Below are 278,947 nucleotides of genomic sequence, written 5' to 3'. Positions count from 1 at the left end.
CTGCTGGGTTGCAAGCCACCCTTTGAGTGGCTGAAGCCAAGTGGACCAACAACAGGCTCTGGCCTAAGGCCATCTGGGTTCCAGGCCGTTGCCAGTTCAGCTAGCTGAATCTCCTGGGGAAATTCACTCAGTGATCCTCTCCAAGCCACATGGGTTCTCTCCTTTTACTGGCACTGCCTTGTTCAAATGGTAGGATGGTTAAAACATGGGCTCTGTTGCCTAGCTTTGAATTCTGGCTTTGAATTCTGGATCTGACTCCTCATTTCATGACCATAGGTAAGCAAGTTAACCTCGCTGGGCCTCAGATTCCTAGGAAAATGGAGACTAGAGCAGCACTGACCTCTCGGGGTTGTTGTGAAGATTAAAAGAGCATTAATACATGGGATTGTCTGGAACCATATCTGGCCCATAATAAGCACCCTACACGTGTTGGCCATAACCCGTGAGACTGCTCTGTGAATTAAAGTACAAACAAATGCATTCCCTTTTTAACCTAGAGAAAGATACTCCCAGTGAAGACAGCATCCCTTGTACCCGAGACCTCAGCTGGAGGGACTCGTTCACTTATGGAGAGTGGGAAAGAGAGAACCCCTCGGGTCCACAGCCCCTTTCACTCCTCAGCACCCTGGCAGCCTCCACGGGGCCACAGCTGTCCCCACTCATAGGTAAGGTGATGGGAGTAATCTGACCGCCTTCGTGAGACAGGCCTGGGGTTCCACCTCAGGCCCGGGGTCAGGTACTAGGATCCTGGGGGTGATTCCAGGAGGCCGTGAGTGGGAGTGGGGGTGCCAGCCAAAGGCAAGTTCACCATCTTTGTTTCCGCCCTGTTCTCTACCTCCAACTGGGCTGAGCGGAAACCCTAAATGTGGCAGTTGCAAAGCCCGCAGAGGCCCCTGGGAATTCCTGCAAGTGGCCCTGAAGGGACAGAGACCAGGACATCACAGTTGTGGCTAGCCCTGCTTTCTCCCCTGCTATGCGGGGGAGTGCCTCTGGGGCTCTTCCCCTGAGGGAGTGGGAAGCTGGCTCTCCCTTTGCCTTTCCAGAGCTCTCGGGGAGCCCCAACCTTCTGCAGAGAGTGAGAAGGAGCAAGGCCAAAACGGGTGGGGTGGAGGTGATACTTCTCTGGAGCCCAGCTCTTATCTTTCCATGTTCCAAGGCTCGTCCATCCATCCACATATTCATTTGGCAAATATTCATTAAGTACTTCCTACGTGTCTCTGCTTGACCAGAGATGATCCCCAAAGAAGGGAGGAGTGGTTTGTGTTTTCTCAAGTCAAATATTATTAATAAAGCACTAACTCTTACAAGTACTTGTTATTAATAGTTGACAATTTAAAAAATAGCATATCTACATGCCCATAGAAGAGCTTTTTAGGCAAGCTATTGCTCATGGGACATCTTTCTCTCCTACACTAACAGGAAATTGTATTTGAACCACCCTTTCATTCTGGGGAGAATCTATGCAGCCCTCACCAATGCCACTCTGCAGCCTTCAGCTTTCTGAGGGACTCTATCTGGATGTGGAGGAGGAGAAAGCTGCAAGTAAGGAAACACTAGAATCATCTCACGCTGATAGCATAGCCTTTCCTTGGAGAACCACTTGCGAGCACGGCTCCGGGTGAGAAGCATTATTCCTGCATCGTTCTAGTATGTAACTCCACGTCCTTGGGGTCCGCACCGCCACCTGTCACCACACCTAGCCTCCATCCCGCCACCAGAGCGAGCACAAGAAGACATGCTCTCAGAAGGGCCAGGGCCAAGAGGTGGAGAGAAGGAAGGAAAGGGAAGCAGGACCGGAGGAGACGTGGAAGAGACCAGAGTGGAGGCGAAGAGAGGAGGTGGAGGGAGGAAGTCCGAGGAGAGGGGAGATCTCGCGGTGAGGCGGTAACAGAAGGAAACAGAGGGACCTGAAAAAGAAGCTGGAGAGGATAAGAGAAGAAACACACCACTGAGAGATGCCTCACCAAGCTTCTATTTATCTAATTTAAAACTTGAAAGTAAGGCCATAAACCAAAAGAGAAATGTCTTTTCTTCTCTGTCCAGATTACTCGGGGTAAATAGGAGGGGCCAGAAACTCATTCCAGCCAAGAGCCTCTCCTTAAGTTTCCTTTTTTGCCATTTTTTGTTGGTGGTGGTGGTGGTGGTGGTGGTGGTCATCATCGTCGTCGTTGTCCCTCTTTTCTGATTCAAGCTTTGCACCTCCTTCCTTAGGACTTGCTAGCCTAGCCTTGGCGATTCAAGTGAAGGTTTGGGGTTGAGACTGCAGTTTCCTGCAGGAGGCAGTGTAAGTGTGTGAGGTGGTGGGAATTTCTCTTTTTGTGGTCAAACTTTGTAAGTTTGCTGTTGTGCCTCAGTCCTACTAGCACTGGCTCAATTTCTTTTGCATATGACACCCCCATGACACGTCGACATACCTCGTTCGTGCTTATTAAACTAGTGATTCCGCGGAGAGGAGGTACAGCCTCAGAGCATGGGGAAGTCAGAGGTTCCAGGGTCAAAGCAAAGGTAAAGTCAGAGGTTCACAAGTTACAGGTCAAGGGAGACACAAAGGAGTGTCTGTCAGCTGGCCGATGGACTGGCCTCTTTGTTTAAAGTGTACAATATTTCATATTCAGTAAAAAACAGACTATGAGGGGCGCCTGGGTGGCGCAGTCGGTTAAGCGTCCGACTTCAGCCAGGTCACCATCTCGCGGTCCGTGGGTTCGAGCCCCGCGTCGGGCTCTGGGCTGATGGCTTGGAGCCTGGAGCCTGTTTCCGATTCTGTGTCTCCCTCTCTCTCTGCCCCTCCCCCGTTCATGCTCTGTCTCTCTCTGTCCCAAAAATAAATAAACGTTGAAAAAAAAATTTAAAAAAAAAAAAAAACAACAGACTATGAGCGTTTCCAAAAAGCTGCCCAGACTTCCAAGCGGAAAACTTTTTTCAGGTGTCTTGCTTTGTTTTAAGATATTTTAGGAAGGTCTTTTCCTTCACTGGAGTAATTTTCAGATTGAAATGGTCGGAGGGCTAAAAAGTCAGTTCCTGGATCACCACCGCTCTTTCCAATTGTTTTGTCCTAATTCTTGGTGATTTCAATATCCACCTAGATGATTCCCCCCATGCCCTGGTCACTGTTCCTTGAGCTTCTGCCCAGTAATCCTGCCCATTACTCTCATTGGCCACTGAGTCCCATGATTCTATCCTGGAGTCTCTCATTAATAACTGCACCCCTCCCCCATTACTCCCACTCTCCACCTCCACTGCCTCCCGTCTTTCCCTGAGTCCAATAATCCTTCCACCCACCACAATCTTCTGCTCCTTCTGGGTTTCCACGGTTCCTCACCCTCCTCGTGTCCTCATTTCCCTCCCCTCCAGCCTAGATTCCATATTCCATATTCAGCATGCACCCTCAACACCTTGTGTCTCTTCCACTTTATTTCATTCACTTGGCTAAGTCCAGTTCTGCCCACTCCATGCTCCCATTATGCTGCAAAACTTGCTTGGAGAAAACCATGGGACATACCCACCAGTCTTACCTCCAAGTCGTCATCTCAAGTCTCAGGAGGGTCCTTAATGTTGCCCAGAGATCATACTATGCGTCCCTCATCTGCTGTGACTGCCGAATGGCTACTTCATACCTCTTGCCTCGCACACACACACCCAGTGCCTTCTGATGACCCAGCTTCCTTTTTATTTATTGTTTTATTAAAAAAAAATGTTTTATGTTTATTTATTTTTGAGAGGGAGAGAGACAGAGCACAAGTGGGGGAGGGGCAGAGAGAGAGGGAGATACAGAATCTCAGCTCCAGGCTCTGAGCTGTCAGTACAGAGCCCCGAGTGGGGGCTTGAACCCACAGACGATGAGATTATGACCTGAGCTGAAGTCAGACGCTTAACGCCTGAGCCACCCAGGTGCCCCTCCTTTTTTTAAGTTTATTTATTTATTTTGAGAGACAGTGAAAACCAGAGGGGGTGGGGGGCAGAGAGAAAGGCAGACAGAGGACCCATGTGCTCACAGCAGAGAGCCCGATGTGGGGCTCAAACTCACGAACCGTGAGATCATGATCTGAGCCCAAGTCGGACGCTTAACCGACTCAGGTACCCAGGCGCCCCTCAGCTTCCTTTTTCACCGAGAACATAGTAGCTAGCAGCTGAAAGAGAACTCCAAGCTCTCATGACCATGCCCGCCACTTACCAGGCATTGTTTCTCTCCTTGTTACTATGGAAGAACTGTCTGAGTTCTAAGCAAAGTTCAACTCTTCCCCTTCAGTACTAGATCCTATCCCATCTCTTCTACCCAAGGACACTCCTCCAGCAATTCTCCCTTTTTCTTACATCAGTTTTATCCTTGCTCCTAGATCCCTCCCAACAGCAATAAAACTGGTGTTGCTTGTAGAAGAAAATATAACAAAACCTCTGTCGGTCCCTCTCCCCCTCTGCTCCAATTTTCTCTACCCCTCTAAAGCAAACTCCTTGAAAGCGTTTCCAATTTCTTGCTTCCTATTCTGTCCTGAATCCCTCTAGTAGGTTTTTGAACCCGCTTCCCCACCAAACCTGCCCCCCTATTGCTCAAGTCAGTGGCTAATCAGTCCTCATGTTACTGTTACCAGCATGTGACATATGTAGCTACTCCTTTCTCTTTGAAATGCTTTCTTCACTTGGCTTCTAGAACACTGCATTCTCTTGGCTTTCCTCCTTCACTGATTTTACTTCTCAGTTTCCTTTGCTGATTCGTTCTCATCAACACCCTTATACCATCTCCAAAGCAAAGTTTGTGGTTGCATATCACACATAAACCAATGACTCCCAAGTTGGTATCTCTAGTCCAGATCACGGTGGCTTGTTTCTAATCTCACCCTCTTCAGCCAAATGTAGCCTCGTGAAACTCTTAGATCACGTCATTTTTCTGCAAAACCTTCCAATGTCTTCCCATCTGCATCAGTTAAGGAAATGCTAGCTCTGTAAGAGATAAATTCTAATATGTCAGTGGCATAAAATAGCCAATAGAAGTTTATTTCTCAGAAAAAGTCCCCAAATGGCGTCCCTGGTTTTTTTTTAAGTTTTTTAAGTTTTTTTTAAGTTTATTTTTAAGTTTTTTTTTTAAGTTTATTTTGAGAGAGAGAGCACGCGAGCAAGCATGAGTGGGGGAGGGGCAGAGAAAGAGGGAGAGAGAGAATCCCAGCAGGCTCCGCACTGTCAGCGCAGAGCCCAATGCGGGGCCTGAACCCATGAACGGTGAGATCATGACCGGAGCCAAAACCGTGAGTCAGATGCTTAACCAACTGAGCCACCCAGGCGCCCTCCGTGAGCGATTGTTTAACAAGAACCTGGGCTCCTTCCATCTTGCGACGGGCCATCTGCAATACACGGCTTCTAGGGTTGCCACAGAAAGAGAAAGAACTTGGAGAATGGCATGCGGCAGGTTTGTACGGCAAGGACTAAAAGTAGTAGACATTGTACCTGCTACTTTTCCTTTGGCCAGATCTGAGTTACCTGTGCACACTGCAGCCTAGCTGTGTCCATAGAAGGAAGAGGAAAGAGTCTGGCAAATAGCCAGCTCGGCCACAGGAAAAGGGAAGGTCCTTACAATAGCCTAAAGGCTCCACGTGGTGTCCCTCTCCTCCTCACCGCCATCTCTCCTGTTACCTCCTCTCCGACCTCATTTTCTCCACTCTGCTTAATTACCACAGTCCAGCCAAACTGGCTCCTGGTTGCTTCTGAAACACTCCAAGGATGCTTCAGGTCAGGGCCTTTACTCTTGTTCCCTTTTCCTGGAATGTTCCTCCACCACCTTCGGATGTTCACTTACATGTCCCTCTCTTTATGAGCCTTCCCTGGCCACTCTTTCTAAGATTACGACACCACTCTGGATAGTCCCAGCACTCTCTTCTCTCCTTTCCTGCCTTATTTTCTTCCTTGGTACCTATCACTACCTCCCACTCTATATATTTTGCTTTTTTACCTGGATTATTAGCTACATACCAGAACACAAGCACCATAATAGAGTTTGGTCTATTTTGTCTGTTGCTGTCTCCCAGTGCCTAGAACAGCATCTGGCACACAGGAAACAATACATTTATTTGTGGAGTAAATGCTTAGTGGCACCGTATGGGCAGAACAGGGAATGCCTCAAGAACATCAGCCTTGTGAGGTTGACATCACACCGGCCGTAAACATTCCCTCAGTGCTTCTCTCAGAGACAGAATCCAGGGCTAATGGGCTTTGGGTGCAGGTAAGGTGGCATGTCTTGTGTGCGTCACCCCTTGCGTCCTCTTCCTCCTCCACCTACTTTCTAACTCTGGGGCTCCCTCGAAGCTCGATGTGCTTTCTTCTCCTCGGAAAGCTCACTTGTTCTCATGGCTCCCTCAGTTGCCTCCTGGCCAATGACCCTTCTAAGAATCTCCTCCAGCCTATCGGCTCTCTCTTTTTAGGTGTTCTGCCATCGTCTTAGATTTCCCATGTCTTGAGCTCAACTCATTTCTCTTCCACCTACCTAGCTCATTCTCCCTGTTTCCTATGACTAAAACTTTACATTTCTGGGTGCTTCTTCATTTCTGTCATCTCAGCAGTCACTGGGTCCAGGACTTGTTATTTCCACTTTAAGAACTTTTCTCGTATGTAAGAGTTCTTTCCTACTTTTCTTGCTCTGCCTACGCAAAGCCCTTATCCACGGGGATCTCAGGGTTGCAGGGCCCCATCCCCGGCAGAGTCCCATTACCTTACCCACCTTCCTCTAGAACACTTCCGAGATGGGTGGCTCTCCCACTGGTCTACAGTTCCATGGGGGCAGGGGCCATGTCCTATCCATCGTGGGTTTACCAGCACCTGACTTCAAGGAGTCACTTTTTAAAGTTTTTAAATTACTTCCTGATGCAGTCAGTTCTGTAGTTAATCCCAATTAGGAGATATTCCTCCCAGAAAGAACCACTTTCAATCTCCTACCTCCCACACAGGTGCAAGCCTAGAAACCTTCAGAAGACCGACAATTCCTACTGCCTTCAGCTCAGGCTCCTCAGATTAAGACTTTGCATTACTTTGAGAAACTTATATCTGTGTTCTCTCCTCATCTTCACGCCCTTCCCCCACCTTTTTTACACCTCTCATCCCCAACCTGGCATGAAAATTTACCTGCTCCTCTGTTCCCCGCTTGCCCTTGTTCCTGTTACTGCTGTTGCTGAGTATTTGCATTCAAGAATTCCTTAGTCCAAAAAAAAAAAAAAAAAGAATTCCTTAGTCCAGCCTGAGTCACACCTTCTTAGGAAGACCTCACGGGCTACCACCAAGGGTCACTGTCACTCCTGTGTCTGAATTCCCAAAGCATTCAGTCAGCCTCTCACCTTGGCACTTAAAAGTATATTAATTTGCTTTGTATTTAACGCTCTCATCAGCATACTATGCGTTTCCATTGGCTTTTAAATTATAGAGGCTTTGCTAAGAACATGTTTATGTTCCATTTGTTTTGCAAACGTAGTGGCCCTCATTTAATGCTTCTTTGAATTTCGTGACATGAAAATGAGTAAGTGAAAAATTTCCTATATTCCTCTTAAATCAGGGAAATACTATGGGTTCCGCCTATTCAGTTTACTTAACATTATTAACCATTTACTCTGAACTGGGCAGCAAGGTCAGAGCTGTAGATAAAAAGATGAGGAAGTCCTGTCTCTGCCCTGGAGCTTAGCCTAGAGGAGGACATATGGATAAGCAGCTTTTTATAGCAAAATTTGGCAAAGTGTATTGAAGATACAAAGTGTTAGGAAGGCAAATAAAGGATTATTATGTCTGGTGGGGTCAGGAAAGACTTCTAAAAAGCTAACCGGGACTTCTATTGACATTCATAACGCAGAGAATCAGGAAAACGCACTTCGTCCAGGCGGAGAAGGTCACTTGAAGGCAGAACACCAAAGAGATGTGAAAGGGCCAGCCAGCTGTTAGGTAACACCGAGATAATGGTGGACAGACCACAAGATCTGTGAGAGGGAGTAGATAAAGCAGAAAGATACACTGGAGCCAACGACTGAAGACCCTCTCGTAGGCCACCCGATCAGAGCAGTAGGAAAAAAATTGGTATTGTTCAATACAGCTGGGGACTGATGCAGGCGAATTAATTCGGTCCTACGTGCTAGTGGGCAAGGAGATAACTAGCAGAGTAATCCAAGAAGCCCTGTGGAGGCCGAGTCATGCGCTGTGAACTGGGACGTGGCTGGCAGACAGCCGCGCCCACAAGCCGCCCGGAGTCGGGGGCTGGGGCTCATCACCCCCACACCGCCGGGGACCAGCGTCGGGCGGGAATCCGGTCCACGCACTCGGCGCGCTCGCGGGGACGTGGCGCTTTCCAGCCAATCCCGGCTACGCGACTGTAGGGCCAATGGGTGTCCGGGGAAGCTGTGCGTCAGCGGCGGGCTCGTTGATGATTGGTCAGGAGGCCTCCGGCGAGGCGGATGGGGGCGGGACGCGGAATCGCTTCCGGTTGGGCGGTGCTTGCGCGCGTGAGCTGAGCCCGTGGGTGAGAGGCGGCCGTGGCAGCCTGGGCTGGGGGCGCTACGAGGAAAGGTAGGTGTCGTGGCCCTCGGTCCTTTCGCACCATCTCCCTTATTCGCTTTCTTTCGGTCCTCGCTCTCGACGCGGCATAGGTCCCCTTCGTTCGGGGCCCCTGTTTCTGCTAGCGCGGGGTTACGGGCCTTGAGCCTGCTCGCGACCCCCGAGCCCTCAGCGCGCAGTCTGAATCGAAGGCCGCCGCTCGCCCTCCCGCGCGCTCTGGGGAGGGGCCTGGGTCTCGGCGAACTCCGGCTCCCGGCTTTGCGTTGTGTGGGGTACTGTTTTGTGCCTGGCTTGCCACGTCCGCCGTCCTTGGGTCCCGTCTCTCAACGAGTCCCTCGGTCTAGAGGGTCACTCTTGTTTGCCAACTGAAGGTCGGAGGGCAGTGGAATAGTAGTATTGTAACAGTTCTCTGCCACCTCCCACTAACCGGCCTACCTGTGTCCTCCAGCTCAGCCCCAAGGCCACATCCCGAGTGCGTCTGCCAAGAAAGTCGTGTTCACCGACTTTGAGGGTGTAGAAACGGCGGGGGGAGCGGGGAGAAAGCGGGAAGACATTTTGTGATTTAAAATAAAACTTTGTGTAATTTTAAAGAAAAGCCGACTATTTCTAGCCTTCATGTTTGGCTGCATCGTTCTGTCAGCGACAGAAAAGAGTTTTTAAACCTTTATTAGGGAATTGTAGCTTTTACCTTGTTTTGTTGCTTCTAGGTGCAGACCCTAGTTCTGTTTTTTGGCATATTATGTTCAGAAGTAAACTTAATTCCCTGTAGCTGCCCTGATTAAGAGCATAGTTGGTGGTCGATAGTTTTGAGAGCAGCTTTTGCATCAAGGCAAAAATTTCCTGGGTCTCTTGCTAAAATTTTAGGGCCCTTGATCTCAATTACTGAGCGTGTAAATTCCCAAAATAATGTCTCTGGGAGTTGAACTGCATTCACTTCCTGGCGGCAGGGACCATAAAGTCAACGTTAATGAATTGGCAATAAGGTTGCTTCTAATACGATTTTATAACTGGGAAGTAGAGAACGTATAATCTCTGATAAAATTTTTTTGCCCTGGAGTGGAAGACACAACACAAATGCATGTCTGACCTCATTCAGTAAATTTAGTTAACCAAGTAACAAACGATGGCCATCACTGAAGAATTTAAGTAGTATAGTACACATTTACAGTACAAACCTGTAAGTTGTAATTGTGTGTAGAGGATAGGTTGCCTAGGCCTTATCTGAGTTTTACAGTGATTTAGGGATGTCCAATAGGATTTTTTTGATGATTACAGCTAGGAGGCCCATGAACCCATAAAGGTGAATTGGGTATGCCTGAGTGGATGGTACTGGGTTTCAGCTGTGAAATCAGTTCATCACTCTCAGTATAATTGTTTGCTTCCATTCATCCAGTGATGTGTTAAGATACTTACTGGTGGCATTTTATTTACATTGCACCTGTATCAGTAATTGATCAGTATGTTGATATTAACATCAAATTTCTAAAACATGGGTGTGGCAGGGGTGTTGGGAAGACAGAGGTGTAGCCAGGCCTAGACACTGGAGATGCTAGGCCATAACATCCTAGATCCTCTGTGAATTCTTAAATATGGGTGTGGCTGATGGTGTAATTTATGTATTAGAGTTAAAACAGCTGAAAGGTGCTTTTCTGATGGCCAGATCCGGTAAGGGGAATTGGGGGTTGGGAGCAGGCAGGAACTGCATTTCTGCCAAGTACTGTCCAGCTAATCTAGTAAAATGGTATATAAAAAGTGCAAGACACTGTATTAGGGACATAGAAAGATACCAGTTTCGGGGCGCCTGGGTGGCTCAGTCGGTTAAACGTCCGACTTCGGCTCAGGTCATGATCTCGCGGTTCGAGAGTCAAGCTCCATGTCAGGCTCTGTGCTGATGGCTCGGACCCTGGAGCCTGTTTCGGATTCTGTGTCTCTCTCTCTCTGACCCTCCCCTGTTCATGCTCTCTCTCTGTCTCAAAAATAAATAAACGTTAAAAAAAAAATTTAAAAAAAAAAGATATCAGTTTCTATTAGCTGAGAGTCCTGCCTTTTAAACATGTAATATTTAGGAGCGCCTGGGTAGCTTAATCAGTTAAGCGTCTGACTTCGGCTCAGGTCATGATCTCATGGTTCGTGGGTTTGAGCCCCGCATCGGGCTCTGTGCTGACAGCTCAGAGCCTGGAGCCTGCTTCAGATTGTGTCTCCCTCCCTCTCTGCTCCTCCTCCACCTACACTCTGTCTCTTTCTTAAAAATAAATAAAACATCAAAAAAATAAAATATAGTATCTATAGGGGAGCTAAGGAGACAGCTTAGAGTAGCCTATGATCTGTTGTGGAGTGGTACAAACATTTTATACAAGTTGGGAGTAATTGGTATAGATTACTTCCAGCTGGAGTAATCATAGTAGGTAGATCTTTTCATCTAGGACTTTAAAATTATTTATAGATATTTGGCACAGAAGGGAGGTTGAGCTAAAATAACTACCAAATTCTCAAGGACTTTATGCATGTTAAACATGCATGGCAAAGTTACAAGTAGAAAACAAAACTCCTGTGGCCACTTTGCAAAGCATTCCTGTGGCAATTATGTTTTAAAGTTTCATCAGCCCCAAAGGAAACTTTTTTTCTCTCAGAATTTTCTGGAATTTTTTTCTTAAATTTTTTCTTCATAGCCAGAACAATGTTAAATTTGTACTCTGTCGCCCTGGGTATAGAACTCATGAAGCCTAATAGTTTGTCATTCTTAAAGCTGTTCTATTGCCAAATTTTGCAGTTTTCTGTTCTCAGCTCTTATAAATGTGTGCTCTCAGTACCATAAATAGTGTAATCAAAAGGTGTTTGGCTTGGGTCATGACCTCACTGCTTGTGAGTTCAAGCCCCAAGTCCTGCTCTGTGCTGACAGCTCAGAGACTGGAGCCTGCTTCAGATTCTGTCTCCCATCTCTCTGCCTCTCTCCTGCTCGTTCTGTCTCTCTCTCAAATATAAAATAAAAAATATATATTTAAAAAAGGTGTTAATGAACTGTTGTAAATTTGTTTCATCACTAGAAAAACATTGAATAAATGGCTGTCATAACTTTTATCAGATCACGAAGGATGACATTATTCCTTTAATGTGATAATGCATTGGTGGTACTTGTACTAAAGTCATAAGTAAAGAATGTCAGATAACCAGATAGCTTTAATTTCTAGATTTCATAACCTGGGCCTTATTATAGGCCCAGGCTGTTCCCCTAATTCAAAATTGAAGTAGTCACTTAGGATTGCCTTTTTTGCTGAATATCCAGCTCAGAGAATGGGAATTTTACTGCCACACCCATTTCTCTCACTTGTTAACTTTGAGCAGTGGGTCTTTGATCAACCAGAATATCTGTGGGATCACTCAGTGGTAATGTTCTTGAGAAGTTGTATTTAATCCAGACATCTAAATTTCCCTGAAACAATTTAAGTATTCTATGACCAATGACTGGGAAGGAAGGGAGGGAAATAACAAGAATTAGAGCTTTCAAGGAAAATTTTGGATGACTAAAATAAACTGATTCTTCAGGCTAATCTTTGTTATTGAAAGAAATTCAAGCTTATGATATTAATCTTTTCTCCTTCTAAATTAACTGGAGCGATTCATGAAAATAACTTTGCAGAAGACCCTTATTGGTGACATACTTCAAAACGATGATAGTTACTTGATATTTTTTTCTGTTCTATTTAGTTTGTGACTAACATGCCACTATCCAATAAAAATACAGTACAAGTCACATGAATACATTTCACCTGAAATTTTAAAGCAGGTTAAATTAATTTAATAATTTATTAAATCCAGTACATACAAAATACCCTTCTTTCTATGTAAAGTATAACACATATCACATCTTAATTCACACTAGCCACAGTTCAAGTGCTTAGCAGCCCATGTGACTGTTATTGTCCTGAACAGTACCGGTCCAATTTTTTTTTTTTTTTTAACGAGAAAATATTAGATGTTACCCTTGGAGAGGGAGGGGCAGAATTTTAGAAAGAAAAAATTTATAGGTCATTTAAGAAATAGATGGGGAGATGCTTTTTGCACAATCATTGATTTACCTTCTAGATCACATGGTAAAAATTCATACAACTAAGTCCTTCATTTATGTTTTCCTGATATCTTGTTATCCATTGATGTGTAGCTGTGATGAGAGGGAAGGAGAAAAAGAAGGGCCATTTCGTTTTCTATCATTTGGTTTCAGTTTGGTTGAAAAGAGAAAGATGCTTCAGAAATTAACGGCACTAATGTAGTTCTTCAATACCTCGTGTAAAAAGTTGTACTGTTCTCACATCTTCCCACATAAAATATCCTTTGTCTTGGGGGATATTCTTTGCTTCTACTTGAACATTTTTTATATGCTATATGGATTTAGATAAATCTAGTACAGTCTTTTTTTAGTATCCATATTCATGGAACAAGAGGCCTTTGTAAAGTTTCTAATAACCAGGAGTTGATACATGTGAGCACAAAGAGCGTATATTTAAAAAAAAAAAGTTATTTTAAGTGCAGGGCTTTTCATTGCCCACTGCAGAGAGATGAAGGTAGGACCATAGGCTTTGTCCATCAAGTGGTCTTTGATGACTTGTTAAAGCAGTTGCATCAGTGGTAGATAGCTAGATTTCAGGGTGGCAGTAGGTAGTGAGGAAGCAGAGATAGCAGCAGAGACACTCCTACGGGTGAAGGAAAGGGAAGGGCAAGCTTGAGTGAATAGCAAGGTCTGAACAAGACTGATTTTAGATTTTGGAGACCTGAGAAGTATTGATTGACAGAATGGTGGAAAGAGACTTCACAGGGGTGGGATTGGAAGATTAATTGAGAGAGGGAAAGGAAAAAGTTGGATAGATGATAAAGCAGGAGCTCTTGACTTTTACTCTGGAATTCTTCTCTTGTTGTCAAGATGTTAAGCCTGATGGGGCGCCTGGGTGGTGTCCGACTCTTGGTTTCAGCTCTGGTCATGATCTCATGGGTTCGTGGGTTCAAGCTCTGTGCTGACAGCATGGAGCCTGCTTGGGATTCTCCCCCTCTCCCCCCTCTCCCCCTCCCCCTCCCCCCTCCCCCTTCTCCCCTACTTCTGTGCCTGCACTGTGTGCCTGCACGTGTGCTCTCCCTCTCAAAATAAATAAACTTTAAAAAAGAAAAGCAATGTTAAGCCTGAAACTTAAATGTTTTCCCTCTAAATCACAGTGAATCAGTTATATTTCTCTATGTTACATGTATCAAAACTTTGCACGTATCTTTTCCAGGCCCTGGTAATGAGCTTAATGCATTTATTCATATTGTAACGTTTAGGGTTTACAAGAGTTGTTAAGCTATTATGCCAGAATTGTTAGGGTATTTTACTCTGGGGATGTAATTAGTAATTAGTCATTTATAAAACTTTTCTAAATGTGAGGTTCCCGTACTAATAGGCATAAGGAAAATCTGTTGCAGTGACTTGATTTTACTTCATTTTGTAAACCTCTAGATACTGTTTGGATATGTAACAAAATAACAGAAATTTGTTGTCTCTGGAGAGTTTTGTAAGTCTCAAGAATTGTTTCTAGTTTGAGATGGAAGTTTTGCCCTAAAATAAAGGCATATTCACTTTGGCATTTAAGAGAGCCACTAAATCTCTAGTTTTCTCTTTACTGTTCCACAGATTTGATTGATCAGTTGAATTATTGAAGGGTAGCCTGAAGTTTTATTGTAGAACAGCATGTTTTACTTTAAAAAGTTTGTCTTAAGAGTAGTTGTTTTTGCTTCAGTTTCCTCTTTCAATCTAGAGAAATGGCTTGAAAATGTTTGTTTTGCAATACTGAAAAGAGTTTTTATAATATTGTTTAAAAACACAAAGGGGTGCCTGGGTGGTTAAGTCGGTTAAGTGTCCAACTCTTGATTCCGGCTTGGGTCATGATCTCACAGTTCTTGAGTTTGAGCCCCAGCCTGCTTGGGATTCTCCCTCTCTTTATGCCTCTCATTCCCCCCCCCCCTCCCCCCCACTCAATACATAAATAAACCTAAAAAAATATAATACAAACAGATAATACACATGAATGTGTACTCATTTACAAAATATAGACAACAGAGTACGGTATTAAAGTTCACTCCAAGCCAGCCTCACTACCCCACCCCATCTCTTCTCCCCTGAGCCTGGGGTTACCACCATTTACAGACAGATGTTTATCCTTCCATGCCATTTTTGTGCATATGTGTTATATTGTATACAAATATAAACAATCTGGGAGGCTGTTTGGTTTTTTCTTTTTACGTAAATGAGATCTTGACATTGATTTGCAACTTGCTTTTTTGTTGTTCAACTTAACATGTTGGTAAATTTTCCATTTCAGTGCAGACTGATCCACCTCATTCTTTTTAACCTTTGTGTACTGTTCCATAATACAGATTTAATGTGTATTTACTAGTTCTCTGGTTTCGTTTTCCATTTTTTTTATCATTATAAACTGTCATTGTTGAATATCTTTGTGCAAGTGCCTTTGTATACAAATTTGGGTGTTTTGATGGAATAGCATGGAACAGAATCCTTATAAGCTTTCAGAAGCATATCTGAGTTCTAACATTGGTGGGAACAGCTTAAGTACCACCTTCTTCCCGTTTCTCTGAGTCTCTTGTTCTTTCATGTTGCTTCTCATGGGTTTTCATCAGTCTTTTTTATTTTTATTTTTTAATGTTTATTTTTGAGTGAGAGAGAGTGTGAGTGAGGGGAGCACAGAGAAAGAGGGAGACACAGAATCCAAAGCAGGCTCCAGGCTCTGAGCTGTCAGCACAGAGCCCAAGGTGATGCGGGACTTGAACTCACAAACTGGAGGGATCATGACCTGAGCTGAAGTTACATGCTTAACTGACTGAGCCACTCAAGCACCACGGGGTTTCATCAGTCTTAACAACCATCAAGTGAAAGTACTTTGGGGGGGGGGGATTGGCATTGGGGGGAGTGACTGCCTTCCATTATCTCCTTAGCTGAGTTTCTGTTTGACTTATTGGCAGTGTCCTATTTACTCTACTTTCTACTCTATTGACAAATCCTCCTCTGCCATTTCAGGACCTTCTCACCCTTCTCCACTGCACTGCTTTCCCAGGTGTTGGAAATCCTTGTATGCATTTACAGGCTGAAAGTTATTCATGGAGGCCTCAGGTTTTGCTTTTGTATAATCAGCTCTCTAGGTTGTATTGGGATTAAACATATTTCTCCTATTCGCTTTCCTTCTGCTTTATATAACATGCTCACCAACAGCTGTGGTAAACATTTTTTAGTTTATTGAATCCAAAGGACTCTAGAGGTGCTGAGTCGGTTAAGTGTCCTGACTCTATTTTGGCTCAGTGTGATCTCAGGGTTTTAAGATCAAGCTCCGCATTGGGCTTGTTGGGCTCCATACTGAGTGTGGAAGCCTGCTTGGGATTCTCTCTCAGCCTCTCTCCCTCCCTCTCTCTCTTAAAAAAAAAAAAAAAATCTCTCTCCCTAGAAGTAATTTTTCTTTTTTTTAATTTTTTTTAATTTTTTTCTTTTCTTTTTTTTTTTTTTTTTGAGACAGAGAGAGACTGAGCATGAGCAGAGTAAGGGCAGAGAGAGAGGGAGACACAGAATCCGAAGCAGGCTCCAGGCTCTGAGCCGTCAGCACAGAGCCCGATGCGGGGCTCGAACCCACGGACCGTGAGATCATGACCTGAGCTGAAGTCGGACACTTAACCGACTAAGCCACCCAAGCGCCCCAATTTTTAAAAATTAAAAAAAAATTTTTTTAATCAAAGAATTCTGTAAATCCAAGGTAATGCAATGTAACTTCCTTTAACTGCTCTTTGGAGGTTACAAGAAAGATAATTAAAATACATCTAATCTGGCGTATTTAATTTCTTTATCCCCTGGAGCAATTCATTCTGGTTCCCAAAGTTTTGAGGCAGGATCAGATATATGCAGTTTGTTTATATTAAGTATACTTTCAGGTCAAACTTCTGAAGCTATCACTATGGCTGTTTGAGAGGTTAATTAAAATAGTGGTTCACAACCTGACTGCTTTTTAAAAATGTTAATAGTTAGGAGTGGGACCTAGTGGTCATATTTTCTTGAGTTTTTGGGTAATACTAGGGTGCAGTCAGTCTAGATTGAGGACCCCACTGAGTTAAGTTATGCTGAAAGAATTTTCATGTTTTTAAAAATATTTACATAAAAATTATGAGCCTTTGGACCAAATGGTTCCACTAGTGACATCCTGTGGAAAGTGAAGTCTGGCTAGTTTAATCTGCAAATTAGGATAAGATAATGCGTTTAACTTTCATGTGATGCAGTGACCTTCTGCATACTGAGCCTTTTATTACTTTCCTCCGACTGCTGTAACAAATTACCACAAACTGAGTGACATAGAAGTTCATATAGTCTCTCCTAGTTCTAGAGGCTAGAAATTAGAAATCAAAGAGTTGGCAGAGCCATGCTCTGTCTTTAGGCTCCAGGGGAGGATCCTTCCCTCCCTCTTCGTAGCCTCTGGGGTTGCCAGGAATCCTAGACTGGCAGATGCATCATTCCAATCTCTGCCTCTTTTCATATAACTTGGCATTCTCTTCTCTGAGTGTCTGTCCAAACTTCCCTCCTTTTATAAGCATATCAGTCATTGGATTAGAGCCCACCCTAATCCAAATGACCTCATTTTAACTTAATTACCTCTGCAAAGATCCTGTTTCCAAATAAGGTCACATTTGCGGGTACCAGGGTCAGGACTTCACATCTTTTTAGGGAGACACAGTTCAACCCACAACAAGCTTCATGCCTAATAACCACCTGTCTACCCAGTAAGGGAGCCATTAATCACAAACAGAAATGAATAAGAGATTACATGAATTTACAAAAACTTAACTGCAGGGGGAAAAGCATTCAGAATCCATATTCTACTGGTGAAAGGTTAGTTAAAATACAAGAGTTGGGAAAATCTTTCCTTTTGATTTTTAATTTTATAGTTTTTTCTCTAAGACCATAACCTCTCTAGACAATACTGAGGGGTATCTGTAGAGTCTGATAAACAAGTTGCCATCCTGCAGCTTCTCTGCAAGTTTTTTTTTTTCTTTTTTGGTATTTTTATTTAATTTTTTTAATTTACATCCAAGTTATTTAGCATATAGTGCAACAATGAATTCAGGAGTAGATTCCTTAATGCCTCTTACCCATTTAGCCCATCCCTCCTCCCACAATCTCTCCAGTAGCACTCTGTTCTCCATATTCTTTGCAATTTTTAATCATTTTTCAGTAAAGTGTTCCAGCCGTGTGCTTGTTCATTAGAATCACCTGTGACTGCCGAGATTCTGACAGTTGGACTAGGACCTGGGAACCTGTACTTTGAACAGCACTCTAGGCTGTCTTTATTCCCCGGGCAAGTTTGGGAAACACAGTATAAGGAATGCTGAAGCAGTTGTTATCCATCACTGTACCATTTGAATGGTTTGATCTTTGAAGATGATTTGAGATTGAGCATAAATAATGAGAGGCAACTTGGTGCTATATATAGGAGAAGGACTCTGCTCAAATGTTTCATGGTTCCTAATCTAATGATCATCAGAATCACCTGAGAAGCATTTAAAACTACAGATGCATTCATTCAACTTCAAAGATTCTAATTCAATAGGGGGAATTTTATTAAAGCTTCTTAGGTGATCCTAATAACCAGCCAGGTTTAAAGATCAGACCTCTGATGTAGTACAAAAAGTAAAGTTGTTGGGAGTCAGTAAGTTAGTTTGAATTTAAATGTTGGTTCTTTGACTTTTTAAAAGGATTAATGTTCTACTTTGGTGTTTTTTAAAGGGGGCCTACTTACAAGGTGGATATTTTAACTGATTCCTTGTCAACTTCCAATCAGATGAAGGAAACTTGGTGAAAAATTCTTACCATAAAAAATGGAAAGTCTCCTATTCTACCATTCTTATTTTATGGATTAAGTAGTAATATTTGGGGTGAAATCAAATTAGTAACTGGATGTAAGCTTTTAATTTCTTGTTTAATTACAAAGCACACTGCTTCTGGAATTAACTAATCTTTGTTTTTCTTTAAGATCTGATTATCATGGACCTGCGACAGTTTCTTATGTGCCTGTCCTTGTGCACAGCCTTTGCTTTGAGCAAGCCCACAGAAAAGAAGGACCGTGTACACCATGAGCCTCAGCTCAGCGACAAAGTTCACAATGATGCTCAGAGTTTTGATTATGACCATGATGCCTTCTTGGGTGCTGAAGAAGCAAAGACCTTTGATCAGCTGACACCAGAAGAAAGCAAGGAAAGACTTGGGTAAGGTGCCAGCTCTCAGGGGGCTAAAGTAATGACATTTCTTTATAAGCCAGCTCATTCTTTTTTCTCTTTTGGCTTGGCAACCCAGTAAAGTTGTTTTGAACTACATCTTCTGAAAGCTAGCCACAGGATTGCTACCACTAAAATGTAATTAATTGCTTGCTTTCATACATTTCTCCACTGAATAATGGTTTTTACCTCATTCTACAAAGCAAAGTCATTTTTGCACAAAAGCACCAAATGCTACAGGACCCAGATTGAATTGCGTCTTGTTCCCTGAGGAATATTACAGGGGAGGCTTCTCATCCCCGATACTTTTAATTTTTAAAAATGATCTGTGACCAAGTATTCATTGTGCCCCAAGCCAAGCCATTGAGTGGATAATAAACTGCAAATGAGACCCCTGGGCTAATTTCTATAAAGTTGATGATTTCTGAGAACATCCTTTATCCTCTTTGTTTTCATTCTCAGATATTTGCTTAATTAAAAACAAAAGCAAACCAATCATGCCTTTTAGAAGATTGTAATAAGTAATGGTCTTAATGTCCAAGTATTAATTGCCGTTTCAGTAACAGCTGGGTCATAGTTGGGTTCTGTGGTCTTAGCAGGCATCTTTGTACCTGGAAAATTGATGGCATACCAGTTGATAATTTCTGAGCATCTGAGAATGTTTTTGTTTGTTTTGGGTTGTTTTGTTTTTTGTTTGTTTTTGGCTCTCCTAAAGCCTTGTTTTTTAAGGAAATGCAGGTTATTTGTTTTTGAGAGGGGTAGGGGGACAGAGGCTCTTAAGCAGGCTCTGCCACTGACAGCAGAGAGCCCGACGTGGGACTCAAACTCACAGACCGTGAGATCAGGACCTGAGCCAAAGTGGGATGCCCCCAGTTTAGTTAATTTAGTGAACATTTTCTCCTTAATGAGCACCATTGGTGTAACTTTCTGAACTATATTCAAGAGGTTTGTTTGGAAAGTTGTACCACAGAGGAATTTCCAAAAGTATTTTGCCATCATGGATAGTGCTTTGATTAGAAGACATTATGTGGTTTGTTTGGGGGTGATACTTCAGAATAAATTCTATCCTTTCATTGGATTATCTGCTAACTGATCGGTACTATGTTTTATTCTTTTAAGAGTTTAAAAAAAAATTTTTTTTTAACGTTTTATTTATTTTTGAGACAGGAAGAGACAGAGCATGAACAGGGGAGGGTCAGAGAGAGGGAGACACAGAATCTGAAACAGGCTCCAAGCTCTGAGCTGTCAGCACAGAGCCAACGCGGGGCTCGAACTCACGGACCGTGAGATCATGACCTGAGCCGAAGTCGGCCGCTTAACCGGCGGAGCCACCCAGGTGCCCCTTAAAATTTTTTTTTTATGTTTATTCCTTTTTGAGAGACACAGAGATAGAGTGTGCATGGGGGAAGGGCACGAGAGAGAGGGAGACACAGAATCCCAAGCAGGATTCAGGCTCTGAGCTGTCAGCACAGAGCCCGACATGGGGCTCAAACTCACAAACCGTGAGATCATGACTTGAGCTGAAGTCAGACACTTAACCTATTGAGCCACCCAGGCGCCCCGAAGAGATTTTTTTTTAACATTTATTTTTTTTGAGAGACAGAGTGTGAGTGGGGGAGGGGCAGAGAGCGATGGAGACACAGAATCTGAAGTAGGCTTCAGGCTTCGAGCAAGCTGTCTGCACAGAGCCCAATGCGGGTCTTGAGCCCACGAGCTGTGAGATCATGACCTGAGCTGAAGTTGGATGCTCAACTTACTGAGCCACCCAGGTGCCCCCAATATTTTACTCTTAAACACTGACAGAAATACTCAAAAGATTTTGCTATGTAGAATGAGAAACTATCTCCAAACATTTGAAAATAGGAAAAACAAATACATTAAGGACTCAGTCTTCTGTTAGGTTGCTTTTCTAATTTTAAGAGACCATGCTCACTTTTAATTTTAATCTTGTAACTATGCTAACATTTGGGCTAAAAATAGGGGTGCATGAGAGTATTCTCGGTCTTCATGTCTCACCTATTAATAATGTGCATATCTGACCCATATTTGGGTCTGTACATGGCTCTTCACAGAGTTACTCTTAAATAATGAAGGGCCTTTAGACTTGGTGTTAATCAGTGTGTTCTGGCTCTATATAGGTGGTGGAGTAGCTCTGCTGGCACTTTTCAGTAGAGACAACGTCCCTTTTTGTCATCAGTAAATAACAAAAGCTCAACACACATGAGCAGACTCCATACTTGATTAGAATAAGATGGGTAAAATCATGTTTTTCATAGAATGTATGAACAAGTACTATATGCTTCTCCTAAATTTTGGAGATAATGACAAATGAGGTGATATACTATTGTAAGCAAGGATTCCAGATGAACTTTTTTTTTTTTTTTAAGCTTACTGTGGCATTTTAAACATTGTTTTGGTAGGTGACTATATACCAGAGGTTGGGAACAACAGATTCTCCTCCTCTTTTTCATCCATATAGAAAGCAAGTGATGGACAGAAGATCATTTTCATACCTGTAGTTGCAAAAATTCACTACTATTTTTAAAACAGTTTAATACAGTTTTCCCTTTTTCTTTTTAATTTTTTTTTTAATGTTTATTTATTTTAGAGAGAGCACAAGCTGGGGAGGGGCAGAGAGAGGGAGACATAGAATCTGAAGCAGGCTCCAGGCTCTGAGCTGTCAGCACAGAGCCTGACACGGGGCTCGAACTCACGAACCATGAGATCATGACCTGAGCCGAAGTCAGACATTTAACTGACTGAGCCACCGAGGCGCCCCTAGTTTTCCCTTTTTCTTAAGAATGTTGGCAAATAGAACATACTTTCTTATGTGTGTATTCTCCCCCAGTCACTCACAGTGGTCTTAAGTCTACTTAATTTTCATTTATGTGTCCTTCAAATGAGGGTTTGTTTGTTTTGAGGTGGTGAGCCTAAATATTAAAAAGTTCTCACACTTGGTGTAGTTGCTTTAGAAATGAACTAGAGCAGTTCATCATCCTTTTTTTTAGGTCACAGGTCAACCCCTTTGAGAGTCTAAGGAAAGCAAAAGACCCTTCCTCAGAACAGTGCACGTAGGAATATATATAAGATTTTGTATGCTGAATATTTCAGGAATATTATGAACCCTCCTGGAGCCTACTTACTGATTTGCTTTTTGACTCTTGAAAAAAGTAGAGTAGAGGCATATGTTACCTCTTAGGAGAAATAACATAAGGTCCACTAAGTGCATTGTGTCTACCCTGGAATAAATGCTTACTTGATGGCATCATAACTACATCTGTAGGTCACAGGAAAACAACACCATTAGCTTCATAAATTTGCACCGGCCTTTAGAGCTAGTGCCTAAAATGGGACATACCCACTTCCAGTGTATTTTCACAGCTGCCTGCAGGCTGGATGGCCAGCAAGATAAGAATGGCTTTTATATTTTTAGATGGTTATTAAAGTATAGACATATGTGACAAACCATATGTGGCCCACAAAATCAAAGCTATTTACTATCAGTCCCTTTTCGGAAATAGTTTGCCAACATCTGGGCTAAACCATTTGAGATATTTCTGTTGGAATAAATGGAATGGCATTCAGCCAACTTCATTAACAACAGCCCCTCTTGAGCAGTTATGTGCTCTTTATCTGAGAGATCCTTATCTGAGTGACCCTCTTTAGGCTGTTTAAAATTTTCATTTGAGAATGGGAGGCATTCTGATACCTTACCTTTTTTTTCTTAATGGTACAGTAGCACTATTGCACTATTGGTAGTTAGTACCATTTGGACATAAACTAGGTCCTATTATAGATAATGCAAAAGTTTTTAATACTGGTATAACTTAATGTGTTAATATTTTTTAAAATTCCAGGGTTAAAGTTACAAAAAAACTTTTATGTCCGTGTAGATAGAGGAAGGTATTTAAGAGATAGCTTCTTACTGCTTTCCCTTTTCTATTAATACTTTAGAACAAAAGCTGAAAGATTACATATTTCGTGAAGGAGTATGCTTGTTAAATTAGAGAGTTTAAGTACTAGCCAGTTAAAGCTAACAACATACCAATATCAAGATGATATCATACGATATCTTTTCATCGTATCACTAGTAGTCTGTGATTTTAATCACTTTCCGATGTTGTATTCATGAAACGAATGCAGACTGGGAAAAGACCTTATTTGCTACCAAGTGACAGTCTTTGTCCATCCTGCAAATAATAGAGCATAGGAGTATGCCAAGATTTCACTTGGACATCTTGATTTGAAATTCCTATTCCATACTGGGCCACTTGGTTGACTTTTCATAGGTTGTCTTAGTCTCTATAAGTGAGCGGTTGCATCTTTAGGGATTTTCCTATCATGCACTTATTTTGAAATTCTTAAGTTAAACTGAGATGCCAAGCCTGGAATAAAAGCTCATGAAGGGTGAAGTATATTGATTCTTTAGCTTTGTAGTTTTGCTTTATCATCTGTATTCTCACCCTCTCAACTTGTTAACATTCTCATAATCTCATGTATGTCAGGGGTGGACATTCTTACCACATCATTTCCTCAAAGTTCTCTGTTTTTGTGGTTCTATGTGAAAATCCAAGTCAACATAGTATATAATTAGCTGTTAGCTATTTTTTATAACAAGCATGCATCTGTCCTTTTGTCTTTGTGTACCTGTGTTGTTGTTGTTTTTCTTTTTTGGTTTTGGGGTGTTTTTTGTGTATGTGTGTGGGTTTTGGTTTTTTGGCTTTTGTTTTTTAATAATCTTGACTTGAGGTATAAGTGATCCCAGAACTATCTTTGTTATCTTTATATTTTTAACAAAAGTGTTTTTTTTTTTTAAGCAGCTGAACTTTTTAAAGTCTGGTTTACATTTTTGAATTTTTAGAAAACCCTATCAGTGATTTGTGATTATTTACCAATAAATTCAGATTCTCCTAAAGCAATAAAGAAAAGCATAAGGATTTGCTTGTCATGCTCGCTTCGGCAGCACACATATTGGAAAGATACAAAGAAGATTAAGTTTAACGTGGCCCCTGCACAAAGGGCAACATGCAAAGAAAAAAAAAGATTTGCATGTTGTTTGATACAAAGAATGGAGAACCCAGATAGGAATGGGTATTCACTCCTGGATTCTGACCATTGGCTGTAACTGACCCCTAAAAGGATGAGACTGGGTTTGCTTTTGCGTGTAAGTGCACCAGCCATGGACTGCGCTTGCCTTGTCTAGATGGCTCGTTACCAGTAACAGGCCACTTAAGAGAAATATTTTCAGTTGCTTATCTGGAAGGTTTTTTTTGGAGACAATTTTTATGTCCATGCTTTAGCCCTGGGCAACACCTGTGGTCACAACACACACCTGGCTAAGTCTGGAGCCTTGTGTCTTTTTAACCTCTTGCTGGATTTCTCTGCATTTTCTACAGAAAGATTGTAAGTAAAATAGATGGCGACAAGGACGGGTTTGTCACTGTGGATGAGCTCAAAGACTGGATTAAATTTGCACAAAAGCGCTGGATTTACGAGGATGTAGAGCGACAGTGGAAGGGGCATGACCTCAATGAGGACGGCCTCGTTTCCTGGGAGGAGTATAAAAATGCCACCTACGGCTACGTTTTAGGTAGGTCCCTACTATCTGGGGGAAAAAGCCTTGTGGAGCTGGCACCTTGAAACGTAACTGTTTTGTCTTGTAGAATGATTGTAGATAAAATAGACGTGGATAAAGATGGGTTTGTGACGGAGGGGGAGCTGAAATCCTGGATTAAGCACGCCCAGAAGAAATACATATATGACAATGTTGAAAACCAATGGCACGAGTTTGATATGAATCAAGACGGCTTAATCTCCTGGGATGAGTACAGAAACGTGACTTATGGCACTTACTTGGGTAAGGGGCAAGATGTCAGCCTGATAGAGACCATGGTCTTGAGTCAAAGAAACAAATGGGTCACACAGTGAAGGAAAGGAAGAAATTGTGCACTTTAAAAATAGTCCAAATGCTGTGAACTGATTTCCCTTTATTAACTTTAAATGTGCATATTAAGTATTTTAGTTTTGTAAGGTCCGGCATCTTCTACATCTTTAGCATTTCAGATATTATTTTAGCAATTTTTCTTTCTGTGATCCCTCAGATCATTTTTGGAGCAAATCTCCTCTAAAAGGCATTGTTTCAATAATGCAAAGCAAGAGACTTTGAAATATCTCTTGACGTGGTCACGTTAAAGTGGTGACCCTGAAATTCAAGCTAGATTCCTGTATAACTGGTGAGAATAGGAAAATTACTGACCTTCCATGATAAAATAAAGATCAAATAGCTTTCCTTGATAAAATTTAACAATTTTAGTATGTCTGCTTACTGAAGTTTAGAAAAGAAAATTTCCCATTTGTTTTCTCTGGCACATGAGTTTATCAGCCTGCTATGCAAATGCTTCAAGGCAAATGTGATTGCTTTCTGTTGATTTGGTAGCTTGTATGCTTGGGCCACCTGTTAGTAATCTTCTTTTACTTACTACACTTGCCTGTTGTTGAATGCTAGGTGGCAGTCTTACTGAGTTGATGATTAGGGTGTTTTTGTTACGCGATTCCTCTTGGTAGTTACAATTTGAGATAAGAATGTATAAATGTTACTTCTTGCATTTTTATCCTGGAAATGAGGCAAATTTCTGGGTTAAAGCAGGCATTCTCCACCACTGATTAACAAGCAGTGAGTGTATAATGGTCTGTTTCCCCCACTGGATAGCCAGCTGTCTGTGTTAATTACAGGACTGCATGCATTTCTAGTGAAGAGACTTATTTCTGTATTGAGCTTGTTCTCATTCCTAAGACGAAAGTGGCAATCTTTCTTCATGCTTGACACTTAGCCAAGAACCAAACATATCCTTCACCCAATTAAGAACATGTGTATTAAGAAGTCAGTGCAGATGGATAGGCACCCGTGTTTCTTGCTTTCTGGCTGAGACTCAGCACCCTCCTGATTTATTTGGACTTATAAATATAGAGCAAAGGCTAGGTTATTGGTGATCTAAACAGAATGGTGTGTTAATAAATCTCAGTTCAGACCTAGGCACTTACTTGCTACCCAAAATGAATTTTAAGCTCTTTGTATGATTATGTGCATAAAAATCTGTTGAGAGCTCCATTGCGCTCTCAGGTCAAATGATTCAATGTAATGGGTATTTCTACTGAGACTGAATAAGCTGAAGCACTGGCTAGAGAAGCAATATCTTTATAAGGCATCTTTCCGTGGAGGCATGTGGGTGGATAGCACTCGGGGTAATGAGGTGCCTTAGAGAAGCGCTGAGGGTTTTTTTTTTTAGTGAGAGTATGTTCTTGATTTAATCTTGAGTTCAGGTATAAGTCATCTTAGCTTTTAATTAAAATCTGTCTTAATCTGCTTTCCACAAAAGGAAGGTTAACACTGTTTCTGCTACAAGCAAAATATGGAATACTAAGATCCATCCTGGCTATCCCAAAACTAGATCAAGAGCCTACTTGAAACTGCAGGCTGGCTAGCACAATAAGCTGGTACTTAGGATAGATACGGCACCCCAAACAAGGACAGCAAACACATGAATTTAATTATTTAAAATAAAATATTTTATCTTTTGTGTGCATGTTATCAGGCTACTTGATTCCAGTCACCACATTTTACCCTGAGGTGGAGAGAAGGGCTCTTAGTTAAGAATCTAGTCTTGTTGTGTCAGTTGTCTGCTGTTATCTTTGTTTTGTTACGGAGTCGGTACTGGAACTTTGTTTAGAAGAGACGACTTAGTATCTTTAAAAAGTGTATTTTCCTTAAATTCTCCATCTTCAACCTATTATGGTTTTGAGTATCCTGTATAGTCACGATTCAATAAGCTGTCTTACTGAATTTTGACGCTCAACAAAGCGTGAAGTTTCAAACTGCCCAAAACTCTCTCAAAACAGAGTGGTAGTTTGTTTTTGTTTTCCAAACCGTGCTTGAAATTTGGAAGGACTGAACTTTGGTATCAAAAGTCAGCAGTGTGATGTTATTGTTAAAGGGGCCTTGTGGGTTTTTTTTATAAAACCAGTGCCATATCTTTCTTTATTTAAGCAATATGTTCTAGGAACAATTGTTTCTTAGCTTGATTGTGGTGTCTTTTACATTTCATGATATCTTCACATGCTTTCTTTTGGTCCACACAGCAGATTGAAAAGGTTTTTTTGTCCATTTATTTTGGGCTTTTTCCTACAGATAACTCCTTCAACTTAAACTGAATTTCATTCTTCTAGAGACTAAATAGCTACTGCTTATATAGTTCAACATCATAACAGATGGATAGGTCCAGAAACAGTTTGGTTGTAATCTAATGTTTACTTTTTATAACAGCTGTATTGAGGTATAATTGGCATATATAGGACACTGCACATATTTAAAATGCACAATTGATGAGTTTTGACATAGGTATATACCAATGAACCCATTCTTACAATCAAGATAAACGAACTTATCCATCACCCGAAAAAATTTCCTCATGTCCCTTCATAATCCTGCTTACCTTCCCTATCCCCTATCCCTAGGCAACCTCTGACCTGTTTTGCGTAACTCTAGTTTTACATCCTAGAATCTTACATAAATGAGGGAGAGGGGTGGCAAACGGTACCTGTAATTCATGGTAGATAATCTGAGTTGGCTGAAAAAACTGAAGTGTGACTTTTCAAACGGTAGTAGTTCTGTTGCTTGAATCAAAGTGACCTTAATATGAGATAGAAAACCTTTGATATCTAGCTTCTCGGTGGGAGTCGAATCTTTAATAAAAATAGCAATAGCTAACATTTATTGAAAGCCAGCTATATGCTAGGCACTATTCTCAGCACTTAGATTTATTTGCTCATTTACCCTCATAGCAGTCCTATGAGACAGGCACCATTATTACCTCCATTTAGATTGAAGCACAGTTACTTGTCCACAGTCACACAGCTAGGAGTGGTAGAGTTAGGATTCAAACCCAGATAGTATGATTTTAAAACTACCACTGCCTCTCAGATATAACTAGAAAGCTGGAACCCTCTAGTAGCCTTAACACCAAAAATAGTGAAGCGGTACCTAGGTTAGCCAAGGAGCCAGGGTTCCATGTTGGATGGCAAACATTTACATTCAATTTGGACCTGACTTTGATGACCAAAACTGAATGTTTTCACACTGTTAACAATTTTACCTGTGTAATCAGGTTGTTTCTTCATTGCTTGGTTTATCCTTCTTGGAAATTGATTCCTCAGCCCATACATTTTCATGTTTTGTGGAAGTCTGTTAAAATTTGACCTAAATGTTTTGTTTTCTAGATGATCCAGACCCTGATGATGGTTTTAACTATAAACAAATGATGGTTAGAGATGAGCGGAGATTTAAGATGGCAGACAAGGATGGAGACCTTATTGCCACAAAGGAAGAATTCACAGCTTTCCTGCACCCTGAGGAATATGATTACATGAAAGACATAGTAGTACAGGTTGGTGGAGAACAGTGATTCTCAGCAGAAACTCAGTTTCTCTTTTTGGGAGAATAACTTATTTGGGAGAATGACTGTATTTGGGAGAATCACTTATTTAAGTAAGCTCTAAGCTCCAGGGTAGGGCTTGAACTCAGTGACCCCGAGATCAAGAATCCCATGCTGTAATGACTGAGCCAGCCAGGTGCCCCAGGAAAATCCTTTTTTTTTTTTTTTTAATGTTTGTTTATTATTTTGAAGAGAGTGAGCAGGAGAGGGACAGAGAGAGAAGGAGACACAGAATCTGAAACAAGCTCTGAGCTGTCAGCACAGAGCCCAATGTGGGGCACGAACCCACAATCCTCAAGATCATGACCTGAGCTGAAGTTGGACGCTTAACGGACTGAGCCACCGAGGCGCCCTAGGAATATTCTATTTTTAAAAATATCTCATAACCGGGACACCTAGGTGGCTTAGTCAGTTAAGCATCCAGTTTCGGCTCAGGTCATGATCTCATGGTTGGTGAGTTTGAGCCCTGTATGGGGTTGTCTGCTGTCAGTGCGAAGCCCACTTTGGATCTTCTATTCCCCTTTCTCTCTGCCCCTTCACCACTCAACGTCTCTCCCTCCCTCCCTCTCTCTCCCTCTGTCTCTCTCTCCCTCTGTCTCTCTCTCCTCTCTCTCTCTCTCCTCTCTCTCTCTCTCCCTCTCTCTCTCTCTCTCTCTCTCTCTCAAAAGTAAACATTAAAACAAAATCCCATAACCAGTGATCAGACACTACTGAAGAATTGTCACAGAAGGCAGTTACCAATAAAACATAAACTGTAGACTTTATAGTTTTGTAAACATAAAACATAGACTACATAGTTACAGACCTACGGGTCATATCTGTTAGAATGACTTCATGACTAGGGCTACTCCACATCATTATCGGCTTGGTGGGATAGGTCATTATTAAATAATGCCAGTGTTCCTCCAAAAAGATTCATAATTATTTAGGGTTGAAGCATAAAAAATAGTTAATATTTTACCATTTTTTTTGGCTAGAAAAACAGCAACTTCCTATGCTTTAACCATACCCACACATGTACATGTTTGTTTTTAAAATTTTTTTTAATGTTTATTATTTTTGAGAGAGAGATAGAGTGTGAGCAGGTGAGCACAGAGAGGGAGGGAGACATAGAATCCGAAGCAGGTTCCACGCTCCAGGCTGTCAGCACAGAGCCTGATGTGGGGCTCGAACTCCTGAACTGTGAAGTCATGATCTGAGCCAAAGTCAGATGCTTTAACCGACTAAGCCACTCCCGCGCCCCTAACCATACCCACATGTTCATGTGTGTTTTTAATGAATGATAAATGCCTAAACTAATTCATTCAGATACTAACTTTAATAGTCTCTTCTTACTCTCTTTTGTCCAGGAAACAATGGAGGATATAGATAAGAATGCTGATGGTTTCATTGACCTGGAAGAGTATATTGGTAAGTCTGTTTCTCCTGTTTTTCCTAGAGGAAGCTGAGAAGTTGTGGAAGTGTGTTTGCCCATAGAAATAATTTACCCCTGGGTAGCTTCGCCGGTTGGGATTCTGACTTTTGATTTTGGCTCAGGTCATGATCTTACCATAGTGAGATTGAGCCCTGCATCGGGCTCTGCGCTGGGTATGGAACCTGCTTGAGATTCTCTCTCCCTCTCCCTCTGCCCCTCCCTGTGCACACCCACAAGTCTGAGCTCTCTCTTTCTCTCTAAAAATAAACAGGGGCGCCTGGGTGGCTCAGTCAGTTAAGTGTCTGACTTAGGCTCAGGTCATGATCTCACAACTCGTGAGTTTGAGCCCAACATCAGGCTCTGTGCTGACAGCTCAGAGCCTGGAGCCTGCTTCAGATTCTCTGTCCCTCTCTCTGTCTGCCCCTCCCCGCTCATTATGTTCTGTCTCTCTCAAGAATAAACATTTTTTATGTTTTTTATATTTGAGAGAGAGAGACAGAGTGTGAGCAGGGGAGGGGCAGAGAGATGGAGACAGAATCTGAAGCAAGCTTCAGGCTCCAAGCTGTCAGCACAGAGCCCAACATAGGGCTCAAACTCACAACCATGCCGAAGTTGGTGGCCCAACGGAATGAGCCACCCAGGCACCCCTCAAGAATACACATTTTTTAAAAATTAAAAAACAACTGTTTTAAATGAAAGAAATTTTTTTAAATGCAAATTTAAAAATAATTTGGGGTGCCCGGATGGCTCAGTCAGTTGAGCGTCCCACTTCAGCTCAGGTCATGATCTCACAGTTGGGGGTTCGAGTCCTGCATCAGGCTCTCTGCATTCAGTGTGGAGTCTCCCCTTCAGATCCTCTGTCCCCCAACTTTACTCCTCCCCTGCTCGCTCGCTTGCTTGCTTGCTCTATCTCTCTCTCTCAAAAATAAACATTAAAAAAAATAATTTACCCCATGGGTCAACTCTTAGCACATCATTAAGCCAGACCAGCATGAGGAATAGTGGGTCATGATAAAGTGTCTGTAGCAGCACTGTCCAATCAAAATGTAAATGTGAGCCACATGATATATTTTTACTTAAAAAAAATTTTTTTTTAATGTTTATTTTTGAGAGACAGAGCACGAGTAGGGGAGTGGCAGAGAGAGGGAGATACAAATCCGAAGCAGGTTCCAGGCTCTGAGCTGTCAGCACAGAGCCTGAAGTGGGCTCGAACCCACGAACCGCGAGATCGTGACCTGAGCCAAAGTCAGCACTTAACCGACTGAGCCACCCAGGTGCCCCGTGTTATTACTTTTCTAATAGCTACATCAAAAGTTTTTTTTTAGGGATTCCTGGGTGGCTCATTCGGTTAAGCATCCAGCTCTTGGTTTTGGCTCAATCAGGTCATGATCTCATAGCTCCTGGGTTGGACCCCTGGGTCAGGCTCTGTGCTGATGGTGTGAAGCCTACTTGGGATTCTCTGTCCCTCTTTCTCCGCCCCTCCTCGGCTGGTGTGCGCTTCTCTCTCAAAATAAATAAACTTAAAAAAATTTCTTAGCATGATTAGTTTTAATATATTTTATTTAACCTAGTAATCTAAATTACTTTCATCATGTTATCAATATAAATTAAGAATTTTTTTCATACTGTTTGCAGAAGCATCTTTTATACTTACAACACATCTCTGATCAGACCAGCCATAGTTGAAGTCCTTGATAGCTCCATGTGGCCAGTGGCTGCCATATTGGATAGCACTGATACAGTGCATTCCAGATGCCCATGGAATTGACAGTAAAGAGTTGTAGGGAGCCTAAACTGGTGTTAGGAAACCCAAGAGAAGAATATAGGGAATAGGATAAGAGATCAGTGGATGACTAGGGGACCCCAAGTTGCCGATTTCTCTTAGAGTATTTCCTCCTTTCTACGATATTCTGTTTGCAATTTCTGTCTAGGTCGTCTGTTCCCTTTTTTTTTTTTTTTCCACCTGTCCCTTGAATTGAGCAAGTTACTTTTCTCAGATTTTATCTAATTATACTTGCTCTTTATATTTAGGGTTATTCCCATTGAATTACTCCCTGAATATTTACTATTCTTCAAAGACTCAGTGATGTGTTCTGAGTTTTTTTAGAGAAAAAGGAATGAGCAGTGGAAGATCTTCCTTCCTTCCTTCTTTCTTTCTTTCCAAAATGATTCTTTTTAGTGGAGTTCATCAGCACAGAGGAAGTAAATGTCTGGCTGCATTTACTGAGACTGCTTCAAAGTTGACTGTTTCTACTTTTAAATATTTTATCTTTTCATTCCTGGCTTTTGCCATTTTATCACTATTGCTAAAACTGAGGAATTCATTTGAACCTCCAGAGGAGAGGAATTAAGTTTTATAACTGGTAAGTACCATCATTTATCAAGCATCGAGGTCAAATAAGGAGATATTTCTTTCTACCTCTCCATCATACATATCCAAGGGCAGAGGAATTGTATTTTGAAACTGTTAAACCAAGTGTGTGTGTGTGTGTGTGTATTTCTTTTGCAAACCATCAACTAACATAAACACTTACACCAGGGATGCTGGACTTTGTAAACCTAAAAGTCCCCAAACAGTATCTTCCAGTTTCTAGGGATATGCTAGTTTCTGCCCTATTGAGGAGAGAGATCATAAACAAATGGTCAGTGCCTCTTACATTTAGCATTAATAAGAAGTCCCCAGAGTTATGCTGTTGAATTTTTTATTTAAACTTGTTGTAGAACATTGCAAACATGTACAAAATTAGAATTCCATGTACCTATGCCCAGCCCTAACAGCCGTCTACTCATGGCCGATCCCTTCACATCTGTAACCAATCCATTTCCTTACTTTTTTTATTATTTTGAAGTAAATTCCAATCATCTCATTTCATCTCTAAGCATTGCATTATGTATCCTAAGAACATTTTAACATAATCTCAAAAAAATTAATTTTAGTATCATTATACAGATTAAATCCTTTTTAAATAGAAATTTAAATAGTATTATTTTTATCCTTACTCATCTATCTTTGAAATGCACTTACATTACATTGTATATTCTAGTTTCTATTAAAAGGATGTCTTTTGGGGGGCCTGCGTGGATCAGTTGGTTAAGCATCCGACTTCGGCTCAGATCATGATCTCATGGTTCGTGAGTTTGAGCCCCACGTTGGGCTCGGTGCTGAAAGGACCTTGCTTTGGATTCTGTCTTCCTCTCTCTCTGACCCACCCCTGCTCATACTGTCTCTCTCAAAAATAAACAAACATTAAAAAATATATATTTAAAAAAAAGTATGTCTTTTAAGCACAAATTTATTTCCTCTGTAATTCAGAATTTCCCCACATGTGTACTATGAAAGGTCTCAACCCACAGGACAGCTAAGGCAGGGCACTGGCCCGGTGGATCATACAAATATTACATTTTCTGAATGTGCTGTAGCATAGAAAAAAACAGGCAAGTCCTGTCCTGAGGTACTCCTCCTTTGTTTAAAACAGAAGTAGTTCGGGGTGCCTGGGTGGCTCAGTCGGTTAAGTGGCCGACTTCGGCTCAGGTCACGATCTCACCGTCTGTGGGTTCAAGCCCCGCGTCGGGCTCTGTGCTGACTGCTCAGAGCCTGGAGCCTGTTTCAGATTCTGTCTCTCCCTCTCTCTCTGACCCTCCCCCGTTCATGCTCTGTCTCTCTCTGTCTCAAAAATAAACGTTAAAAAAAAAAACAAAACAGAAGTAGTTCTACTCTTAGCCCTCAAGTTCAGGAAAATGACAGTACCAACTGTCAGGTGACAATAATACATTTTAGTAATGAGTTCATCCTTTATTCAAGGGAAAACAGCCTATAGACTGGGGATCGTTGTGCCCAACAAGCAGTGGAGCGCTCTCTCTTCCCAAGGGATTTTGGGCAAGAGCCGAGTTTTATAAAGCATTAGAAGCAGCAGCGTAGAAACAGCATGACTGGCTAGCAGGTCCTATTTTCTAGGGTCAGGTAAAGTAGCTGAATATGAGTTGGAGGATTGTGATTGGTGTACGTTAAATTTCCTTGGCAGTATGGTGTTTCCTCTAAGTGCAGGCTAACTTGTGTTCAGATTTGTGACTTGGGCCGTCTCCATTTTGTGGGTTCCTACGTATAAAACCTTTACCACAACTAAATACCTTTGCTTAGAACTGCTGGAAACCATTTAGACGTATATAAGGTATGCTCCCGTACCTTGCATACAATGCACATACACTGATGTATATACCTCAGGAATCTTCAGACTTTTTCATTCACATAAGTCTAAAAAAATTTTGACAAAACAGTATTTTATTGCACGTTTTAAAATTGGTATCTTTAAATTTTTTTTTTTAACGTTTATTTTTGAGACAGAGACAGAGCATGAACGGGGGAGGGGCAGAGAGAGAGGGAGACACAGAATCGGAAGCAGGCTCCAGGCTCTGAGCCATCAGCCCAGAGCCCGACGCGGGGCTCGAACTCACGGACCACGAGATCGTGACCTGAGCTGAAGTCGGACGCTTAACCGACTGAGCCACCCAGGCGCCCCTAAAATTGGTATCTTTAAATAGCTGTAAAGAAGAATCTCTGTTGGTTGCAAATACTGAATTTCAAAGTACCTTAACTCTTAAATCTAGCAAAATTCAGGTATACATTAACAACTTCTTAGCCACCAGCATTCATAGAAGTAATTTGAACAAACTATCTTTAGAAGATAATAGTAAATTCAGATTTGGACTGAGTATTCAGTAATACCAAAAAATTGATTTTGTGAAACATGATAATGACATTATGGCTATATAAGAATATACCCATTATTTTTAGAAGTAGGTTCTTAAAAAATGTTCTGAAATATACTTAGTAATTGGTAGACAGTTTGGGCTTCTAGTCTACACTTCTCAAGTTTTCTTGAGAATTTAAAATAGCACCTTTCTAATACCAATAGTCAGGTTTAACTAGTTACCTTGGATTGAAAAGGAATGTAGGAAACAACTATCTTTTGAAAGTTAGCCTTTATCTTTCTGGATGTTAGTCATCTCCCTTTATTTTTTCAATTTTTAAGGGCTAAGGATTCTTTTTGGACTCACTAACTCAAAATCAACAGCTGGAAATATTCTTAAAGGTCATTAGTTAAACCTCAGGAAAATGCCTTGCTTTCTCAGGCCTCTCTGACCTATAAAATAGCCTTGTAACTGCTACTACGTTCCAGATAGGGGAAAAGTTAAGCCAGATTAGCATGTGGCAGTCTTGGGAAAAATACTCACCTTTTGTATTATGTATGTCTATGTACGTAGGTGACATGTACAGCCATGATGGAAATGCTGATGAGCCAGAATGGGTAAAGACAGAAAGAGAACAATTTGTTGAGTTTCGAGATAAGAACCGTGATGGGAAGATGGACAAGGAAGAGACCAAAGACTGGATCCTCCCCTCAGACTATGATCATGCAGAGGCAGAAGCCAGACACCTAGTGTATGAATCAGACCAGAACAAGGTAAGTCTGGCCAGGCCCAAACAACCTAGCAGTGATCAAAGTCTGTTTCTAGGGGATTACCTAAAACATTCCTGTTGAGGTACATAGAGCATGTAAGGTCTTAATTAGTCTAAGTCTGCTGCAAATCTTAAGTTGGCGATTGAAAACTTACAGGGCAGTGCTAGCTATCTGATCTCATTTTAGAAATCCCTTTGCCCAGTGTTCACACCATTGGAGGCATTTGGCTTCAGCAAAGAGCCTCTGTACGTAGCCTGTGCCCAGCGTGCTTCATCTGTTACCTTTGGATCCCCAGGAAATTTTCCCTAATTTTTTTTCCCCATTATTTCCTTTGTTCTTTTATCTATCATAGGCTCATTTTCCCTACTTAAAGTTGGTCATCTCCCTCTTTTTTTTTATTTTTATTTTTTTTTATTTAAACAAAAATTTTTTTTATTAATGTTTATTTATTTTTGAGAGAGACAGAGCTCAAGAGGGGAAGGGCCAGAGACAGAGGGAGACACAGAATCTGAAGCAGGCTCCAGGCTCCGAGCTGTCAGCACAGAGCCCAATGCAGGGCTCAAAGTCACGAACCGTGAGATCATGACCTGAGCCGAAGTCGGACGCTCAACCGACTGAACCACTCAGGCACCCTGATCATTTCCTTCTTAAATATGCTTTTTAAAACTAAATTCTTAGTAGTTATGTTGTAAATCACCTTTTCTCTGGAGCCTGTTAAAATTGTCCTCAATCAATTATCTGAGGCATTTGGTTCATTAAAAGAGTGGTATTATCACTAAGCCCTGTCACCTTTTCAGCAATATGAATGCTTTGCTTAGAGTGAGCTGAAAGTCAATCTAAAGACAGGGGCGGGGTTTGCATTCTGAATATTTCTCCTGTCTAAGCCTGTCTTCTGTTTCAAATGCAGTGTTTTATCATCAAGCCTTTTTAAGGGTCGGTCTGTTTTGAGTTCTTGCTTCAGTCACTTAAAGTAGCCAAGTGCTGTGTCCTGACTGAGCTATGTGAGAAAAAGAAACTCGTAAGGTCAAATCTTGGGAATCTGGCTTACGTAATGTTTGAGATGAGTGTCTCAGCCTTCATTTGGGGTTATGTCTGGAATCTGATTGGTGGCTACAGTGTAGTGGGGGTGAGGACTATGTAAGGATGTTAGCAGATTTCATTGTTCCTGTGAGGCAGTGACTTGATTCACTTTATTTTACCCAGTTCTTCCTATCTCTTACCTATACCTAGAAGATGTCCCACATCTTGCTTGACATATCTCTAGCATTAAGTTATTGAGCTATATTATTTCCATTCTTCCAGTTTTAACTTAAGAAAAATGTATTGTTGCTTTCTTCCCTCTGTATGTGGAAGGGGTCAGGGATGAGGATTGAGTTCCCATTTAATTTAGTGGAATTAGAATCTCAAATCCTAACCCCTTTTGTTCTATAGCAGTGTTTCTAAATTTGAAATGGGAAATCTGTTTTGCCGCAATTCACTCTTCTCTCTGGTTTCAGGATGGCAAGCTTACCAAGGAGGAGATTGTTGACAAGTATGATTTATTTGTGGGCAGCCAGGCCACAGATTTTGGTGAGGCCTTAGTACGACACGATGAGTTCTGAGCTGCAGACAGAAGAACCTGCATTTCTTCAAAAGTAATTTATTTTTACAGCTTCTGGTTTCACATGAAATTGTTTGCGCTACTGAGACTGTTATTACAAACTTTTTTTAAGACCTGAAAAGGCGTAATGAAAACCATCCCGTCCCCATTCCTCCTCCTCTTTGAGGGACTGGAGGGAACCGTGCTTCTGAGGAACAACTCTAATTAGTACACTTGTGTTTGTAGATTTACACTTTGTATTATGTATAACATGGTGTGTTTATTTTTGTATTTGTTCTCTGGTTGGGAGTATGATATGAAGGATCAACATCCTCAACTCACGCTTGTAGGCAAATATTAGCCCTTCACTCTTTCTCAACCCTTGCCATATAATTTTTATAATTCTGACTTAACTAATTTTTTAAAGCCTGAGATCAATAAGAAATGTTTAGGAGAGAGAAAAGGGAAAAAAAAAATGCCCCACAATTAATATTTAGAGAGAGAACACTTAACCTTGCCTGTTGAAAGTATGTTTTATAAGTAGTAGGGGCCACATAGTCCATTCAGTTGCTATAGGTCCAGCAATTGATCGTGGCATTATCTGGGTAAGGACAGATCCCTGTGCTGTCAGGAAGCTTGGCTCGACTTGATTTTGTTCATTTTTTTTCTTCCCAGTAGGACTAGCTGTTTGCTAATTTTGCTGGGCACAGCTGTGGTGGGAAGAGTTAGGGCCAGTGTCTTGAAAATCAAGTAGTGAGTGTGATCTCTTTACAGAGTTATACATAGAAACAGCTGGAAAATTAAGGGAAAAATACAAGTGTTTTCAGGGCACTTTTTTCTGGGTGTGCGTCTGTTGAAGTGCTCAAGACTGTCTTGCCTATTGAATCACTGTAAGTGCCCCATTCAGCTCCTGTCTCCCCAGGTGTTCTGGGAATTAATCTTGCTTTCACTGCAAATTGTATTCCTTTCCAATTATGTCATTGAAAGTGCCTTTAACAAGAGAAATCACTGAATGAGGGTTCTGTTAAGAAACCCTAAAATAGATTATTTGGACCCCCTTATATGAAATGAAGCTTACAACCTCCCAATGTATTGGGGATTTTTTTTTTCTTTCCTTTCTCTTTCAGACAGTGGTTAAATAGCAGTATTAGTTAGGAGCTTGGTTGCAGTGTTCTTATCTTGTGGGCTGGTTTCCAAAAACCACATGCTGCTGAATTTACCAGGGATCCTCATACCTCAGAATGCTAACCACTTACTACCAGGCCTATTTCGGTGTCAGCTGAAGAGCTTGAACTCAGACTCAAAGATGAGAGGGCCTACATAGAGGACTCTTTGGTTTGAGGACCATTGCTCAACCTTCTTGCCTTTGACCCAACACTCCCTTTGCCCCCATTTCCCCTTCTCCCCACTGCCCCCAAAAAGTTTATCATGGATCAGCAGATTGCCAATCCTTGTCAAAGAGGGACATTGTAGAAAGAGCTGAAGAAGCCACCTTCTGTTCCCAACACACTTTGCCCATATTTTATGTAACACGAACTCTGTCTTTTTTGGTCCCTTTCTTACAGATGGACCTCTTTTGAGAAGAAGAATTGTATTCCAAACTTTTTTAGCCCTCAGGTTATTAAGATAAATGTATGTATATCTAACCTTTATTATTTCATATATCTTTATGGATAATACATTCAGGTGGTGCTGGGTGATTATTATAATCTGAACCTAGGTGTATCCTTTGGTCTTCCATGATCATGTTGAAGTGGACTACTTGGCCTGGTAAAATGCCGGATTATCATGTAACTTCATCCTGGCCTTTGCATTGAGCTCTTGAGAGTAGATAAACTCTTTTAAAGTTTAACCCCAGCATAGGGGAGTGGAAATCTCTGCTCTCCAGATTCCCCATTTTTACTGTTAAGATCAGAGATAATAATGTCAACTGGGATTAAAGAGAGCACATGAGTTGTGGGGCAAGACAGCCTCACAGCTCACTAGGTACAGAGAACCCAGGCCTTATGTTAAAGTTACTCACTTAGAAAGCAAACCTTCATACGCTAAAATGGCAACTTCTGGATGCTGGGTGCTCAGCAGCAAGTGTTATACTCTAATCTCTAATGATCCCCCTGGATTATCTTTTTGGTTTAAGTCAAGCCTGAGGCTGGTGAACAGTGGCTACACACCCACATTGTGTGTTCTGTGAATGCTAGCTCTCTTGGATTTGGATACTGGTTATTTTTTATAGAGTGTAAACCCAAGTTTTATATTCTCTAATGCAAACAGGTACCTATCTGTTTCTAAATAAAACTGTTTACATTCGTTGTGGGGTACATATGTCCTTTATTCTTTTAAGAAGTGGAACTCTTGCTTAGAATTACAGGTGCTATAAAATGTCAAAGAAAAGGAGGTCTCCTAGAGGTTTACTGTACTCCCTCCCATCCCAGATAAGTTCTGCCTTCTCCCAGATTAATTACTCCTTTCTTAATTCTGAAATCTTCTGTCATCCTTCTCACTACAGCTGTACCCCTTCTCTGCTTTCCTTAGGCTGTATAACTGGAGAAGAGCCCAGCTGCTCATTACATAATTATCTGATACCAAACACAAGGCATTCCTGAATGTACACACGACATTTATCTTGATTTTTATTTCAAAAAGGCTTTTACAGGGGGAGCATAAAGTACAAGGTAAAACAGTTTTTTCAACACTTTTTGAACATTATAAACTGTATAAAGGTGTGTAAATTCATTCTGAGAACATGAAGAGAATTAACTATTAATACACAGCTGAAGACAGATATATAGGTTTAGCCAAATTGGGTGGGGAGCACCTGGAATAATTCATGCTGGCTCAGGAGCTTCTGGACACAGCTGTCCCTGCCAGAGCTATAGTGATGATTGGCGGTAATGGCATAAAGAAGTTCTTTCAAACCCCTATTTTGGGCCTACTTGAGGTTTAGTTTGTTCTTTCTATCTCTCCCATTTCTAAGATGTTTATGTTTGTTCTAATTCAGATTGTATCATCTTAGAGCTCCAGTAAGGGGGGAAAAAAGTTTTTGAAAAGGAAGATAATTGTTACCCATACACTGAAAAATCAGCCATCCTCCTTTATAGTTGCCCCATATGTAGAAATCAGCTCTCAGGTGCTGTCAATGGTGCCACTTAGAGTTGGAGGATTGTTGACATGGCCTTTGGAATGGTCTGTAGTAGACCCAGCTGGAACAGCAGCTTTGTAGGCAGGAAAGGAATGGTAGGAAAATGGGAAGTTGATGCCCCAAATTTGCCATATTCCCCTTCCCATCTTCTGCATTTGTTAGTAGCTTGGTTTTTGAGAGAAAGAAGGAATTCCCTAAATGTGAAATCCTAGTTGCTGCAAATAAGCCAATATGGCTCCTTAGTTTGGGCCAACCTGGCTGGAAGAGAGAGCAGAAACTTCAGTTTTCTGGGAGCTGGACATTTCAGAATCATCTGTCATGGACTTCCCACACACCATCTCCATGATGCAAGCTCGGAACTGGAAGGAAAGGGCAGAATTGGAGTTAGTCCCATGCAGACCAGTACAGAAGAGACGACATCGGGAAATGGCAAGAGATCTCATTCTCCGTATCTCCAAAGCCTCGCACAGTGCCATATACCCAGCATCTCCTCGTGGTTTTGAATACATCTTCCCAATCCTGAGAGCTACTGCAGGGCCTACAACAGTAATCCCTCCACATTTTGGCTCAGAGGTTCCACTGTTGGGAAACCTCACAAAGCAACCTGCCTCAATAAGACACTCAAAAGTGGTGCCAGAGTAGGCCTACCCACCCACCCCTCCATTACTAGAAGGTGCTCCCAATTGAAAAGGATTGCCAATTTTGTTTCCATCCAGGAGTTTTGAGTCCCATCTCTGAAGACGAAGGAAACAAAACAGCTATTAAGCATTCTCAAAGCAGGGGGTTTGCCCCACAAGATAGGAACTCTCCTAGATTCATCTGAGCTTGGGTTTTTTTATTAGCTCAGATTCAGGATTTGGGATAGGAGGCCACCTGGTACCTTCAGATGATAAACTGTTTTAGAGACTTACGCATATGTTGTTATTTCTGTGCTTTGCATATGCTCCTGCAGGCTGGAAGTTGGGAAGGATTAAGAACTTGTGAAATGGAAGCACTAGGAATTTAGGGTGATGGTTAAATCTGTTTGTTTGTCAAGAAAACAAAACCCTTCCACTTCTCATCCTTCCCTTTGGAGCAACCTGACTTTTATGGCTCAAATTCTGTTTTCTCTGGGTTCTATTACATTGTTTCAATGACCAAGCCTTTCTCCCTGTGCTTATTACCGAGAGCTTCCCTTGTTCACCCCTAGAAACCTTTTGAGTAGAGTCCAAGGTGCTCTGAATTAAAAGTCATTGGTGAGAAAAGAACCAGGTCTCATGAACTAGAGTCTCATAGGAATGTAAATAGAGAGCTTTACCTGCTTATTCATGAAGCAGTAGATGATGGGGTTGTATACACAAGCACTCTTGGAGAAGAAGGCAGGAATGGTGACAAGCCGTAAGTCCAGCCCATGGTTACGGTTGTTGACCATGTACATGGCCATCGCAGCGTAGGGTGTGTAACAGACACAAAAGGATCCCACCATCACCACCACCATGCGGCTCACCTCCCGCTCTGCCTTCTGGGTTGAGGCTGACTCCTGTTGCTGGGCTGCGACCTGGGCAGAGCACAGAGAAACATCCTCTTCCCGGCCCTCAACTCCCAGATCTCAACCCTTTTCCACCAGGGCGGCATCCGCTCCAGTTGCCTCTCTCTGTCCCAGCTTCTGGCCTAGCGCCTCCTGTTCTCCTTCCTTGAGGAAGACCAGATGGAGATGGCTGTCTGGTCTTTGACGTTGGAAGGGATCACAAGAATCTCTTGACACACATTTGAGCAGAGAGGACCCCACCCTACTCTTCACACCATTTCATCATTCTCCCTGCCCCCACTTCCTTCACTGCTTTCAGGCATCTCCTCTACCTGGCTGTGAACATTTCCAGATGTCAAACGTTCTTTCTTTTTTTAAGTTTGTTAAGTAATCTACACCTGACGTGAGCCTCGAACTCACGACCCCAAGATCAGGAATTGTGTGCTCTTCCGACTGAGCCAGCCAGATGCCCCCAGAGGTCTTATGTTCTGAAGCACTCACCCATTCTTCCCTCCCATCTTGGAGCCCCCGACCCCCTCCTCCCTGAGCCTCACACAAATCACTCACGACTCTGAGGGCTCCCAGCAGCTGCATGTAGGAGAAGCAGATGAGGGAGAGAGGCACGATGAAGCAGAAGATGAAGAGGAACCAGGTATAGTACTCGCTGCGGTATTTGGTGCCCACGGTATACCAGTCAGGGCCACAGGAACACTGCAGGCCCTCGGGGATGAACCTGCATGGGACCAAGCACTCACCCACTGGACAGGCACTTGCTCACCGCGGGGTTCACCACAGAAATGAGTGGAGTGGAGCTGAGATCCTGGATTATGCTCTCCACTTAGAACCCAGAGGATGCCCACGGACCTTCAGGCAGGGGCAGTTTCTGTCTTTACCAGCTGAGGCTATAGCAATTCCAACTGCAGGATAAACGTTAGCAGTTGCCTCCCACAGCCCTTGCCCTCACCTACTCCACCCGCTCGTTAAAAGTGGAGGTCAGAGACAAAGGTTATCCCCAATTCTTTCCACCCACGCCAACCTGAGCTCCTAGCTAAATTAGCACCACTGCCCTACACTCTCACCGGCTCCAGCCAAAGAAGGGTGGGATGGAGACGCCAATACCAATGGTCCAGGTAGCCAGGACCACCATCAGTGCGTGCTTGGAGCTGAAGCGGAAGTTGCCGAAGGGCTTACAGATGACCAAGTAGCGCTCAAAGGCCAGGAAGGCCAGTGACCAGCCTGTCACCAGACCTGTAGTGAAATGTGAGGGTAATTGGGGGTAGATGGGCCCACCCGGCCTGGCAGACAGAATGGAATACTGACAGGGTGGAGCAAGCATAGGGAGACAGAGGGTTGGACTGATGGTTGGTGTGGAGTTTGGGACTCAATTGGTCAGACTTCTAGTCTCTGCTGCTTTACACCCCGGTGAGAAAAAGCACCAAACTCCTTTTCCCCAGACTCCTCTTTAGGGGCCCACTCTAACCCAACAATCTGGTTCCTGGTTCCAATCCTAGAGCAGTCCTTTGTCTCCCCCACCCAGTCTCCTTCCCCTGCGTACCTGCCGTACAGCCCATGAAGGCCTCCCAAGCACAAACATGGCGGCCAAAGATGAAGTACGCGTGACAGCTGGTGATGAAGACGATGGAGACAGAGGAGACGCAGTAGAGGAAGCCCCCCAGGGACACATTGACCAGAATATAGTTGAGTGGCTGCCGCAACTTTCTGTAGCGGAGGGTGGCCACCAGCACCGTGGCATTGAGTGGTGTTCCTACGAAGAAGACAAAGCCCATGAAGACCGCCTGGAGGCGGAAGGCCCAGACAGGGGCAATGTGGTACTGAGGCCCATCCCATGGCCCCACCAAGGAAATGTTCTTGAACAGATAAAACTCCTCCTCCCCTGACATCTTACTCATGGGACGCCCCCCACCCTCTGATTCCTCTTATAGAGTACCGTCCCGCCACTTCTCCCCCACCTTGCAAAGAACCCTCTCTCCAAAGCCACTTTTGGTCTCCTTGAACGATCAGTACTGATCCTAAGCCTCCTAAGGACAAATTCTGAGATTAGAGATGTCCAAGCCCCCACCTAAACCTTCTTTTGTGGGCCCAAAGCCGATTGCGTGTTGAGAGGATAAAAATATTGGGCTCAAAGAATCGACATGCAGTGCTGGGTGCTGGAATGAATAGGAGGAGTCAGCTCACTGCAACTGGGAGATGCTGACCCATATTTAATAGAGATGCTTCATCACTTTTTTGTGTGTGCGTTCTCTGAATGGCGCTATTGAGGGCACGACTTTGCATTTGGCTTCTGGCACCACCACGTCCCTACAGGTTTCCGCACCCATCTGCTCTTTTGTGGAAGGTGGCCCCTAAGTCTCCCTTTCCAGGGGTCTTGGGCTCATGGCCAGCCTGGGAACCCGCCTCAGGCTGCAGGAAGGGGCAGGGAACGGGGAGCACCCAGGGAGCACCTTAGTCAACAGCCTTCACAGATGGGTACGGGGCACCTTGAAAATGCTTGAAGTCTAAGGCCTCCCTGGCTGCTTCTGTTTCTTCGTGTTGAGTCTACCCAGAGGATGTATGTTTTCTACTCAGACCCCACCCCGCCCCCAGCCCGTCTGAGGTTGCTTTGCTCACGGGCCCCCCGCCTTTAGCTCAGCAGTACTCAAGTTACCACGGTCTTGCCCCATCTGCCCTGGAGTCCTGCCGGGCTCTCGCAGCCTAAGTCAAGACCTCTTCCGTGCAGCCCTCCCACCCAGTGAGGCCAGCTGTGCTCTAACCTCCACCTGTGCTTACACTCAACACTATACCTCAGCTCTGAATGTACCGTCTTCCCCACCTCCGCAGACCCAGAATGCAGAGATAAAGGTGACACACTTTAAATACGGATACGTGAAAGGATGGCCCCCTGATGGCATAGCAGTTTGTATCAGATGAATCCCTCCCGTGGGTAAAAATCATCAACTCCGGACAAAACACGAAAAACCACTACTGGAAGGTGCTATCAAGTACCCTAAAGCAGGCAGAGATGTCAAGGACCCAATCCTTGAATGACCAGAACCATCTCCATTAAAGTGGATTCTTTCCTGAGGGCACTCCCCAGTCTAGATGGCAAGGGACAGCTGGAATTCAAGCAGCAAGGCCCAGCTGTTATGGCTTGCAGTCAGAGGACAGTCTGGGGGACCCCAGAGTAGCTGAAGACTGAAGGTGGGTTTTCTAAAAGGAAGGAAGCCACAGGAGAGGAAGCTTTCAACTCTGCATGCAAACTCCCCTCAAATGCTAGGCTGCCTGCTGAGCTATGCACGGAGGACTAACCAAGGAGCCCAGCAAAAAGCAAGAGGTGCTTCAGATGTGAAGCCTGAGCAGATTGTTTCGGCTGCCATCCAGGGCAGCAGAGAAAGAGTTTTGAGTTTGATTCCCAGCAGGTTAGAGGAGCTGGGCAAACACTTCTGGCTTTCCATTTGGAACTCCAAAAGGCCACTTGGAACTCCAAAAGGCCACCCCTTAGGACTAAAGTCTATGTCCTTTGAATCCTGAGCTAGAAAGGCTAGAAGGAGTCTTGTCAGCCATTTGTGGAGACGACGTCCCCACGTACATGCGTGCATACAGATACACACACGCTCCACAGACGCTCGCCCGCAGGTAGGATCCTGGCAGAGACCCGGTCAAGCATCCAGGAATTACAAGGCCACTGGGTTTCCACTAGGTTGCCTGAGTCAGCTGGTCCTCTGTCCTGGGCAGGCCCTTATGACCGGGGCCAGAGGCCATCCCTAAGGCTGTGTCTACCTCTGGGCAGGGCAGGTGGCCCGTGAGACCGTGCTGAGTGGAGCGAATCAGCCTCTGCTGTCTTCAGGGCTCAGCTGAGGTGCCCACCTCTGTACACGGTTCTGACAGGAACCCTTGGGCTCGGCCTGCCAAGGCAGCTGATGTAGGCCAAAGACACCCAGGCCCTCTCACTCGCACTACCCAGGCCAAGTGGCTGCACCCTTGGCCTCTCCTAGGTCTGTCCTGAAACCTTTCCACACAGTCCCTTCCCACCTTATTCCACACACCCTCAGAGGGAGGGGCAGTGGTCCCAAGCTGGGAGCAACCCAGCCCTCGTGAGATGCGGCTCCTCTGGGAGCCGGCGGGGGAGGGGCGGCAACTCAGGCCAAAAAGAGCCTTAGCCAAGTACAGGGTCTTACTGGTACCTTCTACGCAGGGGACAACACATTTTTGGAGTCCGGAAGCCATGGAGTAGGGAGCAGGAAGATTTTGAGGATGGTGCCTGTGGTAAAGGTGGAGGGTAATGATATAAAAACTGAAGGCATGTTAAGTACATTTAACGTAGACAGTGCCCTTTTCAAGTTTAAAGTCACTTTATTAGTTTAGGAACATGATAATATATACTAAGGCTTTACAGAAGATTATGTTAGGTATGTTTTTTTTTTTAATTTTTTTTTAACGTTTATTTATTTTGAGACAGAGAGAGACAGAGCATGAACAGGGGAGGGGCAGAGAGAGGGAGACACAGAATCTGAAACAGGTTCCAGGCTCTGAGCTGTCAGCACAGAGCCCGACGCGGGGCTCGAACTCACGGACCGCGAGATCATGACCTGAGCTGAAGTCGGCCGCTTAACGACTGAGCCACCCAGGCGCCCTGGTTAGGTATGTTTAAACCAGGGTTTCTTTACCTCCATATTATTGATATATTGGGTCAGATAATTTTTTGTCGTCAGGGGGCTGTCTACTGGATTGTAGGATGTTAGCAGCAATCCTGGCCGCTGCCCACTGGATGCCAACAGACCTCAGTCGTGATAGCGAAAAATGTCTCCAGACACAAATATCCCCTGAGAGGCCAAACCACCCCCTGCCCCCTCCCCTCCAGTTAAAAACCGCTGATCTAGATTTGGATGTATAAATGTCCAGAACCAAATGGAAAAGAGTCAAGAGGAAATTTGTTTTTCTAGTTGTTCTGATTGTCCAGAAAAAAAGGAAAGTCCTAGAAAAGGAGGATATTTTTTGAATAGTTTTAGCATATGGGTTTTGTTTTGTTTTTTTTTTTTCCCTATTCTTTTTAGGAGTTTATTCATTTATACGCCCACCTTTTCCGGAAATAGTTTCAGGGAGGTTTGCAGGAATATATGGGACACAACAAGAAGTCCTGAATCAAATGTAGAAGCAAAAGGAGAAAGAGAACAGCAGTGGGAAGTTCAAGAGTAAGAAATTGAATTGAAATAGGACCGCACATTGGTGCTTTCCAGCAGCTACACATTGGCAGAATTCAGTGTCCGGAAAAGAAATGCAAACCAACTCTTCTTGGTTTTGTGTTCTTGGGGTTATGACAGACAAGAATGCCTCCCTCGGGACCTCACAAAGGAGACATCAGTGTCTTATGACAAACACTGTCCTCAACAACATTCCCGAGTAGACACAACAACCAGTTTCACAGGATTGGGTATTGAGTATGACCTCTCAATAGGGACTCAACACAAAGCATAAATCAGAACTGGACATAAACCAGAACCATTAGGCTGAGCACCGAATACCCACTCTGCTGGGTTGCCCTGATCCCAAGGACCTTTTGGGTCCCTGGGGGCTCGAAATACATTTCTCCTTGCCCTCTCTAATCGTTGCTTCTCAATGCTTAGATGTCCATAATTTAATTTCTGTTTTTGAGTGGATTATAGATATGTCCAAGACTGAAAACTCAAAAAGTACTAAGGAATATACAGTGAAAAATAAGCTGATTTCGCACCCCGGCTCCCAGACACCCAGTTCCCCTCTCCAGATGTGGCTTTTGCTGTGTCGCTGGCACGCAGGAGGTGACAATGAGCTTGAGATGATGTGTTGTGACAGTGCTGTCTGTTAAATACTGACCTGTAAGGCCTCTCCAGACAGATGCTGAGATCAGAGTAAGGTCTACCCACTGTTGTAGAAATGAGGAATCGTCAAAGGATCTGCCTGACCGAAAGCCATCCCCTCTTGGGAGGAAAAGGAGGAAGCCCCTAGAAGTAGCGTCACCATTCTCCCCAGAGAACTCCATCTGTGGCTTGTTAAACGCAGAGTCAAGCAAGTCACCGAGGGCCTAATGTCCCAGTGCCCACAGCAAGGCCACAGTGATTTTAGCCCGGAAAAGAAATGTATGGTAGGTGCTGGTGGGTCCCCACCTGAGCAGTTCTTCTCTCCCCAGACCTCTGCCATCCTGGAGGCATTTGGAAGCGTGCGGGGCGGCGGGGGGCGGGGCGGGGGGGGGGGGCAGTGTTTTCCGACTGTCTCCACAGTGAAGAAGTGATTGCTGGTATTTAGTGGGCAGGGCACTCTTCCAGACAGGCCCCACCAAGAAGAATGATCCGGCCACAAATTCGAACAGCACCCCCAGAGAGAAGCACTGGCTGGAGTCCAACCCCTGTCTCATCCCTGAAACATTCTCACCCCCTAGGAGCCTCTTCTTGGAGCAGCCTCACTTCCAGGCACATCCACCAACAGGAGCAATTTAGGGAATGTGTGCTGAGGTCACGGAATGACGCGTTGAGTGTGCTATTATTTATCAGCCAGTTTATAGCTGGGGAACAGCTACCCCAAAAAAGTCTCTTCGGTTTTACAAGAGATGAGCTATTGCCTTTCTCTCTGGCCACGATTAGTTGGAACCAGTTGCCCGGCCCGGCACTCCTGGATGGAGACCATGAAACTACCCCCCCCCCCCCCCCCCCCCCCGCCGGATACAGACGCAGGCGCGCCAATCCTGTCCCTAAAGCCAGGGGCCATCCTTGCTGCCTATCCCAGAGACGAGTTAGTTCATTAGGAAGCCTGCTTAAAAGGTCGGAAAGCAGGAGGGGTTCTTCAGCCTTGTGGTTTCTACTTGGAGCCAAGAGATGCGGACTGACCTGAATATCTGTTGCCCCTAGCGATTTTTTTGTGTGCTCTCCCGAGACTTTTCTTTCACGTACGCACTCACTCCTTCATTCATTCCACAGACGTTTGCTAAGCGATGTCTACAACAACAGTTGTGCTGTGAAGATGAGATGAGATCAATCTGGTAGAGTGATCACACAGAGCCCAGCACACAGACGTGCTTGGGCGTCGCTTGTCAGCAGGACTGACAAGGGCCAGACGCGAGGCTGGACCCAGAGACCAAGAAGACAAGAAGACAGGGCTCTGCCTCCCTCGAGCAAGAAGGTGGGGGGGGGGGGGGTGGGGAAGGGGGGGGACGGATAGAAAGAGAGCCTGGCAGCGCCCACTGGGATCTTCCACAAGGCTCCAGGCTCCGAGCCTCCCCCTCACTCTCATTTGGGAAACTCCCAACCAGAAGGAAACCACCCAGGCCACACTCAGCCCGTTAGCGGGTTTTTCCTGCCGCGTCCCCAGGCAGGGGGAGCAGGGTAGGCTGGGGCGTGGGAGGGAGTGTGAGTATTTACAGGATGTTTTCCCACCGCCGCTTTGCTAGAAAGGCTGGGTAGCAGCGTGCACTGCGTTTAAAACAGCCTTCGCATTTAGATAAATGTGCTTCTTGTAAGCCGAATGTGGAGAAGTTTCTTTTTCTTACGGTGGGGATGACACCTATCTCACAAGGTTGTTACAAGATCTGTAAAGCACAGAACACACTGCCTGGCCCATACTGAGCATTAAAGGGCAACTTTCCTATGATTTCCCGCCCCCCGCCCCTTCACGTTGCCATCATAATAACCCCTCTGCCTTGCACAGCACCTTACAGTTTGCAGACTGCTTGCACAGACGTTGCCCCACCTGATCCTCAGGTGAGAATCACCCTGGAAGGCACACAGGGCAGGTGTCACTTCCCCAGCTGACAGATGAAGACACTGAGTGACTTAGCAAGCGTCATCTAGTCAAGGTGACCCGCGTCAGTCTTCCGCTTCCTCGTCGAGGAGGTTGATGGATTTGGAGGATTTTTTTTTTTTTCTCCTGGTGATCTGATCAGGAGGTAAGAAAGAAGGTTTGTTCTTCATGGGGTGCCGGGGCTGCTAGACAGGCTCCCTCAGACCTGGGGCTCCCCTGGAAAGTGGAGGTCGCTGGACCCCGGCTTCTTCTCTGCCCTCTCCCACAAAGTCCACATGGTGGCCCTGGGGGAGAGGCGGCTGGTCGTGGGGAAGAAGTGGCCTGCCTGGAGCATGGGGCATCTGTGTGGCCCTGCCGTGGGCCAGGGAGGTGCGGAGAGAGCCACGGGAGAGGCAAGGCCCGCTGGAGCGCAGCCGGCCTGGGCTGGCTGCCAGCCTGGGAGAAGAGTCCGCCTCTAGGAACCACACACTGTGCCTGCTGCTGATGGGGCAGGGAAGGCACATCTGGCTAAGCACAACCATCAGTGGCTCGTTGGTCTAGGGGTATGATTCTCGCTTAGGGTGCGAGAGGTCCCGGGTTCAAATCCCGGACGAGCCCTGGCTTTTCTGATTTTTTTTCCTGTACCCCAACATACACATATGCAGTACTTGCCCTTTTTAGTCTAGAGGCATAAAGATGGGCTAGCGGTGAGTGAATAAAGGACCGTAAGGACAAGCTGCTGGTCTGTTTCTCCATTAGCCGTGCCCTGTATATACCCCATAATTTCCACTGAGGCCAAATGGGGCCGGAGGGGACTGGCATAGCATGGGGAGCTGAGCTGGAGAAGGTTAGAGCCAAAGGGCTGTGCTGTGTCAGGCAGGAGGAGCCTCTCAGAGGGCCTTACATGAAGAGCAAGTGATCAGGACAATTTGGGGGTGGGTCCGAGCTGGTGGTCAAGAAAAGGCAAGCTCCTTTTATAAACCCAAGCTATGAAACGCACTGGATTCGAAGTCCAAAAGGTAGGATTAAAGTTACACTTTCGAGTCTCAGTTTTCCTCTTGGTAAAATGGGAACAGTAATACTTATTTCTTAAAGTTGTTGGAAGGATTAAAGCAGAGATTGTATGTGAAAGCCCTTTGCAAACTATAATGTACCTCACAGACATAGGGATTGTTTGGAATAATGCTAAAATAAAGGAAATCTGGAGGCACCTGGCTGGCGGAGTCGGTTAAGTGTCTGACTCTTGATCTCAGCTCAGGTCTTGATCTCAGAGTTGTGAGTTCAAGCCCCATATCGGGCTCTGCACTGGGCATGAAGCCTACTTTAAAACAAAACCAGAAAAAAAAAAAAAAAATCTAGAGAGGAACTTCTGGCAACATGACAGACTGAACTAATGCAGCTATTTCCTCACCCAGTGCCCTCCTAAAACACACGCAGAAAGATTGCATAGAATAGACTTAAATTTTTTTTTAATGTTTATTTATTTTTTGAGAGAGAGAGAGACAGAGAGAGAGAGAGAGAGAGAGAGAGCCCACGGGGGAGGGGCAGACGCAGAATCCGAAGCAGGCTCCAGGCTCTGAGCTGTCAGCACAGAGCCTGATGCGGGGCTCAAACTCACAAACTGCGAGATCATAACCTGAGCTGAAGTCGAACGCTTAACCAACTGAGCCACCCAGGCATCCCTGCATAAAATAGAATTAAAAAATTACTATCTAGGTTGGGCGTCTGGGTGGCTTAGTCAGTTAAGCGTCCAACTCTTGATTTCAGCTCAGGTCATGATCTCAAAGTTTGTGAGTTTGAGCCCCATGTTGGGCTCCAGCCCCGTGTCAGGCTCCGCGATGACACATAGAGCTTGCTTGGTATTCTCTCTCTCCCCCTCTCTCTCTGCCCTTACCCGGCTCACGTGCTCACTCTCTCTCTAAAAAAGTAAATAAGTAAACTTAAAAAAAAAATGAATATCAAGGTGCCTGGCTGGCTCAGTTGGTAGAGCATGTGACTTTTGATTTCAGGGTCATGAGTTCAAGCCCCACACTGGGTGTAGAGATTATTTAAAAAAAAAAATTAAAACAAAATTAATATCTGAATAATGCAAAAATTTATTTTTTAAAATGAAATTCCCAGGATTAAAGAAGGAATACAAAGCCAAAGAAAAGAGAAGAGGAGGCTGTCACAGTGCCCCGTGGTGGGTTTCAGACACAGATATATGCCCAGGGACCTGGGGCTGTGTTTTAGTGCTTCCGGTTATAGGATATATTGCTTCAGTCCACCAGAGACAAAAAGCTGGGACTGAACACCCTGTTTAAGATCAGAACACCAAAGATCAGAACACCAAATATCAGACCGCCTGGATGGCTCAGTTGGTTAAGCATCTGACTTCAGCTCAGGTTATAATCTCGCGGTTCATGAGTTCAAGCCCCACGTCGGGGTCTGTGCTGACAGCTCAGATCCTGGAGCCTCCTTGGGATTCTGTGTCTCCCTCTCTCTCTGCCCCACCCTTGCTTGTGCTCTGTCTCTCGAAAATGAATAAGTCTTAAAAAGAAGAAGAAGAAGAACACCAAAGATCTACCGTGTCCATGAAAAGAAGATGAAAATGACACACAGCAATCCAAGGAAGCAATGAAAAGGAATAGAAACACAAGTCAACTCGGAGAAACTGAAGTCCCAAGCCTGAGCAAATGCTTAAGTTGCTTCTGGATTTATGTTATCTGCATGATGCTGGATCCTCAAGTGGTGAAATTAATTCTAAACCTGGTTTAGGATCCTTGGAATACCATATAGCCCCACAGAAAGCAAGAAAGAGCTCTGTCACAATGTTTTCATAACCCAGGGCAAATGGGACTCTCACTAAACAAACACCTACTGCAGAAGAGCTCACGATAAAATATCATAAACTAGACAAGGAAGCAATCCACCATAAGGAAGAGTCAGCAGACACAACAAATAGGAGAATTAACATTCCAAGAACTGTGCATGATAGAAAAACATGAAAACCACTCTACAATAAGCATACTTAAAACTACCAAAGATTAAAGACAAGAAAATAAACCATAATGAAAATATTGCACTATTAACAAAAGCACTTTACTGAGGGAAAAAATAAAACCTAGGGAAAGACACACCATTGAAATTAGACTCAATGACCCATTAAACAGTAGACTGGATCCAGCTGATAAGAGAATTAGTGAATTGGAAGATAGAGCTGATGAAATCATTCAAACTATGGAGACGGAGAAGTGAAGAGATTGAAGGTATGAAAGAATAGTTAAATGACACTAGGGAAAGCTTAAGACAGCATTAGCAACAAAAGAGTATAGGAAAAAAAAAAAAAACACCAGAATATCTTCCAAAGGCCAAGAGAAAACTGTCAAACTAAAATTTTATGTCCATTAAGTTTCCATGTAAATTATAATAATATAGGGGCACCTGGGTGGCTCAGTTGGTTGAGCATCTGGCTCTCGATTTCTGCTCAGGTCATGAGCTCACAGTTTGTGGGATTGAGCCCCAAGTTGGGTTCTGTGCTGGCTGCACGGAGCCTACATGGGATTCTCTCTCTCCTGTCTCTCTGCCCCTTCCTCATGCTCTCTCTCTCAGAATACATAAATAAACATTTAACGATATAAATTATATGAAGTTAAGACATTTTAAGGCAAAGATTGAGAATGTTCGCCAAACACTTTCACAAAAATACCACCAAAAGATATATACTTTAGGGGCGCCTGGGTGGCTCAGTTGGCTAAGCGTCCAACTCTTGATTTTGGCTCAGGTCATGATCTCACTGTTTGGTTCATGAGTTCCAGTCCATCGATGGGTTCTCAGCATGGAGCCCACTTAGGATCCCCTATTCCCCTCTCTCTCTGCCCTTCCTCTCTTGTGCTTTTGCTCTCTCTCAAAAAATAAACATAAAAAAAAGATATACTTCATAAGAAGGGAGCAAATAAGAAGGAAGGAGTGAAATGCAAGAAGGAATGGTGAGCAGAGAAATTTATAAATATGTTAGTGAATCGTGAATCTAAACAAGTACTTGAAAGCCACTGTTAGTGGAGTGTAAATTGATCCAACTACTTTATAGAGCAAGCAGTCTGGCAATAATCAATTTGCACATATTCTATGACTCCGAGATTCTATTTCTTGGTACCTACCTTAGAGAAGTGCTTACCTATGTGCCTAGGAAGCATGCACAGCACTAACCACTAAGGTATTGTTTTCTAACACAGAAAACTCAAAACAACCTAAATGCCCATTACCAGAATAATGGATAAGTAGATTGTGGATATTCAAACACTGAAATCGTATTCAGCCGTTAAAATTCATGAATTGGGGCTAAATAAAACTTGGAGAAATGTTTAAAAAATTTTTTGAGAAAAAAGAAAAAAAGAAAGTTTGCAGAATTTTTATTTTATTTTTTTTTAAAGTAATCTCTGTGCGCAAAGTGCGGCTCAAACTCACAACCCGGAGATCAAGAGCTGCATGTTCTACCAGCTGAGCAAATCAGTATTTTGTTGCTTGTGGATACATACATATAAAGAAAAACTGTAAAATAATAAATAGGAGGGCTATCTGTGAATCAAATGTGGCAAGAATGGACAGTTGGATTTCAGCGGTGAGTACGTGGATATTTGTGGTTATACTCTGTACTGTACCTTTCTGGTTTGTTGTTGTTGTTTTAAATGAAGCGATCTTGGCATTTTAGAAATCAGGGTAAAGGGGGATAAATGGCTGCATCGATCCTCAAAGAGGATGATCTGATGGGATGGGATTAGGGGAGAGGCTGAGTCCAGAGTCCAGGGATTACAAGGATTAATTCAGATCATCCCCCTAAGCTGATTACCTGGCTGGCGCCCCCACCACTCCTGGCCCTTCAGATATGCATCCCTGGACCACAGTCAACTCCCCCTCCCCCAATGCCTGCCAAGCCCTTACCTCCTGACTCCTAACTTCACCCCTACCTTCAACCCAGTACTGATGCGTCCAGGATTTGCCCAAATTTGGGTCCTGAAAATAGACTGGTTCAGGTCTCTCCTGAAAGCTCCCCAAATCAAAGGTGAATAGTGACCTGTACCCCAGGAGCCAGGGAGAGATCAGTCCTAAGACTCAGGATCAGAACTCCCTGAGGAGAGCCTGGATCACTGGATGTCACAGTTGACAACTTCCTCTCCTGCCCCTCCCTCCATGAACCAAGAAGTCAATGGTCAAGGTCAAATGCTAACTGAACTTGCTGGCTGAGCCAGGACTAGAAGGAGCTGTGTTTAGGCAAAACAGCTATTGGGGTTCCAACATTCCAGTCTCTGTCAGTCTCCTGAACTCTACACCCCCATCCTGACACCTCACCACCCCCGTGCCAGTCATGTCCGGACAGGCCTGATATCTACCGCAGGCTCTCTGAAAAGGGTCTTTGTAGGCTTGTTCAACAGCCTTGCCCCACAAATGGATTACCTTGGCCACAGGATCTGGGGTATAATCCTGTCCTCCGGGGGAGCAAATGAAATCTCCTTGATCTAGCACCAGGCTGGGGGTTTGAGAGGGAGAAAAAAAGGAGGGAGCGGGAAGAAAGAGACTTATAGGGCAACATTACAGTTAATAGGCAACATTTAACTCCCTAAGTGTGAAATCATCTATTACATGATAAGACAACGTATTAACTGTGTAGTTAGAGATTTACCTCTCTCATTTATTGTGTCAGGTGTCAATGGAGATGCTAGAGATACAAAAATGACTAAGATACCTCCCAATCTTCCAGAAGCTGGGCAGACACAAGAGTCAATTGAGACCTCAAATTGACAGGCGCTGCCCTAGAGGGAAGGAGGCCAGGGTAGAGCCCAGCAAGGGCCTCTCCTGGTCCAGGGGTGGGCATCAGGGAAGGCCGCCTAGAGGTGACTCCCGACTGAGGGTTGAAGAATAAGTGGGGGGTGTCCAAGCAAAGAAGGGCTTCTTTCCTGAGGAATGCGGAGGGTTTGTGAAACTGGAAGCCTGTGGGGGTGAACACAGACAACGTATGCCCATAACCTGCCGAATGCACATGCAAGAAAAGGGATTGGTGTGTGTCCCTGGCTCAGAAATCTAACACTTTTCTGGGTGTGCTGGGACTGCCTGGTTCCCAAGTGTACCCACTTCTTTCCTGGCTGAGACCTGTAGAGACATGAGAACAACTCAAGATCCGGCACCCGGTAGGAGTTCCTTGAATGAATGATTGAATAAGCGAAATAAGCTGGGTTTCCACATCTGCCATGTACGAGAGCGAAAATCAGCAGTGCTCACTCTGAACAGGCTACAGGGGCAGGGTAGGTAGTGGTTCAGGCTCACAGCGCACAGGGTGTGGGGCCAGGTGGGAAGGCACAGTGGTGGAGAGAAGAGGTCTTCAGGCAGCGAGGGCTGTGTGGGATCAGGAGCCGCCCTCCTGAAAGGGTCTCCGGTTCTAGGCTTGTTGCGGGCGCGGGGGAAGCAAAGGAGATCAGGGCCCCTCAGTCCGTATATCTCCGCCTTGGCTTCCCTCCTCCAGCCCTCAAGCAGCCCTGGGATGCAGGAGGCCACCGCGCGGGAACGGGGACGGCGGCCGGGGGTCCGCGCTGACTGCGGAAGTGGGGGACGCCGGGTCTGTTTGGTGGGCGTGTGAGTTTCCGCGCGTTTGGAGGAAACAGGACCGGAGGATCCGTCCCGCTTTGTCCCTTTCCTCCCCCATCACTGCGCGGGACGGGGCTCTGACACCTGGCCCCGAGGGGTCCCCGCGCGCAGCCGACTCCGGGCAGGACCCTTCGCCAGAACCAGGGGATCTCGTGGCCACTCCTAGGGCAACCTCCAGCTCCGAATAGCTCCCGTCCGCTCCCCCTCTCCTCCACGCGGGCCCTGAGGCTTGTCTGGGAACGCGCTCCCTTGCCCTCGCCGCGCCCGCTCGCTCGCTCGCTCGCCTCCACCAGGTCTGGGAGCGGGGTGGGGGAAGGGCTTCCGGGCGGGGGCGGTGTCAGGTGGCCGGGCCAGGCCCCGCCCCCTCGGCCCTCCCTCCCTCCCCCTGCGCACCGGCTCCGGGCGCCCGGCCTCACGGCTGCGGCGTCTGCTCCGGGCGGCGGCGGCGCGAGCGGCGGCGGCGCGAGCGGCCATGGAGGCGGGCGCCGGGGCCGGTGCGGGCGCCGCGGGCGCCGCGGGCGCCGCGGGCTGGAGCTGCCCCGGCCCAGGTCAGAGCCGCCCCTCCCTCACCTCTCCACCGCCACTCCTTCCTCTTCTCCATTTCTCCTCCCTCCAGACCCCCTCGTCCTCCCCCCCCTCCCTCCGCTGCTCCCACCTTTCCCTCCTGTCTTCCTCCCTCCATCCTGCCCCCCACCCGGGCCCGATCTCCATCTTTCCGGGCGGGTCTTCCCCACACCGGCCTCATCCTCCCTGGTCGTCCCTCGCCCTGAACCCTCTCCACCCCAACTGCCCAGCCCTGGGGGCCCCAGACCCTGCACCCACTCCGCCCCAAAGGCGTCTGAGCGCAGGGCGAGGGTGGGGTGGACGAGGTCCAGTGAGAGAATGGAGGGGAGGGGAGCGGCTCCGGCCCAGATCCCCTTGCCACACGCCCCCACCCCCCACCCCGCAACCCCTCCCTCCCCTTCCCCGCGCCACCTCACCATTTCAGCCTCTTTTTCCCAGGTTCCTGCCCTCTCTTCCATCCTTGCCGGTCTCCTCCCTGTCCCCTCTTGGCTAAAGAGGCACACACCCTTTCTGTCTGTGCAGGGAGAGGAGCCTGGAAAGGGGGTGCTGAGGGGGTTGGGCAGCGCAGGGCGGGGTCCCCATAGGCCCAGCTCGAGGGGTGGCTGAGGGAGGGGAGTCTCAGCCTAGGCCAAGTGAGCCAAACACTTCCACCGGGATTTAGAACTCCAGGGCTCCAGAGGGCTGGAAGGCACGTCCCCATCTCTCTGCCCTGCACCCCAGTCCCAGCCCCCCTACATTCCCACAGTACCTCCTCTCTCCCTGCTTACAGGACCCACAGTGACCACTTTAGGCTCCTATGAGGTGTCTGAGGGTTGTGAGAGGAAGAAAGGCCAACGCTGGGGGTCCCTGGAGCGGCGGGGGATGCAAGCTATGGAGGGTGAGTTTTCCCAAAAAGCGTTCTTTCTCTCGCCTCAGCCAATTTCCCTTCCCTCCTCCTTCCCCCATCTGGCCCCCAGAACTCTGAGCCAGGACAGAGCCCTTCCTCCTGCTCACCTGAGCCCCCTCTACCCTTCAGGGCTGAGTTTGACCCCTCCTGGGGTCAGGCTTTGAGGGGAGGCTCTGGGTGCATTCCCTTTGGGGCCCTAATCACCGGCTAACCCGGTTGTTTCCTCCCGGGGGTGGGGGACGGGGGAGCTGCCAGACAGAGAAAGAGGCCTCGTTGGGCAGCTTTGAAGTAGCCTTTCAGCAGGGGGTTTGTTCTCACTGCCACCCGACCCAGATCCCAAGCTGTCTCCTATTTTTGAAAAGCAAGGAAGTGAGCCTGTGAAGTCAGCATTGTCTTTCTGGTGCCATCACCACTCATTTTGAATGTCAGCCTGTGGCTTTGGTTCTCTAGCATCCCTTACCGCCTGAAAGAATTGCCTGGAAGGGGGCAGGTGAGAAGGCCAACCTCCCAACACTCACATATCACCACTGCACCCATGTGACTTGGCAGTTCCAGGCCCCTGGAAGGATGCTGTTCCATTTTCCAGGACTTCCTGTGAAGTGTCCCCAGGCCCCTACGCACACTGTGTGGGCAACCCTGCTCCCCTAAAGGTGACAGAGGATGCAAGGGGTTCCAGATGAACCTCAGGCTGCTGTTGTAAGTAAGGCCAGGGATTCAGAAGTTTAAAACAAAGCAAATAATCAGAATCCAAACAAAATTTTGCTATTTCAAGGAACTGCATTGCAGCAAAAGAGGGGGTACTCGCCAACCAGAGGCTGTGGACCAGTACACCCCAGTTTCTTGGCTCATTAAAATGGCAGGCTTTCTTTTCCACACAAGTCCAACCTCAGACTTCCCCTGAAAACTGCCCTATGGTCAGCAGGGGAGGAGGGCACTTACAGCACCTGGGGAGGGGGGAGGCCTCCTGACACTCAGCAGAGATAAGGAAGGTGGACCTTGCGGAAACTTTCAAAAAGGCTTTATGATAGAATACGTTTGAAGGGGCCCCGGGGTTTGTCCAGTAAAACATTTAGAATCATTTCATCCAGATGTTTTCTTTCTGTGCCTACTGAGAGCAACACTTTCTTACTATTGGAAAGGCTAATTTCTCCCAAGCCACCTGGATACTTTTTTAACCGGACAAACCCCCCAAACTGTAACTCTTGCCCCATGTGGCCTAAAGACACACCCAGTGTCTGAATCTTTTCTTCTTCTTTTTTAAAATGTTTATTTATTTATTTTTGAGAGGCGGCGGGGGTGGGGGGTGGGTGGGGAGGAGGGGCAGAGAGAGAGGGAGGCAGAGAATCCTAAGCAGGTTCCGTGCTGTCAGCACAGAGCCCAGTGCGGAGCTCGAACTCACGAGTTGTGAGATCATGACCTGAGCCAAAACCAAGGGCTGGATGCTTAACCCCCTGAGCCACCCAGGCGCCCTGAATCCTTTCTTGAGTACTTGTCCCACAGAGACCACCAGGTCTGGAAGAAGCAGGTGTCCTTGTACAAGCTCACATGGCTGCCAGCACCCAGCTGCTCAGTTTGCCCAAAGACAGTAATAGGAGGCCACCTGGTATGATATTGGTCCCGAAAGGGCCTGGGAGGGAGATGAGCTACCTCCAAATTTGACCCTTGCACCTGAGGACTCATCACGAGTGCAGGTCGAGCCCAGGAGCTCCTTGGGGGACAGCAGGTGGCACTATGATACCATCGCTGCCCTGGGACAATGAGCTTGAGAGCCTTCAAAAGACTCTGGAAAGGAAGCTGACTCTGACCCCCTGGTGGGATGGGTTTCTCTCCTAGGGGAAGTGTTGCTCCCAGCTCTCTATGAGGAGGAAGAGGAAGAGGAAGAGGAGGAAGAAGGGGTGGAAGAAGAGGAAGAGCAGGCGCAGAAAGGTGGCAGTGTGGGCTCCTTGTCTGCCAGCAAGCACCGGGGACTGAGCCTCACAGAGACGGAGCTGGAGGAGCTGAGGGCTCAGGTGCTACAGTTGGTGGCAGAGCTGGAGGAGACCCGGGAACTGGCAGGGCAGCACGAGGATGACTCCTTGGAGCTGCAGGGTGAGTGTCCGGGATGGGGCCAGAGGGCCTGGGCTCGCTGGATCCCAGGATCACGTCTGCTCCCCCTCTCCCTGCAGGGCTCCTGGAGGATGAACGGCTGGCCAGTGCCCAGCAGGCAGAGGTGTTCACCAAGCAGATCCAGCAGCTCCAAGGTAATTCCCAGCACTTGGACTGGAGGGGAGGCGGCCATCCACCTGAGCGGTTGGCTGAAGCATTAGCAGACAAATATGAACTAATTCAGTACTTCTTCCTCATTTCCCCTTACTATGCTCACCTTTTCCTCCTCTCTCTCCATTCTTTTCTTTACCTAATTGATGTTCTTTGCATCTCTGCCTGGCTCTTCTGCCCTTCTCTGCCCTTTCTTGCCCTCCCACCTCACATCTTCTCTCTCTGGCTAACACTCTCCCTTTTCTCTCCTCCAGACTCCTCCCATCACACCTGTATCCCTTTTTCTTTGCTCTCCAGGTCTGGGGGTAGGTAATCAGGGCTGAATTCCAAACCAGACTGCTTTTCCCTGTCCCTCCAGGGACACCATGGGAAGCGCGGTGAGCCAATGAGAAGTGACTGGAAGGGACGCTGCATCTTTTAAGGGAAGCAGATGAGAAGGTTTCTCTTGCTTCCCAGGACCAGAGCTTGGGGCCCCAAATCCCTTTCTTCTAACGCCCACATCGCTTTGTCTCTGGGAAGCAGCAAGGCAGGTGTCCCACATTCCACTGCCCCACCAAATAAAGAAGGAGCTTTTGTTACTTCTGTGGGCTTCCAGAAGGTTTAGGGGAGCTGCCCTAGAAAACAGCAGGGACTCTCCAGGGAGAACTGAAATCAAACCAAAAGAAAAATATAAATGGAGAAAAAAGGAAGGCCAGAAAGCAGGCCTGAAGAGCAGCAAGCAAAGGTGGAGGAAGGGGAGGAAAAGAGAAGGGAAAGATACAAGCCAAGGTAGATGCAGGGAAGTGGACAATGAATATGGGGGAGAAGGTAAAGGAGAGAAATGGCAGGAGATGTGTTGCACGGGGAAAAGCATGTGAACATTGGTCTCAGAAAACCTAGATTCTGGGGTCCAGTTCTGCCATGTAACAAGCTTTGGGATCTTTGGCAAATCACATTTATCTTTCTGAGACTCAGTTCCTTATCAGTGAAATGAGGCTATTTTATCTGTTTATCATTCCTTTATTGAGTGCCTATATACTTGGAGGGCAAGCTATGGACAAGACAGACCAGATCCCTACCCAAATGAAGAGTGCATTCTAATGGGGGAGAAGCAGAAAATAAATAAGTTCAGGTAGCAATAAATGCTAGGAAGATAATATAACAATATGATATAGAGGGGCAGCTGGGTGGCTCAGTCAGTTGTGTCCAACTCTCTTGATTTCTGCTCAGGTCATGGTCTCATGGTTTGCCTCGGTTCGAGCCCCCCATCGGGCTCCATGCTGGTGGCACAGAGCCTGCTTGGGATTCTCTCTCTCCATCTCTCTGCCCTTCCTCTGATTGCTCTCTCTCTCTCTCTCTCTTGAAATAAATAAAAACAAACAAAAAAAAGTTAAAAACAATATGATATAGAGAGATGGGGTGAGTTGGGAATTTATTCTATTTTACTTTATTATTTTTTATTTGAGAGAGAAAGAAAGAGAGAATGCAAGCAGGCGAGAGGGGCAGAGGGAGAGAGAGAGAATCTTAAGCTACCTGATCAATGTGGAGCCCGACGAGGGGCTCAATCACACGACCCAGGGATCATGACCTGAGTCAAAATCAAGAGTAGGGCACTCAACCGACTGAGCTACCCAGGCACCCTGGGGGATTGATTTTTGATAGGGCAGTTAGAAAAGGCCTCTTTGAGAAGATGACATTTGAGCTATGACCCAAATAATGAGAAAGATCTGAGGGAAGAGCATACCAGGCAGAAGGAATAGCAACTGCAAAAGCTCAAGGGTAGGAATGAGCTTCATGTGTTTGAAGGACAGAACAAAAGTCACTAAGGCTGAAGCAGACTGCATGTGCAGGACCCTGGTAAGAGACAGTTCTGAGAGGCAGGCTGAGGCCAGATTACAAAGGGCCTTGGAGTCCATCTGAGAGGTTTGGCTTTCATTCTAAGTACTATATAGTAAAAAGACATGGCAGAGTCTTATATTGAAGGTGGAGCCCTCAGGACTTCTGATGAATTGAATGGGGTAGGGCATGGGGATGGGGTTGGGAAGCGGAGAGACACAAAAGATGACTTTGCCTTAAGAAACTGGTTGGACAGTGCTATCATTTATTGGGGTGGGGAAGACTTGGCAAAGAACAAGTTTGAGGGCTAGGGGAAACATTTAAGACATGTTTTTGTGTGTTGCGTTTGAAATGGCTATTGATATCTAAATAAATATGTTAAGAAGGCACTTGGATATATGAATCTAGAACCAGGAGGGAAATCAAGGCTGGAGATATAAATTTGGGAGTCATTAGCGTATATATGGCATTTGAGTCCCTGAGACATCACTATGACGTCATAGGGAGAGATATAGAAAGAAGAGGAAAAGGCCCAGTCCCAAGGATAGTCCAGTATTTAAAGGTCCAGTAGAGGAGATATGAACAAAAATGACTGAGGTAGGAGGAACTACAGAAGCGTTTCATGTCCTGGACACCAAGAGCAGAAAGTGCTTCAAAGAGATAATAATTAACTGTGTCAAAAGTTGCTAAATCAAATAACATGGCCATTGGATTTGGCAAGATGGAGGGCTCTGAGATATTTCAGTGAGGACTGAGCCTGATTGGATTGGGATTAAAGAGGAAAGGGGAGGTGAAGTAGAGACAAAGAGTGTGGATAGTTACAGTGGTCATGCTCTGAAGGGAAGCAAAGAAATAAGGGAAGAGGAAATAAAGTCAAGGGAGAGTCTGGTTTGTTTGTTTGAGATAGGACCCACTACACTAGATTATGTTTGCATCATGAAGGAAACGATCCAGTAGAGCAGAAAAAGGCCTTTGCTTGGAGAAGGGACATACTTCCTTGCAAATAGGGAAGTCAGTAGAGATGCAGGTAGGCAACTACTTGGGGAAACGAGTTCTGTAGCGACTCCTCACTCATTAGGGTGTTGCCAGCTGGGCAATGGATCACGCGCCAAGCTAGGGGCTACGGGTCTGAAGAAGACCCTCAACTCCCTGCCGCCGCCGCGCCCCCCCCCTCCGTGGCAGGAAATAAAGGCTGTCCTTGCGCACGCGCGCTGCCCGTTTCCGCCAAGAGGGGGCGCGCGCGGCCTCAGAGGTAGCTGGTATCCAGAGGCCGTTCCGGCCGCCACAGCCCCGCGGGGGCCGGGACCGGCCGGCGGCGGGAGGACCCCCAGAGAGACCTCTTGCGGGGGAGCCGACAAGATGGAGGCCATAACCAGTGAGTAGGAACCCACTTTTTTGCCCCGCAGCCCGGTTCCCAGGCTCTCGGCTTCGCCCCGAAGGTCCCACGCCCCCTGGCAACGGGCGCTACCTCTCCTGAAACCGGGTGTGGCCCTTCCAACTCCCAGCCAGGGTCCGCCCCGCCCAGCTTTTGGATAAGCTCCTCCCCCTCGGGCCTGCAAACCTTGGCCCTCCACGGTGGACAGGCCCTGTCCCTTTATGCTCCAAATTGCGAGCTTTCATGGCTGAGGGAGACCTTTCTCCATTCTCCAGTGAATCTGAGAAAGCGGGTTTTTTTGTTTGTTTGTTTGTTCGTTTTAGGACCAGACCCCAGAGGGGAACCTAAGGGAAATTTGAACCCTAACATCAAGGATGTAGTGGGAAGTGAAGGTCATAGCCATATTTGGTTATCATGTGATGAGCCTGCATTTTAATTTCAGCTGTGAACTCTGTACATTATTAGGGGGCCAGTACTTCCCACAGGCAGTTCATGCGAGCTCGGAGGCTCTGTAATGTCTAAGGTTCCAGACTGAATAGATGAGAATAGTCTGTGTACATTTTTTTAGACAGGGAATTTTTGGAAAGACGAGGTGCATCAGTAAAATACTGTCAATTAGTTTTGGTCTTCAATGTAGACGCACCTAATACTTTTTGTTTGCAGTAGCCTAAGGTGTTGCTTTGGTGCCAGGCCTCAAAATCTCCCTTTCTACTGCACCTTACTTACTACATTCATTCTTCTTAGGTATTCCCTTTCTTCCATATCAGATGAAGCTATACTTCTCTAATGTGCTAGAGAGTAGGTTGAAAGTAGTTTCCAGATAATAAATAAGTCTGCCTTTAACTTTCTGCCTCTAGAACACGATAGATGAGTTTACTTCTCCTCTTGACCGTCCCAACCTTTGGACTTTGCAGGTGAGCTGCGGTCTCTACGAGAGGAGATTTCCTTGTTAGAGCGTGAGAAAGAAAGTGAACTTAAGGAAATAGAACAGGAGTTACACATAGCCCAGGCGGAGATCCGGAATCTGCGGCAAGCAGCAGAGGATTCTGCGACTGAACACGAGAGTGACATAGCATCCCTGCAGGAGGATCTCTGCCGGATGCAGAATGAACTCGATGACATGGAGCGCATTCGGGGAGAGTATGAAATGGAGATCACCTCCCTCCGTGCAGAAATGGAAATGAAGAGCTCTGAACCATCCAATAGTTTAAGTGTCTCAGATTTCTCTGAGATGCAAGGTATGAGAGGCCAAACCCTCTTCCTGGTCTGTCAGTAAAGTCAAGCAGAGAGAGTTATATGCAAGAAGATGGTGGAAGGTAGTCTTAGACCATGAATTGGGAACCTCTAGAAAAAACCTCCAGGTTGAATTTAAGGGAGAAAGGGAGAACTATAAGGGAGATGTCACACAACCAGTCAGTGGTGGTATAAGAAATAGCACTATGGAGATGTACCCTGAGAATTCTTCTTCAGAGAGACATTGGACGTTTGTTGATTTGACTGTGGGAAGGCCCTTTCTGAGAAAGTTTACAGTTCCAGGATGGGAGGATGAGGGGCCTGTCATCTTGGGAAACTTCTTGCTGCTCTGGCATCATGATGATTGCCTGGACTGCTTTATGGGGGGCCTCCAGTCCTGCTCCCAGGTCCTAGGTTGCTAATTTTAGGCTCTTTTAGCCCTGTCCAATGTAGAAGCTTTAGGGGACAACAAATCAGAGCACAAGACAGCTGGAGAGGAAAAGAGGTTATTTCCAGTAATACATGAGGTACTAAAAAGCTTAGAGCTCTGCTTTCAGACAATGAGTCTCCCGGCTAGTTGCTAGGATTCATGACATCAGAGAGTTTGCCTTTATTCTGAGGCTAGATTTATGATCTGGGTATAATGGGAGGCCCTGTATTAGGCCAGGTCAAGCAGAGGCAATCAGCAAGGAATCAAAGAACTGCAAATTTTCCCAGCTGTAACAAGCTTCTCAGAAGAGCCTTTGGACTGGTGGTGCCAGGAGAGGGCGGCCAGCACAGTGGGAAAGCTTGGGTCAAAGTTAAACAGAGCTGAATTCAGAATCTCAGTTCTGCTAATTAGCGGGATGAACTTGGCTTGGTTATTACCTCTCTGAACCCTAGTTTCTGTGTCTATAAAAATGTTGGGTAATAAAACTTCACAGCCATAGGGGATCCTGGCACAGGGAAAGGACCTTAGAACAAATGGAGAGAAATCTGTTGATTCCTTAGTTGTGACACATGGACTGTGGTAAGATGTTAACGTTAGGAGAAATGAGGTGAGAACTCTCCCAGGGAAGTTCGCACTATCTTTGCAATTTTTCTGTAAATCTAAAGCTATTGTAAAATTAAAAGTTTATTTAGGGGTGCCTGGGCGGCTCAGTTGGCTAGGCGTCCAACTTCAACTGAGGTCGTGGTCTCAGTTTGTGAGTTCAAGCCCCGCATTGGGCTCTGCACAGTGTAGAGCCTGCCTGGGATTCTCTCTCTCCCTCTCGCTGCCCCTCCCCCACGTGTGTGTGTGTGTGTTCATGCGCACGTGCACACTCTCAAAAAAAAACTTTAAAAAAAGAGAAAGAAAACCTTATAGTGCTATTTTTGGGATTAAATGAAATGCTTTGTATGTTGAAGTACTCATACAGTAACTGAATCTGAGGCTGAAACTATCAAGTCTAATGCCTAGCACGTGGTTGCCTTGTATTAAAGAATAGTTTCCTTCCTTCTGTGGTAATCTGCAGTATTCTAAGGAGTTTTGATTGGAACAAAGAGGGGACATTAGAAGTGAATTTCAAGGTGTTGAATCTTACATAGGTAAGATAGGCCTGTGTTCTAATAGAGCAAGTTAATATTCTTTAAATATCGGGGGAGTTGGTATTCTAAGAGAAGTAATTCTTTTTTTTTTTTTAATTTTTTGAATTAAAAAAATTTAACTTTTTTTTAATGTCTTTTTTTGAGAGAGAGAGAGAGAGAGAGAGAGAGAGAGAGAGTCCGAGCGTGAGTGGGGGAGGAGCAGAGAGAGAGGGAGACACAAAATCCAAAGCAGGCTCCAAGCGTTGAGCTGTCAGCACAGAGCCTAATGCAGGACTTGAACTCACAAACCATGAGATCATGACCTGAGCCTAAGTCAGACGCTTAACCGACTGAGCCACCCAGGCGTACCCGCGAAAGAAATTTTTAAGTTTATTTTGAGAGAAAGAGAGAGAGCAAGCATGGGAGGGTCAGAGAGAGAATCCCAAGCAGGCTTCACACTGTCGGTGCGGAGCCCGATGCAGGGCTCGAACTCACGAACCATGAGATCATAACCTGGGCCAAAACCAAAAGCTGGATACTCAACCAACTAAGCCACCCAGGCACCCCATAAGAGAAATAACTCTTAAATCACGAAAAAACAAAACAGAGGTGTTTGTGTAATTGTAACTTTAGAAAGTATTGGTTCCTGGTACTTAGGGACATGTTCTGCGACATTTCAACCAGATCTCTGCTGATGATTGAGGAAGATATGTGGGTCTGGTTGGGATGGGCTCTTCTGTCAGCAGATAAAAGATCATTAGAAAGAATTCTTGATTGCATGCAGTCCAGTGTATTTAGTGTGGTGGTGAAGTAAGTAAAAGAATGTTCAAGATGCCTGGGCTGTCTCTGAAAGGCCAGGACTGGCAGTGTGACATCTGGCAGTTCATGTCCCTCAGCTTTTGTACGAAAAGAGTAATAGGAAGGTAATCATAAACAGTTTGATGGAAACTTGAAATCCAGTGATCCAGAAACTCAATTAAAACCTTCATGAGCTCCTGAAATGTCAAGACTACCTTGGTTGGGGTTTTGAAGATGGACACACAGGGCAGATCTGGGAAGGTGCAAAGAAGGGCAGCTACCTGCAAGAGGACAAAGACACAAAGCAATGTGGAATTTTCAGGGCCCTGTCTTCTAAGCCGCTGCATGTGGTGTCTCTTCTGTCTTTAGAAAAAGAGAAGCTGTCAGATTTTGAGGCAGGAAAATTGGGGGCTGATCATCTGCGCTTTCCCCCTAGGATCTCACATCTCTCCATTTGTCTTCTGCAGAAGAGTTGCAGCAACTGCGGGAACGCTACCACTTCCTGAACGAGGAGTACCGGGCCCTGCAGGAGAGCAACAGCAGCCTCACGGGGCAGCTCGCTGATCTGGAGAGTGAGAGGTACAGCCAGCAGGCTGCTGGGGCTCCGTAGGACCCTGCTTTGGGCTTTTGCCTGCATAGAGTCAGTGAAGGCAGATGCCAGGCTAATGAATGTCCCTCTGCTCTTAGAGAGCTGGTCCTTTCCATGGTGTCCAAAGGGTATGGATGCTGCCTAGAAGCAGGCATGGGGATCCAACTGTCTCAGCACTCAAGTCCTAAAATTGAGTTTTCTTTCATTCTGGGAATTGGGGTCTGGTTTGCTCTCCCTGGAGTAGATCAGAAATGATTCCTTTGTGGTCTGCGTCTAATGGTGTAGGGCCTCCAGATTGGAGCTGGCCTGACACGAGGCCCGGCCTTGAGCCCAACTGGACTAGAACTCTTAGGTCTCCCAGAGCCAAACATGCCTTGATTGAGGTGCTAGGACTTTTTCTTCACCTGCTCAGCACGTTCATTTGGGAGATAAATCACAAGAGAAGGCTCTTACCATCTTTTGCCTAAAATAAAGACATCAGGACCGAGCACACCCGGCAGGCGATGCCAGACAGAACACTTTCCCAAACATGGCTCTGGGGTTCTGGATTACAGGACACGAAGAGCAACAGAAAAGTGGCTGGAGTCCCAAATGGTAAAGAATACGATGTCAGCAGAGTCTCAGACTTCAGAAATGGATTTTCTAGAACCTGACCCTGAAACCCAGTTGTTGCGACAACAGCTTCTGGGAGCTGAAGAGCAGATGCATGACATGCAGAACAAGGTAGGGGGACAGGCGCCTTTCTGCCTCTTTTACCCTCTCCTGGCCTGTGGCAGAGACCTCTCCTTAGGCATAGGGCTGACAAAGGAGGCATGTGCTATGGCAGGCGGTGGCGCTCTGGCATCTCGCTGGCTTGCCTGATGTAAATATTTCAGTGAAAAGAATACCATATTCTTCTAAGCCTCTTCTTAAAGTGCCTGTGGAACCTATACTCAATCAGCCCTTCTGTTCCATGTCCTGCCCAGTGTAAGGAATTGTGTTGTGAGTTGCAAGAACTACAGCATCATCGCCGGACCAGTGAGGAGGAGCAGAAGCGGCTGCAGAGGGAGCTCAAGTGTGCACAGAATGAGGTGCTTCGGTTTCAGACTTCCCACAATGCCGCCCAGGTAAACACAGCTGGGGGAAGGGCATTTGGGGAGGGCAGAAGGGCCTATGTGGAGTTGCTGCATCAGGGAAGGATGAACGCAGAGCACGGCTGTGCTCTGCTGCCTCTTGCCCTGCGATCAAGGGTATGGTCTGCTGGAGACCGGTTGGAGAAGTCACGTAGCATTGGCATCGCATTACAGAAATGGCAGTCATCGCTGAGTGTCTGCCTCAGAGAAGAAACCAAACCATAGACCCGTGGGAGCTCGTCAAGGTGTCTGCGTCTGGAAAGGAACCAAACTGGTCTGTAGAGGGGTCTGCTGTTTCTTGAGAGTAACTGTGCTACCCACATCCTCCCACCACAGAACGAGGAGCTGAAGACCAGACTCTGTGCCCTTCAGCAAAAGTATGATGCGAGCCAGGACGAGCAGAACGAGCTCTTGAAGGCACAGCTACAGCTTCAGACTGAGCTCCGGCAGCTCAAAGTCATGAAATCCACAGCCGTAGAAAGCCCGAGTGAGAAGGTAACAACAAAAGGAGGTGAGGGGCGACTTAGGTGCTAAGAGGTTTTGGGGCAGGTGGACCAGAGCAGAGAGTCACGGTAAGTGCCGCTGCCACCTGTGCAGCGCCCGGTGACCCTGCGGCCGCCCTCGAGTACTGCGCTAGATGAGAGGACAGCAGGGGGCGGGGACAAGTCGGGGCTTAGACCGTCCGTGCCTAGAGGGACTCTGGCAGAACCAGCGGGTTGAGGATCCCAGAGGTGCTGCCCAAAGCCTCCTCCCCCGCAGGAGTTAATGTGCCGGCTACAGAAGCTGCAGGTCCAGTACCAGCACATCACGTGCGAGAAGGATAAGCTGCTGGACGTACAGCGACAACTGTGTGGGGACCTGCGGTACCATGAGGCGGAGGTGCAGCGCCTCAAGGACGTCGTGGCCTCCTTCCAGGAGAGCAGTGAGAAGGTAAAAGAAACTCCAGGTGAGGGAGAATGTAGCCAGGTGGAGTCTTCTGTGAGAGCGATACTACCGAGGAGGAGGGGGCATGGTAGGAGTTCTGTGGTACAGCCATTGGAGGGGTTGTGGGGGGGGGGGGCGGGGAAGAGGTGCTTAGTAGAAAGGTAATCTCAGAAGGTCATGGTGCTTTCAGCTTCCTTTTTTTTTTTTCTTTTAAAGTTTATTTATTTTGAGAGAGAGAGAGAGAGCGCGCGCGCGCGACTGGGGGAGGGGCAGAGAGAGAAGGAAAGATGAGAGACCTGTGAGCTCATGACCTGAGCCTAAATCAAGGGTCGAACGTTTGACCGACTAAGCCAGCCAGGTGCCCCAGCTTCCTTTGTTTTTAAATCAGAAAATCAGCCTATTAAAAGGAAGCCCTCTTTCTTTCCCCACCTCCCCCAAAAGGAAGCCCTAGAAGGTCTCTGTGTGGAGCCCATTAGTGTCTGGTCCATCTTGGGTAGCACCTATTGGGATGAAATTGGGACTGGAAGGGACCGGGTAGGATCCCTTCGTCCCTGTCTGAGAGGAGAGAGTGCAGCTGCAGGGGCTTCTGGGATGATGGCGGGGCCTGCCTCCCCTACCCCAGAACGCAGAGATGCACACCCAGCTTCAGGAGATGAAGCGGCTGTACCAGTCCAGCAAGGAGGAGCTGGAGCGGCAGAAGCACATGTATGATCAGCTCGAGCAGGACCTCCTGCTCTGCCAGCAGGAGCTGAAGGAGCTCAAGACCACCAAGCCCATCCCAGAGGACAAGGGGAAATGTGCTAATAAGGTAATTGTGATTAAGAGAGGTGAGCTCTCCTGGGTACTTCCTCTGGAGAAAGGAGGTGTAAGAGCAGAAGTGAAGTCATCCAACCAAGGGGCTTGCTGAGCTCCCGGTCCAGTCACAGCTGAGCATGCAAGGCAGGAAACAGAGGCAGAGTCTCATGCTGGTAACTTTTAAACAGTTTGCCTTGATCTTGACTTTGAGTCCAAGCCACAGCTTAGTAGGAGCAGTATAGCTGGATCCGGTCTGAACACCTGAAGGTTTTGCACTTGATTCCATGTGTGTAGACATTTATACCTTGTTCTTCAAACTGTAGTGATATATTATCTTATCATTTGTGGAGAAGAACATGCACAAAAGCCCCTACACACAGCTTTTATCACCGGACCTAGAAAGGGAAGGTCCAGTTTTCTCAGGCAGATGGCAGATGTTCTTGTCAGATGACACGGTCTTGTGCCCCGAGTGCTGATTGGGTATTAGAAGGACCTAGGTTCTCCCAGGGTTTATGCTGTGACTTCAGAATAGTGAAGTTCTCTAAGCTTGAGTTTTACTCTCTTTAAATTGAACAGAATACTGCTCTTTTCTCACCTCCTTTAGTAATAAATCATGGTAGTGATAAATAAGGCCTTCTTTACTCATTTTTTCTTTTTCCATAGTGTGTAAAATGCGGGTCATTCTCAGTTACCCTGTGTTGAGCACTTTCAGCTCCTGATCACTGATAGGAAATGGAAGGTGTTAAAACGTGATGGAGAAAAGGCACAAGATTCTCCAAAGCTGGTGGAGCAGGTCACCTTGTGCCCGATGACTCGGTGGCTCTTTCCTCTGCCAGCAGCAGGCCGTGTCCCCAGAGAAAGGCCTCAGAAGACACAGAAAGGGGAGGCTATGTGGGCCACTCCAACAGTCTGCCTGCCTTTCTGCGCCCAGGCTCACATTTCCTTCTTCCATTCCTACTCAGTCTAGAGGCCCAGCTTGTCCATGACTTGCTCATTCCCTCCTCTCCTAGTAGAAGAGACTGAGACTGTGGGGAGGGAGGAGCACGCTGACACAGAGGCAGCTTTTCCTCTTGTCCTGAAACAGCAATGAGATGAGTGTGGTATTAGAAGGTTTGGGTTTTTGGAATCATGGGATAATTTAGTCTTCTCAACCCAAATTCAGCAGTCGCTCGTATTTTTCTAAAGATTTAAAAAGCTGATTATGAAAACAGAATGGGGACAGATAGGGTGAAGTTTTTATTGGTAAGAAGTATAATTAGGTATAAAACCAACCGGGGATAGTGACAGTGACGGGAACTAGAACTCCCAGCAGGGCAGGAGAACAGTGTGCACCGAAGGGAAGGGCCAAAGGAAAGGAAGGTGGGGAAATGGGAAGGGAGGGGCGGCGATAACCCTCCCCTCACAGGACTCTTGGGGACCGGGAGACAGAGTTTACAGCACAGCCAAACGCTTCTGAGCGGCCCGCTGGGGCTTCCCGTTCGGTGTCTAAACCCGTATGGGTGCCACGTGGCTTGGGACGGTCAGTCCAAGGGGACCGCATGGGGAGGGAGCCCCTGGCGAGCCACAAGAGGCAGGAGAGCACGGAAGGGCCCTGCTAGGCACAGTGCCGAGAAATACGGCCGAGTAACCACCGTCCACACCCGCCCCACCCACAGTGTGACACAGTGCTATCCAGACTGACAGAATTGCAGGAACAGTACAAGGCCAGCCAGAAGGAGTTGGGGCAGCTGCAGATGGAGCAGTGCGAGCTCCTGGAGGATCAGAGGAGGATGCAGGAGGAGCAGGGCCGGCTGCAAGAAGAGCTGCACAGGCTCCCGCTACCGTTCCCCAGAGCTGGTCTCTTGCGTAAGGTAACCCCAGCCAGGGGACGGCTGCTGACTATGGAGAGGCTGCTTTGAGAAGCTTCCCAGGTGCGACTGTACTTGGGAAAAAGAACAGGGTGGGGACTGAACCTTTTCTGAATCAGCCACTCCTTACTTGGTCACCGATCTCTTCGAGCCAGAAAGTTCACTCTAGCCGATTAGGGTTTTAAAGCTTAAAATACGCGTTGTGCCCTGAAACCTGTCCAGCTTTCTATTTAGAGTTTTAGTCCATCTGGAGAAAACTTACTCCGAGTGCGCTCTGTAAACTGCAGAATACCTGCAGACTTGTGAGATTGTGACTAGTCAGCCAGCAGGTCTCCATAGAAAAGCCACTCCCCCCACCCTGACCCCGTCCCAGATGGCCGTTAAGAGACCACTCAGAGACTCCCAAGGGAGGGGTCCCCAGCAGGAAGGAGGCACGGGTCTTCCCAGGTGGCCTCCACAGTTCCTGCCCGCTTCCTTCCCACCACCTCACAGAGTCAGGAGCTGCTTGCAAAGTTACAAGACCTGTGTGAACTACAGCTGCTCTACCAAGGCATGCAGGAAGAGCAGAAAAAACTGGTACAGAATCAAGAATGTGTGCTCAGAGAACAGTCAGACCTGCACGAAGAGCTACATCTTTTCAAAGAGGCTCGTTTCCAGGAAGTCTTCAAGAATCCCGATGATTCCAAATTGTCTAAGTCCTCCAAGTGTGGTCCTAACAAGGTAACCAGAACAAGAGGCAGGGGGACAGTTCTGGGGACGATAGCATGGTAGGGAAGAGGGTTCCGTGGAAGGGTCAGAGTTAGGAAGGCCTGTCTGGCCAGAAGTAAGAATGAGACTGAGGCTCTGTCCTTCTTCAGCCATGACCACCCACGGGCTCATTAAGATGTGGCTTTAGCTACGGCCTGAGGACCTCAATCAGATACGTGCCTAATCGAAGCGCTGTCAACACTGAGAACCAGGTGACCTGGGAATCTAAGCGTCTGATGATTTGATGCGCCCCTCCAGCATACCATTTTCCAGATTTATAATATCAGCTTAGTATTTGTCTGGATTCTTTGAGACTGACTCTAAGCATGTCATCCTTTTGTTATAAGCTGGCTGATAATTGACCAGTGCCACTTTTCAGTGACCAAAACCTATGTTGGTATGCTGCATGAGACAGATCTGGGACCATTCATTCCCAAGGGAAGAATTCCTAACATGTGGCATTCTTGCTACTGACCACACTGTCTTCATGAAAACTTTGGTAGCAATAAGAGCCACGTCGAGGGGGGTTGGACCAAAGAATCCATGCATCTCAAGCACCAGGAAGGGGTCACGCCTCTGAGGTCATGCTGGTGGAGAGTTCCACATAAGTCTGTTCAGGATTATGGGATGCATTTGGTCTGAGGTCTCAGGGTTGGCAAGGAAGAGCAGGGGGACAGTTTCAATCTAGGCTAGATCTGTTCATTCAAATATTAGCCTCGATAGGGAGAACAAGGGAATTGCAGAGTCCAAGCTGAGATTTGGTCAGATTCAAGGGGCATCAGATTTCGGCCTGGGTAACACAGAGACCAGGAACCAGGTATAAAATATTTCCTTAACTGATCAGATCTCATCCTGGGCATCAGCAGCCAAGAAGCCAGGCCCAGAGGGCCTGGGAAACATGCCCAGAGGCCAGATTCAGAATTGGGGCAGGAGGTACAGGGCCTTGTAGTGAGACCTTAATTCCAGGTCCCCATCTGCTGAGGGAGGAATTCTTTGTAGGCTCAATTCAAGGCCAGGGCTGATTTTAGACTTGGGGGCAGGGGAGGGGACTGAGCCCCAAGATCAGGATAATGGGTATATCCTGACTGAGAAGAGGGGAGGGGAGGGAGCCAGAGTGTTCCTGCTACCCACTCAGCCCTGCTGCCAGGAGAGTTTCTAAACCAGAGTTTAGAAACCAGCAGAAACAGGAGCCCAGAAATCGCAGAGTAGCCGCCCTGGGGGGATTTCCCCCCAGTGAGCAAGAAACCGACACATGCCAGTAGCTGGGGGCTGTTGAAGACCTAGGCTGTGGTGACTGGAGTGTGGGTGTGCAGGCCTCTGAAGTGTGCTGTCAGATGTCTGCCCCAGGAGGGGCGCAGCTAGAAGCGTGGCAGTGTCTAGAGTAATGACAATGTCTCCCCCCGCCCACTCCTGGCAGTCCAAGATGATCATCGCCCAGATACAGGCTCTGCAGGGGCTGTACGAGAGCACTCAGACCGAGCAGGAGCTACTGCAGCAGGAGCAGGGCAGGCTCCTCGAGGAGCGGAAGAGGCTGCAGGCCGACTTGCAGCTCTGCCTGGAAGAGATGCAGCTGCTCCAAGTCCAGTCCCCTTCCGTAAACAGGAGCCTTGAGTCCTACCAGAAGACCTACGGCGGCATGGCCGCCAGCACCGAGTACGATCGTAAGAGCTACGGTAGCAGCGTTGATGACAGCGAGAGCTATCACAAGAGTTACGGTAGCACCCAGGCCAGTGATGAGAGCTTTCTCAAGAGCTACGACAGCAGCACCAGTACCCACAAGACCTGTGATAGGAATTACAGCAGCAGCAGCAGCAGCGTCACCTATAAGAAGAGTTACGGTAGCAGCAGTAGCTCTGACACCTGTTACAAGAGTTACGTCAGCAGCATTGAGGATGAACCTGCTGAGCCCGAAGATGTAGAGGTAAAAGTAGCCAGATGAGAGGTCTCACAGGGACAGAAGGCTCTTGTCCTATTCAGAGAGAAGTCCATCAGGGAAAGGTGCAAGAAGTGAGGTGGGCAGCGGGGTCGGAGGTGAGCTGGGTAACTCACTGGAAATGAATGAGGTGCTCCATGTGTCTGATATGGAGATGCTGCCATCACAGTGCTGCTGCTTCGTGGGAAGAAGTACAGAATTCGCCCCAGGGCAGTTTCAGATCCTTGTGGCCATTATTCTGTACCCACAAAAAGGCCTAGCAAAGAGAGCGGGCGGAGGGCAGGTGCTTCTCAGGGTGCAGACGTTACTCCCCCACCCTCCGCAGCGCTGTGAGGACATGGTGGCCAAGGTGTTGATCAAGCTGCAGGGAGTGCAGGCCATGTACCAGCTCAGCCAGGAGGAACACGACCAGCTGCAAGAGCGAATGAAAAAGCTGCTGGAACGGCAGAAGGAGCTGAAGGAAGAGCTGGATGCCTGTGAAAAGGAATTCAAGGAGTGCCTGGAAAGCCGCGAGAAGCCTGTTGCCTCCTCAAATGACAGGAACGAGGTAACGGCTGTCTGGGAGGCAAGGTTTCTTCTAGGAGCCCCTAGAGCCAGAGGAGGTCCTAGGTCCTGGCCATTTTGGAGAGGCTGAGGAAAGAGGGCCAGGAGCTCACTGCTTGCTCTCGCTCCCAGGAACGGAGCAGGGGCTGAATCCCAGGAAGCTGGGCAGTCTGCTGCGTCACTGGCGGACATTCCTCAGGTGCTCACTGTCCTGAGAGTTACTCACCAGGACTCTCAGAATAACTTTTCTCTTTTTCCTTTTACCACTCTTCTCCTTTGCCGTGTCCCAGAGCACTTCTATAGAGTTGTATTTTTTTTCACCTTGAGTTATTTTTGGGTGTATTGGTCTTGTGTCTTCAACTAGACTGTGAGCACCTCAAGGGCAGAGCCTTGCCTCCTCTTGGATCTCTTATAATGCCAAAAGGTGGCCTTGGATCTCTTATAATGCCAAAAGAGGCCTTAGATCTCTTATAATGCAGAAAGGTGCCCTGCATCCATGAGGAATGGGACAGAAGGCATCATTTCTGTCCTAGAGCAGTCCACAGTCCAGCAGGGCTCACTGTATATGCGTGGGAGAGTCTAGAGAGCAATCAGCCTGTGGGCCTAGGTTGCTTAGTATCGCTACCTACCAAGGAGCCTGTGATGCCAGAAGTCGGGAAAGACGAAACCAGAGGTTAGGGAGCAGGATTGGAATGTGCCTCTGTTTCCAGGGCGAGGCACTGGAGCCCAGGTACACTCTGTGGAGTGGACAAGAACACGGTGTCTTAGGCAGTTGTACCTATTCGAGAACTTGCTTGGGTGAAGCAGGTGTCTGTAATAAAGTCCTGGGGTTCAGAAGGGGTAGCCCTCTAGCTATTCCCCGGAGAGGTCACAGTAAAAACATAATTTAAATCCTCCTTTTTTGAAGATGTTAGAGGTAAATCAGCAGGGGCCTCAGGTTAGAGAGAAACTATTTGCGGAACCGCTTTAGAGGCTCGCCTTCCGCAGGTTGATGTTCCCTCTCTCGCCTACTTCCCCGAGGGCCTCAGCAGGGGAATGTCTCGGCAGGATGGGGGCTGAGGTTACCTGTGAAGATGACAGGCTGGCCGAGGGGGTGGTGCTGGGGGTGACTGGCGCTCCACCACCAACAGATCAAAGAGCTGCAGGCCAAGCTGCGGGAGCTGCAGCTGCAGTATCAGGCCAGCATGGACGAGCAGGGGCGGCTTCTGGCCGTGCAGGAGCAGCTGGAGGGACAGCTGCAGTGCTGCCATGAGGAGCTGCGCCAGCTCAAGGAGAGGTCCTCTGTCGCCACAGAAACCAAGGGAAAAAACGGCAATAAGAATATGAACAAAAATGCCAACGGGGTTAAAAATAAAAAGGTGACCAAACCAAGCCTGGACGGCTCTGAGTACAACTGTGAGGACGAGAAGGTGAGTGATAACCCTAGTGCCCAGATAAGCAGAAAGGCAGGGGAGACCTTGGGAAGAAAAATCATCTGCACCACCGTTTCGACCAGGTGAGGTATTTGTAGAGAAGCTGCTGGTCTCTCTGACGTGTTAAGAGTAGTTCCCTCTTGGTAGCAGTTGGGTACTCCCTTTTCCGGTGAAGTTTTTTAAGGGGAGTGGAATACAGACCACTTCGACCTGGAGGCACAGCCCCCAAGGCCCATCGCCCCTGGGTTGGACGACTGCTCCAACGAGCTCAGCCCAATCTTCTGGGGCCCCTTTTCTTCCTGGGTTATGTGCCCAAGAGAGGGACCAAATGGATGAAGAGAGAGGAATTTATTCAGAGCAGTTGGAAATAAGTGAGAGAGGATTGGGTAAAATGGGAGTCACAGTTGCCCTGCGGGGGTAGGAAGTAGCAGTTGAGGGACAGAGCTCAAGAATGTAGCTGTGGTAGCTGTCTGAGATGGCCGATGGCCAGTGGCCAGACGGCTGTGTGGGGCCCGAGGCTGGGCATGACTGCCCTCCGCACTATGCGCAGGGAGAGACCTGGTACCAGAACGTGGGGCTGCTCACGCACCGTGACATGCTGGGAAGCAGGGTGCTCTTGAGATAGTCCAGCTTTGTCGTGAAGGGAGTCATCTTCACAGGTAACCGCAGCCCCCATCCTGCCCTGCCTCCACCCTGCAGAGTCTGGAGGTGGTGCTCTACTACAAGGCCAACCACACGGATTTATATGATCTAACAAAAGAGGAAATGGAGGAGGGAAAGAAGGAAACCAAAGAGGAAACGAAGCAGGAGTCCTGGGAGGAAGTAGCTTCTCAGGCATCAGACCCTGCCGAGGTGAAGTCCACGGAAGATAAAGAGGGGGCTTATGAAGAGTCCCAAGAGCAGGGGGGCAAGGAAGAAGACAACAAAGATGAGAGTGACGACACTTGCCCTGAAGCTTCAGAGGAAAACAGCCCCCTCAAGCTTTCTGAAAACAAAAAGGTAACCGCAGTCCAAGACTGGATCAGGTGGGAAGTGGGCTGTCGGGCTCAGGTGCCCGAGGATGGACTCCTGCAGGAGGAGAAGCCGGCAAGCCCTGAGGCGTGGCGCTCAGGGACAGTGGAGATGAGCCGGGAGTGGCGGAGACGGTCTCTCCGTGGGAGATGGCAGGCTTAGACCGATCTGCTGTGGACCTGGGTCTCAAAGATCCCTTTTCTGGAAACCAGGGTGGGCTCATTGCAGTCTGACCTCCTTTCATCTATGTGGTAGCGCTTGTTCCTTACATCAGGAGGGTTCTTCACCCTTCATCTAGCGCTGCGCTGAGAACGCGGATGGTGTGAGATCTAAAGGCTGTTTGTCAGCCTGGGCAAGTCGCTCTGTCCTGCTTCCCCAGGGTGCCCTATGAGGTTGACCTCTGTTGTTGCTGTTAGGGATGTGGGGAGGCTGGTGTTGCTTGCGGGCTCCGTATATCACAGGGGCATGAGGTGGGGAGCTGGGGGTGGTCAGAAGTAGAATATTTCAGTCTGTACGGCAGGGGCGTTGACCAGTCTGAGGAAGGGCAGCCAGAGCCCTAACCAAATTAGTTGCTAGATCTTGAGAAGTTGGGATGGGAGTTTCCTGGGTGATTTACCAATTGTACAAAAGTGTTTCTGTGTTTTAACTACTGGTACATCTGTACAGGAATGTACCAGCTGAATTCCTGCCCTGGTTGAGGTTAACTGGGGGCTCTGATTCCTTGAAGAGTGAGTACTTCCTGAATAAGTCCTTGGTTTGCACTACAGGCTCTTTCCATCTCTCTAAACACAGGGGAAGAAAATAAGTCTCTTGTGGTGGGACATCCCAGTCAGCTCTAAGGCTACCTGGAATTTTCTGGTAGCTCAGCAGTTGTCAGCACTGGCTCACAACCCAGCGTGCAGCTCTCTGTTGACCTTGTGTCAGAGAACCATTACTTAGGATGTAAAAAGTAGGAGCAGCCGCATCCTCTTCCCCAGTGTTCTGTTTCTTTGAATTCATCGTATTCCACCACACGATGGGTCAGAACCTCCTAGATTTCCTTGTCTTCGGTGCCACATCTCTAAATGTCAAAGCGGATTCTTGTACTTTGAGGTCGAGCACGTTCCTCGTTGGCTACATATGGAGGTGTCCCTTTGCCTCCTAGGTCCTGCATCTTTTGCAGGCAGGTCTGATGGCATGTGTGATACTACCTGCAAATTCACTTTCTCTCTGGAAGATTGTTGCAGTCAAAGAACTAGCACTTCTCCACCGTTAGCCTGGTTTAGTGCATTTTGTCTCACAACAACGGCATTAGACTCCTAGGGGGTCACAGGGATCAGAGCCCAGAACACCGAGACTCGGTGGAGAGCAGCCAGAACATGTGGCCTCACAAAGGGACAGGTGGCCTGGCAGGAGACTGGCTCTTCCCTGAGTGACCTAGAAGTGTGCATCCTCCTCATCTGGAGAGCCCAGCTTTACCCTCGGAGCTTCACTTTTCCAGAGTTACTGACCTGCAAGAAAGGTCTAGTGCCGATAACCCCTGCTTGACAAGATGTGAGAGGGGTATGACAAGCCAGGAAACGACCCACCACCTGATTCAGACCTAAGCAGCTGCTTAACCCGTTCAGGTTTGCATCTTCCGCAGGCCGCCAGTGGGAAGAACCAGGCCCGGGCGCAGAGAGGAGATGCGGCTGCCCTCGCTACCTGTTTAACCTCTTGATCTCTTTCTCTTTTCCCTTTGTTTTCTCATCCTCATTATCCATTGGATTCATATGTTTATGTCTTTTTATACCACCCCTCATCTCCTGGCCTCTCCTCGTGCTTCCTTCTCATTTGATATGTCGCAGCCATCCCCTGCCCCCGAGCCCCCCATCTTCTCCTTGCCTCTCGTAGGCCTGGTGGTCATATCGGCTTTGCTCTGGTGCTGGTGGGCCGAGACGTCGTCCTAACGCAGGTACTGGTATCGAGTCCTCTCCTCCTGAGGGGTAGAGGGGGGGTGCAGGTTGCCCTGGCCTCTCCTCTTTCCTTTTTCTCTCGCTTGCTTGCTTCTTGCTTTAGTCCTCTGACAACAGATTACTCAGGGCTGAGTTTTCGCCCTGGCTTCTCCTTGGGCTACTGCAAAGCCCGTAGCATCCCCGAGCACGTCTTCCTAACACACAGCGAGTGGGAATGCATATCGCTGACATGGCTTGAGTTTCTGTTTTCTGGCTGGGAAAACTCTGGATGATCCCAGCACTGTTGCCACTTTCAGAAATGCCTGACCACTTCTGATGAGCTGATGTCTGCCTGCAAGGCTGGCCTGGGTGCTCTTTGTCTTTGTTTAGCCCCAGAGCCAAGCTCTCGACTGCTGTCGCCACCCAGGACGGCAAAGTAAGGAATCGCTGCCTCCCCCGTTGAGTGAGAGAGGAGTTCTGGAGAGCTGTGACCAACCCCAACCCTAATCCTAAACCCCCTCTCAGGGGCATTTGGAGGAGGGCAGCCTCAGTTTGTCCTTCAAACATGGTGAAAGTAGAACAGAACCCCCGCCATATTATGTGCTTTCTGCTGAGAAGTTCTCTGCTTTGGGACTTCTGGTCTTCAGAAAAATCAGAGCAAGAACGCCAGGAAATGTTTTATAGGTCTCTCTTTATCCATTTTGGGGGCCAGGTTCTATTGTAATTGCCTTCCCAAGCCAGGCTTTCTGGAGAGAAAGTGGTACTGGTGAAAAGAATGAGGTGCGAGGATTCTCAGGGCACCAAGGCTGACATATTCTGGGCACCTTCCACTTGGCTGCGGTCCATGTAATCTGGTCTGTCAACAGGATACCAAATTTAGGAGGCAGACTGTGGTCTTGGGGCCCAAGGTAGAGCCCTAGGGTTCCACCTGTCTTCAGAACCCATCAGTTGTTCTCTCCTGGTCCGTTCTGGCTCCTTTCTCCTGCTCCCCCCCCCACCTCCACCACACCTCCCCTTCCCTTCTCACCCCTGCAAATGGAGTGGAGCTGGCTTAATGCACAGGTTAGGGTGGCAGCTGAAGCTTATGTTGGTAGCACTTTCCTCCTTCCTTTTCCCCTCAGATTTTCCCCTCTTTTTCCTTTCTCCTTCCTCGTCTTTAAGGCACTCCAGTTATTGACTCCTTTAGTGACAGGGTCTCTCCCTGTGCCTGTTCTCCCTCTGTCCACATCCAGATTTCTCAGTCCCTAGGGGAGGAGACCCAAAGCACTCAGCCGTAACCTTTCTCCACCTCAGCCAGGCGCAAGCAGAGTGAGAGGAAAGGAAGTCCAGGGTCAGGGTGCTCTGGGGAGCCTGGCTGTGCCTCACTCTGCAGCTCCCCGTCCAGGAGCTGAGTGTAGTACTGTAGGAACGTGGCCGACAGGTGGTCAGAGAACCTGGCCAAGTCTGTCCCTGCCTCGTACCGCTTAGTCCCAGTAGGCAAAATGCATAATCAGAGTGTTAATTTCTTCAAATAAAAGCAAAGGACAGTAAAATCTCTGCCTTCCTAATGTGAAAATCACCTGAGTTCATGTTTATGAAAGTGTTTCATAAATGATAAAACACCACAGAGATAATTTAAAAAGAAATACACTTAACATAATACATGCTCTGTGCCAGGCACTGTTCTAATTACCTTATGTATATTAACTCATTTAATCTTTGCAACAACCCAATGAGGCAGCTTTTACTATTTTATATGTAATACAACTAAGGCATAGAGAGGCCAAGTAATACAGCCACCGAGCTGTGAGGTGGATTCTAAAGACTGATGTTAGCAACAGATAGAATTCCAGTCCTGCTTCCCCCTTAACCATCTCTCCTCATTTTGAGCAGTTTTCCTTGGTTGCTTCCATGTAATTAGGAAGACCCCACGCTTGTCTTCACACAGCTTCCAATCGCCTTAGCCCTCTTGACAACTAGAATCAAACCTTGTTAACTTCCTGCATGTATTATTTACAGAGCTCCTTTGCATGTTGCATGTGCTAAGCATCCTCCCCCCATCCTCTACCTGCAGTTGGTTTTTTGGATCTGAGGCAGAACTTTTTATTCATCCCTATTAGGTATAGTCCATTGATGTAATCTGTGAAGTTTTTTGTTTGTTTGTTTGTTTGTTTGGTTTTGAGAGAGAGAGAGAGAACATGTGAGCACATGCACGAGCAGGAAAGAGGCAGAGGGGGAGGGAGAGAGAGAATCTTAAGCAGGCTCTATGCCCAGCTCAGAACTCGATCTCACGATGTTGAGATCATGACCTGAGCCAAAATCAAGAGTCGGATGTTTAACCAACTCAGCCACCCAGGTGCCCCTGTTTTTTCTTTTTTTAATCTTGACCCTGTGGTTTCAAATTACCCATTTCCCTGCCAGCTCTACACCCTCCTCAGGGGTGACCAGCCCACCTCCATATGTTCGCACACATTAAAGTGAGGGCCGAGCCTCTGGAGTGTTGTCTTTTCCAGGCTCTCTTTTATCTACCTCCTCGGTCACTTAACAAATGGTCACACAGCAAACTGTGCAAGCACCCTACTTTTATTTCCTCCTATTCTCCCCAAGATCATGGAAAATCTGTCAGATGTCTCAGTAAAGTCTAAAACCATTTCTTTGATCTGTCAACTTAGTAACCCAGGCTGAAAGGAAAGCCTGACGTGACTTACCAGCCCTCCACTCAGCCAGTCTGGAACTTGCCTCTGGTATAAAGGGTACCAGTTCACATTTATGGGTCCAGCTCCATAAATGTCCTCCTTCAAGAACATGAGACTGACATATGTATGGATTTAATGTTTTTATTTATTTTTGAGAGAAAGAGCATGCAAGTGGGGCAGGGGCAGAGAGAAAGAGGGACAGAGCATCTGAATCAGGCTCTGTGCTGACAGCAGAGAGCCCGATGTGGGGCTGTGAGATCATGACCTGAGCTGAAGTCAGACACTTACCTGACTGAGCCCCCCGGGCACCCCTCGACTGATGTTTTTAGCAGTATATATTAGTATATAAGCATCTGAGCATGTACACATTTTTCCTAGCTTCCTTTCCAGTTCTTTTTTTTGTTTTGTTTTAATTTTTTTTAATGTTTATTTGTTTTTGAGAGAGAGAGAGAGAGAGAGCAAGCAAGGGAGGGCAGAGAGAGAAGGAGACACAGAATCTGAAGCAGGCTCTAGGCTCTGACCTGTCAGCACAGAACCCAACGCGGGGATCGAACCCACGAGCTGTGAGATCATGACCTGAGCTGAAGTTGGATGCTTAACCAACTGAGCCACCCAGGCGCCCCTCCAGTTATTTTCTTACATAAATTACTCTCTGTATCTGCTTCCAGCATTGTTTCGCTTTCCATTTCATTTGTTCTGTTCTTTTTGGTAACTATTTCTACAAATGTGAGAGATCTTGCTCTTTATAGTTGACCTAAAATCCTCTTCTTAGATCCATTATTCTCTAAGCAAATGCTTTCTTAGGATCAATGGGCTATACTCAGTTCTTACCTAAAATCATCCTTCTGTTATTACACCATAGCTATGACTCAAAACCCAAATTCTGTCTTTCAAGTAATGCAGTAAGAAAAAGTAACAAAAATAGAAACTATTTCCTAAGTATGTATTTTCTTGTCCAGGATTTCATGTTCCCTAAATGATGCTTCTTTGTTGTCCCACGAACCAGCAGGATTTGCTATGGTCAGTGGAGTCTGGAAGCCTCAGTGCACTGGCACATGCTCGGGAAGTCAGTCAACACACTGGTGACCGGGGATGTTTTCAGGACCCTGGCATTTGCCGCCCAGGGCCAGTGACTGGCTTCCTTGAGTTTTCTCAAACCAGCAGCATTCTCCACAAAAGGTCCGGGCTGCCTCTGAACCTCATATTTGCCTGCACTCCACGGTGCGCCCTTTATTTCCCCTCAGTCTTACCATTTTGACCGAGTTCATTTCTCCTGTATAAAGCCAGTGAGGCACTTCCGCTTTCCCCAGAGGGCCCAGTTTACCCTCTTTTTCTTGCCACGGCGCTTGATCCTTTCTCATCGCAACCATCTGGATGCTCTTTGAAGTCTGGCTCCTGAGCTGGCTTCTACACACACGAACGGGTATTCTCTTCATTCCGTGGGGCCTGAATACACGGAGTCACCTCAGGTGATACACATAGCGTTGTTCCAGATACCTAGTGCTGCCGGGACTAGGACTGCATTGTCTTCAGCAGTCACCCAGGAAGTGAGAGAGACCCGGACCAGGAGGTTCCTGATGTCTCTCCAGCGCCAGTAGGCAGGGAAACCTCTGGCTTAGGGAAGGGTTCAGAAGGCTGGGCACTCACCATTTGTCTTTGGTCCCCACAGAACATGTTTGGGATGTGGAAGCCTATCGTGTTCTTGGCTATCGCGGCTGTGGCTCTGTATGTGTTACCCAACATGCGACCGCAGGAGTCAGAGTTCTGCCTCACGGAGTGATGGCAGACCTGGGCCAGCCTCGGGGGCAGATCCCCAGCGGCCGCTGCCCTCACACTGTGCCAGAGTCCCCACCCCACCCGTGTGTCCCGTGTGTCCCCATCTCCTCAGCCTCAGTCACCCAGGCTGGAAAGGTCATGGGGAGCTGCTGGCTGCCATCTCCTGCCTTGTATAAGAACCTGGGTTCCGTGTAATTAAATATCAACCTAATTACATGAGACTCTGTGGCCTTTTATTTGCGAAACACCACAACACAACCAGAACAGAGCAGTTCCCCTTTAACGGGGTACCTCACATACGGATTGGGCTCCTAAATATGATTTCTCACCCTACAGGTGACCTCAGAGATGAGGGTGGCTCCTCGCGTTGCCAGCCAAATCGCAGATGCATTGGTCTGCACATATAAACCCTATCTCCAGCAGCTCATCCGAACACAGAGAAATGGAATGAGCTGGACACTGTGTGTGGGGGGGGGGGGGGGGCAAGTGACTTGCCCTTAGGTCCATGCCCACACCCATCTGCTGTGAAAAGAGTGCCCTGAGAAGATCTGCATCTGAGCCTTCGTGGCTCTGCCCTTGTGATGCCTCATGGGATTCGCTCTCAGAGAGGACTTACTGTCATGCAGAGTCTGACGGTGAACAGGTGGCACACTCAAGAGCCTTAACTTGAAGAGTGTTTAAATGAAGGGACTCTGTACACAGGCAGAGTTAGAGAACCAGCAAGGAATAGTGAAATCCCCAGATACCAGCAACAGTGTCTCCCATCACAGACCTGAAGGAGAGGGGAGGAGGGCAGGGCTAGAGGACTGGAAAGGGGCCCCGGACCCACAGAAGGGTACGGCCCTTGTCAGAGCCTGACACCCTCTCCCCCCACCTGTCTGTTTCCTAATGGCACTTCTCATTGGCTGATCCCAGCTGCGAGCCAGAGAGCAGCGATGCCCAGGTGACACAGGTCGGTCTCCTGGAATTCAGAGTAGGGCAAAGGATGGAGAGGGGATCAAAGTGGAGATAGAATGATAAGGATAATTTATGAGTGTCCTTGGTTACCGTCGTTGCTGTGGAACCCTCTGTGATTGGTTGTTCCAATGAATGTTTCCATAGGAGAGCCCTCAAGTGCATTCATAAGCCACAGTGGACAAAATGGCGCCATGACCGCTGGTTTCCCGGAACGCCTCTCTGCCTCTTTTCTACCTGATGCCAAAGGAGTTTGTTCCATTCACCCAAATGTCCGAAGTAACGTACCTATAGAGCATGTACTGTAGTGGGCACTGCTAAGCATTAAATGAATTCACTTCTTCCCCGGCCTTTTCCTAGGGGGCCTGGGGCCAGTTCTAAAATCGTGATCAGTCACTGTAGTAAACAGGGCTGCACCTAGGCAGATTGAGGGCATTGCCACGCATTCCTTTCTCTCCCTTTAAATGACTCCTCTTTGAAGGCAGTGCTGATTTGGGGTGGCCTAGCTCCTTGCAATTCCAAGTGTGGTCCACAGACCAGCAGCATCAGCGTCGTTAGCTTGTTAGGCAGTATCTCAGGCCTCACATCAAACCTACCAGCACAGAATCTGCATTTTAACGAGGTCCCCAGTTGATTAGTATGCGCACTAGAATTAGAAAACTGCCCTCAGCGACATTAGGTTGTATGTGCTCAGTTGTAACCTAAATTGAAGAAATTCCTTCACAACCCATCCGGTACCACTGGCCCCTTGCTGTTGAGTGTAGGTAGGGGGACCCTGTTTTTAATCCACTTTAGTCTGGCCACCAGTCGGCTGGAGAACATATGTGGTGGAAAGGACTGGAAGATGACTTACCAGTGAGGATCACTGATTTAACTTGGAATTAGAAGCCAAGATGGAGGCCACGGTCCAGGAGGCAGTGAGCCTCCAGTTAGGACTGCATCCCATCCTTCCCAGGCCTGAGCCTAGAGCCTGAGCAATGCGCAGGAAAGTGGTCCTGCTTTTCTTCCCCCAGCCCTTTTGCTCATTTTAGAAAGCCGTCCTCTTCATCATTTGGGTCTTTGTGCCTCCTGGTCTTGTTGATATACTGTTGCCAGAATAAAGAGGACTCTCTGTGCTGAGTGTGAAACAGCCACTTGAGCTAGCTTTAAGTCCACAAGGGTGTCTCTTAGAAGCCACCACCAGGCATGCATCCAGGCTGATGTACAGCTAGAACCAAACACCTGGGGGCCTCCATCTGCCCACTGCTGTGCTCTGCACGACTCTTCCCTTTCTGCACAACAGCCCCTCTGCTCGCTCTCCCCGGGCCACCACCTGCCACTCCTGGGTAGTTCTAAAGATCAGAAGTAGTCTGGCTCCAATTCTGGCAGATGCAGTGTTAAGAGGGAAGGGAAGGGGAGGGGAGGGGAGGGAGGGGAGGGGAGGGAAGAACAGTGTAGTGATCCCGGCAACGGACTCTACAGGGGATAGGGACGGCTGTGAGGAAGCGCCTGCTCACTAGAACCTTCGTGGCCCAGGGGCGCCTGGGTGGCTCAGTCGGTTGAGCATCCGACTTCGGCTCAGGTCATGATCTCACGGTTTGTGGGTTGGAGCCCCGTGTCGTGTTCCGGGCTGACAGCTCGGAGCCTGGAGCCTGCTTCCGATTCTGTGTCTCCCTCTCTCTCTGCCCCTCCCCCACTCATGCTCTATCTCTCTCTACCTCTCAAAAATAAAGAAACGTAAAAAAAAAAAAAAAAAAAAAAAAAAAAGAACCTTCGTGGTCCATAAGGCACCAGCACAGGAAACAAACTTACTTTTTTCTGGTCACCTATTAGCTGCGAAGCACCGAGCTAATCACCTCACATGCTCTCTCTTCTCATCTTCACACATAAAAAATCTCCTAATCTCCTACAAGGGTACTATTAACTCCATTTTACAGATTCGAAACTGAAGCCCCAAATCATTATATTACCTGCCAGAGGTGGCAGAGGCAGAATTGAAGAGGGCTATGGATCTTTCTATCCTACCAGAGTGTCCCCGGCACATAAGTCAGGGCCACAGTCAGTATCACTGACTGATCAAAGTGCCGACTATGAACTTGGCCAACCTGGTATCCTCATAGGTGACTCTGGAAATGTCCCCGACTCCAGAAAAACAAGATTTTCAAACACAGCCCATTGGACCTGGTCACTTAGATTCTGCTCACCCCAAACCATGGCCAAAGTCAGTGGCTGACAAGCAGTGCCCCTTGATGGGAAAGGCAGGGCCAGGTGAATAGCCAGGCAACCTGGTCTCTTGAGACAGGTCAGTGGGTGGTGAGTCAGGGGGTTATAAAAGGCGTATGGCCCCAGCCAGCTCTGCCCCAAATACTCAGCTGATGAAACCCCCTGCAAACCCCTCTCTGCGCCCCTGCCTGACTCAGGGAGGAGGAGCACATCAGCCCTCCTCAGGGAGGGGGGGGCCCACTTGGCAGGCCCCAGGACTAGCATTGTGCACGGTTTGTTCCAGCACTGATGGCTGCGCCTGGGCTCATGGGCTATATTCAGGGCTGAGTCACCAGCCTGCTCCTGGGTCAGGCTGACTATGACTGGCTGGCTGGGGCCTGAGTCAGGCCCCGATTTATCCTGGAGAGCAACAGGTTCGGGTTTCTGTGGGAGGGGGTGAGAAGGATGCCGGGAACCATCCTTGGCACTGGGCACCCTTGTCTGCCAACCATTCACTTACTCCTCTGGGGCTGCACACAAACCTCTCTTGCAGGGAGGGTAGGAGAAGAGGGAGAGAGGGGAGAAAGAGAGGGTAGGCTACACTTGGGAGTTCTTTCTTCACTCACCGGCTTCCCTCTGAAATCCCCCCTCCTTAACGGATGCCCTCAACTTACTGGGGGACCTCAGGTAATGCCCACAAAACGGGACTGTGAGCCATTAGAGTTTGTAAAGAGGCTGTCAGCTCCAAGCAAACCCACCCTACTCCTCTCTCTCCTCCCCAGGAGAGCTGTCTCAGATCTGTACCTCAGTTTCCTCATCTGGGCTTCAATGACAACCTCGCTGAACCCTGAGCTGGCACCTCAGACTGGGTGTCAAATGTCTACGTTTTTACACACACACACACACACGCACGCACACCCCTCCCTCCCTGTGAGACCGAGCTATGTGTCATGTGTCCCCAGCTGGGCATCTCTCCACAGGAGAGCTCAGCCTCTCAAGTAGATGGTCAGTACTGATGCCTGATGGTTGGTTTTGGACATGGGACAAAGGTGGCATGGGGGGGAATGAGAGTTCTGGAGATGGGGGCGTGCCAATAGGAGAGTGGGATTCCTGAGCACCTCGTCACAGGCAGCCGACAGAACATGAGCCGCAGGGCCCAAGCTATTTATACCTCGCCTGTCATTATCAGGGCCCCCAGAGCTCCCCCCTCCCAAGCCACGCACAGCAGGTCCCTCTTCTGTTTCTGGTCCCTTCTCTACTCCTCCCCCTCCCTACCTAATGAGAAGGGAAAGAAATCATTCATGGACTCCTTTTGCCATAAGCACTGCCCCCCCCCAAACCCCCCTTTTTCTGAACTCCATAACAGGGACTGCCTTCATTCTGCCCTTGAAGAGACAGCCCTCAAAGATGCCCACTGTCTTCTTCCTTTCCACACTGCCTGGGGGTAGAAGAGGAATAAGATAGAATGATTCACCTAGAAGGTCCCAGAACCTTCTCAAATGTCAACCATCAAACAGCTTGAGTTGGGGAATGTCTGGCCCAACCTTACTGTGTCAAGAGGGATGGGGCAGCTGAGGAAGTTTGGCCTAAAAGGGGTACCAGGAGATATGGAATACATGTACGCTACACAGAATTGCAGGCTATATATTCTCTATATAAGTACATTTGATAGCTCTTTCCCCTCACTCCAAGCAGCTCCTCTGAGTGCCTCAGTTTCCTTGCTGTCACCATACCCTAGGCCTCCAGCTGCCCTTGGCTTACCCTGAGCCCAGTCCCGCCTAGGCTTTCTGGCTGGCTCCCTTGGGCTCTCCCTGCCCACCAGCCCCGTCACGTTTCCCCTTGGCTGTTCTGGGCAAGGCTCTCCCTGTTTCTGTCTGGCTAACCCGCCCTTTTGCTGGAAGGATCTGCCTTGCGGCCCAAATGGGCACATTGCCCAGGGGGCTCCCTGGCACAACGGGCAGTCTCTCCTTGCCCTCTCATCACCTTGGTTGAGTCAGACATGGAGGGGGGAACACGGTGTGACTCATTGGGTACTATCTTCCTGAGCTCAGCTTCATTCTGAGGGGATGAGGCCAAGCAGGCTGGTGACAGGGACACTGAGTCAGGGGCAGCCTCAGTCTTTCCCCTGGGACCCTGGGTTTGGGCTTCAAATGAGGCTTTTCTACCTGTAAAGTGGAGCACCCCCAAGCCTTCTTCCTAATCGGCCTGGGCAGTGTCCCTGCTTTCTCTCAGCCCATCTGTACACAAGCACACACACTTCCTTTCCCCTGCAGGTGGACAATACCCTGGGCCAGGAGCCAGGACTCCCAGGCCCTGTCAACGGCCCTGCCACCAATTCATCCAGAAAATTCTGTCAGCACGACTTCAGTGTGTTTTGCCCCAACCGCTAGCCTCAGTTTCCCCATTATGTCTTTAGTCCCACAGCGTATGAAGGGGGTGTATTTCATCTTCGTCTGGCGACGCTCAGTTTGGGGGTATAGGGTGCGCTCACCCCTCGCCTTTCCGCTCTGCGATCCACCTCCCCAGAGCGGCTGCGCAGGACGGAGCCCGCTTGGGCCGCAGACCCAGGCCGAGGCTGGGGGGCGTGTGTTGGGGGGGGGGAGCCCTCCCGCCACCCGGGCCCTGTTGGGGGAGGGGAGGAAGGAGGCGGGGCCGCCCGCTCCGCTCAGCCCCCACCCGCGGGCCGGGCGGCATTCCTGGGAGGCCGGCGCTCTGACGTGGACTCCGGGGCCGCAAGCGCGGCGTGGGGGGGGCGCGGCCCCAGGGGCTTCTTAAACCCCCCGCCCCGGCCCGGCCCGCACTTCCCGAGCACTGCTCCGCCCCCGGAGGGAGAGAGAGAGAGACAGAGAGAGAGAGCGCGGCCAAGGAGCCGAGGAGGCCAGCCGAGTCCCACCAGCCAGGGCGCGAGACAAGTTGAGAGCAGCGCAGCGCAGAGCTGCGAGTCCCGCGGTCGCGCCCCGACAGCACCCCGACAGCGCCCCGACAGCGCCCCGACAGCGCCCCAGCCCCAGCCCGAGCCCAGCCCGAGCCCAGCAGGCAGAGCAGCCCCCGCCCCAGCCCGCGCCAGCATGATGAACAACAGCAGCTACTCAGAGGCCGCCGGCCTCGGCCTGGGCGACGAGGTGGACGACATGCCGTCCACGGAGAAGGACCTGGCGGAGGACGCGCCGTGGAAGAAGATCCAGCAGAACACGTTCACGCGCTGGTGCAACGAGCACCTGAAGTGTGTGGGCAAGCGCCTGACCGACCTGCAGCGAGACCTCAGCGACGGGCTGCGCCTCATCGCGCTGCTCGAGGTGCTCAGCCAGAAGCGCATGTATCGCAAGTTCCACCCGCGCCCCAACTTCCGCCAGATGAAGCTGGAGAACGTGTCCGTGGCCCTCGAGTTCCTGGAGCGCGAGCACATCAAGCTCGTGTCCATCGGTCAGTGCGGGCGAGCAGTGCACGGACACAGCGGGGAGGGGGAAGTGCCCCAAGAAAGGGCTGGCCCCTGGGGGTCGCGGACACAGGTGCTGGGTGGGTGCCGGGAGCTGAGATAGGACAGAGAGTGGCCCCCTGGCCCAGGGAGAGGGCCCTGGTCCCTGCTTTCCTGCCATCAATGCAGGCCATATGGGCAGTGCCTTCACACCCCTCTGTCCCTTCAGCGGAATATTGGGGTTCCAGTCCACACCTTACCGTTTCTAAGTCGTCCAGCTCAGCCTCCCGGCACACACTCCCATCAACCCGCCTCTACTCATTGTCCCCTTTCTTGCCATGGGGCCATCCCAGCCCATGCTTGAGAAGACAGGGTGCCCATTACTGATTCCTGGGGGGCATTTACTCCCTAAACAAAGCAAAGAGCTTCTTTGCCTCCCAGCACGTCCATGGGGGAGAAGCAGGCTGAAGGCAGGTCAGGGAAGCTGGTGGCTAGGCAGGCATGGGGAGGGGGGGGGGCAGGCGGGCTCCACAGGCCTGTGCTTAGCAGCTGGGTTCAGGCCCCTGGGCCAGGGCAGGCAGGGCCCAGCCTCAGAAGCCTAAAAAGGCACTAAGAGAGGGCAGAAAGCCTTAACCCCTGCCTATCCACCTCCTGCTTTAGTCTGCGCAGGAGGGTGCTCCCCTAAGTCCATGCCAGGCCCCAGCCCACTCCCTAGGACTGGATTGGCTGCAGCTAACTGTCTGGGTTGAGAGGAGGGAGGGGAAGGCCTGTAGAAGGGAGGAAGTCATTGAGTGTAACCAGATTTGGAAGGTGTATCAGTGCTGGTGGGGGTGGGGAAGCGCTCCAGGCTTGGGAGCTTGGGGAGCTGAGGGTGGGCTCTGAGTGGTCAGAGGCTGCTCCTCCCCTCACAGCCCTGCAGTCCTCCCTGCTGGCTGGGGGCCTAGGGAAGACCCCCTACCCCAGTGGTGAGCTCTTAAGAGTCTTGCTGTGATTTACAGGAAAGGGCCCCTTGGGGTGCACCCCAAAACCCCAGGAGAAGAGTTTCACATGGGGTCCGATGCCTTCCCCCACCAGGCTACCCCAAAGATAATTGAATATCTGTCCACCCCCACTCTCCCTCAGGGCATCTCTAGGCCTCCTGAATTAGCAGCTGAAGTCAGTCCGGGGCCCTTTGCCCTGTCCAGTCCCCTCTCTAGGCCTTACCCCTCCTGCCCCAATACTGCCCCCCCACCCCACCCGCTCTGGCCTGGAAATAGCCCTGCCTCCGTGACACAGCAGATGTCTCTGAGCTTTCCAGAAGGACAAGCCTGAGGACAGGGGTGGGGGAGGGGACCCTGGTGTGTGTAGTGGGGTGAGGGCTACAGAGTGTGTGTGTTGGTGGGGGGTTGGTCGGAGGATTTGTGTGGGGGAATCAGAGACAAGTCAGTCCTGGGGCTGTCATCCCCCTGCATGCTGAGGTTTGACCGACAGACTGACGGTCCCAGGTGGGGTCTCAAGAGGAGGGCCTCCGGGCCTCACTAGGACTTTATAGGAAACTGCTCAGCCTTCCTCTCCCCTCCCCGCTGCGTGGGCCGCCGGCCCCTTTCCAGGCCTCATCCTTCCTGAGCGCACCTCTCCCCTCCCCCATGGCGGTGCCTGGCTCCGGCCCCTTGGCTCAACAGCGGAGGGGCCGGCTCAGAGTAGAGGGGGAAGAAGGAAAAGATGGTTTGGGGGCGGGAGGGACGCTCCTGGGTTCCCGCTGAGAGGAAGGGGAACTGTTCCCCATTTGGGCCAAGTGGCTCACTCGTGCTGATGAGATAAGCTGTCAGCAATTTGGGGCCGGGCCTGAGGCTGAGGGTGGAGGGAGGGGGCACAGGGGGCGGGGTTGCTCGACCCTGAGGAGATGTCAAGGGATTCCCCACCAGGGGCGGCTTTCTGCTGCCTCTGGTTCCCTCTGGCCCGATCAGTGGTGGGAAGGGGCTGTGGTGGTGGGGGGGGGGGGGGCTCCTCTGGGCCTTATCTCAGGACTGCGATGGAGCATCTGGGCACCTGGGAGGGGGTCAGAAAGACTCCCCACTTCCCTTTCCAGGAGTGGGGTGGGGGCTGGGGGCTGGGAAGTCCAGCTAAAGAACGGGGTGCTCAGCCCGGGTTGAAGGAGCTGTGTGCCCTTACCCCAGCACCCCAACCCGGCCCCCACCAGCCCCTCAGCCCCTCCAAACAAAGAGGCCTAATGAGGCAGCTCTGTGCCGCAGCTGTTCCCCAGTTGCTACTCCTTCTGGAGCCAACAGCTGAGGGAGGGGCCAGAGGGGGGCAGCAGCTGTGCCGGCACCTCCCTCGCCAGGGCCCTCACTCCTTCCCCACCCCTGAGGCCTGGGGTGGCCTGAGGGTCTGGCCGTAGGGCTCTTCCCACCCCTTTGGGGGTGTCCCCAGGCTGGAGAAGAAGTGGTGGCTCAGGGTGGGAGGGAGGAAGCCTGAGCTCCCCTTTTCTGCCTGGCCTGGGGCAGGAATGGGTCTGGAGAGGAAGGTCATTGCTCCGGAGCCGGACTCTAGGCCCCTCTCCTGCCCCAAGCCGCAGTGGACCACTTGCTGTCTGGCCCAGGGCCAGTCACTGGGGAGAGACTTCTCCTTGCGGCAAATATGAATGACACCCCCTCCAACCCCAGCAGCCTCAAGGCCTCCCTCCCACGAATCTGCCCCCCCACCCCCCCCCCCTCCCGGTTTGCAAGAAGCTCTTCTGGGTGTGTGAGCACTGGCTTTGGAGGCTGTCGGGGTGGTGAGAGGCCTTGGGGCACTGGGTGTCAAGACTGTGTGAGAGTATGGCGGCCTGTGTGTTTGAGAGAGCGCCCTGAAGCACCGGGAGGCCGGGAGTGAGTTGTGTCATGGAATCTGAAAGCTGCCAAACCTTTGTGCTGCAGCAGAGCCAGGGGGAGAGGGGGCGGGCTGGGGAGCTGCCGGGGAAGGAAGGATGAATCAGTGAAAGGGTGGGGGAGCCAAGGGGGCCAGAGCTGGAGGCCAGAGGGATAGAGAGGCTGCGATTCCCCCTCCTGGGGGCTGGTGGGGATGGGGTGGGGGATGCTGGGGTTCCCCAGGCCTTTGGTCTCCGGACTGTTTTCTCCCAAGATCTAGGGGAGGAGGAAAAGTTGTGTAAGGGGTGTGTGGGGGGGGGAGGGGGGTGCGCCTCCAGCCCCACCCTCTCCCATCTCTCAGGCAACACCAGTAAACAAGGCTGAATCTTCTGTCCCCCCTCCCAACCTCCTAAAAGTAGTGTTCAGGGAAGCTGATGGATTTCAGGCCTGCATTGCCCTTTACAAATAAGCTGGCTTCCAAAGACTCATACTGTAGGCCATCCCGGCTCCTGGATATTTCACTCTGGCTGTTGAAGGAGAACGAGGTCTCCTGAATCTTGAGGAAGCGATTCTGGTCCCTAGTATTCCTCCAAGGTGGCGATGGGTGAAGAGTCTCAGCTCCTGAGACTTGAGTCCACACGGGTGACATTCCTCCTGGCTCATGTGAAATCCCACTGGCCCCAGCATTTGAAAACATGATTTTCAAGCCTTACCCAAGCATGCACTGTACCCCCCTCTCCCTCCCCCTCCCCGAACTTTGTTCCAAAAGCCTTTTATGGTGTTCAAGAGGAGAATTCGGCTGGAACCAGGTTAGTTCTAATTCCTCTCTAATTTCAGGGTTTTTTTAATATTCATTCAACTAGTATTTACTGAGATCCTACTAAGTCCTAGGCTCTGAGTGTAGAGAAATAGTGTCTACTGTGAAAGAAACCAAAGCGTACTTACTATATGATTCCATTTGTATAAATCTCTAGAAAATGCAAACTAATCCATAGTAACCAAGGGCAAACCAGTTGTTGCCTGGAAAGGGGGACAAGGAAGGGCAGGCGGAGGGACCACAAAGGGGTACGTGCAAGGAAATCTGGGGAGAGGTGGATAGGTTTATGACTTGTGGTGATGGCGTTATAGGCACATACATGTTGTCAAAGCTTGTCCAGTTTAATACGTGCAGCTTGTGTGTCAGGCACACCTCAATAAAACTTAAAAAATGAAACGGCACAGCCCCCCCGCAGAGGCTTACAATCCCGGATGATCGCCAGGGGGCCTGTAGCCGGATGGAGGCCCACGCACGCGCTGTTCCACAGGTGAAAGTACCTGCCGTGGGGCACGCTGTAGGCAGACCCAAAACGTTAGGCCTCTGGGCGCGGCCTTGGCCTTGCTGGAGGGTGAGAATTCGGTAGGCAGAGAAGGGGGCAGGTTCCGAAAGCGGGAGGCCTGACCCCCTCTGCTCTAGCAGCTGCCTCGTGAGCTGAGCTGTGGAGGGCAGCCCCCTCGCTGAGCCCAGCGTGTCCCCTCCACTCTGCAGACAGCAAGGCCATTGTGGATGGGAACCTGAAGCTGATCCTGGGTCTGATCTGGACGCTGATCCTACACTACTCCATCTCCATGCCCATGTGGGAGGATGAGGAGGACGAGGACGCCCGCAAGCAGACGCCCAAGCAGCGTCTGCTCGGCTGGATCCAGAACAAGGTGCCCCAGCTGCCCATCACTAACTTCAACCGTGACTGGCAGGATGGCAAAGCTCTGGGCGCCCTGGTGGACAACTGTGCCCCTGGTAAGTGGACCAGTGGGCCCATCATGGAGCCCTTCGCTGGTGGTGCTGAGGGCTGTGGCTGTCAGAATGCATATCTCCGGGCTGGGGGATCAGGACGGCCTGTGGGGCTTGCCCTCTGCTCCAACTGAGAGTCATTGCTGGTGACAGGCCCTTCCTGCGGGTGTGACAGATATTGCAGCTTGCAGCAAAAGGTTCAGAATTCCTCATTTTACAGACAAGGGCAATGAGGTCCAGAGAGGGCCAGTGATTTGTCCAAGATCACACAGTTTATCTGTGGCAGAACTGAACTTGAGCCCAAGGTCTCAACTTCCTGCTCCATGAGTGTCCTACTTTGCCATACGGGTACCATTTCTGCTGAGCTGAGAGAAAGGAAATATGGTAGGACTTGTAGCAAGAATCCCAGAAGTCAGACCCTGAGAAGGTTCTTCTTTGTGAGGCTCTGGGAGAGGTTTGAGGAGGGACTGAGGCTGGTGTGCTGCTGCCCAGTGACAGGTGGCCCAACACTGTCCTCTCAAACGTAGGCCCTGGCCCGGTCAGGTGGGGGGGCAGTCAGGGCCCATGAGAAGACTGAGGCCATGACTGGCTAGAGCCCTGCCCTATATGCATCTTCCCTTCTGACTATCACCTCCCAAGAAGATAGATCGCCTTCTAATCTGAGTCGGTCAGCTCTGCCTCTGGGGAGCCATGGCCCCTTGGGAGAATCCTCCCCAGTCTGGGGTCAGCTGGGGAGCAGGGGGTGGGAGGCGGGGGCACCAGCCGCCTGGGAAGCATTCCCAGCTGCTGAGCCATTGCCCACAGCTGGTGAGGCCGCCAGAAGTGAGCTCAGCTGTTCCGGCCGGTCATGGATTCCAGCCTTTGAGCTGGCCCCCTCCCAGCCAGTGAGCATCACCCCTCCTCCAGCTCTGGCCTGGACCAGGCACCCCCTGACCTTTGCACCCCTTGACAGGAGTGATCTGGAGCTGCCTCAGCATTCTTCCCGTTAGGAGAGCTGTGTTTTGGGTGGCCACAGAGGAGAACCTATCCTCTCATGACATGCCCTTATGTGCCTCAGTTTCCCCAAGTGGGTAATGAGGAAGGAGAGGGTGTCTTAGGCTCTAAGGCTGACGTGGGAAGTGTTTGGAGCTCTAGGACTTGAGGGAGGCTGTGAGGAGACCTCGTAGAGGATGGCGTCAGAGGCATGTGCAGGATGGAACCTGCTGTCCCGAGGCAGCAGGAGTGAGGCAGGAAGGACTGGGAGGGGGGCGGTCCTGACAGGGTCTGCGCTGGGGCCTGGGCCGGCAGAAGGCTGACTGGCAGGGCTGGTGCCAGGCTGCGTCAGCCAGGGCAGAAAGGCCTCATTGTTGGTGCTAGGGAGGGCTGCCGCGCCTCCCAATGGCGATGGGCATCCCAGCGATGGTCCGTAACATAGGGGGGTAGCAAGAACCTGGCTGGTCAGGGGCCCAGAGGTGCGCGGCAGCAGGCGTGACCCCGCAGCCTGTGAGGGTGTCGGGTGAGCAGATGCTCTGCATTCTGACTGGCTGCCTTCCCCTACTCATCGTCTCCCTCTACCATCTCTCTAGGCCTGTGCCCTGACTGGGAAGCCTGGGACCCCAACCAGCCTGTGGAGAACGCCCGGGAGGCCATGCAGCAGGCGGACGACTGGCTCGGGGTGCCCCAGGTACACGAACAAAGAGGGTGGGGGAGAGTAGGGGGCCAGGAGGGCCAGGACGGAGGTTGGGTCTATGAGGATGCCCGGTCAAGAGGGGGGAGAGCACCGAAGTCACTGGGTAGAGGGCACCCTGTAACTCCCTTCTTCCCTGTGGCAGGTGATTGCCCCCGAGGAGATTGTGGACCCCAACGTGGATGAGCATTCTGTCATGACCTACCTGTCCCAGTTCCCCAAGGCCAAACTCAAACCTGGTGCCCCTGTTCGCTCTAAACAGCTGAACCCCAAGAAGGCCATCGCCTACGGGCCTGGTACGTGTCGAGTCCCTGCCGGTCTTCCCTGGGCAGTTGGGTCCATCCTAGGATGGGTCTTCCTAAGTAACCTGGCTCTGCCGTCTGTCCCTCAGGCATCGAGCCCCACGGCAACACTGTGCTACAGCCTGCCCACTTCACCGTGCAGACGGTGGATGCCGGCGTGGGCGAGGTGCTGGTCTACATTGAGGACCCTGAGGGCCACACCGAGGAGGTATGGAGAGCTGCTGAGGACGAGAGGGAATGGCATGGGCTTCGAACCAGAGACCACGGGCTGCTAGCAGGACTGGCCTGGAGATGGCTGCCAGAATTAACTACTAGGCCGGGTTCTGGGGGAAGCATCACCGTGGGTGCTGCCAGGCACTGTGGGGTCAGGAGGGGCTGCAGCCTCTGTGACTTCCGGTCTTTTCCCTTCCCAATAGGCCAAAGTGGTTCCCAACAATGACAAGAACCGCACCTATGCTGTCTCCTATGTGCCCAAGGTTGCGGGGTTGCACAAGGTATCTCCCTGCCGACCCTCCCCATCCCGCTCACGTCCTTGGCTCTGTCGTCGTGGAGCCCTCTGTCAGCTCGCAGCCCACCCCAGCATGCCCAGCAGCCCACCTCTCCCCAGCCTCGGTTGCGCCCTGCCCATCCACCCCCTCTCAAAAGAACTGCTTTCCCCGAGAGGCTAACATTTGGCCCCTGATCTGCAGGTGACTGTGCTCTTTGCTGGCCAGAATATCGAACGCAGTCCCTTTGAGGTGAACGTGGGCATGGCTCTGGGAGATGCCAACAAGGTGTCAGCCCGTGGCCCTGGCCTGGAGCCTGTGGGCAATGTGGCCAACAAACCCACGTACTTTGACATCTATACTGCGGGTAAGGATGGGCCCTAGGGGGATGTCAGGTGGGCAGCGCATGACTACATGGGTGATGTGGATGGGGGACAGGGGCAGGGTCTCAGCCAGAGGGTGGGTGGTCCCAGAGTGAGGGAGCCCGGAGCAGCTGTTTGTGTCCAGAGAGGGGGTTGCTGACGGCTTTTTGTGCATGGCAGGGGCCGGCACTGGTGATGTCGCCGTGGTGATCGTGGACCCGCAGGGCCGGCGGGACACAGTGGAGGTGGCCCTGGAGGACAAGGGCGACAGCACGTTCCGATGCACGTACAGGCCTGTGATGGAGGGGCCCCACACGGTGCATGTGGCCTTCGCTGGTGCCCCCATCACCCGCAGTCCTTTCCCCGTCCATGTAGCTGAAGGTAAAAGGCCCTTCACCCAGCCCCACAGTCACCCTCCCTGAGGCCAGGACACAGAGAGAATTGCCACCAAATTCCGGGGCTGAGGGTTTATGGGAAACGAACCACTAAATCCAGGGGTGGGAGGGGAGCCGGCGTTAAAATAGGTAGAATATCCATGGGGCGGGGGCAGGGGGTAGCTCTGGAGAGATCTCATCCTGGTCATCTCTCCACCTACTATCCCAGGGAGGGTCCGGAGACCACAGCAAAGTATACAGACAGGTGCCACCTTGCAAGGGTTGCGGGGGCATATGTGATGGGCACCCATACCCCAGGCCCTCGGGTGGTGACTCCCGCCACTTGGTTCTCTCCCTGCCGCTCAGAGCCCTTGCCGTCACACGTCCCCTCCGTGCCCATCATCCACCAGGCCAAGAAAGTGGTGCCACGTTAGTACTGTCCAGGGGAGGTGGGGCCAGCATGGCCACAGCTGACTGGCCTCACCTGTGCTGTGTGGAATGGCCCAGGCAGTGTGGAATTGCCCCCCTTCCGTGGCATTCTGTGACGGGCCCCAGGTTCTGTGCCATTGCCTGTGTCCTGTGGTAGGCCTGGATTATACGTCCTTGCCTGTTTTGTGGCATCCCGTTGGGTCCTATGCCATTTTATGTGTTCCGTGGCAGTCTGAGATCACTCTTCTTTGGCCCGTGTTCAGTAGCAAGGTCTGGGTTCATTGCCACTGGTAGTGTTCTGTGGCAGGCTGATTTCCATGCATTGCCTGTGACCTGCAGAAGGCTTCATGTTATGCTGAATATCTCATTCTGTGGCCTCGCTTAGTGTTTTATGGCATGACCTAGTCCTAAAGCTGCTATGGTGGCTCTGCCTGAGAAGGCTCAGATGGCTCTGGGTGGGTGGCTTTGGGTGGTTTGGGGACTTCCCCTCTCTCTCTTTGCCCCACTCTCTGCCCAGGCTCTGCCATGTCTGTGTCCCAAGTGACACTGACTCTGAGAAGCCCAGCAGGGAGGGTTTCTTGTGGCCAGCTCCTCATCCAGCATGGCTCCCAAGGGCCCCAGTTGTGTCGGGGGCCCTGGGGAGCACAGGGGAGGACTGCATGAGGCCATAGCCTGTGCCTGTGAGGGTCAGGAAGACTATGTCCAGTGAGGTGGGAAATGAGTGGTGAGGGGCTGAGGCTCTGTCTCCAGCCCCTCAGCACCCCTAATCTTCTCCTTCCAACCCCCAGCCTGTAACCCTAACGCCTGCCGTGCCTCTGGGCGGGGCCTGCAGCCCAAGGGTGTGCGTGTGAAAGAGGTGGCTGATTTCAAGGTGTTCACTAAGGGTGCCGGCAGCGGGGAGCTCAAGGTCACAGTCAAAGGGCCAAGTGAGTGCCGGGGCCCAGGACTGGGGGGTGGGAGAGCAGGGAGGAAATCTGGCTCGTGGTTCTGGCTTCCTGAGGGCAGTGACAAGAGCACCATGCCCCGCCCCGGAGAGACTCCAAGAAGAGACTCTGCCCAGAGGTACCATGGGACCTTAGGCATGTTGTCTCCTCTCTTGCCTCAGTTTCTCACCTGCAAACTGGAAATGATCCTTTTCACCCTACACGCTACTCTGGGTGTCATGCCCAGGGATGGCATGTGGTCCCTGCCCGAGTTTCAGCTCTGCCCACTAGTCGCACTGCCCTCAGGCTGGGCCCGGATGCCGGGGTCCCTGAGGGGATTGAGGACCTGTGGCTCTCAGACTGGTGATCACCTCCCTGTGTGCTCCCCGTCTCCTCAGAGGGCACAGAAGAGCCAGTGAAAGTGCGAGAGGCTGGAGATGGCGTGTTCGAGTGTGAGTACCACCCTGTGGTGCCTGGGAAGTATGTGGTGACCATCACGTGGGGCGGCTACGCCATCCCCCGCAGGTAAGCACCACGCGCCCGCCAGGCCTGCCTGTCTGCGGCCCCACAAGCTGGGGAGGGGAGGACGGGCTGCCTGAGGGAAGAGAGGACTGGTACCTCTGGCAGAGGTGCTTCCCGGCATTGACCCCAGATCCCTCTTCGCCCAGTCCTTTTGAGGTACAGGTGAGCCCAGAGGCAGGAGCGCAGAAGGTACGGGCCTGGGGTCCCGGCCTGAAAACTGGCCAGGTGGGGAAGTCGGCCGACTTTGTGGTGGAGGCCATTGGCACGGAGGTGGGGACACTGGGTAAGTGGCTGGGTGGCAGCAGGCGGGAACGCGGGGGAGTGGTGCGATGGAGGGACACGGGGGGTGACTGGGGACGGGAGGCGGGAACGCTGGGTAGTATCAGGATGGGACGGAGTGCGATGGAGGGGTGACTGAGGGAGCGATAGGAGACCTGCCCGAGTGTCCAAGCTGCCTCTTGGACCCCCTGATCTTCCCTCCATCGCTCCCAGGCTTCTCCATCGAGGGGCCCTCACAGGCCAAGATCGAGTGTGATGACAAGGGGGATGGCTCCTGCGATGTGCGGTACTGGCCCACGGAGCCTGGGGAGTACGCCGTGCACGTCATCTGCGATGATGAGGACATCCGAGACTCACCCTTCATTGCCCACATCCAGCCAGCCGCACCTGACTGCTTCCCGGATAAGGTGGGGTCCTTGGGCCTGCATACTAGCCCGGGATGGGGTGAGCAGGCCCTCCTCCAGTCCCCAACCTAGCCCTCCGCGCCTCCCCCTGCACAGGTGAAGGCCTTTGGGCCTGGCCTGGAGCCCACTGGCTGCATCGTGGACAAGCCTGCAGAGTTCACCATCGATGCCCGTGCTGCTGGCAAGGGAGACCTGAACCTGTATGCCCAGGTAAGTCACTGCCCGGTCCTGCTACCCCCATTGCCCTGGGCAGGAACCCTGGGAGGGCGGAGGCAGGTGAGAGGTAGAGGAAATTGTAGCGTCACTGGCCCGGCTTGACTCTCACGGATCCAAAAGAACTATGGGAAACTTAAAAATGTTGTGTTTTCTGATGATAACCTTATGAACATATTTTACCAAAAGTGTATTTTTTTGTACTAATAATTTTGCAATTGAAAGACGATTTGAATATGACATTGACTTCCCAAGTCCGTTTCTCATGCTGCTGTCCGCTAATCCCTAGAAGTTAATGAATGTACTCTTGGGTTCAAGAGGATGATTTTCCTTTAACATGTTCACTATTCAATTTTAGAAACATTGATTTAACCCAGCCTTTTCCCAGCTAACACATTGCAGATGCCTGGGCTGGGAGGCTGGGCCACACAAATGGCTCCCAGGGCGCGCTCCCCGCCACCATAGCACGTGGCGCTGGGCTCTTCTGGCCTGAGGTCTGAGGCAGTAGGTGAGGAGGGCTGCCTGAGGCCAGCAGAGGGCGTCAGTGCTCTGAGGAGGCCGGAGTGTTCTTAAGACTCTCGTTTGGTTACCCCCCCCCCCAGGATGCTGATGGCTGCCCTGTCAACATCATGGTCATCCCCAATGGCGACGGCACCTTCCGCTGCTCCTACGTGCCCACCAAGCCCATTAAACACACCATCATCATCGCCTGGGGAGGCGTCAATGTGCCCAAGAGCCCCTTCCGGGTGTGTCCTCCTGTCCTGCCCCCCTGCTGCCTGGGGTCCCAGAGGGAGGGTGGAGCCCCATACAGGAGATGTTGGTCGTCCCTGGGCCCTTGTCTCCACTCCCCACCTCAAAACCCGCAAAGAGGCTGAGGCTGGTCCTGCTGAGGCCGGGGCGGGTAGTGATGGGGTCTGGGGCCTGTGGGAGGGGCCCTGGGCTGAGCATCAACCTCCTCCCGACAGGTGAACGTGGGAGAAGGCAGTCACCCCGAGCGGGTGAAGGTGTATGGCCCAGGCGTGGAGAAGACGGGCCTCAAGGCCAACGAGCCTACTTATTTCACCGTGGACTGCAGCGAGGCTGGGCAAGGTGTGCCTGGCTGTGGTCAGGGGAGTGGGCGGGGCCTGGGTAGGTGGGGCTTGCACTCTGGCCAGATCCTGCTTCTAGCTAAGTGGGGGCGGCCGTTGAGAACCCACTCATGGCCCCGTGCCTGCCTCCCCTCAGGTGACGTGAGTATCGGCATCAAGTGTGCTCCCGGAGTGGTGGGCCCTGCAGAAGCTGACATCGACTTTGACATCATCAAGAACGACAATGACACCTTCACAGTCAAGTACACCCCCCCAGGGGCCGGCCGCTACACCATTATGGTGCTGTTTGCCAACCAGGTACCCTACCCTTGGCTTCTGGCCGTCACTGGTGGCCTGCAGCCTCCAAGCCTAAGCCGCAGCTTCATATCCTGTCCTTTGGGGACAGTTGCGCAGCCATCGACAGAGCATTTTCTGTGTGTGGGTGGTGGGCCTCAGAAGGAACAAAGGGGCTGTTTCAGAAGCCACCTTTGCCTACCCTGACCAGATCTTTTTTTTCCACCCAGGAGATCCCTGCCAGCCCCTTCCACATTAAGGTGGACCCATCCCACGATGCCAGCAAAGTCAAAGCTGAGGGCCCTGGGCTGAACCGCACGGGTAGGCGTTTGGGCGGGGGCTGGGCTGGGCCGGGATCGATGCTAGGTGTCCACCAGGCCCTCACCGCTGTCTTGGGGTGGGCTCCCCAGGTGTGGAAGTCGGGAAGCCCACTCACTTCACGGTGCTGACCAAGGGAGCCGGCAAGGCCAAGCTGGACGTGCACTTTGCCGGGGCTGCCAAGGGTGAGGCCGTTCGGGACTTTGAAATCATCGACAACCATGACTACTCCTACACCGTCAAGTACACTGCCGTCCAGCAGGTGTGTCCCGCTTCCTCCCCACCCCACCCATCCTGGTTGACGAGGGTCCTGCATCTCCTTCCGCCGGTCTCCTAGGACCACTTCTGGGTCGTCTTGGCCCTTTCCTGGCACCTATCCTCTCTGGCTGTGCCACTCTGAGCCCGAGGTCCACATCGGCCAAGGGCATGTTGCCAGGCCGTGTCTAAGCCACCCAGTTCTAACCTCTTCTTGTACCCGATAGGGCAACATGGCAGTGACGGTGACCTACGGTGGGGACCCTGTCCCCAAGAGCCCCTTTGTGGTGAATGTGGCACCCCCACTGGACCTCAGCAAAGTCAAAGTTCAAGGCCTGAACAGCAGTAAGTGGGGCAGGAGCCGCCCTGGAAGGGAGAAGTGCTGTGGGGTGGGCCGGAGTCTCTGCTCACTGTGCCCCTTGACCTCTCTGCAGAGGTGGCTGTGGGGCAAGAACAGGCCTTCTCTGTGAACACACGTGGGGCTGGTGGTCAAGGGCAGCTGGATGTGCGGATGACTTCACCCTCCCGTCGCCCCATCCCTTGCAAGCTGGAGCCTGGGGGCGGAGCTGAAACCCAGGCCGTGCGCTACATGCCCCCTGAGGAGGGACCCTACAAGGTGGACATCACCTACGACGGTCACCCAGTGCCCGGTAGCCCCTTTGCTGTGGAGGGTGTCCTGCCCCCTGATCCCTCCAAGGTAAGTAAGGAGATAGGAGTTGAAGGGAGCTGGGATTTGAGGGTTTATAGGGAAAATGAATAAGTCACGGAGGCAAGAGGGCCCGTGTACCTGGAATGACTACAGCCCTGGGTCCAAGGCCACGGTGATCCCTCCATCTCAGGACCTGCCTTTGAAACAGCCTAGTTATGAAGAGTGTGGCCTTTGATCACACCGGGCTTGGGCTCCAGCTTCACTAACCGAGACAAACTATTTAATCTGTCAGCCTCCATTCCCTCATCTAGAATTGTTGTAAGGACTCAGCCTATCATAGCTGCTACAGTTAAAGGTGCTTAGCTGGGTGGGGAGCCACGAAGACCAGGCACGGGAGAGGCCGGATGTAAGGAGACTATATACCTGCTCCTCTCCCTAGGTTTGTGCTTATGGGCCTGGTCTCAAGGGCGGCCTGGTAGGCACCCCGGCACCGTTCTCCATTGACACCAAGGGGGCTGGCACGGGCGGCCTGGGGCTGACTGTGGAGGGCCCCTGTGAGGCCAAGATTGAGTGCCAGGACAACGGTGATGGCTCATGTGCTGTCAGCTACCTGCCCACGGAGCCCGGCGAGTACACCATCAACATCTTGTTTGCCGAAGCCCACATCCCTGGCTCACCCTTCAAGGCCACCATCCGGCCCGTGTTCGACCCGAGCAAGGTGCGGGCCAGTGGGCCGGGCCTGGAGCGTGGCAAGGCTGGCGAGGCGGCCACCTTCACAGTGGACTGCTCGGAGGCTGGCGAGGCTGAGCTGACCATCGAGATCCTGTCGGACGCCGGTGTCAAGGCCGAGGTGCTGATCCACAACAATGCCGACGGCACCTACCACATCACCTACAGCCCCGCCTTTCCTGGCACCTACACAATTACCATCAAGTATGGCGGGCACCCTGTCCCCAAATTCCCTACCCGCGTCCACGTGCAGCCTGCTGTCGACACCAGTGGAGTCAAGGTCTCAGGGCCCGGGGTGGAGCCTCACGGTGAGTGAGAGAGGCGGAGCTGGTCAGGGAGCCCTGGACATCAGTGGGAGGGAGCAGGGCTGAGGGCTCAGGGAGGGCCAAGGCAGAGGTAAAAGGAGGGCCCTTAAGACTCAGGTACCCCAGAGAAGGAGCCAAGGGCCAGAGGCTGGGCATGGAGCTTTGCCTCTGCTCATGTGGCAAAACTGTCTGCCTATGTGCGTCTTTCCGGGGAGATCCCAGCTTTCAGATCAGGTGCCTGATCTGAGAAAGCTAAGGACCCCAGTGTAGAGAATAGAGTGGGAAAGCTTTGGGTAGAAGGTCAGGAGATAGTTCAGCCCAGTTCAGTGAGTGTGAGTGGCCACCTGTTGGAGGCCAGCCCCTGGCGAGGCATGACAGTGGAAGGTCAAGGGAGACAGAAGACCCAGACCCACCCTTGAAGGGCCCACAGCCTGGTGGGGTGCCTGACATGAACAGAATATCACACGGTGGTGATGGGAGCGAAGCAGGGGCCTGGAGCACACGGGGGCGGGGGGGGGGGGCGGCGCAGAGGGTGGCTGGGCTCAGGCTGGGAAGTAGCGGATAAGAGCAAGAGCCTGAAAGCTGGGGAGGGTGGAGGCATGAGCGACTATGTGAGGCTGCCCTTGACTCACACGGAGTACTCCTTTCCTGGGACCCAGGTGTCCTGCGTGAGGTGACCACTGAGTTCACTGTGGATGCAAGATCCCTAACAGCCACAGGTGGGAACCATGTGACAGCTCGTGTGCTCAACCCCTCGGGTGCTAAGACGGACACCTATGTGACAGACAACGGGGACGGCACCTACCGAGTGCAGTACACAGCCTATGAAGAGGGTGAGGACCTGGGCCGAGCAGGGACAGTGGGGAACCGATGACTCTCAGTGCGGATGGGGTGCTAGGGGCTGTGCACACCCTGATCGCCCTGTGTGGCTGGCTTCCAGGCGTGCATCTGGTGGAGGTCCTGTATGATGACGTAGCTGTGCCCAAGAGCCCCTTCCGAGTGGGCGTGACCGAGGGCTGTGACCCCACCCGCGTGAGGGCCTTTGGGCCTGGCCTGGAGAGCGGCTTGGTCAACAAGGCCAACCACTTCACTGTGGAGACCAGGTATCCTCCCCCTTTCCTAATCTGGACACCGATGCTGTAGCCACCCTGATCCCAGCTACTCACCCTTCTCCCTTGTCCTTCCGGTGTGCGCCTCATCCCACCCCTTCTCCAGGGTGACCCAGGAGCCTACCTCCCCTGGTGTTTCAAGATCAGCCCCTTTGTCCCTCCTCAGCTGGGCACCTGGCAGCCTGCCTTCTGTCCTCCACCCACCCCCTTCAGCGGCTCTTCCCTCTCCCTACTCACCGTTCCTAGCAGAGCTGAGAAAGGTGTTGCCTTGCAGGGGAGCTGGCACCGGAGGCCTCGGCCTAGCCATCGAGGGCCCCTCAGAAGCCAAGATGTCCTGCAAGGACAACAAAGATGGTAGCTGTACCGTGGAGTACATCCCTTTCACCGCTGGAGACTACGATGTCAACATCACCTTTGGGGGGCGGCCCATCCCAGGTGTGCAGAGAGAGTGGGTGGCGGGGGAGGGTTGTGCAGGGAAGGCATCAGTGACAACGTGTGGCTGCTGAGGCTGTGGCCAAGAGGCAGGGCAGTGATCGTTGCTGATGGGACAACCCTTCGGTTCATTCCCACAGGCCCAGGGCTGGCGTCCCGGCCCTTTGCCTGGAGCGCCAGACCTCACGGGTTCAGTCACTCAGGCACAGTCCAGGCCACTCTCGCCGGCAGAGGAGAGCCTCTCTCTCGTGCCTTCTCGCGCTGTCCGCAAAGAACAGGGCTGAGCTGCTTGGGCAGGTCGTGTCTTCTGTTATTGCAGAGCTTAGGCATGCTGAAATTGGACATTTTTTTTTCCACTGTAACTTTTCTAACTTCATGGTCAAAAGTGCATTTTATTTTTAAAATAATCCATTTTTAGCATTTTATTAATTTAAGAAGGTCTTCTTCCAGGCCTGTGCCCCAGCACATAATAAGGTTTGCCCCACCTTAGTCTGCAGCCAAGTTTATTTGTCCCCGTTTATGAGCAAGTTCCTAAGCATTTGTACATGTTGGTCTGGCCTCTCTGAGGGTATTTCAGAGGCAGGGAAGGCAGGGAAGACCTCTCCCCTGCCTCCTTGGCGTCAGAGACCTTTCTAGGCAGGTGGGTAGGGGCTGATGTCCTTCTCCTTGCAGGGAGCCCGTTCCGGGTGCCGGTGAAGGATGTGGTGGACCCTGGGAAGGTGAAGTGCTCAGGGCCGGGGCTGGGGGCCGGTGTCAGGGCCCGGGTACCCCAGACCTTCACGGTGGACTGCAGCCAAGCCGGCCGGGCCCCACTGCAAGTGGCCGTGCTGGGCCCCACAGGTACCGAATGTCTGGGGCAGGGTGGAAGGAGGCGGGGCGGGGCACCAGGAGGCTTTGCTGACCCTCCCCCCTTGCTCAGGTGTAGCCGAGCCTGTAGAGGTGCGTGACAAGGGAGATGGCACCCACACCGTCCACTACACCCCAGCCACCGATGGGCCCTACACGGTAGCCGTCAAGTATGCCGACCAGGAGGTACCACGCAGGTGAGAAGCACTCTTGGGCTCCCATGCTGTGGCTGAGCGCTGGGGCGCTCCCACTGGGGCCACACCTGCCGGCCACTGGCAGGGCCCTGGGGGTGCCCTCCCCCCACCGTTTTGGCCTCATCCGGTCTCCGGCTCAGCCACCCCCGCTGCTCTTCCTTGGGGCTCCCTGCCTGTCACCACACAGGCAGCACAGCCCCAGGGGCTCTCCTTGGGCCGGGCTTTCCCACCACGTAGCTACAAAATGAGTGCCTTGGGAGAAGGCGGCCTCCTGCACCCTCTTCTTTAAACCGACCACAGCATCTTCACTGGGAATGCAGGAATTCTTAGGGTCTGTCACGGGTACCCTCGGGTAATCCTCCCACAAAACTCAGGATGTGGTCTGCCCCCTCCTCCCCGCCCCAGAGTCCTCCCCCCAGACCCCCGGCCAACTGTCCATCCTTTCTGTCCCTCAAGTCCTTTCAAGATCAAGGTGCTTCCTGCCCATGATGCCAGCAAGGTGCGGGCCAGCGGCCCCGGCCTCAACGCCTCTGGCATCCCTGCCAGCCTGCCCGTGGAGTTCACCATCGATGCCCGGGATGCCGGTGAGGGTTTGCTCACCGTCCAGATCCTGGTGAGTCCATGTGTAGTACACTTCCCCGGTCAGGGTTTGGGTACAGGCAGGCCCTGACCTCTGCTTCTTCCCCAGGACCCGGAGGGAAAGCCCAAGAAAGCCAACATCCGAGACAACGGGGATGGCACGTACACTGTGTCCTACCTGCCAGACATGAGTGGCCGGTACACCATCACCATCAAGTATGGCGGCGACGAGATCCCCTACTCGCCCTTCCGCATCCATGCCCTGCCCACTGGGGATGCCAGCAAGTGTCTTGTCACAGGTAGGCACCCACCCCATGTCCTCTGCCCACCATCGAGCACCCCTCATTGCTCTTCCAGGTCCCTAGCCCAGTCCCCAGGGGACTGCTGGTCAGACAGCCCACCTCTCCCACCTCCCCTGCCCCCACCCCCCCACCCCCCCTCACCAGCTACGTGGCCTCACACTCTTCTCTGTTTCCAGTGTCCATTGGAGGCCATGGCCTGGGTGAGTGCCCTTTTTCTTCTCTTCTCACTGTGGGCTGAGGTGGCAGGGGCAGCTGGGAATGGAGAGGGACTGAGCACAGCCCCCAGAGACCTTCAACCTGGCTTGGCTCTTCTGGGTGGCAGGTGCCTGCTTGGGACCCCGCATCCAGATCGGGGAGGAGACAGTGATCACGGTGGACGCCAAGGCGGCAGGCAAGGGGAAGGTGACGTGCACGGTATCCACTCCGGATGGGGCGGAGCTCGACGTGGATGTGGTTGAGAACCACGATGGTACCTTTGACATCTACTATACAGCGCCCGAGCCGGGCAAGTACGTCATCACCATCCGCTTTGGAGGCGAGCACATCCCCAACAGCCCCTTCCACGTGCTGGTAAGTTCCAAGGCCCTGAACACTGGCTGGGGAGATGGGCCCTCTTAGCAGCGGCAAGGAATCACGAACCTGTCCGCACACCTGATAGATTCTGGGCCCAGAGTGTTCCAGAGTCAAGCCATTGATTTCCCACAGCCTCCCAACTTGGGAGTTGAGCACAGCCCGTTTTCTGGCCCCTCCAGTGGTTGGTCGGCTCTCTCTGGAGGAACTTGCCATGTTCTTCTCTGATCCTCAGGCCCACTGTCCCTATACATACCCCTAAGGTGGCCCTGCAGGACGATGAAGCCCTCTAGAGGGCAAAGCACTCAAATTATTCATACTGCCTCATGGGCAGGCTGAGATTTCAGATCTCTGGGCCATTCTCTGAGTCCGTTCTCACTCACTCGAGCTGGCATGAACTGGCCTACCGGGTAACAAGCCATGCTCTCCCGTGCCTTGTCTCCCAGGCGTGTGACCCCATGCCCCACGTGGAGGAGCCTCCCGATGTGCTGCAGCCGCACCGGCCCGGCCCCTACCCCACACACTGGGTACTGCCGCCTCCCACACATCACCCTCCTCCTGCTCCTTCATTTCTTCCTTCTGATCCTCAGTGGCCAGGGTTGGGGCATGGTCTGGGGGCCATCTTGGGGAGCAGGCGGGAGTCAGGCTGGGCAGGCACATCCCTGAGCTGAGCACAGCACCTCTTCTCTTGCAGCTGACACGCCTCTCCTGCCACTCTGGTTTCACCATTAACCATCTTGTTCTTTCCTATCTCTGACTTCAATTGTGACTCAGGCCAAGCTCCCCAGGCCTTCCCCAGCCAATGACTGTTCCTCTCCCCTGCCCCAGGCCACAGAGGAGCCAGTGGTGCCTGTAGAGCCAATGGAGTCCATGCTTAGGCCCTTCAACCTGGTCATCCCCTTCACCGTGCAGAAAGGGGAACTCACAGGTACTGTCCGGGGGCCCCAAGGCAGGAGAGCTCAGAGTGGGGACTTCTTCCAGGCCAGAGGGGGGAAGTGAGCTACCCAGGGTTACACAGCAAGTTGGGCAGGGCTGCAATTCAGACTTGAGCCTTCTGTGTCCCAGTTCGGGCTTCATCTCATTGCTCCAGGCTACCTCATGGTGCCTGGGACAGCAGGGAAAGGGTGGGCTGTGGTAGGATAAACAGGGTCCCCTACATAAATGTGTTCCCTGGCAGGGGAGGTACGGATGCCCTCTGGGAAAACAGCCCGGCCCAACATCACCGACAATAAGGATGGAACCATCACGGTGAGGTATGCACCCACCGAGAAAGGCCTGCACCAGATGGGGATCAAGTATGACGGCAACCACATCCCTGGTAAGTTGGGGCCAGGCTGAGAGGAACCCACAGTGACTTCATTCTTGCCTGCCTTCTTTTGACAAATATTCACTGTGCACCTGCTGTGTGCAGACACAGCACACACCCCCAGGCCCTGGGGAGGCTGGTGTCTCGGTGGGAGGCAGGCTTCCATCAGACAGACCCCCACAGCAGACAGGGAAGCCACAGGAAGGCACTTGGGACCGTGCTGGGCTCAAGCAGTTCCCGTCTTCACTACTGACCCAGTCCCCTTTCTCTGTTTTCTTCAGGAAGCCCCCTGCAGTTTTATGTGGATGCCATCAATAGCCGCCATGTGAGTGCTTATGGGCCAGGCCTGAGCCATGGCATGGTCAACAAGCCGGCCACCTTCACCATTGTCACCAAGGATGCTGGGGAAGGTGAGGGGAGCTGTAGGCAGAGGGCTGGAGTAGGAGGCCAGATGCAGGGATGAGGGCAGGACCTCTGATCTCAGCCCCACCTCCCCCTACAGGGGGCCTGTCCCTGGCTGTGGAGGGCCCATCCAAGGCAGAGATCACCTGCAAGGACAACAAGGATGGCACCTGCACCGTATCCTACTTACCCACAGCGCCTGGAGACTACAGCATCATCGTGCGCTTTGATGACAAGCACATCCCAGGAAGCCCCTTCACGGCCAAGATCACAGGTGAGGTGGAAGTAGGCACCCAGGCCTCCAGTATATGCCCCCAGCACACGATGGATGTGCAAGACCAGTGTGTTCAAGTAATCAAGGGTTGTTAGCGTAGGGGCCCCTCTGGGTGGAAGAGGGCATTTTTGTACAAATATCAGGAACATTCCATTCCCTGTAGCAGGTGAGGAATATCCACTCCTCAGGCTTTGAAATACATCATCTCAGTGTTTGGAGTAACTCTTAATGAAGTTAGGATACTGATAAACCTCCTTGATAGATTGGTAGGCCCAGAGAGGCTAAGCAACTCGATCAGAGCCACATAGCAAGTAAGGGATCCGTGCCGACTGGTCTAGTGTTTTGGTTCCATGAAACTGTGTGACTTGCGATTAAAATACACAGATTAGGGATTTATCCCATTTGGGCCGGAGGCATCCACAAGGCAGCTGGGGTAGGGGGCCCGTCTGGAAGCTTTGGCAGCTAACACGTGAATGAAGACCAGGCTCTCTTGGGCCTTCGGCCTCTCTGCCCCTTGGGTGGGCAGGTCTGTGGAGTCCAGTGGCGTCTGCCAGGAAGTCTCCTGAGCCCCATGAGAACACGCTACCTGGAGTCCTAACCGCCTGACATGTCAAACTCCCCCACCAGGCGATGACTCAATGAGGACATCACAGCTCAATGTGGGCACCTCCACGGATGTGTCACTGAAGATCACGGAGAGTGACCTGAGCCTGCTGACTGCCAGCATCCGCGCCCCCTCAGGCAACGAGGAGCCCTGCCTATTGAAGCGCCTGCCCAACAGGCACATTGGTGAGTGTGGGGCCGTGGGGAGGGGCCTCAGGAAGAGGAAGACCTGAAAGGAGCTGGGAAGGGGTGCTCTGCCAGGCCTTGGGCACCATGCCTGACCACCCCCCTTTCCACAGGCATCTCCTTCACCCCGAAGGAGGTTGGGGAGCACGTGGTAAGCGTGCGCAAAAGTGGCAAGCATGTCACCAACAGCCCCTTCAAGATCCTGGTGGGGCCATCTGAGATCGGAGATGCCAGCAAGGTGCGGGTCTGGGGCAAGGGCCTGTCCGAGGGACACACCTTCCAGGTGGCGGAGTTCATCGTGGACACTCGCAACGCAGGTGCTTCTCGCCCCAGAAACCCCTTGTTTTGGCTGGTGCTTCCAACAAGGACTTGAACTTTCCTGCCCAGCAGCCCTTAGTCATCGCCTCCTCCCTGGACTTCCCATTCTGGGGTCCATTTGAGGGAAAGCACATGTTCCAGGTCATTTCTCTTAAATGTTAAAAGAGAAAGTTCAGCTCTCTTAAGTTTCTGACTGTCCCTCACTCACTGGAACCCAAGAGGCCCACCTGGGGGAATTTTCCATACTGCCCATCCTGGACTGTCTGGTTCAGTGTCTGGCTTACCCCTCCTCCCACAGAGCCAGCTTTCATTGGTGGTTATACATGCTGGGTGCCTGGTCCAGACAGAGCCTGTAGTGGGGGGGTGGGAAGAGCAGGGTGGCAGGGCCTGAGGGACACGTGTCCTTTGCTTCCTGCCAGGTTACGGGGGCCTGGGGTTGAGTATTGAAGGCCCTAGCAAGGTGGACATCAACTGTGAGGACATGGAAGATGGCACATGCAAAGTCACCTACTGCCCCACTGAGCCTGGCACCTACATCATCAACATCAAATTTGCTGACAAGCACGTGCCTGGTAAGCTTTGGGCCACAGCTGGGCAGGGAGAGGCCGGGAGGCCGGTGTCTGAGTCATCCACTCCCCCCGCCTCTCCCCCTCCAGGAAGCCCGTTCACTGTGAAGGTTACCGGTGAGGGTCGCATGAAGGAAAGCATCACGCGGCGGAGACAGGCACCTTCCATTGCCACCATTGGCAGCACCTGTGACCTCAATCTCAAGATCCCAGGTAGGAGCCAGGAAGAGCCTGGCAGGGCTCGGGGGAGGGCAGCGGGCCCAGAGCCTACCCCACGGGGCCCCGTCCTTCTGGCACACTCACCTCCACTGCTCCGTGCCCCACAGGGAACTGGTTCCAGATGGTGTCTGCCCAGGAGCGCCTGACGCGCACCTTCACACGCAGCAGCCACACATACACCCGCACAGAACGCACGGAGATCAGCAAGACGCGCGGCGGAGAGACCAAGCGTGAGGTGCGGGTAGAGGAGTCCACCCAGGTTGGTGGAGACCCCTTCCCCGCGGTCTTCGGGGACTTCTTGGGCCGGGAGCGCCTGGGCTCCTTTGGCAGCATCACCCGGCAGCAGGAGGGTAAGCAGGGCCGTGCTGGGCCAGGGTCCTCACAGGGAGGCTGGGCCTTCTGTCCCCTGGGACAGGATGGGGAGGGCACGGGCAACTGGCCAGGGTGTTCTGGGAAGGGGAGGGGTCTTACTGAGGGAGGGAGGGAAGGTCCAAGGCTGGGGGCAGCCCCAGCGTCAGCCTAACCATCCCACCTCCTGCAGGGGAGGCCAGTTCCCAGGACATGACTGCACAGGTGACCAGCCCATCGGGCAAGATGGAAGCCGCAGAGATTGTCGAGGGAGAAGACAGCGCGTACAGTGTGCGTTTTGTGCCCCAGGAAATGGGGCCCCATACAGTCACCGTCAAGTACCGCGGCCAGCATGTACCTGGCAGTCCCTTTCAGTTCACTGTGGGGCCGCTGGGTGAAGGTGGTGCCCACAAAGTGCGGGCTGGAGGCACAGGACTGGAGCGAGGTGTGGCCGGTGTGCCAGGTGAGGGGCAGGTGTCCAGGAGAGGGGGTGGGGGCAGGGCAGCTGGCAGGATGGGCAATCGTGCTAAAGAACTGCCTCTGCCCTGCTTCCCTGTCCCCAGCTGAATTCAGCATTTGGACCCGAGAAGCTGGTGCTGGAGGCCTGTCTATTGCCGTGGAGGGTCCCAGCAAGGCGGAGATTTCATTTGAGGACCGAAAAGATGGCTCCTGTGGGGTCTCCTATGTTGTCCAGGAACCAGGTGGGTGTCCATGATGGAGGTGGGAGCTGGGCCTGCCTGACCTTCCAGACTGGGTTTCTGCTCGCTGACCAGAGCAGAGATGGGCTACAGAACTCCCGCTTCACCTGGGCCCCTGCTCTTTCTCTGCCCCATCTTCCTCCACCCCACACCCCTGGGAGTGCGAGTCTGTCTCCAGACCTGAGCCCTGGCCCAAGGAGCCTGTCCTGACCAGCCTTCTCTTCCCAGGTGACTATGAGGTCTCCATCAAGTTCAATGATGAACACATACCAGATAGCCCTTTTGTGGTACCTGTGGCCTCCCTCTCAGATGATGCTCGCCGCCTCACTGTCACCAGCCTCCAGGTATCTGCCATGGGGTGGGGCCCCTCTGCCATCCTGAGAGATAGGCAGGAGGTGAAGGCAGGTCCATGTGTCCAGGGCTTAGCAGTGACCTTGGAAGAGACAGTCAGGCAGATGTCTCTCCCTCTTTCCCAGTATCCGTATAGCAGGGGGTGCCATGCCTCACCCCAGGATCATCTTCTCACACTCCCACCCCCATTGGCCTCCTTGTGCTTCTTCAAGTCCTCCCCAGTGACTCACCTCCTCCAGGGAGCCTCCCCAGGGCAGTCTAGGCCACACCCTTCCTCCTCTGGGCCTCTGGGCACTGACCTGCTTTATAGTGTTTGAATCTTATCTCTTTAGTCAGGACAGGATACATCATGTCATCCTCCACTGTGCCCAGCACAGCCAAGTGGGCCCACCTCCTAGCAGATGCCAAGGCCATAGGCCCAGCCCCTGCCTCCCCCTCCCCTCCCAAGGGAGCCTTGGTGAGAGCCTCCCTGAGCCGGGCCAGGCTGGGGTTGGGATCAGTGTCAGGCTGCAGACAGCAGTGCTCCAGACCCTCCCAGGATTCTGAGCACTGGCTGTGGCCTCTGCAGGAAACAGGGCTCAAGGTGAACCAGCCGGCGTCCTTTGCGGTGCAGCTGAATGGTGCTCGGGGTGTGATTGATGCAAGGGTGCACACGCCCTCGGGTGCGGTGGAGGAGTGCTACGTCTCTGAGCTGGACAGCGGTGAGCTGACCCTGGCCTTGCCCACCCATGCCAGGCCCTTCTGGGACGGGGAGGGGAAGAACAAAGGCTCACTCACCAACCCTCCGCCCCACAGACAAGCACACCATCCGCTTCATCCCCCACGAGAACGGCGTCCACTCTATTGATGTCAAGTTCAACGGTGCCCACATCCCTGGCAGTCCCTTCAAGATCCGCGTTGGGGAACAGAGCCAGGCTGGGGACCCAGGCTTGGTGTCAGCTTATGGTCCTGGACTTGAGGGAGGCACTACTGGTGAGTGCCTGGGGCTAGGGAGGAGGGTCCGATATTGGGGCACTCAGCTTCTGGTCCTGTACTGCCCTGTCCCAGAGGGCTGAGTCATTGCAGAGGTCTGTTCTCGGAGCCTAGGGCCCAACCTACCGCCTTGCTACCTCTGGTCCCTAGGCGTGTCATCAGAGTTCATTGTCAACACCCTGAATGCGGGCTCAGGGGCCTTGTCTGTCACCATCGATGGCCCCTCCAAGGTGCAGCTGGACTGTCGGGAGTGTCCTGAGGGCCATGTTGTCACTTACACTCCCATGGCTCCTGGCAACTACCTCATTGCCATCAAGTACGGTGGCCCCCAGCACATCGTGGGCAGCCCCTTCAAGGCCAAAGTCACAGGTGAGTGCCCGGGGTGGGGGACATCCCTCCAGCCCAGCCTGCAGCCCAACCCAGCTTGGATGACTCCAGCAGCCATTCATATTCAGTCATAGTCTGACCTAAAATCCACGGACAACTTACCAGGAATAAAGTGGGCCTGACCTTGCACGGCACACCATTCTGTGGAACCACGGAGAATCATTTTTGAAAATCAAGTCCTTCTTCTTTACTGTTGTCTGTCACGTGATTAATTTTTCCCTGCAGTGGCTCCCAAGCTTTAGCTTAACTTTCTTCGTATGTTTCTGGTTTCCTAAAACACAAAGCTCAGTAAACATTTAGCAAGCTTTACTTTTGGAAGCAGTGTGAAGGATCAGTTGGATATATGTTCCTTTTTAAAGCAAGACTCTTAACCCTGGGACTTGAGTTCCCAGACCGTGCCAGGGCTGGAGCCATCAGAGGCCCAGGGTCTCAGGATGTGTGCACAGCCGGGCTCACTAGGAATTCTGGGTGCCGCAGCGGGGAAGGGATGTGGCCCACAGGGCTGTTGGTGCTGGCTGAGGGCCTGCTGCCTCAGGAAGGCAGGCCTCTGACCCAGCTTGTGTTTACCCCACGCTGTCCCTCAGGTCCCCGGCTGTCTGGAGGCCACAGCCTTCATGAAACATCCACAGTTCTGGTGGAGACCGTGACCAAATCCTCCTCAAGCCGTGGCTCCAGCTACAGCTCCATCCCCAAGTTCTCCTCGGATGCCAGCAAGGTGGTGACACGGGGCCCTGGGCTGTCCCAGGCCTTTGTGGGCCAGAAGAACTCCTTCACCGTGGACTGCAGCAAAGCAGGCATGCCAAGGGAGGAGAGGGTGGTTTCCTAGAGTGGGCAAGTGCACAAGAACATGGCAGGTGGGGGGCACCATGGGGCTGTGGGCCCCTGGTGTGAGCCAGCCCCTTCCGTCTCCCCCTCCAGGCACCAACATGATGATGGTGGGCGTGCATGGGCCCAAGACCCCCTGTGAGGAGGTGTACGTGAAGCACATGGGGAACCGGGTCTACAATGTCACCTACACCGTCAAGGAGAAAGGGGACTACATCCTCATTGTCAAGTGGGGCGACGAAAGTGTTCCCGGAAGCCCCTTCAAAGTCAACGTGCCCTGAATCCCTGAAGTGCCTCCCCCAGCCTCAGCCCCCACCTCCGGCCAATGCACTCACACACACACACATACACAAACACACGTACCACACCTAGATGCACACGCACAGAATCAGATACCACAAACACCTGCCCTGGGGTGTGAAGTGAACGGCCTAGCCTCCCCACCCTGCCATGCCCCCAGGGGTTGGAGGGCTTTGTCTGTCTCAGGGCAGTGTTCCTCCCGTGAATGTGACACGAAGGTGGGCTGGGGGAGGGCTGAGGCCAGTGGGGAAGCATGTGTTTGGGGGTGTCTGCGTGTGTGAGAGAGGGCACCCTCAAACCGCACTGCCGGCCAGACCACCTTGCTGCTAAGGACTGTGTCTGGCCCCTCTGGTGGCCACGACCCCAGAGTGTTAAGGACTTGGAAAAGAAAGCACAATCGGAGGAGAAAACAGACCCAGAACCAGCAGCAGCGCTGGCACGTGGCCTGGCCCACAGCGATTTATATCTGCCCCAGCCAGGCTTCCTGGAGGACTGCTTTCTTTCTCCCTCTCTCTCTTTTTTTTTTTTTTTTTTTACGGTTGCACAGCTCTGCCCCACGGGGGGCCTTTTTTACACACTGCAAGGCCCAGCTTTCTGGGGAGACTTTTGCACATGTCATGCGGCTCTGCTGGGAGTCGCGTAAGTGGAAAACTCCAAATAAAGTTTGGCCTGTCGCAGAGGCTTGGCTGTTCTTGTGCATGTGCTTTCTATGGGTGGCCACCATGTATTTGGTAAGGCCTGGGATCTTGGTGAAATACCTGAAAGAACCAAGGACTGGTTCTCAGACTCCTAGAGAGCTGGTGGGTGGGAGAGGGAGGTGAACACTGTGTTCTGGAAGACTGCCCTGTGACTACTGGCAGGCTTCCCTTTAGCCTGACCTCAGACTCTCAACAAATTAGGTCCTTAAAACAGCACAGACTCCAACAGGAATGTTCCTCACCCAGCAGGCAGGCAGAATCCCACGCAAACCCTGGAACGTTTAATCCAGCTAAGTCCAGGGTCAGATCTGGACCTGCTCTGGCCCCACCAGCAGTTCGGACCTTGCTCAGGACCCCAACCTAAACCAGCCCCTAACTAGTCACCCTAGCCTGATCTCTTTCCTTACCTTCCTGGCCCACAAACCTCTGAACTCATCTCCTAGGCCCACCACCTCTTCAGTTAGCTCCCCTGGCCTCTTAACTAGTCTCCCTGGTCCACCAGCTTATCTGTTCTCCCCCACCTGCAAACCTCTGAACTAGTCTCCCTGGCCCTCGGGCCACTGACAAGTCTTGAGGGCCCTTGCCTCTTCCCTTAGCCTCCTCTCTGACCCACCAGCCTCTTCTCATAGGCTCCCCAGCCACCAGCTTCTTACCTGGTCTCCCAGGCCCACAGCCTCCTCCCTTAGCCTCCTTAGTTCACAAGCCTCCTCCCTTAGCCCCCCTGGCCCACCAGCCTCTTAGTCTCCCTAACTGCCAGCCCCCTCACAAGTACCTTATTTGTAACTAGCCTTCTTGGCCCATCAGCATAGTCACTATTCTCCCTGGCCTACCAGCATCTTCACTAGCCTCCCTGGCCTGCAAACCTCTGAACTAGTCTCCCTGACCCATCAGCCTTTTAACCAGTCTCCATGGCCCACTGGCCTCTTCACTAGTATCTGTCCTACCAGCTCTTAGACTAGACTTTTTGGCCCATCAGCATCTAAACTAGTCTCTCTATCCCACCAGCCTCTTCACTTACCCACCAGGCTCTTCTCTTGGCTTCCCTGGCTACCACCTCTGAACTAGCCTTCTGGGCTCGACAGCCCCTTCCCTTAGACTCTCTGCTCTGCCAGCCTCTAAACTTAACTTCCCTGATTCACTGGCCTCTTAACTGGCCCCCCAGGTCCACCAGATTCTTCACTTGTCTCCATGGCCAAGCAATCTGTTCATTTACCCTCCCTGGCCCACCAGCCCCTTAACTAGTCTCCCTGTTCCACCAGTGCTTAACTAGTTTCCCTGGCCCATCAGCCTTTTACTAGCTTCCCTGGCCTAAAAGTCACTTCACTTGGCCTCTCTGGTCACCAACCTCTGAACTAGTCTTCGTGGCCCTACAGCCTTGTCACTTAGCCTTCCTGGCCCACTAATCTCCCTGGACCACTAGCCTCTTAACTAGTCTCACTGGCCTGCCAGCCCCTCCCCTTAGCCATCCCGGCCCACCCTGCACACTGCAGCCTGAGAGGCTCACATTATAGGAATCTGCCCCTCTCTGGCTTGAGGCCAGTCCACAGCTCCCTCCTGTTCCAGGGTAACATCTACTCTTCTACCAAGGCCTTGGTAGAAGATTCACACACCAGCTTCCCCAACCTGTTCATGCAAGAAGTCCTGAGTCAGTGTGCCCTCTCTCCACCACACCCTCCGCTTCAAACTCTCACAGCTTCTAGCTTCCTGGGCACCCATGAGGCAGTCTGGGCCAGTGCCTGGCAACACCCTTGCCTCTCCACTCTCCTCATCTTCATGGCCCCCTCTCTGCCCCTCCTGGATCTGCCCCCCAGCTCCCAAACCATCTCAGGGGGACATCTATGCCTGTGTTATCACACTGATCTGTGACCTTGTGTCTACAGACCCTCTTCCCCACGAGCCTGGGCTCCCTGACCCTGGAAGGTCTAATACAGACAGGTGTGACAAATGAGTAACTCAGTAGCTAGAGCAGAGCAAAGAAGCATTTCACTCAATTGATCCCTCACCTCTAGACCTGTCCTGGACATTTCAGCACACAGTGGTGGCCCAGCTCTGAACTACCCTCCTCGCCTCTCTACTCGGTAGCCTATGTGCCTCCTTGCTCCTTTTCAAGTTTCTTCTTTCCTTTCCTCCTCCTTGCTCTGAATCCTGCCCCCTTAAGGCCCCTCCAGGGCCTCTTTATTTTTTTAAATTTCTTTCTTTCGAGAGAGCCAAGTGAACGAGCATGCAGGAGGGGCAGAGAGAAAGGGGGAGAGAGAGAGAGAATCCTAAGCAGGCTCCGCACCACCAGTGCAGAGCCTGACATAGGGCTCTAACCCACGAACCGCTAGACCATGACTTGAGTGAGACACTTAACTGGCTGAGCCACCCAGGTGCCCCACCAGGGCCTCTCTTTATTGTATGTCTGACCTCCTTCCCGTGATATTTTTTTCACCCTCCCCTCCATCCTGCAGGGAGCTCCTTGAGAACAGAAATCATACTTTATCTTGCGTCCTCAGCCTCTTCAGGGCCACATGTGATAAACGCTGGTTGAATGATAAATGTACCCAGCTCCTCACTTCACCTGTAATAACCACTAAAGGCAGGATCCATTCTCTTAAGTACCCTGCCATCTGTGACCATTGTGGGCCAGTTCTGTGCCAGGCACTAAATCGGGTGGTTCTACACCCACCCTTCCTCATTCTCTGCCCTCCCTCCCCACTAACTCCAGATGTGAGCACTTTCCCAGATGGCCTGCTGGCCTCCTCAGCATCAGCTGCCTTCCACCTGTGTGTCTACAGACATCCAGCTGCTCTTCCCCAACCACAGTATGGCCCTGGGTGCTGAACATTTAAGGGCTCTATCTCACTTAATCCCAACAGCCCTATCAGGTGGGCATACTATTATCTGAAGAACTCAAGGCCTTGAAAATTTTGCTGATAAACCCAAAAATCATGCCTCTAAATAGTGGGGCCAAGATTCAAACCAGGTGTGCCCAAATCCCAAGCCAATCATACAAATAACCACTAGATGAGACCATCTGGAGGTTTCAAGCACTCTAAACTCACAAACCACATGCTGAACACCAGGATGCCTGTTTGTTAAAATGGAGGAGGAAAGTTGGACCTTTCTCTTTCAGTCTGTATTTCACAGAGCTTACTCTCTCAGGAATGTTACTGCCATCCACCCAGTTGCAATGGCCAGAAAGCCAGGGGTCACCTGGGTCTCTCACTCCCCAAACACATCCAATCTGAAAACCAGTTTTGCCCACTGTGTCTCCAAATAAGTATCTCTTGACTCCATCTCCACATTCCCATTATCACAGCCTGAGTTCTGGCCACCATTATCTCTTACCACAGTGGTATCCTCCTGCAGTCTTGCCTCTGCACACAACACCGGGACAACACTAGCTCTAGAACACCTGCCTCAGGACACCATTTTCCAGTGGCTTCAGGATAATTTGTCCTCAGGATAACTTCCAGATTCTTTAACTCTTCTTGAGGGCACTCGTGCTCTCTAGTCACTAAGCCTTTGCATATGCTGTTCCTCTTACCTAGAACACTCTCTTGTCCTTATTTCTATCCCCTGCATCCTTCTGGCGACCTTCTTTGAGCACCCTTCCCCCACCCCTCTGTGGGTTAGTTACACCTTTAGTGGATGCTTCCGTGTACTTCTCATATTTTAGCATTAACCAACCGCTTTGTAACTGCCTGTTTACTTGAAACCCTACCTCCCTAGTCAGTGTCACCATTAACCTGTTCAATCTTTTATCTAAGCAAATATGTACTGGTCGTTAACTGTGTGCCATAGTTAAAGACTTACGTGCACGGTTCAGGTTCAGACCTTACCCTCAAGAACAGAAACTACGTGTTTTCTTCTGAGGTCTCAGGGTCTAACAGCGCTAGGTTCAACAGGTTTACTGAACGAGCGATGGAACGCGCCTGCGTGAGTCCGTGGTGCCGCACGTCCTTCTGGGACTCGTAGTCCCCAGGTTCCGGCCTCTCTTTACGGCGCAGGCGTATTCAGATTGAGGCCGTGTTTTCTATTAATACGCATGTCCCGGAGGCGGAGTGGTGAACTGCGCATGTCTAAAGGGTGGAGGTGCGATTGAAAAGGCGGCGCACTGCGGGGGTGGGGCTTCGGGGACTTCAGGCCGTCTCTACTGAGCTTTACCTGTCTGTGAGAATGGCGGGTAGGGGGAAGCTAATTGCGGTGATCGGAGACGAGGACACAGTTACTGGCTTCCTCCTGGGCGGCATAGGGGAGCTTAACAAGAACCGCCACCCTAATTTCCTGGTGGTGGAGAAGGATACAACCATCAATGAGATCGAAGACACTTTCCGGTACGGTAGCCCGTGAGGCCTGAGTGGGTCCCTCTGCTTCGGGTCGGAGCGAGGGGAATAGGTGGGGGCAGCTCGGAGACCCGGCAGTCGGGGCCTGAGAGGGGCTTCCAGACCCTGCCCTCGAGGGTCAAGGAAGTCGGTCCGGCCGCCCTTCCGGGGGAGGCCTCTGTGCCCCAAGTTCTCTTTCTGCACTCCGGGGGACCCGGGTTATGTCAGGTCCACGAGCTCATCCCTCATATGACTGTGTGTCAGGAAAGAAGGGGAACAGAGCTCGTGACAGGCGCCGCCCCTCGGCCCAACCGGCCCTTGGGACCTGCCTCAGCTCTTTTGGGAGTTGACTCCTAAAGGAACCACACACTGAGCGAACACCTAGGCAGTGGGGTCGGGGTTTCTTGTATTTTCATGCCCTTCAGAGGCTCACAATCATCCTGTAAGGTAGGGGTTATTATTCCCACGTACAAGTGGGAAAACTAAAGCTCAGAGAGGTTAAGGCACATTCCAAAGTCACACCATTTGGAAGAGAGGGAGTGGAGATTTGAACCCTAGGCCCAACTCTCTTAAGCCAGGTCCACACTCTTCAGTCTTGGAATTTCCCATTGTCCTGAGCATAGCCTGCAGAATATTAGGACTGTATCCTACTTTGTGCTAAGACCTTGCCTTTTTTTTTTTTTTTTAATCAAAAGAAGAAAAACTTCATGTGCGTATGGCATGATCAGTACAGAGAATATAAGAATCTTTTCCCCTCCCCGACTTGCACTCTGTCTCTCTCTCTCTCTCTCTCTCTCTCAAAAATAAATGAAATTTTTAAAAAAAGGGGGGGGCGGTTTGTGCCTGGGTGGCTTAGTCAATTGAGCGTCCGACTTCGGCTCAGGTCATGATCTCCCGGTTCGTGTGTTCGAGCCCCACATGGAGCTCTGTGCTGACAGTTCAGAGTCTGGAGCCTGCTTCAGATTTTGTGTTTCCCTCGCTCTCTGCCCTTCCCCGACTTGTTCGTTTTTTTTCTCTCTCTCTCTCTCTCAAAAATAAAATTAAAAAAAAAAAAACTGTTTTTAAAGAATCTTTTTAAAAAGCCACCAGAATAAGTGAATTTAGCAAAAAGACCTTGCATTTGAAGTCCTCATTTCCTACTCTGGGTCAAGAGTGATAGCTTCATAGTGTGGATGTGGGCATGTCCCTTAACTCAGGAGGTGTCCTGGTGACTTGAAACGAGGATGCCAGCCCCCTGTGCTTTCTCACCCCTTCTCTAAGGCCCCTGTTGCCAAGTCTTAGGAACAAACCACTCTCACCTGTTTTCCCCTAAACAGTCCAGCCTTGAGCTGCTGGCTGAGACTGGATCCTGCTGCCTGGGGATGATAGGCCCTGAACTGGCCTGATCTCTAAGCATTCTGGTAAAGTGACCCAAGTTGTCATAGGAGAAGGACAGATTTTACCCCAAGACCATTCCATGTTTCCATCCAAAGGGACCCAGAGATCAGTCATCAAGTCTAACTGGCCCTTGTGCCTGGCACAGGGCAAGTGCTCAGCAAAAATAGTTTTATATATAGATACATATTTTTTTAATGTTTATTTATTTTGAGAGAGAGGGAGCTCATGCCAGTGTGTGAGCAGGGGAGGGAGGGAGGGAGACAGAGAGAGAGAGAGAGAGAGAGAGAGAGAGAGAGAGAGAGAGGATCCCAAGCAGGCCCTGCAGTGTCAGCACAGAGCACAACACAGGGCTCCATCCCACAAACTGAGATCATGACCTGAACTGAAACCGAGAATCGGTTGCTTAACTGACTAAGCTATCCAGGCGCCCCAGTCGTTTTTAATATATTAATGCCTGGGTGATTACAAGAAAGGAAGATCCCAGTGCTAGGTCCTCTCTGTGGGGAAAGGATGATTTTCCTCTTCCTATGTTGTATTCTTAGCTCATGCCAAACTTCAGCATAGACCTTAAGGCCTTTAGTGGTCTCATCAGCCCCTTTAAAGAAATTGTTTTCCTTTGAAAAGTTAAGGTATTCGTGTGGTTTGCAAATTAATATTTCAAAGGTATACATATTGAGAAGTCTCACTCCTACCCCCATCTATTTCCACTTCCTTACCTCCCTTCTCTGCCCCTGGAAGCACTTAATTCCTTATCTTCCTGCTTTTTTAAATGTACATACTATGGACAGACATATACTTATCCTCTCTCTTTTTCCCACAAACGCAGCGTACAGGTCACATCAGCCTGTGCCCTAATCTTCAGCACCAGCTCACTTGGGAGCCTTCCAAGCAGGGGAGGTGGAAGTTACCCCTGACAGCCAGGGCCCCTAGATTTTGAGTGAAGTTGGTTCTGGTTAGAATGGAGAGAGTTCGGTCTAGCAACCTTTGCCCTTGGCCTCTGCACTCACTGGGTCAAGCACATTTGCCTCCGCCACCCGGCCTCACCACCTCGGAGTGGGCTCCCTTCTCATTTCTCCCAACAGGCAGTTTCTAAACCGGGATGACATCGGCATTATCCTCATCAACCAGTACATCGCAGAGATGGTGCGGCACGCGCTCGACGCCCACCAGCGCTCCATCCCAGCCGTCCTGGAGATCCCGTCCAAGGAGCACCCCTATGATGCCGCCAAGGACTCCATCCTGCGCCGGGCCCGGGGCATGTTCACAGCTGAAGACCTGCGCTAGGGCCCTCCCTACAGCCAGGCAGCTCCTCCCCAGGCTTGCCCTCAGTCCTTCTGTGAGTTTTGAGCCTCTGATTTCCAATTCCCGTGCCCCTGCCCACTCCATTAAGAGGCTAGGTGAGCTGCTTCCAGGTTGCTGGGGCTCTGCCATTAAAGCCAAGGCTGGTTAGGGAACAGGAAGCCTGAGTGTCTTCTCTCCACCACCTCTTCCCTGTGCTGTTACACGGTGTCATTGTTGATGTTAAATTAAAGTAACGTTATTGTTTCTCTCCAAACTGAGGCTGGGTGCTAGAAAGGACACGCGTGGGATGAGGCTGTTGGGGAGATTCGACTGGCAGGGCTGGAAAAGCTTCTGCCAAAGATATAGGCATAGAAGAGTTGCACCAGGAAGATTGTCCCAGGAGGTCATAACTCAGGGATGGGTCCTCTGAATCAAGTAACCAGCTCTGGTGGGGAGGAGCGGGAGGAGGCTTGTGTCCAGGCCTCTGGCTCCCCCACTTCAGTCTCTATTGGGCTGGGAGGAGACCTGACCCCAAGGGGCTGGAAGCAGAAACACAGGAAACCTAAAGGCCTGTGATACGAGACTGAGCCCGGATCCCGCAAGAGGTTTGGAGATCGAGGCCTTTCTCCGGCGGGCCCTGGCCTGAGGCTGCCTGTGGATCAAGGTCTGCTTGTGGTCTGCTAAGGGCATGGCAAATAGAACCCTGGCCCTATGTGAGGTGAGGCCTGGTTGCCGGGTGACTGTCCGTGGCAGCCACCTGCTGTCCGAAGGACTCTGCCTCCTGTGTTCACCCCTCAGCTGCAGCCACCCTGCTACCTCTCCTGCCCTTGCTACCATGTCGCGGCAACTCAACATGGATACGCTGCGGCAGAACTTCTGGAAGGAGGAATATCTGAGGGAGAAGATGTTTCGCTGTGAATGGCACCGCAAGTACGGGTCGACGGTGAAGGCCAAGCAGAAGGCTAAGGCTGCAGCCCGCCTACCCCTTGCGCTGCCCACCCTGCACCCCAAAGCCCCACTCTCGCCCCCACCTGCCCCCAAAGCGGTGCCTTCCAAGACCCCCGGCCCTCCCCTGGAGACGCCCATTCAGTCCGAAATGTATCCGGTACTGCCTGCCACCCGGGCCCTGCTGTACGAAGGCATCTCCCACGACTTCCAGGGGCGCTACCGCTACCTCAACACCCGAAAACTGGACGTGCCAGAGATGCGCTACCTCTTCCCCATCACCACCAACTTCATATACGGCTGGCAGCTGGGTGAGCCCCAACCGCCCAGAGAATATTCACTTCACAAACACGGAGCTCCTGCCATGAGCCAAGCCATGCTGTCGGCCCTAGGCACACAAGACACACGGATGGGGGTGTCCATTCTCGCGGGGGGTCCAGGCCGTAAACATAAGACAAAGGAAACCTCTGAGAAGGACAGGTTCCATGACGAGACTAGGGAGTGATGGGAGAGAGGGGCAGGGGGCATGAGACGTTTTAGATGGGTCTCGGAGGACCGACCTAAGGGCTGGAAGCTAAGTGACACAATGGAGGAACCCAAGTGGGAGAGGAAGCCGTGGAGAGTTTTAAGCAGGTGAATGGTACTGATCGGATACTAACTGTTCTGTAAGTAATGGCTTTTTCAGAGACAGAATCCCCTCTGGCAGATGAGGTCTGCATCTATTTTGAGTTATCCTGGCAGGGAGGATAATGGCTTGGGCTAGGGTGATTAGCAGTAGAGCTGAGGTAGATTCAGGCTATGTTTTGGAGGAAGAATCCCTGAAGCCTACTGATGGATTGAATGACAGAAGGAGAAAGAAAGCCATGGCGAAGCGCAGGTGTTTGGCTCAAGCAGCTGGACAGGGAAGACAGAGGAGCAGGGCTGGAGGGCGTGTGAAGACAGATCAGCCCCGGCCATGCTGGAGGTGCCAATGCAGTGGCTGTGTACGGAAGTCCCCCCTCCGGAGTGAGGTCGGAGCTGAAGTGCACATTGGGGGGGGGGGGCAGCAGAATATAGGTGCTATTTAAAGCCTGAGGTGGGACAAGCTCCTCCAGGGATCTCCAGATGCTGGAATCTGACAGGAGAGGCCAGGGGCACAGAGAAGGGTAGGGGAGACGGTTTTGGTGGGAAGGCTATCCATCTGGACTGAGTCTGCTTTTTCTGGGAGGCTTTTTCTCATCAGGGAAGAGAGTGGGGAGACAGCGGTGTAGTGGGAGATGAAGTTATGGCATGGGAAAGGGACTATACCGGGGAGTGTTGCAGGATTGCTGGGTGACGCCGCGTCCGTCCCTTTGCTATTTGTGGTCATGAATTTCAAGTGAGACTACAAAGTCATGGGTTTTTCTCCACAGGCTTGAATGCCATCCACAGGTAGATGGTTGGGATAAACACAGTTGACATTTTGCCTAAAACATTCCCCCCACTTTCCCCAGGGTGCTAAAGGGAGAGGAAAGAGTTTTCCAACAAAAGCAGGAAGCAAGTCCCAGGGGAACAGGAGGTAGAAGGAAGCCCTGTCTCTCCCAGAGACGTTTAGCTCTGTCCCTATGATAAGCAGTGCTGGGTGTCCCACCACCCACTCTGCAGAGGACCCTGAGGTGGGGGAAATAATGGCACATGGCTGACTGGCTGGTTCTGCCCTCACTGCTGATCTGGGCACCCAGCCAGCTCCTTCCTTTGCCCACAGCTCCCATTCCTCAGAAGCACTTTTTATTCCTTCACAAAGGATACAAAGTGGATACAATACAGGCAGATTCCTAGGGCTAGGAAGGCAGGGCTCCCATGCTCTGGCCAAGTTCCCTTTCCCAGGACCCATCATTCCTGGCCTCTGACATTTTTTCCCAGGCCCCCCGGTGAAGCAAGAACTGGTCTCCTGTAAGATGTGCCGCATCGAATCATTCTTCCGAAAGAATGGGGCCTTCGCACTGCTTGACCCCCGGGACCTGGCTCTCTGACCTTGGCCGGGCAGTGGAGTTAGGGGAGGGAAGACGAAATAACACGCCTTCTAGTGGGACTGAACTGCTGTGTGTGTTTCTGGCCCTCCCAGGCCCCGAGGCAGCGTTGGGGGCCTTTCTTGAAACTCCCTCTAACCTGCACTTGCTTTTTCTTTAATCCTCATCTCTTTAATCATCCCTTTGAGGATTCAGCAATGACTAGATGGGGCTGCGAAGGGCGAGGGCTCCTCTCCTGGCAAAGTGTCCTCAGTGCGAGGCCACAGTAGCTGCTGGAAGTTCTGGGTGTTCCTGAAAGAGAGTGGCCGGTTATTCCAGATGTCCGAGAAAGAGAACCATCTCGCTCGCTCTCCCTCTCGCTCTCTCTTCCTCTCGAGGAAGATCGCCCCATAAGCCTCCCCATCCTCCCCCTCACCTGGCCCCGAGGGCCCGCAGCCGCCGGGTCCTCTCCCGATGCACTTGTTGCAGCTGCTGCCGCAGGGCTCGCCGCTGCCCCGCCGCGTCCTCCTGGGGCGGTGCAGAGCGCTGAGCGCCCCGGCCTCGGACCCCGCGGGCTTGATGGAGCCAGCAGGGGGCAGCACCCGGACTGACGTCCCCCCTCCCGCCCTCTGTCGGGGTCAGTGCAAGTGTGCACTCCAAAGGCATCCAGGAGGCGCGCCCAGCTCGGACCCAGCCCTCCCCTCCCCCATCCCCGCGTTCCCCCCGCCCTGGCCCAGATAGTGGTGACGCCACCGCCTTCTGGGAGCCTTGCCTGTGGCTGGAGCTGAGCTGGGCTGGGTGGGGGCCCCAGAGGGTGCACCCGGCAGTGGCGGTTCCTGGCGATGCGGAGGCATTCCAAGACCTGGGGGGGGGGGGGGGGGGAGACGGCTGTCAGCGGCCGGCCGGCCGGCCGGTCCTCGGCGGGCCCCGCCTGCCTCAAGCCGGCAGGCAGGTGCGGATACGCACCCGGAGCCGCTGCTGCTCGCGATCCTGCCGCCGCCGGCGCCTGGCCGCGCGGTGCAGCTCCAGCAGCCGCTGCAGAGCGGTCTCCTGCTGCACCGCGCTCACGCCCGCCGACGCCTTCTCCCTGCCCGGGGGCCAGGGCCACGCGGCCTTCGAGGCCTTGGGGGCCTCCGCGTCGCCCCTCGGCTCCCCGCCGGCGCCCGGCACCTGCTCCGCCGGGCCTGGGCTTTCTTCCCGGTCCTGAAGCCCGTGCGGGTCGGGCACCAGCCCTGGGTGCCCCCGGGGAGCTGCGGGGCGCTCCTGCTGCCCCGAGCTCCCAGTGCTTGGGGCCTCTAGCGTCTCGGCCCCTGGGCTTGGGAGCAGCGGCCGGGTCGGGGGCCTCGGGGGTGGAAGGGGAGTCCGTACCCACTCCCCGGAGGCCCTCTGCTCTCCCGCGCCCGGTGCTGACTCTCGCCGCTGGGCGGCCCTTTCCCCGGAGCCAGGGCTCTCCCTACCCCTTTGCTGTGGCATCTGTTCTCCCAGGGACCTACAGAGAACCCTAGAAATTCCCAGGGAGCCGCCTTCCTCCGGGGGTTGTGTAGGCACCTCTCCCTCAGCCACCTCCCCGTTAGGGCCTGGGGAAGTCTGAAAGGTCTTCATTTCCGGGTCTTGTGGCTCCTGGAGAACCTCCGTTCTCTGACACTTAGGGCTATTTCCTCTTTGACCTTGAGGAGACTCTCTCCTCTCACTCTGGGGAGCCTCACACCTGGGATACTCAGAGACCTCCTCCCTCAGAGCCTGAGTGGCCTCCGCACTCTGACCCTGGTGTGTCTTCTCTCTGTGTCTGGAAGGAACTTCTTTGCTCTCCCCCTGGGGGGCTTCCCCTCTCTGACCCTGGGGGCTCTCTTCTTTCTGCTCCTGAGGGTCCCCCTCTCTCTGCCTCTGAGGAATCTCGATCCTCAGCAGTTTCTGAAGTTCTGCTCTCTCCCGGCCCAGGCTCCAGCCCAGCCCCTCCAGGGGAACCTGGGGTTCTGGCAGGCCCCGGGAGGGCAGGCCCCAGAGCCTTGGGGCTCCCTGAGTGAGCTTTCGACCGCCTACATTCACGGATGGCTGTTGACAGGGCCTCTGGGTTGTGGGTCCTGCTTGTCTCCTCTCTGCCCTCTGGGCCAGGTTCTGGGAAGCAAGAGCATTTGGGCCCAGGCTTGTGAGGGAATCCCCGTGCCAGGCCCACTTCCCCCAAGGGACCCTGGAGACCTCAGTGGCTGTCCTAGTGGGCCTCACTTCCATTACAGCCCTCGCCTGATTCCTGAATTCATTAAACTTATTTTATGTTGTGTAAAAGGTACTTCAGTGGCGGTCCCTTCTTCCCCCTGGCTATAGGAGGTAGGACCACCTCCCCCCAGTAGGCTCCTCCCAGGCAGACCCCACCCCTGCTCTTCCCAATCCAAGAGGGCCCTTGCCCAGGGCACTTTGACTCTTTCACCTTGAACTCAGAACTTCCTGGGTCCCCAAAGCTGGTGGTGGGGTTCAGCTCTTGTAGGCAGCCTGAGGGAGAAAGACCAATGTCGGGAACCCTCTGCTCATGCCCCAGCCCCTCACAGACATTCCACCTGAGCTGGAACCAGGAAGCCTAGGGAGTCGCCAGCACATGAGAGAAGGGGATGCCCTGAGGACTGATGTTTGAACTCCAAGGCTATGACAGTTCATGGGTCCACTAGTCTTCACGTTGACTGTCATGTGCCTGCTTGTGGGATTTGCCTGCCAGCAGCCGACCACATCTTCCTCATCCTCCCAGCTGAGGCAGGACACCTTAGAAGAATCTGCACACCCCTGTCCCCAAAACCACCAGAGGATGCTTCGGGGCAGGAAGGGTCTGTTGGCCAGCTTGTCAGGCCCTCATAAGAACACCCCCCTTCATCCTGGTGGGCCCACGTAGGCCCATAAAGAAACCTACTGTATATGCCTTATTTGACTATTATTAAGAAAAACCCTCTGTAGCTCTTTCTTGGTTGCTGACAGTGAAATCAAATGAAACTCAAGAAATGAAATTTTAGGCTGGAGCCTGGCCGAAAAACTGCAAGTTTCATAATTAACAAAAGACATCTAAAAAAAGAAATGAAATGTCACTGCTCCCTTGCAGCTGTGGAGGAAGGAGAGTCATCCTGCCTCCATAAAAGTAGTTAAAAGAACTTGATTTCGTAAGGTCCTAAATGGAGAACTTTCACAAGTCTATTCCATCTTTATGAATATTCACACATCCACATTGCGTAACAGTAACCAAATGGGCATGTTCTCTGTGAAAAGAAATGTCTTTTGAAGAATTTTTGAGCAGAGGAGTCTGTGACCAGGCTCCCAAGCCTGCAGAAATCATTGCCATGAACAGGGAACATAACCCCCAAAACCTGTCCCCTCACAGTTTGATTTGTTGTCTTACTTGACAGTTTACTTCTCTGGTTATAATGTTGTCATTGGTATCTCTGTTTCCCCAAGAGACCCTCTATTTGTAAAACTTTCCGTCAGTCAGAAAAACAAGCATTGGCACTTTGCTCTTCTCTCACGCACACGACGGAACAATTAAAGGCTTATGGCTACACTAGGCTAATTTAACAAATAACTGGAGAGTCTGTTCCATTTAAATTAATAGGCCCAGGGTTCACAGCGTCCATCTCATAGAATTCGAACTGCCTGTTTACTGTCACGCTCTCGCTAGGCTGTGATCTCCTCAGTGACAGGGACCAAGCAATGGGGCCGAGTCTCTCTTGTGCTCTGTATGTTCTGGGTGTCTGATGCGAGGGTAGGACGCAGGGGCAGGAGCTGCTGTTCCGTTCCCCCCTCCCTAGGCCGCCGTGAACAGTCCTTCCCAGCGCGCTCTGCCCCCCCCCCCCCCGCCCCAGTTTAGCTTCAGAATCCTCCTGGACCCTGTGCCTGGGACAGCTGCTACCAACCAGGTGGAACTAGGACATAAAATAAAACCTGCTTGTTGTCCCTGGGTGCTCCTGGCACCCAATATAAAGTATGAGACAAAGAATGAGTGAGGAAGGGACTGGAATCCTGGCACTTGGGGTGAGGACTTCCCACCTCCTCCAGCTCTAGTCTGGCCGCCCGGCCAAGGTGTCCGCGTACCAGGTGTGGACTCTGCAGGCAGAGCAGGGCTCGCCCGCCTTGGGTCTCTGTGACTCCCAGCTTCACCCAGATCCAGGGCTGATGATGGGACTACCGCCAGCCCCCTGCGGGAGTACAGAGGCTGTTTCAGATACACCTCCCACGGCCCATGGGCTCTGGAAGGGGGAGGAAGCCTGTCTGCCACCCCAGTGCAGGGCAGCCTCTCCTAGCCCCTGCACCCACCACTGGATCCCAGCAGCTGGAACTCGGGGTCACCCTTTCCAGGGGCTGTGGGGGCCCCAGGATGAGCCTTGGGCACAAGAAAGAGATGCTAGGCAGGGCCGTGGAAGGAGATAGGAAAAAGGGTCCAGTGCTTGGCCCTTTTGTGTAGCAACACGAAACAAACAGGATTTCCCAAGAGAAAGACTCACCCCTCAGGAAGCTGATGGTTCTGGCTCAGGGAGTCCCCAGCCTGAGGCAATGGGCATGGCCTGGAACTCTGGAAAGTTTGGAGGGTGCCCTAGTCCACAAGGCATCATTCCCCAGTGTGGTAGGCAGCCTTTAAGGTGGCCCCCAATGATCCCTCCTCCTGGTATCCAGGCCCATGTATGACCCTGTCCTCTTCCCCTCCTTGTGAGGAAATGGAGCTCTCCTGCCCACTCGAGCCTTCAGATGAGACCGCAGTCGTGACCAACAATGTCAGCTGGACACTTTCTTAGCAGTCACCATGAACACCCCCTCTTGCTACAGCTGAGGATGCCTTGGCTCTCAGAGATGGCCGTCAACTTGCCCAGAGTGCCTTGGACAACTGGTGACTGGGAATCAGACTAGGAGGCACGGTCCTAGTTCCCAGTCACCATAGCACCCTCCCTCCTAGACAGGTCAGCCCAGCCACCAGCCCTGAAGGGAAAGGTCCGTGCACCCCGGGCTAGGCATCAGTGCCTCTGCCCTCAGGAGCCATGCCAGGCTTGCGTTCCTCCCACGCTGCAGCCGTGTCTAAAGGCTTCTAGGGGTGCCTGGGTGGCTCAGTCAGTTAAGTGTCCAACTTCGACTCAGGTCATGATCTCACAGTTTGTGAGTTCAAGTCCCGCGTCAGGCTCTGTGCTGACAGCTCGGAGCCTGGAGCCTGCTTCAGAATCTGTGTCTCCCTCTCTCTCTCTCTCTGCCTCTCCCCTACTCACACTCTGTCTCTCTCTCTCTCTCAAAAATAAATAGACATTAAAAAAAAATTAAAAAAAAAAAGCTTCTAGATGTCACCATGCAGTTGATTTGACGCAGATAGTTGTTAATTGCAGCATGATAATAGCCTGTATGTAGTTAACAGGTCCTGGGTGCCACTAAATCCTTTCCATGGATGAGTTCACTGGTGCTCCCTCTGAGTAAGATCTACTATCGTCCCCATTTTGCAGCTAAGAAAACAGAGGCTTACAGTCCACGGGGAGCGTCAAAACAGAGACCCAACCCAGGTCCATATGTGCCCAAAGCCCACACCCCATTCACCTTCCTCCCCACCACAATCACCCTGATGTCACACTGACCCCCTTGCCTTCAGCCATGCCCCTGCTCACCCAGCTGTTCGGCTGCTCGGGGCCCCTACCCATCCTACCACGGGGCTTGCTGCGCTGGCTCCATGCACACTGGGCCGGGTCCCTCAGACCGCAGAACTGGGCCCGGGGGGGCCAGAAGAGGCCCAGCCCCGCCCCAGTCAGCAGCTCCAAGTCCCACAGGAGCTACAAAAAGACGCATTGCCAGAGCATGAAGGGGTGCCCACACTGCCCTCTGCCATGCCCCTCGGCCAGCCCCTACCTGTTCCTGGGCCCGCCGGCTCCGCTCCATCTCCAGCAACACAGTGGGCAGCTCCAGTCCCGAGGGACAGGCCCGACTCTCTTGCACCTGGGGGGACAAGATGGCATCAGGCCTCCACCGTGCCCTTTGGAGACAATGCCCCACCTCCCTCACCTGCTGCAGCGCAGCCTGGAGTGGGCCCAGGCCCGCAGGGCATCTAAAGAGGTGCTGGTACAGAGCTAAGGCCTGCTTTTGGCTACAAGGGAGCCCTCGGCCGCCAGGGGCGGCTGCCTGTTCCATGGGGTTGGGGAGCCAGGGCAGACGTCCCCTCCCTCCTCTCCTCTGCTGCTGGAGCGTGGAGAAGGGAGGACCAGGAATGAGGAGGAGACAAAGGCTCCTGAGCTCAATAATGCAGGGACCTGACATCTGAGCCAGGGCCCGGACCCAGCCAAGTCTCACAGAGACTCTGGCCCGCCTCCGATATGGGTTTCCTGGCTGTGGGGGATGGCAGTGTGAGGGAGAGGTGTCTGCATATGCTTGTTTGCAATCCTGACCGGGTACGTGTTTTACGTATACATGTGAAGCTTGCAACTGCATTATATCCACACGTAATTTGCCCAATACGAACAGCGGCTACCAACAGCTTACTATCTGCAGGAAACAAAATGCTACATACAAGTAATCCGTCCTTGAAGCAACTCCGAGAAGTAGGTGCTATCGTTATCCCAATTTTACAGATTAGAAAACAGCCTAGATGGTAAACTGCCCTAGCTAACATGTGGCAACGTCCCCCTCATCTGGAGGCAAATGGCCGTGATAAACAGGCTTGGGGGAAACACCGTCCCAGGCGCAGCCACGGGCCGGGCGACGGTGAGCACTTCCCAAGGGCTTGTTCCAAGCTGTCCACGTGCAAAGTGCTGGCCACAGGTCACTCTGTTTACTCCTCACAACACGCGAGATGCATCAGGCGAGGACACGGTTTGTACAGGTCACAACGAGGGGAGGTGCAAACACACGAGCTGGTCTGTGACGTTCACACGCTGTGCTGTCACGAGCAGCCTTGCGTGCCTGCTGCTTTGAAATGGCTCCGCGAGAGAAAGAGGCCACCTCTCTCCGGTGGGCCTCAGCAGAAGCGGGCTAAGCTCGCAGGGCAGGCCATCTCAGTTTAGCCCAACACTCTCTCTTCACTCCTGTTGAAAGATTAGGGGGACCTGGCAATGAGAATGGAGGACCCCCCCACCCTGATCTTTTAGCCAAGGTTCCTAAAACACCAAGGTCACAGCCAAAAAAACTAGAGTTCTTTTTGAAGACAGACTTTTCAAGGAAATAGACTTTTTGTCTATTTCAAAACCCATGCTCCTTCCCCTGCAAGGATGTCTCCTGCTCACATGTCCGTCCAGGGTGGGTGTGGCTGTGAATGCACACATGGGCCCATGCATGTGCCGCACACGTTTATCTGGGTTTCTGAGGTGTGTGTGTGTGTGTGTGTGTGTGTGTGTGTGTGTGCGTGCACGTGTGTCCATATTTCATCACAGTCTGTTGTGTCTTCTGTTCCCCACCCCAGGCATGGGGTCCCTATGTCACCAGCTGTTAGAGTAGCCCAGGAGGTGCCTAGCCTTTGGTATTCCCCAAATCAAGAGGAAAGGGAATGCCATGTGGGGAAACTGAGCCCCTTCTCCGTGCCCCTCAGCCTCCTAACAGGATTTCACATGGATCCACAGAGGTACCAATGTGGGGACCATGGGCTATGCTTGTGACATAGTGTGAGCACGGAGCTGGGATCAAGATACCTAGGTCCTCCTTCCATTGCAGGGTTTCCCAGGCAACACCAGGGTATGGTAAGTGCAAGAAGTGAAGGCTCAGCTCCCACAGCTGCCACCTCTCTGATCCTGGGGACACTAACCGCTGCTGTACCCCATATTCCAAGCCCCCACCATCCCAGCACCAGGAGAAAAGACACATAGACACAAGTAAGCTGTAGGAGAGGCCCCGATTTTACTGCTTCTGATTGAACATGATGAGGTCTTTGTGGGACACAGGACCCCAGTGCCTGGGTGGGGTACTCTTTCCATGGCTCTGGCCAGGGTGGGAGCTGTTCTCAGAGGAGAGGCTTCTGACCTGATGAGTCCTGGTGTCCTGGCTACTGGCCAGGGCTGGGCGGAGGCCTGGGTGGCTGGTCCCCAGTGAGCTGGACTGGGGGGCAGGCCTCGGGTGAGATACAGTGGGCCTCGTGCTCCACCAGGTCCGCGGGGCACTGGCAGCCAGGAACGCAGGGCCTCACACAGTGGGCGGCCAGTTCCCCCAGGGGGATGTGCTGGTTGAAGCAGGTGCGGGGACAGGGCGGGCCACACTCATCGAACACGAAGCCGCGGTCCAGGGGACAGCCCACCACTGCAGGTGCAGTGGAAGGCAGGGTCACAGGGGCACCCCGGCAGCGCTCCAGGTGCCCTGCTCACCCCTGCGGTCCACCCTGTTCCTACCACATCCACACCTGAGCCCTGTGCCACCCTCTTCCCCAACTCGCGCTGGGCATTTCCCCCTCACCGCAGAGTGTGGGGCCCCGCCAGGCAGGTGTCACCCCTGCCTGGCGACAGTGACTGGCATAGGCTTCCAGGGCATCACAGAGGCAGGCGTCAGCCAAAGAGCCGGGGCCACAAGCACATAGGTCATACACGCAGGCGGCAAAGAAGGGCTCTGGTGGCACCACAGAGTGGCAGCGACTGAACGGGGAGGACTTAAGCACACCACACCGGGCGTTGGCCTCACGCCTGGCACGGTAACCCGCTGCCCTGCACGGATCCACCTCGCGGCCCTTGGAACATATCCGACTGGGTCCCGGACCTTCTGGGACCTAGGTGGCAAGAGTGACCCTGATGTGACAGCATCCACTGGCGGCTGATCTCTGTGTGCTACGTGCTTCAAGAACACTTTCCACTAAATATTTTGGTTTAGCTCCAAAAATCTCCCTACAAGAATAGCAAAGGAAGCACCAGCTACTTTCTCCTTGTCCCCATTTTACAGCTGGACAAGCTAAGGCCCAGAGCAGGTTAAGTGACTCACCCAAGGTCACACAGCCAGTGAGTGGCAAGGCAGGGCTTGCGGATTCGGATGATGAGGCCTCATTCAACAGGCCACGCTGCCTCCCCCAGCACCACGACAGAAGCAAGAAGCCCCCAAATCACCCTGAAGCTGCAAAGCCCATCTCGTGCCCACCCCCCTTCCCATATAAGAGGGCTGCTCTATGATCACACTCAGCCACCCGGCTCCTGTGCCACTCACCTGCCAGCTATTCCCAAATGCAGCCTCTGTGGGCAGGAGCAACCCCTCAGGGCCCTGCAGATCATCCTGGGCAAAGCCATTGAAGTTCCCACAGAGCCCACACATCTGGCCCCTGTAGGAGCTGGGCACGCTCACCTCCACCTGAGACTGCCCATCCCACAGCACCTGGGCAGAGAGGTTGGAATCGGGGAATGGGGAAAGGTAGGGACCCCCAGAAGCCCAGGATCCACCCTGGCCCCATGCACTGTCAGCACACTCCATGCTGTGGGGGAGGAGAATGAGCGGGTAGAGGTTCCCCGTGGAAAGGAGGTTGCCCTGGCCAAAGCCAAGTTGGCACGTGCTCTGTGAGTCCTGGGCACACACAGAAGACATGAAGAGCTGCCCACAGCTCCGGCAGGAGGGCACCTTCTCCCATCGGCACCCCTGAACTGGGCCCCCTGGTGAAATGCTTCAGAGATTCACTTTCTCATGGGCATTAGGGCCTTAGAGAGGATGAAGCACAATTAGAGTCCAGATCAGAAGTATCGACGAGACTTGTTTTAGGAATTTACAAATTGTACTTCTTGCCGAAGGCAGGGAGAAATTTACTCTTCGACATGGGATTTGGAAGGAATTTCAGAAACCACGTAGACCTTAGTTGGCATCCCCTGAATTGTTCCCCCTTTTTACCAATAAGAAAACAGGCCCAGAGAGGGTTGGTACTGGCCTAAGAGTCCCACTGCGTTGGTGACTGAATCAAGATTAGAAACCAGGCTCAGACCTCCCTTCCCTGCACCCAAGGTCTCCGACCATGATTCCTTTCCTCCCCTCAGAATCCAGCAGAACTTTCTGACCTCACTGGCCTGATCTGGCACGGGACCCAGCTGGTATTCCCACTCCCTCTACAGATAGAGGCCTGAACAGGTCCAAGGCTCCCACACCCCCACTGGCCCTTGCGCCGCACCTGGAGCCCGGGCTGGGCATGCAGGATCACGGTGCGTCTCCGTAGCTCCACGTACAGCAGCGGCTCCTGCAGAAAGGGCAAGGCCACAGGGTGCCCGTCCACCTGGAGGAGGGAGGCAGGAGGAGGGCCGACGTCGGGACAGCGGAAAGCACGGGACCAACCATCCCTGGGTCCTCAGCTTTGCTCACCATGACCTCTTTGCCCTGCAGCAGCCGCACCGCCACGTCCCCGAGCAGCACCGCCACTTCCTGGGTCCAGGCCACACCCCTCCGGCCCCGGTTATCGTTGGTCACGTGCACGCTGCGGCGTGAGAGGCCCAGGTGCAGTAGTCAGCAGGGACAGGTGTGGGGAGTTAGGGAGAAGGCGGAGGGGGCTGCGCACCTGAAGTCCCCTCCGCGGCAGTCCTTGGCCAGCACATAGCTGCAGCTGCCCTGGAAGTGCAGCAGGCGGCCGTCGAATGTTCGGTAATGAGGGTCTCCGAAGGCCGTGCAGGAGGCGGGTCGGGGCAGGCAGCGGGGGCAGCAGCTGCCGGGACTCAGGGCGGGGGCCTCGTCCTGGCCTCAGCCCCGGATCCCGTCAGACACTTCGCCCTCCCTGCGGTGCCCCTCTCAGAGCCTCCCCTGGGACCGAGGATCTCCCGGGAATCTCCCCGGCTCACCGCAAGCGGGCTCAGGGCACCGCCTTGTGGCCGCGCCTAGAACTGCACGGCCGCAGGGTCTCTCTCCCCGCCCCCCTCCCAACCGCGCCGCGGCCGCTACCCAAGCGCTGCCTCCTTCCTCCCGCCGGGTCTTACCAGGAAGGCGTTGCCACATGCCCACTCACCCCACCGCCCTAGACGCGGCACTCACGGGGCCACAGGAGAGCGGCGGGCAGCGCTGGCTCTGGCAGCGCACGGTGCCTGCCACGCAGGAGCAAGTGGTGCAAACGTCCACGGCCCAGCGCTCCCCGGAGGCCACCGCCCGGCCCTCGTGCGCGCACGACTGGGCGGGGGCTGAGGGGACAGGAGCGGGGTAGGGTCAACTGCCCGTCCCTCACACTGGGTCTCGCTCGTCCCCAACTCCCATCGTTCTGGCTGGCACCTTGGCATCGCTCACAGCAGCTGCCAGCCTCTCGCACCTTCGCCCAGCCCTGGGGGCAGGAGAGGGCGGGGCACTCCTCCAGGTGGCACTCCACGCGGCCCCGCTGAGGACAGATGTCATTGCTCTAGGGACTTCCTGCAGGGCCTGGGGTGCCTGGCCTCACACTTCTGGGAGCCTCTGGGTCACAGTCTGAGGCAGCAGCCCCTTCTCTCTGCCCCTGCCCTACAAGAACACCCATTTCATGTTCCAGTGGGGGATGAAATCCTGCCCTTAGTTCCTTGCCCCCGCACAGGGATGCCACTGCCCGCTTTCACCCAGAGGGGGCACCTTTTACTAATTACCTCAAAGACCCCATATTCACTGGTCCAGTGTCCTGAGACTCCTCCCTTTATCCATCTGTAAGGTCCTCCGCCCCACCCTCTACCTGCCCACCCCCCCCAGCTCACATGGCAGGCGCAAGTAATGCAAGCGTTGCTAGGGTCCCGCCAGCTCTCTCCATCTGCCGCTCTCCGGCCCTCGGCCTCCACCACGCATTCTGAGGAGGAAGAAGTGAGGAGGGGGGAGCATGGTCCTCCCAACTGCATCCTCCTCCCTGGAGCGCACCCTGAAGGCCCGCGCCATTCCGCTAGCACCCTGATGGTGCTGATTTCTGCAACCGGTATCCAGATGACCTACCAGATGGCAGGCCCCGCAACCAGTGTGAGGGAAGTGGAAAGGGTCCTGGAAGCCCAAAGAGTCACAGGCTGGAACCTTCCCATGGGCCAGCTGCCAGCTCAGTGCAATGCCTGTCCAATGGGCCTGGGGCCTCCGAGCCCAGTGACAAGCCCCAGGCCAGGCCTTGAGTATCCAGATTTCATCCTCTGCTTTCCTCTACCGTCTGCACCCCACTGAATGACCCTTCATTTCGACAAGAGAACGAAGCCCACATTTGAAGTACAGACCTCAGGTTGCCCCGTTAGCCTTTGGATGCCACCCTTCCTGTCTCCCCCCTGGGCTCATGTTCACAGGATGCAGGTCAAGGCCGGCACTTACCTCGGCACTCGGGGCAGCAGCTCCCAGGGGGGGTGTGGCGCTCCGATGGGGGACAGCTGAGCTCAGGACAGGCCTGGTGAATGCAGAGCCATGTCAGGTCCTGTGGAAGGGCATGTGAACGCCATCAGTAGAGAAGAACAGGGAGGGAGCAGGGTGGAGGCCAGATATGATATTCAAGGTGTGCGGACGTGTGTCAGAGTGGGCGGGGAGCCTGGAGCCGCAAGAGAGGAGTTGTTGCCACAGTGCACAGAGGAGGAAGAAGAGAGAGCTCTGGGAATCCCCAGGGCGGGGGGCTCACCTGGCACTGGCAGGTGTAGCAAGGGTCTGGCGGGGCCACCTCAGACCCCAGCAGGCCCTCTGTGCAGTTGCTCAGCGCCTCTGTGAAGACAAGAGTTCAGCGTCAGGGACGGAGAGGGGAAGCAGGGGACAAAAGCCCACTTACCCGCTGTGTCCCCAGACTTCTTGGGCCTGGGACATACCCATATCCCCAGCACCTTGATAAGAGGATGAGTCCTCCTTCCTCTTGGGTCCGCAAAGAAAAGTTGGGGCTTTTGAAAAAGAACTTTGCAGACTACTAGAGTGGAGGGCCTGGGAGTGGACAAGGTGTGGCTTCCTTAGCTTAAGGTCACTAAGGACCCTCAGACTGCCGGCCTCGCTTGCTCCCTCTCCTATTTCCTTTTATATTACCTGGCTTAAACAGCACAAGGAAGCACAGAGAGCCAGGTAGGTACTCCAGGTTCTAATCCTGGCTCCAGCATTCAGTGCCTGGGCCATTTTGGGCAGACTAATCAATCTCTCTGAACCTCAGTTTTTTCATCTGTGAAAGGGAATAATAACACCGCTTACTGGGTAAATGAGAATTAAATGAGATAGTGTTTACTAAAAACACCAAGTACAGGGTACGGCACCTCTGTAGCCCCTCCCCACCTCTGTAGCCCCTCTGGCCTCACATTAGGGCCCTCAAGAAGCCGGCAACCTGCAAAACCCCATCCCACAGCGCCACCTGCTGGGCAAGATGCTCCACACACTGCGCCTGGCTTCAGAGTCCAGGGATCCCTCCCTGCCAGCTTCCCCAGTGGGGGAGAGGTGCAGGCCGCACCAGCCAGGGCTTCCTGAATAGTCCATTGGACTCAAAATAGGGTGAGAGCCAGGACTATAGAGGAGAGCGACTGACTTCCAGTGTCACTCTGGGGACGGCAGTCCTACCCTCTTGTCTACCCCCACATCCAGGGACTCACGGGCACAGGTGGGGCAGCAGTGCTGTGGCCCAGGGGGCAGGAGCTGGCTGGCGGGACAGCCCACCAGGCTGGGACACTGCCGCCGATGACACTGAAGGCTCGGGGGCCCCTCAGGCTGCAGCTGCAAAAATGAGTGAGCAAAGGGGGTGGGTCCCGGGCCCTGAAAGCCAAGAGCCACCCTCTTTCCCTGGACCCCAAGCCCTTCCATCTGCCTACTACACCTCCGGCTGGGTGTACCCTGGGCAGGTTAAACTCCAGTCTGCAGAGACTCAACGTTTCCCCAGATCGCTCCTCACCCCATGCCCTAGTCCCAGGAGATGACGTCCCCTTCTCTTTCCGGTTACCCGGGCCTGAACCTTCTTATGAGTGTTGAGCCCCTGCACTCTCATGCCATTTCCTCCCCTCTCCTGCCAAATCCCTGGGCACAGGGCGTCATTCATCAGCTCACCATTACTTTCAAATGTTATTCCCTAACAGGCCCCCCAACCACTTTCCAGGGGTCCCCCTACCTCCCATACACACCCACCCTAAACTCCAGCCAGGAGGGCTGCCCACTGCCCCCACCCCGCTCAGCGCCTGTCCTGCCCCACGCTTCCTGGCCCCGGGGGGCACATTCCTATCTCTGACCCGCATACTGCTTGCTCCCCATGGTTGCCCCCTGTGTGGTGCCCAGCCCCTCGGCATTGCCCTCACCCACCTCACAGATGCACACTTCACACGGGTCTGCCCCAGGCTGGAAGCTTTCCCCTGGCTCGTACTTCCGACCTTCATGTTCACAGTCTGGGGCAGAACAGGACCAGGGAGCCTTCAGGCTGGCAAGAGTGCTAGGGGATGCCGCCGGCTCCAGATTTGGGGGTGTGTGCAAGAGTGGGGGTCACGTCTCCTGGAGCAGTCTGTCTCTGCGGCCCAGCCCGGAGAGAAGTGCTGCCTCCCCGCCCTCCCTCACCCGGCCCCAGGCTCCCAGTACCAGAGCATCGAGGGCAGCAGTCACTGAGCCCTCGGTGGGGCTGGGCACAGGAGCTGACACACTGGACGCGGGCACAGGTGACGACGCCCTCGTGACACATGCAGGAGGAGCAGGGGCTTTGGGGGTGCACCCAGCTACTGCCTTCCGGGTGCTCCTCCCCGTGAGCCAGGCAGCCTGTGTCCCAGGTGGGCAGGGACGCGCTCTGAGTCTTGGTTCTGCACGCGTACCCCTGTCCCCCCACCCTGGGTGGCCAGCAGGGCATGCGGGTGCCAGGAGGGGGATCTATAGGGATAGGGTGGAAAGATGGCCTGGGGCAGTGCTCCTGCCTGTGGCGGACGGGAAAGACCCTGGGCTAGGGTCGGAACACCCGGTTCTTATCCCCTTCCGTGCCTGCTTGCTTGTTAGACCTTGTGCCAGGCAGCAGCCACTGTTGGTGGTAGCCCAGCACCTGGCATGCAGCAGGCATGTAATAAATGCATGTGACATGAATGAAAGGCTCCATCACTAACCATGTGCCCCAGGCAACAATCTCTCCGAGCCTCAGTCTCCTCACCTGTTAAATGGGGATTTCATCTGTCCTGCCTACCTCAAGGGCGCGTGAGACGCTGTGACAGTTCTGTGGAAGCTACACCCTGCTGAGCAGCGTATGAGGGTGAGGGCCAGGAGGCAGCCTAAAACAGGCTCATATTCTAGAACCAGATCGCTTAGATGCACATCCTGACTGCCACCTACCAGCTGCGTGCCCATAGGCAAGCGATGTTATCTCTTTGTGCCTCAGTTTTCTCATCTGCAAAACGGGAGTGATAATAGTACCTATTTGACCGTGTGCGGATTAAGTGAGCTGTGTGTCAAGTGCTGAGCTCAGAATGTGGCACACGGTACAATTATGATGATGACTAGTGTGGTCAGGAAGGTGTCAGTCTTGAGGGGGTGTGGTCTGGGCAGGCCAGGGGCACGGAGGGGTAGGAGGAACCAAAGGCCTGCAGGGATGAGAGCTTCAGGGCCAAGGTGTGGGAGGGCCAGGTGGGTGGCCAGGGAGGGGGGAAGGCCGGAGGAGAGCTAAGGAGAGGGAGGGGGGGCCGGTACGGGGCATCGGGCCCGGGGGCACAGGCCAGGGGGCAGCCACGTGGGGCTGGGCATACCTCTGCAGCGAGGGCAGCAGCCCCCCTGCTCCGTGACCTGGAGTGGGCAGGACAGAGGGGGGCACTGCAGCCTCACACAGCTGACCTGGCCGGCCTGCAGGAGATGCAGGTTCAGGGACTTGCCCTCTAGGCCAGGCGCCCCAGAGGCATGGGGACCTAGCCCCGACGCCAACGCCCTCCCCCCCCCCCACCATACCTGACAACGACACCACTCGCAGCTGCCTGGGGGCCCCTCAAACTCTGCCCCATCCTGGTGTTCCTGGCCCTGGGTGAGGCAGCCTGTGGGAAAGACCTTTCTTGGGTGGGGGGCTGTGCCACCTCGCCCTGTCCGACCTCGCTCAGGCCTGACAGAAAGAGGGGGGAGGGGTGGGGACGAGCATGGGGGGCTGGGGCACGCGGAAGGCAGCTCACTGTGGCAAACAGGACAGAAGCAGGGTCCTGGAGCGGGGTGGGGGCAGAGAGCTGGAGGACATGGCTTCTTCTGGCAGCGCACGGAACCTTCCTGGGGGGAGAGAGGTCAATTGCTACTTCCCGACTCCGTGTCATCACAACCTGAAACCAGGCTACACACTGCCCCCTGGCAGGATGCCCCCACTGAGCCTGCCGGGCTCAAACCTCCCTCCCTCGGCCCAGGAGACCAGAATCCAATCCTCTTCCGCTAGATGGTCCCCCGTGAGACCTGGGTGAGGAGACGAGCTCTTCCGGGCCAGAGAGGAGGATCGAGGGATGAAAGGTCACCACGTTCCCCAAAGGCCACCTCACCTGGCAGGTGCAGAGGGAGCAGCTGGGGTCGAGTGGGTCAGGAAGGGTCTCTCCATGGGCTGCGGTGACCCCATGATAGAGGCATCCTGGCAGAGCAGGAAATGCATTGAAAGAGCAGCCATCAGGGCAGCCCCCCATGGCCACACACGCAGCTGGTCCTGACGACCCCTACCAATGCTTAGGGAGTCAGAGAGGGAGAGATAAGTGTGGCCCACGGTGGTGGCCGGGAAGGTGAGGCTTTGGCCAGGCTGTGAGCGGCGAGACCTGAGTGCATGAAGGGAGTCAGGTCTGGAGGTGGGGTCAAAGGCCGCTGGGAAGTTTCTGTCTGTGGGGCCCACGTGACGAGTGGGCACACACACCCAGAATTGAAGGCAAGAGATGGGCTGGGCTCAGGAGCATGGGCAAAGGGAAGCCAGGCGGGAGGGACGCTCCCCCTTGTGACTGGTCACTCAGGGGGCATGGGAGCCATCGAATGGGTTTGAATCTGGCGATATGACATCTCAGGAAGGCGACGAGACAATTTGAGAGCAGGGAGTTCTGGAAGTGTAAGGCAGTTTGAGGAGACAGCAGAGACAGCCAGGAGGGTGTGGATCCTCAGGGGTCTGAGGAGAGCACAGGGCGTGGGTTTGCTGTGTGGTGATGGTGGTAAGACCAGTTGGGCCCCTGGGGGCTCCAGGAGGGGCAGGAAGGGCAGGTGCTGTCCTACCCTGGCAGGTTGGGCAGCAGTGTCCAGCCGGGGTGAGCGGGTGGCTGCAGCCCAGAGGCTCACAGGGCTGGCGGCCACAGGTCACAAAGCCTCCAAGGCAGGTACACAGATTGCAGGGCTCTCGGGGATCCGGGAACTCCTGGCCGCTCAGGTAGGACTCCCCTAGATACTCGCAACCTTCAAGAGAGGACAGGGAGGGGCAGGGCAGGGGGCAGAAATGGTGAGAGGTGAGCAGTCATCCAGTTCTGACCTTGGGCCCCAGTTGAGGCCTCAAAGACCCAGCAACTGGGGGCAAGGAGAAGGCTCAATCCTGGCAGGAGATGGGGGGGGGGGGCAAAGGAGTCTGGGATGGGGCACCGGCCAAAGGGCACACTTTCCCCTTTCAGCCTGTAATCTCTCTGGAAAGACCCACAAGGAATCTGTCCCTAGAGTTGGATGCTCAGCAGGCCACACCCAGCCAGAAGGTACCAATTTCTCCAACCTGGGGACAGCTGGAGATAGCCTGAGATGGCTTCGGAGACACTGATCAAGGCATCGTCTTTCCAATATTCTTCCGAGCCCCTTGACTAATCAGGGGCCGGACGGGATCCCAGGGTTGTAGCAAGCAGCTCTCTGACACTTGCTGAGAGGGCGCTTTGGGTGATAATGAGGTGTCAGTAGTAACCACAAATCCCTGGTGGGGGATATTGATAAGGAGGGAAGCTGTGCATGTGTTGGGGGCAGGGGGCATTTGGGAAATCTCTGTACCTTCCTCTCACTTTTGCTGTGAACCTAAAACTGCCGTAAAGAAACAAAGTCTTAACAGAAAAAAGAGAGAGAGAGAGAGAGAGAGAGAGAGAGAGAGAGAGGCAAGTCTCTGTCTCAAAGCCTTGGCAGGCAAAAGTTTCTGACTCAAATTTAATGTTCTATTTTTAACTGTATTAATAATTATGGTAATCTTCATTCCTGGAAAATCTAACTCATTTACAGTATGATATAAAGACTCCTTTCTAAATAGGTTTAAAAACAAAAGGATGGGGCGCCCGGGTGGCTCAATCAGTTGAGTGTCCCACTTCGGCTCAGGCAGTGATCTCGCTGTTCACGAGTTCGAGCCCTGCGTCAGGCTCTGTGCTGACAGCTCGGAGCCTGGAGCCTGCTTGGGATTCTGCGTCTCCCTCTCTCTGTGTGCCCCTCCCCGGCACACACTCTGTCTCTCTCTATCAAAAAAAACCTAAATAAACATTAAAAAAATTTTTTTTAAAGAAAATAAAAGGTTAATTTGAAGAAAAATAGCTAACTAAATAAACTTACAGGTGCGAGAGGGTATGTAGCAAATGTTGCTAAGATAGTACAAGAGTGGCCGAAGCCTGGGGAACTGAGTGGGACTTGTTCAACCCTCTCTTTTTTTTCAGGAGCTAAAATTAGAGTTACACTTAAAAATGGTTAAAGTAGGGGGGCCTGGGTGGCTCAGTCGGCTGGTGGCATCCAACTTCAGCTCAGGTCATGATCTCACAGTCCGTGGGTTCGAGCCCAACGTCGACTCTGTGCTGACAGCTCGAAGCCTGGAGCCTGCTTCAGATTCTGTGTCTCCCTCGCTCTCTGCCCCTCCCCCGTTCGTGCTCTGTCTCTCAAGGGTGAATAAACGTTAAAAAAAATTTTTTTTAATGGGTAAAGCAGTAAATTTTATGTTATATGTGTTTTACAAAAATACACAGTTTAAAATGTATTTTTTCAATTAAGAAAAATTAGGCCCAGAGAGGTTATGTAACTTGCCCAGGGTCACAGAGCCAAATAGCATCAGCAGCAGGAGAAACCCCAGGTTTTAGTCCAGTGTTTTCTGTTACGGTGACAGATGTTGGGGACTCACTCTAGGGCAGTAAAGATGACGCTGACCCGGCCTTCCCAGCCCCTCATCCCCACGGTCCCCTGCCCCTCACCATCACAGGTAGGGCAGCAGTCACCCCTGGCGGGGAAGGGGCACTGAGCAGGTGCGCAGGCCCTGGGCTCGCAGCTGACGCTGCCCTCCCAGCAGAGGCAGACGTGGCACGAGGCAGTGGGCGAAGGGAAACGCTCCCCGCTGGCAAAGTCCTTCCCCTGGTACAGGCAGCCTAGGCGGGCAGGCGAGCAAGGCGGGAGCAGTGGCGGTCGTGGTGGCCGTCTGCCAGGACCACGGCCCCCCTGGCCCTGCCAACCGGGCGGTGTCCCCCCACATTCTTAGTGAGAACCCCGACGTGGGAGTGGTGGGCCCGGAGGAAGGGGGAGGGTACTGGGGTCGCGCAGTGTTAGGGGCTGGAGGAAGGGGGACATGTCATAAGAGGGGACAAAGTAGGGTGAGGCTGGGGGCAGAGCTGGAGGGAGCAGGTGGGGGTGGGGTGCTGCCTAGGCCGGGAGGGGGCGCCAGTTACCGTCGCAGGATGGGCAGCAGGGCCCTTGGCGCGGGTGGGAGCAGGGCGCAGGCGGGCAGGGCAGCCGCTGGCAGGACACAGAGCCATCGAGGCAGAGGCAGCGGCGGCAGGGGTCGTCGGGCTGGGAGAAATGCTCTAGGTGGCGGGCCGGGACCCCGCCCCCTGGCCGCGGGCAGCCGGAGGAGGTGGCTGCAGAGAGCGCGCGCGCGCGAGTCAGGGCTCCAAGGAGAGGCTGCGGAGGCTCGCCCCTCCCTCCCATGCGGATCTGCCCGAGGGGTGCGCATCCTACCGGGGCACTGCGGGCAGCACTCTCCGGGCAGCAGGACCGGCTCTGGACAGGGCAGCGGCGGGCAGCGGCGGGAGAGGCACTGCACGCTTCCGCTCTGCAACAGAGGGCCCACGCCAGGCCGGTTAGTGCTGGGAGGCTGAGGAGACCCCCACCCCTCTGACTGCCACCTTGGGGGCCCTCTCCTGGTCTCCCAAGTCCCACCCCTACTCCCCTAGCCTCCTCCTCTCACCCAGGTGGCAGACTCACCAGACAGCGACACTGACGGCAGGGATCAGACGGGTGGGGGAAGTCTGCTCCGTTAGGGTACTCTTTCCCGCCAAAGGCACAGCCTGGGGGAGGGGGCAGCTATAGGCCTGGGAGGGGCCCATTCCTCCCCGGGTAGGCTGCCCTTCTGACCCTAAAAGCCCGCAGATGGGGCCAAGCCATCCCAGGAGACCGCCCCCCCCCCCACCTTCCCCATGGCATCCACCTCACCATTGCAGTCGTTCTGGCAGCAGGTGCCAGGCAGTGGATGGGCACAAGGGGCCCTGGGGCAGGCCCGAGGCTGGCAATGGGCATGGCCTTCCTGACACCGGCACTCCTGGCAGGGGTCTCGGGGGTGGGAGAAGCTCTCGCCATCCACAAATACTTGTTCCTCCAGGATGCAGTCTGAGCATTGGGGCAGGGAGAGGGGCAGGAGTGGGGGCGAGGACTGACAGTTCTAGGCATGGGCTGACAGCCCATCTATCCTTGGAGTCCAGGGCCACTGAGGAAATGCCAGCAGGAAGCACCACGGAGAGAGTGGAAGAAGGGTCTGTGTATGCAGGCATGGGTATCTCTCCGAGCACACGCTCGCATGTGGAGGCATATTTGAGCCCATTTACCTGATGCATGTGTGTATGCCTCTGAGGGTGAACAGCCAAGGAGCTCGTGCATGAACGTGCCTGTGTTTGTGATACACGCTCTGGTACAGACTCTCTAGGAGGGCGGGGCAGGGACCAGGTTACACTGCACCCTAGCACCCAGCCTCCCGCGCATCAGACCCAAACGTTTGTGGCATGGAGCTGCTTTATATAGACACAGGGATATATCTGACCGGTAAGGGTACTGGAGGAGGAAATACAGAACAGGAGGGAAGGGACATATAGGAACATGAAGGGATAAACATCTCTCTACTCTCCCTCCTACCCAATACCCTGTGAGTTCCAGAAAGTCCAAGCTGTGTCTGAAAACAACTCAGAAGGCTGTTGCTTGCTAGGGTATCTGTTGAGCCCGTGGGGCCATGGGAGAGCTGGCTCCGGGGCCCCCAAGCCAGACAGGTGTCATAAGCACATACCTGGGCACCTGGGGCAGCACTGGTCGGGTCCACTCTGGGGCCTGGCACAAGTTGTGGGAGGGCAGTCAACCAAGGAGCACCTCACAGTCCCAGCCTGGGAGCAGGGGAGAAGGCAATGAGGGTGGGCTCCAGGAGGGGCTCAGCAGGGCAGTAGCAAGCCTGGGGTGGTACCTCGCAGCGGCAGGCGTGGCAAGGGCTATCCGCGTCCGTGAAGTTCCGCCCATTGGCATACACTTGGCCGTGGTAGGTGCAGCTCTCACAGCTGGGGCAGCAGGCACCTGGGAGAAGCAGACTGATCAGAGCCCAGCTGATCCGGGTGGGCTGGACAAAGCAGGGGGGAAAGGCCAGATCAGGGTGGGGCACTCACCAGGGAGCTGGGTAGGGTGCTGGCAGGGGGGTGGGGAGCAGAGCACAGCCCCACACATGGGCACACCATCATGACAGGAGCAGGCCGTGCAGGGCTGACCATCAGGCTCCCACTGGACCCCCTCAGCAAACTCCTCTCCATCCAGCACGCAGGCTGCCACAAGGGGGGCTGTCACCATGGCAACCGAGACACCTGCTGCCACCCCTGACCTTCCCAGACCACAGGGCCCTGGCTCTGCCAGGCCTACGGTGGCCTCTGACCCCACGCTGGGAGTGGCTGGTGGACCGGACAGTGCCCCCCTTATTGTGAAGGAACCCCTCCATCTTCAGCGCCTGCGAGCAGCACTCCTTTGAAGCTGTTCCTCTTTCTCTCCCTCCCCACACATACCTGGGCAGAGCTGGGGGCCAGAGTCAGGCAGGGTGCAGGGGGCAACCGGGCACGCCTGCTCCTCACAGGACACCTCGCCAGCCTAGGAGGGATGCCGGGTGAGAGGTCCTCAAGGGGTGAGACAGATCTGGGGTGTGAGAGGGCGCGACTGGCTACCTGGCAGGAGCAGCGGATGCAGCGCCCCCTCTCTTGGAGTCGGAAGGTCTCCTCACTCTGGTACTGGTGTCCCTGGTACTCACAGCCTGGTCAGGAGGACAGGGGGACCGGGGACAGGGCTGGAGGCCAATGGGGAAGCCTCACGTCACCTCAAAGCATCCACCCCCCCCCAACCCTGATGAGCCAGCCTCCCCTACCTCCAGGTTCAAGGGCCCCGCCATGGTGCCCAGTGTGCCATGAGAAGGTGAGAACGTGACCCTCACCCGTGGTGACGGGAGCCTAGGCCGATCAAGGACTTGTCCTGCACTTTAGTTCAAGGGAGCTTCCTGTAGGTCTAAACGCCCGACCCCTCCCCCCTCCCGAGCCTCTCTTGGGCCAGTGCTTGCCCCTCTCCCGGTGACTCGAGTCCCCAGCTCACCATCACAGACTGGGCAGCACTGGCCAGGGATCCTGCCTGGGTGTCTGCAGGGCACGGGCGGGCAGGGCAGAGGCTCACACTGGACACTCCCGTTCTGCCAACAGGGCCTGATCAGCATTCACGAGGCAGGCCCAGAAGCCAGGCCCTCCCTGCCAGGCCAGCCACACTCACGGCACAGTGGCAGCGCGAGCAGGGGTCCCCAGAGCCCACGGGCTCTCCGCTGCGGTACTCCCGCCCATTTAGGAAACAGCCTGTTGGGGAATAGGGTGCCTTAAAGTCCTGGCCTTCATGGGAGACTGAGCTGGGCCACAGGTGAGCTTTCTGGACCCCCACTCCAGACTCCACCCACTGACTCACCATCGCACAGCGGGCAGCAGGTGCCTGGACGAGGCCGGGCAGGGTACGGGCACAGGCTGGAGCATTCTCGCTGGCGGCACTGAATGTGGCCCTCCTGGGAGGGGGCACAGCGGGCAGGGGAAGGGGCCATTAGAGCTCCGTCAAGTGGCAGAAATGGCAGTCGAGTTCCCATGATGCGCTTACTAGATGTTGTTATGAGTTGAGCTGTGCCCCCCTCCAAATTCATATGTTGAAGTCCTAACCCCTCGCACCCCAGAACACGACGTATTTGGAAATAGGGTCACTGCATATATAATTAGTTAAGCTGAGGTCATACTGGAGTGGGGTGGCCCCTCCAAAAACTGCGTCCTTAAAAAAGGGGAAATTTGAACACAGACACACACAGGGAGAACAACATGTGAAGATCAAGGCAGAAGCCAAGGGATACCAAGGATTGCCAGCAAACCACCAAAAGCCAGGAGAGAGGCCTGGAACAGATTCCCTCTTACAGCCCTCGGAAGGACACCTTGACCTTGGACTTCTGACCTCCTGAACCACGAGATGATACATTTCTGTTGTTTAAGCCAAACCCCTTTGCGGTACTTTGTTATGGTGCCCAGCACGTTACTGAAGCTCTCTGTGACTCAGTTTACCCATCGGCAAAGACAGTAATAGTCCTGTCCTCACAGCCTTGTTATGGGAATGAAATGAGATATGGCGTCCGGTGTGACAGCCACCTCTGGAAGCTGGCGAGTAAACAGTAGCTGCTGCTACTTGCCACGGCTGTTCCCAGACAGACCCCCGCCCTTTGAGTTCCCACCTACATCAGGGCTCACTATGTCCAGTCCCGTAAGTGGGCAGCCAGTGACTCTTCTCACAGGTGTCGGGAGGGTGGTCCATGTGAACAGGGAAGGGAGGCACGTGGTTGCAAAGGGGATGGATGCCCCATGGCCTTCGCAGTGGAGTCTTCAGACCTTGGTAGGCTGTCAGGAAACTGTATGGCTCTGGCTTGAAACACAACCCTTCTCAGGATGCTCCCTGCCTGGACATGACGTTTCCACGTCCCCACCTTCTTCCCCCAGGCTTCGCCCTGTCTGTTCCCTACACCTGGTGTCTTAGTCCACTTGGGTTGCTGTAATGAAATCCCATAGGCTGGGGGGCTTATAGACAACAGAAATTTACTTCTCCCAGTTCTGGAAGTCGGGAAGTCCAAGATCAAGGTGCCAGGAGATTCAGTGTCTGAAAAGGACCGGCTTCCAGGTTCCTAGACACCTGCTTTTTCACTGTTTTCACGTGGCTGAAGAGAGGAGCTAGCTCTTTGGGGTCCCTTCTACAAAGACACTAATCCCATTCATGAGGGCTCCACCCTCATGACCTAAGCACCTCCCAAAGGCCCTACCTCTAAATACGATCACCTTGGGGTTAGGATTTCAACATATGAACTTGGGGGAGACACAAACATTCAGTTCATAGCACCTGGAATGTCTTCCCCCATTTCTTCCTGCTTAAATGCTACTCACCCTTTAAGACCTAGGTAAACACCATCCCTTCCATGAAGATTTTCTAGATCTGTGTTGCCCAGTAGAAACATAACACAAGTCGTAAGTCATTTTAAATTCTCTAGTAGGGGTGCCTGGGTGGCTCAGTGGGTTAAGCGTCCAACTCTTGATTTTGGGTCAGGTCATGATCTCATGGTTGTGAGATCGAGCCCTGTGTCAGGCTCTGTGCTGGGTACGGAGCCTGCTTGGGATTCTCTCCCTCCCTCTCTCTGCTTCTCCCCTGCTTGCACACACATGCTCTCTCTCACTCAAAAAAATAAAATAAATTAAATTACTCTAGCAGTCAAATTTCAAAAAGGAACAGATGAAACTAAACAATAATATATATTCCATTCAACTGACTATATCCAAAAGTTATTTCTTTTTTAAGAACCCAAAAACCCAAAGACTTCAAAAAATGTTTATTTATTTAAAAAAATTTTAATGTTTATTCTTGAGAGAGAGAGAGGGAGAGACAGAGACAGAGCATGATTTGGGGAGGGGCAGGGAGAGAGGGAAACACAGAATCCGAAGCAGGCTCCAGCCTCTAAGCTGTCAGCACAGAGCCCGATGCGGGGCTCGAGCTCACGGACCACGAGATCATGACCAGACCCAAAGTCAGATGCTTAACCGACTGAGCCACCCAGGTGCCCCTATTTATTTTTGAAAGAGAGAGTACCAGCAGGGGAGGGACAGAGAGAAAGGGAGACAGAGAATCCAAAGTAGGCTCCACATTGTCAATGCAGAGCCCAACTCAGGGCTCGAACTCACGAACCTCCAACCATGGAATCATGACCTGAGCTGACGTCGGTTACTTAACCGATGAAGCCACTCAGGCGCCCCCCAAAAGTGATTTCAACATAAAGTAGCAATGAGATGTTTTATATTCCTTTCTTTTGTCCTAAGTCTTTAAAATCCCACATTTTGCACTTCAGCCCATCTCCAACTGGACAGCTACTTTCAAGGGCTCAGTGGCCACGTGCGGTGGTGGCCACAGACGGGACAGCGCAGTTCTAGATGTCTCCACGTAATCTGCATTTCTCTCTCCCCCGAGCTGTTGCTGCCTGTCATATCCTGACCTGCCTCACTTCCGGAGCTTGCAAGCTCTTTGAGTTCATTCGCGAACCCACGCTGCACATCTACGATGCTCAGAACTGGGCATACAGGTGGGCACAGCCCCATCCTCACCCTCATAGCGCCCAGGATCAGGTCTTCTCCACCTCTGTCCCCTCCCAGTGCATAGGGGATTTGCTCAGTGAAATGGAGGGATGAATATGGTTGGCCTGGGGATGGGGAGGGGTGAGGGGTGTGGGAGCAGCAGAGGGACTCACCAGGCACCGGCAGATCCGGCAGGGGTCCCCAGGGGCAGTCCACTCTTGGCCATGATCCCAGCGAGAGCCACCTTCCGTGCAGCCTGGGGTTGAGGTAAAGATGGACACAGAGGAAGCCCGGTAGGAGCCGGCCTGGATAGCAGCTTCAGCCGGCCCCGACCCTCTTTCACATGCCCTGAGCCCACACCAGACCAGGCCATGCCTCTGCCTAGACTCCTGAGGGCTTCCAGTGCAAGGCCTCCCGGGTCCCCAGTGTGGCCACGCCCACCTCCCCCCAGCTCTTGGCCCCTCCTCACCTCTCGCTGTAAGCGTTGGCCATTCGCGTACATTTGCACCTTCCCGCCTACCACACACCCACCTCACTTGACTGTCAGTCCCGAGCCTTTGTGCAAGCTCTCCTCTCTTCCTGGAATGCCCTCTGCCTTATTCCACCCTTCCCCTAGCTAACTGCTCTTTATCCTGAAGGTTCACTCAGGACGCGCCGCCTCCAGGACGCTTTCCTTCCTGTGTCCAGGCTGGATTAGGTCTCCTTCCTCTGCGTGTCCACAGTGCCCGGCACCTGCTTCTAATACTGCCTTTGCGACAGTACTGGTGTGTGACTCAGTGTCACCCTCTAGTGGTCTTCTTGGAGGGGGGGCCCCCTTGTGTCTTCCGTGCACATAGCAAATGAAAATGCTCAGCATTTATCAAGGTATAGAATGGCATTATCCACACCTCACAAATGGGGAATCGAGACCCAGAGTAACTCCCTCAGAGGTACCCGGCCACGAAATGGTAAGGGCGGGATTTGAGGCCAGGCACCTCAGCTCCAGAGCAGCATTGGCCGGGCATCGCTTCCCCACTGACCAAACCCCCCAGGTCAGGGCCAGCAGAATGGGCTCTGGAGTTGAAGAAATGCTGTGACGTCCCCACCTGGAGCTCTACCAGGGAAGGGTCAGGGCTCTCACCTTGGCAGGTCGGGCAGCAGTGGCCAGGCCTCAGGACTGGCTCAGGGCAGGGGCTGGGTGGACACTTGATGGGTGCACAGCGAACCAGGCTCCTCTGTAATACACCAGTTGCCGTAAAGCCACCCGGTCTGGCTCCCAGACAGGGCAGGGTGGACAAGCGTCAGACATCCTTGGAGGGATGGGGCACAGGACCGCGATGGAGGGTGAGCCTCACCAGCAGGAGGTCTTGGGAGGTATATGAAAAACCAGCAGGTGTGACCCAACAGGGAGCAGGGAGAGTATATGGAGGAGCAAGGCCTGAACGAGGCGGGTGGGGACTCACCAGGCAGGAGCATTGGAGACAAGGGTCGGCGCTGGACAGGAAGCTGGCCCCCTCTTCATAAGGCCGCCCCTCATACTCACAGCCTGGGGAGGGTTGTCAGGATGACAGGCCGGTCAGCAGAGAGCAGGGCGAGTGGACATCACCCAAGGGAAGGCATGACCCCAAGTAGGTACCGGACCCTCCGGGGCTGAGGGGATGGAGGGGCAGGGTGGGGCGACAGGTCACCTGGCCGGCAGACAGGGCAGCACTCCCCAGGTGGGGTGTAACTCTCCAGGCAGTTGAGCTCTGCACATGAGGGCCCCTGGCACCGCACGGTCCCTGCCTGCAGGGCAGACACTGAGCCCTCCCTCCCTCTCCACTGCCCGAGTTGAGTTACTCCGCAGGCCTGGTGGGCCTAGCAGGCTGCAGGCCTCGAGGCCTGGGTGGCAGCAGCAGCTCTGTCTGGCCCCCAGATTGGGCTCGGCATGCCGAGCATCAGGGATGTGCGTGGCGGCCGGGACTAGGCTCTGATTCCCTTACCTGGCAGGCGCAGATGACACAGGGCTCTGGTTGCCATGTTTCCCCATCCCTGTGGCCTCCAGGGCAGCCTGAAAAACCAGGGCCAGGCCCCCGAGTAAGAGATCCAGGGTACCGGAACCAAAGCACCCACAAGGGAACCACATCAAAGGGCACCGTTCAGGGGGCGCCTGGGTGGCTCAGTCGGTGAAGCGTCCGACTTCAGCTCAGGTCACCATCTCGCGGTCCGTGAGTTCGAGCCCCGCGTCGGGCTCTGGGCTGATGGCTCAGAGCCTGGAGCCTGCTTCCGATTCTGTGTCTCCCTCTATCTCTGCCCCTCCCCCGTTCATGCTCTGTCTCAGAAATAAATTAAAAAAAAAAAAAAAAAAAAAAGGGCGCCATTCAGGAGACAGATTTTTGTATTTACTACAACTTTCCAGCAGATGGCAGTAAAGCGTCTGACTCAAGCATAATCAGATTTCCACTATTTTACAATAGATGCAAGTGTTGAGGAAAGGGTGCTTTTTAAAAAATTTCACGGAAGATATAATATGAGCTAGCAGTGGCCTTGAGGCACCATGCGTCCTGAAATCTGTGTGTGTGTGTGTGTGTGTGTGTGTGAGAGAGAGAGAGAGAGAGAGAGAGAGAGAGAGAATGTGTGTGTCCCTTTTCTTTGGGATCCATCAACTCCCAAGACTCCACTCCTCATCTCTGGCCAAGACTGCCAGTCTACATTTCCAGACCTCGCTGGTCTCCTGAGCCTCTGACCCACCCTGTGCCCCATCAGCTGATATTCTGCCATGTAAAGTACAGGATGCCGGGTCGAATTTGAATTCCACGTAGACGATCCATATTTTTTTTAGTATAAGTATGTCCCAAATATTGCATGAGACAAACTTACACCAAAAAAGTATGTGTTGTTTATGAGAAACTCAAAGCTAACAAGGCATCCTGTATTTTTGGGGGTAAATCAGGCAACCCCATCTCCCTGACTCGGAGCTAGTAACATCCCCCAGCAGAACCACTGCCTCCTGCCTCCACTTCCTCCCAGTTCCCTTCATGTCACTGGCACCACTGCCTTCCTAGTTCCCCACTATTGCATGGGGTCTAACCCACCAGCTCCTGCCCATTGTTTTAGAAACACCCCGCCCCTCTGCAGCCACTGCTATCCCTGGCTCCATGCCTAGACAACCACTGTACTAGCCCGCTAACTTGTTCTGTCTGCATCCAGTCCATACCAGATGGTTAGTCCTAAAACACTCCTTTGAACAAGCCACACTCCGGCTCTGCAGCCTTCAATGGCTCCCCATTGCCCACAGAAGAAAGTCCAAAATGCAAGGCTTACAGCAGTCTGTTACCACTGAGCCTCTGGCAGCTAACCACATACTGCCCTTCTTTACGTTCTCTTACTCTATTCATTGGATCTTAAATCTTGTGTTATGTTGGCTGTTTATTTTCTCAACTAGATTAGAAGCTCCCTGGGGGCAGGAAAAAGATCATACAGAGCTTTTGGATCGGTCCCAGGCCGGAGTGAGTATTTGCTGGCTGTGCTTCTGTTCTGAATTCCCTAACTACTGCCAGAGTGGGTGGGCAGGCACTCTCTGGGCATGTGGCAGGGGGCAGACGATGGCTCTGGGGGCCCCAGAGTGAGTGCAGGAGGCGAGGCTGGCAGGAGGCTGACCTGGCTCACAGTGAGGACAGCATGTTCCTGGCTCCGGGCAGGGTCCTCTTGGGCATGGCTTCTGGGTACACTTTATGGTTCCTTCCTGTGGGGAAGCAGACTAGTGGCTGCCCAGCCATCAGAACCCCGAGGACCTGGCCTCCAGAACTGAAACCTCACCCCAGGCTGTGACACACCAGAGGAGCAAGAAGTTGAGGCAGCTCAGGGTACATGGGCTACCTTCGGTCTGAGGGCAGGAAAGAGACACCCTACCCCCACTCCCATCATCTCCTACTGCTCTTGGCCCCCAGAAAGCATCTCTTCCAGGTGCCAGCAAGTTCCCAGAGTGGAGAGATCCTAGGAAGGGAACTGAAAACTTCCTCAACGGAGGAGCGAGGAAGGAAAGGCTGGAAGAATGTGGATGTGGAGCCGAGTGAGGGGGAATAGGCAGGTAGATGACAGGGACAGGTGGATGGGCAGGGACAGTGAGGGTCCACAGGAGAGGGGGCATGTAGGAAGACAAGCAACTCCATCCTCTCTGCCCTCCATGCCACTGTTTGCCAGGCCCAAATCAGAGAGGTTTGGGGGCTCCCGCCATGTGCGTGTGGTGGGGGGGGGGGTTAAGCCCCAGAAAATATAGCCACTTGGAATCAGCCGGAGCCACTGGCGGCCAAAACTTTGGGGGAGGGGCAGGCAGACCCCATTACATGACATTGAGCACACCGGGCCGCAGTGGTTGGTAGCTTAAGTGAAGCAGGTGAGGGGGCCAAGTATGGGATATCCAGGTGGGTCGCAGGAACTCACCAAGCAGTGACAGGTGGTGCAAGCGTCCGGGGAGAAGGTCTCCCCGTTGCCATAGGTCTGACCATTGTGGCTGCAGCCTGGGGAGAAGATAGTGCTGTCACTCAGGCACTCGCGGCCATCTCTAGGTGCTGAGGTGGTCCTGGCAGGCAGACAGGGTGGCACTCACCGTGGCAGTGGGGCAGGTCGGGCTTGGGGTCACAGTGCACGGTCCCATCCTGGCAGACACAGGCGGTGCAGGTGTCAGGCTCCCAACGAGCACCCTCGGGCCAGGCCCGCCCCAGCCCCCAGCACTGGGGAGACGCTGGGCGGCATTCACAGGACTCCAGCTGCCTCACCCTCGCCTGCAGCTCTTTGTTCTGGGGAAAGAGGGAGAGGGGAAAGTGGGGGGCACTGGCTCAGCTCCCCGCTACCCAACACATCCCGCAGATTTGTAGGGTGTGAAGACCGAGCAGGACGAGAAGGAAATCTGACAGTTCCAGGGGAGAGGTGGGTGCCCTCCACACAGCATCCAGTTTAGACACAGTTCTCAGGACCTAGAGTCTGGACGGGCTCCCAGAGGGACATGGCGTGCCCAGACCTCTCCTTTGGAAAGAAGGGGGCCCGATCCCCTCCCTCTAACAGTTTAAGTCCTTTACCCATCCAAAATCTTTCCTGATGATGCCTTATGTATCATAGGTCCTCCATAATATTTGTCAAACACATGAAAGAATACGAAAGTCTAGATGGAAAAAACAAATACTCCAGAGGCTCTTCGTTTATATGAAAGAATCGATGTGAAGAGCTGTTCATATAAGAATTTCTCCATGTGCGTTTAAAATAAAACTTGGGGTGCCTGGATGGCTCAGTCGGTTAAGCGTTAGACTCTTGATTTTGGCTTAGGTCAGGATCCCAGGGTCGTGGGATCAAGCCTCGAGTCAGACTCCACACCGAGCATGGAGCCTGCTTAAGATTCTCTCTCACTCCCTCTGCCCCTGTCCCCCGCTCATGCTCTTCCTCTAAAATTAAAAAAAATAAATAAATAAATAAATAAATAAATAAATAATAAAAGCAAAAAGCTGGCATTAAAAAACTAATAAAATAAAACTCTGTTTTAGAGTTCCGGGCCCCCTCCCCCAAGTCCAATCCTTCCTTCCTCTCACTACACAAGACCTGCCCTACCCCCACCACCATCCCCCCCCCACCCCCACCCCCCACAAGCCCTCCGGCCTCCAGCACTACCTGCTCTCTGAGTTCCATCATCTGGGCCTCCAGCCTTTCCAGTCGCTCCTCCAGGGGGCGCCACTGCTCCTGTGGGGCCCCAGCATGGGATGAGGAGCGGGCTGGTGCCTGCTGCTGGTAGTCCTGGATGTCAGCAAGCCCAGGGGGCTCCGGGAGGATGACCCCACCTGAAGAGCACAAGAATCCAAGGTGGGCCTGTGGGTGAAAGGTTTCCTAGCAAGGTTTCCTGGGTCTTGTCTTACAAACCATGCAGGGAAGGAGGGGTCGCCCCGTGGCCCACCCCTGTCCATCTGCCCACCTACCTTCCAGAGAAGGAGATATGGTCTCTGAGGGTGCTGGCACGGAAGCGTGGAAGGAGAAGGGAGAAGGTGAACAAAAGTGACCCAGACCAGCTTTCCCAAGTAGCAAGAACCTCGGTCAGATATCAGCCCCAGGGCCCCTGACCTGCTGGGGATATGACAGGGAGTGTCTAGACCAGGGCCTTCCTGTAGCCTCCCTGATGCTGCAGGGGTCCCCAGCCACGGGGAGCGTGTCAGGGTCATCCATCTTGACATGGGTCAGGGTCTTGGCCAGGGTTAGCCCCGGGAGCTGACAAGTCAGGCTGGGAGGGCCCAGAAGTCAGTGCAGGCTGCAGGGCAGGAGAGGGAGACGGACATGCGAAAGGCGGGGCTGCTTTATGGGGCCCGGGGTCTGGTGTGAGCAGCCCTGGCCCCCCAACTGCCTGTCCTCACCTGTCAGCAAGGGCACTGCTTCCAGAGAATGTGCACAGGGAGGGGCAACTGCTCCCTCTGCTCCACCCCCACCCCGCGCCCAGCCTTGCCACTATTTCCAGGCCTGTGGTAGAGGGGCCTGGGGACCCCCACATCGGGAGCCCGCATTCTGTACCCGACAGAGGTTCTTGCTACTCGGGAAAGCTGGTCTGGGTCACTTTGGTCCACCCAGGGCTGCCTTCTCCTCCTTCCACGCTTTCAGGCCAGCACCCTCACAGACCATTTCTCCTTCCCTGGCAGGTGAGTGGGCAGGTAGACAGGGGTGGGGCACAGGGTGACCCTCCTCCCCTGCATGGTTTGGAAGACAGGACCCCACACTGGGCAGAGGGGGCTGCATTTCTTGAAGGGTTTGGGGAAGGAGTTGGCAGGGCCCCCACTAGCTCCCAAGGCACCAGGCTGAATAAAGACAGCCTGTCCCTGGTTTTTTGATGACACTGCATCAGAGAAGGGGGTTTCTCTGAGTTCAGGCCTGAGGTTGGACAGCCATTTCCACCTCACTTTAATCCCTCCCCTTCAGTCAGGAAAGTAAAAACCGTGGGGCGGGGATAGGCTGACTCCACTGACATCCCACAGACCAGATCGCTCTTCCGGGTGGGGAGTGGGCAGTGGAGGGGCTGGAGGAGGAAGAGGAGGACGGAGAGAGGAGGGTCTTTCCCTCAGAGGCAGCTCATTAATGAGGCCGGGCTTGGGTTTCTCGAAGACACTAGTCCTGTGAGGTAAGGGACTGTGTCACCCACTCCCTTGTCCCCACACCCCCAAGCGGGGGTTGGAGAGTCTAATCTGAAACCCAAGTTGTCTTCTTTCTTCCAAACCTGCTTTGGCCTGAGTTTCTTGGCTTGGGAAATGCTATCCCCGCCTACTAAGAGATCTGGGGCTCAGATTCCCCGTTTTGTACCCCCCAACCCATCAGCCTCTGGTCTCGCCCAGGTGTCCCCAACCCACTCCTCCCTCTTCTCCTCTCCCCTCTTTCCACTCAGGAGGCTGAAGCCAAAGCCCACCTCCTGCCTCTACCTGCTCCTCCTCTCTGGCACCCACCTCTCTAAGTCACACATCTGAAGGTTCCCAGCAGCAAGTCCAAAGGTGACCTTTTGCAAATGCCCCCGTGCCCTGCTCTTCCCCACCTCCGGGGTCTAACGCCCCAACAAACGCCAGCACCCAAACCTCTTGTGCACATTCCCATCCCCCTCCCTTGCCAGGTATCCTGTCACCTGGAACTGTGCTCCCTTGGTATGGCTCCAGTATCTAGCATTCTTCTTGGTGCCCTGAAGGGCAGTTGCAGATGATCAGTACCGTCAACCGCCCCCCTTCCCGTCCCGGCTTGACACCCCCACCCCATGACCCCTCCTCCAGTCCTATTTAAGCAGTCACACTAAGGGAGGCAGGGAGAGGCTGGGGGGTCTCCGGCAGGGAAGACAGGACCAGTCCCTTGCCTGGAGAGACCAGCAGAAAGAGCTCCTGATTGTTTCACGGAGCCTGATTGCTCCCCGTGGAATTGTCCTCGGCTCCCCTCTCCCCAGCCGGCTGCCAAGTGCTTGCACTGACCCCTCTTTTCCTGCCTGCCCTCCTAGGAGAAGGCCAGACACAGCCTCAAAGTCGGCTCCCATAGCGGGCCTCCTTTTTTCCCCCCTTTCTCAAGACAAATAATTAACTTCAGACTCCCAGATTCCAGGGCAGCCTCTCCCCCACCGCTGCCTGCAGGAATTCCTCTCCAGCCATTGCAGGGAGCCCCCTCTCTCTCCTCTGGGCGCGGGGCCTCAACCTCAGGGCCGCGCCCCCTTGCTGGCTCCTCCACCGACGGGGAGGACCGAGGCCGCCCAAGAGGCGCCCGCACCCCGAGGCTGGGGGTCGGGAGAGGCAGCCTGGCGCCAGCTCCTTCCCTCAGGCTGGGCTGAGTAAGAAATGGGGTCCTTCCCGGCCGCCCCCAGGCCCTCAGCGCCCCGACTTACCTCCGTCCGTCGCGGAAGCCACGGCCACGCTCGTGAGCTGGAGGACGAGGGGCAGCAGAGCTGCCGGGGGCCCCGCCATGCTCGCTCCGCCTCGCTGTCTGTGGTCGCGGCTCAGCAGGCGCTGGGGGAGGCGGGGTGGGGACACACCAGGCCGCCTCCCACCCAGTCTTTGTTCAGGGAGGGCTTCTGGAGTCTGTCATCCCGCCCGGGGTGGCGCCTGCCTCCCTGATAGGCACCTCGCGCCCTGGACCCCAGCTCCATCCTGACCCCAGCCCTGTCTCAGAGGTAAGGCGGCGGGAGAGCAGCCCCAGCCCTGCGGGAAGCTGGGACCGTCTCCTGCACGTGATCCCTGGAGAAGACCGGACAATAAACACGGATTTGTCACTCTGGGGCCCTGGGACAGCTGGTTTTCCTGCCCCCTTAGGGTTATTCCATTTGCCCTTGGGTTCCCAGTTCAGCTTTTTTCTTGCTTGCAGGAGAAGAGGATTGGGCTGGGTTCAAAACCCTATTTAGCCAAATCTGTGTGCCCTTAGACCCCTAACTGTACCTCACTTTCCCTGTTTGTAAACTGAGGATTATACTATCTACTTTATAGACTGGCAGTGAGAATATAAAACTAATTTAGGGTAGTGGTTGGCACACGCTAACTGCTCAGTAAATAACAAATAACAGCCATAGGTGCTGCTCCAGACCTCTGGAATCAAGGGCTCCCGCTTTCGTCCTCCTTTGTCCACCTATACATTTCCTTCCTGGGCTCTACTCCCCACCCCTAGCCACCTCCAGTAAGCCCAGGCTTGGCCCCAAATGCCAAGCCCTCCCTTTGCTGGCTGGTCCCTGCCCATTTTCCAGTTCCTAAAGTCAGGCCTAGGGGCGGGGGTGAGCCTGGACTGGGGGCAGGGCTGGGCCCTGGGCTCAGCAGGCAGAGGGGGCCAAAGGGAGGAAGTGAAGAAAGCTGGCCACAAACTCCTCAGTGCAGCTGGGAAGCAGGGGGAGGTGGGGATGGGCCCCTAGCTCACAGGCAAAGGGACACTGAGGGTGGAGCCATGAATCCTGCCAAAGCAGTCTCCGTCCCTGCTGTAAAGGCCAGCAAGTCAGAAGCCACCCTTCCCCCAGCCCAGGCCGGGACTAAAGGTCCCGCCAGCCCACTCCCCATGCGCCTTAAGAGAGGACAGCATCTCTCCCCAGGAATGTGGACCCCTAAAGAGGCCTAAGACATTGGCAGAAGGGGGAGGGGCGGCCGTGAGCCAATGCTGAGACCTGGCCTCAGGGGGCCTGGAGCTAGGCTCACAGGAGCAGAGGAAAGCTAGGGCCAGCAGGCCAGAAAAGAAACAAGGAAGTAGCAGCTCTGGTCCCATCAAGGTTAAAGAAAGCGGTGCCTGTTATAAGGCAGGTCCCCTGGGAGACTGGGTGGAGCAGAGGCTAAGCGCAGACTGTGGTGAGAGCTGCTAGACCAAATGCTGGGTCTGATGGGACTTTCTACCGGTGACTCCAGACAAGTCATTTAACTTTCAGTGGTGAATTTCTCTTAGCTGTGACCTGTAGCTCTAACAACCCCCCCCCCCCCCCCGCCCAATTGAGTGTTTTGTGAAGGTTATGTAAATTAATGGCTGGAAAGAGGGCTCGGTACATTCTTTATCTGCAACAGAAGGTAAAGAAGCTTCCGGAAAACCCAATCCATGACATAAAAGCCCAGGGCCCCGAGGAAAGGGCATCCGGAGAGTCATTTGGGTTCCACCACGAGTGATTACTGTGAGCCTCTTTTGTGCCGGGCATCAAGCCAGATACAGGGATGTGGCAGTAAACAAAACATGGTCCTTGGTGGAATGCCCCATGCAGGTCAAGAGAAGGGAAAATGGGGTTCCTGGCAGAGGAAGAGTGTGAGCACAGGATCATAGGTGTCGGGCTTGGAATACAGGACTCACGTTTTCTGCTAGACGCAGCTGTCCCGACCCAAAACCCAGCCCTTCCCTTAGAAGAGGACACTCTGGCCAGAGAAAGAAGGAAAGACTCGGGCTTGAGCCTTTACTTGGCAAGATGGCCCTACAGACAGAGTGGTGTGTGGGAGCCGGGGGGACGTGCGGGCACAGGAGCACATGTTGCTACGTAGGGCAGCTGAAGTTCTGAGGTCAACTCCTGCTCCACACTCGCTGTCTGTGCTGGTGGTTCTCCATTTCTCCCTCCTCCCATTCATTCTCCTCCCTCTCTGCCCCTACAGACACATCCCCCTGGCCGCCTCTGGGGTCAGCCAATGAGAGGCACAGGCGAGGCCTGGAAGGCAGGAGAGGAGAGTGGCTCGGGGTATTTCTTCCCTCCTTCTGCTCACCTGGCTCCCGTGATGACGCTATTCCTTCCCCTTGTCCTCTCAGCCCAGGAGTGGTGATGGCTTCCCACCCTTGCTAGTCCCTGGTCTTCAACATCCCTTGTTGATTCTCTTACCGCCGAGTCTGCAGGTCGATGTGTGTGTGCGCCTGACGTATGCATGGTGCCCGGCCCACAGAAGACCCCAACATAAGTTGCCTCCCGCTCCTTACCTGCTTCAGGTTGCACTGCCAATAGCAGCAGGTTGGTTTTCTCTCTGGATTTGCTGGCTGGGAGCAAAAGGCAGTTGTGAGGAGGGAGAGACAGAAAGGATTAGTAAATGATTAATTTCTTGTACTTCACTTGATATCTTTCAAACCATAGTGGTTGTGACAAACGAAATGAGATACTACTAAGGTATAAAAACAAAGCTTATCGTTTACATCTGCTCCAGGCCCTTCCCTTGCCCATGTACTGCCACCCCCAGGTGACCAAGGGTGACACGGGTATGCTCTTCCACACCCTTCACCTGGCTCACACGACCATATGCAAGCATGTGTAGACCATGCGATTTCGTTTAGAGATGGCATGTTGCAACAGGCTGTGCAGGATCCCAGCCCCCATCCCCCCACCCCCACAACCCTTGTCAACTTGCCCCTGAGTCCGAAATCTCAGCAGCTCCTCTCTCAGCCTCCCGATTCCCCCAGGACCCTCCCTCCCCACTCACAACATCATGTCCACCCCAGGCAAAGGCTACCCCTGGCTGACCAGCTGAGCTGCTACAGCAGGTGGGGGCTGTGTTGTTTATCAGAGATCTGAGATTTGAATTTCACAACTGTATCCCACAGCCTGGCTACCCCTCCACCAAATTCAGAGTAGGTAGCCCACCGGTCCCCCTCCAGGAAGGTCATCCTTTGCCTGTCCTTAAAATGCCCGCCAAGGTCCACCTCCCGATGTTCCAGGCTCTGTGCCAAGCTGCGGCACAACTGCTCAGTACGAAATACCAGTCCCCACACTTGACCAACACTGCACAGATTAATATTCACAGCTGGAACCGAATACTTCCTTGTTGGATTGAACCTGCTGGGATTTTAGGAGTGTGTGTACATTTGTTGTTTTGATTTTGGCATAGAGAGACTGATGCAATCAGATTGCATATCTGAATCCTGCAGCAGAGCAAGGACCTGGGGGGGAGCGGGGGCGGGGAGGTTTCCAGGAGCCCATACAGGGACCTCCAAGCCTTGGGGTTCTCCAGCCTGGAGGGGAGCTTGCCAGTCATTCTTGTGCTTATTCCAACGTAGGGTGTCTTCAATCTCTTTTGTGACTTTCATTTCTCAAGCTAAGAAGTTGGGGGAAGAGGAGACAAGATACATACATGTAGCTTCCTGTTGGCAGTTCCCTCTTCTTCCCACCCATTTCTCTTCTTGCTATCCCTAATGGCTCCAACAGGCAAGGAAACGGAGGCTTGGAGAGTTTAAGCAGCCTAGGCAAGCTCACTCAGCTGGAGAGCGGGGCACTGGCGCTCCACCAGAGCTCTGACGCCTAACCGCTATGGAGATGTTGTTGATCTTCACCCACCACCCATGACTCCTGCACACGGGGAACTTCCGCTTCTCCTCGGTTCTCCCACAGCACTGGGAATGCATGCAGTTACAAGATTTATGCGTGCAAAATTTACAAGATTTATGCTCCCTTGCACAATGGGCTGGGAGCACCCCTCCAGCAGGTCCACTTTGCCAGCTCCGCCCCTTTCTGCTTTAATCCCAGGGTACGGCCATGGGGGTTGCTTGGCAGGTACCGGTGGATGGGCACACACAGGGGTCTCTCTTCCCACTGCCTCAACCGCATTATAAAATCCAAAGATTGGGTTGGGGTTACTGAGTCTCAGAAGTTCCTTTGGCCCCTATTCCTGCGATCCTGGGTCAGGGCCCCAGACTTCAGATCCCAAACAGAGGCAAAGCCTATCATTGACGGCCTGCGTCAGAACTGACCCAACTCAATTTGTGGCTCTGAGGAGCCAGATGGAGGCTGGTCAGTAAGGGACATTGCCTACACTTGCCCAAGGCCCTCTGCTTTGGATTAGCTCAGCACGCCTCTCTGGACTCCCTTGGCAGTCAGGGTCCACATTTGCCTTCCCACATAGGCTGGCCACTGGAGTTTGGACCAAGACTGGTCAAGGGGGTTCTTCTGGTCAAGCAACTGGTCTCACCCAGCACCATAGCCCCACCCCACAGTTTTAGAGAAAAACAAGAGCTAGAATACAGACTGAGGGAAAGGAATAGCAGCTCTTCCTTCCAGGTAATATGAAGAGAGGGATCAGATGACAAGGAGGAGAGGCCAGAAGATCAAAACCACAGCTGGACTACCATGAGGCACCAGATGTCCTAATACCCACAAATAGCCTCAGGTTCCCTTTTTATGGTTTTTGTTTTGGTAACAGCTTTATTGAAATATAATTCACATACCATAAATCCACCTGTTGAAAGAGCACAATTCAGAGCCCACAAGATGGCGGCAGCGTGACCTTCTGGGGCTGCTGGGCATGAGCTGTGTGGAGGCTCCAGGTGTTTCGGGGTGCGATCCTGGCCCACCAGGGAGGTTACACACATCCGTCATGTTTATGATAATAAAGACTAGGAAAATTCGATTTGTAGGTCACCAGAAAGAGGCGAATGACAACTTTGCCATTCATTTGATAGCTGAGCAGCCCATGAGTGAAGTTGAAAGTCATGTGATCGCATGTGACAGCAGCAGCGGGGGCGGGGAAGGGGGCACCTGAGAGTGTATATAAAGCTGAACAAAGAAACTAAAAACTGGGACGTGTGGCTGTGGTGGACTGCAGCTGCGACAGCACCGTCACTAAAGCCAGCCCTGCACCTCGTCCAGTCTGCGCACGCGGGCTTCCCAGGGCACTGCTGGTGCCCAATAAAGGATGTTGTCATGGGGGGAGGGGGGCGGGGAGAAGTATACAATTCAGTAATTGGGTATAGTCACACGGCTGTGAATATACTAAACTATCACCACAATCAACTGTTAGAACATTTCATCACCCCCAAGGAATCCCTGTACCCTTTGCAGTCACCCCCTATTTCCTACCGCAACCCATTCCCCAGCCCCAGGCAACCAACCACTCATTTTCACTTCTGTACGGATTCATGTGCCTATTCTGGACATTTCATCTGAGTAAATTTTACAACATGTGGTCCTTTGTGTCCCACTTCTTTCGCTTAGCGTATTTTCAAGGATCTTCCGTGTTGTGGCATGTATCAGTACCTTGTTCCTTTCTACTGCCGAATAACATTCCAGTTTTTATTTTTTTATTCCTTATTTTATTTACTCACTCATCAGTTGATAAGCATTTGGATTGTTTCCACTTTGGGGCTATTATGAATATTCATGTGCAAGTTTTTTTGTGGATTTATGCATCAACGTCTCTTGGGTGTCTGCCAGGTGGGATCGCTGCATCGTGTGGTAACTCTATCTTTAACCTTTTCAGGAAGTGCCAAATTGTTTTCCTAAGTGGCTGTACCACTTTACATTCCCACCAGCAGTATATGAGGGTTCCGATTTCTCCACATTCTCTACAACACTCATTATTGTCTGACTTTTTTTTTTTCTAATATCCATCCTCGTGGGTGTAAAGTGGTATCCCAGTGTGGTTTTGATTTGCATTTCCCTAATGACTCATGATGTTGACATCTTTACATGTGCTGATTAGTCATTTATATAACTTCTCTGGAGGAATGTCTATTCAAATCCTTTCCCCAAGTTTAACTGAGTTGTCTTTTTGTTTATTCAGTGTAAGAGTTCTTTGTATATTACAAAGAACAAAGATTTGTAAATTACAAATCACTTATCAGGTATATGGCTAACCCCTGTTTTCTTCCATTCTGTGGGGTGACTCTTTACTTTTCTTACTGTGTCCTTTGCAGCACAAAAGCTTTTAATTTTGATGAAGTTGAAGTTCAATTTATCTGTTTTTTTTTTTCCTTTTGTTGCTTGTACTTCAAGTGTCATATGTAGAGAACCATCGCTTAATCCAAAGTTAGGAAGATTTATTCCTATATTTTCTTATGGTATTAGCTCTTACATATAGGTCTTTGATCCATTTTGAGTTAATTTTTGTATGTGCTGTGAACTATAGCTTCTTTTGTTAGGTGCATATCTGTTTCTAATTGTCACCACTTAGATAATTAAACTTCTATCACGATAAAATGTCCCTCTTTATCTTTAGTAACTTCCTTTGTTTTAAAATCTATTGGGTCTGGGGGTGCCTGGGTAGCTCAGCAGGTTAAGCATCCAACTCTTGAGTTCGGCTCAGGTCATGATCTCACAGTTCATGAGTTCATGCCCTGCATCCAGCTCTGTGCTGGAAGCATGGACCCTGCATGGGATTCTTTTTCTCTCTCCCTGCCTCTCCCCGGCTTGCTCTCTCTCTCTCTCTCTCTCTCAAAATAAATAAATAAACATTAAAAATTTAAAAAAAAAAAAAACGGGGCACCTGGGTGGCTCAGTCGGTTAAGCAACCAACTTTGGCTCAGGTCATGATCTCACGGTTCATGAGTTCAAGCCCCGCGTTGGGCTCTGTGCTGACAGCTTGGAGCCTGGAGCCTGCTTTGGATTCTGTGTCTCCCCTCTCTCTCTGCCCCTCTTCCACTCATGCTCTCTCTCTGTCTCTCAAAAACTGAATAAATGTTTTAAAAATTTTAAATAAAATAAACAAATTAAAAAAAAAAAAACCAAAGATACAAATAGATGTAAAAAGCTATATCATGCAAATAGCAACCATGAGAAAACTTGAGAGGCTATACTAATATCAGACCCAGTAGATTTTTTTAAGGTTTAAAGCAGAAAGTTTATGTTTAATATATACAGTAAATGTGAATTTAAATTAACCATTAGATTTCTAACATATACCATCATCATAATACTTTTTTAATTGAAACACAATATTGTATTAGTTTCAGGTGCCCAACATAGTGATTCCATATTTATATACATTACAGGATGGTCACCACCAAGTCTAGCTGCCATCTATCACATACAGAGTTGTGGGGTGCCTGGGTGGCTCAGTCGGTTAAGCATCCGACTTCAACTCAGGTCACTATCTCGCGGTCTGTGAGTTTGAGCCCCGCGTCGGGCTCTGGGCTGATGGCTCAGAGCCTGGAGCCTGCTTTGCATTCTGTGTCTCCCCTCTCTCTCTGCCCCTCCCCCGTTCATGCTCTCTCTCTCTCTCTCTCTCTCTCTCTCAAAAATAAATAAACGTTAAAAAAAATTCAAAGTTGTTACAACATTATTGACTATATTCCCCTGTGCTATACTAGACCCCATAGATTTTTTTTAATTTTTAAAAATGTTTATGCATTTTGAGAGAGAGAGAAAAAGAGGGAGAGAGAGAGAGCACCCTTATATCTTTAAATCTAAAATCTGTCTCCTGTAGATAGCATATTGTCGGATATTGGTGTCGGATCTGATGATCTCTGCCTTTTAATTGGGTTCTTTAATCCGTTCACATTATTGATAGTTGTATTTGCCATCTTGCTAGTTTTCTAAATATCTCATGTCTTTTTTGTTCGTCTATTTCTCCCAGACTGCCTTCTTTTACAATGTGAGTATTTTCTTTTTTTTTTTTTTCCAACGTTTTTTATTTATTTTTGGGACAGAGAGAGACAGAGCATGAACGGCGGAGGGGCAGAGAGAGAGGGAGACACAGAATCGGAAACAGGCTCCAGGCTCCGAGCCATCAGCCCAGAGCCTGACGCAGGGCTCGAACTCACGGACCGCGAGATCGTGACCTGGCTGAAGTCGGACGCTTAACCGACTGCGCCACCCAGGCGCCCCAACAATGTGAGTATTTTCTAATATAAGATTTAAATTATTCCTAAATGATTTTTTTTAATACCTATTTATTTAGTAGTTTTCTTAGTGGTTGCTCTAGGCTAACTGTGGACAGCTTACTATACTGTCTTCCTGTCCCATCCAGGTAAGATGTCCCCAGGGAAGGTCCTGGGCCGAGTGTGTGGGCAGGAAAGCTGCCTGAGCAAGAATGGCCTTGGAAAAGGGATGCCACCGAGAAGGACTGAGGCATTGAGATGGCCACATGGTGGCCCCAGTGAGCGATACGGAGGATGCAGCTTTGATGGAGCATTTGGGGGGCTGCATGGCCCTAGGCATCACCTCGGATTTCCTGAGTCAGATGTTCAGGCCCAGGAAAGCAAGTGTCCTAAGGTCTGGGAGCAGCTCATTGGTAGCCCTGGGGTCAGGCTGCCCTGGCAACTGCCCCTGCTGCTCCTTCCTACACCTTAAGTACTTCTCGGTATAACCCCTGAGCTCGTCCACATTCCCTTCTGCCCCCAGAGACAAACAGGCTGTGGGGGCAGGGCTCAGTGGCAATGGTAGCTACCTTCTGCCCTTTCCCTAGAGTATCCTAAAATTCGAAGCCTGAGCTAAGCTGGGCTGGAGGGTAGGCAAAGCATGGAGTGGGGGGATTTGAACATGAGGAAGCTTGGCGGGGGACAGTCGCAGAAGGCTTCCGCCTATCTCATTCAACCAGCGGCCCTGCTAAGAAAGCAAACGGTCTCTATTGGAACCCCACTGCCAGTGCATCTGGAAATTTTTGGGAACAGACCTGGGAGCAGGGAACGGGTGGAGCACAGGACAAGGTGAAGACCGAGGTCACTCACACACCAGGGATCAGTTCACTCACTGGGGATAGGGCTCCGTACTACTCACTCAGACTTCTATGAAGGCCGCGACTGAAGACTGGGTCAGGGCAAGGCTGAAGCATAATGAGGGGTACTCTGCCCTTGAACCCTCACCCCAGGCCCCTGACCCTCATCCCAAGTGATGCTCAGTCCCATGATTTGCTGCCTTCCAAGCTCCAGTCCAAAGTAGAAGTGGGGGATGTGATGTCTGAGGACCTCCAAGAGAGACCTCTCAGAAGGGGACCTGCCTTATGCCTCCCACCCTCCCATCCTGACCCACACCCCAACCCCAGTGCTGGTTCTTGGACTCCAGAAACTGAGCCTTCATGAGGTTTTCCCCATGAGATTTGGGTCTCCCCACCTCTCTGCCTCTGCACCCTCGGACTCACAATAGCCTTTGCTAAACACCCAGCCTAATTGAAAGAGGCACAGGGTGCGGGAGGGGTGGTTTGCAACCTGACAAAGTATCTAGGTCAGACAATGCACATGTGCAAGTGTTCACGCGCCCAGCACAATGCCAGGCCCCTCCTGGCACCGCCAGCCGCGAAAGGGAAAGCCGCCCCCTCCCCATCAATCGCTACCATCCCTACCTCCCAGGGCACTCTGAGAACATTCGAGGTCCCGAGGCCAAGCTCTGCTCCTCCCACCAGGAGGCTTGCGCTGGGGAGCTGGTGCTACTCTGCAGATGTGCACACTATACTAATCGGGATGACAGGTCCCTCGGTCTCCAGTCTCCACCCTGCTGTCCCTCACCTCCCCTCCCCTTCAGCATCAACACCCAACTGAACCCAGCCCTGAGTGGCCCAGATGGAGAAGGTGGGGCCTTGGTGAGGGGTGGGGGTGGAGCTAGGGGGTGGGCAGCCCCTGAGTGTGCTTCCAGTGAGGGGGAGGAGAAGCAAGGCCTCCCGGGCAGGGCAGGGCAGGGCAGGGCCACACAGGCTCCCCAGTGCCTGATGGCACCTCTGCCCCTGCCTTGGCCTCTGCTTCTCCAGCTCAGGGTCCTTTGCAGGGCCTCGAAGTGGGTACTTAGGAAACAGTCCTTAAAGGCCTAGAAGGGTGGAAATCCTGGGGAAAATAATCCACCTTGTTTTAGTGCCAGCACGAGCCAGCCTCTTCCCATTATATCCGTCACTCATCCATCCTCAAATTCGTCGTTCATTCATTCATTCATTCGTTCATTCAGGAACTCCCAGCCTGGAAGAGCAGCTGGGAGGCTTGGTTGCCCCCGGGGGAGAAGCCTGAGGTAACCTTGGGCCCTAGGGCATATCCCCCAACCCCCCCCCCAATCAGATTCCTCCCTTTCTCTCTGCTTGCCACCCCTCCCCCCATCCATCCTCTGCTTTCTTCTGCCTCACTCCATGCCCCAAGGAGGCTGGCCTCCTCAGTCCGCATGCCCCTGGCTCTCTTGGTCTCTGGATTCCGGGTGGCTTTGGCTAGGGGGAGGCATTGGCAAGAGATAGGGGGACAGGGATACGGAACAGACAGTGCCGTCGCCTTGCTGTGGCAGGTCCTGGAGGTTGTCCCTCAGAGGGTAGTAATGGTTCCCGATGATGCTAAGCCCTGGGTGCCTGGACATTCCCCACTGGCTTTCGTAACCCTGTTTAACACTTCTGCGAACTTGCCTCCATTTAATGCCACCTGTATCCTGCCAGGGCCCCAACTTGTCCGCCTGTCACCTGCAGCCATCCATACTGAGGGTGGGCCCTTTGTCTGAGCCCCTGGGACAGTCAGGGAGCTTGACAGAAGTCAGCCTCCCGAGAGCTGGGAGGAAGTCAGGGAGGCACAGCAGGGCCCTGACAAGCCAGGCTGGAGGGAGGGAGACACAAAGGGTAGGGACAAGGTGCCACTCCTGCCTTTCTGGGAAGGATGTATTCCTTTTCTTTGCTTCTCTTTGTTTAATTACTTAGAAATTTTATTTTAGGTTTATTTAAAGAGTTCTCTAAGACATATTTATCATATTTGGGTCTTTTGCTTGCATAAAAAGGAAACTACAAACTAAATTTGTTAAGCTATTCCTAAAACTTCTTGACATTTAGAATTTGGCTCTTCTTTTTTTTTAATTACTTACTTACTTAATTCATGTAATCTGCCCCCACAGCCAACGTGGGGCTCGAACTCACAACCCCAAGATCAAGTTTCACACGCTTCTCCTGAGCCAGCCAGGCGCCCATAGAATTTGGCCCTTCTGAATCACTTTTTAAAGTTTTGTCATTTCCATACAATAAAACTCATTCTTTTTAGTGTACCCACTAATTTTAGTCTTCCCACCGCTTCGTGCTGCTCCTTTGTGGTCAGCCCCATCCCCGCACCCCCAACCCCTGGTCTGTTCTCTGATCCTACAATTTCTCATGGGCTTGTCCCTGAGGAAGAGAGGGTGAGGCAGCTGGGCAGTAGGCAGCCTCCCTCAGGGGCTGTGGTCATTCTCTGAACACCCGGGCCACCTTTCTACACAGACAACGCCCTGGGGCCTGGGCACAGGAAGGAGGCCCCAGCTGCCAACACCCTCCACCCTCCCCCTCACTTGTGTCGGGCCCGGTGGAGGGGAAGAGTTGGAGTCATGTTTAGGGGGTGCAGCTCCCCAGGGAGCTCTGGGTGGCCAGGGTGGACTGATCTGCATGCCTCCCTGGCTCTGACTGCCCTGGGGACTCAGCAAGGACAGGTGGTCGTAGGGAGGCAGCCACCCAGAACCAACAGAACACAGGACATGCCTTACCCAGCAGCTACTGCTACATTTATATCACTATCATTTCTTCTACTCTGTGTCAGTCACCGGGCTAGACCTCATCCTCACCATTGAACAGCAGCGCTTTGTTGTTGACAGGACAATATTGACCCTATTTTTCAAATGAGGACACTGAAGGCTAGAGAGGGTGAATACCTCTCCAGGCCATCCAGTTAGGACCTGAACCCCGGTGTGTCTGACTCCGGCATGATCAGACGTCACTTATGGTTTAGTGTGGTTCACATCCCTGGCTAGTTGCTGTGTGCCTTTGGGTGAACCACCTAACCTTGCTGAACTTCAGGGTCTTCGTCTGTAAAATGAACGTGATGCATTCTCCTGCCTTCTACGGTTGCCATGAAAATCAAATGTGACCCCAGTGTTTGGTGCAAAGTAGGTTACATGTTAAATATTGGTAGGGGGTGCATTATTTCCCCTCAAATCCGTACGTTAAAGTCCTAACCCAGTACCTCAGAATGTGGCCTTATTTGTACATAGGATCGTGGCAGATGTAATTATTTAGGTTAAGATGAAGTCATTAGGGTGGGCCCTAATCCAATATGACTAACATCCTCATGAAAAGGGAAATTTGGACACAGGACACAGAGATACGACATGGGGAAAGGCACCATGTGAAGATTGAGGCAGAGATCGGGGCGGTGCTTCTATCAGCCGAGGATGATACTAAGACTACAAAGAAGTACACAGATTAACTTGTCCAAGTTCACGGGGTTAGCAAGTTTCTCAGCTTGCCTCTTTGTAAAGGGAGATACTAATAATGCCCACTTCATGTTGGCTGCTCATGGCAATTAAATGCAGTAATAACATGAAACGTGCTCAGTAGCGTGTAGCATGTATTAAGGACTCATTAGGATCGTCTGGTTGTAGCTGCTCCTCAGGTCAGCCCAGCATGGGGCCTGCCCCCTCCACACCACATCCATTTCCAACACCGCCTTGACCCAGCATTCCCCCCTCCCTGGTGCTGCAGTGGGGCGGGCGGTGACCACTCCTGGCTCTTCTCCAAGGCCTGGGATAGGCTGTTCCTCTGCAAGGGGCCTGCGGCCCTACCGTCTCTCCCCTGAACCCCGGGCCCTGAATCGCAGTGAGGATGCAGGATTGAGCGCTTGCTCTCTGGATGGCCAAGAGTCAGGTGGGACCCAGGAGCCCTAGGATCACTGTCCCCCTGCCCAGTTCTTTTGGATGCGCTGTGACCTGCTACTTGCAAAGCCAAGCCTTTGCAGTGTGTTGGGGGGTAGGGGGTGGGCATGATGAAGAAGCCCCTGGGAGCTCTTTCCTGCTTGAGCAGGTAGCTCGTTCTTCCTGTCTCCATGATGGGCCCCGGATAACTGTCAAGTCATGTCAGTCCCCCTGCAGATCTGGAAGAATGCGCTGCCCCGGCGAAGAAGAAGGAGGATAGGCTGAGAGAAACAGGACATACGTGGCCTTCCAGACTGGCACAGATCAGTGGAGACTCCTGAATCCCACATGCCCACCAGCATCCATGTGGCTGCAGTCGGCCTGGCATGGGGACTTGGGCGGGCATCAGAGTTCCAGTTGGCTCCTGGCTCGGAGACCTGTGAAACAATGAGGTTCTAGAACACTGGCCTGGTAAGAACCACCACCAGACTCCCCTTCAGAGAGGGCTGACAGCCTCCTCTTTTCTGGGACCCAAGAGAACAGCGTAGGCCTGTCCTAGGAGCCTCTCAGGGTCCTTTAGCCCTTAGAACTTTGTGCTTTCTTGGCTTTTCACTGCTGGCATCCGAAGCTACCAGAGCAGTAATCTGGGGACACCCCAACCCAGCACCCCCCCCCCCAGAGGCCTGACCCCCAGGAAATAGTCCAGAAGTGTCTGCTTGGCAGGAATCAAGCACCTGTTCCCACAGTGCTGTGTGGCTCCCACCAGCCCCCAAGAGCTCCCACTCCTCCCCCCACCTCTAGTGGGAGATGCTCAACCCACACCCCCCACCGAGCCCGCCTTGTAGAAGGCCAGAGAGGGGCAGCGGACATCCCCCTTCTGCGATGAAGTGTTGAGAGGCCACGTAGGATGAATGTCATGCCTCGTGGCCCCATCCCATGACCTCATGCTTCAGCTGCTCCAGGCCACAGAGCACCTCTTCCAGAGTCCCACAGCCAACCCTAGTCCTCTGTCATCTGCCTACCACCCTGAGGGCTAGATGTGAGTTGGGAGCACCCCTATGCCTTTGGGCTGACCCTGACGTCCTAGACAGAATTGACTCCCTCCCTCACTTCTCACCTCAGACGGACACCAGTCCTGCCCCGGGCAGGGTCCCATGCACTGACTGGTTCTAAGCTGCAGGGACTTGAGATGGGTCTGGCTGATAAGCCCACTGCAGCCTGTGACCACAGAGTCCCCTACATGCCAACCAATGATGGGTGGACCTCATGGACCTGGATGGGACCCCTCTCCCTGGTGGGGACATGTAAAGAGTCTAGGCTTCAATCAGGTCTTTTGGGGGACAAGAGAGAACACCAAGGTCCACAGCTGGATCCTATGAGGCCAAGTGGCCTCTGTCCCCATAAAGCAACTATTTGCACTGCAGAAGCCCAGAAGGTTTCCTCCTCTTTCTTTTCCTTCTTGTCCAGATGCCTCATGCTCTACTAACAGGCAGGAAGGACGGGAGCCCTGATCTCTTCTGTGACAGAGCCCAGCAGTGGGGACGGAAGTGGTTTGAGTGAAATGCTGAGCTCAGCAGATTTTAAGAGTGCTAGAATCAGCACCCGTGCAGCAGTGGGGGCGGGGGTGGGGGTATCAGGATGTCTGGGTGGGGCATTCTGGCTCTAGAAGGATATGAGTGGGGGAGGGGTCAGCAGAAGAACCAGTGACAAATGCACTGAGACGCAGGGCAGTACCAAGGAGGGGGGACGACAGGAAGGCTCTGAGCTGAGCTAGGAGAGTCTCCACCACCTTTCTTTAAAGAGCTGATGAGACCTCCTGGCACTAATGAAATCCCAGGCAGGATCTGAGAGTCTAAGTGAGAGAGACGCTGAGACTGGAGATTCTGAGGCGTTCCTGGGAGTACCAGGGCCTGCTTGAGCTGTGGAACCAAGGCCCAGAGCAGAATCTATGGGAAAGGCGTGGAAGCCAGGCTGCAGGGGGTCAGGGTGAGGAAAGGTGCTGACCACGAAGGAAAAGGGAAGTAACATTTGTTCTTAAAAGGGACAAGGGAGTAGAGAGCTGGGGCCTGGGATGATGGATGCAGGAGACAGCACGGCGTCTTAGGCCTCAGGCCATGTGAAGAGGTAAAGAGAGCTCAAATTGGGAGACGAGGGGACATGAGGTCTAGAGACGTGCATGTGACTGTGCTGGCCAAGTGGGGGACTTCCAGGTCATGCCCCAGAAAGCTCTGAGGAGGTGGCAGTTGGTAAGAAATGGAGAAGCCCCTGGCCTCCTGGCGTCCTGGGCGTCACTAATGGCCTCCTGGGCGTCACTAATAATAAAGCTACCACTTTGTGTTTACAAAGTCAAGAGTGGCCAAGTTAAAACCTAAGTCGGGTCATGTCGTGCCTCTGTTATCCTGCACAGTGACCCACGAGGACCCCCGATTTTGTTACTTAAGCATTTACTATCTTTCACCATAGATAGGGCAGGGCATTAGACAGAATCGACTTTTGTTCTCCGTTTTATCCTGGCCTGAAGAAGGTGCTCACTGAGCATTTGTTGAATTTAGGCCCCACAGCCAACCTGCTACAGTGCTGTTATTCTCGCTTTACAGGTGGGAAATGGAGGTTCCAAGAGAGTTGGTGGTTTGCTCGAGGTCACACAATGCCTCAGTGGTAGACTGGGGAGTGACTCGGGCCTGTTAGACTCCAGAGCCCGGTGTTTAGCCAACAAGTCCCCAAAAATAGGGGATATCTGAGGAGAAGGCCAGCCTGGGGAATCCCAAGGTCTGGGCCTGAGGGGGTGGGTCTCCTGGAGGGGAGGTAAGGGCAGCTGTAATTTGCACAGAACTGCACTGACAGGGGCGGGTCCAGAGTTGGGTGGGAGGTCTTGTCCCACTTACCCCTTACACCTCTATCTTCTCTCCCTGCTGCTCACACTAGGCTTCTTTCAGTTCCCTTTGGTGACACAGCTCCCCCCACCCACATACTCATGCACCCTGGCTTCTACCGGAATCAAGCCTCTGACCACACCCTCAATCTGCCACCCCAGTCAGGGGAAGTGGGGGCAAGGGCTGGCTTACTGCTGGGAGTAAGGCTCCTGGGGCTGTGGAGGCCAAGTCTGTCTGCTCCCTTGTGGCCAGGCCCCGGTGGGGGGGTGCGGAGGTGGGGTGGGGGATGGGGAGTGATTGCATGGCAGGTAGTCAGGTGCACCCTCACTTCCCCTTTGCTTTTTCTTCACCACAGACAGCGTTGGGAGGCAAGGGGACCCTTCTGTTTTGGAAGAGCCTGAATGATGCTCTCTGCCCCTGCCCCTTCCTCGCCATCCCATGTCTCTGTCCCAGAGTGGTTCTTCGTTCAGGTTCCCCCGGTCTGGACAAGGCAGGACCCTAGTGGAGCTCCCCTATTGCTGGAACCTCGAGCCAATGCTACGAGCTTGGTAATATCATCTCCCCCTTACAGACAGGGAATGAGATTCACCGGACCTGCCCAAGGTCACTTAGCAACGGAGATAGATGCCAGCTCAAGCATGGTGAACTTCATGTACACATAGCCCCTGCATGGTTCCTAACAAAGTCAGAGTCTCTAAAAGTCGGGTCCTCACCTGAGCAAAAGGGACAGTGTATAGGGGGCAATGTGCAGAATCCTAGAGTCTCATGGTCCCTCAGACTCTGTGTGGGGCGTCTGACAATAAAAGAATTCTCCTGATGGCTATTGTTCCAGATAATTTTTTCTGGACCAAATAGAATATTGTTTATCAAGCATAACTGGTCTCTGGTAAAAAAAAAAAAAAAAAAAGGTTCCCATTTTGTGATGGCCACTTTCAACTAAATGGCAGTTTCATTTCTACAGAAAAAAATATAAAACCATCTACCTACCCACATTTTCCCCATCCACACTTTAAATTTTAAAAACTATGAAACAGTGAAATATGCAGCAGATACTATTAATAAAACCCTTGTACATAATTAGATTTCCATTTTACATTAGGGCTGGGGGTTGGGGGAGAGGGAGAGAGATGCAGAAAAGAAGAAAAAAGACAACACATAGTAAGTAATGACACAGATTAGTAGTAAAGACGAACCCAGGTATTCCTAGAGGGAAAAGGAGAGGGGAGGGGAAGGCCAAAGTTCTGATTCATCAACTAATACTGGATTTGTGAAAAACACAGGAGCCTCTAAACTTTAAAGGGCAAATAATACTATCTAGAACGTATATATTTTAGTTGCTATCTAAAATTTGGTCAGTTAACTTGGAAGTCTTCATTTATAAATTTTTTTTTAATTACTATAGAAAACAATGAAAAAACAAGAGTAATCCCTGAGTAAGCTGATTCCAGTGGGAATCAGACTTTAAAATAAGAATTTCATAAGGGAAACCAGTGAGGATGAACTTTAGAGCTCAGAAACCCAACCAAGGAGAGGAAGTCAAGGTAGGCTTTCCAGAGGAGGCCATGCTGAAACAAAATTCGGAGAACAGTCATTATCAAGCAAAGAATGCTCCAGGAGAAGGAACAGGACGTATGAAGTTTGGGGCCAGTGAGTGAGACCCATTTGTGAAATCAAAGAACGTTCAGAAGACAGATGGATGGTCAAGGTAGCAGTTAAGTGTGGGACAAGAGACCACGCACTGATACTGAGAGGTCCCAAAGGCAACCAGGGAGGGAGAGCTGGGGCAGGCAGGTTGAGACTCAGAAAAAGGGACAGAATGGCTTGAGGATCCTTGTCTGCAAGCACGTCGAGGAGGGGGGTGTCCGGATCCAGATGCCAGCAGCTTGGCCCTGGAGCGACCCTCCAAGGAGCGCGAGCGGGCAGGGAGAGGACCGAGAAGCTACCTATCAGTCGGCCTTACAGCGCCCTCGTTTGTACTTTGTTGACGGCCTGTGTCTGACCCGAACTTGAACTCCCGGAGGGCGCGGGCTAGGGAAGTTCCCGGGCCCCGCCGAGCACTTTGGCTTCGTGGGGAGGGGGTCTGGGGCTGTCAAATGACTATTTTGCGGTTCCAGATTGCCGAAGGAGCCCAGTAGTCGGTCCAGGCCACCGCTCGGCCTGCCGTTTCCCCCAGAGGCCTTGGGCAGCCCTGGGGGGCCCGGCCTGGCCCGCTCTGCAGCCCTCAGTCGCCGGGTCAGAGCCGGGGGCGCCCAGGGTGGTCCCGAGGGGCAGGGCGGGGCGCCGCCGGCGCGCAGAGGCTCGGCGGCCGCGATCCAGGGGCGGGGGCGGGTGATGCGGAAGTGCCAGGCGAGCGGGAGGCGCAGCTCCGAGAGAGCGCAGCTCGGCCCCGCCGCCCGGCCCGTGCTCCCGGGCGCAGCCACGCGGGTGCATCGGAGACAGGTAGGTCTCGGCCGCCCGCGCTCCTCTCCGCGCCCTGCGGGCACCGGCCGGCGGCGGGCGGGGAACGGAGGTACGGCGGGCGCGCGGGAGGGGTCCGCGTCCGGCTCCTCCGGGCGCTCTAGCTCCCGCGGTGGCGGGGGGGAGAGGGGGCGCCCACGGCAGGGCGTGCCCCTCCGGTCTGGCGGCCTCCAAGGTGCTTCCTACGTCCGGATCAGCCTGGGGTGCCTCACACCCGCAGCCTTCGTCCCTCAGGCACCCGGGGACCCGGCGGAGGGGTCACCGCTGCCAGGAGCCCCAGGTCTACTCTGCTCTCCCTCCGTCTCGCCGCCGCAAGGATGGGGAGCGCCCGGGCGCCCGACAGCGGTCTGGCTTGGGTCGTAGAGGGGTGAGCCTCTATTCCCCCCTTTTGCGCGCTTCGCATCTCTTCCCCGGGCACCTGCCAATGACAGGAATTCGGGCAGAGTGTGTGGGAAGATGGTGTCGGGCGGAGGCGCAGTCTTTTGACTAGTGGCCGAGAACAAGAGGCACTGACCCTCCTAGCAGAGAAGAATCACGGGGCGCACTTCTTGGACTAGTTTCCTTACAGACTTCCCTCGAACTTAAAAACAAAACGAGCCTAAAAGTAGAGGGAAAGTGAGATGACTGTGGCCGACGCGGGTAGAGATGCCCGCCACCGCGCGCAGTACTCTCTGGGCAGTCTCTGAGCAGGGGCAGGGGATGGGCGGCGGGCACGGCAGGGTGGGGGAAGAGACAGGGGGCACCATCAGCCCGCGGAGCGTTCCAAGAGGCAGAAGCTGAGCCCGCGCCCCGGGGGTGGATCCGCGGGATTGGCCTGGGCTCCCCGCGCGCCCCAAACGGGGATAAGTGACCAGGACCTGCCAGGACGCAGGCGGGGCCGATGGAGGAGAATAGAGGGGCAGCAAGGCCACAAGCATCGTCCCGCCCTCCCTGGAACTAGCCGGTGGGGGCGCTAAGGCTCCGTCAAGTGCAGGGAGGCACTGGGAAACCACCCTTTTTTGCCTAAAGGCCTTACTTTGGGGTTTCCCCCTGCACCCTGGCCTTCCCCTGAAGGAAGCCTAGAGAGGCATCTGGGCCTCAGCTTGTCTCGGGATGTGGTCAACTCACCTGGAGGCGGTGGGATTTAGGGTCACGCCAGGCGCAGGGAACCCTTTGCCTTATCCCTGAACTTAGTGTGGGATTTACCGGGAGGCTGTGTGAATCAGACAGGTAGCAAGGGGCTTGCTGCTCCTCCCACTACCGGGCTGCAGAGCTCCTCCCCTAGGGGGTCCCTGGTCTCCGCAGGGTTCCGGGCTCCTCAGGTGGTTGGCTCTGGGGATTCCAGGGCCTTGGCGTGAATTGTGGGGCTTTCCTACCCCAGCAGAGGTTCCTGGGCTGCCCTTCTAGATGCTTCACTGTTACAGAATTCACCCATAAGGGCCTTCTCAGGTCCTCAGCAGCCCACACCTTTTCCTTATTTCCATGGAAACTGATGCAGGTTCTTCTGGCTTTCCCCACTCTCCGGGGCTCAAATCCTAGGTGTGGGGGCCGCAGAAATGTCACCCCAAGTCTCCAGAAGGCACACGTGTTCGGCTATCAGTGAGTCAGGGCAGACCCCCTGGTCAAGCCCGCCCTCTACTGAAAAATCAAGTCCTTCCACCGGCAGAGCACAGTGTGGATGGACTTTCTGAGAGCTGTGCTATAGCTCCTGAGGTGCCCGGGAAGTCTGGGCCACTATTTCTACCTGGAGGGAAAGTGGGACGGGGCCCAAACACATTGAAATTCAGAACTCTTGGCATTAGGATAGTCTGAAGCAGATCTAAGCCCACCTCTAGGCAGGAGGAAGCCTCGCTGGGAAACACACTGAGCCTGGGCCTGGTGCACCTGAGGCAGAAGATCTTTCTTTGGCCTGCTTGCCGGATACCCTCCCTTGGCCCTGGCTGCTTGTTATGGGAGCCCTTTCTCCATACTCACCTCCTTAGAATACCCGAAGGGATTGTACATTACTGACGTGAATAATTTCAACATCTTTCTACTGAATAGCACTGCTGGGCCAGGCTAGGCGGCCAGGGAGGGAGTCACCCTAACTTCCTCCTTGCCCTGGGCAGAGAGAGGAGTAGGCCTGTCTGGTGTCCCGGCTCCATCACCCCTGGCGCAGCTGCGGGCCTGACCGTGTCGGGGGCTGGTCGTCAGGGAAGCTTGCCTTCCCCTCTGGGTCACCAGAGCTTTCCTCTGTCCACTTCACATAGCCAGAATGGCAGCTCTTGGTGGCTATCACCGGTCATTCTAGGACCACGGCTTCTCGTCTGAGGATGCGGGTGGGAGCTACAAATACAAATGTGGTGGGTGAGGCCATCCCCACAGCTGTGAACCACACCAAATGTACAGTGACTGTCAGCAGGGGACTGGGGAATGGGCTACGGGGTGAGGGATTGAGAATTTGGTCTTGGGGACCCAAATGTGAATTTTTCCATGTAGCTTTCCCCCAGTTCACAGTGAGTCAGATTTCCGAGTTGTCTGTTCTGGCCACTTTCATTTCCCCTGGGGCTGGGTGGAGGCTGGTGTAGAAAGGGGAACTGAACCCTCAATCTTTTAAGACCTGGGGGCAGGGCTGGGGGCTCTCCTAAACTCCCTGTCCTAGCCCAGAGCTGGGCACTGCCCTGAGGAGAGGCCCGCAGATGGAGACTTCTTAGCAGCGTGGAGGTGGCGCTTAGCAACCACAGCCAAAAAGGTACTGGGCAGGGAAACCGAGGCCAGGGCTCCCAGCAGGCCTGGAATGATAGGGTCCAGGCCTGAGAGATCATCTTGGTCAATCTGCCACCTAAGGCAGGCCACCTGGAAGCCCACCTGGGCGTAGGTACCCCCCAGAAACCAGTGGCTCCCAGGCCGAGCCAATTGATTGCATAGCTTTAGCTGTTAAAATTTTTTTCAACCTGGGTCTAGTCTGCCTCAGTGGAGACTGTCCAGGTATTGACTCAAACCCTAGTCCTTTTGTCACATGGTGGTGCCACAAAGGATAGCTCTTGTCCCTACCCACTAATCCAGACGCCCTAGTTCCTTCAGCCATTCCTTCCCTGACAGGCCTGCCCCCCCCCCCCTTGGACCCTCGCCTGTGTCACAGCCCCAGCGGCCTTCCTCTTATGTCTGGTCTTAACCCCCCTCAGAGGAGGATCCTGGAGAGAGCAGGGCTGGTCTGGGAGAAGTAGCTGGAGGACAGAAGCTTCCAACATCTGAGGTATATCAGTTGGCTGGTATTTCTTAAGTCCCACTTAAGGCTGCTGCCCTGGTGAGGCAGGAGGTAGACTGAGTGGGCTGATGGGATTTCTCTCAAGATGTCCAGGTGTGGGGAAGCTTCATCCTTGGAGGGAAACTGAGGAAGAAAGGAAGCTCTGAAGAGTGGGTGTGAAAACCCTTCCTCCATTCACATGCTGGGACTTGGTCTTTGGCCAAGTTTCCTAGAAGGGGGCATAGTGAGGGAGTTCTCCGGATAAGGAGAGGGAGGGCAGAAGGGGTGGGGAGAGGAGGGGAGCAGGGTGGGGCAGGAAGAAAGCTAAGCAAGGAAGTGGCATCGGCTGCAGATGGCCTTCGGTTTGACCCCACACGGAGCTCTGGAGCGCCTGTTGCACCGGTTTGCCCCATCTGAAGCAAGGGGACTGGCTTTTTGTCCCCGTGTATCAGTCACTCACCGGCTGTGGGCTGCCTAGCCGTGGAGTGAGGCAGCAATGGGCCGCCCTGTGCCTTTGGGCCGCTGCAGCCTCACAGCAGCTGGGGAATTGATGCCCCACCTGGTAAAGCATGCCTGGGCGGGGCACGCATGCATCCCCTCTATCTGAACCCCACCCCCTCTCCCACCTCCCAAACACAAAGCAGATGCAGTGACCCTGTGACCAGAAAGCTGACAGTTGTCAAAGAGAATTGGCCGTGAGCATCTGGGCAGACCAGAGAGGAAGAGGAAGCCAGCAAATCCCTGGCTTGGCCCCCTGCACATCTTCCTGCTGCAGGGAGCGGCCAGCTGCAGAGCTTCTGATGTCCCCCTCTGGCTTTCTCCTGCAGATCCCTTTGCCATGAACCAGCCGGCCCCCAGGCCCCCCCCTCCACCCCGCCGTGTGCGACTCAAGCCCTGGCTGGTGGCCCAGGTGAACAGCTGCCAGTACCCAGGGCTTCAGTGGGTCAATGGGGAGAGGAAATTCTTCTACATCCCCTGGCGCCATGCCACACGGCACGGCCCCAGCCAGGATGGAGATAATACCATCTTCAAGGTAAGCCCAGGATGGGGGTACTCCTGGACTTCTGATGCACCCCCTCCCTAGAAGAGGACCTCCCCATACATCTTAAACTGACCGCCGTCCCAGCTGCCTTGCCGCAGGCGACCGCAGGCTTGGACTAAGGGGAGGCAGGCATAACCACCGTGTGCCTTTTTTTTTTCTAACGGAGCCACGAGGTGCCCCTAAAGTGTGCTTTTTTTTTTAATTTTTTTTTTATGTTTATTTGTTTATGAGAGAGAGAGAGAGTGTGTGTGTGAGAGAGCAAGGGAGGAAGAGAGAGAGAGGGAGACAGAGTATCTGAAGCGGGTTCTATGCTGACAGCAGAGAGCCCGATACCGGGCTCAAACCCATGAACTGTGCAATCGTGACCTGAGCCTAAGTCGGACGCTTAACTGACGGAGCCACCCAGGCACCCCTGCAGTGTGCCTTTTTTTAACCTTGTGCCCAGAGCAAGGTGGGGACTGAAAGGCCCCCAGGAGACCTTCCTGTAACTCCTCCTCCTCCTCCCTTTTCTTGTCACTTTCTCATCACACGAGTATGTGTGCAGTGTGCGTGTTTGGAGTGCACATACTCTAAAAGACCACAGAATGCCCCCATAATCTTAACACGAGGAGGTAACAACTATGGAAATTTTTTGCTTGTATGTTCAGTTTTCTGCATATGTGTCTATAAAATTCAAAAATGGAACCAACCTGGAATATCCTGCACTTTTCACCATCCAACATCGGAACCAGCTTTCCTCTGCCCTAAATGCCACGTCACTTTCCGTGACCAGTGCGAGGCTTAGCAGTTTAGATATCCAAACCCAGTTTTTGGACACTTCACATTGCTTAGTGCTTAGTGTTTCAGTGTCGAAGACCCGTTGCCACGGATACCCTCTAAACTCTTACCCATTGTACATCTTAAATGATTTTCTTTGGGATTAGTTCCTAGAGTTCAACATTGCTGCGTCAAAGAGAATCCTTATTTTTAAACAATTGGATAGGGTCTCCTTAGTCTTTGCAGGTTGATATTTACCCTTTGAAGGTTCTTTTCAAATCTGTTTCTTATTTTTGACGAGGTAACACAATTCAGAATTTAAAAAGTGTAAAATGGTTTGCAGCAAAGTCTCCCTCCCACCCCTGTCTTCAGCCACCCATTCCCTCCCTGGAGGCAGTATTGTCAGTGTCTTGTTTATCCTTCCTGAGAGATTTTTGTGCATGTGTGCAGATACGTACCTATCTTTTCTCCTGCTTTTTACAAAATGATAGGTGTATACATACCCTCCTGTACCTCGTATTTCTTGAAGATTATGACATGTTAGGATATCAAAAGCCCCCCCTCCTTTTTTTTTTTTTCTTGCTGCCCACTATTCCGTTCTAAGGATTGGCCATAATTTAACTAGTTCCCATTGAGGGACATTTATTTGGGGTCTTCTGCTTTTACAAAGAGTGCTGCAATGAATAAACCTTGTTTATGTGCAGAATTTTGTGCAGATGCTTCTGTACCCCTAGGATAAATTCCTGGAAGTCGAATTGCTACGTTAAAGGGAAGAAACCTTTGTAATCCTGGTATTAGCCAACTGACCCTCAAAAATAATACCAACGGCTAAAGTGTATGGAGCCCGTCCAAAGTGCAGGCACAGTTCTGAGAGCTTTGTGGGCCTTGGAGTCTCTGCTACCACCCTGTGAGGTGGGCACTGTGATGAGGACATCACAGCAAAAAGAGGCAAAGTGACATGCCCCTGGCACAAAGCTGGTGGGTGGCAGTTTCCAGATTCAAACCCGGTCCCACTCCAGATCCTATGTTCTTATCCACCATTCTCCTTAGAGATTTTACCTTATTTACCCTTGCAGGAGCAGTGGATAAGATGCCTTTCAAAGCACTTAGGTTTCCTTTAGTTTCTTGGAGCCCTAAGGGCTGGGAAGGCCTAGAGTCGTATCCCCTACCTTGCAGAGGGACACTCAGGTCAGGCTGTGTGTCCCTGAAGGTCCCACTGGCTCAGCAGTGACTCCCAGAGGCCAGGAGGGGCTGGGGCCTTGGCGAAGGTCGAGATTCTCTGTGGTTGCCTTATCTTTTCTTCCTGCCCAGGCCTGGGCCAAGGAGACAGGAAAGTACACCGAAGGGGTGGACGAGGCAGACCCGGCCAAATGGAAGGCCAACCTGCGCTGTGCCCTTAACAAGAGCCGTGACTTCCGCCTCATCTATGATGGACCCCGGGACATGCCACCTCAGCCCTACAAGATCTACGAGGTCTGCTCTAATGGCCACGCTCCTGCAGGTATCACACCCGACCCCATGGGCCACCTAAGGAAACTGTGCGGGAAGGGGCAGGGCCCTGGGTCTGCGAGGTCATTACACCCCGGGCTTCCAGGAGTGGCCTGCGACGGACCATTTGTGAGGCCCGGGATGGCTTGGCACAGACCAGGCTTTGTGTCTATCTTGCTCACCTTGCCCTTGTTCTTGGCTCCAGTGAGTGTAGGTCTAGTGGCCTAAGGAGCTTAGTGCCATGGGGTCAGAGAGGTCCCTGGTGATTCCTGGTGGCTGTGTGGCCTTCCACCTTCCTGTTTGGGCAGCTCTCGGCAGGGAAGAAGCCACAGCAGGAGCTGCCCCATGGAGCCCTGATGGCCTTCTCCCATCTCCTCCTCCTCCACTGTGTTTCTGTTTTTGTTTTCTCTCCCTGCTCTGCAGAGTCACAGCCCAGTGAGGATTACGCTTTTGGTGCAGGAGAGGAGGAGGAGGAGGAAGAGGAAGAGGTGAGCTCCGGGCCACTCTTGGCAGTGTCTGCGTGCACTGACATGGTGGGCCTTGTTACGGCCTTTCTGCTGTCCTGCTCTGCTTTAGGATTAAGTGGCCCCTTTCCTCCAGGGCCCTACTGCCCTTTCTGTAGCTCTTCTCTGGAGCTTCTTCTTGGGAGTTCTGATAGGAACACAGTCAGCACCCTGAATCTCCTTAGGGTTTTGTTGGCACAAAACATGACCAGATGTCATCTGACACACCCTCAGGAGTTGGGGCTGAGTAGGTATTACTACCTGTAGAAGGCAGATGAGGAAACGGAGGCCCTGAGAGCTCACTGACCTGCCTGGGAGGGCAGAGCTGGGACTGGAGGCAGGGTCTGGCCTTGCTAAGCTGAACACTGGGGAATTGCCTTTTGTGGTGCTCATGTGTTATTTCTTTAGCATCAGATCAATTCATTAACCTGGCCTCCCTTCTCTCTCTCTGGCCTCTTCCCTTCTCCTTTGCCTGTCTTCTCTTCAGCTCCAGAGGATGTTACCAAGCCTGAGCCTCACAGGTGGGGCTGGGAGGTGGTGTGGTTGGGGGCCTAGAGTAAGGAGAAGCTGCAGGTACCACAGGCACCTGGGAGGGGGCTGAAGGGACGCCCAGGGCCAAGAGTAGGTGGGCCTAGGGGGCGGTTACCAGAAGTGGCATTAAAGCTCTGTTTGCCCCCACCCTCTGCAGAAGCAGTGCAACCTGGCCCCCCCATGGCACCCTATTCCTTACCCAAAGAGGATGTCAAGTGGCCACCCACTCTCCAGCCACCTGTGGTGCTGGGCCCTCCTGCACCAGACCCCAGCCTCCTGGGCCCCACCCCTGGCAACCCTGCTGGCTTTGGGGAGCTTCTCCCTGGGGTCCTGCCGAGCCTGCAGCCTGGGTCCCTGGCTGCCAGCCTGCCCCCCACAGGCGAACAACTCCTGCCCGACCTGCTGATCAGCCCCCACATGCTGCCTTGTAAGGACCCACAGGAGAGCTGAGGGGGGAGGGGGTGCTGTGTCCAAAAACAGTGCTGGGGGGGGGGTGGGTTTGGTTGGTTTGCAAGAAGGGTGGAGGATGAAGAGCAAAGATGCTCAGGCCAGTCCCTCCTTGGGTGTGGGGGGAGACAGAAGTGGGAGAGCTGACTAGATGGCCTGGCTGCTGGGCAGAGAGCAAGTCAGTGGGCTGCAGAACGAGGAGGCACAGGGCTCACAGACTGGGTGGGCCTGCCCTCTGCCCCACAGTGACTGACTTGGAGATCAAGTTCCAGTACCGGGGGCGGCCACCCCGTGCCCTCACCATCAGCAACCCACAGGGCTGCCGGCTCTTCTACAGCCAGCTGGAGGCCACCCAAGAACAGGTAGAGCTCTTTGGCCCCGTGAGCCTGGAGCAAGTGCGCTTCCCCAGCCCTGAGGACATCCCCAGCGACAAGCAACGCTTCTACACAAACCAGTTGCTGGATGTCCTGGACCGTGGGCTTATACTCCAGCTGCAAGGCCAAGATCTGTATGCCATACGCCTGTGCCAGTGCAAGGTGTTCTGGAGCGGGCCCTGTGCCTCAGCCCACGGCTCACAGCCCAACCCCATCCAGCGGGAGGTCAAAACCAAGCTCTTCAGCCTGGAGCATTTTCTCAATGGTGAGGGACCCACATTATGTTCCTCCTGGCTTCCTATCATCCAGGAGCATGGTTCTAGACTCTAAGGGTCTTGATCTTGCTGCAGAGCTCATCCTGTTCCAGAAGGGCCAGACCAACACCCCGCCACCATTTGAGATCTTCTTCTGCTTTGGGGAGGAGTGGCCTGACCTCAAACCCCGAGAGAAGAAGCTCATCACTGTACAGGTATACCACCATCTCATCTCTCAAGCCCCCACTCTGCTTTGGCTTGAATATTGGGAAATCCTGGGGCTCAGCTCTTGCCCCAGGGTGGAGGCTCAGGGCTCTCTGAGCAGTGTGAACTTGGCGGCCAGTGATAATCAAGGCCCAGGGCTATCCACACGTAACTAGCCTTTGTATGAAGTAGAAATTGGTGGCCCTTCTTCCTGATGGATGCCTCAGGCACAACTAGATTTGACAGTCCCGCCAAGGTTCTCCTGTCCCTCTTTGCCTCCCAGGTGGTGCCTGTAGCAGCTCGGCTGTTGCTGGAGATGTTCTCAGGGGAGCTTTCTTGGTCAGCTGATAGTATCCGGCTACAGATCTCAAACCCAGACCTCAAAGACCACATGGTGGAACAGTTCAAGGAGCTCCATCACATCTGGCAGTCCCAGCAGCGGTTGCAGCCTGTGGCCCAGGCCCCTCCTGTGGCAGGTCTTGGTGCTGGCCAGGGGGCCTGGCCCATGCACCCAGTCGGCATGCAACAATGAGACTGCGGATGGTGACTGGCACGGGCTTCCCAGGTGTCTGTGTGGATTCATGTGGAGGTGCAATGGCCCCAGTTGGCACCTGATTGGCTCGCAGGTCCTCTCTCTGGGTCTTCTGGAAGTGGATTTGTGCTAAGGAGAGGGAAGAGAGCTCTGTGTTCCAGGCTCTCCTCGCAGCATCTGAGGGAAGCTAGAAGCCACTTTTGCTTTCAGGGCTCAGTCTTCCTGGATGTGCCTCGCCTCTGCTCACTCTGGAGGAACTCAGCCATCAGCCCCGGTGAGCAGAGAACTCCCCCAACCCTAGGGGCCTAGCTGAGAGGGATCTGTCCCAGAGTGGCCCACCCTTGTGGTTGCCCCCCAATTCCTCAGGCAAAGACAGTCAAGTGCTGTGGGCCATGCTCTCTCAACAGGGCATGGGCCTGATCTGATTTGGGGGTTCCCTAGTTTGAGCCTCACACCCTCATATGAGACAGATATGCACATAGGTATTATACCAGATGCTTAAGGCTGGCAGCTACCTCCTTGAAAGAACATGGAATAGAAGTGGAATTTTATGTATTTTTCAATTAATAAATATTGAAAAGATCCAGTTGCTTCCATGCTGTTCTACCAGACCCGATTTCTGATATCAGCTGGCTCTATTTCCCCTAGCACCTGCCCTCCATCTCTGGGGCCATGACAGAGGGCGGGTCTGCCTTCTAGGTTGATGAGTCAGTAGGGCGCCAGGAGCACTGAACTGGCTGGCTTTGCTTTCCAGGAGGAAGCTAGCTGAAGTAAGGGTGGGGATTTTTAAATGTATGCAGCCTAAGATCCTGTCCAAGTCAAACTCTGAGTACAACCGATGTTATGCAGGAAGGTTTGTTTCTTTGGTTTCAATATTAGTTAGAGCTCTGCAGTCAAGCTTATTAGCTTAAAACCCAATTACTTTAACATACTGAATGATCCTATTTATATAAAACTAAAGAAAATGCAAACTGATCTACAGTGACAGCAGATCAGTGCCTACTTGAGCATGGGGTGGATGGTAAGAGGCATGAGGAAACTTTTGGGAGTAAAGGTATGTTCACTATCTTGTGTTAATGGTTTCATGGGTGTATCCTATGTCAAAGCTTATCAGCTGTATAACTTCAATATGTGCAGCTTATTCTATGTCAAGCATACTGCAATACAAGTTTCTTTTTTTCAAAGACCAAATATTGTACTCAGTAGGTTAGGAATTAATCCATCTACTTGGGTGGCCACAGGAGAAAGAATATACGTACCACAAATGTAGCATGAGCTTTAGGGTGAACTAGAAGAATAAAAGATGCAGAATGAGCCACTCCCCTGAAATACGAAGGGTCCGTGACACCAAGAGCAGGCGCCTGCTGTTTAAACTCCATAGGCAGCTGTCTACCAGGTAATGGCTAAAACTGCTCACTCGTGTCGTCTAGCTGTGTCATTTCAGAGCTCTGAGGCAGTAAAAGGAAGGAAAAACAAACACTGATTAAATTTTAAAAATTTATTTCTTTTCTTTTTTTTTTGTTTTGTTGCTGTTGATTTGTTCTTGAGATGGCTGTAACACCAGACAGAACAGTGCCCTCAAATCTAACACCTGTGCAGGGCTGCGACTCCTTTAAAACATTAAGATCAGCTTTGGGCTTCCCTCTCCCGTCTCACCCCCCAACAAAGTCAAATAATTTCCACATTTTTTAGTAAAATACAGTTAGCCCTGTAAACACTTTCCCTCATATTCCCACCCACCCTCCTTTTTCCCTCTCTCCTGTCTGTGGGTGAAAAATTTAAAAAAAAAAAAAAAAAAAAAATCTTAAAAAAACCTAAAACTTAGAATATACATTTATATCCCACTCACCCTAATTTTGGCTGATGACAACCCACTGTGGATTGGAAGTGGATTTAGAGATTGGATAGAGTCAGGGTTGGGATGTACATGAATTTTGGCCCTCACAGGTCCTGGTACCACTGATGTGACCATGATATAAAACAAACAGGCTCCTCGTCTGAGCAACTCTAGAGGTGGGAAGAAACGCTGGGAGAGTGCGATAAATTTCTACTCGTTTTCGTTAAAAGAGGAGGGGGAAAGCGCAAGAAGGGAGGGCGGGAGAGAAAGAGAGGAAAAAACAATAGAAAACCTTAAGAGAGGATCCTGACCCTTTTCTTCCAATTGCAGCGATTTCATCTGAATTCCCATTTTCTCTAAGTAAATGGTTTCTGCTTCATAAAAATTTGTACTTTTATTTTATTGTATGTGCACATGCATGTTAGCATGTGTGTGTAGGTACGTGTGTGTATGTGTGCATGTCACTGCTGCCAAGTGAACGTTTCAGTTCTGGTTTCAGTTTAGTTTTCCTTTTTTTTGTTTCCTTTTTTATTTCTTTAAAATTACTTTTCCTTTTGAAACAAGTTCACCAGGAAACCAGCTCCCCTCCCACCACACCGGACAGGCCACAGCCATCTTTTTTTAAACCGCGCTGATTTTCCTTCACACCCCCAAACAGGAACTCCTCAGGATGGCCTCTGAAGGCTGGAGTCTCTCCCTGTCTGGCAGGACGCCCTGGTGGCGGTGAAGGCCCCTCTGCCACAATGGAGGTTTCTGATTGTGGGACACAGTCTGGTTTTTGTTTTCTTCCTGTCTTCTAATTAAAAAAGACATTCCTGACAAAAGAGAGGAAACAGTCAATAATTGTGGTCCAGGACATAGTAAGCTTCTTATAAAGTCAAGGCAGACGTTTCTCTACTTGCTCAGGAACCTCATTCTACCCTCTGCAACAAGGACTCAGTTTAAAAAAAAAAAAAAAAAGAAGTTGGATTTTTTACTGGTGATTTCAAGACAGCTTCTGCTTTAACGATAACAGTCTGCAGCCCTTTTCTGATTCTGAGTGTGCTGTGGAAACTAGGGAACGTATGTTGGGGGTAGAGCGAACCAACAGGTCCAGGCTGCCCACCCCAAACCAACCACAAAATATCGATTTCAGTCTGTTTATATACTGGGGTTTCATGCAAGAGTTTAGCCTGAAGGAAGACTCTGCCTGCTCACAAAATTTTAAAAACCACTGATTTAGTCTGTATGAAAAGGTACTCTGTAAAAGTATTAAGTACCATGGTTAAAAGTGAGGACTCTGGCACCACAATGTCCACACCTGAATCGTAGCTCTATAAATTACTGACTGTGACAATCACGCAAATCGTTTAACATTTGGAACCTCTATTCCCCTGTAAAACGGGAATAAAAACGGTCACTAACTCACAGAACCGCCTGAGGATTATCTTATAAAGCACTGGAAACAGTATCTGACACACAGTAAAGGCACCATAAACGTTAGCTATCAACATTCATAGCTGTCCACTAAGAAGCCTGAGTGTATCAATGTTAGCTATTCCTGACACTGCAAAACTTGAAGATCCCAAATGATATCACTACTTATTAAAGAACCAAAGTTTAGAAATAATTTCTGGTGTGGTTAGGCACTGCTGAAGAGTCCCTTAATCTACTGGTGCATTTAATAACAGAAACTGCCAGGGAGGTGCTGCACATTCATTGAGAATTGCCTCCTGGGAGAATAAATTCTGCCTAAGACATCAAAGGTGGGGCATAAGAGGAGAGCTGCCTTTCTTCTCTCAGTGAAGAAACTGGCACCCAAATCCCACTACCCAGTCCTTTCTGTCCTCAGTTAAGCTTCTTGCTTTACCTCAGAACGAGTGTTAGGAAGCACACGGAGAAAAACTGATGATCAAGAGCTAGACAAAGAGGCTTTCCTACACCTTCCCTATACCTCTGGCCTTGGTCATTTCAGCATTCGGACGATAAAAGTGATAAAAACCTGGCATTTCAGCATCTAGACTATAAAAGTGGTAAGAATAAGTATCTTTGCTCATTGATCTAGAAGGTCAATTTTAGGGAAATGGTGTCATGTAATCACAGTCAACTTTAGGTCAGCACTGTTTTCACCAAGGTAGCCAGGTTAAAAAATACTTATTCATTTAATATACACATTTACCACCCTAAAATGTCTGTAAGAAGATTACAGGAAGATTTTTATTTATTTATTTTTTTTAGCTCTTCTATAATAACTTTCCTGTGGGGGTGAAGACGGCATGCAAAAGAAGCTGACAATACTGGCTGCCTTAGCCCAAGAAAATCAGGGCCCTGCATTTCCTAGCTGTTCAGCAGTGTTAAACTGTGAAGTCCTTCCCTGACCAGCTATAGTGATAAGTCCCATGATGGGCATTAAAACCTACGTCATCCCCAAGCATTCCTGACAGCCAGGGAAAAAGCTGAGACACTCACCTGGGTGACAGGCACAGTGCAGGAGTGTGAGCTATCGAAACAACCTGGTGAAGTCTCGCAAGGCCCAGCAAACTTGTTTACATTCCTCAGCACTGGAAAAGAAAAGGCAGGATGGTTCCCTGACTCAGGAGAAAGATACAATATGCTGAAAAACAACCGCAACACTGAAGTACACAGAGAAGGATCTCAGCTCTGCTTGGAGCTCTCTCTACTGTCTCTTGACTGCTTCTGATCTTTCTGTAACTCAAAGGCAAATACTAACTACTGCATATGATAATAATTATATGCTGTATGGTTTCCAAAGAGTATATGGAGAAAAACTGCCAAGGTTTGAATCTTGGGTCCACCACTCTTGGGCGAGTTACCAAGCTGCTTCAGTTGCCGCATCTATTACTGACCTCATAATGTCTGGAGGATTAAATCAGTTCAACACTTGGTTGAAGTCCCTGACATAAACACAAGAAAGCCAGAACTCCCAAGTAAAAAAGCAAGCATATCCACCTCAGGCTGATAATTTTAACTCTACAAGCTGAACTAAAAGACCCTGGTTTCCTCGTTCTCTTCCAAAGGCAGATTTTGTTTACAAAGCCCAGTCCAGCAACTAAGTCTCTATCAGTCATTGATTTTCTAGTTGAACAGGCTGCTCAGGGTTTCCTCATGTGGGAGGAGAAGGGAGAGGAGATAGGAAAGGCTTAAGACATGTAGAAAGGGAGAAGGAGGAAGCAGGACTTGGTCCTTAGGCAAGCAGTGAGATGGGGTTTGAATAGCCCAATATTCATCTGACCCTGTTTTTTCAAAAGGCCTCTTTTGTCCAAAACGGTCACCAAGAAATCAGTTGACGCTCGCTTCATTCTTTTGTTGTCAGTCTGCATAACCAGTGTTGGTAACTAAACTTAAAGCTAAGCTAAAAACAGTGGAAAAGGAAGTACTTCCTAATATGCTCATCCTTCTGCAACCCTCTCTTTGGCTCAGAAAAACTTAGGAACCACAGACTCCCACCTAGGGTTCATCTTCAGAAGAAAAGTGCTCTCTCCTTCTCTTAACAGTTAAACACCCGGGAAGGAATTGCTAACATAATGACTCCACAGAGAAGAAGGTGGAATAAGAACTATCCCCTTAGTGCCTACATCTGGATTTCCCCACCTATTATAAGGTCTGAAATATCATTATGAACCTTGATTTAGACTCCAGGATTCAACAGAATATTCTAGAAACTTTCTTCCAGTCTCTCTTCATCTTAACAATGTAATGAAAATGATGAAGTCTTCTGGGTTTATTGAAATTCTGCCATTTGTGAATTTAACATGTTTCAATACAACCATTACCTTCCTCAGTCTATTTCCAAATCAATACTGACTACAAAGGAGGTAGTTGGGGCGGCGAGCACATATCACTCACGCTTCCACTGTCACAAAGGAAGAAGATGTGTAACCCAAAAGAAGCCACTGTGAGGCATGCTATTGTAACGAACTATGGTAACAGGAAACAGTTAAACTGTGGGACAGCAATGGGGACTTAAGATTCTTTTGCTATCCTAAAGCCTTATGTGTTTTAAATTCGACCCTTCTCAAACAGACAGCTTGGTTTAATCTGGAAGAGCACGATAACTCCACTCCTTGCCTCTCTTGTGACACAGGAGAAAAAGTGCCGAAACCAAAATGCAAGTACAGAGATCTGTGGTGAGCCAGGGTGAAGGAGGGGTAAGGCCAGCATCTCGAACCAGCTCAGCTCCACTCCTAGTCCTGTGGGCAAGTGCTCTGGTGTCCGGAGCTGCAGCCAAACGTTTAATGTGTCCTTCCTTGGTGATTAAGTCCAAAGAAATGAATTTTTTTAAAAAAGAAAAACGTAAAAGCTACAAGTATTTTGTTTTCTGCCTCAAACCTTCTGGCAATTATTTTCCATTTCATTCATTTAAAATGGCCACTATTTTTCTAGGTTCTATTTTCTGGCTTCCAGTCCCACAATTCCAATCCTTTCACCATACTTCTGAATACTTTTATGGTGACCATTCCTCAAGCCCCATAATCCTAGTAGCGGTTTGTTGAGAAATGCAACCCTTTTCACCCAATGTTCTGGTGCATAACGGAGAGTAAACAGGCTCTAACAACTTGAGCAAGAAGACAGCCCCATACTGGCCTCTAACTCTAGTGTCCATGCTTCCTTTATTCAACATCTTCTGACCTTGAGATCATCATGCAAGTGATAAGAGTCCGAGAATAAACACCAACATAGAGAAATGGGAAATGATGGCAGGATTTCTTCTAGTCATAATTAGTGGTGCTTGGAGACCAAGAATGATTATTGCAGAATGAAAAGCCCCAGCAGAAGCTGACCAACTAAAGATGTTAGGGAATTAATTAATTACCAGTACTATGTGAAAAACAGGCTTGGACTTGCTGAAATGAAACTGAACCAGTTTACCTTCCCTGCTAGAATGGCAAACAAAGCAACATGTTGAGGCAGGAGTTACAGGACCTCAACTTCAAAAGGGAGACTGAGTCATGCATGGAACAGAAGGTTCAAGGGCAACGTGCATACTAGAGAAAGAGAATTACTATGAGGAGGTGAGCAATCTCAAACCTTTTCTCTAGCACTTTAACATTACATCTTCTGTTCATTTCCCACCACTGTCACAGCCTACTATCGGAGGAGCTGCAAAACTTGTTCAGCGATGAGAGATCAAGTAGGCCAAGTTGGTAGTGCATCTTCATTTCCCCATATCACAGGGCAAAGATCACAGATGTTTTTGTTTGTAACATTGCATTGTTTGGGTTCCTTTTCTGTGCCCCTCAGTTCTCCTTTAATTAGGGAATTCCATGACTTTTCTTTCTCTATCATTCTATTTGTCACAGATTAGCCCAGATAAGGGAATACAGGTTTGGTGGAGACTTATTTTAGAATGTGTGGGTGGTTGCCTTAGAGCTGTCAGGAGACATGCTCCGGCTAGCTTTGTAAGTGCATAATGACATTCCAGCAGGTTCTTTTCCATGGAGAAAGTTAACATTCACTGATCACCTACTACGTGACAAATCTTCAGATTTCCATGTGGTATCTCATAATAACCCTTGTGAATAAGACAGGTATTACTAACCCTATTTTGCAGATGAATAAGCTGAAGTTCAGTGACAACATTCAAGCCAATAGCCTTGACTGTAAGCCTAGTCCTTTGAGGGTTCTCTCCCCAGACTCCCATTTGCTTTATGGAAATTAGAGCCAGTCTGATCCCGCTCTTCTACTGACCAATACTAGATGGAATACAGCAAAAAATAGCAGAAAGAAGCCACACTCTTTCTCCTGAGACAGCTTGTAGGTGGAATTCTACTTCTACTGTGAAGACTCGTAGTGAAAAGAACATAATTTTGTGAAGTTATCCCAGTCAATACACACCTATCTAGAAGAGGGGAAATTCCCTTCTTCTGCCAAAATGTGGCATGAAGGTAGTCACATGCTATGTTTCAGTCATGCATGTCACTTGATCTGTGGCTAAAAGTCAATTACTTTGGGGACATGATGTTAAGACACTTAGTAAGCTACAAAATAACATCACTCATAGGTTTGGGATTTTAACAAATTAACACAATTACTGGAGAAACTCCGGGAGATGAGAAAGTAAACCATTTTGCAAAGTAAGATTAAGAAATCAAGTCTCAGAAAAGAAAAGTAACCCTTGTACCATTGCCTAACCTTTATTTTCTTCCCCCTTTAAAAACTAGGTCTGGTGTTATTTATAAAAGTTATACCACATGCTCCTGAAAAAAAGTAGAGAAAGTTATGAAATAAAAAGTGAAAAGTCTTCCCTCCTCTCCGATCCTGGTCCTAGCTGTGTATCTTTCCAGAAATTTACTATGTGTATGTATAATACATACAATAAAACAGCTTTTAAGTGCAAGTTGAGGGGCACCTGAGTGGCTCAGTCGGTTAAGCATCCAACTTTGGCTCAGGACATGATCTCATGGTTCTTGGGTTTGTGCTAACAGCTCAGAGCCTGGAGTCTGCTTCAGATTCTGTGTCCCCCCCCCCCCCCCCATCCCCTGCCTCGACCCCTTCCTGACTCGAAAATAAACAAACATTAAAACAATAACAACAACAACAACAAATAAAAGTCTTTAGGGGCATCTGGCTGGCTCAGTTGGTGGAACATGTGACTCTTGATCTTGGGGTTGTGAGTTTGAGCCCTACACTGAGTGTAGAGATTACTTGAAAATACATACATACCGTACATGAAAATTAAATTAAAAAAAATAAAGTACAAGTTTGTTCATTTATAGAAGCATCAAAAAGACTATAATACTTAAACTATAAAATGTTACTGAAAGAAATTAAAGACACCAATAAATGTAAAGACATCTCATGTTCATGGACTGGAAGACTTAAATTGTTAAGATGTCAATACTACTCCAAGCAATCTATAGATCTGATGCAATCCCTATCAAAACTTCTAATGACATTTTTTTGTGAAAATAATCTACCCTAAAATTCACATGGAATCTCAAAAGACCCTGAATAGCCAAGATAATCTTGGACAAAGAACAAAGTTGGAGGTCTTACACTTCCCAATTTCAAAATTATTAGAAAGCCATAGTAATCAAAACAGTATGGTACGGACATAAAGACAAAGAGATCAATGGAATAGAGGAGAGGGCCCAAAATAAATCCCTTGCATATATGCTCAAATGATTTTCTTTTTTTTAAAAAATTTTTTAATGTTTATTTTTGAGAGAGAGTGAGCACAAGCGGGGGAGGGGCAGAAAAGAGAGGGAGACACAGAAAGAATCTAAAGCAGGCTCCAGCCTCTGAGCTGTGAGCTCATGACCTGAGCTGAAGTCAGACGCTTAACTGACTGAGCCACCAAGCGCCCCTCAAATGATTTTCAATAAGGGTACCAAAGACCATCCAGTGAGGAAAAGGACAGTGTTGAGAATTCTTCTCAATCCAAAAGAACTGAAAGCAGGATCTTGAAGAGATATTTGTACACTTATGTTCATAGCAGCATTACTTACAATAGCCAAGAGGTAGAAGCAGTCCGAATGTCCATCAACAGATGAGTGAATAAATAAAATGTAGTATATACATAAAATGGAATGTTTTTCAGCCTTAAAAAGGAAGGAGATTCTGACAAATGCTACAACACGGATGAACCTTGAGAACATTATGCTAAGTGAGTCACAAAAGGACAAATACCATATGATTTCACTTGTATGAAATATCTAGAGTAGTCAAATCATAGAAACATAAAGTAGAATAATGGTTGCTGGGGACTAGGGGACAGGAAGAGAGGGAGCTGTTTAATGGTTATAGTTTCAGCCTTACAAGATGAAAAAAAATTCTGGAATTGCACAACAATGTGAATGTATGTAACACTACGAACAGCACACTTAAGAATGGTTGAATGGTTGAAACGGTAAATTCTATGGTATTTTATGACAATTAAAATTTTTTTAAATTGTCGTACAAGTTGGGTTATATGATACTGTTATTTTTTTCCCTGTATCATACACTTTCTATATCATCACATGCATATTCTTGCATCTTTTTTTTGTGCCAATTTAGTTACATTCTATTAATTATTCTCTCTTGATGGGCAATTAGAATATTTCCAGTGTTTTCACTATCACCAAACCTTACTGTAACACACATTATCAGACCTATAAATCATTCCACCACTGTGTGAATATAAGTCAATACCTAAAGGAGTGTCTGGGTGGCTCAGTTTGTTAAGCAATCTCACTCTTGATTTTAGCTCAAGTCATGAGCTCACGGTTTGTGAGATGGAGCCCCACGTCAGGCTCTGTGCTGACAGTGCGGAGCCTGCTTGGGATTGTCTCTCTGCCCCTCCCCGGCTCACGTACATGTGCACGCTCCCTATCTCAAAATATTAGAATTTCAATATCTTTAGGCGTGGTGAAAATTTTCCAACTCACTGCAGCTTACATCATCTATGTTTCACAACTAATGCTTCATCTATTCACATCTGCATTCCTGACACCTGAATATGGATGAGAACAGAGAAGGACTTCAGAAAGATAAAGACAGATCTTATGAAGGGCAGTGGGCTGCTCAATGCACTTTTCTTTTGGAAGAAATAATGCTTCCACTTACCCATTAAGATCTGATACCAGTTAATACATTTGTACAGTAAAACTGATGCACACCTATACAGCATGATGATATTTCCCCCCCAGACTGGTTTCTTTCTAATGCCAATTTGTGCAATTCAATGTAAACAGACAGTAAATTGTGAGTTTACAAAGGCACACAAGAAATATACTCTTAGGTAAATTTGGTATAAGAAACAAAGATGTATTTTTTCCTGCACACCTCAGCTTCTGTTTATATTCCTTAAAAAGACAAAAAAACAAACCCCAAAACCCCACATCACTCACCTAGTGACTTGTTTGTGGAAATCTGTAAGTTGTTTGTGTGTCACTGTGACGGCTCCCACGGTTGTCTCCTTTGGCAAACCTTTCAAGGAATTCTCTAACCATCGACAAAAAGTCTGTGCAGAGAAGAGGGTAAGAGTTATAAGAGGAGACAGGACTTACTCAACTGGACCCTACAAGTAATAACAAAGACTCACAGGTTTTTCTTAGCAGCATTAGTTCTTCCAGACTTGGAAGCAAGTAAAAGAATTAACAAAGCAGTACTATCTTTAGGCCTTTCAACCCTCTGGGGTTTGGAACAGTCTGCAAAGGAAGGCAAACCTAGACTTCCATTCAAAGAAGTAGTAGCAGGCATCATTTCAGAAAGAGCCCTTCTACTTTGGAAGTGAAGTCTTTTCTGATGATGCTACCGTTCTATTCCTATCATTAAACTTCTGCCAGAAGTTTAATGGTAAACTTTTTAATTTCAAAAAAATTAAACAGTTGCCAGAAAACTCTTTGGTGAAAAGGTCAAAGGCAAAAGTTCAGTACCACAAAAAGCAAGGGCAAAAAGTACAGTAAGTAAACATGTCAAAATTATATATACATAATATAATATGAATCCAGAACCCTAAGGATTTTAAGGTCATCTCTCTTAGGAGAATAGTCATTTCCAGTCACTTCTTTATGATACCTACCTGTACTCTGAGTCAGAAAATTTTGTTGCTCACTCTGGTTGCTATTTAAAAGAATATTATTTACTATCTGAGCATAACCTGATAGTAACCTGTCTGCCCCTATTCCCCTTACTTCCTTCCTCTTCAAACTAATAATCAAAATTCTGGAGACTTCCTCTGGGTTCTTATTTTCAATGAACTGTTTTTCTTTGAGTCCGCTCTAATTTTTCATGCCTTTCTTAAATAGGATGTATACTTTGGTCAGTTTTCAGCAGTAAGATAACCTTTTTTATAACTGAACTTTTACATTATATATTCCCCCAATATGTTGACTTATGATAACAAACCAGAGCAAAAGTAAATATTCCATTATAAATGCTTAAGAAGTATCGCTCTCCAAATGCTGCCCCCAAGAAAGACAACACTCTACTAAAGACAAAAACACACAGGGAAAAGAGATACAGGAAGAACGCTTAATTGATAGTTTTGGCATCCAAAAATAGCCTGTGAGTTAACTACAGTACACCCCCAAACAAGAACAATAAGAAACAGAGCACCTGGGTCCATTAAGCGTCTGATTTCGGCTCAGGTCATGATCTTGAAGTTCCTGAGTTCGAGCTCCAGGTCAGGCTCTGTGCTGACAGCTCAGAGCCTGGAGCCTGCTTCAAATTCTGTCTCCCCCCCGCCCCCCTCTGCCCCTCCCCAGCTTGCACTCTCTCTCTCACTCAAAAATAAATAAACATTAAAAAAAAAGAACAGTAAGAAACTAAACTAAAAAGCAAAAACTAACTAGCACACAATGGGTTTCAGCATCATCTGAAAAATTTGGTTGGAAACAACGAATAAATTTGCCAGATGGGTATCCAACAAAGAAAAGGAAGAACAGAGGTAAGAGTTTAAATAGTTTATTCAAGTCACACAGCAAAGATGATATGCCATCTTCTACTGAAGAATTTGTGTGAATTTTGGAAATTGTATGACTATGAAAGTGCTCAAGAATGCAAATTTTCGGGTGCTTAGGTGGCTCAGTCAGTTGAGCGTCTGACTTGATATGGGTTCAGGTGGTAATCTTGCAGCTGTGAGATGGAACTCCATGCTGGGCTCTGCTGAGCATGCGGCCTGCTTGAAACTCTTTCCCCTCCCCACCACTCGTTCTCTCTCTCTCAAAAATAAATAAACTTAAAAAGAAAAAGAATGTAAATTTTCTTTGGGTTTACATCATTAGAATTTTAATCAGTTGTTGGGGTACAGACAACCCAAATTTATGTAAGAGTTCCTTTACAAAAACTCCGTTTCAGGTTGATATTTATATAAAACAATCACTTTAAATTTCTTGACACACATTCTGTGGGTATCTATACAGTAAACTCTTAAGAGCCTATGGCTATCTGGTTTTTGTTCCTGCTTAACCTTGCTGTTCTAATTTTCTGCTTCTGTTAGCACTTAACCACATGTTTAGAAATCAAGAATGTTTTTATAAAGTTAAATTTACAAAACAAGTTTTGTTAGTTGGGAACCAAGTATATTTGTAAAAAAGTGAAAAGAGCATGCAAATTTTTTTTCTCATGTCAATGACTTCTGGAATTAAACTTGTTGGTCTTGAGGGGCCCACTGAGTACTTTCTTTAGAAAAATACAAAAATATTGCTGTATAAGATTGAAACAGAACATACTGAACAACCAGCACCAGGAACTGTAGACACTATTTTATTCCTGAAGCAAGTTCCCATGGAAGAACTGCAGAGGTATCTGATGGAACCAAAGTCACATAGAAGTCTCAGAGTTTGATATATAGGAATTAAAGTTCAAATGGCGATTTCTGAAGTATAAATATAAAGAAAATGTTAAAAATTTATTAAGCATCTGCCCTTTATATGACTGTCTTTTGTTTGATTGAGCCAAAGATCAAGTAAAGCAAATGCTAAGGCAATATACATTAATCACTGAACTTTGGAGATGAACACATAAATTGAAGGCAGAACTTTCAGCTCAGTGATAGAGATTTTTTTAAGTTAAAATAATGTTTTTAGTGTTTACTTTTGAAAGAGAGAATGCGAGTGGGGGAGGGGCAGAGAGAGGGAGGGAGACACAGAATCTGAAGCAGGTTCCAGGCCCTGAGCTGTCAGCAGAGCCCAATGTGGGGGCTCAAACTCATGAATTGCAACATCATGACCTGAGCCGAAGTTGGACCATTAACCAACTGAGCCACCCAGGCGCCCTTCAGTGACATGAGATTCTAACAATAAAAGTATACTTTGTTTTGTGAAATTGCTGAAATTGAGGCTAACAACTGCCATCAATGATACAAAGCAGGAGACGACGTTGAGATGTACACAGACTTAAAGGTTACAATAAACTTGTATATCTGGAATTTTCTGTGGTTCTGGAAGACAGCTAGCTCACTTTAACTAGAACCAACTATGCACTTTTCTGAACTGCTTTTATATTAATATTAAAGATTACACATCCTAGTGTACAGGCTATATATATACTTTACCACTATGCTCAAAACTTTCATGCAGTACACATAACCCCGATTTATGATCATGTGGCCCATACTGAAATTACTTGGACATTACTGGATAGCCTAAAAAAACGTTCCATGCTCAGGTGATAAATGAGCTGGTGCAAGAACTGAAACAAGATGCAAATTAATCCAAAGAAGAAACAAATCCAAGTGTACATTGTGAGCTAATTTTATATTTCTATATCCCCAAAAGCTTTGGCTAGATTTACCAAGGAAACTCATACAGTGCTATCTAAGGAGCTTGAAGTGAATTAACACTTCTCGAATAACCTATAACACTGTATAACTGATATATGGGCATCTCACAAGTGAACAAATTTCTCAGTGGTCAGCCACATAGCTGAATTCAAAGCTTAGTATTCACTTCAGGGAATATAAACCCTATGATAGTGACACAAACATACTTTCAAAAACCTAATAATGAACTATTGGCCTTCCATAGGCCCCTTCATCTAATAAACTTAGTAATATACCTAGGTTAAGCTCCATGGATATATAACAGGGCTGGTTTCAAAGTTACAGTCAGCCTCCCGAAACCAAAGTTTAGAACTGTGAGAATGGGTTCTTCATGAAAACAAGCTTACCGGTCTGTCAACCTGCATGATCTCCCAGAGCACTTCAGCCACATCCGGTAGGGTATAGGGAGGGAGACAAAAGCAGCATGTGTGGAGCAGCTGGCTAACAAGTTGCTGTCCAAGCTGGTTCATCACCTGTCCAATCAGTTCTTTCCGTAATTCAAAGTCTTCTTCGTGCTATAAGGAAGTAAGAGCAAAAGATATGTTCTAATTTCAACTTTCCACCTAGTAACTCCTCTTTCCTGGAGAAGAAAGTGTATACTTAATAGCTGGATTCAAAAACTTATTTTCTTCCTTCCTATAGTCTTTGAATATATATATTTCTAGTATCTCAGAAAAAAATAACTTTTTATAAACTGCTTTTCATTTCTAGTTTCTTAAATAAGTAGCCCATTCAAATAGTGGCTATTTCTCCACTGCTGTTACCTTCAATTCTATTCCACATTTACCCAAATCTAACTTTGAAAATTTTGTGAACCATTTTACTACTCCAGCCAAACAGGTCTCTTAATTGTCTAACATACTTAGAACTATCCTGACTTTCTCTGATTATGATTTATGCCCCAGTTAAGACTATCTTCCCCTCTCCAATCCATCCAAATTCTACCTATATCTAATGGCCCCACTGAGGTCCCTCTTTGTCCAGAAATTAACCCACTTCCCAACCTACTTCTGACCAAAAAGCTTTCCCTCCTCTGATCTCATAGCAATCATGACTTTTATCACTCATTTGGCAATCAAATACTACCTTCCTATTATTATTTAAATGTTTATATCTATTTATCTTTTCAACTAAACACTGAATGACATGGGAGGAGAAATACTTTTATACTGCTTTATACAGCTTACAGCACTTAGTAGAGGCTATAAATAGTTGATGTTTTGGTTAGTGAATGGTATGTACAAATCAAATACAGATCAAAAAGGAGAATCTGGAAATTCTCTAAGAAATAAGGAAGAGCTACGAAAAGATCATGAGCTGCAAAGTAGAAAGGTACAATGTTTATACTTACATCATTGGCAACCCCTGTATGGATGAGGTCTCGTAGGAACCTCATGACACTACAATTGGCATCCCGGTGGTCCAGGGTAGTAGAGGCAATGGCCCACTGCAAGATAGGGATGACCACTTGGCTCCTCAGCAAGGTAACAGGACTACGCTGAATAAACCTGGGTTGGAAAGACAGGCTAGGTATAAGTGACAGGATTAGACTCTAAAAGCAGCCAGACTAAATGGCAAAATTATAGATAGAGACAGTAAAAAAGGTCAGTGGTTGCTAGGGGTACAGGGTGAGGGAGGGCTGAACAGGTGGAGCACCGGGAATGAGGGTATTAAACTATTCCATGTGATATTATAATGGTGGATACATGCCATTATACATTTGTCCAAACCCATACAAGGTAAACCACCAAGAATGAATCCTAAAGTAAATTATGGACTTTGGGTGATAATGATGTGCCAATACAGGATTCATCAATTCCAACAAACAGACCACACTAGTGGGGATGCTGACAGTGAGGAAGACTGTGGAGGTTGGGGGCGTGGTGGAGAGGTGCAGTGGGTACATAGGAACTCCCCAAACTTTCCACTCAATTTCCCTTAAGACTTTTCAGATCCTTTAACATACATGGAAAATCTCCATGAAAAAGATACTATATATTCTAGATTTATTTCACCAGGTAAGCATTTGCGTAAAGAGCATCTCTGGGGATTAGTTTTTCAAGGAAGACACACTGGGAAAACAGAGACTGGAGAGCTCACCCAATAGTTCTCTCATATCAACAACAAAGGTGTTTCTAACTTGTCCAAAAACTAACCAAAAAAGTGTTTGGTATTTAATCCTGAGATGAAGGAGTCGATACTACTTTGCATTTATAAATGATAAAACATACATTACTTGTATAATTATATGTAACAATTTATTTTGAATAATTTTTAAATGATTTTATGTTCAGGGTGCCTGGGTGGCTCAGTTGGTTCAGCATCTGACTCTTGATTTCAGCTCAGGTCATGATCTCACAGTCTTGTGAGTTCAAGTCCCAAGTCAGGCTCTGTGCTGACTCTGTGGAGCCTGCTTGGGATTCTCCCTCGGTCTCTCTCAAAGTAAATAAACAAACTCAAAAAAATTAATTAAAAAATGCTTTTATGTTCACTAACTGATTTGTTTTCGATTCTTTTGTCCAGGGACTAAATAAGTAATAATATTCCTTCAGTGTTGGGAATAATATCATCAGTGTTATCGGTAAAAGGAATTTAAGCAATAATGGGGGTGGAAGGCTGGGGGCAGGACTGCAAAGTGAACTTCTAAGGCACCTTAAAATCCTAAAAATTTTTTCACTCTGAGATATGATATCTAAAGGATGCCAAGCTTCCTCAAGGAAAATGTGAAGTGAAGCATGATATCACAGCATCATAAAGAGTTAAAACCACAGGGGATTCTGGAGATTTTCTATTCAAATGTTTTTACAAAGCTGGTTTTATTGTCTTGTGCATGTTCCCTCCTTTGTGACAGAAACCCAGCAGCTTTCTCCTGCTCCCATCCAGCTCCTCTTCCTCACTTACAGGGATATTCCAGCTCACAACTTAACTTTGGGCTATGAATCACTAACCTGCCTCTACTCCACTGACCTCATTTTATAGAGAAGCAAACAGTCAAGTGTTACGTGACAAGACGAAGCAGTGATGGGGATGAGCAATAAAAGAAAGGGTTGCTCTTCAGAAGGACTGACCTGGTGGCCAGCCTGAACAGGTCATCCACAGTGTCAGGGTGATTCTGGAGCCCATTCTGCTGTTCTAGCAGCTGAAAGGTGGGGATGCACAGTGCCTAAAAGAGAACAGTGATTTTACAATAAACATGTGTATATAAATGCAACAGCATTCAGACTTGTTAAATATCACAATATACACAAAAGGAACAAAGGGAGGAAGAACGGATAGGAAAAGAAAAAGACGGATGAAAATCAGTTCAAGAAAAGGAAGACAGAAATCTTTCTCAGTTGATACAGTTTTTATATGTGAAGGCCACATTTCAGAAAGGGTTAAGGGTATAGATTTTAGTTGATGAAACTGGATAGATGTCCTCTCAAAATTTTAGAATTTTCTCAAAGTAAAGACTGCTTATGTATTAGACGTGGTCTAGTCCACTAAGGAGATTTTTATAAATTTTAATAATAATAATAATAACAATGAAATGTCAGTTTAAAGGAAAGACATCTTGAGAAAAAGAGCATCATAATTTAACTCCCTTATATATTTTCTTCCCTATGACGAGAAGGGGAAAAAAACCAATATATCAGGAGCATTTTCCAATGCTTGCTATTTACTCTAAAACCATCCCTGCTAAGTGAGCTAGTTCACTGATTTTTCCAGGCAAGAAATTAAAAACAGAATTATGCTTGAGCTTAGAGATCCTTTGTTTTACATCCATTTGTTCCTTTCTCTACCTCTCAAAAGACCGTATCTCTAGAGAGTATAAATAAGTTAGGCCGTAATAGCTGTAATGATCTTTACATTCATACGGTCAATCTCTTCTCTCATTCTCCTAAGCCATGTCTGTCCAGAGAACAACTAGAAAGTTTCTACCTCCCAGGGCACCTGGGTGGCTCAACTGGCTAAGCGTCTGACTTCGGCTCAGGTCATGATCTCACAGCTAGGGAGTTCAAGCCCCAAGAAGGGCTCTGTGCTGACAGCTCAGAGCCTGAAGCCTTCTTTGGATTCTGGGTCTCCCTCCCTCTCTCTCTGCCCCTCCCTCTCTCAAAAATAAACATTAAAAAACAAAAGTTTCTACATTCCTGTTATTAGGAAATCAACATGATTGGAGGAGAGACATAGAGAAGCAAGAGAATTCAAGAGATGGTGAAGAACACACTGCTAAGCCTACAGACGCTCCAAGATACTGCCCAGGGAAAACAGACCTGGAGCATGTCTAGTAGTCCCTGCCGACAGCCCTCTTCCATGCCGTATTCATCCACAAGGATACTGCCAAGGTACAGGAAACAAGAATGCTGATGTACGTGGTACACATTCACCATCTGCCAAGGGAGAAACCAGTTAATTCAATTCTTATACCCCAAAAAAAGTATCAACTTAGGAAAGTATCTGGAGGAAGACATTCAGACACCGAGTGGTGTCTTCTCTTTAAGACAATCTAGTAAATAAAGCTTGTTGGCAACATTTCCTAAAACACAAGGCTCAATTCTTCAATAATTTTCAAGTACTCTCTTTAGAGTCCTATCGAGCCTTTTACCTTTTATCTTCCCAAAACAATGTTGTAAGAGGGTTGTATAATACATCAAGCTGAAAGCCATTAGGATGCTATCATCCAAGCTATTTGCAAACCCGTAGCATAAATCCCAACACCTAAAGGTTGTTCCTTTTGCCTTAAAGATGAATTCTTAAGGAAAAAAAAAAAAAAGGCACATATAGCCATAGCAGGGCTAAAAATACCAAACATCCTGAAGGAGACTCTGAAGGCACTGTTTAAATTTTGAGTTTCTCCTAAACCCCTCTATTTAAAGTAAAACAGTATTCCCAACCAAGATACCTGGATCTCAAGAAAATAAAAATGTTAATACAATATACATATTTAAATTAAATGATTTGTTTAGGATTTGTACCCTACTCTCCTCCAAAAATTAAGAGGCATCTGTACATTCATATGTTTAAAATGCCATCACAACACATGTATTGATTTTATTATATAAATTCAACTCAATGAATGGGGTGGGGGCTGAAGGACAAAGTAACTGACTCTTACTAGCATGTACCACGGAATGGAATGGGCAGGTGATGGGAGCTATGAATCTGTTTGGTACTGGGTATTCAACTGTATGCTCTACTGCTTAATGAATGATTTACGTCAGTTGCTGACAAACTTTTTCTTCAAGGGCCAGATAGTAAAAATTTTAGACTTTGCTGGCCTTACAAGTCTGTCTACGCAACTGCGCCATAGTAGCACAAAACTGGCCAATAGAGAATACTTAAATGAATAAGCATGGTTACCTCTTCTTTGTAAAACTGTATTTATAAAAATACGTGGCAGGCCCACTGGTTTTAGTTTGCTACCCTGTGAATTTTGGATTTAAAAAAATACTTTTTTTCCCCCACATGTACTGACTTTAGAACATACTTCCTATACAAGGTGCTCCTCTATTAGGCTGGTCACATACTTAATTAGCAGGAATTAAAAAAAAAAAAAAATCCAAGTCACGAGGGTATCCTCTAACAGCAAAGGGCCATTAAATCAAGTTCTCTTTGACCCAGAATGTATTACACTAAAGGGGACACTTAACCAAAGGTGGAAACATATGCAGTGCAAACATATGGCATCATCAGGATATAGTAAATGTAAACTTTACTCAAATCTGCAACATAAAGGAGGCAGGGTTATGCCTATGTCAACTGATAGGCACTTACTGCAAATGCAAGGTTGACACTCTGCCTTGCCTCTTTTAATTTTGTACCCATGGCACCTCACTTGCCTCAATCCAGTCCTGGCTCTGCTGTAAGGTTAACATCAACACAAATTACTTAGTGATCTAAGTCACTAGCTATAGGCATCTCATACAGAGTAGTTCTTGATGTGAATATGATCTTGGAGAACCTCATACAGTGAGTCACACCATTGCAATTACCTATCAATCTTGGTGATTAAAAGAGTCAAACTTGGGGCATATGGGTGGCTCAGTCGGTTAAGTATGTGACTCCGGATTTTGACTCAAATCATGATCTCGCGGTTTGTGGGATCAAACCCCATGTTGGGCTCTATGCTGAAGCATGGAGTCTGCTTGGGATTCTCGCTCTCCCTCTATCTCTCTGCCCCCCCCCCCAAAACAAACGAATGAACAAACATTAAAAAAATAAGAGTCAAACTTATTTCTTGACAAATAACAGACTTATGTGACCAACTGTGGTTGAGATTAAAAAAAAAATCTCTTTGGGCCAAGAGACAGCAAATTTTGACAGGACACATATTTTCCTTTGAGAGCGCGCGCGCATGAGAGAGCACGAGTCGGGAGAGGGGCAGAGGGAGAGAGAGAATCTTAAGCAGACTCCATGCTCAGTGCAGAGCCCAAAGTGGGGCTTGACCCCGGGATCATGATCTGAGACAAAACCAAGAGTCAGATGCACAGCCAACTGAGCCACCCAGGTGCCCCAACAGGACCCATTTTTAAAAAGAAAATTAGTGGGGTGCCTGGGCGGCTCAGTCAGTTAAGCGTCTGACTTCAGCTCAGGTCATGATCTTGTGGTTTGTGAGTTCGAGCCCTGCATTGGGCTCTGTGCTGACAGCTCAGAGCCTGGAGCCTGCTTTGGGTTCTGTGTCTCCCTCTCTCTCTGCCCCTCCCCAGCCTGTGCTCTGTCTCTTAGAAAAAAAAAAAATTTAGTATAAAAATGCCTAGCACTGCTATAGAAGAGCTGAGCATTAAAGTCATTCTCTTTTCCTGGGGCGCCTGGGTGGTTCAGTCCATTAAGCATCCGACTTTGGCTCAGATCATGACCTCGCAGTTAGTGGACTCGAGTCCCGCATCGGGCTCTGTGCTGTCAGCTCAGAGTCTGGAGCCTGTTTCAGATCCTGTGTGTGTGTCTCTCTCTCTGCCCCTCTTCCACTCATGCGCGCGCTCTCTCTCTTCTCTCTCAAAAATAAACATTAAAAAATTTTTTAAAAAAGTCATTCTCTTTTCCCAATTTCACACGGAAACGTGTTACTACTTAAACTATCACTACACAGAATAGATTACAGGCTGCTTCCCTCAGAGGCACCATACTTACCATGGGCACTACTTATTGCTTTCAAATATTTCTGAGTTTGTATTTAATACGTACAAAAGTGTTTCATTTCATCAGCAGTTTTTGTTCTAAAGACTCCTATGTCAAATCCTGTACACGTTACACTTTCCAGCTTCGGGAGAATTTACCTGTGTAACTAGCGGCTGCAGTAGGGCTGCAGATCCTTTGCCTACACAGCGAACAGCAAAGCGGAGGCACCTGCAACAACGCTCTACAATCCGATTGTCAGCCCGGTGTTTATTTAGAGTCTCAGATAAAACTGGCCATATCTGAGTCAAAGAGCACAAGAAAGAAAACAATGAACTAAGAGCTGAAAAAAATGCTCCCAAGTTGATAACATCTGGTTTGGTTTTCAAATAATTTGGAAAAAGCTTTCTTTACAGAAAAAGTTCAATACAGTATCCATCACCAAAACACAACCACTTCTTGAGAGACGCACAGCAACTCTTTAGAACAGGAAGAGGAGCATGTCTAACTTCACTAAAAGATAAAGATAAATTTTCCTGAACTTTGGACTTTCTGATTTAGGAGGAAAAGGATTAGTATGAGCTATAGAGAAAGAGATGTTTAAAGATTATAGTTCCAACTTAGAATATTTTGAACAGAAGGACTGGAGCTAATGAAATAGCATTATATGATACTGGTGAATATTTAAGGATACTTGGTGTTTCCACCCCCGGAGTCTGAATAGCACTTCTCAAAACATGCCTTTTGATCCTCATATCACCCTCAGTGAAAAAAGAAGTGCATTTATATTGGGGAAACAGAAGCCATGAGGAAGAAATGGCTTTGTCAAAAAAATTTCTGCTAGTATTAATCAGGCCTCCTAGCAACTCTAAGATTCACGTAATCTCTCTCTACTTCTTTGGGTTTTCAGTTCATTACCCCACAGTCTGTTTTCTTATCAAATCTAAAGTAAAAAATATTTGAATAGTTCTATTCTTCTGTTGATGGAAATTTAAACTGTATCAACAAATTGGATCTTCCTATGAACCCAGAAGACAGTACCGTCTCACTTTAGTTGCCCACAGCCTTGTAAAGAAAAAGGAAGAAAGCCTTGTTCCACAAGCATCTGTTAAGCACTTACTTCCTGTATGACTTTTTGGCACGGATGAGTTTGTCCATTTTCCACAATAGGATTGGTGTGTCTGGGGAAAGGTAACAAACCAAAATAGTTAAAGAGCAATGTAACTGAAATTCCACAGCCCCAAAGCCTGCTAGCTTACTTAGTCACACTGTCACCATAAAAAGAATGCCAAATAATTAAGTTATGTATGCTTTCCTTTCTACTCCATTCAAACATGAGCACAGAGTTCAAACCAACCTCCTCCCCTTCCTTTGCCACGTTTAAGCTACTTCCATTAGAATATGCAAACTCAATCCAACTCTAGCTTAAACAGGTTGTGGGGCACTACAATTATCTTTTCCATTTTTTCCCTTTAAAAATCAGAATATATAGGCTCTTCCAAATTAATTAAAAGTATTAATCAAAAACCAGACTGTCTACAGGGGCCTGGGTGGGTCAGTGGGTTAAGCGTCTGTCTGACTCTTGGTTTCGGCTCAGGTCATGATCTCACGGTTTCATAGGTTCGAGCCCCACAGTGGGCTTGCACTGGCAGCGTGGAGCCTGCTTGGGATTCTCTCTCTCCCTCTCTCTCTCTCCCCACTTCCCCACTCATACTGTCTCTGTCTCTCTCAAAATAATAAACTTAAAAAACAAAAAAACAAAACAAAAAACCCACAGACTATCTAAATCCACTATGAGAAACCAAGTACTGCTCCATTCCCAGCATTAAAAGGCAAAAGCTTTAGGAATTCTAATTTACCAAAGAGGTTTCTCATGGTTCTAGTCTGAACCCAATGACATAGAATATGAGCCCACCCACAATATGTCAAATCCAATTATTTGCCTAGTTCTAGAATCCACTAATTTGAAAAAAAGCAGGAAAAAAACAAAAACAAAAAACCCTGTATGATTACCAACCTCTTCAAAGGAAATTCTTTAATTTAAATGAGCTCAACAGCAACTTAACAAAAATCTCATTTTCTTTAAATTGGGGGATTTCCATCTATTGCAGATTTTCTTCCACTTATTGTGAAGTAAGGACTATTGTTAATAGGCTTTCAGAATGTCATGTTAACAGGGCTATCATAATTATACAAGAAAAGCACTGTAGGAAATTAAAATAAAAACATCAGCTGACAAGAAAAAGCTAAAACACCTCAGTTTTAACTTACTCCACATAGGCTTTTTACACAAGTACTCTCATATTCCAATTGTATCTGTGGGTCTCACAAATTATGTAACTCAATAAGGATCACTCTTTGAACATTGTTACTCAAATGCCTTTTTAATCATTAGGCTCCTCTTGACTTCAAAGAAGGATTAATTTCACCTGATCAATATTTTTTTGCACCCCTACAATCTACAGCAATAGTTCTGAAAGCGTGGTCCTACAAATAGCAAGCAGCAGCAACAGCTGTAAATTCTTGGGTCCTACCCCAAATCCAATTGAACCAGACACTCTGGAGATGGGACCCAGCAATCTGTTTTGATAAGCTGAGCCCTGAAGGTGACTGTGATGCATGTTAAAGTTGGATAAGGACTGATCTAATTACATTTTAAAGGTCTTTTGACAGAGGTCTACCAAAAACTAATGCTTAGAATTTATCTTTGCACCATAGTTTCAGGTAATGGGCTTATCGGTCCTCTAACAGAAGATTGTCAGATGTACCTGGAAGTTTAGGAAAAAAACACTTGCTTTCTTCAGTACATAATCATCTTATTTGAGCTTTTAACCTAAGGCAGGCATCCAGTTTCCCTTCTTACCTAAATATTACTGCAAGGCGATCTAAGAACACAGTGGGATCTGAGGATATGCCATTGCTGGGCTCCTGAGACAACAGCTGAAGAGACAGAAAGACATTAACACTCTGTTGTAACACATACAAACCTACAGCAAACACTGTAACATACACCTTTAGACATTAACCTCTTTCTCAATCTCTGCTTATTTCCCTATAAGAGATTCCTGATAGTTACTCAAATGGTGCAAACTTTTATAACCATTAAGATATCATATATACTATAGTTTATATATGACATTATTTAATCTATTTTAATTTCACTTTCTATTATAACTTTTAAATTATTATGGCTTCATAACATATATTAAGAGATAAGGCAAGTTGCTTCTTATTCTTCTTTCCCAAAATTTCTTAAATACTTCTACCAGAATATTATTAGAGATAAACTTTAGAATCACTATGTCAAGTTCTCCTATTATTTTGCTGTAAATATAAATGTAACTTGATAAGAGCAGACATCTTTATGATATTCTTTAACGGAACATTGTAGGTTACGGTTTTGGTTGCTAACTTGGTGTTTTCCCTGTTGTATCTTCTAAATGGTACTACTGATAGTGGAAATCTACTGACTTTAGAATACTTATACCATTTATGCAGCTCCTTTGATAGATTTACTAATTTTAAGAACGTTTTAGTTCAGTGCTCTTGACTTATCTAGGTAGACAGAAGAATACCTGTAAATATATAATTTTGTCTTTTCCTTTCTAACATGTAATCATGATATATAGGTATAAAACCCCTCATTTAATTGGGCTCACCTTTTTCAATGCCATAACCTGAACAGAACAAAGTTCACTAAGGCATTCAGTAATCTTATCCAAAGGTAATCTGGCTAGAACCAGCGCTGTCCCTGCAAGACAAAGAAAAATACAAATAAAATAAAAGCTGAAATTGAGGTAACTCACTGGTCTACATCATTGGCTAACAGAAGAGGCTGGCTGGTTTCATTCTTTTAAAAAGATCATCACTTTTTTTCAGGTACAGTATTTTGTTATTTAGGGCTGATTTTTCTTTATTTAGCTTAGACGACTAAGTGACTTTCACACTAACATTTACAACTGAAGTTAATATTATTTCTCCTCAGTAGCCTATGGATTTAAAGACGTTTAAATACATCTCCCCTTCCAATTCTTCATATACCTTAAAAACCTCCTTTACAAAACCAATGCCAGGGACACCTGGGTGGCTCAGTCGGTTGAGCGTCCGACTTCGGCTCAGGTCATGATCTCGAAGCTCGTGAGTTCGAGCCCCGTGTCCGGTCTGTGCTGAAGCTCAGAGCCTGGAGCCTACTTCTGATTCTGTATCTCCCTCTCTCTCTGCCCCTCCCCCACTCATGCTCTGTCTCTCTCTCAGAAATAAATAAACATAAAAAAAAATTAAAAAAAAAAGAAACAAAACAATGCCAAAGCTATTTTTATACAGCATGGTACAATGGTTCTCAAACTTCCCAGAGATTCTGATTTAGGAGGTAAAGGAGAGCCTTTATTTATTTATTTTTTTACAAGTACAGACAAGACATAATTTTTTTTTTTTTTTTTTTTGTAAAAAGGGCTGAAATTAGAGATCTGATTCTAATTATACCTAACAGAATCTATGAGCTAGGTGAGGTATTATCTCTGGGCCTAGTTTCTTTATCTGTAAAATTAGTGCTTTGAACCGAAGAGTAAGTTAAGTGTGCCTTTCTTTCATTTTTCAAATCATTGAAAATCACTTTTTTTATTAAATAAAATCTTAACTTGAAATTCCAATAAAATAGGTTAAAAAAAAAAAGTAGCTAGGTTAAATTAGAATAGAAGGCCCAGACCCTTCTCACTCAGCCTTCCTCTTGTCATACTCCCCACCAAATGCTTAAGCATATCCCCCAAATCCAAATGATTACATATTAGCCTAGGTTCTCTCAAGGTATAAAAAAAAAAAAAGAAAATCCCTTGACTATGATTTTTCTCATCTCCCAAAATTTCATTCAACAGAACAGTCACAGAACAGAACAAACAAACAACAACAACATAAAAGAACAGTAATCAATCCATACGTCTTCAAATGTGAATTAAAAAACTAAATGATTTCTTCCGGTAGTCTATAAGCCGTAACTGAGATAGACTTACTTAAAACTGAAAGGGGGAGAAATCTAACTTAAATATGACTTTTCCTTTCAATTCATTCCTACAGAAAAGAATGTTACTACAAAGTTTTCTTTATCTAGAAGATAAAGATAAAGATAACTGAGATGCCACATCCTACTACAGTTAGACATCACTTCGTCATCAAGGTTCAATTTCACTAGAAAATTACAAGATGGCAACAATAACCACTAGCAGTAGGTCATAAGAAATAAGAATATTTGACTCCGGTTTAATGCCTTATTATCTATGCTATGAAGGGAAACGACAAAAACCCATGCTACAAAAAGAAAATGTCTTGGAAAATGCAAATACACCAGAAGGAACTTCGTCAGATATAAGAACGAACAGTTAGTTCACACACAGGTCATCCAATCTAGCCAAGACTAACTTGTTTGCTACTCACAGAAGCTTAAATGATGCTGCACAGGTTATGTTACCCAATCCTTTATTTGATATATCCTCAATCCCCTCTAACTACCAGCTGTAAGGATTTTATTACCTCACAGGGCACCCCAATCTGCTTTTAGAGTTTAGTTAGAAAGCATTTTCTTTCTAAGAGCCAGTAAATATCAACCACTGACTACTACTCATAAAATAAATCTGTCCCCTCTTTTATAAGGTAATCTTTCAAATATTTAAAAATAGCCATCATGCTTAAAGTCTCTTCTGTCTGTGTTCCTAGCCTTTAATATCTCCGGTTCTTCTTACTCAACTTTATCACCACTTTGGCTGCTTGCCTCTGGATAGGCTGTCACTGAGTGTAAAGCTGATCCATACTGGATCATACTGCTAAAAGACCAAGTTTCTACTACAGGACTGATCCACACACACTACCTTTAAATTTCCACCTACCTCTTTGGTATGGCAATGCCATTTGGTCTCCCTTTTTATTCTCCCCCCAACTCAAAAACGAACTATGTTTAGTTGGAATGTGTTGTCTCTGCCCAAAATCTAGGTCTATGCTCTACACACTGTAAGCAGTTTTAATTAGTTATATAGCCTTAAAACATTCTAAGAGAAGAGTGCATGTGTATATAATCAACACCCTCCCCTGAGTGGAAAGGTCACCTTCTCCATCAGTAAGTATGTTGCAACTGAAAAACTGGGATGTGATTAATGTAAGATAACCCCCAGAAGTGGCTTAGAGATGTTACTGGTTAACATCTGAAGTAAATACCTTTTAGCAAGCCCACAGCAGCTTCCGGAGACAACATGAAGGAATCAAGGGAACGGGCAATCTCCAGGAGTCCATTAAAGTGCTGAGCCATGTGGTCTCGGCAGACAGAGCAAATGTTATGAATGGCTTTGGCTGCAGCAGAAGCCAGAGGCTTTTCACACAAGCCCTTCATCAAATAGCCCAAAACAGGGTCTAAGGAGAGAAGCCACAAAGTAAACATTAGGTATGTGAAACTCAACGGAAACTTCTAGTTTCTTAGAACAGAGGTTTATATCCCCCCTCCGTTTTTTTTAAAAAGCAAAAGAACCATTAAAAAAACTTTAATGTTTGTTTTTGAGGGAGAAGGAGAAGGAGGGGAAGAGGGACAGACAGTGTGAGCGAGGGAGCAGCAAAGAGAGGGAGACAGAGAATCTGAAGAAGAATCCAGGCTCCTTGAGCTATCAGTGCAGAACCCCATGTGGGGCTTAACCTCACGAATGCGAGATCATGAGCCGAGTCAAAGGAGGATGCCTAACCAACTGAGCCACTCAGATGCCCCAAAAAAGAACCATTTTAAAAAATGAAATGTGGGGATGCCTGGGTGGCTCAGTCAGTTAAAGCCTCTGACTCTTGATTTACGCTTGGGTCATGATCTCATGGTTCATGGGTTCAAGCCCTGCATCAGGCTTTGGGCTGACAGTGCAGGTCCTGCTTGGGATTCTCTTGCTCTCTTCCCCACCACTCTGGCCCTCTCCCTCTTGTGTGCTCTTGCTCTCTCAAAATAGATAAATAAACATTAAAACACACACAAATGGAGCTTGATTTTCCTGACTTAGTGTCAGGAAGCCCTGGGTCCTCTCTATTCACCTTCTATTTCTTTCTTCATGGCTAAGCCTTCACACAAAACAGTCTGAAAACCACTAGTGGGTATCATCATCCAAGTATTAAGAATAAGGTAATGTAAGAAAGAATATAAAGTTCAGAGAGCTACCATTATTTATACTCAGAGATAAGTCATTATGTAAAAACAGCCTATATTAATTAGGACAATGGCAGTTATCTAAAGTGGACACTTTTATACTTGCTTCTTTATAGTTACAAAAGGCCTTAAAAACATGCAAATGGTGCTTTAGTGCTTCTGGAAAATTATGTTTTATCTTTTAAACAATGGAAGTATACCAAAGAAACTGATTATGAAAATGAATTTCTATAAAACAAATTTTACTTATCTTTTACCTTACTTTATAAAAATCAGAGTGATTTTCTATGGAAAAATCACGTATGATTAAAGAGTACTTCATGAGTACTTTAGAATAACCTCACACCAAACCATAAAAGGCGTAAATAATGTCTTCAAGCGCACTAAAAAGTTATTTCCATTTCCAGTCTAATAACCAATATAAAGTACCAACCAGGATGAAACCCTGGCCCTCTCCACAGAAGAAGCCTTTTTGGGGCACCTGGGTGGCTCAGTTGGTTAAGCATCCAACTTTGGCTCAGGTCATGATCTCACAGTTCGGGAGTTCTAGCCCCACATCAGGCTCTGTGTTGACAGCTCAGAGCCTGGAGCCTGCTTCGGATTCTGTGTCTCCCTCCCTCTCTGCCCCTCCCCTGCTCATGCTGTCTCTGTCTTGGTCTCTCTCTCTCTCAAAAATAAACACTAAAAAAAAATTTTTTTTAAAGAAGGCTTTTTAAGCCTAAAAATGAGAAGAAGTAAAATGTAGAACCTAGTATAGGCAAACCATAATATTATAGACTTCTGTGATTCTCAAATGGAATATTTATTGTTTTGACTATTGCAAAGTAAGTACGAACATCTGTCTTATTGTCAAACTGCTTCAGGATTTGTCTTACTGCTGAAGCACACATTTGAATCCAACACTGCAAAGTGGTACTGAATGATAAAGCTTTTTTTTTTTTTTTAATTTTTAATGTTTATTTTTGAGAGAGAGAGTGTGAACAGGGGAGAGGCAGAGAAAGGAGACAGAACCCAAAGCAGGCTCAAGGCCCCAATGTCAGCACAGCGACCTACGAGGGGCTTAAACCCATGAACTGCGAGATCATGACCTGAGCCAAATGAAGGTGGCTGCTTAACCAACTGAGCCACTCAGGAACCCCTGAATGATAACTCTTAAACAAACAAACAAACAAAAAAAACAAACCTACTCTGTTTCCTGTGGAAAAATCATTCAGAAAAGAAAGCCAAATAATGGAAGTGAAGAAATCTAGGAAACAGGTATTTTGAAAAGATTTTTAAATGGTATGTTGAAAGTATCTCAGCTATAATGTGAGGATATCTAGGCTCTGTATACAGAAACAAGAAAAAAAGAAATATACATCACTTTTTTTTTAATGTTTGTTTATTTTTGAGAGTGAGCACAAGCAGGGGAGGGGCAGAGAGCAGGTGAGACAGAGGATCCAAAGTGGGCTCTGTGCTGACAGCAGAGATGCGGGGCCTGAACTCACAAGCTGTGAGATATGACCTGAGCGGAAGTCAGCTGCTTAACCAAATGACCCACCCAGGTGCCCCAAACATACATCATTTTTTAAGCAAGAGTTTCAAACAAAAAAAAGATATGTAAAACAAAATCAAGCTGAAAAGTGGTAATAAATATATAATCCACTAATTCCACTACTGAGTATTTACTCAAAGAATACGAAAACACTAATTCAAAAAGATATATGCACCCTCTTATGTTTAATGCAGCATTATTTACAAGAGCCAAATTATAGAGATATCCCAAGTGTCCATCGGTAGATGAATGGATAAAGCAGATGTGTGTGTGTGTGTGGGGGGGGGGGGTGTATACATATACATACAATGGAATATTACTCAGCCAAAAAAAAAAAAAAATGAAATAAAATCTTGCCATTTACAGCAACATGGATAGATCCGGGGAGTATAATGCTAAGTGAAATAAGCCAGAGAAGGAGAAATACTGCATGATTTCACTCATGTACAATTTAAGAAACAAAACAAAGGAATAAAGAGACAAACCAAAAAACAGACTCTTAACTATAAAGAACAAACTGATGGTTACCAGAAGTGGGGTGGGTGGAGGAGATGGGTGAAATTGCTGATGGGGATTAAGAGTATACTTATCTTGATAAGCACTAAGTAATGCATAGAATTATTGAATCACTGTATTGTACACCTGAAACTAATGTAACACTACTACTATGTTAACTATACTGGAATTTTAAAAACCCAAAAAGGTGGTGATTAAGATAAGTATAGGAAATATATCAAACTTAATGATATAATTAATGATATTCACAAGTTTGGTTGGGGGTTCTTAAAATTCTCAGAATATATCACTCTTGAACATCAAGGGGGCTTAATATATACTACCCTGGATAGTCTCTTTGGATTGTTATCTAGAAAATGAGAGGGATAAAAGAAATGATTTCTACCTTTACTTTCAATTCTAGAAGCAAACTGTTTCCCTATATAGAGATCTAATCTTTCAAAGATGCTTTTTCCAAGGTCTGATCAGAGTATAAATGTTGCGTCAAACTAAACAATAACTCATATCATTACTCTCAATGTCTAGAAACATTCTGCCTACCCATAAAAACAGAAAAAGAACAAGAGCAAAAGAGGAAGAACAAAATCAGAAAAATCAGACACAGCAGCTACAGAGGGGTGAGTTCACACATACCAAGAAACTGAGGATTTCGATCAACCACTTCGCTCATCTCTCCAACCAATTCAATGCTGGTGTATCGCACAGCTGTATGTACAGTCTCTGGAAGACGGACAACTCCTTCTAGGACCTCAACAAGTGTTGGATTGTTCTCCCTGAGTACAAAAGGCAAGTATTCACAGTTACTGATTTCAGAGGTTAGGTTCTGGCCTGTTAACAGGCTGCAATGAGACGAATCATTGCTAAAGGGCTTTTTTCTAAACAACCATTTGGATAAAAGTGCTTAACAGCTGGTATGAAAGTTTACTTGAGTCCTCGAAAAAAGCGAAAAGACAGAAATGGAAGATACCATTGTTTAAAGAGAAGCATTCTGCTCCTTAATCTTCTAAATGACAGTAAAGTGTCTAAAGACACATCCTGCTATCAAATAAGGCTCTTTAAATTGGAGAAGCAGGCATTTACTGTGGATGAATGTCTTCTTTTAAAGAATCCATTTTATTTATTCCTCTATCTGCAGTTCCTAGAACAGTGCCTGGCACATAGTGGGCACTCAATAAATATTGCTGAATGGCTAAATTAATGAATGAATAATTCTCACAGACCACTTGCTATTGGTTATTCTCCGAAAGATTTCTTGTAAGTGGATACTGAAGACTTTAAGAACAGAGAAGTATGGATGAGCCAGCTCACTATCTAAAGGAACAAGAATACAAGCTGCAGGAAGAGGTAAAGGTGCCCTGATATGGAACATGAGGGAAATTAACCAAATACTCTCCACAGCTCCATGAATTTATTTTTTCCCTTTCCTTTTCTTTTTTCCACTCCCCAAGAATACTGGCTGAAATTCTTTACAGAGTGGAGGATGCCCTCAAAATGGTAGGATACGATCCAGAAATGAAAGATGTTTAAAATCCAAATAATGTCCTGGATTAAAGCAAAAGCACTCCCTGCTGATAAACTAAGTCTATTGAATCCTTTATTTACACTAAAAAACTGTAACCAGGCAGTTCACTTGAAAGGTGGTAAAACAATGTAAAATCTTCTCTCATTTATGCCTTATTGTTTCCTGGGGGCACTAAGCTAATTTTTGAGACTCTCTACCCATCCTTTTTCACATCAACACATATCAGTTAGAATATTAGTGATTTTAATATCAGACTATCACTGAAGGTTCCCAAAGATACCAAAACGAGTTTAAGAGCAAATAGTGGTATACAATTCAGGACCAGAACTTCTTGATAGAGAAAAACAAACCTACTCTATCTTCTTGAATATTTACTGGGTTAGAAACAATGTAAGATTTCATTGACTAAGCCCTGAAAAGCAGCTCATAAAGAAGCACTATACTTTTCATAAATACATGCCAACCAAGGCTTTGGATAGAGCTCAACTGCAGGTATCTGATCACAATACAAGAAAACTTGATAGATATCAGCCTCAATTTATAAACTCAGAGCACAGAGTAAATTCTGCTTTTAGGAATTCATGTTAAAATCATAAATAGAATTTCTATGCTTATCAATTAGGAATCAAATTCTAATTAACTTAAACATTTCCAGTGGCAATAGCAAAATAACTGCCCCTCAGATTTTGCTCCTCTTTTAAGGTGAAACAGTGTCTATGTCTTGCCTCTCTGAAACTCGCAAATGATTCTCTAAGGCAGACAAAAAGGAGAACAATATAATGAAATATTTGTAAGAATAACTTACTGAAGGTCGCAGAATCAGATGAGAGCCAATTAGTGTCTATTCAACTGCTTTTAATCAAGTACCAACAATTTAACAGCCTAACAAATTTTTGATTGTACCAACTTTCACAAGGGAGCCTCGTTTGGAAAGATAAATCAACATTCTCTTCCTAGCATCAAAAACAAAACAATTTTAACTCTAGGAAATGTGGTTAAAACATGGATATCAGCAATGCATGCTACTCTAGAATAGACTCTGGAAGTCAGAAGACTAGGCAGCATTATAGAAGAAGTTCTAAGAGAATTTCAATATATACCATATAAGAAAAAAATGGTAATTTTCCTTCCTTTGATATTTAGAGTTCCCAGCAAAAGACTTATTAGACACTCACGGATCAACACTCTTTGCTATAGCAGCCATGATAAAGAGAACCGCTTCTGTCACCTCCCAGGGTGGGTTGCCTTCTTTCAGAGTAGAATATAACTAGAGAAGAAGAGGTGGATTATGGATCCATTAAAAGGAAAACAGAATAGAATTCCAAAACAAACAAAACAAAAAAAATCCTGTTAGTTAAAATAAATCTAGCCCCTTGTTTCTAAATCTAATTATCTCTCAGAGCCAGGGGAGAATATTATTTTCTTTTTTCACATCTTCACTGACTATAAGTAAATGTTATTTTAATATCTAAAATAAACCCAGTTAGATCCCCAAGAGTATATCAAGGTTATCATCTGCGCCCACAAAATGAATATTATGGAAAAGCAAAACATAATACTTAAGTGTCTTTTCCTGATCCTGATCATAGCTGATAAATACATATATACACTTAAAACTGAAATACAATGTGAATTTTTTATGTATGTATTGATTTTACATTTCTATTGTTTTAAATACTTGTCTGCATCAAAACTGGCAGTACAGATCAAATTCCAAAAAAGCAGCTATTTAGAAGTATCTATCACAATCCTATATCCAAGCAAGGGGAAGAAAAAGGAGACCAAACAGAACACTCAGAGATGTTCTAGTCCAGAAATTTCCCAGGGCATATCCATCTGTGGAATGTGACTGGGTGTTATTCTAAATAGGATTCCTGTAGTCAAATAACAAACACTGCTAAGTAAGAAAATTAAAGAATTCTCTTGTTGTAGGATTTCACAAAGCCTTTCATAGACTGCTTCAGTCATTTCCTAAATTTAATTGAGGATAGTTTGGTGTTTTGTTTGTGGGGTGTTTTTGTTTTTACCAAAAAACATCATTTACGGCTGGTGCTCCACAGAAAATACCTTGGATAACACTGTTAATTTATGTAAATTTGTAAACTGAGGTCTGAAGAACAAGTAACTTGCTCAAAGCTACATTGCCAATGAGAGAAGAGTTGAAATCTGAACACAGGTCATCTGCCTGTGATCTGGTGATCTCATTGAATCTGCTTTCTAAGAATCTCCAACCCTTTGTAATTAGATCAATAAACACACTTTGCTTAATATAAAGAAAATAATTTTAATTTTATTAACACTTTCTAAATCAGATTATGCCCCAAATACACAAAATGGCTGGGTTACCAAAAATAATAAAATAAAATAAGGGTTAGTTCAGTATTGCTGACAAAGCATCAAAACTTGTATTTTAGAGCTTAGAGCATGATCCAGTAATATGAAAAACACCTGAAATTATGCTAATGTTAAGTGATGTGGAATGGTGATGACTGCAACCTCATGAGGGAAAATGTTACTGATTGTCAGGAAAAATCACAGGACTATGAATCTTCTACTCTAGTATAGTCACCTCTGGGATGAAACTGCACAGGAATCCAACCATCAGTGTGGACAAAGGAAATGCCAAATAACTAAAAGAGTTGCCAGGAGTTGGTACATAATTATTAAAGCAGAAAAACTTGCCTACTTTTCCTGGCTAGGTCCAAGTTCCCTATAAATACTTGGGGCTTTAAGGTTCATCTATGATTTTCCATTCCAACTGGACAAGTGGAACAGCTTTCATTAGCAAGAATAAAAACCGTAACTGAAACATCCATAGTCTGCAATTTGCTTGTAAGATACTAAATAAAGCTACTATATGCCAGGCAGTGTGCTAGGCACCTGCATATCTACTGTCCCATTCAGCCATTAAAACCGAAGAAAAAGGTGGAACATTTACAGAAGACACAGAAGTGAACACACCTAAAGTGATCAGTAAAACTGCTAAGCATCTCCAAATGGACTTACCTGAGCAAAACACTCCATAGACCCAATCAAGAAAATCAAGTCTTTCACCAGGTCTGACACCCTCATACGAAACTCTCCAAAATCATCAGTTTCCTCAGGAACTCCCTCCTGAAATTTCAAGTCAGATAACATTTATTTTAAATTCACTAAGGCTTTCACTGACCTCTAGAAAATTGAGAATAAAGAAAAAGCCATTCAGCAGTTCAGTACCAATGAACAAGAGATAAGTTGCCTAAATCAGAGGGTATTTTACTATACAGGGTGTCCTAAACTTTTAGGTATGTCAAGTCAATACAAGCTATCTTTTACCTTTACTATGAGAAACTGTTCTCCCTTTTTTGCTCCCCATTTCCAAGTCATACCTTGCTCTGTTGTTGGAAAAATTTGGAGTGGTCAGAGTGGGAAGTGATCTGGAAGAGGTGGTAATTTTAAGAGCTTTTAAGTTTATCTAGACAAGGTCCAGTTTTTTAGCACTGAAGAAGCCTCTGAAGCTTCATGGTTCAAAATTTACCAAAATCAGGGTGCCTGGGTGGCTCAGTCAGTTAAGTGTCTCACTTGATTTTGGCTCAGGTCATAATCCCAGGGTCATGGGATCAAGCCCCACAATGGGCTCCAGGCTGAGCATGGACTCTGCTCAAGATTCTTTCTTTCACCCTCTGCCCTTCTCCCCAGCTCGCGTATACTGTCTCTTTCAAATAATAATAATTAAAAAAAAAGATTCACAAAAATCATTATAACAACTAGATGCAAAACAGAATTAGACTTTAAGAAGAATTTTATGTAGGTAGACAGATACTATACTATAGATAGATACAGTATAGTAAAATATTAATGGTAGAATTTAGATAATAGGTATAGATATTCACTGTAAAATGTTCATCTTTGCCAAACATTTGAAATTTTTCATTAAAAAATAGATCATTTTTATTTCATGCTTCCAATTGTGAGATGGTTAAGGGCATGTATAAGAATCTTTATCCATGACTATCTGGAAAAAAAACCTTAGTACTATTGAGAATTGCTGGTCGAGTCCAACCTCCTTGCTTTAAGATAATGTAGTTGGAAGATAAGATTCCTCAATTAAAAAACTAAAGAATGGTGCCTGGGTGGCTCAGTAAGTTGGGCGTCCAACTTTGGCTCAGGTCATGATCTTGCAGTTCGTGAGTTCGAGCCCCTCGTCAGGTTCTGTGCTGACAGCTCAGAGCCTGGAGCCTGCTTTGGATTGTGTCTCCCTCTCTCTCTGCCCCACCCCGCTCGCATTCTGTCTCTTTTTCTCTGTCTCAGAAATAAACATTAAAAAAACAAAAAAAAAACAAAAAAAACAAAAAAACACTAAAGAAAGAAAGATTGAAAACCACCAGACTACATCATCATGAAGATTCTTGGAGATGGAAAATACCATGACTCAAACAACAATGTTAACACTAAAATAAAGAGAACAAAGGCAGTTACAGTTTTCATGTCAGATTTAATTGTAAGCAATGGAAAAAAACCTCTCCAAATCCTAGGTTAAGGGACAGGAATTAAACCAAGTAACCAACCAACCAAAAGGATGAAATAAATGCTGTAAGATTTGAATAAACTAAGCAAGAAGGGGGTAAAGAGTTTTCCAATGGACTATTTTATTACTATAAATTTATTACTATAAATTTATTACTAAAATTCTAGTATATATTCTTCTAGGCAAGTAGATTATTCCTATATTTTAAGTTATAAAATCAGTATAAAGAAAAATGTGTATTTTGTGGGGGGGGGGGGGGGGGGAATCATATATAACTCTCCACCTCCTCCAATACTTTACTTTTGTGTTAGTTTTAAACCAACCATTATACTATTTAATTATACTATTACACTATTAAACATTATACACTATACTATTATACTATTAAAAATACAGCATATAAAGTTTTACATTCTGATTTTTTTCATTTAGCAAACCAACTCCTACTACTTCAGAAGTCACTACATTCAACTGTTGCATAATTGTCCATCAAGTTGCTGCATCATAATTTACGTAACTCTTCTTAATACTGTTGTACATGAGTTCACCGTTTTTTTATTTTACAGATAATGCTTTGTACACAAAATAGCCATTTTTTTTTTTCTTTAAAATTATTTAAGGTAAATTCCCAGGAGAAGGATTCCTGGCTCAGCAGAATTGATTTCTTTCTATATAAGCTTTATATTCTTCATTATACTGGTATTGATTCCTTCAGTGTAAGCTACAGTGATAAAAAACCTGCGGATTCCTTTTTTCAGTTCATTTTCAAATTAGCAATGAAAAGTGTAGGAAACTAAGAGTTGAAGAAGTGGAGAAGGAAACTTACATGGTCTGGTTCTAGCTGGCAGTGTCGAGCCAAGGCATGGAGCAGCCTCTGAATGTAAGCTTTGAAGATTCCATGAATAACTTCATCATTAGTTTTGTACAAATGTTCCCCAAGTCGGTACCAAAAGTTAAAGGAAATTTCTACTACCTGTCAAATTAGAGAAAAAGAAAAGATTTATTTGAATCAGAAAAGGAATGGAATATGAAGACAATTTTATTACCAGAGCCTTATGGGAAAGAATATATACTTTAAAATATTATGAGTAGAAGTTAAGAAGGCACCTGTTTTCTCTAGCAGATTTATTATTATCCTCCCAAACTATCTTCCCATGTTAGGACCCAAACTCTATTTAGGATGACTGGCTATGCAGTCCCTATATTTAGCTGATAACTTCTCAACAGTAGATTCTGAATTTAGAGAAACAGATACAGAAATGGAAGTCTCTTTTAAAGTATTTTTTCTCAAATCTATAACCCTTTCATTTATTTATTTTTTTTTAAATAGGATTCACGCCTAGAGCAGAGCCCAATGTGGGGCTTGAACTCATGACCCTGAGATCAAGACCTGAGCTAAGATCAAGATTCGGACACTTAACTGACTGAGCCACCCAGGTGCCCCTAAAATCCTTTCGTTTTGAGATTAACACACCTTTTGCCAGACAAACCATCTGCAAATCCCTGATAATACCAACCTTATGTCATTTTTACTCCCCTAGTTTCTTAAGTGGGACAGAAAGGGAAGAGTCTGGGACTTTATCCACAGTTCATCTTCCTCAGGAACTATTTAAAAGAGTGATAACTATTACATAGTGCTGTACTTCCTCCCCAAAATGTTTTGCGTTTCATCCAAATCTAGATATCCTCATGAGATCAAGCCAAACAAATAAACATTATTTTTTATGTAATAAGAGACAAAGGGATGAGAATCACAGCACTCCTGTGCTTCTCCCTAAGAGGGGCCTTACCACCCTTTTCCCATCAAGGATCCAAAACAGATCTATTTAAAACAATATCCAATTTGGGAGTTCCTTCTCACTTCTTACACTATTAAGAGGAGGCAAAATTTCTTGAATAAACAAGATTTTTAAAAATCTAGCCAACTCTTTTAAGAGGCAGGGTATTGTAGAGATTTTGGAATATAGACTTTTAAATCTTTTCAATCCCTCCCCCCACCTTTTTAAAGTTTATTTATTTTGAGAGAGAGAAAGAGCACGCATGTGCACAAGTGGGAGAGGGGCAGAGAGAGGGAAGGAGTGAGAGGATCCCAAGTAGGCTCCATGCTGTCAGCGCAGAGGGGGCTTGATCTTATGAACTGTGAGATCATGACCTGAGATAAAACCAAGAGTTAACACTTAACCAGCTGAGCCACCCAGGCACTCCTCAGTCTCTTTCTCATTCCCACCCACAATTTGGAGAAAAACTTTGGATGTTAAAACTTATAGATGCAGAGTGAAGATTTTATATGAGCTGTAAAGCTCTAAAAAGAATAACTGGAAGTAGAGAAGGGACTCAGGAAAAAAGTACTACACTTTCTTTCTAATGGGTTCCCTAAGGTGCCCAGGGCAGTCAGCCCAGCTAACCAGGTAAGAAAACAGAAAAGAATTCAAAGCAGAAACCCAAATATAATTTAAAAAGAATAAGCTCCAATACAGAGGAAATTCCTATATCACATTTATCAAAAATAAGACTACAGTTTCCCACAAATAAAAAGCGGGACGAGTGGCAATGGAATATAGGTAATATGCAACATACAGCTTGGGAGAATAGTGGCTTTAGCATAATATAGACACTACCTCATATTGAGGATGTCCCGCACAAATGAGCAGCAGCTCCAGAGTTCGTAGGTCCCCGAGACCTTGTCCTGGAGTACAAACAATTTTTTCAAGAAAAGTTTCACACAGTTCAGTGAAAATACGGCAGTAATTCAGAACTCTGTAGATGAAAGAGTAATGAGAACACCACGTCAGAAATCTGTGTATTATACGTACAGACTCAGTTAATTAAATCAACAAAAGGATCCTTACCCTAAGGGACATGTGGTGATTATTTGCTATGTTGTATCCAAATCTCCCTAACAGCTACCTTTTTTTTATATTTTATACAGATAAGCAAATGACTCTTAAGTCAGTTCAAATTCTCAATTACTAAATCCTTATCAAATCATACTTGATACTCCAAAGTTCACCCCTAATTCTTGGAGCCTTATCCTTTGTGAGGATCCCTTCCATGATTACAATCTCTTTTTTTGCATCCAATTTACCACTCTAGGTTCAGTTGAGAATAGTAGACCATCTTTAGGATGTGGTGTCTTTATTTACAAATAAAGTCATAAAGAATCACGAAGGATGGAACCCAGGGCTACTGCCTGAAAGAATTACTCACTTGTCTAAATCTTCACGTGCCACAGCCATATGATATGCAGTCTCCAATGTCAGGACTCCTTGAAAAAGTTGCATGGCTAACGGCAAGTTAGTCTCCACATTCTCAATGGCATAGAGAGCTGAGCACACACAATCTGAAGCAGCTTCATGTAGGTTGGATGAAGTCTTATCTTGTTGCTGGGAGATAGCAGGAATGGGGAAGTATGAAGTATGATCACTGGGCCGTAATCCAAGTACTAGCAAAACAATTACAGCCTGTTTCTGAACATGTACTTTAAATGTATAGCCTAACAGTCATGGCCTTCAATCAGACAATATTCATCAATCTTCCCTGTCCTATTTCTATTTCCCTATAAGCCAAGCAAATCAGCCTTTTTGTACCTTAATCACAGTCACATGACTTCTAAAATTCCATGTTTTTTCTCCCCCATACCAGTTCCTTCAAACAGAATGCCATGTGTTCCCCACCCCCTGTTTTAGTCTGTGGAAATCTTTTCCATCTTTTTTTTTCTTCTGATATTCAAGTACTACCTAAAATAAAAGCATCCAACAAGTCTCAAACACCCATACCTAACACATTATCATACTATTTCAGAATATCAAGGTTCAACGGAGGTTCTTGTAACTTCTGGGGATGAGAGGAGAAGGTAACTTTGAAAGGAGCAAAGATCAGTTATTCAGCTTCTCATTGGCAATGATGCCTGCGAGTATACAAGAGAGAAAGGCCTGGGAAATCTTGAAGGGAAAAAATACTGAACCTAGAACTCTATATCTAGTTAAACCACCAACCAAGAACGAAAGCAAAATAAAAATGTTTCCCAGGAATGCAAAAATCCAAAGTTTATTTCCCACATATCCTTCTGAGGAAGGTATTTAAGGAGGTTCAAGAAACAACCCAATCCAGAAGCATAGTAGAGAGAAGTTCCAAGATGACAGCTGGAGAGCAGATCTAAAGAGCAACTGATACAAATTAGAGCAGATCAGAAGAAGGTTCAAAGAGCGAGACCTCTAGGGTTTCTATTCAGGAGAATACAGTTGAGAGGATGGATAAATTTAGTAAAGGCATATTAGTCTTCTGTGAATAATAAAATACAAGGACATTTAGAATCTCCAGAGCTGTACTAGCAAGGTCAGGAGAACACACAGATATATGTAAATCATTCATTAGATTATTCTTAGGTTAAGAGGTAGATTCATAAATATTTCTGATTATTACTACATTGTAAAAATTAAATGTTCAAATTTATTCTTTTGTAATGTTATACGAAGTATCATATTTGTAAAAGCTTTTTAAAAAAGAACTATGGGAGAAAAGGCTGTATTTATAATAAAGTTGTGGTTAAACTATAAAGCAAACTGAAATATGCCATGATTTTGAACCACAATGAATCTAAGAAGAATGAGAATATATTTGACCCTGACCCTAAAATCACTCTTCTTTTAAGTGGCAGAGAAGTCCTGACACCGGATCAGTAGAGAAGATGGTATCATGCTGGCACACTACTGAGCTCATTCCTTACCCCAGTCTTAATTCCCAGAAGTAACACTGTCTTGAGTTTGAAGTGGATTCTAGACTGTGCTCCTTTCATATGTAATCAATCATAATCATAAATTTTTCAGCCAACAGTGGGATTTTAATTTTATACTGACTACTCTTCACACAACTTGGTGACATGAGAACACAAATTACCATTACTAAGGTAGGGCATCAATAGACATGATAGCAAAATAATTATTAGCATCCTAACTTTCCTGAGTCTTAGCTCCTGATGCAAGAATGCAGCATAAATACACGGACAACAATGAAACACAAAAATGTCTCCTTGAATATGCCTTCCTTTTTTTCCTTTTCTTTTCACAGCAGTATCAATCCAGTATCATGCTACCATCTTCTAAATAGTAGTGCACCAGCACACAACCAGTATCCACAGAGCTTCCATACTAATGACTTCACGGAAGGTAACTATCCAGGAAAACGGGACAAAGTCACTCCCATCTCCAAAGACCTGTTCAATACGTCCTTGAGATATTGCTGTTCCTTGTGTTAAAAAGTAGTCTTATTCCACATGCTTGCTTAGTCCTATCTACCAAGACAAAGGAATGTATTAGGAGGCATTATCACTTTCAAAGTTTATGGAAGACATGCATAAATATATAAAAAGATACTACTGTTTATTCCATGAATCTCAAAAGCCCTAAATCTACCCTATGCTTAAGTGAACCCTGATGCTTAAGTGAACTATCTCAATTGCGAAGATAATATTCTCACCTATAACTGTCTGAGACCCAATGACCATTATTATATTTTTAAAACAGGTAAAAAGAGACCAATGGTTTTTTGTTACTTAGAGCTTAATATGTAAATCACGGATCCTATGTATAAGACCGCTTTCCTATTAAATCTAACTACATTCTATTCTGAGTATTAATACTAATACCTTAATTTGGTACTTGGTAACAAGGAAGGGACACTGCTGCTTTCTTACTATACACCTTCCAATCACCGTGCAGAAATCTGAAAACACGATGTCCCAGAAGGTTAGTTATTACCGAAAGCGACTATGTGGTAGAAATACTTTCATAAACAAAGCCATTCCTTACCAAAACCTCAAAAAGGAGTGCTAGTAACTTATTGTTAGCCATGAAGTTACTGTCCAAAACTCCTAAGTTAAACCAACTTCCCAAACAGCGGAAGACCTTCATAAGCATCTTCTCATCTGTTCCTGCTTTTTCTACACAGGTCATCTGAAAAAAAGGAAAAAAAAAAGTTAAATAATGCCCAACTTTATATTTAAACCACTAGGTCCAATCACCTTATAGGTGTAATAATGAGAAGGATAATAATAACAGCTAACAGTCAAAAGTGCTTTGTAAGTGTCGGATGCTGCTCTCAACACTCTTCATTAATCCCCACTAAAGCTACAGGCAGGCACTATTATCTCCACTTTGTCAACTGGGAAGCTGAGATAGATTACAGACTTCCCTCAAAATAGCTGTGTTTCAGAAATAACTGTTTCTTAGATCCCACTTCTTCATTAATGTAATCTCATCAAAAAATTGTCTATAAGGGCAACTAGGTGGCTCAGTCGGTTAAGCGTCCGACTCCTGATTTCAGCTCAGGTCATGATCTCACAGTTCATGGGATCAAGTCCCCTGTCAGGCTATGCACTGACAGCGTGGAGCCTGCTTGGGATTCTCTCTCCCTTTTTCTCTGCCCCTTTCCCCGCTCATGCACGCTCTCTTTTTCTCAAAATAAGCATTTTTTAAAAAGTGTCTTTAAAATAGTACTCGTCTATGCAGTTGATTTTACAGAATAAAAATAAGCTAGCCCGACTAATGTACATCCCCACATGAAAAGCTGATGTTTCAGCTTCAGCACTTGAACATTCTAGCAAATACGCCATTCCACATAAAGTGACTCTACTATAAATATGGTGGGTTGATAAAAGAGATAAAATGAAAACTCAGACTAAAACTCACCACTGTTTCTCTCTGCAAACTGTTTTTGTGATGTACATTTTTTTCCAAAATTAAGTGTAATGTAACCTTTTCTGGATTAAAAAAATGTTTCAAAATAACTTTTACAAGTAATGGATTAGAAATATAATTGCCATGGGGTTTGGGGGGCATGTGTTGGGGTACAGAATCCCACAGTGGTCTAAATGTTGACCCTTGTACTTCTAGGTAGCCACAGTCCCCTTATGTTTGCAGTATCATCAGGCAATTATAATTCATACTTCCCAATTAGTATCAATTGTACTGAACTGAATTGAAATCAAAGAAGAAAAACAGAAATGATTCAAGTTAAGTTCACTGCAACCACACATAAACTTGAATTGATGAAGCTCTTGATGTAAAGTCATTACAGAACCATTTGGCCTTTACAACACTTCCTGAATGACATTTCAATTTACTAAGACAGGATGTTTACAAATGGAATGTATAGAATGACTATACATTCTAACTTCTGACTCAAAAACAGAATTTTGGAAAAACCCTACATCTAAATCTAGTTGCTTTGAAGGGAAAAAAAATCTGTTAATTGAATCAAACACACACCATAACGCTTCAGAACTAAGTTACCCTGGGTTCCTCTTTAAGAACTATATTATTGGGGTGCCTGGGTGGCTCAGTTGGTTAAGCGTGTGACTTCGGCTCCAGTCATGATCCCACAGTTTGTGAGCTCGAGCCCCGCACTGGGTGCTGTGCTGACAGCTCAGAGCCTGGAGCCTGCTTCGAATTCTCTGTCTCCCTCTCTCTCTCTGCTCCTCCCCCGCTCATGCTCTGTCTCTGTCTGTCTGTCTCTCTGTCTCTCCTCCAAAAATAAATAAGAACATTAAAAAAATTTTTTTTGAAGAACTATATTATTGAGAACTCTGTCTCTGAATAAAAAACAAAACAAAACAGAACTGTCTCTTAAAGCAAAGCCTCAAAAGCTGAAAGGTAAATGCCAGAAGAGTTCACCAGTAAAAATATAGCAGAGGTAAGAATTGATCTTGGATTAACAAAATGAAGCATAAATGAAGGGAAAAAAATATATTAGAGGACAGGCTCAGTTCAACTGTAAGAAAAAAAGAATAATATTTGAAATTTTTAAAAGTTCAACACAATGTTTAGGAATGGCTCCCCCTGAATAGAAGACAAAAGTATAATACTGACAAAATGAGATGGAATAGAACGAATAAGGGAATGTGGGGGAAACCATGAAAAAGGTTTTAAGAGGTCTTTGGTACCTTGGATTACAGCCAGCCTATTTTTCCTGGCAATTATGGACTAATTTCATTTTCTAGATTCTGTAACATGACAAGCGACATGACACAATTATAGACCTTATTAAGTTTATTAAGTACCACAGGGAAAAATTTTTCAGATGTCATCACAACAAATCAAGCTATTGTCTGTTGTCAATTACGAGGAAGTGTTAGTCAAGCATATGACTGGAGAGTCCAAGTGGCTGCTGCACTTGACCACTGTCCCAGTAATGATGACTGTAAGGACTGTAGTGTCAAGTGGATTCTTTTGACTTCACTTAAGTGCTTACAAAAAGAAAATGACAGGGGTGCCTGGGTGGCTCAGTCAGTTAAGCATCCAACTCCAGCTCAGGTCATGATCTCACAGTTCATGGGTTTGAGCCCTGAGTCAGGTTCTCTGCTGTCAGTGTAGAGCCTGCTTCGGATGCTCAGTCCCTCTCTCTCTCTGCCCCTCCCCGGCTAGTTCTCTCTCTCATTCTCTCTCTCTCTCTCTCAAAAATAAATAAACTTTAAGAAAGAAAAAAAATGAAACAAAGAAAATGACAAGCTCGGGTCCCTTAACTCAATTTAACCCACAGTCTGAGAACCAAAGCTTCCACAACCACTGTAAATGAGGCCCTTATTTTGTGTAGCTACAGGGCTAATATTTATACACAAAATTGTGTGGCTTGCTGAATTACAAACAACAGCTGAAATCACAATCTCATAATATTTCTCATGTGGAAAGTAGGAAATTGTAAGGCATGGGATTCTGAAACTTGGAATGGAGACATCTGGTTGGACCCTAATGAAACAATCTTGAACTCCGAGATTACCACATCTCATCTCCCTTACTAGAAGTAGTCTGCCTTCCAGTGTCTGAGAAGATGCCTTCTTCAGCTGGAAAGCCCTGTAATAACCTTATCTAAGATAGGTGCTTTCAAAGGGATGCCTATTCTCTTCAAGACCTACCACAACCATTTCCTGCGCCACCCATAATTATGGCCAAATCTTAGCACGTTCCAGGGGACAGGTACCCACAGAGGAAATAACTTACTAAGAGAACTCTGTAACTTTGCTACCATGTATATGAAGAAACCTAGAGAACATATGCGGAAGTGATTCTAAGGGTGTTAGACCAAGAGACACTGGAATATACCACTAAACTGAGGTAAACTCATTGATATGAATGTACTTCCTAGAGAGTCTGGATTTAATAAGTATATGGCACCCCTGAGAAGTACCAATAGGAAGGAAAATCACAGTACAAATATCTAGGATTTGGGAGTAAACCTATACCTTCTCTTTTGAGAAACAAGCTTCTGGCTTGCTACTGATTCTTGGCAGAGATTAAACATATGCCTGAGGTTCCCATCATGAACTGAGTATTGTGTGAATTACCTAAACATAAGGTTGGGTATGCATAACAGCAACCTGTCATTGAACAGATATGGAATATAAGAGACTGAGTTCAAAAGGGTGTAAGAAAGTTGCAAAAGCAGGTAGATCAGATTCCTCTGACACCAACTCTTCTTGCATTGATTCATCTCCCTCAATCCATGCCTGTTGCTTCCTGCCTCTAGTGATGCTCCTTAAAATTAGATAACTAAAGAAAAAAACTCAAGCTTGGATTACAGATGATCTGTCCAACATCATGCTGGTATCACCTAAAGGTGGACAGCTGCAGAATTACAGGCCCACATAGGGGCTGTAGTGAAGGACAGTGAGTGGTTGAAGAAAAATTCTTATGGGCAGAACTTCAAGCAATAGAATTCATTGTTCACCACATGTGAAGTAAGAGATGACTGAAAATATGGATCTACAATATGGGGCACCTGGGTGGCTCAGTCGATTAAGTGTCCAACTTCAGCTCAGGTCATGATCTCACAGTTCGTGGGTTTGAGCCCCTTGTCGGGCTCTGTGCTGACAGCTCGGAGCCTGGAGCCTACTTCAGATGCTGTCTCCCTCTTTCTCTGCCCCTCCCCTGTTTGCACTCTGTCTCTCTCTCTCTCTCAAAAATAAATAAATATTAAGGAAAAAAAAAAGAAAATATGGATCTACATGCATTTATGGACAATTTTCAGTGCTATGGATGATCAGGGATTTGGAAGAAGCATGGTCAGAAGATTGGTGACAAGAAGTCTGAGGCAGAAGTACATATGAATGGTATACAAATAGGCACAGACTGTGGAGTGATTTCTGTCCTGTGTGAATACAGAGGAATCTTTCAATGACAGAGGGACAAAATGACAAACTCCATAATATCAGTCTCTTTCCCCAGCCACCCAGTGCTTACTCAATGGCCTCATAAACAAAGTGGCCACAGTAGCAGGGATGGAGGCTACACTAGAATTAACATGGACTTCCACTAAGTTAAAACTACTGATGAGTATCAAACCTGCCAACAGCAGAGACCAACACTGAGTCCCTAAAATGGCACCATCAGCCATAGGAACCAGATTGACTGATTATGTTGCACTTCTATCACAAAGGAAGCAGAGATTTGAAGGACAAGACTCATAGGAAGAAAGGAAGGAAGAGACTCATATTCTGGATATGGATATGCCTTCCCTGCTTGCAATGCTTCTGTCGGCAATGTATCATTTATGGATTCACCGAATGCCATATCCAACCATCATGGAATCCTGTCTAATCAAGGAACTCATATCAGGGTAAAGGATGTATAGTAAACAGTGAATCTGAGCTCTGTTGGTTTTGAGATCTTGGTCCCCAAGGAAGGAATGCTTCCACCAGGAAAACACAAACATGATTCCAGTAAATTGGAATAAAGTCCACCACCTGGACAATTTGGGCTTCTTATGCCACTGAACCAATAGGGAAAAAAAGGGCAGGGGGTTAATCTGTAGGCTGGAGTGACTGATCCCAAAAACCAAGGAAAAACTGAGTTCCTTCTACACAATGGAAGCAAGAAGTTCTTGGTCTGGAACCCAGAGAATTTTCTAGAGAGTTTCTTAGTAATTCATGCTCAATAGTAAAGATTAATGTAAAACCACAGAAGCAACAACAAAAAACAGCAGGATTGCTGATGGCTCAGATTCTTTGGGAATGAAGGTGTGGGTCACAATACTGATATTGAATTAGAAAATAACAACCATGGCTTTTTGCCTCTAGGGAGCAACTTAGTATTTTAAGCTTCCTCACCAATAGAGATACAACTGTACTCGAGTAGAAAGCCAAATCTTCTATAATTTCTGTGCGCCGGTTAGCTCCAATTCGTAAGGAACGGCTATGTACTTCTTCAGGTAACACTGTAAGGATCTCCAGCAAAAAAGGCAGAGAAGTTACATCATTGCTGTATCTGGAAAAGAAAAGGGGAGAGACAGAAGTTATTTAAAGTCAGAAAATAATCACATAAGATAACAACAGGCCTCAGAATAACCTACAAAAGCAGCATTTTTACTACTGCTAAAGTGGAAAAGATATATACGTAATTTTTTGGAGAGGTATCTGGAGATCAAAATTTCAACTTGTATAATCTTTGTCCTAGCAATTCCACTTCCAGAAATTTCTCTCTCAGAAAAATCTCACATACACATGCAAAGTATACAAAAATATGCACTGTGGTATTTTTATAATAACAAAAAACTGGGAAAATATAAAGGTCCTCCATAGTTAGGATAAAAAAGGTTACAGACAGTCATACAATGGAACATACACAGCCATTATACTGAATGAAATATCTATGTCCTAACATGAAAAGATGTCCACAATGTATTAAGTAAAAAAAAGTATATGGAATATATTACATATGAACAAATGAATACACAGTACATTAAAATGTATATGCACTTATTTTAAAATGCTTAAAAGTCTGGAAGGCTATACAGCCAATCATTAATAGTGATTACTCATGAAATATAGGAATAGGGAGACAGAAAGGCTTTTACCCTGAAACCTTCCATACTATTAGAATTTTTTCAAGAAGCATGTGTTAATTTTCTTAGTAAACATTTTCTTAAAACAAAAAAAATAAATTATCCATATAAAGGCCTTAATGATGCACTGTAGTAAAAAGGACATCCACTTTGTTCAAAAATAATTTTCTTAACCAAAATGCAAGCAAATACCAAGATTATCTTGCCAAGACCATGAGGAAATGCTTTTATTCAAAGTAGCAGGCTCTGTGTATCTAAAAATGATACTGTCCTTTTGAACAGATAAGAAACAAACCCCAATTAATAAGAACTTTTATGCATAATGACTTTTAAAAAATTTTTTAATGTTCATTTTTATTTCTGAGAGAGAGACAGAGAGAGAGATGAAAACACGCATGGGGGAGGGGCAGAGAGAGGGAGACAGAGGATCCCAAGTGGGCTCCACACTGACAGCAGAGAGCCCAATGTGGTGCTCGAACTCACAAACTGTGAGATCATGACCTGAGCCAAAGTCGGACGCTTAACTAACTGAGCCACCCAGGGCCTCATATGACTTTCAATTTAATAATCTTAAAACATTCTGACAATGTTTTTATAGAACTGCTGACATGTCAGTTAGTGGGAGTGACCCACAAGACCGCGAAAGACTTTGTTGCAGTTAATTCAAGGAACATGTGTGTGTAATTTTAAGGGCCTTTTATGTCCCACTCAACATACTTCTGTAATACTTAAATTTTAAATGATTTTCTTTTAATCCAACAAAAGTTAATAATAAATAATTCTACATTAAGGGTTTGGGAAAATACTCCAAATGTCTAGCTAATGCTAACAAATTTCTCTTTGTAGCTTAATAGTTATTCCAAATGCTAGTATACAGTCAGTACAACTTACTTTTCCACCAATGTTTGCACACATCCCTTCCAGGAAGGCATCTGTAGTGCAAGATCTGCTATTGCTAAAGCCAGCTGAATAAGAGAGAATAAATAAATGAATCGATGAACAGATACAGGGTTACCATCAACACTAGTTGGCAAGCAAAGAAACTAAACTTTTTCCAAACAATATGACAACGAAGACTGACACCCCCCTACCTCTCCTCACCTCCACAACTACATATCCATGTAAACTCTTCTGGGCTGGCTACCAATTGCTAGGATTTAAAAAGTTAACCTCTAAAAATGAAAAAACCAAAACAACAAAAAGAAGCCAGAAAGAACACACTATAGATTTTCCTCAGAATACATTAATACTTACTTTTATTTGGCAATACCATAGAACTTCACGGACAGATAAATTATACTTTGCCAAAAGGCCAAAGCTACTGACAAAGTCAGCCCTTTGACTCACTTCTCAAGTAATGGAATGCCATTTCCCTTCTCTTTCCATTTCTCATCTTGAAGCCTTAGGCAAAAGCCTCCTTCCTCTTCAAGGGCACTTCTACGCCAGGCAGAGAACACATGTGAGTATGTATTCACTAAAGCTTCCACTTTTCCTTTCCAATGTATTTCCCAGTCTAAGGGGAAAAGGTCAGATGGTTCACTATTTCATTCATGAGAATTTTACCAGCCAATTGATCCAGAAAGGATTTTTTTTTAAAGCAACTATGTAGACTTCTGACCCAGAACAGTAAACAGTACTTTTATCATCTGCAATTTTAACAGTGGGGTGGGGGGAAGGGCACATTCCTGCCTGTGAAAACTTCTACTCACCTCCCCCACTTCTGGTATTTAAATTGGTTTTAAATCAAATGAACTCTAAGATCAATATAGAAGATTTACATTTTCACTTTCTATCCACTTAAGAATATAGCAATGAGTCTGTAATAAAGTTGTTAACATTACTTAACATGGCCTAGCAATGTCAATCAAAATTAATTTGATGAATCCAAATGACCTTACAAATTTCCCTAATGAGAAGCACAGGATTTACCTGCGTTACAATGACAGGTGACAAGTCTTTCAAGTTCTGGATATGGGTTAGTAATGAGTCCCGTAAAGAGGCATGAGAGTCTGTGGGGAGCTCATAAAATGAGGTCTGAATCTTCATTTTCATGGTCTGTGCAGCAAAATAGCATGATTCCACATCCTGTCGGATCTGTAACAATTGGTCTGAAATCTCCCATGCATGAACCTGAAAGCAGACCAAACAAAAATGTCTTAAAGATTATTTTACTAAATAATTTTAATGTATCTCAATACACATAAAAACACATATAGACCAAAGTATAACAAAAATCTGACAAGCTAAATCACCCACTAATTCAGCCAATACCTCAAACTATGTATTTATAGGCCCTGTTCAACAAAAGTATTACCTAAATTCTTCTGACTCATTCTGGGAAGGCATGAGAGTTATCAATCAGGTCAACAGATCTAATCTTGCTGATCAGAATCATTAATTGTGTAGGGGGGAGAGTATGAAGAAAAAAAGTCCCAAAAGCTCCTACTAAAACTGGCACTGTGTAACTTCCAAACCTATCTATACGTTGGATGTTTCTTTTCCACCTGAATAAACTTTTGTTCACTCTGAGAATGGAGTCTAGAAACCATTTTAATATACCTATAAATAGGAGAATATATTTCATATTGGTCTCAATAAGCCTACCTTTCAGTCTTTAGTTCCTGAATAAGACAGCAAAAAAATTATCTCACCCCAAGTGAATATTTCTCATACTTCTATTATTTTCTGATGTATTTATGTTTGGCATAGTACTACACATAATGCTAAAATCATTTTCACAGGAGAAAATAAACATATCTATTAAAATAATAATGGAACAAAAGCACAGGAATTGGTCTCTAATAGCCAGGCACAGTTCTAAAAGAGAGTTCTATTTTGAAAGATAACTTTGAGAACAAAGTCCAGTACTACACAGTAGACAACTAATTAACAACTGATAAAATTCTAATCTAATTCTACTAAACTGCCTCTTCTTGGGAGAAGGCTAAAATGTCTGGCAATAGGAACTGAAGAAAAAGTTTCAATCTTAGTTCAGGAGTAAAGGCAATTGTGAAAAGAGATCACATAGATCTGCCTAGTCAATTTCTTATGATGCTAGAGTACTTCACAAGTAATAATAATGATTCTTCAAGATCTTTCCAAAGATAAACAAAAGTTAAGGAAGAGAAACAGGTAGAATAAATGGTCTGCACAAATTCCCAAAGTAAACTGAAAACAGAGAGACCCTGAAATTCATGACAGGTTTATTAACATAAAACTGAGCTTTCGGGGCACCTGGGTAGCTCAGTCAGTTAAGCGTCCAACTCTTGGTTTCGGCTCATGTCATGATCTCATGGGGTTTGTGAGTTTGAGCCCGGCATCGGGCTCTGCACTAATAGTGCTCACTGAGACTGCTTAGGATTCTCTCTCCCTCCCTGCCCCCCCCCCCCCTCATGTTCTCTCTCTCTCCCTCTCTCTCTCTCTCAAAATAAATAAACTTAAAAAAAATTCTTAAAAAAAAAAACCAAACCTTTAGCATTCAAATAAGATGGTGGAAAATAAGCATGAAACATTGTATCACAAAAAATCTTCCAGTCACCTAAGTTTTTAGCTATTCAGTATCTAACCAGTAACTCAAGCACACCTGTAGTTTAATGACATCAAAATATATTTTGCTCAAACTGATATTTTATAGTCGAGTCTTTTTTTTTTTATTATTTTTAAAAAAAATTTTTTAAGTTTATTTATTTTTGACAGAGACAGAATACAAACATGAGCGGGGGAGGTGCAGAGAGAGAGAGGGAGACACAGAATCTGAAGTAGGCTCCAGGCTCCCTCCAAGCTGTCAACACAGAGCCTGACACGGGGCTCGAACTCAGGAACTGTGAGATCATGACCTAGGCCGAAGTTGGACGCTTAACCGACTGAGCCACCCAGGCGTCCAGTCTTTTTTTTTTTTTTTTTTAATGGTTATTTTTGAGAAAGAGAGTGCAAGCAGGGGAGGAGCAGAGAGAGAGAGGGAGACACAGAATCCAAAGCAGGCTCCAGGTTCCGCTTAACTGAGCCACCCAGGGGCCCCTAATCTTTTCTTTTTCTTTTTTTTAAAGTAAGCTCTATGGCCAACATGGGGCTTGAAATGATGACCCTGAGATCAAGAGCTGCATGCTCTACTGACTGAGCCAGCCAGGCACCCCTCAAACCGACATTAAAAAAAAAAAATAATTGCAGAAAGATTCTATGAAGCCTTGTAATCTCCATAAATGCCCTCATAAAAACACACCAATTAACGAACAAAATTAAAGCACTATGGACATTTAAAACAAAACCGGATATTATTTAGTTATCTCTAAGAACCCCAAAATAAAAGTTGCTGGAGACAAACCAGTAACATCTATAAGACCCGTGTAGTTTCAGCTTCAGTAAAAGCAGAAGCAGAGGAAAACAACAGGGTATCTAATGGATCTAAGAGCAGAGGAAAACCTATAGAGCCAAAAGATATTCAATGGAAAGAAAGAACAGAGAGACAATTTGAGAACTGAAAGTGGAAGAGTTTTGTCTAATCCAAAAGCAGCTGAGTAGAAGAGGCCTACATAAAATCTAAGGAGATGGTGCAGTCTAGCTTCTATAAACTCTTGTAATTGGAAGGACAGGATAGGACTCCAAACTGAGGACAAGTGCTGTGAACTGAATCAAAATAATGCAGGACAAGTAAAATGAGACAAAGGAAGAAAAGGAGAAGGTAACAAAGCTAAGAAATCTTAGGAATCAAACTACCATATTTGTAAATACTATCAGAAAACAACAGAAAACGAAGTTCTTTGAAGATGAAAATACTACCCTTAACCACACCTCCTAAAGTTCAGAAAGACTAATTTCACACACAAAAAAACAACTGAGGTCAAATGCTATATAGCTACAGGAGGAAAAAGAAAATAATGAACAGAATAACATCTTTACAAGGAAAGTAGGCCAGAAAAACATTAAAAAAATTTTTTTTAACGTTTATTTTTGAGACAGAGACAAACAGAATATGAGCGGGGTACAGGCAGAGTGAGAGGGAGACACAGAATCTGAAGCAGGCTCCAGGCTCTGAGCTGTCAGCACAGAGCCCAACGTGGGGCTCGAACCCACGAGCTGTGAGATCATGACCTGAGCCAAAGTCAGATGCTCACCCGACTGAGCCACCCAGGCACCCCTAGAAAAACATTTTTAAAACTAGCCTAAAGTCCAAAGGACATAGAAGCCAACATGAAAGGGCTCAATGGCCAAAGATAAAAAACCTAGCGTAAGAAAGTAGATTATTACGATCGTGTTGGGTTGTAACTCAAAAACAAAACAAATACCCATGAGTCCACAATGATGTGAATAATGATCAAATAAATAACTGCAGAGAAGTTATCTGTAAGATGTAAGACATCTTTTTTTTTTTACAGAAGAATGCTTAGTTAATAAATGTAAGAAGGAATGAGAAAAATAGACAATCACTATTTCAATACCACAGTAATAATTGCTACAGCAAGATTCATGGATGGGGGATAAAATCAGTGCACTTTAAAAAGAAACAGGGTATATCAAAGCATCCCCCCAAAATATTTATTGGTCTTAATACATGTCCACAAATTCTTGGACAATTACTATGTAAGAACTCGGACTACTCTGCTGGAGAGACAATGTAAAGACACCTAAAACTACATGTAAACAAGAGGAACCCAGCTAAGTCCAGCCTTCCAGCCATTTCTACCAGAGTGTCAGGCATGTAAACAAAGTCATCTTAGAACCTCCAGACCAGCCCATCCACCAAACTTCATGGAACAGAATTATCATCTACAGAGCCCTGCTAGAATATGTGACCTACAAAATTAAGAGATACAATAAAAGGATTTTTGTTTTAAGTCAATAAGTTTTAGGGTAATTTGCTTCACAGTAGATCACAAGAACAAACCACCAAATATTATGTGCATCTTGATAAAAGAGGATACCAGAATGACAAGAGGATCAAATCTGTATGTCACCAAGTCTCTGGATCCCCTGGCAATTTGCAGGAAATACAGAGGAGACTAGAACTGACTCATAAGTATACAACTGGCAAAATCCACACTTAGGAAATTCAACAGGTCAAATGGCCCAGATTCTTCAACAGTTAAATAATCTATATATAAAGAGAACCTACAGGGGCGCCTGGGTGGCGCAGTCGGTTAAGCGTCCGACTTCAGCCAGGTCACGATCTCGCGGTCCGTGAGTTCGAGCCCCGCGTCAGGCTCTGGGCTGATGGCTCAGAGCCTGGAGCCTGTTTCCGATTCTGTGTCTCCCTCTCTCTCTGCCCCTCCCCCGTTCATGCTCTGTCTCTCTCTGTCCCCAAAAAAATAAACATTGAAAAAAAAAATTTTAAAAAGAGAACCTACAGATTAAAAGACACTCAAAACACATATTCTTAAAAACAGCAGCAAGGGGCTCCTGGGTGGCTAAGTTGATTAACCATTTGACTTCGGCTCTGGTCATGATCTCACGGTTCTTGAGTTCAAGCCCAGCATAGAGTTCTGTGCTAACAGCACAGAGCCTGCTTTGGATCCTCTGTCTCCCTCTCTGTGCTCCTCCCCAGCTCATGCATGCACAAACACTCTCTCTCAAAAATAAATATTAAGGGGCACCTGGGTGGTTCAGTAGGTTAAGTGTCTGAGTTCAGTTCGGGTCATGATCTCATGGTCCGTGAGTTCGAGCCCCACGTCGGGCTCTGTGCTAACAGCTCAGATCCTGGAGCCTGCTTCAGATTCTGGGTCTCCCTCTCTTTCTGCTCCTTCCCAACTCACGCTCTATCTCTCTGTCTCTCAAAAATAAATAAACGTTAAAAACTTAAAAAAAAAATATTAAAACAACAACAGGGGTGCATGGGCAGCTCAGTCAGTTGATTGTTGGACTCTTGATTTCAGCTCAGGTCACCATCTCATGCTTCATGGGTTCGAGCCCCCCCATCAGGCTCCACGCTGACAATACAGAGCCTGCTTGTGATTCCCCGTACACTCGCTCATAAAAATAAATAAAAAATAAACTTAAAAAACAACAACAACACAGCAAGACTAAAAACTATAAAGAAATACAAAGAAAGAATTACTATCAAAGGACAGCGGTTACCTTTAGGGAGAAGGAAGCAGTTATGTCAAACAAAGCACAAGGAAAACTTCTGGAATGGCCAGTAGAGTTCTATTTCTTGACTTGGGTGGTAACTATATGGATACCCACATTCAGTAATTTACCAGGTTATACATTCGTCCCATGCTGTTTTCTGTATCTGTGTTTAAAAACCAAACTGGAGCGACAAAACAAACTAAAAACTTCAATGTAAAAGTTCATTACTGGGATAAGCATCGACTTCAGCTCAGCTCATGATCTCGAGGTTCATGAGTTCGAGCCCCACATTAGGTTCGGTGCTGACAGCTCAGGGCCTGGAACCTGCTTCAGATCCTGTGTCTCTCCCTCTCTCTGCCCCTCCCCCACTCATGCTCTGTCTCTCTCAAAAATAAACATTAAAAAAAAATTACAAAAAAAGGAAAAGTTCATTAATTGTACAATGAATGCCATACTGTGCTTTAATCTGAATGGCAGAAACCAGTAAAACTTCCAATTGTATCATTCTGGGTTATCTATATTTCTAACTTACATCTTTCTACCTCTTTAAAAGTAGAGATCTTGGGGAGCCTGGGTGGCACAGTTGGTTAGGCATCTGACTCTTGGTTTCAGCTCACGTCATGATCTCACAGTTCATGGGTTTGAGCCCCACATCAGGCTCCGTGGTGTTGGCGCAGAGCCTGCTAGAGATTCTCTCACTCCCTCTCTCTCTCTGCCCCTCTTCTACTCGTTCTCTCTCTCAAAATAAATGTTTCAAAATAAATAAAACAAACATAGAGATCTCAAAAGGAAGGGCAGAATCAAAAGTCAAAACAAAACAAAACACTACTTCCTTGTGGACTGTTAAACTTGGGGGTAGGAGTGCAAAGATTTATTTTTCAAGCATCTTTTTTAGACTTTTTTTAAAAGTAACCTCTACACCCAATATCTCACGAACCCAAGATCAAGAATAGCATGCTCTTCTGACTGAGCCAGCCACATGGCCCAAAAATAACACATACTAAAAACAACCAATGGGACAAGAAGGGAAATTGAAAATATCTTAAAAGAAACTGGAAACACAACATACCAAAATTTTTTTTTATTAATTTTTTTTTTTTAACGTTTATTTATTTTTGAGACAGAGAGAGACAGAGCATGAACAGGGGAGGGGCAGAGAGAGGGAGACACAGAATCTGAAACAGGCTCCAAGCTCCTAGCTGTCAGCACAGAGCCCGACGCGGGGCTCAAACTCACGTACCACAAGATCATGACCTGAGCCGAAGTCGGCCGCTCAACTGACTGAGCCACCCAGGCGCCCCTCAAAATTTTTGAGATGCAGCAACAACAGCCCCAAGAGGAAAATTTATAGTTACACACATTTATGTTAGAAAAAAAAAAAAATCTCAGATCGACAACCTAACCTTATACCTTAAGGAACTAGAAAAAGAACATACTTAGCCCAAAGCTAGCAAAAAATAAATATTGGAAGAATAAAAGTTGGAGCAAAGATAAACAAAATAGAGAATAGAAAAACAAAGATTTGATTCTCTGAAAAGATCCAAAAAATGGACAAACCTTTATCTATGTTAACTAAGAAAAAAGAAATAAAATTAAAATGGGGACATTACCACCAATTTTACAGAAATTAAAAAAAAGATTTTAAGAGGGGTGACTGGGTGGCTCAGTAGCTTAACCGTCTGACTCCGGCTCAGGTCAAGATCTCAAGGTTCATGGGTGCAAGTCCCGCATCGGGTTCTGTGATGACAGCTTGGAGCCTGGAGCCTGTTTCGGATTCTGTCTCTGTCTCCCCCATGCTCGCGTGCTCTCTCTCTCTCTCAAAAATAAACATTAAAAAAAATTTTTTTTTAAGATTTTAAGGGTTACTATGAAGAACTATATACCAACAAACTGGATAGTCTAGATGAAATGGATAAACTGCCAGAAACATACAATGCACCAAGACTGAATCCAGAAGGAATAGAAAATCTAAATAGACTATATTACTATAATAAAAAGATTGAATCAGTCATCAAAAATCTTCCAATAAAAAAAAAAAATCTTCCAATAAAGAAAAGCCCAGGGCCAGATGGCTTTACTGGTATATTCTACCAAACATTTAAGGAAAATCAACTTTTCTCAAACTCTTCCAAAATATTGAAGAGAAGAGGAAATACTTCCTAATTTATTCTATGAAGAGAGCACTACTCTGATACTAAAGCCAAAGATATTACAAGAAAACTAGACTGGGCACCTGGGCGGCTCAATCGTTTAAATGTCCAACTTTGGCTCATGACATGATCTCTATGGTTTGTGAGTTCGAGTCTCACGCTGGGCTGTCTGCTGTCAGCACAGAGCCCACTTCAGAAGCTCTATTCCTTTCTCTCTCTGCCCCTCTCCCACTTGCACAGTCTCTGTCTCTCAAAAATAAACATTAAAAAAAAAAAAAAAAAACTACAGACCAATATCCCTTACAAATATTCATGCAAAAAACCTCAGGAATATGCTAACAAACCAAATTCAACAGTACATTAAAGGATTATCCACCACGACCAAGTGGGATTTATTCAAGGAATGCAAGGTGGTTCAACATACAAAAATCAAAGAATGAAGGAGAAAAAGACATAAACATCTCAATTGATGCAGAAAAAGCATCTGTCAAAACTTAACACTCAACAAACTAGGAAAAGAAGGAAACTATCTCAACATAGAAAAGAACCATATATGAAAAACCCACAATGAACATCTTACTCAATGGTCACTGACAGCTTTTCAAAACTCTTAGACCAGAAACAAGACAAGGATCCCCACTTTTGCCATGTAAATTCAACACAGCATTGTGTTGGAAGTTCCAGCCAAAGCAATTAAGCAAGAAAAAGAAATAAAAGGTATTCAAATTAGGCAGGATGGGGTAAAATGATGGTTACTCACATATGGCATGATCTTCTACGTAGAAAACCCTGAAGCTTCCTCAAAAACCTGTTAGAACTAATAAATGAAGTCAGCGAAGTTGGAAACTACAAAATCAACACCCCAAAATCAGTTTTTATACATTAACAATGAACAAGTTGAAAAGGAAATTAAGAAAATTGCATTTACAATAGCATTGAAAAGAACTGAATACTCAGGAATGGAGAAAGAAGGCAAAGAGACTTGTTTTGTACATTGAAAACTACAAAACACTGCTGAAAGAAATTAAAGACATCATCAATAAATGGAAAGACATCCTGTGTGCAAGGACTGGAAGACTTACTATTATTGTCAATACTATCCAAAGCCATCTACAGATTCAATGTAATCCCTATCAAAATCCCAATTATGTTTTTTAGCAGAAATGAAAAATCCATCAGAAAATCTACATGGAATCTCGAAGGACCCCCAGAGGGCCCAAACAGTCTTGAAAAAGAACAAAGTTGGAGGTCTCACATTTCCCAATTTCAAAAGTTATTATAAAACCAGAATACTCAAAACAGTATGGTCCTGGCATAAAGACACAGATAAACCAATGGAATAAACAAAGAGCCTAGAAATAACCCCCCACAAATATAGTCAAATTATCTTCGACAAGGGTGCCAAAACTGCACAGTGGGGAAAGGAGAATCTCTTCAACAAGCAGACTTGGGAAAAGTAGACATCCATATGCAAAAGGAAGAAGGTGGACCCATGTACAAAATTAACTCAAAATACATTAAATTAAGACCTAAATATAAGACCTGAAAACTGTAACTCCCCAAAGAAAACATAAGGGGGAAAACTTCATGACAATTATTTTGATGAGGATTTCACGGATATAACACTAAAAGCAAAGGAAACAAAAGTAAAAATAGACAAAAGAGACTATATCACACTTTGAAGCTTGTGCATAGCAAAAGAAATAATCAACAAAGTGAAAAAGCAACCTATGGAATGGGAGAGACTATTTGCAAACCATATATCTGATAAAGGGTTAATGTCAGGAATATATAAAGAACTTCTACAACCCCAAACAAATAAACCAAATAACCCAATTTTAAAATGGACTTGAAAAGGCATTTCTTTAAAGACAATATAAAAATGACCAGCAAACACATGAAAAGATGCTCAACATCACTAGTAATCAGGGAAATGTAAATCCAAACTACAATTAGATATCACTTCACACCTGTTAAATGGCCACTATCAAAAGAAAAAAAAACACAAACAGAAAATAAGTGTTGGTGAAGATGTGGAGATACTAGAACTCTTTGTGCACTGTTATAAAACAGTAAATGTAAATAAAACAGCACAGATGCTATGGAAAACAATATGGAGGTTACTCAAAAATTAAAAATAGAATTACTATATGATCCAACACTCCACTTCTGGATATATATCTTAGAAAGATATTTACACACCCATGTACACTGCAGCATTGTTCACAATAGCCAAAAGTTGAAAACAACTCAAATGTTAATTGACAGATGAATGGATAAATAAAATGTGGTATATACTTAGCAATGACATATTATTCAGTCTTAAAAAAATAAGGAAGTACCATTACATGCTATAACATGAATAAACCTTGAGGACATTATGTTAAACAAGTAAGTCACAAAAAGGCAAATGCTGCATTATTCCACTTATATGAGGTATCTAAAGCAGTCAAAATTAGGGCCAGAAGGAGGGTGAGGTGGGGTATTTTTCAGTATGTCTAGAATTTCAGTCAGGCAGAATGGGAGTGGGGCTCAAGGGATCTATTATACAACAATGTATATGTGGTTGACAATATTATACCACATACCTGGAAACTGCTGGGAGGGTAAATTCATGTTATGTGTTTTTGGCCACAATTAAAAAAAGTATGGTATTGGGGGCACCTAGGTGGCTCAGTTGGTTGAGCATCTGACTCTTGGTTTCAGCTCAGGCGTGATCTCACGGTTTGTGGGTCTGAGCCCCGCACTGGGCTCTGCACTGACATTGTGGAGGCTGCTTGGGACACTCTCTCCCTCTCTCTGCCCCTCCCCTGCTTGCGTGCTCTCTCAAAATAAACAAACATTAAAAAAAAAAAAAAAAGTGTAGTACTGGCATATGACAGACACAAGACCAACAGAATAGAGAACCCAGAAATAAATCCTTGCATATCTGGTCAAATGATTTTCAACAAGGACAACAGGACCCTTATTTTACATCATATACAAAAACTAACCCCAAAAGGATCACAAACTAAATATTTTTATAAAACTATAAAACTCTTACAAGAAAACATAGGGGAAAAGCTTCATGAATATTGGATTCGGCAATGATTCTCAGATCAAAAGCACATACAGCAAAAGTAAAAGATAAACTGGACTATATCAAAATTTAAAATTTCTACTTATCACCAAAAGACAGGATAAATATGAAAAGGCCACACACAAGTGGGAGAAAATATATGCAAATGATAAATTTCATAAGACGTTCATATCCAGAATCTATAAAGAATCCCTACAACAAAAACCCTCAAACAACCCAATTAAAAAATGGGCAAAGGCCTGAATAGACACTTCTCCAAAAAGACACACAAATGACCAATAACCACATAAAAAAATGTTCAACATCACTATTCATTAGGGAAATGTAAATCAAAACCACAATGAGATACTTCATTCTCATTAGGATAGCTACTATCAAGAAAACAAAATGGTATTGGATGTGGAGAAACTGGCAAACTGTGCGTTGCTGGTGAGAATTTAAAATAGTACAGCCACTATGGAAAACAGCATGGCGGTTCCTCAAAAACTTAAAATTACCATATGATCCAGCAATTCTGCTTCTGAGTATATGCCCCAAACAATGGGAAGTAGGGACTCAGATATTAACACACCAATGTTCGTAGTAGCATATTTCAATTTATTTTTTGAGACAGAAAGTGAGGGAGGGGCAGAGAGAGAGAGGGACAAATGATCCAAAGCGGGCTCTGCACTGACAGGCTGACTGCAGCAAGCCCGACGTGGGGCTCAAACTCACAAACCACGAGATCATGACCTGAGCCAAAGTCGGAGGGTCAACAGACTGAGCCACTCAGGCATCCCATAGCAGCATATTTCAAAATAGCCAACATTGAAAACTCAAATGCTAACTGACAGATGAACAGATGAACAAAATGTGGCATATATATACAATGGATTATTATTCAGCCTTAAAAAGGAAGTACCATTAAAAGCTACAGACACAAAAGGACCAATATTGTAAGATTCCACTTATATGAAGTACCTAGAGTAGTCAAATTCATAGACAAAGTTAGAATTTTGATTGCCAGGCATTGAAAGGAGAAGATAATGAGAGTTACTGTTCAGTACAGTTTCAGTTGAAGAAGATGAAAAGTTCTGGAGATGGATTGTGGTGATGGTAATACGTTGATGTGAATGTATTTAATGCCGCTGAATGTGTACTTTAGAAGTTAAAATGGTGCTAAGTGAAATTAGAGAAAGACAAATATCATAGGACTTCACTCATATGAGGACTTTAAGATACAAAATAGATGAACATAAGGGAAGGGAAGTAAAAATAATATAAAAACAGGGAGGGGGACAAAACAGAAGAGACTCATAAATATGGAGAACAAACTGAGGGTTACCGGAGGTGTTGTGGGAGGGGGGATGGGCTAAATGGGTAAAGGGGCACTAAGGAATCTACTCCTGAAATCACTGTTGCCCTATATGCTAACTTGGATGTAAATTTTAAAAATAAATTAAACAAAACAACCTGTATGCACCATTAAAAAAAATGTGAGATGAGAACTCACTCAACTTGTGGAAATTATATAGAAATATAGAATGCAGTTTGTGTACAAAGGAAAAAAAAAATAAATAGTTAAAATGGTAAATTTTGTTACCCACTGAAAGAAAGAAAGAAACAAACAAACAAACACAGTTTAGAATCTGCTCAATCTCTTCTTAAAGGGATTTGGCCCTACTATAAAGATCCACCAGAAGCAAAAGAACTCATGTCAAGTGGAAAACATCATTTATGATCTGTTAAACTTTTCATAAACAATATATCCACTATCAAATAAAAGCAAAACTAGTAATAACAACAAAAGAAAAAGAAACAGACAATAGAAAATAACATATCTAGATGGACTAAAACAACTAGGATGCCTTAAACGAAGTGGTAAAATTTAATATCACCAATAATGGAACAGATTTTATGCTACTCCTGATGTGATTCACTGGAAACAATAAATTATCATCCATGTAGTATTCCTCCAAAAATTGTTTCACCTGAATGCAACCATGAGAAAATGATGACACAAATCCAAATAGCAGGGCACATTAAAACCAAAGACAAAATGAGCCTGGATTGGTTTTTTAATGCCATTATCATAAGACAAACAAAAATACCCCAAAGAACTAAAAAGACCAACTACAAGCAATGCATTTTCCTTGAATGAATCCTAGATTAGAAAAATAAACACTTTAGAACTACCCTACGACCCAGCAATTGCACTACTAGGCATTTATCCAAGGGATACAGGTGTGCTGTTTCAAAGGGACACATGTACCTCCATGTTTACAGCAGCACTATCAACAGTAGCCAAAGTATGGAAAGAGCCCAAATGTCCATCGATGGATGAATGGATAAAGATGTGGTGTATATATACAATGGAGTATTACTCGGCAATCAAAAAGGACGAAATCTTGCCATTTACAACTATGTGGATGGAATTGGAGGGTATTATGCTAAGTGAAATTAGTCAGAGAAAGACAAAAATCCTATGACTTGACTCATATGAGGACTTTAAGAGACAAAACAGATGAACATAAGGGAAGGGAAACAAAAATAATATAAAAACAGGGAGAGGGACAAAACAGAAGAGACTCATAAATATGGAGAACAAACTGAGGGTTACGGGAGGGGTTGTGGGAGGGGGGATGGGCTAAATGGGTAAAGGGCACTAAGGAATCTACTCCTGAAATCATTGTTGCACTATATGTTAACTAATCTGGATATAAACTTTAAAAAATAAAAAAATAAAATTAAAAAAAAGAAAGAAAAAGAAACACTTTAAAAGCAACTGGGAAATTTTAATATAGACTACATATTAGATAATACCATTATATCAAAGTTAAATTTCTAGAGCATAACAATGGTTTCAGTTTAGTTTAGAAAAATGTCCTTGTTCTGACAAGATAAATGTCACTGTTTAGGGGAACGGCATTATAAGGTCTTCAATTTACTTATGAAAGATTAAAAAGATACATACACAGAAGGACAGAGAGAAGCAAATGGAGCACTGTCAAATTGAGGAAAAGGGTTTATCCGTGTTCACTGTACAATTCTTTCAAGTTATGAACTTGTCAAAATAAATAGTTTGGGGGGATGCCTGGGTGGCTCAGTCAGTTAAGTGTTTGAGTTCAACTCAGGTTATAATCTCATACTTCACAAGTTTGAGTCCCACCCTGGGCTCTGTGCTCTCAGCTGACAGCTCAGAGCCTGGAGCCTGCTTCTGTGTCTTGCTCTCTCTCTACCCCTCCCCAGATCTCACTCTCTCTCTCAAAATTAAAAAACCATTTAAAAAATTAAAAATAAATCGTTTGAAAAAAATTAAGTAGCTAATTAATATACTCAAGGAATTAGAAGACAAATTGGAAAATTTCCATTAAGAAATGAAATCTATAAAAAATAATCAAATAGGGGAGCCTAGATGGCTCAGTCAGTTAAGCTTCCAACTTCGGCTCAGGTCATGATCTCATGGTTTATGAGTTTGAGCCCCAGGTAGGGCTCTGTGCTGATGGCTGAGAGCCTGGAGCTGCTTTGGATTCTGTGTCTCCCTCTCTCTCTGCCCCTCCCCTGCTCTCTCTCTCTCAAAAATAAATAAACATAAAAAAAAAAAAAAAAGAAATTCTAAAACTGAAAAATACAATAACCAAAACTAAAAACCAAATGGAAGGGTTAAAATAGCAATCAGAGAACTGAAGAAAAGATTACTATGCTAGAAATAGATCAAGAGAAAATAACGAGACGGAAGCACAAAGTCAAAAAAGATGAACAGTAAAAAATGGGAAGAATCCGAGTGACATGTGAGACACAGTGAAAAAGTTTAACATACATGTAATTGAAATCCTACAAGGAAAAGAAAAAATGGGGCAGAAGTACTAAAGATAATGGCTAAGAAATTTCCAAAGTGACAGAGACACCAACCCACAGACTTAAGAAGCTCTATAAACCCTAATGACAGAAAAACCAGACCTATGCACATCTTAACACTCCTAAAAAGCCAAAGAGGAAAATCTAAAGGGCAGAAAAAAAGATGTATTACCTTTAAAAGAACAATTAGACTGATAACTGACTTATCAACATGAACAATGGGAACCAAGTATCTTCAAAGTACTGAAAGAAAATAACCGCCCATCAGTTATTCTGTACCCAGCAAAAAACTCCAAAATGCAACAAAATTAAGATAAAAGGGGAGCCTGACTGACTTAGTTGGTAAAGCATGTGATTCTTGATCTCCAGGCTGTGAATTTAAGCCTGATGTTGGGCCTACTGCTTAATCGCTTATTTGCTTGCTTCCTTTCTTACTTACTAAATAACTAACTAAAATAAATTAATTTTTTTAAAAAAATAAAGGAGAAGAAGACAGTTTATAACCAAAAATAAAGGAGAAGAAGACAGTTTATAACCAAAAGCCCCAAAAAGAAGAAAATACTAAAGGGTGTTCTTCAAGGAATAGGAAAATAATTCTGGATGTAAACATGGAAATAGAAGAAATGAAAAGTAAGGGGAAAGGTTAAGTAGGAGAGTAAATCTTTATGGACACTGACTATATAAAGCATATCATCTTGTGAGGTTTAAAACATATGAATACAAATACCGGAGAGGAGTTCTATACCCATGTAAGAAGTAGAAAGTCAGAGAGAACACTGCTTTTGCATTAACAGTAAACGAAAGCAAATAAACTACAAAATAACTTTTCTTAAAATGCATCAGAAAGCTGAGATCCCAAGGCAACCAAGTAGACTGAAATCTAAAGACAGACCTCTCCAAGGAGACAGGAGGCAAGCACTGAATCATCTGTGGCAGAACATATGAGGAAAACACTCAGGGCACCAGATAACCAAGTAATAAAAATTCTGCTAAAATTATGAACAAATTGATGAATGCTGAGTGTGGGCTAATGTGAACATACGAAATCCCTAGGGCTCACAGGCACAAGGGTCACAACCACCTACAGGCTCCTCTGCACAGACCTCTCCCAGAAACTCAGAACAGACTGGGCAGTAGGGCAAAAGACCGGTGAGAACTCCTTTGGCAGGATGATCCTGGACAGGAACAGCCTTAGCCGCAGAAAAGGCACAAAAAGCTGACTAGACAGACCCTCCCTCTCCCCTACTGAATAAACGCCTCGGACTCCGTGGGGACAGCAAATCCTGTCACCCTCAGGGCACAGGCTAAGACCTATCGCTGATGCAGAACCGTGGAGGTCTCCTACGACTGAGGGAGGGGCAAAAAAATGCATCCTGCACAAGACCTGCCAGATGCAAGGCAGAGACAGACTTCCACAGGTGAGGCCAGGATCACTGAGACAACCCACCACTGAAAAGGGCAGCACTGCAACTGTCTAAGACTATGGTACGCTGGGGCAACAGAGAACATTCCCGTCCCCTGTTCCCCCACACAAATAAACACTGAACACATCACATTCAAACTCCTGAAACACAGAGATAAGGAAAAAACACTGGAGGCAGAAATCCATTTACATTGGCTCTGTAACAGCTCAACTGTAGAACTTTGTACTGTAATTACTTAGGCCACTGTTCATCTTTTCTAATAGGCTGTAAGCTCTTCAAAGGTAAAGAAAGACCTTAACTGTATCTACATCCTCAGAATCCTCTGGCCCTAAGAGGTACTTTAAATAAAGTATGTATTAAATTTTTAAATATAAAGTGAAATGACACAACACCATCATCTCCTAAGTCCTTAACACCTCTTTGTTTTCCCAAATGAAAAAGCCCATCCTTTTACTAGGTAGCTAGATACTTACTGGATTGGCAGTCAGCTCTAAGAACAGAATCCAAAATGTTTAGAAAGAAAGAGCAACAGAGAACAAGCAAATCAGTTCTTTACAGATAAAGAAAACAAAGACCCTGAGAGGATGAGATGTTTTTCATTCAGAATCTTCACTTGTACAACTTCACTTGCCTTTCCCAGATGGAGCCTTGGTTTTGTTTTGTTTTAAACATGTATTTTGTTTTAGCAATGAAAAGAAGGTCAATAATTTCCTAGCTAAAATCTGAAGATTTAGAATTTTCAGAAAAACGTCAGTGAAGAGAACCTTAAAATCTCCCTAAAATGGGAGTCTTCTGGAATAAGTGTACTTTAAAATATTACCAGTATTTCTGAAATAGGAAAAAAGAGAACAGTATTAAAGCAACTAAATCAAATATAAAACTTAGATCTTTTCATGCTCATTATGTAATTATCTTGGGGTTTTTTTTGTATTTTAACTAAAATATAGATGGCAGCTATATGAATTTCCTAGGACACTTCTATGAGAAACTGGTCTTCGAAAAATTCCCAAATTGCTCTTTGTGCAAATACATCTGGTAGAACCAAAGCAAAAGAGCTGTCTTCTCATTTCAACCACTCTTATCGTCAAGCTGCTTCACCCACTGGTCAAATGTGCCTCTCTTTTCAACTATTTGTCTTTGGGAATAAGAATAAAATACAAGAGTGATCTCTAAAGAAACCTGGCAAACTTAAATATCATGGCTACTGAGTAAACTATCAATGAAAAATTACCTGGGATGATACTGTCAGTACTATAGATTAAGGGGTCATAATTTATCACTATCTTTTGAATTCTAGGAGTTTCAGCATTGTTGGCATCCCCAAAAGCAATCTTGTTTTGGTCACTGAATCATAAAGAAAATGCATCTAAATCCTGATATCCTAGACACTATAGTGCACTGCTCATTGTACTTCCCCTCTGCTAAGGCTGAAGAAGGAAGAGAAGGAAGGAAGGAAGGAAGGAAAGAAAAGGGATTCTTGACAAGGAGAGAATAAAGCACTTACACTTCATGGGACTTTCTAGCCACAGATGCCAGGTGCTACCCACTGAAATCCAGGCTTGGACTAAGCTCCACATTTCTGAAAGGACCATCTCAACCGAAGCCTGGGGCTCAGAGTCAGCAGGAGGAAGCTGCAGCTCCCACCAGCAGCACATTTCAAAGAGGCTGCAACAAGAGAACATTTTCCATTTAAGCATCTAATTCCAATCTTCCATTTCACATAGCAGTAGCAGAACAGGCCTGTGTATCAGTCTTTTCAAAGATATTTCCATGACTATGTGATGAATATGAATGAAGCAGGCTATGGCCCAGCAATCCTTTCACTAACATACTCTAAGTCTTTCATTACGCTTCACAGCAGATCCTAATAGTACTTGCCCTTTCCTTTCTTTAATGATGCTCTGTTGCTCCAAGACTCACTTCTATACCAACAGTTCTAAAACTGCCGAGAATCCACCTAAACCACTGAGCTGGCGGGCGGTCAACAATGCAAGCACACACCCAGATGGAAGCCTAAGGATTCCTTAGCTGCCAAGAATTAGAAGTGGATTAGAGCTGCTAGTTAATCCTACAAAAAACTCCTCAAATTAAGCAGAATTACTTAAAATACTTCACTGAGGACAGAAGAGCCCTGGCAAATGGAAAATGAAATTCTGTAAATACAAATATTTCAGTGAAATTTGAAAAGTAACATAAAAGTGTCAGGTTGCTGTACTTTTTTAAGCATTTCAATTAGTGAATAATATATTTATTAAATAAAGACTTTTAAAGATTTACAGTATAGTGGGGGGGGGACTAAGAGTAGAGTGAAAAGAACAAAACAAAAACAAAAAAACCTATCAAAGAACACATTTTAGGCACATGTCCTATAGCAATGTGCATAGAGCTAGAAAACCAGAATTTCCCAGATCAAGAAAAAAAAATCATTCTCATGAGACAGGTAAAAAAAAAGAATAAGTCTAATTTACCTGAAACAGAGAAAATAACTTTTTAACTTGGTCAACTATCTTAAGTTTTTGTACCTAATCTTTTATGAGAATTTTACAAATTTAGGACAAACTGCTGGGTCTGTCACAAGATACCTTCTGATGGTTTTCTAAGACAGCAGGGAAAGAAAATGGTTTGAAGGGGGTATTATGAAAACACAAACTATGGGCTAAAAAGATTACTACCTAAAAATTATATTTTTCAAAATAACTTGTTTTGTAAGACGGCTTGAAATGCAAAGCCCGTGATGAAATGAACTTAGCTAATACCTTCGTCACAGCAGTGATGAGTACACAACCCCCAGCTCCAAAAGGAGTGTAAATGAAAAATAGTCATATAAAGCCCCTAGCAAGCTCCCAGGCCCACAGAATACTCTTGTGTGCATAAATAACTTTTCTAGAAGCAAAAAGGTTCATTTAGAGACAAATTCAGCCAACTTACATTTTGACAGCCATCTCTGTAATGACTGAGTAAATAATTAAAAGAGAGATATTATTTCTCTTATGGGAGGGAAGAGATTCCAAGCTAAAAATAATTCTTTAAAAGATCATAAGCAAAAAACAACAAAAACAAACAAACAAAAACATAAGCTATTCAAATTCCGTAAGAAATACCCACTTTTAAGTCAGCTTTTAGACTAGCACCCATATGCACTGTTCCATCTTGATTTCAATGAAAGGAATCCGTAAGATCAAATGACAAGACTGCACCCTGTGGTCTCCTCCATTTCAGATGATATCCCCGTGTTTCTGGGACAAGCATTTTCAAACAATCCTCAGTCGTAATAAACTCTGCCAAATGAAACTTGGCTCAAATTTGTGCTACTGTGGCTGTCAGTCATGTATAATATGGTACTGAGAAATCTTGCCGAGATGTTTTCATGACAAGAGTAAAAAATCCCTATCCAACTTTAAAATCCTTAATAACCTATGTATGTGAAATTTAACCTCAAGAAGGGCCCTGAAAAAAGATAAATCTGGATCCATAAAATCACCTTGGGTTGGGAGTGACCGAAGTATGCATTGGTAATCACCTTGCTGTGGGCCTTACTAATTATACCAGGCAGCCCCTACATTAAAAGTAGAAAATGCCAAGCTTGAAACCATTTGAAGCAAAGCCGATGTCAGTACTTCCTGAAAGCCAAAAATAGAAAAAGTGTACTTCCTTTCATCGCTGGTCCCTATTGCTGCCCATCTGAACAAGTTTTATAACAACTCATCTAAACCAGAAGAATGAGAATATCATCAGACATATTAAGCATATATGTTAACAACGTGCTTAAGATTCAACTTTTTCAAACTTACAGGAATAAGAAATGTCTAGCTTAAAGTACTGTTTAAAAAAAATGCACTGGAGTGTTAAAAAACTCTGAATCCTTATATAAAAAACATGTATATTTTCAGGTCTCATTCCAAGTATATTCTTCTGTTTGGGGGCTACTTGAATAGGATTATACTATGGCTGAGACAAAATACAAGGAAATGATGAACACAGAGGAAAAACTGAAAAGAAATGGGCTATGGGCTTGAGGAAAAAAAATAGGTAAAAAAACAATGTAAACTCCATTAACAGAAAATTTCTCACCAAAGGAAAATAATATATGTTTCATAATATTGTCATTTTAGAAACTCTACAAGAAAGGAAAATTAAGTCAGTATTTTTAAGTGACTTTTCTCTTTTTTTATGTTTATTTATTATTTTTGAGAGAGAGAGAGAGCACGAGTGAGGGAGGGGCAGAAAGAGAGGGGAGACACAGAATCTGAAGCAGGCTCCAGGCTCTGACTTGTCAGCACAGAGCCTGACGAGGCGCGGGGCTCAAACCCACAAACCTCAAGATCATGACCTGAGCCGAAGTCCGAGGCTTGACTGAGCCACCCAGGTGCCCCTAAGTCAGTATTTTTAAGGAGTTCTGCACGTCAAACACTACAAAATTATCCCCTTTAGCCACACTATGAATTTCCAATTAAAGACAAATAAAGCTTCTGAGACTTCACTTGTACAGCAGTAAAACACTCTGGTAGTATTTCAGTACCTGAGTGCAAGCTAGAAAAATACAGGAGTGATAATCTGGGCAACCTCAACTTCCTATGAATTAAATGCTTATAAATTCAACAGAGCTTAAAATTCTATAAAATCTGGAAAACAGTATGGCGGTTCCTCAAAAACAAACAAACAAACAAACCCACTCGCAATAGCCAAAAGGTGGAAGCAACCCAGTTTTCATGGATAGATAAGTGGATAAACAAAATGTGGTACATACGTTATTACACAGTCTTAAAAGAGGATGATACATTATTATACAAACTTAAAAGAGGATGAAATTCTGACACATGATACACCACGGATGAACCCTGAGGAGACTATGCTAAGTGAATAAGTCAGTCACAAAAGTTCAAATACTGTATGATTCCATTCATATGAAGTACCTAGAGTAGTGAAATTCAGAGACAGAAAGCAGGTTGCTAGAAGCTAGGGGTGGAGGGAGGGGAAAATTGGCAGTTAACTTTAATAACCAGAGTTTCAGTTTTACAAGAGGAAAAAGTCTAGAGATGGATGTTGGTGATGGATGCACAACATTAATATACTTAAACCCACTGAACTGTACACTTTAAAATGGTTAAACGGTAGGGGCGCCTGGGTGGGTCAGTCGGTTGGGCGTCCGACTTCGGTTTAGGTCATGATCTCACAGCTTGTGAGTTCAAGCCGCGCATAGGGCTCTGGGCTGATGGCTCAGAGCCTGGAGCCTGCTTTGGATTCTGTGTCTCCCTCTCTCTCTCTCTGCTCCTCCCCCATTCATGCCCTGTCTCTCTCAAAAATAAATAAATGTCAAAAAAAATTTTTTTAATAAACAAATAAAATGGTTAAACAGTGGATCTTATGTTACGTATATTTCACTGCAATTTGAAAAAAAGGAATGAAACTCTGACACAACCTACAACCAGAACAAACATTAAAGATATTATGTGAAGTGAAATAAACAAAACACAAAAAGTACAACAGTGTAAGATTCTACTTATATAATAAGGTACCTGAAATAGTCGAATTCATGGAAGACAAAAAGAATGGTGTTGCCAGGGGCTGGAGTTAAGAGGGAATGGAGAATTACAGTTTATAGATAGAGTTTTAGTCTAGGAAGATGAAAAGTTCTAGAGATGGGTGGTGGTAACAGCTGCACAACAGGAAAGTACTTAATGCCACCAAACTTTATACTTAAAAATGGTTATTTATGCTATGACTATTTTACAATAAAAAAAATCTATACCATCTATTTTCCATTTCCCTTATAAACATCAGTGCAAACAACGTGAAAAAAAATGCTGAAGGAATATCTGGAAAGCTTTGGAAGAAACCTGTGTTATAATTAGAATATACAGCACTGCCCTGATAATTTTACATCCTGAATCACACCACCAACTCTAGTGCAAGGCCTGGGAAGACAAAAATTAAACTAATCCAAACATGGACGAATGCCACCAGATAACAGACTACCATGCCAACATAAATACCATCACAAATACTCATTCACAGGCTCCAGTGCACCAAAGACATGAAATGTCTATATCTGCAAGGTCCAAGACTTGGAATGTGGCAAATAAGGAACTGATTTTAACTTTTATTTAATTTTAAGTAGCCATAGTAGCCATCTGGCTAATGGCTACCATATTAGATGACACAGCCAGATTGGTCAACTCTGGAATAAAGGTCTCTAGTTTTTATCATTTATGTTTTTCTAGTTTCCAGCAAGGCAAGGCAGAGAGTAGTCCTATGTTCATTGAATTAACTGATGCATAGAATTTGTAGATGAACATTTTCTCTTTTCTAGAAGGTTTTTCTTTCAAAAGCATGTTACAAGAGTCACTTAATTGGAGGATGAGAACAAAAGCATTAAAAAAAAACCCAGATTTTTAGGTGTCAGCTCAATAACTGCAACTGCTAAAAGGAAAACCAAAACACTGGTTTTTTGAACTAGGCTAAACAATCAACAAATTCCAAAAACGAAAACTAAGAAATTTGAAACTGAAATTCCATGAACCCTGACTTTCCTGATATGATATGTAGAAGAAAATTCCCAAGGATATGTGATAAACCAAACATGACAATGTCAACACAGTCCATCAGAGCATGATTTGACTTATGCTTTTTATGATTTTGTCATTCTTTTTCAGTTTCCAGACTAAAATTTTTGAGGTAACCTCTGACCCACAGATTGTATTTGTAAAAGTAGTCTACAATCTAAATTACAAACTTAAAACAAATGCATAGCATCATTCATTAGCCATATAAAGAGATGGTCTTTCCTTCCATTGCTTTCTACACTGTCTACTGATTTGGGTTACCAGAGGTAAACAAAGTGTTCAGAACAGTTCACTGATAAGATAGGCTTCCTTTAAAATCTGTCTCAAAATAACCTTTTTAAAAATACACTGGAGGGGCACCTGGGTGGCTCAGTTGGTTGAGCGTCCCACTCTTGATTTTGGCTCAGGTCATGACCTCTCGGTTCATGAGATCGAGTCCCACAACAGGCTCTGCACTGACAGCCTGGAGCCTGCTCTGGATTCTCTCTCTGCCACTCCCGTCCCGACCACACTCTCTCTCCAAATAAATATTTAAGAAATAAATAAATAACAATTAATAAATGAGGGTGATACAAATTTATCTCACAAAGAAAGATTTGTTTTTTAAATAAAGGATGAAAAGACTGAAAGCAGAGCATCATAGGACACTGAATAATAATGTTTATTTTCAATTACCCATAGGTATGGTAGAGAGGCAGCAAAAATAAACAAAATTCATAAAGACAAATTTCAGATATCCAACTATCCCTTTGGAGATGCCTACAAGCAGCTATTCATTCAACACACATTTTTAAGAATCTGTCAGTCATCTTGATCACTGCTTACTTAATAACCATTAAGTTATTCCCTCAACTGGGGCGCCTGAGTGGCTCAGTCGGTTAAGCTTCCGACTTCGGCTCAGGTCATGATCTCACACTCCATGAGTTCGAGCCCCACATATGGCTCTGTGCTGACAGCTCAGAGCCTGGAGCCTGCTTCAGATTCTGTGTTTCCTTCTCTCTCTGCCTCTCCCCTGCTCACACTCTCTCTCTGTCTCTCAAAAATGAGTAAACATTTGGGGCACCTGGATGGCTCAGTCGGTTAAGCATCTGACCTCAGCTCAGATCTCACGGTTCTTAAGTTCGAGCCCCATGTCAGGCTCTGTGCTGACAGCTCAGAGCCTGGAGCCTGCTTCATTCAGATTCTGTGTCTCCCTCTCAGTCTGACCCTCCCCAACTAATGCTCTTTCTCTCTCTCAAATAAATAAATAAAATAAACATTAAAAAAAATTTTTTTTAATGAATAAATGTTAAAAGTTATTTCTTCAACTGTATCATATAAACAATTCTACAGTCTAGCAGGGAGAAGAAAACAGATTTCCAAAAGGTAAAGAAAATTATACAGATTGTAAATGTAATTAGATAAAGTGCTCTAGGTGCTCAGTGGAGGCAGAAATGACTTCCAGTTGAAGAGAATCAACTAAGACTTCAAGGAAAATCGGGCACCTGGGTGGCTCAGTCAGGTAAGTGTCTGACTATTGATTTTGGTTGAGGTCATGATCTCAGGGTCATGAGATCAAGCTCCATGTTGGGCTCCACACTGAGCAAAGAGCCTTGCTTAAAATTCTCTCTCCCCCTGGCCCTCCCCTATGCATGCGGGTGCATGTTCTCTGTCCCTCAAAAAAATAAAAGGTGGGGAGACACCTGGTGACTCAGTCGGTTAAGTGTCCAATGCTTGGTTTCGGCTCAGGTCCTGATCTCATGATTCCTGAGTTCAAGCCCCCACATCGGGCTCTGCGTGGACAGGGTGCCTCCCCACACGCTCCACCCTCTCTCAAAATAAACTTTAAAAAAAAAAAAAAAACTTAAAAAAAAAAAAGACTTCAAGGAGAAAGAATTTAGGCTGGGGTTTGAAAAGATAGGTTAGTTTCTTCATTTGAAGACAAGATTGCGAGGGTGCCTGGCTGGCTCGGTTGGTAGAACATGCGACTCTTGATTTTGGAGTTGTAAATTCAAGCCCCATCATGGGTGTGGACATTACTTAAAAAAAAAATAAAATAAAATCTTAAAAAAATAAGTAAAATAAAATAAGACAAGATTGGGAAAGAGTAACAGCATAGACGTAGTAAAAGAATCAAAGAAATCACAAAATTGGACAAAGGTAGCATTCTCTACCACCACCCCCTCAAAACCATTTGCTTACTATTGGAAATATTACAGCTGTATGAATGCTGATGGGAAGGGCCCAGTAAAGAGGGAGTCGGAACGAAGATGCAAGTGAGAGGGTAACCAAAAGATCAAGGTTCCTAAGAATTCAGAAAATGAGATGCAGAGCACCTAGAGCTGACAGGAAAAGGGAGAAGCAGTTGATTACAACTATGCTAAAGTTTTACCAAAAATGAGAAGTGAAGAATTGCTATTATAGTATATTTAAGAAAATGACTAGAATGATAGACCCTGTAATCCAAATTAGATAGAAGTAAAGACAAGACCTAATAAAGAAAAAGTAGGAGCCAGTCAACTGAATAAGGTTTTGATGAAATTCAAGAACCAATGCAGGGATTTGTTTAACATTATTAAGTTGACTGAACACATCTGTTTGCCCATAGGTCCCTTCCAAAAATCCATTAAAATCAGTGTAAACAGATTATTTTAAAGAGGGTGGGGGTAATGCTACAAGGACAAAAATGGATTTGTCCATTGATTGTTAATCAATCATTTGATTGATAAACAAAACAAAACTAGAAAGCTAATGGAGGAGTTAATTGTCTTAGCAGGTCTGAAAAAGTTGAAACTTTTTCAGAGGAAGGACAGGATGAAAATGGGGAAGCCAAGGGGCAAAATGATTCATGTTGCAAAATCCTAATCAGGCTCAGGAATTACAAGTACCAGGTACATCTGAAGGCAGATGCACAGGTGGAACAAAAAACAAAGTGGGTTCAAAATCTGCATAAGCAGTTAGACCAAGATTTTCTCCCTAACACAGTGGCAAGGCTACTATCCTCCCACCATCACAGAAGACTCAAGAGTTACTTTGCAAAGACTGACGCAGAGGGACTCTGGACTCTTAGTAGACTCACCTAAGGACAGGAATATCATACTGAAAACCAGTTAAATTAAAGTCAACATACTTAGTGGTAAGATCCATCCCTGGCTCATTCTCCCACCTGCCACCAGCAGCCTCATTTATATCCAGAGGCTTGATCTCAGGATAAAAGTGGTCCAAGAAAAAAAGACCAACAGAAATACAACAAGAAAGAAGGAGTGAAGGTTCTCAATTACCCATCAAATGAGGGAGTATTCCAAGAAAAGATCATGGGATCCAGGATTCAGTGCATCCATACAACACAAGAAAGAGAAGGGAATTCCCTAGGAGTGTTAAAGAGATCCCAAGACAATAATTATGCAACAGACTTGGAGAACAACAAGGCCAGACTGGAGGAGAGAGATAGAGAGCTCTCAGAAGAGGTTTCCTTCCACTAAAAAAGGAAACAGATTACCAATTTGAACATACTAAGAGGATATTTACATACTAACATAGAATTTGGGACGAATTACTGCAGATACACAGAAAATGAAGCAAATGTGAAAGAAAGAAAAGGTAAGGACTATCACCAGGAGGAAAAAAAAAGGTTGCACAAAAAGAGAAACATTACCACATTACATATGCTACGTGGTGCACAATGTGTATTTATTTAACCAAAACTATGTTAGATACAATGGAAGAGAAAGTAGAGGGAGCCCAAATCCTCATCTTTCATAGAGGAAAGTCTACACATAACTTCTCTTTTACATCCTAGGCCTTTTTCTTGTAAAGTTTCCATTTTATAACTTTTTAAAGTTTTAAAAATTTTTAAATTTTAAGTTTTAAAAATATAGATTTCAAAAAATAAAATTATATGAGATTACTTAAATCCTTAAGCCAACAAACTGGAAGAGTGGGTTGTGATCAGAGCAAATGTCTGAGTTAGTGATGTGGGGGGACTGGTGACTTTTTTTCTTTTACATGTTAAGTTCTACATACGACATAGGTCTTGAACTCACCATCCCAAGATCAAGAGCCACATGCTCTACCAACGGAATCAGCCAGGGACTCAGGGTGGTAACTTTTTAATAATGACAAGATCCAGGGTTTGACTGTGTGACCATGTGGCTGAGTTAGTGACTTGAGAGGTTGGTGACTTCTTAGTAATGACAAGATCCAAGATGTGACAATATGACCACATGGTTGAGAAAAAGAGGTAAAGGAATTAAGGAGCTAAAATGCTAGCTGTGTTGTGAATCCAGATGCCTAAAAATGATACCGTGGGACTGTGCTAGACGTTTTCCAGTTCTATTCTTCTACCCTCGCCTACCATGCTTTTTGCCTCAGTATGCTGATCTCTATGGACTGTATCAACAGGTTCTTGCGTCCCCTAACTTCTGGTTGGGTTTGCCCAAAGAAGAATCCCAGGAGGTTAGGAGAATAAGGTCAAGACATTTATTCCTCCAGCACCCTCCCTGAAAAAAATCACCTCATGATGGTTGTGTCCCTTCAACTGCCATTCCTCTCAAGGCAGCCAACTCCATAGTTTCCTTAATAGTTCAAGTAACCACTCTTCTACTCTTTCTGGCCTAGAGATGTTAACAATTTGGCAACAGGTTACTACACTATTGCCACATTATACCAACATCTTTGGAAACAATACTTTTATAAAATAAACCCTTTTTGAATTACTCCATTTCAAGCTTGCCATCTTTTCCAGTTGGGGCCCTTACTGCAAATAGCAATAATGATGATAATGTAAGGTTGTAACAGAGCATAGCGGAAAGTAAGAATAGTGACTACCATTTAAATAATACTTACTAACTTAAAAAAATTTTTTTTTAATATTTATTTATTTTTGGGAGACAGAGTGCAAGCAGGGGAGGGACAGAGACAGAGAGAGACACATAATCTAAAGCAGGCTCCAGGCTCCAAGCTGTCAACACAGAGCCCGATGCGGGATCATAACCTGGGCAGAAGTCAGGATGCTTAACAGACTGAGCCACCCAGACGCCCCTAATTACTAACATACTTTAAGCTCTAGGTTCCAAGAGTTTTTCTAAGCTCTTTGTAGATATTAACTCAATCACCACAAATCTATGTGGCAGAGATTTTTGTCTGGATCATTTCCATATACCATCCCCTAGCACAATTTCTAATATAGGGTAAGCACTCATTATTTAAAATACACACAACAATAAGCAGGTTTAGTAGGGAAGAGATGACTTTTGGTATGGCGTATGAGACTTGTGACTCCCCAAAAACCAAACACTAAATAAGACCATATATGAGTGATTTTCTTGTGTAGCCTACAGTGAGTCTAATTCCTTTATCTTCCCATGAGGTTATCCAGAACTTGAGGTCCCAAATTTTTTAATGTAACATTTAAAGCCAAAGTTGAGAAATTTTAAATATTATGCACCTGAAACCCAGAGGCTCATTTAAGAGGGCAGAGCACCTCTAAGTACCAGTTACAAGTTTTTTAAACAAAGGGAAGACTTTTAAAAATATGCTTGGGAATATAAAACGCAAAAATAAGAAAGGTAGAGTCAGCAAAATCATTAAGTATACACACACTCTCTCTCTAACACAACACACACACAGAAATAAAGCATAAAGCACAGAAAATGTGAGTATAAAAATTAGAGGAATGATAAGACATGTGAATCAAAGAATGCAGAAATACAGTAAGTATAATAGGTTGAAATTAAACCCCTCACTGCATGTTCACACAATCATATGGAATAATCAAGGCAGCTGTGATAAAGAATCTAAAGTCAGAGAAAAAACAAGATTAGAGACCAAATATGCAGCAAAATGTTAACTGTAAAGATCTTCTGAAACCAGAATTGATATTTTTTTCCCTTCACATCACATTGCACTCGAAAACACGGCAGAAATTCACGTGTATAAGAATCTAGAAGCCTGAGAATTTCGGGAATAATAGACTCAAACTAGAGTGAAAAATCAGCAAGGAACAGTGAGGTGAAAGCTACGACTGAAAGCTACGAAGGAACTGCCAGGTGCTACACTGGTACACCGAGAAGAGACGGATAAAAAAAGCATCCCTAAGTGGAAGATGGAGAAAGACTGGTATTGGATTCAGTTGAAAGACTAAACGGAAAAGCAGAACTGAAGAAGCATGAAGCGAGCTTAAAACTTAAACAGGACCAAATCGATGCCAAGAGCGAGTACAGGACCTACAAATCAGATTCTACGGGGTGGGGTAAGGGCCAGTCCGCGACCGACCAGCTGCGACTAGTTTCCGAAAAGCGGCGTAAATGTAGCTTCGCAGCCCCACCCCGCGGCAGAGCAGCTCCTCCCTAAGGAGCATCACACGAGGCCAACCGCCCGGCTCAGGCTCCAGTTCGAGCCTAGGTCCCACCCCGCCCTTGCCCCGCGGCGCAGAACGGCCTCTCTCTGGGCCCCTCACCGAACGCTGCAGCTCCCCAAGCCAAAACGAGGCGCGCTCCTTTCCGCTAGGATCTGGGTCGTGGTAAAGCGCCTGCACTGCCTGGTACACGAGCTGCAAAGTCGGCTTTGCCCCTTCCATGGTGGTGGCAGTGGTAACGGCAGCGACGGCTCTGGCGGTTCTCCCGAGGGTTCTCCAGTTGCTCCGCCTTCAGGCTTCCTCACTGTGTCGGCCACGGCCGCTCCCTGACTGGCGCCATCTCCTCTTTGGCCGTTACCAGGGCAGAGGGGTTCCCGTGGAAGTTGCCCCCTCGGAAACAGAGGTTAGATTGTATTCGGGTTCCTGGCCTTTTTTCTTATCCTCCCCCTAGACGCCAGACTTCTAATTTCAGCCGCCGTGCTCGCCTCTTTACCCACCGACTTGTCCTCAAAACTCTGTCCCAGCGCGACACAAACCACGCAGCGTACCTAAGCCTCGTTAACCCGGACCGGAAGCCGCAGCACCGATACCTTTGGTACACTTCCGCCTGGTGCAGCGCAAACGGCCTCCTTCCCGGCACGCCTCCTCCTGTCTCCCCGCCCCCTCCCGGAAGTGGCCCTGCCAGGCCAGGAGCCGGGAAGCGGCAGTCGGTAGTGGATGTCTCGATTACTCGCGTACGACTGGAGCAATAGGACCGATGTGTGTTCCATACGTGAGCCGCGCATCCCTGCTTGGCAGCGGATCCGAGGTCTTTCCAACCTCTTTCGGATTTCTCTATACCCGTGGACAGGGCGCCTCAATTCAACTATCCCAGCAATGTCCACCGGACTGGAAGTGCAAAGATGACCAAAGACGGGGTTTCTGTACTGATTCTAGTGGATGAAACAGACACGTCATCAAATAATGTACAAAACTGAAATATGTGCCACATTGAGATGAATCCAAAATGCCTTCAATCCCTGTTCAGCCCCCCTTTCCACTAAGTTCTCACCAAAAAGGATATTTCATTCAATTGCCAGGACGCTGAACTCCGGAGTATTTATTTGCATACATCTTTAGGGTCATTTCCATATAGAATTGAATTTTTGTGTATGCCTCGCTTTCCGAATCAAAAATCAGCGGTGTAACAATTCTCAATTCACAAAAGAAAATAGGATTCTTGGAATCTGTTCTCTGAAGAAATTTTGGACATAAGGTAGCATGTGAAAGGATTTCCCAACATTGCTGCTAGTCCTTTGCAATAATAAATGCCACTATCTGATGAATGCTTACAGTGTGTTAAGCACTGTAGTTAAAATATCTGATTTGATGCTTTTAACAACTATACCAACTAAATCCCCATTTTGTAGACTAGGTAGGTAATGTACTTTGCCCAAGGTTACACAGTTCTTAAATGAAAGTCAGGATTTGAATCCAAATCAGTTTCACTACCTCAAAGCCTGTTAAATAATACAATTCCTAGTGTCTTGTGAATTAATTTCTGAATTGTTATTGTCAACAGATTAGAACAGAAAACATCACAATGAAAACTGTGTTAATGCACAGAATTGATATAATTTCACACAAAAGAAAAGAAACGATATTAAGGCTACCTAACTCACCCATTCATTAAGAAGAAATTTAAGGACATCTGGATGGCCCTGTGGATTGAGTGCCCCACTCTTGATTTTGGCTCAGATTATGATCCCAGCCCTGTGTCAGTTTCCACACTGAGCATGGAGCCTATTTGAGATCCTCTTCCTCTCCCTTTGCACCTTTCCCCTGCTCATGCTCTCTCTAAAAAAAATTTAAAAAAGAAAAAGAAAAAATTGAATAAGGCCATTTTGGTGTCTGCCCTCATGGAGTTTACAGTCTAATTACAAAGAAAGACAAGCAATTCAATACAGTTTAAAAGTTCTGGGGGCACCTGGGTGGCTCAGTCGGTTAAGCACCAGACTTCAGCTCAGGTCATGATCTCACAGTTCGTGGGTTTGAGCCACGCGTTGGGCTCTGTGCTGACAGCTCAGAGCCTGGATCCTGGAGCCTGCTTCAGATTCTGTGTCTCCCTCTCTCTCTGCCCCTCCCCAACATACACTCTCTCTCTCTCTCTAAAATAAATAAACATTAAAAGAACAATTTTTTTCAAGTTCTGTAAACATTCACAAGCTAAAAAAAAATGACATTGGACCCACCTTGCACATATACAATAATTAATTAATTAAAACTATAAAACTCTTGGAAGAAAATAGGACTATATCTTCATGATCTTGGATTAGGCACAGTTTCTTAGATACAATAACAAAAGTACAACAACAAAAATAAAGATAAATTGGACTTAATCAACACTAAAAACCTGTGTGTCAAAGGACATCATTAAGAAAGTGAAATGACAATCCACAAAATGAAAGAAAAGGGGTATACCTCAGGGGTAGAGCATCTGACTGCACAAAATGAAAGAAAAATTTTGCAAACATCTAAAGGATTAGCACCCAGTTCAGCACTCACAGTTCAACAATGAAAAGACAATTCAGTTTTTCAAATAGGCAAAGGATTGGAACAGATATTTCCTCAAAGAAGATATGCAAATTAACATGCAACTATGCTCCACAGCCTTAATCATCAGGGAAATGCAAATTAAAACCGTAATGAGATACCACTGCACACTCAGCAGAATGGCTAAAATTAAAAAAAAAGACATTGAGTGTTGGTAGGGTGTGGAAAGACTGAAACCCGTACACCATTGTAGGATTGTAGATTGTAAATTGTAAATTTATAGGATTGTAGGACTGTAAACTGGTGCAGCTGCTTTGGAAAACAATCGCTATTCTTCAAAAGGTTAAACAGAGTTACGATATGAGCCAGCAGCGGTAGATGAATGTTCATAGCAGCATTATTTGTTAATAGCCAAAATGTGAAAAAAAACATAAAACAGAAACGGATAAACAAAATGTGATGTATCTGGATGATGGAATATTAAATATTAAAGGAAGGAAGTACCGACTGCAGGTCAAAGAGAGAATGACCTCAGGAGAACTTAATCCACCAACATGTTGATCTGGGACTTTCAGTCTTCAGAACTGCGAGAAAATCAACTTGCGTCAATTAGTTACAAAAATAAAGGAATGAAGTGCTGATACATGCTACAAGTTGATAAACCTCAAAAACATACTAAATGAAAGCAGCCAGACCCACCCCCTCCCCCCCAGAAAAGGCCACATGTTATAAGGTTTCATTAATTTGAAATAGAAGAATAGGCAAATCTCTAGAAACAGAAAATAGATTAGTGGTTGCCAGGGACAGAGAAAGTGGAGAGAGATGGAATATTCTGGAACTAGACAGTGATGATGGTTGCACAACTTTGTGAATATACTAAAAACCATTTAATGCATCTTTAGGATGAATGTTATGGTATGTGAATTCTATTTCAATAAAATCATTATTTTAAAAAGCTTTGTGAGGGGCGCCTGGGTGGTTCAGTTGGTGAAGCATCCAGCTTCAGCTCAGGTCGTGATCTTGTGCTTCATGAGTTTGAGCCCAGTATCCGGCTCTCTGCTGTCAGCGCAGAGCCTGCTTCAGATCCTCTGACTCTCTCCCTCTCTCTCTCTCTCTCTCTCTCTCTCTCTCTCTCTGTCCATTCCCTGTGCTCTCTGTCTCAAAAATAAACAAACATTTTTTAAAAGTTTTGTGACTAAAATTTTTTAAATGCCATGTAGATGTTTGGCCAACATTTGCAAAAACAAACCAACCATCCCCCCCCCCCGCCCCCACACGCACACATAGTGTCCTACTCATCTTTGTGTCCTCAAACCATTGTCTAACATATAGTGGGTATATACTAAAGGTTTTAAGCCTGTCTCTTAGCACTTTACTCAGAAAAATCAATCTAGTTGCAACACTAAATGGCCTTAGGGGGGCGCCTGGGGGGCGCAGTCGGTTAAGCGTCCCACTTCAGCCAGGTCACGATCTCGCGGTCCGTGAGTTCGAGCCCCGCGTCGGGCTCTGGGCTGATGGCTCAGAGCCTGGAGCCTGTTTCCGATTCTGTGTCTCCCTCTCTCTCTCTGCCCCTCCCCCGTTCATGCTCTGTCTCTCTCTGTCCCCAAAATAAATAAACGTTGGGAAAAAAAAAAAGGCCTTAGGGAGGGGCGGGGGAGGTTGTGGGAAGGACAGAAATAAAGGAATTTTTAATACCCCTGGTGAGATGTGGTGGGGCCCTAGAGTGACACAGCAGTGCTGATGGAGATATGGATATTCAAGATGAAATCAGGAAGAAGAATTTTGATATGGTGATTGAGCTGTAGGGCATGATGATAAGGAAGAGAAACAAGGCTTCTGAGTACGGAACCCAGAAGAAACAGCTTTGGTGGCAGTGGGGAGGGGTGCAAGGGTGAAGACGGTGAGCTTAGTCTTAGCTATGTTGAGCATGGAGGTGTTTGTGAAAGGGCCAAGGCCGGAAGACCATAGCAGGTGTGAGGCTGAAGCCAGGGACTGGTTGAAGATACAGAGTTGAGAGTCATCAGTATATACTGGTGGGGGGTGAAGACAAGGAAATGGTTGAGATGAGCTAGAGAGAAGAGGGACGGAGGCAGGGCCTTGCAGATAAACACTAAAGGATTAGCAAGGAAGCGGAAGATAGGAAGGCGTAGCCAGAGGGGAAGATGGGGAATCAGGAGCATGTACTGCAAAGGGATCATCTCTGAAGCAGCATCAAATGCTCCAGAAGGGTCAAATACTGTGAGAATAATAAATCTGAAAGAAAATTTTAGAAATGTTTTAAATACCTGGGGTGCCTGGCTGGCTCAGTTGGTAGAGCATGTGGCTCTTGATCTCGGGGTTGTAAGTTCCAGCCCCATGTTGAGTGTAGAGATTCCTTAAAATCTTGAAAGAAAGAAAGAAAGAAAGAAAGAAAGAAAGAAAGAAAGAAAGGAAGGAAGGAAGGAAGGAAGGAAGGAAGGAAGGAAGGAAGGAAGGAAGGAAGGAAGGAAGGAAGAAAGATATTTGAAATACCAAAAGCTCTATGATGACTTTTGTCCTAAGGCACAATGGCCACTCTGGGAACATTGAATTCTGGTGCAAAGTTTAATGTGACCGACCCCACTCCCAACAAAAAGGTCCCCACTTCTTCCTTCCGAAAAACAAGAAGTATATTCTATTTAAGAAAGAATGTTTTTCTGTAGGAAAGAAGAAAGAGAGGGTGTTTCTTTTACTCACTAGTGGTGAGCTTACCCAAAGGTTGAATATCATACTTCAATAAATAAGTTTCTCTCCAGTTCCAGGCAGGTGCTGCCGTGGGGAACTTCCATAAAAGCTTAGGTCTGCCATGGTGTGGTACTTCTGACTTGTGGTGAACTTCAGGTTACATTAAGCATAGATCATGGCCCCACAGAGTTCTCTGTGATTCCTTCTCTCATCCCCTGACCCCTACTCCAAGCCCCAGGGTGAAATGAGCCACGGCACTTTGGGGATGAGTTGCAAAAGCAGTGATAGGGGAAAACCTGTTATGAGATGGCCGACAGGACGGATAGGGAAATACCAGTTCCTGCCTGAAGTCTCCCCTTCCAGGTTTTTCTTCCCACCCCACTTACTGCACCCAAACAGACTATATATTGTCCCCTCTGCTTATGCTTGGGACTCAGACCTCTGGAAAGTTATTTCCTCTGAGCCCTCCGGTGGAAAATAAACCTCCTGCCTTCCAAGACCTTTGAGTGCTGCTTGATTCGTCTGCTGTGGGATCCAGACCAGCTTCCATAACAGCAGCATGGCAGAGTCAATAGCTTACCCCCAATACCGATACCTATTCTTTTTTTAATTTTTTTTTAAATTTTTATTATTTGTTTAAATTTACATCTAAGTTAGCAAATAGTGCAACAATGATTTCAGGAGTAGGTTCCTTAATGCCCCCTACCATTTAGCCCATCCGCCCTCCCACAACCCCTCCAGTAACCGTCTGTTTGTTCTCCATATTTATGAGTCTGTTTATGTTTTGTCCCCCTCCCTGTTTTTATATTATTTTTTGCTTCCCTTCCCTTATGTTCATCTGGTTTTGTATCTTAAAGTCCTCATATGAGTGAAGTCATGTGATTTTTGTCTTTTTCTGACTAATTTTGCTTAGCATAATACCCTCTAGTTCCATCCATGTAGTTGCAAATGGCAAGATTTCATTCTTTTTGATTGCAGAGTAATACTCCATTGTGTATATATACCATATCTTCTTTATCCATTCATCCATCATTGGACATTTGGGTTCTTTCCTTACCTTGGCTACTGTTGATAGTGCTGCTATAAACATTCAGGTGCATGTGCCCCTTCAAAACAGCATCCCTGTATCTCTTGGATAAATACCTAGTAGTGCAATTGCTAGGTCATAGGGTAGTTCTATTTTTTATTTTTTGAGGAACCTCCATACTGTTTTCTAGAGTAGCTGCACCAGTTTGCATTCCCACCAGCAGTGCAAAAGAGATCCTCTTTCTCTGCATCCTTGCCAATATCTGTCGTTGCCTGAGTTGTTAACGTTAGCCATTCTGACAGGTGTGAGGTGATATCTCATTGTGGTTTTGATGATGAGTGATGTTGAGCATTTTTTCATTGTCAGTTGGCCATCTGAATGTCTCCTTTGGAGAAGTGTCTATTCATGTCTTTTGCCCATTTCTTCACTGGATTATTTGTTTTTTGGGTGTTGAGTTTGGTAAGTTCTTTATAGATTTTGGATACTAACCCTTTATCTGATGTGTCATTTGCGAATATCTTCTCCCGTTCCGTTGGTTGCCTTTTAGTTTTGCTGATTGTTTCCTTTGTCGTGCAGAAGCCTTATATTTTGATGAGGTCCCAATAGTTCATTTTTGTTTTGTTTCCCTTGCCTCTGGAGATGTGTTGAGTAAGAAGTTGCTGCAGCCAAGGTCAAAGAGGTTTTTGCCTGCTTTCTCCTCTAGGATTTTGATGACTTCCTGTCTTACATTTTTGTCTTTCATCCATTTTGTGTACGGTGTAAGAAAGTGGTCCAGGTTCGTTTCTCTGCATGTTGCTGTCCAGTTTTCCCAACACCACTTGCTGAAGATACTGTCTTTACTCCATTGGACATTCTTTCCTGCTTTGTCAAAGATTGGTTGGCCATATGTTTGTGGGTCCATTTCTGGGTTCTCTATTCTGTTCCATTGACCTGAGTGTCTGTTCTTGTGCCAGTACCGTACTGTCTTAATGATTAGAGCTTTGTAATACAGCTTGAAGTCTGCCCAATACCTATTCTTGTTTGGGTTGTTCAACCCTTCCTAGAGTTCCCTCTAGGAAGAATACAATACTTCGTTTCCTAATTCAAATTGAGTTTCTGTTACCTGTCATCAAAAGAGTTTTGATTTAAAAACTCTGCTGTCTTACTTTAGGCTACCATAACAAAGTATCATGGACTGGGTGGCTTAAATGACAGAAGTTTATGTTCTTACGGTTCTGGAGGCTCGAACTTCAAGATCAGGGTGCCACCATGGCTGGGTTCTGGTGAGAGCTCTCTTCCTGGCTTACAGATGGCCAATTCTCACTGTGTGCTTACATGGCAGAGGAAAAGACAGTGATCTCTCTCTCTCTTCCTCTTCTTATAAGGCCACAGTCCTATCTGAATAGGGCATCACCCTTATAACCTCATTTAATCTAAATTACCTCCTAAAGATCTTATCTGCAGTGCAGTCATCACATCAGGATTAGGGCTTCAACTTTTGAATTTGGCAGGAAAGCAATTCAGTCCATAGCATCTTCTGTTACCTCCACTTGGCCTTGGATAGCTAGGAGAAGGCCCTTATATTCACCCAAAGGAACCAAACAACATCAGATTTCTTCGGCACACAGATGATACTAAAAACTCAAGCACGGCTGTGCTGACTCTCAAGGACAGAGATACACCAGCTAGAGACACAAATCCTTGGATTTCACTGCTTCCTGCTAGGAACAAACAGCCACAGTTTTCTCAAGTAGTAAAAGGATACTTGTAGGGTTGAAAGGTGCACACATAGGAAGGTTCATCCCAGTGTGGTTTGCCTGGTGAAAAATGAAAATATCCTGCATGTCCATCAATAAGGAACTGAACATTAGGGTGCATGCCTACATTAGATACTAGGCAGCCCTTGAAAATCAAGTCAGAAGTATTGTTACTCTGTTACATAGGGATGAGGGATAGAAGCAGGAAAATACTCACCTTTGGCCCAAAAGGCTGACCTATAGCCTACATAGTTCTGATAAAGATCAAATATATGCTGGTTGCTACATTCTCAAAGGGCCTCATGACTGCCTGTACATGTCACTGATAATTAATATCAAGCTGAATGAGAAGCACCAGAGAAATCTTGTGAAAGTACTTTTAAAAGTAGAAATTCAAAGAAGACATTATGATCTAATACTCCCTGCAGGTCCCCTCCCCCTTGAGCACTAAGCATAAAGCCACCAGCTTCATACAGCAAAAGTGCAGCTCTGTTTGCCCACAGGTCCTGTCCCCATGCTATAATAAAAGCACCTTTTTGCACTAAGACCATCTCAAGAATTCTTTCTGGACTGTTCTTTCTTGACCTCACATCACATATGATAGTGGTATTTTGGTTATATAGAAAAATGTTCTTATATGTCTATTTTTTTTTAATGTTTTATTTATTTCTGCAAGAGAGAGAGAGAGGAATGAGCAGGAAGGGGCAGAGGGAGAGGGAGACACAGAATCCAAAGCAGGCTCCAGGTCCTGAGCAGTCAGCACAGAGCCTGACACGGGGCTCGAACCCATGAACTGTGAGATCATGAGCTGAGCTGAAGTCCGGTGCTTAACCGACTGAGCCACCCAGGCTCCCCTATATGTCTATTTTTTTTAAGCGTTCTTAAAAAAAAAAAAAAATTAAAAGCTTATTTATTTTGAGAGAGAGAGAGTAGGAGAGGAGGAGGGGGAAGGGCAGAGAGAGAGAGAGAGAGAGGGAGAGACAGAATCCCAAGCAGGCTCAGGGCTGTCAACACAGAGACAACTTGCTTTGGGGCTCCGATCTCACTAACCATGAGATCATGGCCTGCAGTAGGAAGCCTAGCCAACTGAGCCACCCAGGCACGCCTGTCCTTATATATATGTACTGAAGTATTTACAAGTGATATGGTATAAAAAAAGAATATATCAGGTCTTTGTCCCCAGTTCCTAGCAAAGTGCTTCAAAAACTCTTGGAATTTCCTGAGTGATAAGAACGTCTTTGTTATTGTAATGACGGTGGTGGGTCCCTAGATGGTCCAGGATGCAGGTGGGTCACCGGAAAGACCAATTCAGGAGTTGTAACTTTGGACCTGACTGATCTCTTAGGAGGGAAAAGGAGCTGGAGATTGGTTTCAATCACATGATCACAGATTTAATCAAGCATGCTTAGTAATGAAACCCTGATCAAAACCCTGGACACTGTGCCTCAGTGGAGCTTCCTGGTTGATGAAGAAATTGATGTGCCAGGAGGGTATCACACCCTGAGTCCATCAAGAGAGGGCATGGGAGCTCTGCCTTCCTCTCAGACCTCACCCTAGATATAGCCTTTTAAAATAGAACTTTAACCATAAGTGTAGCACTTCCTTGAGTTCTGTCAGTTGTTCTAGCAAATTACTGACCCTGTGGGGGCTGTGGGAACCCCTGAATTTGTAGCCAGTTGGTCAGGAGTGCAGGTGGCCTGGGGATCCCTGAAGTAAAGCTGACATCTGAAATGAAGGTGGTCTTGTTCTCCAACAAGACTCAAGACTGCGGAGTCCGATACTAATTCCAGGTAGTTATGTCAGAATCAAATTATAATTCATCCAATTGGGGTGGAAACAGAAGAGGTGTTCATGGGGCGCCTGGGTGGCTCAGTCAGTTAAGCGCCAGACTTCGGCTCAGGTCATGATCTCACGGTTTGTGGGTTCGAGCCCCACATCAGGCTCTGTGCTGACAGCTCAGAGCCTGGATCCTTTTTTGGATTCTGTGTCTCCCTCTCTCTCTTGCCCCTCCCCTGCTTGTGTTCTCTCTCTCTCTCAAAAAATAAATAAACATGAAAAAAATTAAAAAAAAAAAAGAGGTGTTCATGAAGTCTATAATTTAGTCTAACAGACATAAGCCACTCCCCACCCCCCATAGATGAAGCAAATATGAGAAAATGTTAATAATTGTTAAATGGGGATTAGTAAAGTGTCGTATCATTCTACTTTTCCTTTTTTTTTAAAGTTTATTTATCTATTTTGAGAGAGAGAGAGAGAGTAGGCAGAAGGAGCAGAGAGAGAGGGAGAGAGAGAGAGAATCTCAAGCAGGCTCTGCACCTATAGTGAGTTTTACTTTCCTTTACTATAGTGCAGAGCCTGATGTAGGGCTTGAACTTATGAACTGTGAGATCATGACCTGAGTTGAAACCGAGTCAGACGCTCAACTGACTGAACCACCCAGGTGTCCCTTTTCTCTCTGCTTTTCTATATGTTAGAAATTTTCCAAATTAGACACAGGGCCAACATGGAGGAGAAGTAGGGGGATCCAAAGTTCCCTCATCGCACAAACAAAGCAGGGTTGAATCTAAAGTACCTTGAACTCTGAGAGTCTGGGAGGAAAAGAAACAGTCGCTTCCAGGGACTCACCGGGACAACCTGACGGGCCATGGGGCTACTTCAACGAACAAATCAAAGCACACCTAGTGGAGTGTTCAAAACATCACTACGAGTAGGGAGATAAAGTAACCAAATTCACAAAAACAGAGAGCAAGTAACACTCTCCAAAAAACACCTGCTGAAGGGCCAGGCCGTGGACAGTGTATGACCCCTCTTTAATATGGTAGTGCTCCCAGGTACGGGACACATCACAAGCTTTTAAAACACACAAGGGACAGAAAACTAGCCAAAATGATGAAACGGAAGAAGTCTCCTCCAATGAAATTTTCCAAGTTAAAAAAAAAAAAAAAAAAAGTCAAAACCAGGGGGAGAATCATGTCAATTTTTATTTATTCACATGACAAGATGTCAGAAAATATTATTAGAAACATAAACAGGTTGTGCCCAGCCTATGAAAATACCCATTGATATAAAATTATATCTATATTTGTACATAAGCAAGGAGAGGTGTCTGTGAGGCTATTCACCAAAATGTTAACAATGGTTATTTCTAGTGATGGGATTTTGAGTGGCTTATGCTTTCTTATCACTACTTGACATATTCCATATTTCTTTTATTTTTTGGCTACTCCTCCATTAACACGTAGGCTGTATGTAGACAGGGGCTCTATTTTGGTCACTATTCTATCCCCAGTGCCTTGAAAGGTGCCTGGCAAATGGCAGGTACAAAATAATTATTTGTTGTATGCATTAATGGTATATAAATAATAATGATTATATAACTTGAATTTTCTTGATAATGATGATTTACATTTTTGACAAACATATTTGATCAAAAACAATACAGCTGGGATGCCTGGCTGGCTCAGTCAGTAGAGTGTGGGACCCTTTTTTTTCTTTTTTTAAGTTTATTTTAAGAGTGAGAGTGCAAGCACATATGCATGGGAGAGGGGCAGAGAGAGAGGGAGAGATTCCAAAGTAGGCTCTATGCTGCCTGGATGCAGGGCTTGATCTCACGACCCTGAGATCATGACCTGAGCCAAAATCAAGAGTCGGACTTAAGTCACTTAACTGACAGCTGCCTCTCGACTCTTCATCTCAGGTTCGTGAGCTCAAGCCCCACTTTGGGCGTGGAGCCTACTTAAAAAATAAATAAAAAGATAAAAAACCAACAGCTGTTTTTTTCCCAAATGATACTATAAACGCAAAAAAGTCATAACCATCGGGGAACCAGTGTTTACTAAATCTTGGTGGCTAGTTGCCAAGAAAAGGCTGCACAGCCCAAGTCCCTCCTGGCCCTTCTCCTGACTACTCAGCCCTTGGGACACACGTTCTAGACCAAATGCTTTCCAGCTTCACAATCCGAGACAGCTATAAACCCAGCATCGAACAAATCTCTCCTTCCCTCAATTAAATCCACATGCAGGGCTCATGCGCTGAGGACAGCGTCTGCTTTTGCCCAGCTCTCCCCTCAGAAGTGCCCTCAGTCCTGGCCAACCTTTCACCCGATTTTACTTACAAAGCAAATTCAAACTGGTGGAAGAGGCTGGGGGGGGGTGGGGGGGGTGGTGAATAGAGATCATGCCTTTCTTTTTAACTTTTTTAAGATCACGAATGTCTGTGGAATAATGAAAGCACAAATTAACTGCTTACAGTCCAAAGAAGACTTGTTTAAAGATGTTCTGAGGGACAATTCTGATACATTGGGTGGGAAAGCACTGAATCAGTTTGAATTGTTCTCAACGTTAACAAAGTGGGAGGTTTTATTTTATTTTATTTTATTTTATTTTATTTTATTTTATTTTATTTTATTTTAATCATTATCTTGTGCCTGGTATCCTGCAGTTCAGAGACCAAAAAAGGGAGATACGTTTTAGCAAAGGAAATACATTCC

The 278,947-nt window shown here is 47.8% G+C and overlaps 11 protein-coding genes, 2 long non-coding RNA genes and 1 other non-coding gene across 59 annotated transcripts in view; 9 read left to right on the top strand and 5 right to left on the bottom strand.

Annotated features, from left to right (window-relative positions):
• Positions 1 to 2,844, top strand: part of GARIN1B (golgi associated RAB2 interactor 1B) — a 21,661-nt gene extending 18,817 nt beyond the window's left edge. For 5 of the 7 annotated variants that reach the window (XM_053218119.1, XM_015071084.3, XM_053218118.1 and 2 more), the window contains 2 exons: positions 498 to 665; positions 1,420 to 2,844. In XM_053218119.1, coding sequence (XP_053074094.1) covers positions 498 to 665; positions 1,420 to 1,433 — 182 coding nt within the window. In that variant the 3' untranslated portion in view covers positions 1,434 to 2,844. Of the gene's footprint in view, positions 1 to 497; positions 666 to 1,419 lie in introns of those variants that run through there. The other 2 variants (XR_008296664.1, XM_015071086.3) reach the window with 2 other exon arrangements.
• Positions 2,845 to 8,379: 5,535 nt separating this feature from the next.
• Positions 8,380 to 39,059, top strand: CALU (calumenin). 2 transcript variants are annotated; one of them, XM_015071083.3, is made up of 7 exons: positions 8,380 to 8,526; positions 18,561 to 18,792; positions 24,465 to 24,658; positions 28,075 to 28,241; positions 29,639 to 29,699; positions 34,966 to 35,165; positions 36,659 to 39,059. In XM_015071083.3, the coding sequence occupies exons 2-7, from the start codon at positions 18,572 to 18,574 to the stop codon at positions 36,761 to 36,763; spliced, it is 948 nt and encodes a 315-aa protein (XP_014926569.1). In that variant the 5' UTR covers positions 8,380 to 8,526; positions 18,561 to 18,571; the 3' UTR covers positions 36,764 to 39,059. The 2 variants fall into 2 exon arrangements, with proteins under 2 accessions (XP_014926569.1, XP_014926567.1); XM_015071081.3 differs by lacking the exon at positions 24,465 to 24,658 and adding an exon at positions 24,198 to 24,391 and having other exon boundaries at positions 8,381 to 8,526.
• OPN1SW (opsin 1, short wave sensitive) lies at positions 37,130 to 43,573 on the bottom strand. The gene is made up of 5 exons (XM_015071080.3): positions 42,943 to 43,573; positions 42,467 to 42,635; positions 41,955 to 42,120; positions 41,178 to 41,417; positions 37,130 to 40,239 (listed from the first exon to the last, which is right to left on the bottom strand). Exons 1-5 carry the CDS (start codon positions 43,295 to 43,297, stop codon positions 40,120 to 40,122), a joined length of 1,050 nt encoding a protein of 349 aa, XP_014926566.2. The 5' UTR covers positions 43,298 to 43,573; the 3' UTR covers positions 37,130 to 40,119.
• Positions 43,574 to 49,679: 6,106 nt separating this feature from the next.
• On the top strand, positions 49,680 to 49,751 carry TRNAP-AGG (transfer RNA proline (anticodon AGG)). The gene has a single exon. It is a non-coding gene; the product is annotated as a tRNA-Pro (tRNA).
• Positions 49,752 to 56,162: 6,411 nt separating this feature from the next.
• CCDC136 (coiled-coil domain containing 136) lies at positions 56,163 to 85,581 on the top strand. 8 transcript variants are annotated; one of them, XM_027075428.2, is made up of 19 exons: positions 56,166 to 56,299; positions 57,085 to 57,192; positions 59,035 to 59,289; positions 59,367 to 59,441; positions 63,562 to 63,885; positions 66,691 to 66,802; positions 67,367 to 67,535; positions 67,778 to 67,918; positions 68,261 to 68,419; positions 68,684 to 68,854; positions 69,471 to 69,656; positions 71,299 to 71,493; positions 71,983 to 72,210; positions 73,655 to 74,158; positions 74,496 to 74,717; positions 75,844 to 76,122; positions 76,825 to 77,124; positions 78,963 to 79,069; positions 83,394 to 83,714. In XM_027075428.2, exons 1-18 carry the CDS (start codon positions 56,224 to 56,226, stop codon positions 79,062 to 79,064), a joined length of 3,606 nt encoding a protein of 1,201 aa, XP_026931229.2. In that variant the 5' UTR covers positions 56,166 to 56,223; the 3' UTR covers positions 79,065 to 79,069; positions 83,394 to 83,714. The 8 variants fall into 8 exon arrangements, with proteins under 8 accessions (XP_026931235.1, XP_026931236.1, XP_026931227.2 ...); XM_027075426.2 differs by lacking the exons at positions 78,963 to 79,069; positions 83,394 to 83,714 and adding an exon at positions 83,837 to 85,581 and having other exon boundaries at positions 56,165 to 56,299; XM_027075427.2 differs by lacking the exon at positions 78,963 to 79,069 and having other exon boundaries at positions 56,167 to 56,299.
• A 3,783-nt stretch (positions 85,582 to 89,364) lies between these two features.
• Positions 89,365 to 116,686, top strand: FLNC (filamin C). 6 transcript variants are annotated; one of them, XM_027075419.2, is made up of 49 exons: positions 89,365 to 90,058; positions 94,401 to 94,649; positions 96,209 to 96,306; positions 96,455 to 96,605; positions 96,701 to 96,819; positions 97,028 to 97,105; positions 97,301 to 97,463; positions 97,639 to 97,839; positions 98,199 to 98,261; positions 99,050 to 99,187; positions 99,583 to 99,709; positions 99,853 to 99,989; positions 100,199 to 100,392; positions 100,486 to 100,599; positions 101,205 to 101,348; positions 101,568 to 101,691; positions 101,827 to 101,987; positions 102,194 to 102,284; positions 102,374 to 102,543; positions 102,764 to 102,881; positions 102,971 to 103,233; positions 103,625 to 104,222; positions 104,879 to 105,052; positions 105,160 to 105,322; positions 105,603 to 105,763; positions 106,433 to 106,600; positions 106,680 to 106,803; positions 107,257 to 107,413; positions 107,489 to 107,678; positions 107,858 to 107,881; positions 108,004 to 108,251; positions 108,698 to 108,778; positions 109,080 to 109,179; positions 109,429 to 109,569; positions 109,839 to 109,967; positions 110,060 to 110,233; positions 110,861 to 111,022; positions 111,136 to 111,339; positions 111,760 to 111,912; positions 111,997 to 112,119; positions 112,233 to 112,475; positions 112,667 to 112,936; positions 113,037 to 113,174; positions 113,400 to 113,515; positions 114,091 to 114,223; positions 114,318 to 114,494; positions 114,645 to 114,863; positions 115,466 to 115,675; positions 115,800 to 116,686. In XM_027075419.2, exons 1-49 carry the CDS (start codon positions 89,704 to 89,706, stop codon positions 115,985 to 115,987), a joined length of 8,226 nt encoding a protein of 2,741 aa, XP_026931220.1. In that variant the 5' UTR covers positions 89,365 to 89,703; the 3' UTR covers positions 115,988 to 116,686. The 6 variants fall into 6 exon arrangements, with proteins under 6 accessions (XP_026931220.1, XP_026931221.1, XP_026931222.1 ...); XM_027075420.2 differs by lacking the exon at positions 98,199 to 98,261 and having other exon boundaries at positions 89,366 to 90,058; XM_027075421.2 differs by lacking the exon at positions 108,698 to 108,778 and having other exon boundaries at positions 89,366 to 90,058.
• Positions 94,013 to 120,656, bottom strand: LOC113604144 (uncharacterized). Of its 18 annotated transcripts, none has more exons than XR_008296649.1 (7): positions 120,503 to 120,655; positions 110,150 to 115,703; positions 107,823 to 108,540; positions 107,401 to 107,557; positions 105,566 to 106,091; positions 98,317 to 98,594; positions 94,013 to 95,008 (listed from the first exon to the last, which is right to left on the bottom strand). It is a non-coding gene; the product is annotated as an uncharacterized LOC113604144 (long non-coding RNA). The 18 variants fall into 18 exon arrangements; XR_008296661.1 differs by lacking the exons at positions 94,013 to 95,008; positions 98,317 to 98,594; positions 105,566 to 106,091 and adding an exon at positions 106,133 to 106,471 and having other exon boundaries at positions 110,150 to 113,604; positions 113,753 to 113,821; positions 114,300 to 115,703; XR_008296648.1 differs by having other exon boundaries at positions 94,013 to 98,594.
• Positions 120,657 to 120,759: 103 nt separating this feature from the next.
• Positions 120,760 to 123,943, top strand: ATP6V1F (ATPase H+ transporting V1 subunit F). The gene is made up of 2 exons (XM_015071076.3): positions 120,760 to 121,023; positions 123,471 to 123,943. Exons 1-2 carry the CDS (start codon positions 120,866 to 120,868, stop codon positions 123,670 to 123,672), a joined length of 360 nt encoding a protein of 119 aa, XP_014926562.1. The 5' UTR covers positions 120,760 to 120,865; the 3' UTR covers positions 123,673 to 123,943.
• LOC113604146 (uncharacterized) lies at positions 121,030 to 121,800 on the top strand. Its single transcript, XR_003425993.1, has 2 exons — positions 121,030 to 121,458; positions 121,707 to 121,800. It is a non-coding gene; the product is annotated as an uncharacterized LOC113604146 (long non-coding RNA).
• A 414-nt stretch (positions 123,944 to 124,357) lies between the features above and the next one.
• On the top strand, positions 124,358 to 126,669 carry ATP6V1FNB (ATP6V1F neighbor). 2 transcript variants are annotated; one of them, XR_001430069.3, is made up of 2 exons: positions 124,358 to 125,247; positions 126,496 to 126,669. XR_001430069.3 is itself a non-coding variant. In XM_015071074.3 (2 exons), the coding sequence occupies exons 1-2, from the start codon at positions 124,358 to 124,360 to the stop codon at positions 126,603 to 126,605; spliced, it is 678 nt and encodes a 225-aa protein (XP_014926560.2). In that variant the 3' UTR covers positions 126,606 to 126,669. The 2 variants fall into 2 exon arrangements, 1 of the variants encoding a protein (XP_014926560.2); XM_015071074.3 differs by having other exon boundaries at positions 124,358 to 124,925.
• LOC106973899 (collagen alpha-1(I) chain-like) lies at positions 126,327 to 134,259 on the bottom strand. 2 transcript variants are annotated; one of them, XM_053218115.1, is made up of 10 exons: positions 133,087 to 134,259; positions 132,432 to 132,518; positions 132,194 to 132,355; positions 131,057 to 131,124; positions 130,602 to 130,750; positions 129,007 to 129,068; positions 127,548 to 128,696; positions 127,354 to 127,443; positions 127,018 to 127,109; positions 126,327 to 126,893 (listed from the first exon to the last, which is right to left on the bottom strand). In XM_053218115.1, the coding sequence occupies exons 1-10, from the start codon at positions 133,186 to 133,188 to the stop codon at positions 126,794 to 126,796; spliced, it is 2,061 nt and encodes a 686-aa protein (XP_053074090.1). In that variant the 5' UTR covers positions 133,189 to 134,259; the 3' UTR covers positions 126,327 to 126,793. The 2 variants fall into 2 exon arrangements, with proteins under 2 accessions (XP_053074090.1, XP_053074089.1); XM_053218114.1 differs by lacking the exon at positions 133,087 to 134,259 and adding an exon at positions 132,585 to 133,079.
• Positions 134,260 to 134,386: 127 nt separating this feature from the next.
• Positions 134,387 to 165,121, bottom strand: KCP (kielin cysteine rich BMP regulator). Of its 5 annotated transcripts, none has more exons than XM_053218110.1 (43): positions 165,005 to 165,121; positions 160,242 to 162,829; positions 157,526 to 157,692; positions 156,474 to 156,663; positions 156,308 to 156,384; positions 155,525 to 155,609; positions 153,868 to 153,935; positions 153,574 to 153,670; positions 153,349 to 153,431; positions 153,027 to 153,120; positions 152,080 to 152,162; positions 149,232 to 149,325; positions 149,046 to 149,125; positions 148,875 to 148,968; positions 148,457 to 148,542; positions 148,301 to 148,382; positions 147,914 to 148,066; positions 147,718 to 147,824; positions 147,547 to 147,640; positions 146,706 to 146,879; positions 146,478 to 146,560; positions 146,232 to 146,325; positions 145,943 to 146,131; positions 145,475 to 145,645; positions 143,559 to 143,735; positions 142,853 to 142,938; positions 142,502 to 142,592; positions 142,287 to 142,369; positions 142,091 to 142,184; positions 140,949 to 141,122; positions 140,679 to 140,761; positions 139,982 to 140,102; positions 139,042 to 139,121; positions 138,744 to 138,843; positions 138,158 to 138,246; positions 137,712 to 137,814; positions 137,481 to 137,623; positions 137,014 to 137,186; positions 136,821 to 136,932; positions 136,633 to 136,734; positions 135,690 to 135,854; positions 134,955 to 135,261; positions 134,387 to 134,801 (listed from the first exon to the last, which is right to left on the bottom strand). In XM_053218110.1, the coding sequence occupies exons 2-43, from the start codon at positions 160,318 to 160,320 to the stop codon at positions 134,551 to 134,553; spliced, it is 5,058 nt and encodes a 1,685-aa protein (XP_053074085.1). In that variant the 5' UTR covers positions 160,321 to 162,829; positions 165,005 to 165,121; the 3' UTR covers positions 134,387 to 134,550. The 5 variants fall into 5 exon arrangements, with proteins under 5 accessions (XP_053074085.1, XP_053074083.1, XP_053074084.1 ...); XM_053218108.1 differs by lacking the exons at positions 160,242 to 162,829; positions 165,005 to 165,121 and adding exons at positions 138,387 to 138,431; positions 157,828 to 159,469 and having other exon boundaries at positions 157,526 to 157,720; XM_053218109.1 differs by lacking the exons at positions 160,242 to 162,829; positions 165,005 to 165,121 and adding an exon at positions 157,828 to 159,468 and having other exon boundaries at positions 157,526 to 157,720.
• Positions 165,122 to 178,071: 12,950 nt separating this feature from the next.
• On the top strand, positions 178,072 to 188,351 carry IRF5 (interferon regulatory factor 5). 2 transcript variants are annotated; one of them, XM_027075436.2, is made up of 9 exons: positions 178,072 to 178,411; positions 182,462 to 182,667; positions 184,744 to 184,933; positions 185,344 to 185,408; positions 185,911 to 185,944; positions 186,112 to 186,381; positions 186,648 to 187,040; positions 187,126 to 187,244; positions 187,517 to 188,351. In XM_027075436.2, the coding sequence occupies exons 2-9, from the start codon at positions 182,473 to 182,475 to the stop codon at positions 187,763 to 187,765; spliced, it is 1,515 nt and encodes a 504-aa protein (XP_026931237.2). In that variant the 5' UTR covers positions 178,072 to 178,411; positions 182,462 to 182,472; the 3' UTR covers positions 187,766 to 188,351. The 2 variants fall into 2 exon arrangements, with proteins under 2 accessions (XP_026931237.2, XP_026931238.2); XM_027075437.2 differs by lacking the exon at positions 178,072 to 178,411 and adding an exon at positions 178,431 to 181,139.
• Positions 188,352 to 189,266: 915 nt separating this feature from the next.
• On the bottom strand, positions 189,267 to 267,044 carry TNPO3 (transportin 3). Of its 3 annotated transcripts, XM_015071073.3 has the most exons (24): positions 266,563 to 266,701; positions 255,068 to 255,228; positions 237,941 to 238,141; positions 236,903 to 236,976; positions 235,278 to 235,434; positions 229,987 to 230,130; positions 227,387 to 227,562; positions 226,798 to 226,936; positions 225,006 to 225,152; positions 222,679 to 222,786; positions 220,848 to 220,939; positions 218,784 to 218,923; positions 215,143 to 215,334; positions 212,601 to 212,692; positions 211,805 to 211,881; positions 210,062 to 210,122; positions 209,103 to 209,243; positions 206,103 to 206,219; positions 204,918 to 205,012; positions 203,201 to 203,357; positions 202,197 to 202,364; positions 198,434 to 198,546; positions 192,051 to 192,142; positions 189,267 to 190,417 (listed from the first exon to the last, which is right to left on the bottom strand). In XM_015071073.3, the coding sequence occupies exons 3-23, from the start codon at positions 238,061 to 238,063 to the stop codon at positions 192,082 to 192,084; spliced, it is 2,574 nt and encodes an 857-aa protein (XP_014926559.1). In that variant the 5' UTR covers positions 238,064 to 238,141; positions 255,068 to 255,228; positions 266,563 to 266,701; the 3' UTR covers positions 189,267 to 190,417; positions 192,051 to 192,081. The 3 variants fall into 3 exon arrangements, with proteins under 3 accessions (XP_014926559.1, XP_014926557.1, XP_053074082.1); XM_015071071.3 differs by lacking the exon at positions 255,068 to 255,228 and having other exon boundaries at positions 266,563 to 267,044; XM_053218107.1 differs by lacking the exons at positions 237,941 to 238,141; positions 255,068 to 255,228; positions 266,563 to 266,701 and adding an exon at positions 237,359 to 237,441.
• Between the last annotated feature and the right edge of the window lie 11,903 nt (positions 267,045 to 278,947).

This window comes from Acinonyx jubatus, chromosome A2 (assembly GCF_027475565.1).
Source record: "Acinonyx jubatus isolate Ajub_Pintada_27869175 chromosome A2, VMU_Ajub_asm_v1.0, whole genome shotgun sequence".
NCBI lineage: Eukaryota > Metazoa > Chordata > Mammalia > Carnivora > Felidae > Acinonyx > Acinonyx jubatus.
This window is presented reverse-complemented; position numbering and strand designations above follow the sequence as displayed.

Coding starts and splice junctions, on each gene's coding strand:
- CALU (XM_015071083.3), top strand. CDS start 18,572: ATGGACCTGCGACAGTTTCTTATGTGCCTGTCCTTGTGCACAGCCTTT. Junction 18,793..24,464: donor GAAAGCAAGGAAAGACTTGG/GTAAGGTGCCAG, acceptor TTTGTCTTGTAG/AATGATTGTAGATAAAATAG. Junction 35,166..36,658: donor ATGAATCAGACCAGAACAAG/GTAAGTCTGGCC, acceptor CTCTGGTTTCAG/GATGGCAAGCTTACCAAGGA.
- OPN1SW (XM_015071080.3), bottom strand. CDS start 43,297: ATGAGTAAGATGTCAGGGGAGGAGGAGTTTTATCTGTTCAAGAACATT. Junction 42,121..42,466: donor CCCTTCTTTGGCTGGAGCCG/GTGAGAGTGTAG, acceptor GGTCCCATGCAG/GTTCATCCCCGAGGGCCTGC. Junction 40,240..41,177: donor ACTGCTTCATGAATAAGCAG/GTAAAGCTCTCT, acceptor CTTTCCTTCCAG/TTCCGAGCTTGCATCATGGA.
- CCDC136 (XM_027075426.2), top strand. CDS start 56,224: ATGGAGGCGGGCGCCGGGGCCGGTGCGGGCGCCGCGGGCGCCGCGGGC. Junction 68,855..69,470: donor TCCAGGAGAGCAGTGAGAAG/GTAAAAGAAACT, acceptor CCCCTACCCCAG/AACGCAGAGATGCACACCCA. Junction 74,718..75,843: donor CCTCAAATGACAGGAACGAG/GTAACGGCTGTC, acceptor CACCACCAACAG/ATCAAAGAGCTGCAGGCCAA.
- FLNC (XM_027075419.2), top strand. CDS start 89,704: ATGATGAACAACAGCAGCTACTCAGAGGCCGCCGGCCTCGGCCTGGGC. Junction 96,307..96,454: donor ACTGGCTCGGGGTGCCCCAG/GTACACGAACAA, acceptor TCCCTGTGGCAG/GTGATTGCCCCCGAGGAGAT. Junction 102,882..102,970: donor AGTTCAAGGCCTGAACAGCA/GTAAGTGGGGCA, acceptor ACCTCTCTGCAG/AGGTGGCTGTGGGGCAAGAA.
- ATP6V1F (XM_015071076.3), top strand. CDS start 120,866: ATGGCGGGTAGGGGGAAGCTAATTGCGGTGATCGGAGACGAGGACACA. Junction 121,024..123,470: donor GAGATCGAAGACACTTTCCG/GTACGGTAGCCC, acceptor TTCTCCCAACAG/GCAGTTTCTAAACCGGGATG.
- ATP6V1FNB (XM_015071074.3), top strand. CDS start 124,358: ATGGCAAATAGAACCCTGGCCCTATGTGAGGTGAGGCCTGGTTGCCGG. Junction 124,926..126,495: donor CATATACGGCTGGCAGCTGG/GTGAGCCCCAAC, acceptor ATTTTTTCCCAG/GCCCCCCGGTGAAGCAAGAA.
- LOC106973899 (XM_053218114.1), bottom strand. CDS start 133,007: ATGCAGTTGCAAGCTTCACATGTATACGTAAAACACGTACCCGGTCAG. Junction 127,444..127,547: donor GCGAGCAGCAGCGGCTCCGG/GTGCGTATCCGC, acceptor CCCCCCCCCCAG/GTCTTGGAATGCCTCCGCAT. Junction 127,110..127,353: donor CAGCTCAGCTCCAGCCACAG/GCAAGGCTCCCA, acceptor GCACCGCCCCAG/GAGGACGCGGCGGGGCAGCG.
- KCP (XM_053218108.1), bottom strand. CDS start 158,079: ATGTCAAGATGGATGACCCTGACACGCTCCCCGTGGCTGGGGACCCCT. Junction 153,671..153,867: donor GTGTCATCTGCGCCTGCCAG/GTAAGGGAATCA, acceptor TCTGCCCTGCAG/GCAGGGACCGTGCGGTGCCA. Junction 149,326..152,079: donor GCCGGATCTGCCGGTGCCTG/GTGAGTCCCTCT, acceptor GCCCCCTCCCAG/GAGGGCCACATTCAGTGCCG.
- IRF5 (XM_027075436.2), top strand. CDS start 182,473: ATGAACCAGCCGGCCCCCAGGCCCCCCCCTCCACCCCGCCGTGTGCGA. Junction 182,668..184,743: donor GAGATAATACCATCTTCAAG/GTAAGCCCAGGA, acceptor CTTCCTGCCCAG/GCCTGGGCCAAGGAGACAGG. Junction 185,409..185,910: donor AGGAGGAGGAAGAGGAAGAG/GTGAGCTCCGGG, acceptor TCTTCTCTTCAG/CTCCAGAGGATGTTACCAAG.
- TNPO3 (XM_015071071.3), bottom strand. CDS start 266,682: ATGGAAGGGGCAAAGCCGACTTTGCAGCTCGTGTACCAGGCAGTGCAG. Junction 222,787..225,005: donor GCCAGCTAGAACCAGACCAT/GTAAGTTTCCTT, acceptor TTGAAATTTCAG/GAGGGAGTTCCTGAGGAAAC. Junction 198,547..202,196: donor TCATGCAGGTTGACAGACCG/GTAAGCTTGTTT, acceptor TTCTCTGCACAG/ACTTTTTGTCGATGGTTAGA.